Below are 267,580 nucleotides of genomic sequence, written 5' to 3'. Positions count from 1 at the left end.
GTCTCCGGAGGTCTTCCATTATCTTGTCCATCTTGTACTGGCGCCAGCATGATGGAGTGAGGGCCTTTTTGAACTCCCTCCATAATGACACGTTTTTCCCCACCTCTCTTAGTAACCCAGGCACCTCTTTCAGCAGGGAGACGCAGAAGTACGTCTTCTCCTCCAGCTCGTCCTCCAGGCTCTCCAGCCGCTCGTTGACCGCGTCCCTGCTGGAGGCCTCCTCGTTCATTTTCTGTTCCAGCATCTGGATCCTGTCCTCCGCCTCTGATAGCTGAAGCCCGACACCCTGTAGTTGGTTTTTCAGAGTGTCAGCCCTCAACGTTTCAGCCTGCAGATGACTGGTCTTAGATGCTATGAGGTCTCTCCCGTTCTCAATGTCTCTCTGCAGGACCTGGACGTTGCCTTGCTCAGTCTGCAGTTTGAATTCCAGGTCACGGACATAGCTGGTCTGTACCTGCAGCTGATTGGTCAAGGACTCTATCTGCAGGGAGGTATCAGTGTCCTTTCTAGAGGCTTCTCTCTGGAGGACCCATATATCCTTCTTGAGAGAGTCTATCTCAGCCGACAACCTCTGTCGGACCTCCTGAGCCTCTCTCTGCAGGGAGCCAGACCTCGACACTTCATCCTTCAATCGATCATTCTGAGAAGACACAAGATCCAAGAGCTCTTGTATTTTCCCAGGATCAACTGATTCCTGCTCTGGTGCTCTGGAGGCTGGACATGAGTTCTCCAGCTGCATTCTGAGGTCTTTTATCTCCCTCTCCTTGTCCTGTTGGGCCTTTTCCTGAGCCTTCATTCGATCACACTGTAACTCCAACTGACCCTTTAAAGCTTTTAGCTGCATGCTGCCTTGCTCAGTCTGCAGTTTGAATTCCAGGTCATGGACATAGCTGGTCTGTACCTGCAGCTGATTGGTCAAGGACTCTATCTGCAGGGAGTAATCAGTGTCCTTTCTAGAAGCTTCTCTCTGGAGGACCAATATATCCTCCTTGAGAGAGTCTATCTCAGCTGACAGCCTCTGTCGGACCTCCTGTGCCTCTCTCTGCAGGGAGTTAGACCTCGACACATCATCCTTCAATTGATCATTCTGAGAAGACACAAGATCCAAGAGCTCTTGTATTTTCCCAGGATCAGCTGATTCCTGCTCTGGCGGTCTGGAGGCCAGATGTGAATTCTCCAGTTGCATTCTGAGGTCTTTTATCTCCCTCTCCTTGTCCTGTTGGGCCTTTTCCTGAGCCTTTATTTGATCACGCTGTAACTCCAGCTGATCCTTTAAAGCTTTTAGCTGCATGGCTTCTTTTTTGGAGGCCTTTTCCGACATGGTCTTGTTCCTCTGCTTCAGGACCTCGTTCTGAGCTCTCAGGGTCCTGGTCTCCTGTTCCAAGACTTCTTTCTGAGCTCTCAGGGCCTTCTCTTGGTGTGAAACCCCTGAGGCTTTGTCCTGGAGCTTTTTATTCTGAGCTTCAATGACCCCGATGAGCTCCTCTTTGGTCTTATATGGATAAAGGGCAAAGTTCACCTCAGTGAAGGATGGATTCAGGTGCTTCAGCTGTTCCTTCAGCATCCTGATCTGTTTTTCACTCTCCGTCCTCCTGTTGTTCTCTGCCTTCACCGCCTCAAGGAGATCATTAATCTTTTTGTCTTTTTTGTTATTCTCGGCCTCTAATTTGGCTTTTGATTCTTTCTCCTCTACCAGCTTGGAGGACACGTCTTTAAGCTCAAGGGACACCTCTTTGAGTTTGCCGGTCCGGTCTCTGAGCTTACTCTTTAGACTTTCAATGTCCCGCATCCAAGGAGGGCGATCATGGCCCTGGAGTGGTGGGCGAGGGGGTCCGTATTGTTGATGAGGGGGTCCATGGTGTGGTGGACCAGGGGGACCTCTGTACGGCCGATATGAGGGTCTGTTATTCGGTGGGGGAGGGGGTCCACGGTTGGGATGTGGTGGTCGTGGGGGTCCGTGATAAGGGTAGCGTGGAGGAGGGGGTCCCCGGTAGTGATTTTGGTACTGCCTGGAACCTCCTTCCTTACTTTCTTGGGGAGCATTTTTTTGCTCCTCAGTTGTGACTTTTGCAGCCTGGATCTGATCGCTGCTTGTCTCAGGCATTGTATCCACCATTTTTTCATCCTCCATGGACTTGGTGTTTTCACATTCCATGTCCATTAATTCCCCCCAGCTAATTGAACTAGCCTCGGTGTTTTCAAATTCCTTGTCCATTATATCCCCCCAGCTAATTGACCTAGTCTCAGTGTTTTCAGACATTTTCTTTGTTTGAAGAATAGCCTTGAAATCAGAAAGTTTGGAGACTTCTTGCTGAGCTATAATCTCTGATCTACTCTGAAAATCTGCCTCGAAATCAAAAAGTTTGAAGACTTCTTGCTGATCGACGATCGCTGATCTGCTCTGTAGGTCTGCAGTGTTTGAGGTTTGCCTGGTATTTATAGCCTTCTAAGAGTGACACATCAAAGCCATTTGCATTGATGATGTCATAATATGTCAAATTCCATTCCAGAATTCCCCTGTTTTCTTGTTTACCAATTTGAAATCAAATGTAAACAAACATGGCCGCCCCGGCATTAAATGCAAGGTGCAACACTAATCAACAGTTGTATCAGGAAAAATAAAATGACTAGTGCTGTTTTGAAATGTCAGTAAACTGTGTTTTATTCAGTTGTAACTCAGTAGTGTTTTAAAGCTCCTGTGAGCCGCTGACAGTTCTGCAGGCAGATTCACTAAATTCAGGAAATTTTATCCTGTGTAAATGGTCAGGAAGCATCTGAAATCCCAATGACAACTGAACATTGAAAAAAAAATACAACCCCATTTTCAAAAAGGTTGGGGCACTGGGTGTAAAAGGAGCATTCTAGAGAGGCAGAGTCTCTTAGAAGTAAAGATGGGCAAGAATGACAGTGTTCAAAATTATAAACCATGTTATACCAAGAGCTGTGAGTGTGGCAACAAAGGGTCTTTTCACACCTGAGAGCCAAGATCAAGGTTCACATTTTTGGTGCATTATATATAAACTTGGCACAAAAAGTAAGAAACTCTCTATCACGTTGATTATTTGTTGTTACATTTGTAAGGAACATGCATTTGTGGGGTGAGCAGCAGAGCTGAGTATGTGGGTAAGAAGCTCAAAACAAGAGTCAGTAGCAACAGCAGAATAAGCTGTTTGGCATTGGTAGAAAAGATTTGGCAAACTTTTGGGCTCAACCCACATATAGGTCATTTCGTTAGAGTGAGGACATCGGCTGTTGACTTGTTAGCTTGGCTAGCAGGCTGCAAAAATGTAAATGAGCTTGTTATATAATTAACACTTTACAGCCTAGAACTTGGCAGTGTGACTACTTTGATTTTTATTTGTTAGTGCTGGATTATTTATGGTGTTACAGGGAGGAACGCTGGTAGGAGGGGGCCTGTGGAAAGTTTTGCCTAGGGCCCAGACAGACTCTAGAATCACCCCTGGCTACATGTGACAGGTCTTGTTTGTTTTTGATTCATTAAACTGCATGCAGGTGACAGAGAGGCTTTGTGCTCCACTCTCCACCACTTTGAAGGCCGCTGATTCCCAAAGGCCGTTAAAGGTTTACACGTTTCGTAGCTTAAATCTGGAGTAACCAAGAAATATATTTCAAAGTGCCCAGAAATAGCATGTGTGGCATTACATTTATGAACTGATGTTGCTCAAAATTTCTGTTTTTTGTCCCTTTTGGGAGCTTTTTTGAAGGCCTGTGATTTTGATCAGTTAATGCTTTAAGGCACAGGTGTCAAACTCAAGGCTTGGGGGCCAAATCCGGCCCGTGGAACAATTAATTCTGGCCCACAAGATGGTCTCATATTTCTGTTATAACTGGCCCATCAGTATGAGGTCTGCAGATTTCCTCAAGTATAAAAAAGGTGAACTTATCCTTGATGATTTAAGATATCCTTGTGTAGGCACAAAATCTGAAAAAGTAAGGAGTAAAATATTTAAATAAAAAGTCAGGAATGTTGGAAAAGAAATTAATATGTGTTTTAATTTCGCATTTTCAATTTAGAATCTCACAATTAGGACTCAAACTTAGGATTCTGACTTTTAATTTCATACTTTGAGCATTTCAACTCATAATTTTAACTTCTCATATAATCTTTTGAGCTTTAAGATTCACAATTCAAGTTTTCAATTGATATTTTGACCTTTTTAACCAATTATTTTTTATTTTATCTTATATTTTCAACTCCTAACTTTGACTTCATAATCCTATAGTATGACCTTTTACACTCACAATGTGAAAGTTTGAATCATATTTAGAATTTTAATTTCATGATTACAATTTTTTATTTCATATTTTGACCTTTTAAACTCATGATTTTGACTTTGTTTCTAATATAGTTGTCTTTCAAAAAACATTTTTTTTCAATTTCAATTTCATGTTTTGACCTTTTAGAACTAATAAATTAACTTTTGTCAGATTGTGAGCCTTTAAATTTACCTTTTTAACTTTTCAAATGTCAAAATCGTTCATCATTAGTGCTAAGTTTTTTCCATATTTTATTACCGGTGAAGCAAGGTTGACAGTTTTTGGTTACAAAGGTGACTCTGTTAGGCCCTCAGGTTAGTCCTGCATCCAGAATCTGGCCCCTGCTGTGATTGAGTTTGACACCCCTGCTTTAAGGGATTACATTTTCCTTTCAATGAAGTCGTATATATTTTTGCAACTGCTTTTAATGCCTCAGTGTTAGTCCTTGATATTTGTTCCCATCTCATGGCTTTATAGTCTGAAGTCTCTTTGAGAAAATAGATATTGCCACCAAAACCCACTGACATTATGAAAAATTGAGATACAAGATTTTGGCCCGACGTCAGCAATAAATAAAATGAATATATGCTCATTATCAGCGACATATTGTTTCTTCTGACACTATACAGACTCTTTGGGAGAATAAGGTTGAGTACCACTGCATTAACTCATGCGTTTAGCATTAGTTCAGGTAGGCCACGGGGTCAAGGTCTTCCCCGATCAGCTGATCTAATGCAAGCTCTCATCAGCTGATTGCCAGCTGATTTGCTCTAAGCACACTAGCTTTCATTTACACTGCTCTTGCCTGACCACGTTCTGTAACTCTGCAAGCTGCTCTTTCAACCCTCCTCCACCCCAGCTCCTCCTTCATTCTGCTTCTGACTTGATTAATGTCATGAACTCTGATTTCAGAAATTGTCATCCATCCTTGATGAGAATTTGATCTTTTATATTTTATACGCTGTATAAATATTGCTGGGGAAATTTCTGAGTCTTTAATTATCAGCACGTGTGAACAAATGAGCTGCAGGATGTATTTTTGGGCTGATGTTACGTCGGCGATTGTAAGCGCTCTGAATGTTTGCGTGAATGTGTGTCATGTGAAGGGGAATATGGTCCTCAGTATACTATTAATGACAGCGTGTAGTTATGTTAGGACTCACTGTGGAGATAGTAGAAACAAGATGACTGGAATATGGGGGTTGTTGGAGGAGGCTGCCATGCTTCCCACAGCCCATGCCTGGCACAGCGGGGGGCTCCTGGATGGCACTGCTGCCCATATGGCCAATCACTCAAGCAGGGCCGAGGTGTTTTCAAAGGGACCCAGCAAGAACTTGAAGCGGGGCTGTCTCCACAGGAGTCAGCGGCCGTCTGGGCAGGAGAGGCCAATCTCCTGCTGGCCTTTGAGAGATAGACGTATCAACTCTTGAGTTGTAGCCCCCTTTTAACCCCCTCCCATATGCACAGCACCATCAACCCTTTCCATGTATAGCTCACGGGGCCGCCTTGGTCTGCTAATGGGCAGAGACCATGACCTTGAGAGCTCCACAAACAAACGAGGAGGGAGTTCGACACGAGATCAAGCTGACTAACAAGCCTCTTAATTACGACTTTGTTTTTACTTTTTGACTTCTTTTCGGCATTTGGTCAGAGTAAATACTGTAAACGTACATATGCTATGGCTTAAAAGGACAGTTTGATATTTTTAGTAGAGTTGGGTGGGGTAGTCCTTAAGGTAGTTAGTATCCTTGCATGCATCAAAACCATAAAATCATTATGTTTATGAACAATGTTATTGCAATGTACCATAGCTTGGAAAAGCCTTCACATCTTTGAATATCTTTTTTCAAAAGGTGAAGAAACCCAGAAAAGGTTGAATTGAATTCCAATATATCTCTCGAATTTCCATGAAAATTCCAAAAAATTCCAAAGCAAATTTCTTCCAAAACCTCAGATGAAACTCTTCAAAGTATACACAAACAAATCCCCCAAATTTCCTATTTCCATGAAATACTTTAAAATCTCCAAGAAAGATTCTTCCCAAAAATACCAAAGCAATTTTATTATGGTGAGAAGTTGTTTTAAAAAAGAGGCAAAAATTGGATAACAATGGCAAAAAGGGGTCAAAAAGTAGCAAAAATGGGTTAAAAGTGGCAAAAATCTGGGGCGCAGATGGCCAAGTGGTTAAGGCGTGCGCACAACGGACAGCCCGGGTTCGAATCTGGCCCGAGGCCCTTCACTGCATGTCTCTCCCCCGCTCTCATCCCTGTTTCCGACTCTATCCACTATCCTCCTCTATCAAATAAAGGCACAAAAATGACCAAAATAAACCTTTAAAAAAAGTGGCAAAAATCTGCATTGAAAACAGTGAAAAAGGGTCAAAAAGTAGCAAAAATGTGTTAAAAGTGGCAAAAACCTGCATTTAAAGCAGTGAAAAGGGGTCAACAAGTAGCAAAAATTGGTTAAAAGTGGCAAAAACCTGCATTTAAAGCAGTGAAAAGGGGTCAACAAGTAGCAAAAATGGGTTAAAAGTGGCAAAAATCTGCATTCAAAACAGTGAAAAGGGGTCAAAAAGTGGCACACATTGGTTAAAAGTGGCAAAAATCTGCATTTAAAGCAGTGAAAAGGCGTCAACAAGTTACACAAATGGGTTAAAAGTGGCAAAAAATCTGCAATGAAAGCAGTGAGAAGGGGTCAACAAGTTACATAAATGGGTTAAAAGTGGCAAAAATCTGCATTTTAAGCAGTGAAAAGGGGTGAATATTTATGCAATCACTTATTTTACATTAGATATTTTTATCTTATTGGCATTACTTTGAAGAAAAATGTTGTCAGTTTGACATTGAAGAGGTTTTTTATAATTATTTTGTCCAAAAAACCAAATTATATTGACCATGACTAATTTATTAAACAATAAAAGTGTGAATACTTTTAATAGGCACTGGAAAGTTAAAGGTCATGTTTATCAGGCTGTAGCTTTATCCTTTAAAAATGCTATTATTATTGAATTTATAACAGCTACTATTACATTGGTGAGGGGATGAAATCAGAGCATTAGTGTTGGCTCTATTATTTTCAGCCACAGATTGAGTTACACCAAGTGTTATTTCCCCTGAAGCAAAGAACGACTGCTGTATCCACAAGCTGTTTGTACGGCAGCCAACATCTCTTGGTTTAGAAATCAGCCCTCTGTTATGAATGATCTTCCTCTCCCCGCTGTCGCATCATTTACTTCCTAGAAATACTCTTGAAAATAAAATTAGTGAGCTGGTTTGGTAACCAGCGTCATCAAACCTTTTCTATACAGCCTCACATAATCCCTCTGTAGTAAACCTCTTCTTTGGTACATTAACATCAATACTGATTGAGTTCTTCAATTATGGTCCTTTGTGTAGGCGCTCTTTCAAAGGAAAATGTTCCACTGAAGTATTGATGAGCTTGAAAAGAGATTGATATGGGTCACTGAGACGCTTTTAGCCCTCAAGCATTAAGAGACTCGTTCTAAGGAAAGCATTCCTACTTAAAGTTAAAGCAAATGTCTTCAGCAGGGTTGTGTTTGATTCTGGGTGGGTTTATCAAAATGTTAAAAGCTGTGAGGCTCACCTTAGCTCACATGGCGGCCCACTGACACAAATATCTTCTTCTAAAGCACCTCACACCCAAACACTTCTAGGGTTACCTCTTTCCCACAGAACACACTGGCTCACACCCCCCTCCCAAACAACAAGGGTTACGAACAAAACACAAAAGCCTTTTAACATGCACAAAAATCAGGAAAATGTCCCAAAATCTTCACATTGAGGTGCATGTGTGAATTCAAACTGGCATTTTTTCACCTCAACTTAATCTGGAATGAGGAAGCCCATTTCTACCACTTAGAAAAGAAAATATGAAGATAATGAAATACAACCTGAAGTCATAATTATGAGACTTAAAATGATAAATGAGTGACTCCAGATTATGAAATATAATAATATAAAGTTGAAATTATGCGATAAAAAGTATTATGATTTTAAAAAGTAGAAATTATAAGGAAAAAACTTTTTCAAACTTCAAATTATGAAATAGTTAGTCAAACAATAGCTAGTCATAATTGGCACATGGGTCAAAAACTTGAGACAAAAAGTTATCATTTTAACGTATGCCATTATGATGACTTATTGGCTTTTATATTATTGTGCCATTTTATTTCAGTATTTTTACTTTTTTCCCCTCATAACTTTGGCATACTTTATAGAATTTTCCCTTTTTATTTCATAATGAGGACTTTTTAATATCATCGTTTTGACTTTACATCATAATTTTGTCTTATAGACCTTATAAACAGAAGACCAGCCAACTGGTACTAGTAGTCTCAGGTTTAGTGCCAAGGCCAATTGCCCAGTTGTCCATATGGTTAATCCAGCCTTGGACAAAGGCGTGATTTACAAACAGTAAGCAATGGACAGATAATGATACCTAAAACTGATCATTGTAATGCAGTGAGCTTTATTTTTGCTTGATAACCACAAGACTTTTCATAAGTACTGAACCATTAATCCACATCCTACCAGGGTCAGGTTGCTTCATGGCTAAATTTGTTCCATTGTTCTTTGACATGTCATTAAACCAGTTAGAATGTCCAATAATGCCTCCACCATCAACCCTGACCATCATTTGTTTGTTCCACATGTCAGTGCAGCAGAACACTTTCTTTGTAGACCAAGCGTTTTTCAGCCCAACCGGTGAAACTTGCTGATTCCACGGTGGCTAGTAGTGGTGGACAAGGTATTCTAAAAACTGGGCTGCAAGGCCATCAAGGTATTTTTAGGAGAGTAAGAGGATCATATATACGTGATTCAGGACCTGCCAGTGAAGATGGGTGATATCATGGGGTGATATTCTGGGTAGGTAGTGTGGCTGAAAACCTTGGCAGCTGAGTCCTGCATTTATTGGAGCCTGTCCAGGGTTTAGACCACTACCCCACTGACACAGTTTCAGTCTGGGTCATGAGAGGTGGAGGTAACTGTGTCAGAGAGCAGCAGCTGGAGAGTTAAAATGTTTACAAGTTTGTAAAGATGAATGAGCACAAACAGTTTGGCAGCTCTGGATATAATGTACATTTTCAAAGAAAAGTTTACTTTTGGTAGAAATACAGTGCACTTTATCCCTCCCGGCTTATGGTGATATCCAAAGGCAGACAGCACCACTTGTGCTTGCTTCTGCTACTCTTAGCATTTATACTGCATGACCTTCAGGTCAAGGAAGGTGTAGAGCATGTGCCTAGTCTTCTTTGGGTCAAATTGGAGTGCTTAAGGATTTTTATTTTAGTGTGTATGTATCACACTCAAATATTTCAGGTCATCGAGCAAATTTCAATGTAGTTTTTAAATGATAATTTAATCTATTTAGGGAAAATAAAGCCATCCAAACTTGCCTGGCCCTATGTGAAAAGGTGACTGCCCCCCTTGCTGAATCCTGAATTAACTTTGATTAACCACGTTTTTTGGAAAGCTGAGTTCAATTTCATTATCCACACCCAGGCCTGAAATCTCTTGACAAAGTGAAGTAGGCTAAAAGATCTTATAAAGCAGAACATCATGCGGCCATCTTTCAGTCTTAAAAGGGTTACAAAGTCATTCTTAAGGCTGTGGGACTCTAGCGAACCATGGTGAGAGACATTATCCATAAATGGGGAAAACTTGGAACAGTGGTGAACCTTCCCAGGAGTGGCTGGCCTACCAAAATACAGTGCTGAGAAAAAGTATTTGCCCCTTTCTGATTCCTGAGTTTTTTGCATATTTATCACACTTAAATGTTTCGGATCATCAAACCAATTTTTATATTTCACATAGACAACCCAGGCAAATAAAAAATGTGGTGTCTGAATGGTTATTTAATTTTTTAAGGGGAGGAAAAACTCCAAACCGATCTGGCCCTGTGTGAAAAAGTAATTGCCCCCCTTGACCTAATAACTGGTTGTGCCACCCTTGGCAGCAATAACTGAAATCAAGCGTTTGCAATAACTCATGATTAGTCTTTTGCATCACTGTGGAGGAATTTTGGCCTACTCTTCTTCATAGAATTTTTTAACTCAGCCATATTGGAGGGTTGTTGAGCATGAGCTGCCTGTTTAAGGTCACACCACAGCATCTCAGTTGGATTTAGGTCTGGACTGTGACTGGGCCACTCCAAAACCTTTTTTTTTTTTTTTTTTTGAGCCATTCAGAGGTGGACTTGCTGGTATGTTACAGGTTGTTGTCCTGCTGCATAACCCAAGAGTGCTTGAGCTTGAAGACATGAACTGATGGCTGAACGTTCACCTTCAGGATTTTCTGGTAGACAGCAGAATTCATTGTTCCATCAATCACAGCAAGTGGTCCAGGTCCTGAAGCAGCAAAGCAGCCCCAGACCATCACACTGTCACCACTATGTTTGACTGTTGGCATGATCTTTTTATCAAATGCTGTGCTAACTTTATGCCAGATCTAACAGGCCGCACACCTTCCAAGAAGTTCAACTTTTGTCTCGTCGGTCCACAGGATATTTCTTCAAAAGTCTTGGGGATCATCAGGATGTTTCTTGGCAAATGTGAGACGAGCCTTTGTGTTCTTTTTTGTCAGCAGTGGTTTTGGCCTTGGAGCTCTCTCATGGATGCCATTTTTGCCCCGTGTCTTTCTTGTGGTTGAGTCATGAACACTGACCTTAACTGAAGTGAGGCCTGCAGTTCTTTGGATGTCATTTTAGATTCTCCTGTGTCCTCCTGGATGAGTTGTCGTTGCACTCTTGGAGTCATTTTGGTTGGCCGACCACTCCTGGGAAGGTTCACCACTGTTCCCAGTTTTCTCCATTTGTGGATAATGGCTCTGACCGTGGTTCGCTGGAGTCCCACAGCCTTAGAAATGGCTTTGTAACCTTTTCCAGACTGATAGATTTCAATCACTTTCTTTCTCATATGTTCTTGAATTTCTTTGGATTGTGGCATGATGTAACCTTGCAAAGCTGATGGATACGCCTGTTTCTGTGTTTCTCATCTTGCAAAGCTCCTGTCTGAACTGACTATGCCCGGTTAGAAAGTGACAGGACCAATCAGTGACAAGGGGCAGTACTTTCGGGCGCGATGGAGACGTGACGTAAGCAAGCAGCGAGAAGAGGCCTGTGCAATTATGGCAGAAGACATTAGTGTGGATGCTGCCAAAGTGCCAGTTTTATCAGAACTTGACAACATTTCCTCGTTAAAAGAAGAACAAAGAACAGCAGAGAGTTTTTTCTCTTAAAAAACGACAAAAGTCGCATACTGACATGTCTACAGTGGCCATGGTTAGCATTATGCTGTTCTATATGGAGTTTATTCCTCGGTAGCTGCGCATGTGCACCAAGGTAGCGGCTATGACGTCACTTGTTTTGTTGCTCTGACTGGCCCGTAAAGATGTGACAGACAGAACGTTCATCCAATCACCCTCCGAGTTTTTTCAAAGGCTCTGCCGTTTCCCAATCACAGTCTATCAGGGGTTTTCCGGGTGGATGCATGAATCAAATCCATCTGGTGTGTCAGGTTAGACGTGATGCGTTTCTTTATGAGTTCTTGCCGCCTACTTCACTTTATCCGACAGCTTCTATGTAAGTGATTTCTTCATTCAACAAATCTGTCAGCTTTCCAAAAACTGTGGTTAATCACAGTAAACTCATGATTTAACAAGGGGGGCAATAACTTTTTCACATAGGGCCAGATAGGTTTGGATTTTTCCTCCCCTTAGAAAATTAAACAACCATTCAGACACTGCCTTTTGTATTTACTTGGGTTGTCTATCTGAAATATAAAAATTGGTTTGATGATCCGAAACATTTAAGTGTAAAAAATATGCAAAAAACTTAGGATTTAGAAATGGGGCAAATACTTTTTCACTGCACTGTAACTCCAAGAGTGCATTAACGACTCATCCAGGAGGTCACAAAAGAGCCCAGAATGACATCTAAAGACCTGCAGGACTCACTTGACTCAGTTAAGGTCAGTGTATATGATTGAACAATAAGAAAGAGAATAGGCAAAAATGGCATCCATGGGAGAGTTCCAAGGTCACAACCACTGCTGACCAAAAAAAGAACATGGACAAAATTCCTCCACAGTAATGTGAAAGACTCATTACCAGCTATCCAAAATACTTTCTTGCAGTTGTTGCCGCTAAGGATGGCACAACCAGGTTTAGGGGGCAATTACTTTTTCACAAAGGGCTGGTTAGGTTTGGATGGCTTTTTTCTGTAACAAATTAAATCATCAGTTAAAAACTGCATGTTGTATTTACTCTAATTTAAAATTAGTTTGATAATCTGATACGTTTAAGTGTAACAAATATGCAAAAAAAGAAAAGAAATCATGAAGGGGACAGATTCTTTTTTCAAAGTACTGTGCGCTATTATCACTTCTGGACCCTGACAACACATCCAGAACTCTGCTGCATGCCTCCTTACCCGCTCCAGTGACCACATTCCCCCAGTACTTCAGTATCCCCATTGGCACATTGCACACTAATGAAAAATTCTCCTGTACTACGAGCTCATACATTCAGGTAAATCAAGGCGTCCCTATCTGTAGGTTTTAAAATACGGTCATCCTACACATGAATGAACTTACTGGGTCATACTGAAAGCACATCCTCGTCCTGAGCTAAAACTGAATCTGACCTAGAGAGTGAGGGTCAACTAAGAACATGGGCGTGCCGGGTGAGAACAACGGTCACCTCTCGTGTTACTCCCCCTCTATTGTCTTTTCTATATGAGTCTGCGGGGGCAGCATTGACCTCTGACCCCCCTCTCCTAAAGGAAAGTGGAGAACGTGATGAGACGGCGTGGGATTTCTTACTCCTAAAAGCTTCTATTGTAGTAAGTGGAGGAAACATTAGCTCCACAGCGCCCTGGGAAATGTCTGTTGCTGCTGCATCTTTGTGTGGAGCTTCAGCCTCCTCCTGTCTGCTGAGGAAACAGAGAGGAGTTTTAATGTGTCAGGTTAACCCAGGGAGAATTTAATGTGGGGGAGGATGGCTTAGGTCGTGTGGCATTTATTACCTACATCTACTAATATTCTGTCTCATTTAAATTGTATCTACTGCATGATAGTGAGGAATTAGCAAATTATCTGACATGAAAGGGGCAACGCAAAGCTCTGAAACACTGATGTTGCTGCAGTAAATGGCTTCATCTTAAAATAAAGATTAGGAGCTTGCTCAAAAACCCAAATAGCTGTTACACTGCAAAATAAGGGAATTGCTGGTCCAGTAGCTCCTCAGTTTTGTTTGTTTCTACTTGTGTGGAAAATATAATAATAATGCATTGAATCCAAACTAGTAGTGTGCTGCAATGTTGACTAGGGGTGACTCCAAATAAGGATATACACTGTCCAGTGATCAGATTTTACTTTTAGTCAGCTGATCATCTAGGGTCTTTTTTCCATCATTGTGCCATGCATTCTCTTTTGCAATATAAGAGATAAACCTAAACTTCAAATGACAATTTATCCAATTATATGACTTAATCTTTGAGGGACCCTTGATATTTTATACTTGTGGTAGAGGACATTTTTAATCCCATGAGTATCGACCATGTCTGTCATTGGTAAAGTAAAAATTCCCCTTCAACTTAATCATATTTCAGCACACACAGATAATAGTAATCCGTCTGAATTAGCATTCTGATAATTTAGGTTGGTAATTCTTTTTTCTCTATGACGATTTTAATGCACATTTAATTAACACTGCACTTTAACTTTTAATTTGCATTTTACTACCTCACTAATATCCCATGCATATTCATATCAAACCACACTGTTCAGAACTCTTATGTTACAACAATAAATTTATATATCACAATTAATGCACAGTTTTTTAAAAATTACAGTAAATTTCATGCTTTGTTTTTTCTTTTCAGCAGACTTAAACCTCTTAAGAGTCTGCCTGCAGCTACAGTGATGTAGAATTAGTCCACTCTACATCACTGTAGCTGTAGTGGTTGACCATGTCAGCGTCGTGGTCTACCCCTACTTCTTTTTGCCTCATTTTGCTTTAAAACTTAAAGACAGCTCACTCCTTTCTTTTCTTTTTTTTTTTTTTAAATATGCAATACAGCTGACACTTAGGGCCACCTTACATATTATTGTAAGACCCTTATTTCCTCATATTTAAATTTCATTTTTTTAAGTTGGGTACAAAAAATATATTTATGCATGTATTATTTTTTTTGTATTTTCATGCAAGTAACTCATTCTTTTTTATGCTTTTCCTTTATTTTTTAACTTAAGTATTCTTTAGAATTACTTCATATTATCTCTTCTTATTCACAATAATTACACTTTTTTATTTTTTCAATAATTGTTCTGCAGGCCTGCATGTTCTAGCTGTTGTCCTGATATTTATTTAATGCTACATTTCTGTATTCCTCTCTAAAACTCTGTCAACAAACTTGTAAAAAAAAAAGCAACTGACAGGAAAAACTTGGTGAAACTTTTTACAATCAAAAACTTTTATAGGTGACCTTAAGGGCCACCTTACAAATTTGTCTAACAATATGAAGCAACTAACAAGAAACTTTCTCTCATGTTTAAACTACATGCACCTATAGTTTTTCTTACTTTTGCCATCATTGCCACTAATAAACCACAGGACCAGCTCTTCATCCATACCTGTTCATACATTAAATCTCACTGATGCGCCACCAAGCTGCTGCGTACTCGTCAGTTTTTGGACACAGGATGTATTTGCCAACTGTCTTAGTTCACTTTGATTGGTGAAAGTATGTCAGTGGGTTACATTGACACCAGTGCAGAGCTGCATAGAGGAGGAGGAGCCGATGAACTGGGTCACATGGTTGCACACTGCTCTCTCCTCACTGCAAGACCAGAAACCAGTCCACCGAAACGCTGGAGCAGCGCCCTCATCTCTGACCATTTTTCCTGCTTTATCTTTGAATGGAATTAGGTGATTTTTAAGCTGTAGTCCATCTACATTGGAAACAGAGCAGTTTAGATCGCCTCTGTTTAAACAGAGAAGCATCAGGCAACATTTTAGAGAAGGAAATCTGCATTTTTCTCAGCGTCGTTGAATCTAAACCTTGAAAACTTTAGTATTTCCCCTTTTTGGCTCGTTTAATCGTCGCGTTTTGAGTCTGTTATCGAAGTTTTGACGGTCTTTTGGCAGTTTAAGTGTCGTTAGTTCAAATGTTGTAGCTAAAAAGCCAGTTTCTCCATCGGTATCAATCAGCGACTTCGCAGTTGCTGATCCCAAAAACAGAAAAACGGCTTCAGCACTGAGGTAGCAGAGGAGGAGGAAAACCCCCAAAACTCACGACATGGAGTCGACAAAGGCTGGTAAGTTTGCTCTAACCTCACTTCATTTATAGCTAGTTTCAGTGGGCTTCACTTTCCGGTGTTAGGTTCAATGAAAAGATATTCTCGAAAAGTAGAACAATAGGGGTACTTTATCTTAAAAAAAAACCCTCCAATTTAAAACAGTGTGAAATCTTAAAGATTGAAGAATGTACATGTGAGTTATTTAAAGTGGGTTAGGAGGTCCAGGAGCCTGTTGTTATTACCCAAGTCCATTGGCTCCAGCGGCACTGCAGTCGTCTCCTCTCACATGGACCCAACAGCTAGCCATGTGCACCTGTGTTTACGCTCCCCGTGCGTCGCCGCTGATTGGCCGAGCGGCGCCGTGACGTCGTCATTGCATAATTCCACCCATCGAGCTGGTGTGGGTCCTCGGAGCAGATACACGTGAGGCCTCTCGCAGAAGCTTTCGGTGACCCACTTTTTCGCGGGGAGAGAACATGCCTGGTCCATGTGGAGGGGGGTGGTGGGGGGTGAAACACTGTATGAATTTATGCTGCTTTCACGGCCTGTGGGATAGACGCACGTCTTTGTTTTTTAGAGAGGGATATTTAGCCATTTTTTAGTTTAAAGTGTTTCTGACAGTTGTGTTTACGTCACTTTTCCTGCTGTATTACATGAACTAAACCCAGGTTCGGTTTTTACCACTGTTAATTGACTAAAATAGAACTTAAAATGTGGATCAAAGAAGGATTATTCGTCTTAAGATATCTAAATATGTTTTAAATATGTGTTACTTTTCGACACTTGTTGCGTAACAAAATGACAGCACCAAATGGCTTTATTTCTTAGTTGTAGTAGTCTAACCGCTTTTAAAATGTCCAACAGAGCTTGAAAGCATTACTTCTCAGGCTCTTGGTCAAGATTAATTTAATAAATCACACCAAGGCACGTTTGCAAATTTATCCTGCATGTGAAATCTTGACATGTGGGCCTTTAAAGCGTGCTTCAGTAGTGATGAGTTTGGAGAAGACTGTCTATAAATATTTTAACGTTGCCACGTTTCATCTCACCTTATAGTATTTTAGATTACCTTTATTTTCATAAATGCATTTTCGGACCATTTTTGTCAGTTTTGTACCTCTTTTTGCAGATAATCTTCATTTAAACAGACACAAGCAAATGAAAAAAGTGGGATCTCCACTTAGGTGCTCCAGTTTCTTATTAAACCGATTTTTGTCCATTTTTCCCTCAGATATTTATCATATATACAGAGCTCTGTGTCTTTGAAAAAAGCACATCAAAGATGCTTTAAGTGGCAAATTTGGACAAGAGACCGCCTCTCAATATTATATAATTTTTTGATTTCATCACACCATTTGGTTTTATGATGAAATGTTTTCTCTTGCATATGTTTCTAGCCAGTTTTGTCTCTTTTATCCCTCTTTTTATGGGAAATATTCACATCAAGCAACAGTAAAGGAAGGAAAATGGGTTGAATTTTTATACTAATGCCTTTGTTTGCAATATTTCCTATGATATATGGTACAAAGGCACACTTTGACATTTGTCTTTTAAATAAAGCATATCTAAGATGCTTTAAGTGGTAAATTTGGAGGACTGCTTCTAAATATAATAGTTGCTATGTTTCATCACACCTTGTAGTGTTTAAAATGACATTTTTTCTCTTGAATGTGTTTCAAGCCATTTTTGTCCCTTTTTAATGCAAAATTTCCATATTAATCCACTCACAAGTTAAGAACTTATTTTTTCATATGGTATTTTACATATTAACTCCTGCATATTTTCTGAATATGCCTGTTTTCTAAGCAGAATCTGATCAAATAATCAAGACATATTTGAGAAATTATACTTAATATGCATGATAGTTACTTGTACTCATTTACTGCAAATCTATTTTTAAAAATACCAACAAATGTGATGAAAACAAGCAGAAATGTATAAAAGACTACTATTTCTGTTTGAAAATGGTGTAGAATGAAGTAGTGAAGTTACCTAGTTTGTAATTTTCCTCAAAATTATTATCAAAAATGGTTTATATAGTGTAATCTTTACATTGTTTAACACCGGCTAGTTAATAAATATGAGATTATCTCCAAAGAGGCTCTCACATGTATGACACCCTGTTTTTGCACTGTTTTCAGAGCCAGCACAAACATGCATGCAAAGAGAAAATGTTAAGTCACTGACTGTGGTATGAGCATGTTTTTTAATTGGGTCACAGCCGAGCTGAAGGCCAACCTTTTGAATGCAGCCTGTGGCATTTTTTGCAGAAACTATTTCCTCCTTCCTTTTTTATGTAAAATCTACCCTTTCATAAGCCTGAATATGTTGGGAAATAAGAAAATTAAAACAAAATACCTCACTGAGATAAGAAGAATGAGTTGCATCATAATTTTCTGGTTGAGTTGAGGTAAAATGGACCCATTTTGGAGGAAGATTGGCTCTAGATTTGTTTGTTAAGGGGCTGGTATGTATGAATGGCTGAAAGGAGGGGCCAGACTGCCTACTACACACACCCTGTGTAGCTGACATTATGTAATGTGTGTTACCTAATCATTGAGAATGGCAGGGGAAGAAATCAGGTCAGCCTATGTTGAGAGGGAAAAAGTGTCTCAGTGGCAGCGGCAGCGTCTGCTCGTCTCCTACTGGCTGACGGGACTGCTGTCGTATAATGACCTGCCCTCTTTACGTTAAGCTTGTTGGTTCTACAGTAAAACAAGCCCAGAGCTGCTCATGGTTATGGCCACATCATTCATACGAGGGAAAGGAAATGGCAGGGAGTTGGCATGCTGAGGATTACAGAACAGATAAAGAGAAGGAAGGCGCCATCTACAGAAAGATGAACATTTGTTAAAGAGCTGATTGACTTTAAAGAGGAATACTTTGCTGAATCATCAGAGCAGCAAAGGAGGCTTAACTGGGGAACAGATATGAATTTTTCCTACTCATTGCCTAAAATGTGAGATTAAATTAAACACCATGCTATTTGGAAGATATCTGAGTCAGCAGAAGTTAGCTTTAAAAGTCAGTTATCAGTGTGAGCGGATAGAAAAACCTGTACTGATACATCGGCTGTAAATATCAGGAGAATGTACGAATAACATGGGGAACATGGGGTGCGCTTAACCACTTGGCCACCTGCGCCCCTGAAAGTTGTTTGTTAACTGCCAGTCAATAACCAAATAAATTGAAGAAAGCACTAGGCCCTTCCAGAAACTGCATGCTACCTACTACTACCAATCTGCATACTTGGTATACTGCTTCACCATGAATAAAAGCCTGTCCTCTCGCCTTCACGTGACTCCATTGTTTCGGTATTTTTGTTGTTTGAGTGTTTTACAGTAATGTTTAAATTATCTCCTTCTTGTTGAGCAAGCTTCGTTAAAAATTCTGGTCGAGGTAGTTAAGGCCCCAGGATTCCTCACTTACACAAAATTGCATACTACAGATTTGGAGTGTACTGTATACACAATTTGACATCACATTCAGTGTGAAAGCATTTGGGCCTACAAATGGAGTTGTGTTTAACAGGTAAAAAACATGGTTGGTAAAACAAGATAGAAATGTGCCATCAGTAAAAACAAGATTGAGAGAGCTAAAACAAGGTAAAAAGAACAAAGCTCAATAAATAGTAACTTTATCTCTTACATCATTAGAGTGGTGTAACAGTTGATTTTACATCAAACATATTTTTAGCAACATTTCTAGCAAGTCTGGGTCTTTTTACTGGTCGGTTAGAAAGAGTTTTTAAAGTCTGCGGTTTAAAGGAAAAGTAAAAAAGGTTTATTCAAAAATTTCCCCTGCTGTGCATCTTTCCTTGAATAATCCTGAACATTGTAAAGTTTTAGTCCTTTTTATTTTATCGTGACCTGTTTCCTGTCTCTGCTCACTAGGAGGCGTAATAGCCTACATCAGCTCGTCCAGCTCGAGCCCAGAGTCATGCCACAGTGACTCATCCAACGGCAGCTACCAGTCGTCATCGCCGTCTCACGGCTCCTCGCTCAGCCGCCACCAACTGGGTCAGCCGGCTGACCATGCACTCCCCGCCGGCGGCCAAAACCTTCCAGGGACTCAAAAAAGCGGACGCTCCTCCTCCACCGCCAAATGTGGCATCACAAGTAAGACGCACGCACTGATTTGTGTCAACCTAATTGTGCCAGTCTTGCTGATCCTTTTCAAATTTAACTGTTAACCATGGAGGTTAAACAGTAACAAAGCCAGTGTCTATGATCCCACGCTATGTCCTTCGCTAACCAGGATATTTAGGAGTATCATATAAGTATAAAACCAGTTAAAATGAGATTATCCCCGACTACAAACTAGTGATAACCACTTTTTTTTTCCTGTCATGACTCTGAAGATTTCCTCCAACAATTAAAACTGCCCCTTAATGTTGCAACACTGGCTTTCCCCAAGATGACTGATGCTGGGAAAGTTGTACACTTTTACGATTTATTCCAACGTACTTTAAGTTGAACTTACAATATGTCGAACTTCATCATATGAGTCTGTAAATCCTGCTGAAATAATGACATGATTTTTGTGTAGCCAGTGCTGACACTAGATTATAAAAAGTAGGTCCCTCTATAGCCCAATATTTCACTAAAGGAAATGGATGAGGTTGATGATGCTGACCCCAAAGTAGGGTTGTCTTGATAACAGCATTTTAAAATTCAAGAGGATTTAAGTAAAAATCAAACAATGCTGATACCTGTTTGGCCACTAGAATGAAAGACACAAAGTATTGGGGAATTTTATGTCTTCAAATGTCAAAACATGCTAGCAAAATCCTGCAGATTGTCTAAGTGAATAATCAAAATGACATAATGTTAAAGGTTGTGTTTTTTTTGTGTGTCAATCAGAAATTAACGGCCTGGTGCTGCTCTGTAAAGTTTGTGGTGATGTGGCGTCTGGTTTCCACTATGGTGTCCATGCCTGTGAGGGATGCAAGGTAAGGGCAGCTCTCTGAAACAGTTTCAGCCCCTGTTTACACACTCACACAAACACAGATACACTGAAACACAAACAGACTTTAATATAGAAACCTTTTATTGATGATAGCACCCAAAGTATTTATCCTCATGTTTGCTGTCTTTCTTTAATTATTACCTGAGTATCACTCCATAAAGATTAAGAAACATGTCACATTATTATTAAAATTAAGATACTTAAAGGTTATCTGAAGAGTTTTGGATCATAGTCAAAGCTTGACCAACAAAGGATCTTGCAGATGTACCTTACAGGCTTGATGGTCCCCTCTTTGTGTAAATGTAACATTGCTGAGGCCCTCTAGTGGTCTTTTACAGACACATAACAGCACTCCCTCACCCACTGAGTCTGAATAATTGTCACTCCAGCACTGTCATGTCTGCTGCTGTGATTTTGGACATAAGTTGAAATGGGTCACCGCCAGCCAAGCCATCTGTACAACTTCATGCAGAGACTTGGGGAAACTAGTTCACTCTCTGCATGTTAATATTAGCTGCCTCCTATACTTCACATTGTTCTGTGGCCTAGTTCACTGTGGGGAGTCATGCACACATTATGCCTTTAAATAAGGCAAGTTTAAGAGTTACATATGACTAAACAAACAATATACGGCTTTATTGAAACACTTGAATGCAAGAACAGCAAATAATTTAAGCCATGGGCAACTAAAGCTGCTAAAACACTGATGATGTTTTCTCTGCCAGAGGGCTTACAAATGGTAGGACTCTCTTAATCAGATAATAACTGTGACTGAAAATTATAACAGGAAAAAATATTTACCTTTCACCAGCCTCAGATGTTTAGTAATGCTTAATTTAATGAGCTAAATACAGTGTGAAACCTGTTTGAGCCACCATTTCATGCAATGAAGAGAGAATTTACAGGTTATTACTGTATAGTATAGTTTAGTTTTCTATTTTATGCATACATAAATTTAATGATGCTTCATAAAAGTTTAAAAGAGACAAATACAGCCTAAATATACCTGCTAGTTACTTGTAAATAACATAAAACGACACCAGTAATCAAAGATTATGATGGAAATATATCTGTTTCTATTTTGTGTGCATGGTGTCCTGGGAACTCTTGTTGAAATCCTTCTTGCTTCTACATGTTTGCCATTTGATATTATTTAAAATTGACTTATAGGCCAAAATAAGTAAGGAAGAGGTCCACCCCTAATTTAAGCATCAGTTAATACCTTTTATATCTATCTTTGTTGAAATAATGGGTTTCTTATACCAGTGTGACCTATTTACCCAGAAAAAAGGCAGAGACTTGCACTGTCATGCCTGCGAATGCAGCTGCCATTATCATCAGCTGCACGTGACCTTGTACGATTGAAATTTTGCCCTAATTCAAGGGCGTTAATGGCCTGCTGGATGGATGTGCCCTCTATATGGAGGCTGTTGTCCCCCGAACGGGCAGCCTGGGATCAAGTCTGTCTCCTTTCCTATGTGTTAATTCCATTTTCTTGTATATTTCCCACACTGCTCATTTCTGCTTAAAAGCAGATCCCCAGTTATTACAGAGCATCTACGATTTGCTATTTGAAGAAATTCCTATACTCAATAATTAATTATTTTTGGCATCCAAAAGTCAAATGTGCAGAGCAATGGGGGGGCAGGACTTCACCATTATGGTTAACTGGGAAAGCCCCTTTACTGGCGTTTTATGTAGTTAGTCCCACGCTACCTCCAGAGAGCTGTATAGCCTCTTTAAACAGGCCCTGATTCTGTGCATGCAAGCTCCAGGTAGTGACAACACTAATAACTGCCACCAGAAAAGATAATGTATTCTGATACCAGTGAAAAATATCCACTTTCATACCTGAATAAAAGCAAAATCCCCAAAACAAATACCTCATTTATATATATTGCAAGTGGTGGCATTAATGGGGTACATAGTGATGGGCGGCATCATTTTTATCTCTATCTTTACTCCCTCAGTAGGTCATAATTGTGCATTCAAAGAAAACTCTGGATTACTGCCATGTAAAATAAACATGCTGGTTGAGGGAAATGTGTCCTTACTTCACAGCTATCAACATAACCACAGACTGAAAACTAACACACAGCAGGAATAAAAATAAAACTCCATATGATGATCACAGATGGTACTGAAATAGCTACACAGCTGAATAATAATAATAATAATAATAATAATAATAATAATAATAATAATAGACGATACAAAAAGACGATTTAAAAGTTTTGACTCTTGGATACCTCCAAAACAAACTGCGTCTTATTCACAGGTATAAGTTGTATTTTGATTTTTATAATAATTTGTGATTTGTTAACTCACAGGGCTTCTTCAGGAGAAGCATCCAGCAAAACATCCAGTACAAGAAGTGCCTTAAGAATGAGAGCTGCCCTATCATGAGGATCAACAGGAACCGCTGCCAGCAGTGCCGCTTCAAGAAATGCCTGATGGTCGGGATGTCTAGAGACTGTGAGTATTTGTAGGAATTTCTGTCTGACTTCTAAGAGCATTAATATCTGATTTAGCCTGTTGTTAAGGATTCAAGTTTATTGAAGTATTTACTGGAGTAAATGTAGCCAAATTCCCTGTGATGTTTTCCACTGATGTGGACATACATATCTGTTAAAACAAGATAAACACGGCCCTCCATTTATCATTTTCCTTCCTATTTTGGCCAAAAGATGCACAAGATAGGTGAATCGTAATGCAACTGCCAGTCTAACAGTTAATCCTTGTCATAAAAGATCCATCTTCCAGGGACTTTTTTATGATTTCAGAAATTTCTGTGAGGAAAAAAATGTTTTGAGTAAGAGTCAGTGGTAAAAAATTTTGTTAGGCCTCCCAAAGTGTTTAAGATGGTATTTCTGATTTTTTTCTTTAATTTTCTCTGTGCAGCTGTGCGTTTTGGCCGGATCCCAAAACGGGAGAAACAGCGCATGCTGCTGGAGATGCAGAGTGCCATGAACAACATGATGAACAACAACCAGCTCAACAGCAGTCAGACGATCTCTATTGGTGAACCACTGACGGCTGAGGCCACAGAACCTACCTCAGAGGACACCGCCACTGGCCCTTCCTGTTCTCCATCCAGCCAATCAGACTCCAGCTCTGACCCTGAACCCAGTGTTGCCATGGACACCAGCCCTAGCTCAGCATCCCCCAGCTCTTCGGACAGCGGTGAGGAGGAAGTGATCGGCTCTGTGACCAGGGCCCATCAGGAGACCTTCATGTACAACCAGGAGCAGAGCACCCTCACAGCCGAGACAGCACCGCCACCCTCGGGTTCACTTAACACTGGCTCCGCCCAGAATGCGCCCGACAGCCGCACAGAGGAGCTGTCTGACTCGTGGAAGAACCACCATAACAACATGGTCACCATTTCAGCACAGAGCTCCAACTCCAGTTTGGGCCGCAAGCACCAGGAGGACAACACCAACCACTGCCCATTCAGACTGTCCAGGAACGCTGCCACCAGCCACTGTCCCGCCTACACACACGGAGCCTTCAGAGCTCCACCAGCAGATGGCCCCGTCAACGGGGCATTCAGTGGGCCCCAGTGGAGAGGAGGCAACAGGATGTACCTGGTAAGACAGGACACCTTTAAGACAGTCCGTTAACTCGGGTTACCTTTTTAGAGGGAATGACAGAGTTCTTAAACAAAGTGGACAGTTATTTTTAGTAGAGATGCTTAAAGCTATCACTGGTAAATTTTAGTCCTAATTCAATTTAAAACATTTTAACGTCCACATTAAAAATGAGTAATTCATGATTATCTAGATATGTGCTCCATTAACAGTCAAATGGTGATTCGCTGAACCTCACAGAAAGCATGTTTTGTATTTTTTTGAGCAGTGTATTTATTGTATTTCTCTTTTCCTGTGGTCTCCTCAGGTTTGTCCAATGAACACGTCCGCTCAAGTGGACCCTCAGAAGTCTGGTCACCAGGTGTGGGAGGAGTTCTCCCACAGCTTCACCCCTGCCGTCCGGGAGGTGGTTGAATTTGCCAAGAAGATCCCGGGCTTCAGGGACCTGTCGCAGCCAGACCAGGTCAGCCTGCTAAAGGCTGGCACCTTTGAGGTAACCATCAATTCACTGACCTTTTTGCCAGAGACATGTCTCCAATTTATGTGAAACTGAAAGTCTGTTGTTTTGCAGGTGTTGGTGGTTCGCTTCGCCTCTCTTTTTGACTTGAAGGACCGCACCGTTACCTTTCTGGGTGGGAAGAAGTACAGCGTGGACACTCTGAAGGCCATGGGGGCTGGGGACCTGCTAAACTCAATGCTGGACTTCAGTGAAAAGCTCCTGAACCTGGGCCTCAGTGAGGAGGAGATGAGCCTCTTCACAGCTGTGGTTCTGGTGTCAGCAGGTGGGTTTGAGTGAAGCCTTTTTTTCTATTTTCTGACTTTATTAAGTTTATATGCACTGCGAAAACATCTTTTGTCAAAGTTGCTTTCTCCACGCATGTAGGTCACAAATTACTTAAGTGTTATAAAAAACATCCACAAAACAACAGAAGCCAAGAGAAGTTGTATTTTAAACCATACTTGTACATTATGCACAGGTATTGTGTGTATGAAGCTTTGCATTAGTTCATGCAGGACATGATATTCATATGCCTAGCTGTGATCAGCTGACAGCTAGCTGATCCCAGTTATCACTTTTCAGCAAGTCACAGCTATTTCTCTCAACACAGCGGTGTATTTCAATACGACTTACTTCTCACTAATCCCTGTTTGCATGAATGCTGATTCACTACACTGCTGCTGGCAAAGTTTAACCTCCTCCACCCCAGCCTCCTCCTTTATAGCATAAAGCTAGTTGTATCCTCAAATTCAGATTCATGCTACTGTGGAGTAACTGATTTTGAACTAATTTTTAACTGACTGAAAAAAATTTCTTAAATGATGGAAAATGAGGAAATACTTTTTTTATACATTTTTATTCTCAGTTCACATCCTTCCATTATGTTAATGTTGTGTCTCTGTTCTTTCAGATCGTTCAGGCATCGAGAACGTGAACTCAGTAGAGGCCCTGCAGGAGACACTGATCCGTGCCCTTCGAAGCCTCATCACCAAGAACCACCCGAACGAGTCGGCCATCTTCACCAAGCTGCTCCTGAAGCTGCCTGACCTACGCTCGCTCAACAACATGCACTCTGAGCAGCTGCTCGCCTTCAAGGTCCATTCCTGAAGTTCTCCTGTAGTACTTGACATGACACAAACTGTAAACGGCTCCATGAGCGGACCCCCGGAGGCCACACCTCACATCCCAACCAAACCTGAACCCCTCTCGTTCTCCCATGATGCTTTGAAAGCTCAAACATGACATTGAAAGTGGGAGGAAGACCATGAAATGTTCTTGTACTGTACTGTAGGGCCTGACAGCCTGTGTGATGGTAATGCGTACATACAGACACACAGATTGATGTAAATGTTTCCTGTGTTTGTGTGTAGCATACTGTTTGTTTGCGAGTGTACAACAATAGAAGCACTTTTCTGTATAGTGTAGACTGGTATTTTTGCATTCATAGTGCAATATGTGACTGCTTTTATGATTTGAGCTGTAGAGCTAAGAGATGAGTGTGTATTTGTGGCACACCTTAATCTGAACGGGTGCTTACGCAATGAGGGGGAAAGTCTTGAAAAGACCCCTGGACACTGAATGACTGATGTGTTAGAATAATTGATAAAGATATCTAAAATATCTAAAATTTAAAACAAAATGACAATGAGAGGAATTTGGATGTAAAGCTGCAAAGCTTTCAGAGAATGTTTCATTTGAACCAATTGGGAAGAAGACAATGTTTTATTTTAGGCTTTTATGCAGTTTTTTTTCTACGTTTAATGCTGTGTTTTTGTCAGTTGCGGGTCATTTTTCTAAAATATTTGGGCATTGTGACAAATCAGATGTATCAGTGTCGCTCTATTGCTTGCTGACTTCTACACATTGGCAACGCAGAAGCTCTGAACAGATAAATCCAGACTTTTTAAGACATTTAGGACATGTTGTTCTTTATTTTCCTCATAGGTAAAGCATGAATGTCATTTGTGGGATTTCCAATGCAGATTTTGAATATCTGCTTTAAAAACCCAACTGGAATTTCAAAGGAATTTGCTTAAAGGAGGTGGAAAAGTGGTGCATTGATAAAGGAAAACAACTTTCCTGAAGTAAAGACATCAAGCAAATAAGCACCTAGGTCCTTTAGTAGAACTCTTTCGAGAGCACAAAAGACTCTATATCCTCTGATAAAATCCTTTGTTTTATTTCTTGTAACTTCAAAGATACAGGTTATAAAACATAACTCAAAGCTGCCTTTAGACCTCTTCTTCCACGAATAGCTCCACCTACTGCTCGACTTGTTGACTCCTAATGCCCATACATCATTAGTGGATGGAAAAATGCACAATCAGTATAAATTTCCCAATACATCTGGATGGAAACCCCACTTTTGACCATGATGTCCACTGTGTGTATTGGTGTTGAGTTTTCCTACCAGCTCAGGCGCACCATGAACTTCTCGCCGCCACCAGCAGCTCCTTCTGCTCCAATCATCGTTTCTGTTCTGTACAGACTTTAGCTGAGTGTAGATGAAGTGAATAGGTAGGAGTTTCCCTTGTAAGATTATGATTGTAATTTCAAAGATTGTATTTTAAAGATGAGATGACAGCTGAGTCGCTGGTGTTCTGATACTTTTCGCGATGCCATCTTTTTTTCGTTCCCTTTTGGTGAATTCAGAATGTCTGGCCTTTCAATATCCAGAGCTTCTGTCGTTGTATTAACTTTGTTGACATGTGGTTCTGTTGTCCTCTGTGAAAGGATTGCAGTATACATAGATTTCTATATAAATATAGTATACATACTATCAGACATACATAATTGTATAGATGAATATATCTATATAAATAAATTTTCTTAATGCAGTCCATGTGTGAAGTGTTTATTGGCTGTCTCTGTTTTTATATAGTTAAGCTGAATTTATTGGGGATTTTTGAATTATTTTAAACTAATTTGTGTCAAAAAAAAGTCCAATCACAGCTGACCCACCTGTAGCCCCACCTTTATAAATGAACTGTTTTTATGGCAACCATAGATGTAAATATGTAGATGCCACATTGACCTTATAAAATTTTACATTGATGCCACCACCATATTAAAGTTGACAAACTGGTGCAGCATCCATAGTCCACAGCCATTTCCCAGGGAAATAATTGACGTAGTTACGACAGAGTCAACCAATAGTGCTTTATATTCGATTATGGGACTGATAAGGGATATTCGTGACTGATACCCATTTACAGCAGTGCGACTCACTGCGTGACTCTTCTTTGCTGACTTGAGGCTGACCTGACCCTTACTTGAAAAAATAATTCTCTCCGAAAACCTTAATAGAAGAGAAAATTTTGACCTCAGGATCGATTCATTGCAAGTCACATCAATAAATTTGTTTCTCAGACTTAAACAGTTGGACGTCAGATTTGTCAACCTTGTTTTTCTTGTCTGTATGTTTCCAGCAGACATGACAGATAAAAATGCTTAATTCTTGAGAAAAGAGGCAAAACATGTTCCTATCTTGGCTTAACATTTTTCTTTTTTTTTTTTTCTTTTTTTTTTTTTTACAATCAGTGTACGATTATTTGAAGTGGATATTTGTGTAGGCTAAGGTCTCAACTAAAGTAACTAGGAACAGCTTTTAAATTCATTTTCCCCCAAACTATGACTTTTTTGCCAAACATATCTTGATTTTTGTAAACTTTGTCAGACAAATGTATTTAATTTCTATTTGATTAATTCCAGATGAATTTTAAGTTTTCAGTTATTTAATACTGATATTCATTTATGATATTTAGAACTAAAATGCATTATTTCCACTTATTTTTCTTATTTGAATTCATCAGAAGTATCTTATCTCTGACTATCAGATTTTCCAACTTTTTCTTTAACGTTAAACAATATTTAACTATTAGAAAAATAAAATAGTTGTTATTGCGGCTAGATTAGCTGATATTTTAACAAAGAAGCAGAATAAAGAGGGTAATGCATGTTATTGTAAAATGAACATACCCCTCATCTAATAGAGTTGCCAATGTGGATAAAAAGCTGTGCTTAAACTAGCTTTTTAATCTGAAAGAAAAAAAAACACAAAGTGGTCACTTAAACTTAACTTAACTTGAAAATGACATAATAAATAAAAATGCACTGAAATTTAACAAATGAAAATCAGACATTGTTTTGAATTGTCGTTCAACAGAATAGTTTGAAAAAAACAAACAAACAAACAAAAAAAACTAATGAAACTGGCTGTCACTTCCAGATTTCTTTCATGTAAAAATCTGGAATTGAAAAAAATCCTAATTTTAATCTAAAATAATTTGAATCATCTTGTAAAACATGCTTTATGTCTTGGCTCATAACTAAACATATCTTATCATGCCCCTTTATGTTTGTTTTTGTCATTTAATTCACTTTGCTGAAACAGCCAACATTTTAATATTAGAGTCATGAAACTTTAGATGAAGTGAAACCCAGGATGATGACACTATCAAAATAAATAAATAAATAAAAAAACAAAACAAAACAGATATTTTAGGGAATCCAGTTTAATTTAGGGGGAGAAACTAAGGCCTAAACTTTTATTTGTCAGAAACTTTTAAACACCTAAAACCAGCAATAACACACCAGCAGCATGTATGAATAACTTGTTAATGCATAATGACTTTACAATAACATCTTTTAGTGCTATGTTCTCCGAAAGAGATGTTTGATGACATTAAAGATTTTCAAATTATGAAAATCAGTACTAGATAAATTAAATAAGGGTTGCATCATGAAAGAAAACAATTTAGCTAATGAAAAATCCCCACGTAGCCACAAACCTCAATCCAAACTTTAGGTATACTAAATTGCTTTAATAATAAATCAGTGAATACATTATATTGTGAGCACTCTTGTAGTTTTTCTTTGTTATCAGCAGATGGCGATAAAGAGCTTTTTCTTTTCCGTGCAGCCTGTGACTCTGACACCATCTGCAACCAGCTCACGTTCACACCAGAAACCTGATTAGATTTAATATTTATATATTTGTATGAAAGCTCAGTCAGCACAGCTTCATATTTTTTTTTAAACTTTAGTTTATATTTATGGATTTTGGCTCTAAACTTAAAATGTACTTTGATGTTCTGTGAGTATCTTTGGTGTGGTTCAAATGGCCAAACCACTGCAACACATGACCCTTTTTTACCACTGCATTTTCATTCATGGAACATTTAATAAAGACAGAACCTTTGTTTGCTCTGACCATGAAAACACACACTTTAGATCAACAGCAGTTTTTTTCTGTATGTTTGCACTAGATTTCAGCATTTTGATGAAAATTTCAGAGACTGATGTACATGTAAGCAGACATTTTTGGCCATCTTACACTGGGTAGTGATGTGGATGACAGAAATATCTAAAATAGGGTAAAACATGGTAAAAAAGGTAAATTTATGTTACTTCAGATATTTCTTGCATTACCCGTAACGGTTAGCCTACTGTGTGCTAAAATATCTGTATAGCAACATAGTACTCTTTTAGGCAGTGAGCTAGCTTCAGTACTAGCCAACTGCATGCCTGACCAGTACTCTATTCCAATGTATTCACAGCTTTGTAATTTTTTTCCCAGCTTTATTCATAAACAAAGTCTGGCAGTACTTTCATGAAATAATCACAGTGCAAAAACTAAAGCCTAAGTAACATTTCATAAATAAAATAGAGAAAAAGATCAGAGGTCCAATCCAGGACAAAATTATGGATAGACCTGTTTTAGAAGAAATTACATTAACGGTTGCTTGCTTTAGCTTTGTTAACTTGAGCGAAAAGTAATATAGCTATGCTAGCTACATAATTAACATTACAACATAAAACGATGTAGCTTAGTAATGTGATCTTTAGCAAACTTAGCTAAAGCTAACACAGCTATGTAGATAAAATATCTACATAGCTGCTTTGTGAGCTTTAGCTAAGTTAGCTACATATGTCCTTCTCTATAGCTAAGTTAGCTTTAGCAATGTGTGCTTTTAGTAAATGTAGCTAAACCAAACCTAGCTTAATGTAACTTAACGTAGCTGCTTCATGGGCTTAGCTTTAACTATGTTAGCTATGTAGCATGTCCAGTCATGCAGTGGTGAGTACAGAAGTTGGTATACTCATAATTTATATGTATAGGCTACTCTTTTATTTTTTAGATATATTCTTTATTTAGAAGTGGGAATACTGGGGGGAGAGCAAAAAAAAAAGTGGGTATATTCTTGTGATTGATCTGGGATAAAATTATGTAAAGACCCATTTTAGAAGTAGTTACCTTTGTTAGCTTTAGCTAAGCGAACATAGCTATGCTAGTTACATAACTAACATTACAACATGAGCTAATCTAGCTAAGTAATGTGAGCTTTAGCAAACATAGCTAAAGATAAGATAGCTCTGTAGATAACATATCTAAGTAGAATACATACCTGTTTTGTGGGCTTAGCTTTTGCTTCATTAACTGCATATCTCTGTTATCTATAGCTAAGTGAGCCTTAGCAATGTCAGCTCTAGCAAACGTAGCTTAAGCTAACTTAGCTATGTAGATAATGTAGATTTAGATTTAGATATAGATATAGTTGGTGCTGCTGCTTCATGAGCTTGGCTTTAGCTACATTAGCTATGTAGCACACCCAGTCGTGTTGTGGTGAATGCAGAAGTGGGTTAACTCTTAATTTATTATGTATACTCATAACTGGGTATATTTATTTAGAAGGGGGTATACAATATAGACCTGCATATCCCCTGCACTACACCACGGGTCACGCCTGGTTCAGGACCTGCCTTTGGCTCCGTTTCTGCGTGTCTCTCCAGCCACTCTCTGGTTATATTTTAAACTCTGTCCACTGTCCTCTATGAATGGAGGCATAAAAAGCCCAGAAAGAAACCTTTAAAAGAACAGGTTAAGTTTTTGCCATGGTGACTAAAATGAGGCTGATATGTTAGTGCTGGACATGATATTTCTCCATTGTGCTTATAAGTTATGTCAGTATTTAAGTGAATTTGAATGTTTGAAATTTATATTAATTGAACAATTTGGATGATTACACAGTTACAAAAATAAACATTTTTACTAAAAATAAAGACTTAAATCGTAAGGTTTTTGCTAAATCTGGACTAGTTTTGGTGACTCAAACTTGACTAAAACTATAAAGATTCTAAATTCCCAAAATGGGACATAGATTTACAAGCATTTAAATCTCAAGACTAAATTCAAAATTGTCTTCAAAATCGACACTTTTTCAAATAACCTCTAAGTTAGGGAGGAAAAAAGAGAAGAAACCTTAATGCGCTGTCCTGATGTAACTTGGTTCCCTAGTAAAGTGTGCATACAGTGCAGCAACTTTAAAACACTGTTACCACCCCTGTTATACACATCCTTATTGTTTTGTTAAAGACAATTGAATCATTTTGTTATGAGATGAATGAAACGCCTATAGAGGCACCATGTGCTGCTCACTGTGCTTATGCATGCATGCAGCTTAAATTGTTGATATCAGCTTCAGTCATCAATGATGCATGTTCTTGTGGGCCCCATTTAGGTTATATGCAGGCTGCAAGTCTAGGTTCCTAGGTGGGCTTGCCTGTGGGGTACATGGCAACCCATGCACTGCGATGCCCATGTGGACTTCTAAACCCTCTTGGAACCCATGTGCACATCCCTAGAATCAACCCTCAAGCAATGTGAGCCATAAAGATTTGAACTATTGATCCCAAATGTGGTTTTGCACCAGGCTGTAAACATGTTTATTCTGTGCTACAATTGTTATTTTAACATTAAAGGTAATGGGGACTCCTCAATTTTTGGAGCTAGAATCTAGTGGACATTCAAGGAACTGTAGTTTTTTGTACTTCTGCATTCAAAAACACATCCACCTGGGACCCAGCCCATTCACTTGTGTCCTCTGTAGTGGACATTGAGTTCACATGCTTATCTTTTAACTCTTTAAGCTACCCTAAAAATTCCTGATGTATTTTAAAGACGACATCCTGTGCTCTCCAGTGATGTGCCATGTGTCAGTTGGGATGCTGGGAACTTTCTCTTTCTTTTCCTCCAAAATGGCCGGTATAGGAATGAGCACATTTTAAAGGAAGGGAAAATGTAAGTCAGATATTTTGTGCTATTGTCTTTTTTTTTTTTTTTTTTTTAACCATGATAATCATATGTTTTTTTGTTGACTGATGTGTCAGGAATTGTTTGTTTGATTTTAAAGTAGTTTACGATTTTCTTTTTTGAAATAGTTGCCTTTTTCTGAATGTCAATTCTAGTGGACATCAGGACCATATTCATGTACTTTGTAAGTACATAGTTGTAGTAGACAGAACTGAGGCAGAAAGAATCCTTTAAAGCAGTGGATCTCAAACTGGGGTCTGGGGACCCCTTGGGGTCTGTGAAATAATTCATAATAAATTATTAAATTAATGCCATGTCATTAAAAAGCAGATAAATACATATAGGGACCACAGCAGCATAAAACAACCATATTAAACCAATGACTCCCACATAAGTCAGCTTTGGGCCAGTAAAAACTCAGATGTGATTGTGACATGTCATGTAAATCTATCACACATCAGGTATCAGTCACTTTGCTCAGGATGCATTTGGTGTGCAGGTCCAGCTAGCAACAATGGAATAATATTTAAGCGCACTTCATCAAGTGATGCCAGGCCCAAACCAGCTAAACTAAGATTATAAGATGACAGCTGTCTGGAGTTTGGTTTTACTGAGAACAGCAACTGAAGAAGACCAAAATGTGTTGTCTTTATGTGAAGCTATTAAGCCCACCAAGCTAAAGCGTCATCTGATAACAAAGCATGCAGAGTTTAAGGAAAAAACTAAAGATATATTCTGCCAAAAAGGTGAGGAAAACATTAGCTATAAAACAGGAATGGTGAACCTGACCACAACCTCAGAAAAGCACAGAGGGCTTCTTATTTGGCTGCTATAAGGATCCCAAAAAGTAAGAAGCCACACTCAACTGGACAAGAACTTGTATTTAGGTTAAAGAGTTTAAAATACAGCATCTAGGAGTACAAATGGAAGTTAACATATGTTTAATCAGCTTAAGGGTTATGTTTAACCTTGCAAAGCAGATGGATACGCCTGTTTCCTTGTTTTTCACTGGCGAATCCATCTTGCAAAGCTCCTATCTGAACTGCTTGGGCCCGGTTAGAAAGTGACAGGACCAATCAGCAACGAGGGGCAGTACTTTCAGGCGCAGCAGAGTCATGACGTTAACAAGCAGCAGCAAGAGCTGGTGCAGTTATGGAGGAAGAGATTAGCATGGATGCTGCTAAAGCACCAGGTTTATCAGAACTTGACAACATTTCTCCATTGACTGAAGAACAATGAACAGCAGTGAGTTGTTTTCTTCTCAAAAACGACAAAAGTCGAGTACTTACACGTCTATAATCGCCATGTTTTGCGTTATTCCTCAGTAACTGTGCACACGCAGCTCAATAGCGGCTATGTCATGTGTTTTGTTGCTCTGATTGGCCCATAGAGATGTTACAGACGGAACGTTCACCCAATCACACTGAGTTTTTTCAAAGCCTCTGCCTTTTCTCAAATGTTTCCTATTGAAGCTTTCCCAGATGGATGTGTGAAAGACATCTAAATGGAGTTAGATAATTATTTTGGTTGTTTACTGTTCAGATTTTAAAAATAAAGGAGTCAAAGAGAGCCATCAAGCGCTACAAACATTTAATAACAATGGGTTCATTTTAAAAGGAACACATACTACCATCCTTATTATTATGCAAGTTAAAACTCAAGATGCTATTTTTTCCCTTTTAGTTGAATTTATTCCTTTAAATAAAAAACATGTTTTTAACTTTTTCTCTATTAAAATATGTTGTTAATATGTTAAATCTGTTTTCTCTCAGGTTTTCAATTCTACACAGGTCTGTGGTTTTACATGAATAGTCCCAATGTCCACTATAGTGGACATGCTGTAAAATTAAAAATAAAAATAATTTTCAAAAAGTCAAAATGGTAGGTTTTTTTTTTTTCAGACCAAATAGACAGGAATTCACATAAAAAAGAAAATGGGTGACTTTTTTTTTTCTCGGGTCCCAGGAGAACAAAGTTCATCACAAACATTTAAAAGATGAAATAACATTTATCCTACACAAAAGTAAAACTTCAGAGCCAAATTCTCTCAAAACCATCTTTATTTCTCAAGAGCCAATTCACATTAGCTGCAATCATCATCAGTCATGAGCATCATAATCATTTCCTCTTGAGGTCCTCCACGCTCATGTCTAAAGCACCGTCCAAACAAGGACGACGATTACGGGACATTTTCCAGTAAAGAGCAGAGTGCAAGGCAGCAAATTTGGAAGACAGAATTCTGTCTTCTTTTGATTTTGCTGCCACAGATTTCCTCTTCCTATGCCTAAAAACACGCTGTATCTCCCTTTCTCTCCGTGACGGTTTTTCCAGTACGTGTTGAACAGCTGAGTTGAACAAGAAGACACTCAAACACACAAGGAGAGAGATCTGTGTCCACGGTGGATGTCTCTGAAGCCACTTACACTTTGACGTGTTCGTGTGTAGCTGTGCTGCTTTGTACAGACAGTGAAGTCCAGCTACAGTTACCATTGATTTTTTAAAATTATTGTACTTAAGCATTATTTGTCTTTTTTTTTTTAAACGATTCTTGCTCATAATTCTTTTGCGGAGATGTGGAAATGGATTTGAGAGCAAGATACTTGCATTTTTTTTCACCGCTTTGCAAAACAACATGTTCATATAATGCTAATAACATCCGTAAAAAAAATCTGCAGTCTGAAAATATACATCCTTTTTCCTTTGTACGGTAAAATAGCTTTTCTATGGTGCAACTCTTGTTATTGGTTTGTAACTGAGTAACCTTAAGAGTAACAACTCGTGGGAGAGAAAACAGTGAGCGGGCACCTCCTCAGGAACAGTAAACATCATCTGAACCAGCAGTCAGCATTGGCTATGTTTACATGCAACCACACATCCTCTGACATCTCTGTGCATATGAAGATTCAAGTAATTATGGCTGAGTGGGATGAAAAAATTCAACACAGTATGACCATTGACCCTACAAAACCACAAATGTTTATTATGCTGGAAAACAAAAGGTTTGTCAGAAATCACCTCAAAATTTTTCCTTTTTTTTGTTTAATAAAGCTTCGTTAAATTGAGTCAGATCATCATGTTACATAACAATCCAGTCGCAGCTCTTCATGAAAGAGTCAAAGGCATTTAAAAGGGTATCGTACAATGACACCCTTTCTTTGTGTCAGTCCGAATTTCTTACAACTGTTTTTATTTACAACTCTTTTTGTGTCTGTTACGAGACTTTTGTAGCAGTCAAGGAAACTTTATTATGAACTTCATGGTGAAATGTCTATATTAATTTAAAAAATTACTACTCCTATGTTATTTACAGTCATGTGCATAAGTTTAAGGCATGCAGGGCGCTAAGGATTCATCACTAAGCCTGTTTGGCCTCAACCACGGGTAGAGTCAAGCTCATTGGCATCTCTTTTGTCTGGGCATTTTCACTCCTCACACTGCCCGTGGTTATCGGGCCTTTGGGACATCCACAGCAAGACAAGGGGACCGTGGCAACCCTACTAACTGCTCAGATGGTACCTTTGCCCACTCATTGCCAAAGTCTGGGTTGGGACCCAGTGGTGGGTCCCGGGGCATTTATCTGGGTCACCAAATGAGTTTTCAGTCTTTCTTTGCTACAGTATTTAATGGGACATTTTTATCTGCAGTACAAAAAACAACCACAAGGGGGTGCTCCACCCTATTACACTCACCCTCTCCACCATGACGAAGCAAAATAAGACTCTACCAGCCACTGGATGACAACAGAGCTTAAGTCCAGATCATGGATGCTTGGCTAGTTAAAAAAAAAAAAAAAAAAAAAAAGACAGAAAGAAAGAAAGAAAGAAAGAAAGAAAGAAACTCATTGCTGGGCATTCAAAGTAAATCTATGTGATGGAGGTCAGGTGGCTTCTTCAGGCTCATAAAACAAGAAGTGCCAAACTAAGACCAGACTGTGTCCAGAATTAACATTATCTAAGCTAGCACTGACCATCAGCTCAACCAGCCAGCCAATGATGGCAGAGGAGGCAGTGAATACACCTTATGGAGTGTACTTTTTTATTGAATAGAGTCCTCAGTTGAAAACAAGAACCAAGCAGCGCAGCTGTTCAGTGCTGGTCTCTAGTTGTCATCTTTTGTTATAGCTTGATTTAAAGCACACCGGCAGGTGAATTTACATACTTTGCACTGGTAAAAAAGCAGAGTGACCAGATTTTGTTCCCAACAAATCAACACTTAAATTTAATTGCAAATCGACATGCTCATAGTGCAGCCGCATCTTTCATCGGTGCATTGTGGAAGGTGCCTCAGCAGATGACATATCATGTCTTCAAGATTAACCTGAACTTTATTTTGAAAATGTCATGGAATAACACCATAACACAATACAATTGTGCTGGTGAAGTACAACATACTTATTTATCAGATCGAGATCTTTGATCTGCACGATACAAGTTACTATTTTGTAAATGTGGTGTAGCCAATATACAGAATGCTTATGAAATGTTTTACCACTTCTACAACTAAACTGCACAGCCCAGTGCATTACCTATGGTTGTTTGACTTGTCCATCAGCGCTGACCAACACCATGCATGTTAGCTATGTTTTATAAAACAGAAGAGTCCTGACAGCTTCCATATAAGCTCAAAATATATGACTAAAGTCAATACATGAAGTCAAAAATCAAGGTGACTGACACAGAAACAGTGTTATTATAATTCTATCATCATTTAGTGTCTCTTTCTGAACCTGAAGGATTGCTTTCAGTAATGACTCAAAACTAAATAATCAGACATGCTAAAATCTGAATGGCTTTTTAGCATTTTTTAGCTGACTGTCTTAATTTCATGTCCCCTATGTGTTAACAATCCTGTATTGGATGGCAGTTTTCAGCTAAAATGTCCAGTTTACCAAGTACTTCCCCTAAAAAACCAACAGCGGCAGTGGGACACAGTGTCTCAGACACTCAGCTAGTGGGCGGCTGCTAACCACAATACAGACAGTAAAATAACTACTTTAAAAAGATCAGTGGATAGTGAAATATTAATCTTACATTCATCAGGTCGACCTAGAAACAAAGCTCCATGTCTGCAGGTCTGCACAAAAGCTGAGCTTTATGTTTCCCACATCAAGTATTATAGCTCATAATTAATGAGTTATATTAATATATGAGTATGCTTTCATGTTGTTATGAATTTCTGCTACTAAATGTCCCATTTAAAAACATTCTGGTTACTGGGAATGATTGAATGGAGGTTGGGTAAAGTTTTGTGCCATACTTTTTGAGTTACAAATCTTTCAAATCTTTTATTGTTGAAAGTCTGACACTCAAAATTCTTAAACTTTCTTAGTGTGCATTCAGATGCTAGCACTTTATTGCATCTTTAACTTTACAAGAAATACTTTCAATACAACCTCAAAAAATTGCCTCAAGATTTTGGATGTTGAAAATATGACTTCAAAAGTTTAAACCTTGGGCTGGCTGCACAACAGGATTCATAATAAAACTTAGACTTATCTAAAAGTCCCACTGGTGTTACAGTTATTTGATTTCTTGACTGTTATAATCTTGACATCTATCTTCACTTCAGATTCACTGATCATAAACAGGAGGAGAGAGCTGCTGCCTTCTCTCTTGTCCACGAAGGCAGTGAAGCTTTGCTTCCTCACTGTATGCCAACCAAAGGAATTTCATCGAAATGTCCCACAAACCATGAAAGTCAATGAGGAGCACAGCAGAAGTCTTTAAAAAAAGTCACGTTAGTTGAACTAGCAATTGTTTTTAAACGGTGAACAGTTGATGATATGCATCATTAATGGAGTTTTGATTATTCCCATGAAAAGCTCACATAGCTCCATGAAAGCAAGGATATACAGTGGCTAATATAAGAGTTTACCTTCATCAGTCATGGTCTCAATTCCTTTCTAGTCTTACTCTTTTGAGGGGATATTTGCATTTGTAGCAACAATTTTTGGGATTATAGTCAAACTGTAGTTTGTGTAAGACTGAATATTCTTACTTTTTTATTTTTAAAGATTATGTAAGGGCTTTTTATGCCTTGTTGAGTATAGGAAAATAGACTAAGTGAAAAACCTATTCATCAAACATCTGTCTAAAAGGTCGGGTGGCAAGATGGAAGCCTTTTCTCATGAAGAATAGCATCCAAACCCAGCTAATTTTTGCAAAAACACAAAATTGTCCAAAAGCATGTGGGAAAATGTGGTATGGTCTGATGAGCCCATAGTTTAACTTTTTGGCCATTACTCCAAAAGTTTTCAGTTTCAAGCTCTGACCAAAATGGAGAGAGGGGTCTGGCTGCAGATGATACATTTCTGACAGCCACTCTCACAAACATTCATCTAAGATGCCTTAAATCTCAGAAAGGTAGTGCTGTAATTTCCTGGTACAATGTATTCCCATTGTTTTTCCACTTTTTTGAAGTTCAGCTTTATTCATAAACAAAGTCTAGCAGTGACATTCATGAAATAACCACATTGCAAACATTAAAGACTAAGAAACATTTCATTAATAAAACAGAGAGGGGTCAGAGGTCCAAGCAGGGATTGAATTATATACAGTATAGACCCGTATGGAAGTAGTTACATGAGCGGTGGCTTACTTAAGCTCTGTTATCTTAAGCTAAAACTAATGTAGCTATGCTGGCAATGTAATTAACATTACTACATACATACAACTTTGTTTGCTTTAGCAGCGCAAGCTTTAGCAAACAAAGCTAAAGCCAACATAGCTACAGAGCATAGATAGCTAAGCTATGCAGTTTATGTAGCTACTCTGTTAGCTAAGCTTTAGCTATGCAACTATATAGCAACATTATGTATAGCTAAGTGAGCTTTAGCAAACATAGCTCAAGCTAATGTAGCTAGATGGATTTTTTACTTATATAGCTTACATAGCTGCTTTGTGAGCATTGCTTTAGCTACACTAGCCACTTTTTCTAAAGCTAAATTAGCCTTAGCAATGTGAGCTTTATCCAACATAGCTAAAGCTAACTTAGCAACATAGATAACTTAGATATGTAGCTTACTTAGCTGCTTTTGAGCATAGCTAGCTATGTTAGCTACTTTAGCTACATAGCTACGTAAGCTATAATTGCTGCATTAAAATTTTTTAATGGTGAACAGGATATTTCCCTCCAAGCAGACTATTTATTAAATTTGTTATAATTTGATTTGGAAGGTAAAGTTTTTTTTTTTTTAAGATTTATTTTTGGGCTTTTTTGTGCCTTTATTGGATAGAGGAGGACAGTGGATAGACTCAGAAACAGGGATGAGAGTGGGGGTGAGACATGCGGCAAAGAGCCACAGGCTGGAATCGAATCGCTGGAATCTTGACCTTCCGGCGCACCAGGAAGGTCAAGTTTTAACATTTCACTTTTGGTATCCTAACCACGACTGAAACCCTTACCCTAACCCTTAAATGGAAGTTTTAAACTGATTTTATCTGTAAAGTTTCAGAGTGCATTTCTTTTCTGAGATATAAAGTACAGCGTCTCAGATGAACAGTGTGAGAGTGGGCATCACAGATAAACAGTCTACAGCCAGACTGTCTGGAAATTAACAGGAAAATGATAGAGAGCCATAATTTACTTGTTTTATCAGATACGTATGTCCACATCAGTAGACTATGTTTCCAATGTGTTTCTTCGTGACCCTGATAAGGCCGTAAGCTGAGAAGTGCCAGTTTAACAATGTTGTTCTCTAAACTTCAACTATTAGTGAAGGTGTCTGTTTCCACATTAGTAGAAAACATCACAAGGAATATAAATACGGTATGATTACATTTCTTGTTTTTGCTTTTCACAATAAAAGCCGAGGTTAGCATTTCTGTGGAGGAACTCACCTCATCTGCATAGAATGCTTTTATTCTGAGTATATCACGGCTCAGCTGCATGCAGCAAATACACCCAGTCTGAAACTAGCTTCAGTTATACATCCTGAAATTATGGCATGATATCAAACATATGAAGACCACTTATATCCACCTTAGATTTCTTTTAGCGGTAAATTTTAAATACTTTTGAATATTTGCTATGAAAAATGTTAATTATGGCCATTTCCTAAGCTTTTTTTTAACTCACTTAACCTGAAAATGACCCCAACAGTGACAGTTTCAGGCTTTACGTATACTCACTACCACCTTTATGCTGATGATACTCTCATTAAAAGTCTTCAGTAATAGTTAGAATTGGTTTCAGTACCAAATAATTACTCCTCACAGATGCTCCAACAGCAGTCCCTTAATTGCTCTTTTACCATTCTCATCATCCACATTTCCATCAAAGTTTGTATCAATTTGGAAAAGAAATACAAATATGGAGTGAATTAATGTAAGGGTATTTCTTTAAGGAGTTGCAGAATGCTAAGTACATCTAAGTCAACAAACCTTTAGCTTTACTCTTTCTCAATTTAGCTATATTTTATTTATTTGTATTTTAATGTCTTGTTAAAGCTTTTTAAAAATTCCTTTAATGCTCTTAGTGTCCGTAACTTGCAGATTTAACTCTGTAAAACACCACATTTCTTATGCATGAAGTTGGCTTAGTATGAAAAACTTGCACTACCCATAAAGTTAGACACAGACACCACTATTGCTGTAAGCAGCAGCTTGAAAACACCTTCTCCAAAACATAATTGTAAAAAGAAACAAATCAATAAATGCAACTTTGAAATAGCTCTGTCTTAATTTTGTGCATTTCAGCTCTCATTTGGGCCTTTAACTTATGCAGGAACCCACAAACATTTACAGGAACTTTGGAACCTTTTCCACTTGCAGTTCGATCTAAGGACTGGTGTTTCTGTTTTGGTTCCCTGGGCCAGATAAGTCCTGAGGTAGTTAGTAGAAATGGTCTAAAGTATTTATGTTACAAACCTCCAGACAGATTTCCAGTAAGCAAAATCGCTGCAAGCACATCTGACATATTTGACCTTAGCGTAGCATTAGCATTTCTGTTTTAACCGCCAAATTCCTGAGACTGGTGTAAAAGCCCAGAAAGTTTTAAAAAGAGGTAAGAGTGAGAATTTTGTTGTGAGATTTACAGCCTAACAGTCATGCAGCAATAAACTACGACACACAGGATGGCACTGTTATCTCATAGTCTTGAACTTGCTTGCGTATTTTGCTGGTCTGATCTTCTCGGCAGATGCACCAAAGGGACTTTAAAGGTCCTTGTTAGGTTCCTGAGTTTAGTTCCTGGTACTTTTGGTTCAAAGTGGCCTTAAAATAAGTCTAAGAGGACAATTTAGGGCATTTTCACATCTAACCTGTTTTGATTGCGCCGGTTTGAAAGCTATCAATCAAACCCAAATAAATGGACCAAGATGCCTTGTAATACAGGCTTCAGTTGCTTTTTCAGACTTTGATGTGATTTGTTTGTTGTAAGAGTATGAACCCACTTCCATCCAACATAACAGCAGGAAGCACCCCATATCATCGAATTAAACCAGCTACGGTAAACTTCATAAGCCAACATCGTCAGCAAAATATGACCAGCAAAGCCACTTTTTTTATTCATCATTGCTGAACACACTGCTGTGTTAAAGACCAAAGGCAAACCTGAAGGATCTGCAGAAACAATATCAGTAAATGTTCAGGAGGTTTATCAGGATTGGAGGCATTTACTTGAATGATCTTGGCCATGTTTTTCATTTTGGACAATGCTATGCTTTCAACTTTATGGCAACAGTAAGGGGAAGGCCTTTTTCTATTCCAACATGACTGGGCCCCAGTGAACCAAGCAAGGATTATAAAGAGATGGTTTGATGAGTTTGATGTGAAAGAACTAGACTGGCCCGCACAGAGTCCTGACCTCAACCCCATCAAGCACCTTTGGGATGAATTGGATTGCGAGCCAGGCCTTCTGGTCCAATATCAGTGCCTGACCTCATAAATGCTCTACAGAATGAATGGGCACAAATTCCTACAGAAACACTCCAAAATCTGGTGGAAAGTCTTCAAACAAGAGCGGAGGCTGTTACAGCTGCAAAAGACGGGCCAGCTCTATATTTTGTATTATGGCCTGTATTTGAATTTGATGTCATTACAGTCCCTGTTAGTGTAATTGTCAGACTGCCAAATATTTTCATCCATATAGTGTATGTGATGTTTCCAATGTCCTCGCCCAATGCCTATACACACCTATAACTTTACTGTTAATCCTATTATGGTACGACACCAATTCTTGTTTAGAAAAGCCATCATTTTCAAGTTTAAGTCACTGGATTTAGGCTGCTGTCCAAATTCCATCTCTGTCATCAGGTGGATCCATGTTGCAAAGCATAAAGCTGAGACCTTTATTCCAGGTCAGAGAATAAACAAACCAATCAGTGTTACTTAAGGAGAAAGGGGCTGTTCTGGTTTGGTTGTAGTGTCTGCAAGCCTGTAAATCATGGTGACGGATTAAGAAATTAGCTAGCTATTGCAACAGTTTGACCTAAACTAAACCATTTTATTACATGAAGAGTTAAGAACCACACAGAAATCTTTTCCTGCCTGGCTTTGGTGAGAGTTTGATTTACCAACTAGAAGAAAGATATGGCTTCCTGTCGAGTTCCCGTGGGGCGGGGCATGCCTCATATGGTTTGTTACTCTGATTGGCCCGTAATGAACGTGATAGAACATCTGTCTAATCATCTGTTGAGGTTTGTTTCTAAAGGTTCTGCTTTTCCCAAACACTGTCTATGGGGTGGATGTGAAATATTTCCCATACCATGGCTATGTGAAATAGTATATCTGGAATTCCAAGGTACATTTTGATGGGATAAGATTACATCCATCTCCATCTCCATGGGATGGAGATGAAAAATCCCTCCAATATCATTAGGATGGCTTTCAAACTGACTGAATGAAAACAATACATTACAACATGACCTTTGAACTTGGAAGTTGTTGTTGGCTACTGTGTCAACTTGAAATTGGAAAGTGTCCTTTGAACCATCACTGCCACCTGCCTGACAGAAATCAGCTAGTCTTTCTGGTACTTTTCTTGCAAAATAACACATTTTGGCCCACTTAAATGTCTCTGTGTGAACACAGACCAAACTTGAGGTAATTCTGCAACAACGGAACACATTAGCCCAGAGCAATCAAACTATAGGTGTGAAAATGCCTTAAAACTGTAGTCAAACATTTGCATATTTGTGCAGCCAGCCCCTGGTTGAGCCAAGGGGTCATATATTTTTTTAAATTTTTACCCAATGATACAGCCGTATTCTAGATTATTTCATCTCTGATAAAAACAGAAACACAAGTTAGATCAAGCTACTGGACATTGCTTTTATTTTTGCTGTTTTCTGCAGGTAACTGTTTTATTAATGGAGCTAGGCAGGCTCAGTTACAGGGAATCAAACCTCCTGCACCAATCTGAACACTATGACGTGAACATGACAATGTCAGTGCATGTAAACATAGACAATGTTACTTTTCCAAATGGCTCTGGCTCAGCCCGGCCCAGCTGCACGTGTCCACCGGACCGTCCGAGCCTGGGTGCCCTCCCCCCTCATCCATCTCTCTCCCTCTGATTGTCTGTGCATTTATTTTGAGTCTGTACAGTTTGTGAGGTGTGTGTGTGAGAGGTCCGGGTCATTCAAACACTGCAGCAAGTCTATTGCTTTGATAAAAAGGCATCACTTCACAGATAAGAGAGAAAGAAATAAAACACAAGCTGTTTCTTTTTTTTTTTGAGGAGTAGTGTGAAGCTTGAAAAAGCGAGATATACAAAGCAAATTTCTGTCACATTGCAAACAACGATACCATAGAGAGGCTTTCAGAACAACAACAAAAAAGAGAGAGAACATACCAGCTAAAATAAAAGGAAGGAAAGAGAGCTACGTTTTCACAATCTCACCAGCTTTCTTAGGCCACGTTTACATGATGATTTCAGCTGAAAATGGGAAACTTTTAGCTGCATTTGTTTACATGACAATGATGTTTAAGGAGCCTGAAAAGGCAAATTTTGGGGTTCAATAGAATGTAAACAAAATAGCCAATCTGCAGTTCCTTTAAATTGAGACTTAATGCACTTGCTCTTCACTGTTCTTGTTAACAGCCTTTAGGGAGGTGAACTGCAACAGCAATGGCAGACTTATGAGTTCTGTTTGTGCTGCTCACTCCCAGTAGATATTTCTTAATATTTACTTTGTAGCATAAACTCACTTGAGTAGCAGACCCATCTCATTTTCATCAGTGTTGGGTAATATAACTTTAAAGTAACTTGTTACATTATATTATAACCTACTGAGAAAGGTAACCCATTAGAGTACTCTTGTGCTACCAAAAATTAAACTGCTCATTCTACCTCTTGGTTATTAAACAAGCATGTAGCCATCTGTACTGCCATACTTAAGCCTTGTTTACAGCCCATATTGTGTAACTGCAGCCTGATAACATCACTAATAGAAATAAAAAACCCACATAGCTCTTTAATATGCCTACAATCTGACAATGAAGTTGGTATGCTGTATTACGCACAGGCTGTGCATTATAAGCTACTGTATGCCTCCAAGAAAACACTACACTTCAACATAAGCTTCTGACATTGCATTTCAATATGTTGCTGTTCTTGACCCTTTGGCCAAAAAACTAACATTAAGCAGACAAATTTCACCAAGAAATGCTGCCCTTTCTGCCCGTTGTGTTCAACTTCTGCTGGCATGCAGCTACATGGAGCAAATGAGAAAACACCGTGCACACTGCAGGCTCAAAAGTCCAAATGATTAATTGCACCAAAGTAGTGCAATTGCACCAAGAGCACTGTTGCTCTTCATCAGACAGTCTGATGAGGAGCACCTTCAATTGGATGTGTGTATTCAGACTTTTCGTCATGTAGCTATGTGCCAATGCGTCAGGGATATCCTTTATTTCTTTCTTTGTGTGGCCACAAAGGAGAAGGAAAAAGCAAGGTTTTATTTTCTTGATAAAGTAGCTAATAACCAATTACTAGAATTGCAATACTAATTAATTATGTTACTCATGACCAAGGCTAACTATAAGAGGGGTAAGCTTTCTGGAGACCAGAGTGATGGAGGGGCCCATCGAGGTAGGCAAAGATATGGTCCATCAGAAATGAATGCCTTTTATTTTAAGCCTAAAAACGAGTGTTGTAATGGTATTTTTTTATTTTTCCTGAGCCATCACAGTTTTGGGGTCACAGTCTGGTGCACGTAGTCATGGCTAAATACGCCTGAATGAAGAGTAAAAGTGACCATGCATAGCAGTATTTTTAAGCCAATCTAGGAGGACGTAATGCTTGTAACTGTTTTCTAACTGCTAACAACAAACAAAGAAGAAGAAGCAGGCATGACAAAACACACAAAGAAGAAAAAATAGATTCAGTTGATAAAGCAGCAGAGCTACAAGACCCGCCAACTTCCTCTCTCTCTCTCTCAGAGATGGATAAAGACATTACTAGTGTTGAAACATTTTGAAGAATATATGTCGATATTTAGAAATAGAAAACAAGCATGTATTTAAGTGCGCTGCTCAGGCTCCATTACAATGTCCCATTCTGCATTTACATAAGCTAGTTTGTCCTTCATTGATAGACAGGAGCCATGATTTGAACAAGTAACCACTGCATCAGCTATTTCCTAACAACTATGTTACAGTTTCATGAAATACGATGCATTGCTCTATATTGGACGTATTTTGATTTGCATTCTTGTATTTTGTGTTGCTTTTATTTTGCATTTTTTGTTTTCCTTTTATTGTCTCATATTTAAAACACCCCAGGCTGCTTTTTCATGAACAAAACCGTGACCCCCAAACCGAGGTACACCCCTACTTAAAACCTCTTTTTACCCATTAAAGCATAAAAATACATTTTTTATTTATTGTTGCCTGTTTAAAATGTAAACCCCCTCTTTGTAAAAACGTTTGAACCTTTATGTTTGTAATATTAACACAGCAGATGGGCCCATTGGACAAAGACAGTAATGTCACTCCGAATAGCCGTGCTAAGACCTGCAACAATTTTTGTTTTTCAGTCTGCTCCAAAGTCAGTAGGAGCAGGCCCAGGAGGTAAATATTGATCATAGGGTGAGTTCTACCCCTTCAGATCCAATTTGTATGTTAAATAGAATCTGAGAAGGGCCCATTTACTGTGCCTTTCAGGGGCCCCAATATTTCTGTGAGCAGGCCTGAGTTCTCTAACGGATTACCTTGGTAAGCCTTACCCCCAACACTGTCGTTTGGCCACACATTATTGTGGTTTTGTGAGTTTACATCTCACCGCTCTGTTGGAGGAGGAGGATGTGAGCATGAGTGTTGTTTCAAAACAAGGTGACAGTGCCAACTATTTGCTTGGCTTGAATACTAAAGCAGTTTTTTTTGTCAAAATGTTATCTGAATGAAGATCTTTTTTGAAAACAAAAACCGATCCCATTTTCAGTGGCTGCTTCTCGTGAAAACATGGCCTCAGTGTACCTAGCTGATGATCAATTATACTGTTTTTTCTTTTTTTTTTTTTTGGAGCGGCCAGTGTTCACGTGGCCTCCAAATCCCACCAGTTGGTCACAGTGGTGGGGTCTGACCCATATCTGATCCAGGTACATGCGTACATTGCATGTGTACAGTATGTGTACAGGTATGTTCTGTGTATGTGCATGTTTGTGTGTTAGTGTATATGCATGCCATCATTAGAGGGTGGTGGGCTGTTATACAACAGATAATGTTCTTCTTCTGTGTGTAACATCACAGTACAGTTCAATCGGCTGTTTCCCAAACCCACCATAGCACCATGACGTCACTGTTTCAACAGACAGACAGACACGTTTCCAGGGAGATAAAACAAACAAACAAACAAACAAACAAACAAACAAACAGGAACAAAAAGGTTGAAATCATCTTGTGTGGGACGAGTGAGGCCACACGTTCAGACTGTGGTAGGAGCTGCTAACGTGGACGAGAGCACGAGTCAGAGGGCTGCTGAGAGCTGCATGCACTAACTAGCATAAATCAATCAAGTCTTGGTATCGCTATGAAAGCCCAGCAGGGACACCAGAAGGAGGGCCTCATTCACTTGGTTTTGGCACAGCATGTGGCATTGTTACACAACACACGAGTACTATATGATTGTCGTTTCCTGACATCAGTGTCTTTATGTGCTTTAGTTTGTCCTGGCCGGTCTCTGGCAGCAATAAACACGCTTGTGTTGAAGCTGCTGCTGCGTTCCTTCCATGTTGGAGATATAAACCCTCAGCACGAGTTTGATTTACAGCCTTAGCGTGTTTAACTGGCCCTAGTATTAAAAATACAACCAAGGAATTATTTTTAATGCACCAGAAAATTAGAGCCATGGAAGAAGAAAAATTTGCAGGACTTCTCTTAAAACCCAAGATCCTGTCAAGAGTTGATCAGAGAGATTTTTAATCTTGGTATGTCATTATTATCTTTAATAATACTGCATTAATTCTCAAAAATACTGTTTCATATTAAGCTATCACATGCAAATTTATCTTTGCTTAAATTAAACTAGAACTGGAGATAAAGTGTTTGATGTTCCTGATGTAAATTTAAAATCAGATCCCTCTTTTCTGACTGCATGGTGAGCCTTTTTCCACATGTTTTCTTTAAGGAACAGATAAGTCTCATGCCATCAAGCATTTCCTTAAATCTTATCGAAATGTGACAATTTTTACTCCTGACTTTGCTTAAATATTGTTTTACTGACACAAAAGCATATAAAATACATGCCAGTTTAAAGCACATACAGTAACAATCTCAACAATAAATCTGCTGATTCTTAAGTTTTTGTTTGGAGAATGTGAACAAATATTTATTTAGTTGTATATAGGCCCCTAAGGTAAAGATACAATCTTTTTCTTAAAGTTTGCACCACATCAATCCTTTTAAATTACAGATATTTGATTTTCTTAAGAATAAAGGCAGCGGAAAAAAAACAGGATGATAGTGGTTTTGCTCTTTAGTTGCCAATAGTTTTTCATTCTACAACGACTTAAATTATTAATATATTTTTAGAGGCTCTGTTGACAATGTAAGGTTTATCACATATGTGATAAAAATAGCAAAATTTCAATGGGTATTTTTAAAGCAGTTTGTGTCAAGTCATAAGTGGAGTTTCCATCCAACAGATTCATGTACAATTCCAACCTTACAGGTCCCAGCACCTTCATATGAGGACATTTTGGGTTCCCTGCACCATCACTCTTAATTTTGCAGAAAGTATACTCGTTAGCCCTATTAGCAGACTCTCCGTCTGCCATCTTGTGTTCACAAAAGCACATAACAATTATCAGTGTCCATTCAAGATGGCCGCCATTCTAACCAAAATGCTATACAGCCACTGGCGACACAAAACTTTTCAAGGTAGAAAACTCTTCCGATTTTATTTATGCCTGCTAGTGTTTGTAGTTTGACATGGCATGCAAATTTGAAAAGTTTTGTCACCAGTAACAAGCTGCAACTCTGCTAAACTACAAAAACTCATATGAAGACACTGGGACTTTTTACAGGTGTAAAAAATATTTTAATATAGCTTGGGCAGATTTTGGATAGAAAACAACAAGTAAAAGTGAGTATAAATGCTTATTGCATGTGGTACAAATTAGTCTATGTTGGTTTTTATTTGTATGGGATACAATTCCAAGGCAGATTTATGTACCAAGAGAAGATCTGTTTTATACATTTAAGGAATTAAACACTTCTCTTTCTTATAGGATATTTCCAATTCTGTTTTGCTCAGGTTTAGCAGAATGTCCATACTGAGTTACACAATGCTGTCTTTATACAGTAATATAGGCCCACTGTCCTCATATAAGAACATTAATATTTTACTTGTTGTTGAGGTACAATGCTTAGTTATTATATTTATCAGGTCCTACCTAGTTCAAATAAATATAAGATATTAAAAATGCATAACAAATGAATGCTTGGGTCTCAAGATGTTAATTAGAATGCTTAAAAACTGCTTTAAATTTTGTTATACATTTGCTTGGAAACCTCACGATGGAAAACATCAAAACAGAGCCTGATCAACTGCCTGTCTGATATTTTATGCATTTTCCTTTATTTCTTTCTGCCATCATTGAGACACATCTAAGGGACACTGATTTTGGATTTGATTGGTAATCAGATCAGCTACAACTTGAAAACTATTAAATGACTAAATTATAAGGCATTCGAGAGGATATTGCAATGTTGCATTGCAACACTGCATAGTAAAATTAAAATTTGACTTCCTTTAAGTCATGTATTCATGCATTTTTCCTAATAACATGAAAGTAATATTGAATTTAAAGTCAATTTATCACAATGTCCTTCTTTATTTATTATATCTGAATGCTAAAAACTGCAAAATGAGTCATTTTACCTACATGTCAGCACTTAAATGCATACAAGAGTGCTCTCTGGTGCAATGGATCTCAACCTGGTCTAGTCAAAGGACCCAATACCAGCTCCTACATGAGAAAACTGCGACTCACGAGTGTCTGGAATAGCTCTTTTAAGAGAGCAGGTGCTCATTTAGTCACTGACACTGGTGCTGTTGGTGTATGAATGCCCCTCCTTCCTCATCCCATATTTCCTCTTAAAAAAAAGTAAATTGCATCCCTAAGTTCCCCTTAAACTTTTTTAATAAAAGAAAATGATGTGGTTGGATGTTTGATTTTCTAAACAAAGAGACAGAACAAAAATAACATGTTTAAAAGTGCAAAGACAAATTAATATATGCCAAAAAGTGTGATTGTTCAAAAAAAAGGAGCCAAACAAATAGAGATCTTGAAAAAAAATTACAGAAATGTTCTTATCATCATGGGAACAAAATGAGTGAAAGAAGGGCTTCCACACATCAGGCACATTTTGCCTCATTTCTTGAACAAGGCAGGCATTCACAACTAAACGAAAAAAGCTCTGTGACCCTTTTTTGGGTCCCTGTCCACCAGTTGAGAACCACTGCTCTTGTGTTTTTTGATTTTGTTATTAGCTAAGAAGAATTAAGAGACTTTAGAGAAAGTCAAAATCTTCTTGAAAATTGTGTTAATGGGTTTGAAGAGAATGTTTCTTTAAAGGATGAGGCTCAATGTCATTTTTTTCATGTTGAGGGAAAAGAAAGCACATTTTCATACAGTCACTTTACTTTGGTGTCAAGTAAATGTTCTTTACATTCATTATTTGAAGGCTCCTGCCAAAAGGAGCTTGCATATTATCATAAATATGAACTCTAAAAGAATATATCGCATTAAAATGCAGTAATTTATAGTTTTTTTCATCTTCCATGGCCTTAATATGAACCAAAGTGGAACCGCAAAAATCTTCTTTAATAGTTTTAACACTTAGCAACAACAAAGAGAAATACTGAGCTGAATTTCAGTCAAACTTCACTGAAAATGTGTGATTTTTTTTGGATTGTAGATGAGTTTAATGAGTCCAACAGTGTTTTTGTTTAGTGTTTGTTTTTCTTCCATGTCGACGTGACATCAAGTAACAGGACCTCTGAGAAGTGATGTTGACCCGAAGATTTGACCCAGTTACAGCTCAGTGTTTGGCTTTTTGTAGCTAAATTCAGATTTTCAGTCATGCAAAGAACGCAGCATTTCATGTGACTACCCAGAGACTCAGGCTGGTACATTGTGAGCGCTGCTGTTATCGTGAGAAACCGAACAAACACCGGATGAATGAGCAACTACATGACAGTTAACCAACAAACAAGTCCAAAAATGTTGAGCGGTTGGGAGGAAAGGCTAACGGTTTGCTAACAAGTTTGTGCATCGAGTGAGCAGCCAGTTTAAGTCTTTGAACGTAAAGGAAGGAAAATAGGACATCTGTTTTCTATGAATGAACAAGTGTTGATAAAATCACCATTATGCCAACTGTACAATCATCAACACAAAAATAAAAACCTAGAGTAAAATCCGAGGTGAGAGGTTATATCCACAACAATATCAACAACAAAACAAACCAAAAAAAAAAAAAAAAAAAAAAAAAAAAAAAAAAAAGAACAAAATGCTATTCACATGTACCCGCACTGTCAGGAATGGTTCCATACAAAACTAGACCAGAGAGCTACTCTAACTATGGAATGAAGTGACACTCAGTAGTGCTAAGAGAAAGTTCATTGTGACGGGCCTTCTGCTGGTTCCACCCGAGACCGCCAGGGTTCCCGGGCGCTGACGCATGCGCACACACACATCCACACACATACATGCACGCTAACACACATACGCTAAAATCCATTGGTCAGTCCTCGAAGACCTCCAGGAAGAGCGGAGGGAATAGCTCGGTGGGACACTCCACTTTCATGTGGAGGAATCGGCTGGCGTGGCAGGCGCCAATCATCCGCAGGTCCGTCACCTTCATTAGCAGCTTGGGCCAGAAATGCGCCACTTTGTGTTTGCGGTAGTTGATGTAATGTTCAAAGGCCAGCAGGAACTCCTCTTGGCAGCGTTCGATTCGTTCCACGCTACTCAGGCCCGGCCGATCTGAAGACAAGAAGACAACAATGGTTACTGTCAAGTGGTATCCATTGGATCAAATATGATACTCTCTAGAGCAGAAGTTTAAATTTAGTCAACTTAAACCATAACTTTCCATGAGGGAGACAAGACTAAGTCTAGCTAAAAATAGAACTTTGGTGATAAAAACTCTGGCAAAAAGTAAGTTTAGTTTTCATCAAGGATTAAAAAAGAATAAAATGTTAGTGCTGGACGGTTGGACATTCAAAATCCATGACATTCTCAAATGTGTATAAATGTCAGTATTTTGTCAGTGTATATTGAATCAATAAAAATAGTGATAATGCGTTAATATGATTTTTTAAATTTAAATTAGTCCTACAACTTTGCTGATTAAATTAGTTCAAAAAGAATAACCATTGTTACTAGGAGTAAAATGTAAGAACTTTTTTTTTTTTTTTTTTTTTTTACTAAAACAGGACTGTAATGTTTTTTAATTCTTATTATTTTTTTTATTTCTAAAAGGTATTTGCCCCTTCCTCATTTGATGTTTTTGTGTATTTGGCACACATAAATGTTTCAGCTCATCAAGCAAATTTTAATACTGGACACAGGTAGTCTGAGTAAATAGAAAATACAGTTTTTAAATATTGATTTCATTTATTAAAGGAAAAAAAGCTGAGTTCAGTTTTACCAGCCACATCCAGACCTGATTACTGTCAGACCTGTTGTATCCAGAAATCACTTCAATAGAAGTTGTCTGTCTCTGACAAAGTGAAGTAGGCCACAAGATCTCAAAACGCAACACATCATGCTACAATCTAAAGAAATTCAAGAACAGATGAGAAGCAAAGTCATTAACATCTATAGGTATGGAAAAGGTTACAAAGACAAGACTTTGGGATTCAGTGAACCACAGTAAGAGCCAGTACCCACAAAAGGAGAAAACTTAAAACAGCGGTGAATGGCCAGCCGACCAAAATAACTCTGCATCAAGGACTCATCCAGGAGGTCACAAAGAACCCAAAACAACATCCAAAGACCTGCAGGCCTCACCTGACTCAGTCAAGGTCAGAGTTCATGATTCAACAATAAGAAAGAGACTAGGAAAAAATGGCATCCATGGGAGGATTCAAAGGCCAAAACCACTGCTGACCAAAAAGAGCAAAGAAGACTTTGGGTAAAATTTACTGTGGACTGACTAGACAAAAAGTAAACTTTCTAGTAGGCGTGTACAACCTCTGAGTGGCTTACAGGAAACCAAAATGAAGGTTGTGGAGTGTTTTAGTCAATGTTTGGACTTTGATCTGACTGAGATGCTGTGGCATGACCTTAAACATGCTGCTCATGCTTGAAAACCATACAATATGGCTCAATTTAGACAATTCTGCAAAGAAGAGTGGGTCCAAATTCCTCCACAGTGATATAAAAGACTCATTGCCAGTTATCACAAACGCTTGGTTGCAGTTGTTGCTGGCAGAAGCAGTTATTTGATTCAGGGGAAATTATTTTTTCACTTAGGTGGGTTTGTGTGGCTTTCTTTCCTTAATGAAATTATCATTTAAAAACCTGGATTTTGTATTTACCAGGTTATCTTTGTCTAATATCAACATTTGTTTAATGATGTGAAACATTAAAGTATGACAAAAAAAAAGACATCAGGAATGGACTAAATTCTTTTCACAGCACTGTATCTGTCAATATGTGGGTTGCCAGCAATGCGTTCCTTGAAAGATGTGTGCTGTAACCCACCACACATCTTTAAGCAGAGCCTCCACACAAAACTGTACATTAATTTTGCAATAAATGATAATGCAGGACAAGAATGTCCCTGACTACATGAGGGAGAAAGGTGTTAAAAATGTCTGTCCTCGTTTGTGCTGTGAGAGATCCTGGAATGCTTTACAAGTAGCTTGCAATTTCAAACAAGAATGCCACTTTTAACAGCTTTTTTCTTTATTATGTGAAATTAGTCCATTAAACCAAAACATCTTTTTACCATTTAGTAAACACACCTTATGGGTACAGCCTTTATTGAACAGAGTCCTTATTTCAAAACAAAACAAAATGTCCATTTGCCATCATTTTGATTGAGAGCCCCCTGGTGGTAGAAGCACATACTGTGCATTTAAGCAATTCCTATTGCCCATAATAACTTAAACCATTTGTATACATGAATGACAATCACCCTGTAGAATAAAGGGTTATTAATATGTCTGATTTATTGATTTGCATGCATTGATCATTATTCATTAATAAGTACAGACCCTTTTGTTGTATAGGATCAGTTGTTTTTATTTATAAAAACAATAATGGACTATGGAAGTGAATTAGTTAACTTTAAAAATCCAGAAAATCATTTTCATCAGCTCAATAATCAAATTCGCAATGTTTATATACCTGTGTATACAGGATAATAGCTCAAAATAAAAAACAACAGTTATGAAATGTAATATGAATTCAGTTATTCATTATTTGCATTGATCTCTGCATTTGCTGATCATGTCATTTAAAAAAAGTTTTTCTTTTTCCCAAAGTTGATCAAACTTCACAGAAACCAAGAGTTGCATAAATTTCCAGTGCAAAGTTACTGGTTGAGTCTCGTCTTTTCAGCTGTATTGATTGAAGCCTGGTGGTCTCTGAATGTGTGTCAGAGGAGGAGACAGATGGGCAGGTTACCCCCATGTCATGTCTCCATGTACAGCTCTCAACCGCAGCAGCAGCAGAGCAGTATTGATCTTCAATCAGATTCAGAGCATCACTCAGAGAAATGGTGCTGCTGCTCAAGAAGAGGCATTCTGAAACAAAGCGCCTAACAATGATTAATGCTGATTAATTGATTGGATTTTAGGTTGGTATAGATTTCATGTCAGAGAAGAACTGTCCGCATGATCTGTGCTGGATACAACGGCTGGAGCCAGATTTATTATTCTTTTGTGGTTGGTGTTCATAATCTGTTAAACTGTGGCTTTAAAATGTCTAATATGAATAAAATTGACTTTAAAAAAGATATGGTTGATGAAGTATGTAAGACTTAAACATGATAAAATAGGCTCATGTGGGGTTAACAATGCTCACCAGACGAAAGCAGGATGACGGCTTGAAGAAGAGCCACCTCAGAGTCATCCAGGTTAAAAGAAGACAGCGACACACCGAGGTCGAAGATAGCGTCCGAGACCACTCCCAGGCCTCCGTTCTTAAGCTGTCCTCGTGTGACCGCCATCTCTCCATTTAGCGTGAGGGTCTCACTCTCGGGATCATAGCGGACGGCCGCTCGCAGTGACATGATCTCCATGCAGCAGCCTTTCAACAGGATGATCTGATCCTCACAAGGCAGCTGATTGAACAGAGAAAAGTGTCAGTGTGACAACAATGTGGATAAATTAGAAACACTTTTTTTTTTCAATTCCTGGAGAATTCAGAGTGTTCAAACAAGAACAATCACCATAATCCAGCATAAAGAAGTGGAAAGAGTTTGTTATTGGCTTTACTTTAAATCCACTGTAACGGAACTGCAGGATTAGAAAGTCAGACAAGGTGCAAGCAGCAGACAACGCTCCTCGTCTGCAGCTTCACGAGGGAAAAAAATTAAAGCTATCTCTGTATTTACATCTTGTAAAGGGTTTTTAGATAATAGGGTCAACTTACCTCACAAAACATAGGCAGTTTTTTGGCAAAGTCCACCACTCGGGTTATGGCAGGGGTGATAATTTTTGTAAACTGACTGAAGGCTTCTATATCCACTTTGTTTCCTTCTGGTGCATTGACCATCGACGCTTGACCAATATCCTCTGGCTGAAATGACAAAAAAGGGACGACTCTGTAATCCAGCAGCATCCATGTTCAAATACAAGACAAAACAGCAAGCTTCCTATGGTTTATAAAGGAGAATTCTCTTTTTTCTTAGCCTTGAGCCCTTTTCTTTGACATAATTTGGGGCAAAATGACCAACGAGCCATGAGTTTGGAATTGCTCCCGTGGATCGTAGTGACAAAACAGGTGGTAATGGCTGCAGCGTAATCCTTGAAGGAAAACATGCTAAAAGCTCCTTAACTTAAAGTGCTTTTTTAACCTCTGACAGACTCTGATTCTCATTGTGAGGGAGCACTCACACTTAAAGTGTCAGCACAATTGAGAAATGGAGTCAACATGTGAGTAACTTTACTCACTTTGTGACATCCTTTGGTCACATGTGCTAAAACTCCACCATTGCTTGGAATAATTATGTAAAAAAAACTGGTCATATTAATTATACGTCACGTCTTGCTGCACACCTGTGCATGGGCAATTGGACCAAGTGGTGTAGTGGTGTAAGGAGAAGTGGTATACTCTTAATTTATACTCTGTATTTGCCCATGCAGCAAAGAATAACCACATTGGTTTAAAATAAAAATATGCATTTTTATTTTAACTGCAAAATTTGCAACAATTTTGTTAAAGGGATAAAGGATCTGAATGAAATTTACAGCAAAAGAAGAGCAGATTTTACCATCAGCACTGACCCATAGATGAAATTCTGATTATGAATTTTTAGCCAACTATTACACATTTCTCTGCAATGTTGGAGGTAATATTTTAAAAACAACGCAATAACGTACTCTGATACTTTTTTGTTTCCTTTACTATCTCAGGAGAGAGGATTTTGAAGTATGTATACTCTATGGATGATGAAAATATCTGTGTGTATCCTGCACTACACCACTACACCACAATATGTTTTGATTGAGAGAGCCCTGCCAGTGGAATCTGTGCAAAAGAAAGACTAATCTTAAACTCTCTTTTAAAAGTTATCTTAAAATGTATGTATGTGCTTTACTTACTTATAATGCTAGAAACTTTAAACAACCATTTAAGCCTGTATGATGTACGTCAACTGACTCCTTTTTCCTCCAGAGATAACATAGTAGCCATTACATGCATCATTAAGAACCCCAAAATATGTACAAAGCCAAATTCCAAAAAAGTTGGGACAAGAGCAGAATACAGTTCCAACTGATGTTCAATTGAATAAAGCACAAAGTCAAGATATTTTATGTTCAAACTGAGAAACTTTGTTGTTTTTAATCAAAATACGTACACAATATGAATTTTATGGCTGAAACATGTTCCAAAAAAGTTGGGACAAGAGCATGAAAAGACTGGTAAAGACTGGAAAGCTAAAAAGACACCTAGAACATTCCACAGATGAGACGGTTTAATTGGTAACGAGCCACAACAGTGCAAGGTTCTCTACTTTGTACAAGACTGTATGGACAAATACTCCACTAGTAAATGAACAATGTTCCTCAATGTGTGACTGCAAGGAATTCAGAGCTTTTACACTCTACAGTCCATAATATTATCAAAAGATTCAGAGGAAAGGCTGAAAACCAACGCTAAATGCCAGTGACTTATGACCCTTCAAGTGGCGCTGCATTGAAAATCATTATCATTCTGTGAAGAATATTACAATGTGGGCTCAGGAAAACTTTAGAAAACCATTGTCAGTTAAGACAGTGCGTCACTGATTCTACAAATGTAAGTTAAGACTCTACCATGGAAAGCCAAAGCCACATATCAACAATATCTAGAAGCCCTGCCCAATTCTCTGGACTCAAGCTCATCTGACATCTGTTGCATCTGTGATGGTGTGGGGGTGTATTAGTGTCCATGGCATGGGTAACTCACACTTCTATGAAGGCAACATTAATACTGAGAGGCACATACAGGTTTTAGAGCAACGTGTGCTTCCATCAAGGCAATGTCTTTATCAGAGACACCCCTGCTTATTTCATCAAGACAATGCCAAGCCACATTCTGAAGATTTACAACGGGATGGCCTCACAAACAAAGAGGGCAGGGCTTAGACTGGCCTGTCTCCTTTTGAAAATGTATTGTGCGTTATGAAGCACAAAATACAGAAACTCCACACTGTTGATCAACTTAAGATGTACATCAAGCAAGACCGAGAAAAAACTCCACTTTTAAACAGTTAGTGCCTCCAGCCCTTAGACACTTACAGAGTACTGTTAGTAGAAAAAGGTGATGTAGCACAGGTGTAGCTTCTGTAGCTTTTTTGAACATGTTGAGGCCATCAAAGTCATAATGTTCAGAAAAAAATGTATAAATTTCATCAATGTAAACACTAAATATCTCGTCTTGCTGTTGTATTCAACTGAATTTAGGTGGAAAACAATTTGCAGATTACTGCATTCTATTCACATTTTACATATCCCAACTTTTCTGGAATTGGAGTTCGTAGAACTAATGTAGGTCCAAGGTTGAAAAAGAAATTGTCTTCACTAAAAATGTATCAAACTTGGCAATTCAAAAGAAGTTTAATGATCAGATGAAAAGCATTTATGGCCAACTATAAATGTCTTTTTCTAGGATGTATGCATGTAAAAATGGAGGCGAATAATCAAACATAAAGCATTACTATACTGATTAAACTTAAGTAAATGTGTTAAGAATTGCAAATCATAACTGTATCATAAACATGTTCATGATGAGACAGCTGTGTATGAGCTTTAATAAACTCTTTTGGTCTCTTACCTTAGTTTCCTTCACCCCCGCTGCACTCTGGTCAGAAGTATAGAATAAATTACATGTTATTTCATTAAGAAGCATTGCTTCCTCGACCTGTTGGATAATCAACAGGAATCGTGAAGTTTCAATGAAGAACCCGTGTCAAGCCAACTAAAAAGAAAACAAGTTAAAACTGAGGACAGATGAAAGAGTGCAGATAGAAATCAGGTGAGGACAGAAATCCAAGATGGCTTTCTATGGCGAGATTCAGGCGCAGGACGACGACTTTGAACGTTCCTCAGAAACACTCCTATGACGGTTGACAACACGGAGGTAGACAATGTACGCTGTATGCTTTTTTGACACGTCACCCAAAAAGTTGATAAAAAAAAGAACAATAGAGACGATAGAGAAAAAAAAAGTGACACAAGTGACTCAACACCGTGTTGTTGAGCACAAGTTTTAAAGTAAAACTTCAATTAAAAAAAAATTAGTTAATGAGAAACACTTGAACAACATCCGACACTTCATTTATTATTTTAAACTTAATACCTTAACGTCGAGGTTTTGATGTATATACGGTGACTACATATGTACACCGAAACCTTTAAACATGTCTTCGTATCGACAGTTAACAACATGAAAAACAGTCAACTTTCCAGCAGAAACAGCGATTTTTACTGCAAACAGTAACGTCAATCAATCTTTCATTTTTAACAAATCTTTGCTGCATCTTTCAAGTAAACAACACTTTAAAAGCCATCTGCTAACGTGACAATGCATTATTGATTCTGCTACACTGCCAGTTAGCTTCACATTTAAAGCGATACTCTAAAGGAGGCACGCCAAAGAAAAACAGCATTTTATCTATTTTTGCACATATATCCAGGTATCTGGAATATCTATGAACTCACAAATGTGAAATGAGCCAATCCAGTCCTTTGTTTGCAGTCTGCCTGTATTTCTGAGGGTGGCTATTAAGAGTTAGTTTAGACATGATCAGAAACCTGCTCTGGTGATTGATCCACTGTTATACTTTAGCCAAAGCACTACTGTTTTGTTAAAAAAAGACTGTGACTACTTAATCTTTGAGTACGTTTTTCTGTGTTACTTTGGATAATCACTGAAGTTTAACTATTTAAATCATAACTAATGATGGTGATTACCTAATTACACCAAAACCTCAATTAAAGCTTTAATTTGAACTAAGTTTTGTTTTTTCTAGCTACGGAGAAGTGCATGCACGTAGAAATGTGTGAACTGGATAATGCAAAAGAAAGTACATTGATTCTTGTAAAGATTAAAGATAAAAAAGATAAAGATAAAGATTAAAAGCAAAACTTTGAAAATGTCTATGGAAACACTCAAATGACAAACAGCTCTTAGTCACATGACTGTATGGAGGCCAAAAAAGCAAAAAATTTAAATAAGTAGAAATAAAATGTAGATTATGGCCAGATACCACTTCTACATGGAGCTGCACGGTGGGGCTTAGTGGTAGGTCAATTCAGAAAAGCTTAGTGTTTAGAAAGACAGTAGATAGATAGATAGATAGATAGATAGATAGATAGAACATATCAGAATCTTTGGTAATCTGCAATTAATCCCTGAATTCCTATAGTTAACTGCAATTAATCTCCTTTGGTCACGAGATTTGAAATCTTAGAGCTGCTCATGCTTCATTTTGAATTTTTCTACTGTCTTAAACTAAAGGTATTTGACTTCCTGTTTGGATACAGACCGGCTTTAATTTTGAAATTAATTAAGGAGCTTCGGTGGCTTATTTCTCATCACTGTGGTGTGGAATAAGTCATTTTAAAAAAAAATGAATGCGCTTATTATGGACCATAATCAGGTCTTGATTACTGCGATGATGCTGACGGCCCTACTTAAAACCAAAAGGTTATGCTGTTTGTTGATTTGCGCTGGATTACAAACACAGATGTCCTCCGCGATAATTACAAATGATCAGTGGATGCAAGGTAAATGTTATCTGCTGCGAAAAAGGGTGTTAGAAACACTTCATGCCTTTGTGAGTGTTTAGTCTGACCCCGCCACAGAAAGCCAAGATATAAAGTCAACAGCAGAGACGCACTTTCAATCTGGACAGAGCGATTAGACTTCACAGAAGAAAGAAAAACAAAATTAGTCAAAAGAGGGTGAGGTGTGAAATCAAAAGCTACAATCAGAGAGAGAGAAGAATGAAAACAGCACAAAAAAAGCAAGTTATTAGTGTTAGCGATGAAGCGTCACTGCTCGGTCAAACATTGAGAAAAGACATAGAAAAAGATGTTCCATTTATAAATTAGTGCTGCTGCGCTGAGGAACACTTTTCTCCATCGTCCAGCTAATTCTCCCCACTCTACAAGGAGATACAAAAAAACACATGGACATATTAACACAGGGAACAGTGGAACAGTGTTGGTGGTGGAGGTGGAGGTGGAGGAGACAGGGGGCATGGTGTGGATGGGGGTCGGTGAGGGGCGGGAGGGGAGGGGGACGGAGGGGGAGGTCAGGGTAATCGATACAATGGAGGCTCTGGTGAGTGAGGAGGCGGGGAGGGAGGACGACGTCTCACCAGGAATTTCCGCTTCTGCTTCCAGTGGTTGCCCTGCGCGTTCGTGGACATATGGGCCTCAGTCACCATACGAATGAGGTCCCACTCCTCCTGGGTGGGCTCCAGTCGGTCCCACACCGTCTTCTGAAGCTCCTCCCGACGACGGCGCTCCCGGTTCTCCTCGATTAGCTTCCGCTTGGCCAGCCTCTTGTTGTTGTCCAACACCACTGATGGGGTGGGGGGGGAGGAAAAGGAGATGATAAGAGTGGAGAGGAGTGAAGAGAGGAAGGGAGAGTGTGATATGATGAAGAGGTGACAGCTGAAATCTCAAGACAGACAAGTTATATTAAGTTTTCGTTTAACAGGTGCAAAACTGTTGCTTTTAAAGTCAATTTTCAATCAGAAAGATGTCAGCTTTCTGACTGTGTTAAATGGTAGCTCCTTGAAGTCAGTGAACTTTTACTTCTTTATTTTTTTAGCAATTTAGAAATCTATTTTTAAATGTCCCAAACCTTTTGTTTGATTTTTTTTACATTAGTGTATTTAACAGAGATGCCCTGGTCAACTACCGTAAAATCCAGAATATTAGCCGTAGTCAATTTTTTGGAAACTCCCGAGGGGACATGGGAGTTTGCACATCTACTTGCTGTAATGCCATAGTAGAGCTCTCAGCCTGAGGTAATTGATATGAGAAAGACTCCTAACTCCATCCTACTCTACCTGTCATTTGTTGTACTGTTTTTAGTGCATTCAGGTGCATTCAGACACTGTTGCACCATGAGTGAAGTTGCTGACTCAGTTAGAAGTGCCCTTGTGAATCAGTGTAAAGTGAAATGAAACACCTTTGACTCTCAGCTAAAAAAAAAAACTTTGTCAAACTTTGTCACACTTTATCTGCAGCAGAGGGTAGTTTATCCTCCTGGTAGCCTCCAAATCAAATCATAGATGTAAATGAAAAAAATAGCAAGGGCCCTATTTTGATGACATAGTGCTAACTTAAATACAGTGTATAGCCTGCACTTTTAATGATTAGTTTTTCATCTAAAAAATGCAGCTTATAAACTGGGGTGACTAACAGTTTATACCAATGTAAGACACATGACATCATGCAGATGGCCTAGTAGTTTAAGGTATGCCCCTTGTACGCTGTTGGCTGAGGTTTCAGTCCAAGCTCTTGCTAATTTCCCACATATGTTTCTCCCCTACTCTCTCCTGTTTCTGACTCTATCCACTGTCCTCCTCTCTACATAAAGGCATAAAAGCCCCAAAATATATCTTTGGAAAATTACTAATTTTTAACCAATCATTAAATGCACTGATATCAAACTGTGGAGGGCTAAAATATATGTGATGAACCTGAAACCTCAGTGGCCATTGAGCTTTAAAAAGTGTAATGAACGTGGACAACACGCTCATGGACAAAAACTGTTGACCTTCTATGAGGAACTGATGAAGGCTAAGTACTGTGTGTCTAAATCTAAATACAGCATCTGCTTGGCATCCTTCTGCATGTGTCAACATGTGAGCTTCAAGTGTAAACACAGTTACACTTACAGTGTGCTTTTCAAAGTAAAAGCCACACTGTTTTTACACAATGCTTTTATTGTTTTCTTTTTCCAGAGACTTTTACTGCGGCTTCCTTCACAGTCCAAAGACATGCTTGATAGGTGGATTACTAACTCTTAATTGCCCATAGATGTGAGTATGCCTGTTAGACTGTCTCTCTATGTTCTGTCTTAAAAGCCCTGTAAATAGAAGGATGGATGAAATCGGCCATTTGCACTACTAATTTAATGCTTTAAATCATCAGGTTCTGGGTTTTACTCTTGTGTGTTCTCCCTCTTTTTCTCTTGGCTAACTCCCTTTTTGACACTACAGTGCATGTGCCGTACTTATTTTTGCACCTGGGCGTTAGTTAAGCACAGGTGTTTAATGGAAATCAGATCCTTTTCTAAAATCCCAAACTCCTATAACAACTTAAATCACCCCTGAACATTTATGGAAGACAGCCTGAGAAATTAATTGTAATTATTATGGATTTTTATCAAACTGTTTTTATTATTATTTAGCTGAGAGAATTCCAGTCTCTCCCATGTGCCTCTCCCTCTTTTCCCTGTTTTCTGTCTTGGACCAGCACTGCTCTCAAACCCCTCCATCACCCCAGCATTCACCTGCAAGTTCAGATGGATTTTAGATTTAATGTCATCACATCTTTACTTCTGCACATAAAATCCATCTGTAAGGAGTCATGAGCTCAGAGCCAAACACCACACTAAAAATTATTTAGCTCTTACAATAACGCTCAAAATCTTATCTGACTGAAATTACCCGTGAACAGAAAAAATAACAGACCACCTGATTATCTAGTTAAAATATTTAGTCTAAAGGTAAGGAAGCGTATTAGGGTCATTCTCAAAATAACAATAATAAAAAAGACCTGTTGTTTTCAAGAAAAGAAAAATCAAATTTTATTGTAGTTAATTATCAAGAAACCAAACTTTGAATTTACGAGTGTAAAAAGTCATGGTAAGTCGAGTTTAATCTTTGCACATTTTGACTTGAAAAACTTAAAAATTCCACGTTTATCAAGTCATAAACTTACAACATAGACACGTTTATTAATGAGACATGAAATTCTGGTTTGATCGGAGCCATCTTCTGTTGTTTTCTTTTTAAAAAGCTCCAGTTTACAACAACATCTCTTCAAAGTCTAATTTGATCGCACACTCAACTGCAGTAGCTGTGAAAAGCAAACAGCTTCTTCTGGTATGAGTTTTTATCCATGCAATGGGCTTTTTTTTTTTTTCCTTATAGACTCAAAACTTTCCTGTTTTGGGTCTCATAAATGTATGGAGTTTTAAACTAGAATCTTTTTTGGGGAAATTTAGTCTGAATTAACTCGGAATTCTGAGTTAGGATTTTTGGAATCAACTGTATAGCTGCTGACATATTGAGTTTTTTCTTAAAAAATAACATAATTTTTTTTTAGAGTGGCCCTAATGCACCGTTGTAAAATGTATCATTTTATTTTTTTATTTCAAACAGGAGTATTTACATAATTAATGAAAAATCAAACTATATCAATGCCTGTATATTACTATAACACCATAATAAAAGTCCGTTAACACCCAATCCAATGCAATTTTTTGTTTTAATCATGAAAACTGGCAAACTTCTGCAAAATATCTAAAGTTGAGAGTCTCCCTTAGGCCAATGTTGCCAACTTCTTTGTGCAATTAAAACAGTGCTTTCTCTCTCTTTTGGTAAAAAAGACTGAAAATCATGAAGCTTCTGCACTTTCTGAAACCACCATTGATTAAAATAATGGATGCTTGTTCATTTAAACACATGGTATTTAAGAGGATAGAACATTTTGACAATCTAGATAAATAAAATGTTGCCCATGTTCTTTTATTCAGTTTAGGAGTTTGCCAACAATATGTTAAGATTAATTTGAAGAATAACTTAATAGTGGGTGTCTAGGACTTCTGGTGTTGTATACAAATCTCTCTATCATTATAACAGAATGAATTCATTGAGATATGATTTTGGGTTCGTACTGCTCAGCCCTAACATGGTCTAGTTCAGTTCTTAGTTTAAATTTGTGAACTGTAAAGGTGGACTAGTTCCTTTAAATCAGTGTGAACTGAAAGCTTGAACCAGCTCATTTTAAGTGTGAACTTGAACAACACCGTGCACAGTAACCAGAGCATGTAAGCCTGGAAAGCAGGAGTGCATGTACAAACATCGCCTGAATCTAATTAACCTGGATTAGTCGTGATCTGTTCTACTTTTTGAAAGCGTCTCCAAGATTCCAACTCCACGCTTCAAACATTTCTAACTTTAACTTCTAAAATCCTTCATGGAAAGGGGTTACAAAGCTGGCAAAAACAATCCTTGTTTTTGCCAACTGTTTGCAAGTGGTAATTTCTAAAATCCATATTTTGATTTTAATTTATTCTTCAGGCTAACAAGGTATATTTCAGAAAATACTTATATCCCTGATCACTTATTGATCTATCTTGGATGGTGATAAATCTTGATAAACTGTGCAAATAATGTAATGGGGACTGCATTATGGATAGACCTACTGCTTTCACCTGTTTCTACATGGTTATTTTGAAAACTCACACTGTGATCTGACTCAGTTCTTGATGATGGGTTATTTCAACAGTGCTTGAAAAAGCATTACATCAGACGTATGAAGTCCAGCAACCCTAAATGACATAAAAGATTTCCCCGGATGAACCTGGCCCAGTTTAACCCCTTTCTATCCACGTCTCCACTGTTATTGGATTAAGATGCTCCGCTCTTTGTATTTACACCAAAGCCTTTCCATCTCCTCAGTATTCTCTAAAATAGAGAATGTTGATAGAGTCTTACAGCATTTCTCATCTTGTAAAACTTACAATCGGTTGCCATCCCCACTGCAATGCACTTCTTGAAGCGACATTCCTGGCACTGGTTTCTGGTCACTTTGTCGATGACACATTTCCCCTCGTACTTACAGGCATAGGTTGGGTTGAGATTCTTCTGGATTGTCCGCCTGAAGAAACCCTAAAAAAGCAGACAGGGACAAGGCATGCAAGGTTAAAAATGACTTCAGTTAAAACATAACTAAGGTGGCCTAGAAGGTCAAATACACAAAGATTTGATGATTTCTAAAAAATATTTCACTAGAAGCTTAATACATTTCATCAAATGGATAAATGAATACATGTAAAAAACAAAAAACAAAAAAAAAATGATTTAATGAAATATTCCATACTTCATTAAGCAAAAATATATATTGTGAAACACAAATACATTTAAAAATGCAAAAATATTTTGGAAAATCATCAAAAACATTTCACTAGATGCAGAAAAAAAGCATAAAATTCATGAAACACCAAAAAGCATTTCACAAAAGACACAAATATTTTATGAAACTAAAATAAATTACAAAAATTTGAAAAAGTATTTCATGATGAAAAATGATAAAAAATTTTAAAAAAAATTCACTAGACACACAAAATACTTTGGTATATGCAGCACAGAGACATTTAAAGTACTGCAGAAAAAATTACCTTTTGTAAAAACATTGAAGCTTCTAGACAAAATGTACACCATAAACCAAAACATTTAGGACTGACTTACAAAAACAAGAGGAGGATTTGTTGTTTTTTTTTTGGTTTTTTTTGCAGAAGTAAAAATGTTAAAGGTTAAAACATATTCTGCAGTAGGTGAAATGTTTCTGATACTTCATGGAGTATTTTTGCGTTTAGTCAGATGTTTTATTTGTTTAGTGAAAAGATTATGGCAGTCAGAAAACATATGCTCATTTGACCTTCGGGACCACCGTACATACTGAACTAGCAGCAGAGAATAATGTGTTCCATCATCATGTTACCTTGCAACCTTCGCAGGTAATGCAGCGATAGTGATAGCCTGTGGCTTTGTCCCCGCACACTACGCAAAGCTCATCCTTGTCCAGGTAACTTGGAATGTACCCTGGAGAGAAGAAGAGATGACAAACATGAGATTATGTTGAAAAAATTCCTCTTAGTTCAGGGTTATTAGTATTGGTACATTCTTAGTTTGGACTAAGTCTTCACTGTCAGTCTGGTTTCACTAAAGCATGATGGCACAAATTGCCACATATACCTGAAAAATCCTTCCATCAATTTCTTTTCATACATGTTTCGCACATTTTCTTTCAGGTTTATAGCAAATCTGTCTTATTAACATTAGATTATTCCTTGTTTATAATGTTACAGAGCAACATCACTGAAGTATTTTGAACCTTGTTATGATCAGAGAAGCATTTGATGATAGATTATCACAACTGAACCATGAAATTTTTTTGATGGCAGCAAAATTCAAACTTATTGTCCTTGTTGGTCAAAACTGACCCTGTCTAGTTTGTCCTGTTTCTAAACTTCATGTAAAATTAATCAATCAATACTTTGTTAGAGCGTTATAGCAGATTTTATTCTGTTATTAAGACAAATTAAAGGGCCCTTTACCTTGGAGTAAGAACCTCAGTGAAATAAAAGGCAATGTTTAAATTAATTTTAGATCTCTTTTTGTCTTTTATAGTCAACATGCATACTTTACATTAAACTCCCTATGCATTAATGTCAAACTGAGCAGAAAATGTGACTTTTTTTGGCTAGTGCTACCCCTTGGTCAAGAACACAACAAATGAAATACAATTATATAAACCTCTGAAAATTCATTGTGAGCGCTAATCAGTAGGGAACCACCCAAGCTTTTCTTCAATAACTGAATCGAAGAGATACATATTTATCACAAAAATAGTTGAAAATTGCTGTTTTTATGCAGAATGATGTGTCAAGCACTATTTTTTAAAATCTTGATAGAAGTTGATGACAGTGGCCTTAAATATGCTGGAATATTTGGATTTTACAAAATAATAGGAGCAGAATTAGGAGCTTTCCTCCAAATCCTTCATTTTCGTTGAAGTATCCATAAGAGAAGCTAACAGTCCTGATATAAACTTTGCAAATACAAAGTTTGTTGCGTGTTTGTGGAAACTAGCACAGGCCGGTGACTAAACCACTTTGAAGAGCGATTTAAAGAACTGGCTGACTTTTGTATTTCAATTAGCGTGACTTCCACAGAAGACACAGCTGCTTCTTGTAAACTCTCCGGGTTAACACCTGGCCCCGTTTTGGGAATTATCTTAATGAGTTCAGCACTCTGACCTCTGGCAGACTCCAAAGTTAACAAGCTGATCAATACCTTTTTTTGGGGTTTGTTATGAAATCAATGATCTGTCTTGCTACGGCCTTCTGTTGCCCCACAATCAATCAATAAGGAACCCCCTGGCCCGCCGGCACGCTTGCACACTCTGATGCATCAAGTCCTGCTCACAGACGTGTCGCCGCATGGCGCCTTAAGACTTAGATTTACTCTTATCTGACTTAATTTGAAAATCCCAGACATCATTAAAGCATTGATCAAGGAGGAATCAAAGCAAATTATAAAATAATAACAGGATGAATACCAGAGCACAAGGAGGAAGCTGTAATGTACTGGGATAAATTAGACTGGCGGCTGTGGCTGGGGGAGGATCACATTCATGGATCAGATTTCCAGCACAATTATTTAACATTTAAAAGGGTACTTTGGTTAAAAACAAGCCAGCAGTATTCATTCAGAACATGCGTGCCCTCCTCTAATGCTGGCTCCTGAGAGCTTCTGGCGTGTCCTGCCTTTAACCAGCTTATTGTAAATAGGTCTGATGGTTAAATATGTCCACTTTGTTGGAAAACTGTGAATTTTACTGTGAGGTGTCTTGTAATTGTAAATTTGTTTTATGCTTTTTGTAAATACTCCATGTATGATGGAAGACAACGGATGAAATTTAGCTATAGAGCAAATTCTGACATAGTCACACTGGTGCTTAATATATATCTATGAAAATGCACTGCCCTGATTCACTAAATCTGAAAAATAAAATAAAATGTTTTAAAAAATCCCATGAGACATGTTTCTCTCAAAATCCCAGAGACAACCATGAAACAACTTCACCAATCGATGCAAAACTAAACGCTAAAATGTCAACAAGAGGAATCAAACAATCACTGATCCATCGTTGTACCTTTCTTGTGCGCGTTCTGCATCCACTGCAGGTGTGAGAACTCGGGTTTGATTTCAGGGAAATACTCAGGCTGATGGTGGAAGTGACTCAGCGGGATCTCCATGCTGCAGAACTCGCTCTTAAACGGCGGAGGACCGCCAGAGTACGAGCACGAGTAGTGCTGGCTGGGCGGCCATGCCTGCTCCATGCAGGGCGGATGGTGCAGCGGCTGAGGCTCACAGTGTCCGTAACCGGGGCCATCGCCTGGGTACATGCAGTGCTCCCCACTGCCCTGCACTGGGTAGCCTCCCACCCCCGGGTGAGGCATCTCGTACATGTCTTGGATGCAGTAGTTCATCATGAGCAGAGAACCATAAAAAGTTTCGTTTCACTTACGGTAAGTTTTTAAAAAGAATATCCTGGTCTTAGAAGAGCATCAAGCCTTCTGAGTGTGACGATTTGGAGCTTCCGAGCTCACACAGGTGCAGGTTTCCTGAGCAGACGCCCGAGTGTTTCATCCAGCAAATCCGCAGACCACAGACTTCACCTAGCAGCTGCCCCACCCGCCACTACCCGGCCGAATTGGGAAGCAGAGATTTATGACGACGCAGAGCTCTAATCTTACACTCCACAAATCCTTGATGTGCCACAGACAGTGGCAATGTCACAGATTAAGAACTCACCTAGAAACAGTAAACACCATCTTATAACATCAACCAGGAGGAGAGCAGGTCTGAAGACCTAAAGTCTCAGTAAAAATCTAGAAGACGTTGGCCATCATATCATGTCAGAATTAGACGCTCTCTTAACCCTGAAACCCTCCCTAACCCTTGATCTTTTCACCCCTGTGTGTTAACCAACTCACTGATCCACTGGGTATTTTAAACAGAATCCACAAACAGGCAGGCTAAGGTCAGAGCCTTATAATTATTCCTGCCAACTATCTGCTGAACTTTATGACACTAAGGAGATTTCAGCAAGGGGTTTGTCTTTAACTCGCATAACCCGACTTTTAACCATTAAGACTGGAGCAGGCAGATAATGTATTTACCCACCTATGAGCTGATGCTTTTCCTTTTTTAATTTAGGAATTACAAAGATGAATAACAAAGACTATTGGTCAGATAAAATCAAGATTATATCCTAGATTTATCTGTATCTTTCTCAGAATGACTAAGTGACTCTACAGCTCCATTATAATGAAATTTACGCACTAATTATATAACAAACATCATAACAGATAAAAAACATGCAAGGAGCCTTTCAAAATAAAAAATTCTTCTCATAATAACCACATGATTAAATCAGAAGTTGTTTAATTTGTGAAATCAATACTCTTCCCTCTCAGTTTGAGACACGCGAGCGACACGCTGAGCGACACATTGCGTGATCTGTTTCAGATAATGCACCTATTATCCCAGACACCAGCTATAATCAGCCTTATTGATCAGGCTCTCTGTTCAATAAAAATGGGATAAGCCTTATGGCACGGAGTGTGTCCTTTTAGGATTTGTTATTCTGCCTTCAATTATGTAACAAACCCAAACAGAGCAACCTGTTGATGTGCCAAGTGAAGACAACTTCACACTAACAGTAAAGAACATGATGCAAAAATGCACAAAAATGAATCACTGGAAGAACAAAGTACAAATTCTCTGATAATTAGGTTTTTATGTGAAAATTTAAGGTTAAAAAAATAAGGTATAGGCAAATCATAAATGATAAAACTATTTCCAGATGGTTTGAGGACTTTATAAAAACATCTTGAAGACAAGCTAGTGTCAGTGGTTCTAAACATGTCCTGGTTCCTGACATGTTTAAGGCTACTATATATAGAGTTTTTGCACTGAATGTCTACATTATTTTAAAATGGCTACTCCTGTTTTATATACTTAGCGTTGAGTTCTTGCAAATGTTTTCAACTGTTTTCAAAGCCTGTCTTGTTACGCTGGCTGTCATGATTTAGCCACCTTGACAAAGACACAGCTAATGCTGCCAGGGAAATACTGGATGTTGTGTCAAAGGCTGCAGCCTAATAAAGCGTGAACTGCTACAGGAAGTTGCTGCTCTGTTGCTGTATCTCAGTCATGTTTTGTGCTGCATATGCTGGCCTTACACCAGCAGTCTTTGATAAAACGTTTTAAATGACTTGTATCTGAGACCCTCTGATATCTAAAGACAATTTGTCAGCAGGAGTAATAGTAATAGTAATAGTCATTGGCTGTCTAGTCTGGAACTATGCTTTTTTTTTTTCCTATTAGCCAAGCATCAATAACAGCAACTTTAGCTCTTTTGCCATCCGGTGGCTGATAGGGCCCCCCCTGTGGCTATAGTGTCTACTGCAGACAAAAATATCACAATAAATATTTTAGAAAACATATTCTAAAAACTCATTTGGCAATCCAAACAAACAAACAAACAAACAGACAAAAAAAAACCCTCCTGTGACCCAACGGTGGGTCCGGACTCAGACTTTGGGAATGAGTGTCTTAAAGAGCTTGGTCCAAAGTGATCTGGGATGTGTCCGACTACATTTTACTCTCTTGAAGACTCACAATCCAAGTGTAAACTAAAGAACAGTATTCAGAGAGGTTGAATTAATTAGTAAGTGGATTTTTTGGGGTTTAACAAGAATTAAACCAATCAGAATATCAGCTCTCATTCACATCTGCAGGCTGGTGCGTTGGTATTTGTATGGTGATTTTGAGTTTTCATTTGTCAAAAAATTTATTGAAAATGCAGATGGAGGAGAGAAGACAAGGGTCGGACTTGAAACTGGGCTTCCCATTTACAGGACTACAGGCTCAGTAGATGGGGTGCGCCCTAACTGCTAGGCCATCTGTGCTCCATGGAAGGGCACTTTTAACAGCTTTTCTCCCTCATTATGACACTTTTTTCCTAAGATTTATTTTTGGGCCTTTTCATGCCTTTATTAGATAGAGGAAGGACAGTGGTTAGACTTGGAAACGGGGAGGAGAGTGGGGAGAGACATACGGTAGAGGGCCACTGGCTGGATTCGAATCTGGGTCGCCCACGCACATGGGTAGCGCCTTAAACCACTAGACCATCTATGCGCCATTATGACACATTTTTAATGAAATGTAAAGAGTAGTTTACTGTCATGGGGTCATTATCATGGCAAAACAGACCCTGTTACAATTATAAAAAAATAAGAATTTATCTAATTTTCAAAACTGAACACTGCCCATTTCACACAAACGATTATTGATGAAATGGGATACATGATATTGGACTATTGCCTATATCTGATCTACCAATATTTAAAAATCCATTTTTGCTAAAACAAACATTGCTATTGATGTATTAATGAAGCTCAGACCTAAAACTTAGTCCTTAGATACCTTTAAAGTTTAAGAACTGAGGATAAACAAAGAAACACCTCATAGCGTCAGGAAGTTCCATATCTGCCATAATCATAAACTTTTTGAGCTAACGTCTGTCTTGATTGTTTTGTGCTGATTTTAATTTGAAACCCCCTTATAAACATCTTATTTTCAGAACAAATCCACACATTTCTTTCTCCAAATCAATACTGACCTAATGTTGAGGAAGTCTGCATTCAATTATCTTCACACAACTTTTCATAGAAAATAAACAAAAAACAGTAAATTGAGGTTAATGTGATAAACTTGATTTTGCTTGACTATGAATGTCTGCTGTGGTTTTCTGTTTTTTTTTTTTTTTTTTTTTTTGCCATCTTCTGTAAATCTTCTTTACGTGACATTAAGTTTCAATCACACAGATGTCTTTTTATCTTCTTAAGATTACTCGATACAGAAGTTCTCAGAACATGTCAGCTTCATGGATCACGGAGGTATTTCAGAAAAACCTGTAGACATGTGAACACATGGTGGTGGTCTCAGCAAAGATGCGTGCAGTTTTGGCTTTAAAATCCCTGCTGCGTGTACTGAACTGAACCTTGAATGAAGCCAGTCTACACGCTCGGCATCATGTCTTTGGAAAATGAGGCACGATCAATACTAATGTAGCACGGGATTATGCAGGACAAATAAGTCATTATCAGGGTTTGTGTGGATATCTGAACACGAAATGGACACAAGTTTGTTCTTTTCTATGAGCCCACAGAGAGTTTAGGGAACCCCTAAGCTCCTTAAAATTGAGCATTATAATGAAAACTTGTGTCTCAGTTTATCTACTTCAATTTTCAGTATGTTTTACATAAAAAGGATCCAGTAATTGGCCATTTAACATGTGCATTTCAACACTCAAACAATTTAATTATATTAGAAAAAATAATGTCATCTTACACCAAACAAACTGACTCAAAGGAACCTATCTGCTCCTCATAATGCTAAACCAGTATCTTTGAATTAGTACTTAAATTAGTCATATTTGTCTTAAAGGTTTTGAGAAATAAAGAGGTACAACATTTAAGAAATGATCAGAGACTTATGAGATCAAATTATAACACTGCAAAATAAAAGCCATAATATAGTGGGACTAAAGTTGTAAGAGACAATGATCATAACTATAGGGTATGATTATGTTATTTTGAAGAGGAATACAAAGAAAGCAGCCAGTTGCCTGCTCTTATATGAGGAGAATGGAACATCTTGTGCAGGTTTCACATATAATAGTGCTGCAGTGAAACAGGTTAAGGATGCCCGTGATGTGGCTGGCTAAATAGTTAAAGCTGGATCCTTTGGTAGTTGGCACCAGACTTACAAGTTGGTTAAACTATTTTTTTTCTATAATGCAGCTGCCTGCCACAAATAGCAACTGTAGCTGTGCTTAATGACTACTTCCATACTGCCATGCACTCTTTAATCCAATGTAAACAATGATGAACTGACAGCACCGATAGCATCACATGGAAATAGCATGATTTAGCACTGTTTTGGTCTAGAAAATGGAGACTAAGTTGTCCAAAAATGGTGTCACATTATACTCACAAGTTTGTTGAGAACATCTCTTAGCTAAGTTGTTAACCTTAAGTGGGTTACTTACAGAGAGAAAGCAAATAAACTTGTACCCTGTGTAAATGCTGTCACATTAACCTCCTGCATATGTCTTACATTAAACAGTGTTTTTGAAAGAATAGGTTCTTGGAAGCTGATGCAGCAGTGCACACAATTAATATCATAAAATACATCTATTTGACCTTATTTCATTCACTATAAACACACTGGGAAGAATTGCTTCACACTGTCAATACGGACTCAAAAATTTGTTTTGAAATGCAAAGTAAAAAATAAGTAAGTTAGGATTGTCAATTGAAATTTAGCAACAGGTTGCAATCGAAAAACAATCCTTCAACAGCCCTAACAGAAACGAAATATTTCAAGTTTTGATGCATTTGACATTCCAAAGAAAGCTGCATTCGTGTTTCGAAAATAAAAATGCATTTGTTCTATCTATATTGTGTGTCTTTTCCTTGTACGTTACAACTTCATAGAGAAAATGTATTGACAACACAGGACCTAAGTAGGACCAAGTGGAAAAAATTCTGCAACAGGGCTACCAATGGCTAGGGGAAACATTGGAAACAAGACTAAAAAGGCAAATATCTGCTCTAATCCAGGGTAGTTTGGCAAAATGTAGCTAACTATTTTAAATCAACACACAGCAGTCCATCCATCTATGCATTTGAAAGGCTACTCATATAAACATGAAGGAAACCACAGACATAAGGACAGTTTCTACTGATTTTTAAAGATCACAGTCCACAAAATGCAACTACCAGACAATACAGCAATATTTATTCATAATAAATAATAGATATTGTAATTCTGAGTTATAGCTTTGTGTTATGTTAAAACAGCAAATGGTATACCAATGAAAGACCCTGTATTTGTAAAAGTGTGCTTTGTTGACTCTTTTATTACCTATTTGGTTCATTTTCAGCACGGGTGCAGATTATCCGCTAATCCATCCGCGATTATGTGTCCAGATATAATATGACACTTAACGTGACCTAAACATGCCATGCTCTGGTCCAAGTGCCAAATCCTCGCTTCACGTTAATCTCATTAGATGTGGAGTACACTGTGATCTGTGTGACAAGGTTTGTATGCGTGGAGGACACAGATCCGGCCAAAGCATCTCCAGGTGAACTAACAGTTGTGTTTACATGTAGGGAGCTTAATAAGGCTCTGCGCTAAACTCTTTTTAATCTGGATTTTACTTTGGACGAATGGTACTGTGTCCGTATTTTAGTTAGAGTTATTTAAACATGTTTCTGGTGGTGCTACTATTTTGTTCTGTTTTTTTTTAAATGTTCTTGTAATTGTTGATTTCTAATATTTGTATTCTTGTGATTTCTGAGCTTTGCTTCATTTGTTTCATGTCTTTGTTTTTCCAATACACGTTTTTTAGCTCGATTTATTCCTATATGATATATTGTGTGTCTTGCGTAACTGGACCTGATTTCTATGACTTGGTATCTTACATTCATTGATTCTTTGTTGTTAATTACATGCATGTTCACATGAAATGTGCTCTAGAATTTAAGTCTGGTTCAGATAAATGAACAAACAAATCTTTACCTAAGTAACATTAATATAGCAGGCTATTTCTTTGTACTTAACAAAGGCTGTCAGAATCACCATCATTTGAGATTTTGTTAGCACATCTGTCTCATTTATACCTTTCATTAACATTCATTATGGGCATTTGGTTTCCAATTTGACTTCACTGAGCACATGCATCCACACTTTGCTTAACAATACATCTTCAGTGAAGACCTGCAGTCAGAACTCACTTGTTTGCCTTGTATGTAAATAATCATTTCTGAGGCCCTCAGGCCTACTATAGTTTATCTGCATCCATCCTGCTGCACCAGAAAAGCAAGTAATGGTGTATCAATAGCAAACACACTGCTTCCGTTTCCTTTTTTAAGTGTTTAACAGATGTCAACAAGGCAAAATGATTAGAAAAGATCAGGATCACTAAAGAGCCATATTTCAATCACGCCAAGGTGGAGCTGATGTAAGTAAGTTATGTTTAGTGGCTGGTGGTCTACCACAGATAAAAAATTTTCCACTCCATGTCCTCTCTCTATGCATCTGTCTGTCTGCCTCTGTCACATACAGGAATGCAGTAGGAAAGATGCATTTTTGCCTGATCAATAAACAATAACATCCATGATCACTGGGTCACAGACTGTATCCACAGTACAATCAGAAGGATGAACCGGAGCAATCATGATAATCACTCCAAATATCCACTAACGAGTAGAATCAGCTGTTTACAGCCTTTCTCCCTCTCTATGAGTGACATGTGTCAGCACCATGGACAGCACCATATTAACACACGTGACAGCATAAACATCAACAATCTCATCTTTTACAACACAAACACACTGTAGTTACACTGTAACTTACATTCATTACATTCCTTTTCACAGCAGCAGAGAAGAGAATAACAATAAAAATGTGAGCTTACCTGTTTATTTTGCTCTAACAGCCCACTATTGATCCCTTGGCCTCTTTTCTCTCTTTCTTTACCTGACTGATGCTGTTATGAGTGAACTTGTCTTAGTTTTGTCATGCTGTTGTTAATGTTATCACTGTTCACATTCTCCACTGACACTAATTTAGTCCTCTTAGGGTCTGATGTATGCACCAGTTTAGTATGAAACCTATCAAAGTTGATTGTCGTTTTCATATTTCTCCAACCTATTGCTGTGCAAAACCAGATTTCAGATATTCAAAACTTAATACGTGTGATGAGCACAAACTCCTGCTTCAGGTGACCTTTGTTTCCAAGACAGGTAATGGGCAGCATGTGCTGCTCCATAGAGGCACAATATGATGACGACAGTAAGTTGATAAATAGGCCTATCTGTAAAAATAAAGTTATAAGTGAATGAAAGAGCTATACGTTTTATGGATAAAATATACAAAACTATGTCAATATGTCATTGGGAAAAATATTCCTTTAATGTTAAAAAAAATTTCCTTTATTTTAAATTTCTGGCACAGCTGCAGAGAGCCACTTGGGAGGGGCAAAAACGTCCGGTTCCCGACTCCTGATCTAAACTGATGATAAAGCAAGGTATATATGACCTCTATGAATTGTGTCAGCTCCATAAAACAGTTCTGTTTCAGGTGAGTAATGGTAAATATTCCCATTAGCCTGTAGATATGCATTTAAGCTACGGGTGTGACAAGACTCTCATCAAGAAACAAGATTTTACACTATTTTATTTTTAAACTTTGATAACAGAATACATGACTATATATTTTTCTTTAATCCAAGTGAAATACATAAAATGCAAAGATTAAAGGTCTATTTTGAAAAATTTTTGCTGTTATCTGAATATCACTGCAAACATGTAGTTTCTGTCTCGTCTAGTGATGATTCAAACATACATTTAGCAGCACTTCGTATCAAATATTCAGTCTAATAAGCCTGAACTATCTTTATATTTTTGTGGTCTGTTTTTTCATGTGGTTTGACAGTGTTCGACACACAACTCTCTCACACACACCCAAACACCCACACACCCACACACCCACACAACCTGTTCATTTGGCAGTGTATGTGTGTAAGACAGCAAGTGGAGTGTTTATTAACCATTACATCCACTATTTGGGGCATATAAAGCACTCTATGGCAGAGTGTATTCCCACTAAGTTTACCACTGCAGAGTAAAATGAGCTGTTAGTTTTATAAGCTTGATGTGAGATGCAGCCAACAGCTGATGGATGTGTGACACGGATGTGGTGTGATAAACCGAGGACAGCTGAGGCAGCGAGGAGGGAAGCAAAAAAAACGAGAAAGTAACAGACATCATCCATTTGTAAGCTGTCTCTGCGTGAGAATCTGCGTGTATTATACAATAATTAAACACTATATCCTCACTATGACTGTGCACAGATATTTATTTAGCAGCTTATTTCCCTGATGATTTCTTTTCCTAAGTCTGGAGGTAACGCTCTGCTACACTGAACATGCAAGTTAAAAATAATGATCATCCAAAGATATTATAATAATAAAAGAATGGCCTTGAGCTCAAGGATCATTGTTTCATTGAAGTAAACTTGATCAGCTCTCCTTTTATATGACAGCTGATCATCAGACAATGTGCTTTGTTTAAAATGACCACTGTGTCCTAGTTGTTTTATGTTCTGTCACTTTCTCCGACAGACAATCCTCTGAGAATAAAGATCCTCTCAGTGAGATTTACCCAGAAAGATCTGAGGTTTATTTGCTGTTTATGTGGATCTGGTCTTTGGCAGAATTTCAAACTTGATTAGTCCTTAATTATCCGCAAGCTCAACGTCAAGGTAAACCCACTAATCCTTAATATGTTAAACACAGATGGACGCTGCTGGCATTAAACGGAAGACGGGTGTGTCCGGTTGTATTTGGTTCTTCACAGTGATTAAGATTCAAGATAGAGAGGTTTTTATGTCACGTGGCACATCGCTGAAGCTCAGGCTAGCACGCTGAGGAGGAACTTTAAACCAACTTAATATCAAATAGATTAAAAATATGACAAAATTATTATTTAAAACGTTGAGAATAATACAAAAGACATGGCAATAAAGATAAATAAGATCTGAAGTTGCTGATGAATGCTTGAACTCTGAAAGCTAAAGCAATCAACTAATTTAGCAGAGTAACCTGATAAAAGGACACAACCTTATTCTTTCATCAACATACTATTACTCCCTTTGTTCAAAAGGGCAGTACAAAAACTACCTAGGATGGATGACTCAGTCATTTTATGTTTATTTATAGAAGTTATTAACGGACTAGAAAATCATTAAGCCTACTCAACAGGCTAAACAAAACAAAAAGTCTAACAAAAGGCAGCAAGTCTCAGATTAAAGTTTTTGAATTGCTAATAAAATCAATTTCATCTTCCAGTTTCTTGCCAAAAACCAAATTGCCTTTTCTTGGAGTTGCATTTTAGCGCTCTCAGTTGAAAAAAGTTGAACTACTGGAACAGCAGAGGCGGGGCACAACACAATGTAATGCCACATCATAAAGTTAGCTAACTAGCATTTATTCTACCAGTTTCAATGTGTATTTCAACCCTTGATAATAAAGGGAATAAAGGGAAAGTTTCAAGATTTTTATGCTGTTTGTAATAATTGAAGTGCTGGACAGATAATGGATTTTGGTGTATTTCAAATAACATTCAATCAACTTGTAAGAGTTGGAAAACATGGGTGCAAATCTCCGATTATCTCTCTAACTGTAAAATACCATGTAAAGCCTGGGAATACAGCAGCACTTGTGCTTGTTTTCAGCAACATCAAGTTTTTGATCGTTTCATTTCTGGGTTTTTTTTGTGGGTTTTTAGAGAGGACAACCATCCAGAAGTAAACAACCTGAGATCTCTGAGTCCTACATACGATGGTTCCAGGAAGGACAAATTTTTTGATAAGCACTTAATGAACGATTGGCCCAATGTCAAGGTAAACCCATTACACGGATGGACGCCACTGGCATTAAAAGGAGGACGGACATGTCCGGCTGTATGTGGCTAAATGCGGGGATTAAGGTTCAAGATAGAAAGGGTTTTTCTCCATCATTTGTGCTCACAAAACGTGCAGTGTGTGCTGTTTGTAAAGGTTTCAGGTACAGAAGGGGAGCACATCTACAAATAAGAAACTAAAGGACAAAAGAATTAAAGAAATAAACCATAGATGATAGTTGTTTATGGAGCACAAAATTCTTATTACTTTAAAACTTCAGAAGAGCTTTGAAAGTTTTCAAGTAAAAAGGGATTGGATGATTAGGTGTTTAAAGGAAAAATAAGATAAAGCAAAAGAAGAAAAAAGTTACTTTGAAAGGACACAACCAAGAAAAATGAATGAATACTCTCTTAAAAGCAGGACTCACCTGACCTGATTTCTTTTGCAGATCATTTTAGGACTGTAGGAATGCTTAAAGTCTACATTAAACTCAACTGAAATAATTTTTTAAATATTCTTTTTTTTTGAGGTTTAAACTTATCCACCTGTGAACATAAGCTGTTCAGGATTTCAGTGTTTACATAATGGTTTTCTAGCTCAAGCTCTTGTGAAGAATATTATCTGGTTATAAGATCTCTGTATACCACCGATCAGGGCTGAAGGATAAACTCGCTGCCATATTTTTTCTTTCTATGATACATACTGAAATTATTTCTTAACATAACAGAAAACTGTGCCAGATTAATGAAGTACATTTCATGTCCATTTGATACATTTTCAACCAAAATTCAAATGTTCATGTTATTTGGGTCTTTAACTCTATTTTGGACTTCAAATTCAAACCAACCTTTCTACTTTCTACTTCTACTTTCATCATACATCGTCCTAATGTTTGACAGAAACTCAGGAACTCAGGACTCAGGATGGGCAACTGGTGGTCCAGGGGCCACATGTGGCCCTCCACCTTACTCAATTCCCCCTAAATGAACTTCAAATACCAATAAATCAAAATCTCTAAGAAATAAAGGTAACAAAATCTGAAATGAAAACAGAAACATTTCTCTTATAGTCTTTCAATACTGGAATATGGTCAGTTTTTTTGTTTAGTTTTTCCGTTTGACTTGATATGAATAATTTGAAACTTGTTTTCAATTTCTTTAGATTTTTGAAATTTTAATTCTCATGTTTTTATTTTTTAATATCAATTTTCATTTAATTTGTATTTTGTATTTCTTTTTAATTATTTTATTTTTTTAATTATTCTTCGTATTTATTTTTATATTTTATTTGTTTAGAAAATTAGAAATAAATGTATTTACTTCTTAATTTATTCTGATTTCTTTAATTCATTTAATTAAAATTTAATTGCTACTATAAAAATATATATTTTTACTTTTTCTGTTTCTTTGATTAGGTTTTTTGTTGAGTTTCTTTTCTCTTTCTAGAAGATCTCTAGTAAAACTTTTTTATACACAAAACTAAATACACTTGTACAAAAATAAATACGCAAGTAAAATAAGTAACTATCACATTCAATGCATTCAAAAACAGAAAGCACTTGCACTTGAGTTCAAAAACGTTTTTGTGTAATATATAATCATGAAAGCAACATATTGTTCGTTTCATTTAAATATTAGTAATCACAGGGTTTAAATTAAGAATATCCAACAATCTGTAATAATTTTGCACTTTGGTATTAGCAATAAAATTAATATGGCCCTCTTGGTAACAGAAGTTGCCCATCCCTGGAGAAGATGGAGTTAAAGAGAAGAGTGACAATTGCTCATAGGCTGAACTTTAAACTTTGCTATTATGTTTCTTAAACATCATCAACCATTTCTGGAACAGTTTGAAGTTACATTCAAACTTTATTGATACTGGGGATTGATACTGATGCCCTTATCAATACTCCTTATTGACCAGAGTCCATATCGATACCACTATCAATACTTTTCTATAGTTTGGCGGAAAAACAAAATGAGGACAAATCTTTACACTAGAGGTGGTCTAAGCTGAGTAGTGCTCGAGCTAAAAAGATTCAGTCTGTCATCAGTCTGTATTTTTTATATCCTTCAAATACAAACACATTCCTTATATTCACAACCGTATTTATTGAAGTTTCTCATCAAAAACTTAAAATATCCCATTTTTATGTGACATTTAAACACATCATAACATACAGAATACAGTCATCTAACTTACTGAGGTAACCTGAACGCATCATATTTTCTGTCTTTTAGCTTGTTAAGTTCGCTAACTAACTTCAATTCTGCCGATTTCACCCCAGATGTCTACACTGAATTAATACTTTTAACAAACACGACACTTTTCAGCATTTATTAGAGCAGCTGCAGCAAAGGCGGATAGGACTGCATGCGACTTGATGACATTTGAGTCTTTTTTCCTCAAGCCAGCAGTTGACGGTACAGTCTGGTTTAATGTGATGCACTATACTGATGTGCTTTTAGTTTATGTTCTCCTTGCAAGAATGGATGTATGTTTTTGAGGGCTGACAGCTTCCATTCGATTGATCGACTGTTTGGTTGAAAAGCTTTTGTTGCATCACAGAGCCTGTAAGACTCGATAGCAGTATTGATAAGCTAAAATTTTTTTTATTATTTTCAGGTATTTGAAAATTATAGAACCAGATCTGGGTTTCGATCCCCATCCCTATTTATGACTAGTCCTGTTAGTGTAAATGAAAGTTCATCATTTTCAGCTATCTGCTGTGATTCGTCCACACTGCAGTGCTCACCTGCAGCTGTAACACAAGCAATAACTGAAAACGACTGTGGCTCCCTTCCCACATCATCCCCTACCCTCTAATCCCTATTTCTGACTTTAGTCCCTGTCCTCTTCTATAAATGAAAACCCAAAAGATACCTTATTTTAAAAAAGAAGAAGCAGAAGAAGAAGAAAAAAAGGACCATATATGGGGTCACTACAGATGGGGTGCTGCTGATAGTCAGAATACACTCATCCAAGATCCACAATTGTAATTTTTCTCTTTTTCCATTTTTTTCCATTTACATCCCAACACGGTTTGTGTTGGGATGTAAATGGTTAAAATAACAAGAAGTCATCCTATTACAGCGTTCCATCATTGTGATTTCTGGGTAGCATAAAACTTTACTTCCAGTTCTACAGAATTCCTAAAGGCTGGGGTAACAATTCAATAAGAGAATATTTTTGAATGACAGTAATTACAGTAATTGGCCAATCACACTGCCACTCTTCATGGGTGGGCTTTCTTATTACCTCCGGCAAGGTTATGTGATTGGCAGGGTTTGTTAGTTAGTTTGTTAGTTAGTTAGTTTGTTAATTAGTTAGTTTGTTAGTTAGTTATCAACATAACTCAAAAAGTTATGGATGGATTTTGGTGAAATTTTCAGGAAATGTCAGAAATGGCATAAGGAAGAACTGATTAAATTTTGGGAGTGATCCGGATCACCATCTGGATCCAGGAATTTTTCAAAGGATTCTTTACTTTTGGGAGATAGGGCTAATAGTGGAGGTCTGCGCTCTCTGAGTGCCTTCTAGTCTTTGACTTGTGACATCCTCCACCCACTGCAGAGAGTCAAAGCTCACTGAAAGCTAACCAAAGAGACAATCAAGAGACAATCTAGTTTACCAGCTCAGACTAGTCTGAAGAAGAGCATGTGGGCTTGAAACATCATTTTAATTGCTAATAAAAGCCTGACATGGGGGCTCCTTGGTGTGCAAACATTCTCTCCTTGTCAATCCTTTTACTTTACTTTGAGGCCCTCTTGAGCACAAGGCCCAGCATCACTGCTTTCCTTTGACTAATGGTGCGGCAAAACCTCCTAAGCTGCCCCAACTCACTGTAAGGTAATCTTTGATTGACTGATTGATTGGTATCTTGTTTTTATTTAGATGTATTAACAACTTCTTATAATTGTCATTCCAAGACTCACAAGTAAAATTAAGCTTGTTTATTGGTAGAAATGTTGAATTATAAGCAGTGACTGCTGTAATTTATTGCCTTATATAACTTGAAAATAACACCGTCTTTTTTTTAAAGACAATGTGATTAAAAAATGTGGAGAGTCTTTTTCAAACTTGAAATTAGACAAACTTGCTAAGATTTACGTTTTTGCAGTGCATGGACATAAATTAAGTGTGAATAAACTTTGTCTTAATTCATGTCAAAAAGATCTCTAAACTTTCCTATAACCTTAATACATCTAACATCTCATTATGTGTGTGATGAAAGCTGCATTCACCTTACAAGCCCAGATCTTCATATGAAATACATGTAGGATGAAATTTTACTTGAAATGATTTGTTAAAAAATGCTTTACACACCTGTTTCTAAAGACAGGTGCATCAGGGGACAATGTATCCAACAAGCACTTAAAAAACAAACAAACAAACAAACAAACAAACAAACAAATAAATAAACAAACAAAAAAGAAAAAGAAAAAGAAAAAGAAAAAAACTTCTGCACACTGTCCAATTTGAAAAAAGTTGGACAGTGTGCAGGAAACAAACAAAAAATAAAGCTTTTTTTGGATCTGATCTTTTACAGTGCCTGGACAGAAAGAGATTACATCACATAAATAAGAAATCTTAGCAAGTAGATTTGTGTAGTTCCAAGTTAAAAATATCTCATCATTTTTTACAGGCAGATTTATCTGACAAGTTCAACAGTTCATTTAAAAATAAAATTAAAAAAAAAAAAAATTATTAAAAAAAAAAAAGCAAGCCAATGAATTGCTGCTCCAAAAAATAAATAAATAAATAAATAAATAAATAAATAAATAAATAAAAACAAAAAAATACTACCAATAAATTAATGAAATGTTTTATAATAAATGGTTATACTGACTACTAATTTGAGTAGTGGCTTTTAATTTCAAGACACCCAACATATAAATTTGCAGCCTTATATATTAAAAAAATAAAATAAAATATATATGTAAATATATATACGTTTTAATTAGTATAATAGTATATTAGCATATTAATACTTTTTTGTGAATGTTGCTTAAAAAAAAGTGAAATGAGATATTCTGAATTAAAAAAAAATACACTTGCTAAAATTTATGATTTTGCAGAACAAATAAAGACATAGAAAGTAACTTTTAAATTAAGCAGTAAGCCACATTTAGCTGAAATATTTTACATTAAGACATGTCAAAGTTTTGTAAATACTTGTTTTTAAAAGTGCTATACAAATAAAGTTATTATTATTTGTTATTATAATAAAACACTAAAAATTAAAGGGTAGCAAATTTTATTTTGCTGAGTGTCCTAAAATAAAATGAAGATATCTAAATTAGTAATTCCATCTCATTGCAAGACAATCAAAGGCTCCACTGGAAGTCTTTTTAGTCCTTTAATAAGTAATTCAGAGCTGATTCTTATTTGTATACATAAATAAAATATTCATTAAACTATTTTAAGACACATTTATCCATTAAGTGAGGATAAACATCTTATTCCATTACAGCAAGGTGTTTTTTCAAGAATTCCAGTTGATTGTGGTTTAAAGTGAAATTAGATTTTTTTTTAATGTAAATAATAACAATAATAGATACATTTACAAAATTTGGAATTTTGCAGTGCAAGTAATGTGCTCAACTTCTGCATTTTCACAAGACACAAAAAGCTACTTTTGCAGTTAGCAAAAAAACAAACAAAAACAAAAACAAAAACAAAAAAAGGCAGACTTAGCTAAAACAGCTTATATCCAGAAACAAAAAGTACAATTATGGGCTAGTAATTTTTGTATGCTGAATGTTTTGGAATAAGACGATTATGACTAAAGTAAATATATCTAATTTCAGTCACTTGACAGGTAAAATTTGCTGCAGGCTGATATTTTTATCTCACAAATAATTCAATTCCGATTTTTTGGTTCAATATCTTGGAATAAGATATTTATCTGGAATTGTTGAAAGAATTTGGCTTTTATATGATATATTTGACTAAATAAGACCATAATTTCCTTTGATTTGAGTTTTTGCAGTGAATATAGAAAGAAGAACTGCATATTATTGAAGGGCATTTGACACTAAAAGTTACAGTAATTTTAAATGTGTTGGAGGATAAAAGTATCTTAGAAACTGCCCAAATAAAATTTTAGCCAATGCATGAAGAGAACAACCACATTTAACTTGAACCGAACCTTTAAAAAAACTTGGCAGCCCTGCCCGGATGGGTGATCAATGTTTAATTGATATAATCTCTTTGAATGATTAGTTAAAAAGGCTTAGCGTGGGATTAGTGGCTCCATTAATGTATTACATTAAGTGTGAGTGTGTGACAAGTCGATGTGATCCACATGCAGCAGCTGGTAAGAGGCAGGCCCTGCAAGGCAAATCTGCTTTCAGAGAGGTTCCTGATACCAGTTTAACTTTTTGATAAGGTGACGTCCTTGGCACGCTCTAATCTTGTTTGGAGTTTCTTTCAAGACTCGCTCCACGCTGCTAAGCGTCCATCAGACAGAGTTTAACGCCTGTCAGTGTTGTAACAATCTGTCGTCTGAGCGGACAGCATTAACGCTGACGCTACGCCCAATGCCGAGGTTTTGTTTTCAATACTTTTAATCATTACCACTTAAGCTGTAAACATATCCATTTTTGAATTTTGATGGTGTATTGAATCAGAAAAAGCACAATTTTTAAGAAAACGTTTTAATTTTGCAAGAAATTGCATTGTTTTTGTGGAGAAAATATAAACTTTTTCCCATTATTTACTAAATTTTTAAAATGTAGCAGATGCAAAACATGAGGCAACTATTGAAAAACATGTCTTTAATGGATTTTATCATTTTTAGATCTCATGTGGCTTTTATTCTTTAAATCCCAGAGGGGCGATTTAACTTTAATGAAGAGAAATCAAAAGGAATCACATATTTAAGCAATTACATTTACAAAATGCAGCTTGTGCTGTTTATCTCCCTTCATTTTGTCTTAAAAAGGCTCCATAAATCATAAATGAGAAAATATGAATTGTAATATTTTATATTTAATTAGTTAAAATTCCCTGACTGCTCGACTTTTAAACCTTATAAGGGCAATCTGAGAAAAACACACCCTTCAGCAATGCAAGCCTGAATACAGTGCTTTAAAATCATTCTTCCGCTTTCAAAACAAACCATCCTAAAATACATTTAAAACAATTTAAATAATCCTACTTACCCTGATCTTGTTTTTTGCTTTATTTTCTTTGCTCTGATAAAAATTAGCAAATATCCTTGAGTATAATCCACACTTCCTATGAGCAGATTTGCTGAGTAAAGTATCACGCTCCATGTAATACTGATGTCTCCAGCAGCTGACTCAGGCAAACAGAGAGGCCTCTCTTTGTTATCTAACAATGTGCTTCCTCCATGATGGCTCCACTTTTCAATAATCTTTCCTCTCCTCTGGACAGTTTCAGCAGATTGCACCTCACAACAGTGGCCCAGCAGCGGGCTTTTGCACTAATATATATTCCCTCCCTGATTGATTGTTTTAGGTCTCGGGGTTCAAAGCCGGTCATGAACAATTTTTGGATGTGAGGAATCTGTTCACCCCGGGCCCTCAACTGACATGACAGGATGTCCCCGGCTAGTCTGGGTAACCTGGGGAGGGCACATGAGTTGTTGAACCTTTCCCCTTAAAGTTCAGGGTAAGCTCATGGGAACACCAGAAGGCTCCCATTTGAAAAGGTTAAAGTTTGAGAGGATTAGTTTGAACTGTTGAGTGAACTGGTGGAATCTATTTCCGATACTGGTCTGCTTTTTCACGACATTCATAACGAGCGCTCCGGAGGGACAGTCTGAGCCGTCCACAGTGGCAGAGCGCCTCTCGAATTACTCCAATCTCATTAATACTCATGAATCACAGCGTCTAGGGCAAAATCTGCCATTAGTTACAAATTTAACATCACATACTGGTCAATTCAAAGTGGGGATGTCATGCCAATGTGATGAAGGGGAGTGCTGTAAACCTTAGAGGGGGATTTAGAGGGTCGTAGGCGTGTAAGGAACTTTCAAGAGCAAGTCAAGGCCAGTCACGGAAGAGTTTTATCTTTCTGTAAAAGCACGCCTCCACACAGGTTTTCAGTTTGCAATTCCCTGAAGTTTATAAAGAAATTCAATTGAATCATTTATGTTTAGTGTGAAATCCTTCATAAAAAGAAAAAAAAAACAGAATCCCTTCAGAGAAGCCAATAATAGAAGTACAAGCAAGGGCAGTCAGTGTTAAAGCACTAAATGATGTGATTAGGTTAGAAATTAACACGCGGAATTTTTAAAATTGCATTAATCATGCACTGTTTTATCCTTTTAGGCACACCGTAGTTAAGCTACCGTAGCTGGCAGCAGCTGGATACAGCTCACATTAGCGCAGTTTCACAGTGATGTAAAATAAGGACACTACTGCTCCTCTGAGTGTCTCCTTTCGGTTTAAAAACTCACAGACGGCTCAGTGGATGAGTCAAAAGTCATCCTTCAACTTGTGATATTGAACATTTAACTTTTTTTTGTTCCCTTTAGCCACTTAAAAGTTCTTTTTTCCTGTGGTTAGGCTAATGTAACTTCTGATCCTCCAGAAGTCCCTCTTTTCTCTCAAAGTAAAGGCAGGTTTTTAGCCAAACAGGAAGTGAAATACTGTTAAAACAGTACAAATTTTAAAGTAAAAGCTCAACAGAGAAAAACTCTCATCTTAACTGTTAACTGGGTTACTTAAACAGAGAAAGTGACTGAAAATAAACTCCTGAGAAGTGTAAATGCTGTTAATTAACCAGGAAACATGATGTGACAGAGTCATTTTGTACATGTGTTCCTGCATCTTTCTTAATATATAACAATGTTAACAAGTGTTTTTGACAGAATAAGAACTCTGGAGCTGTCTCCTTGCTCTGAGTCATGGTTCCAGACCACACTGATGTAGCAGTACTGCACTCACTGAAATCATAAAACTAGTGCTGACTGACATAAAAAAGCTGACACTGCAGTTTTTTTTCTATGAGCTCTATTTATACTATACTTTTTAACAAGAAATTGAAACTAAACCAAATATTTAATGCATTATTCTAAATTTTCAATTAAATATTCAGATATATTTTCTTGTTTGATGTAAATGTTACCATAATGAATACATCTTTTTGAATTCATCCACCCTTTAGCTACATCCCTTGTCCTGTGTGGGGTTGTGGGATGGCTGAAGCCAAGCCCTGCTGTCACTGGGCGAGAGGCGGGGTACATCCTTGACTGGTCACAAGTAAATCAAAGGGATGACATAAAAAGCCATGCACACAACCACATTCACTGTCAATTTGGAGTCACCAATTAGCCTAACGAGCCTGTCTTTGGACTGTTGGAGGAATCCAGAGACCCCAGAGAGAGCCCAGGAATGAACCGTGGGGAACATGCCAACTTTGCACAGAAAGGCTCTGTCCAATCTTGGGAAATCCAACCAGCAACCGTCTTGCTGCATGGTTACAGGGCTAGCCACGACTGTGCAGCCACTCTTTGACTTCTTTTAATTCACTTATCAACACACAAAAGAAGGGTCTCAGATTGTCTATATGGAATTGAAAATTTGTGAAATGATAACATTTTTTGAGAGCAGAATGATTTGGGGAAAAAAATCAAATTGCAAATTTTTTCTAATATTGCAATTTCAATCTAATATTGATTATTTTTTAAGTTCAACATCTTTTGCATTAAAAAAAAACACAAGCAATTAATTATTCTATCATAACCAATAGAATATTAGATAGATTAAACTAGAACTGAAGTATTTTGAAAAATATATACATTTATGATTGCAATAATTCTGACTTATGTTGCAGTATTTGATAAAAGACAATTATCTAACAATTACACAAAGCATTTTTCTATAAAAAAAGACCAGCTTTCTTTTTCTGTCAGTGTAACTGGTGTTAAATTTAAGGGGGTTACTGATTGTCCCTTCAGTGTTAATTTTGTCAGATATTTTAGATTTATTCTTCTTCCTTAGAAAAAAGGCTAAATGTTTTTTAACATGTTGCTCTTTTTCAGCCTTTGCAGTTTTGGATTAGATTTAGTAAAGATCAGAAACATTTTAGCCCAGCTTTAGCCATTAAAAAGTCCTTACATTTTAGTTTTTACTTTGAGTCAAAACGTCTTCCCTCTTTAACATAATAAGTCAAAGTGTAACATTCATTCATAACAATCATTTAAGTGCACTCTCAAAACTTGAATAATTTAAAACAAACTGATAAAAATACTGACATACAGTACCTTGGATAAATGACTTTTATGCTTCAGTAGTGCTTCCACAACAAATCTAGGGATCATTACTTTTGATCAAAATTGATACCTGCCTTTGCCTGATTGCCATTTTACCAAGCTGAACTAAACAGATCGCAATGCCACATTATGTTTTGTTTATTTAGTTGGCTAACTAGCTCTAATCTCTTTGTTTCAATACTGATATCATCATTGGGTTAATATTTCTAAGAGCACATGTCACAAAGTTTGGGGGATTTAACGACGGTTGCTTTGGGAAGAAGATGTCTGACCAGGTGACAGAGTTTATTTCAAGTCAACATTTGAAGGTGATGCATTTCCATTTAATTTGATTCACAATGCTGATGTGCTTACTACTTATTGACTGGCAATACAATTATATAATTACGCTACAATGCACACACGCAGCTTCCCTTAGAGAGGGTTATCAGAAGCATAAATTCCGATCGACCCATCAAATATCTCTAATGAAAATTAGGCAATATTGACTGGTTGTCATGGATGTCATTTGGACATTTTTAATTTATTTCAAATCCTGATATGATATTTTATTACAAAATAAAATATATCTTAATGTTACATTCTTCCAATAAAGTCCAACCCCAACTTCTGTGTAATCCCTGTGGTAACATATATGGTCATATGTGTTTGAACACAAACTTTTATCTGTTTGAAAATACATAACCTCAGATGTAATTTGTTGCTGAGGTTTCATCGGCTGTTATAAAAGTCTGTCATTAAAGTTACTAGAATTGTTGGGTTTTTTTTTAACACAATGTATGTAAAGTCTGCCACCAGGGGGCTCTAAAGGCAGCTATCATGACTAGACACATCCTCTTACAGCCATAAACATTTAATAATTTGTTTGGTTTTGAAAACTGTTGGAACTGTTTGAGGTAAAGCAAGAACTTATCTAAAATGTATATGACAGGGAAGCTTGGTACCCTGACAAACCCAGAGAATAGGCCCTCCCCAGCTGTGATTTATTGATGATATTAATGCGTGTGTGTGATATCAGTTTCACTGGTGCTAGCCTCCTGGCAAACAGTTACTTCATTTTGGAGCTTTAAAGTGTGTCAAGCAATTATTGGGTTCTGATGGTCAAATTTTTTATTCATGCTACTTCTTCACCCGTTTCATGATTTTTTTCCACCCAGTGTTCGCCAGTTCTCCTTGACACTTTTGACCCCCTTTCTCCTGTTTATTGCACTATTTCACATATTTGTGCCACTTTTGGCCCATTTTTGCAGCTTTCAGCCCTTTTTAATATCTTTATGCCACTTCCTTATTTTTGCAACTTCTTTGTGCCACTTTTAATTTTTGCTGCTTTTATCCCATTCCTGCCACCCCCCCAACACACACACACACACACACTTTTAATCCATTTTTGTCTGTGAATTTGTTGCTGCCTTTCACCAACTTTTTCCTTCTTCATACATTTTAACCACTTGTTGCCCATATTTGCCATTTTGTGTGACTTGTGGTCTACACTTGCTTTTTGCCCATTATCACACTTTTCACTTTGCAACCTATTTTTGCCAGGGTTTTTGGTTGCCACCTTCAATCCATTTTTGACCCTCTTTTACACACTTTTTGTTGTAATTTTTTTTTTTTTTTTTTTTAACAATTGTTGCCACTTCTTTTATTGCCACTTTTGGCCCATGTATGACTTCTTTTACACATTTTGCCACTTTTGTCTGCTTTTTGTCACTTTTGGCTCATTTTTGCCACCTTCTGCCCTTTGTTGACACTGATTTCTGTTACTTTAACTGATTTTTGCCACTTTCCGTCCATTTTTGTTGTCTCTTACCTAATTTATTTTCTGGCATCCTTACGTTCGTGCTTATCTGGCTGAGCTGTAAAGTCCAACATTTTTTTCCTAAGCGTTTAGCTCACTGTGCCCATCCACATTGTTATGGTCTGTTTTGAGAAAGGGGATTACATTTTGAAAAAGGTTATATTGTGCCATGGCATACATAAATATAATTCACTTTGTGTTACTTTGGTAAGAGTGGTTATAGATAGGCTCTCCCCTTTATGGGCCGCCTTGAATGGGAGTAGTCATTTTTTATTTTACAGACGTTTCAGTGCAAAAATTCTACATTTTGTGGAACAAATATCTTCGTGCTTCGCTTTCCAAAGAGAACCTCACATGGCCTCTTTCTACATCCAGGTAGCTCTTTTATCTCTGAGGTTTCTGAGTTTAGCTCTTTCATGCTGTGTCAGACTTCAAGTCACGACACGTCGACTCACATCAGGTCAAATCAAGTCAAGCCAATTAAGGTCAAGATACGACACGGGAGGTTGGATCACGTCATGCCATGTCCACCCTGCAATACTTGCAGGCAAAATTTGTCCCTAAAAGATTTGAGCTGGCCACAAATATTCAACAGTAAATGAATGATAACACTGCAAATAGTTGAATATGTGAGATTTGGAATCATATTCAGTGATCATTTCTGGGTTTAAAGTGAATAGTTTAAGGGAGTTTGTTGTGCAGCTGCTGGACTGACGACAGTTTCCAGTTGTATGTGATACTGTAACCTGGTAACCCATTGATATTTAATTCAAGGTTAATTACTGACACTTTATCACAACCCTGTGTCGTCTCATTAAGATGCACAAGGTTGCCTCCTAAAGACTGATGCATATGGTAATTGGATCCTGAGGTTGAGGATCACTGATGAAGAGGACAAGAAATTTAAAGAAAACAAGGAGTTTAGCTTTGTCTAAGTTTGCAGAGATCAGCATGAAAATCAATTTCCTCAAGTCACTAGTCAACGTTCAGAAACAGTTTAGAAACTTAAAGCTGTGTTCAAACATCATTTTAATAATTGAACATCCAGCTGAGTGGATTTTAGCAGACGAGATTCACAGTTTACTGTACTATCTCTGCTGTAAGTGGACGATCTCTGTGGAGAGAGTCTACTCCTCAGTGCACACACTGAGCATGTTTTATTCAAAGTAGCTCAACTTTATTTATATTTCATGTAGAGACGAGCTGAGAGAAGCTGCTGAGAGCGCTAAGCGAGGATTTCATGCTGCGTCTCATTTATGTTTGTTTTCAAAACATTTTCTCTAAAGCGTGAATTATTGATCGTCCCTCGAGTTTACTCACATGCATAGACTTCAAGTTTAAAAGCAATAAAACCAAACAGCTTGAGTAAATTCCTTTTATATGTAAACAGATTACATTATAGTCTGATCAGTAAGAGTTTTCCAGTGTTTGTGTTTTTTTGAACAATTAATTATTATTTTAAACAAACTGAAACTGCTCCATTACATTGTTTTAAAACAATCTGCTTAGACACATTATTTCTCATAGATTCTGGGCTCCTGGCAGCTTCATATTTTTTACTTCTAATATAGAAGTCAGCCTCAATATGAGTTTGTGATATAAAGAAATAGGGCGTCATGCATGTGTCTTAAAGGAGTAAAAAAATAAACTGAAATAAGATCAATGTTGGTGCAAAGCATAATGACAACAGTCTGTTTTTAATGACTTTCATGGTTTTATCTTTAAAGCTGACATCCTGAGCATGCACAGTGCAACTTCACTTAAAAAGGAGAGAGAAAATATATGTAGTACTTCTTTAAAATCAAAAGTACAAACATTAGTGACTTATCTAAATGTCATTAGTCCTTAAGTACCTCTGCAGATAAAACATTATGGGTCATGCTCAGTTCGGTCTGACTAAAACTGTAAGCTCATAAAGACGTCCGTGACACTGAAACTGAATCCTGATTAAACGTCTGCACACTCACCTCTGAAACGTTTTTATATTAATGCTAGTTCTTTGCTTCATTTATAATGGTATATACACTAATCTATTTTGTATTATTCTATTAGTTTTACATTTAGTAGGGCTTAATCTGCCTTCCTCACTGTATTCCTTGTTTTTTGAACTCAGGTTTCTATTCCAGCTTGTTAAATCTTTGTTTTCATGGATACTTCCTGTGCATTTTTTATCCTTAAATCAAAGGTTTTTGAGATGAATTTTCATAGGAAAGATGCTACACAAAAATACAGCCAAATAATTCAGTGATATACTCTAACATCCACAAGGTCTGGGGTACCATACACCAAAAGGGGGGTTGGAAATACCTTTAAAAAAGCTGTTGTGTTCTTTTGTATTGTTCTTATGCCAGCATATAGAAAAGACTCTTGGGCACCCAAGAGAGGTTACTGAGGCTCCCTAGTCTTTGCACCTGTATTTTTGGAAATCCTGGCTAAATAGAAATCGGCTTTTATGACAAAAAAAAAAAAAAAAAGAAAATGAATAGATTTCTACAAAGTAATGCCAATTAAATAAAAATATGTAAAGTAAAATAAGTGATTGCATAAATATTCACCCCCTTAAAATCAGTATTTAGTAGATTCACCTTTGTCTGCAATCACAGCATTTAGGCTGTCGGGATCAGTCTCAGTCAGACTTACACTGCATTTTACTCCATTCTTCTGTGCAGAACTGCTCAAACTCTGACAGGTTACACAGGGCTCAGGCATGACAAGAATCATCCCCACAGCATGATGCTGCCACTGTGTGTCACAGTGGGGATGGAGTGTTTGTGGTGAGGTGCAGTGTTTGGTGTCCGTCAAACACAGCATCTTGTCTGATGGACAGTAGTTGTATGCAGAGTCTCTCCTATCTCAGCTGCTTAAGCTTGTAAGTCCAAAGGTTATAATAGTTTTGTATTTTTCATTTGTTCTTATCTTATTTTGGTTTTAGTTTAAGATTTCAGTTTAGTTTTTATTTGTTTTTCTTCTGGTTTGTTAGTTTAGTCTAGTTTTTATTTTGCCACAATCCTTAATTTTAGTTCAGTTTTTATTCGTTTTAGTGTTAGTTTTACTGGCAATATGGGGACCTTGTCAGGGGTGACACTCAAAAGGGCTCTTCTCTCTTTGCTCTTTCCTCTTAATTTATGCAATTTTTATGTTTGCATACAACTCAAGACCCAAAATTACCACTGCATAAAGTATTTCCAATCAAATCAGGGGACTTTACACCCTCCAGGCATGGGTGTCTATGTCAGTTGGTCTGCTGCTGTCAAAGACTAAAACTAAGGAGATTTTGTCTCTAATTTCAATTTGTTTTTGTGTGTTAGTTTTGTCAACACAGAATTAAGTTTCAGTTAGTTCCCTTTTTTTAAAGCTTAGTTTTTATTTAGCTTCAGTTAACTAAAATGATTTTTACGTTTTAGTTATTTAGTTAGTTTTAGTTAACTATAATAACCTTGGTAAGTCCTTACAGAGGTAGTCATAGATGTCTTGGTGGACTCTCCCACAAGTCGCCTTCTTGCAGGGTCACTCTGTTTGTAACGGATTGATAAGGGCAGATTTACACGTGTGTCATATTCCTTCTGTTTGATGATGGGTTCAACTTAACTCTGGGAGATGTTCAGTGCCTTCGAAAATTTTCATATCCATCTCTTGACTTATACTTTTCAATAAACTTTTCTCTGAGTGGAGTGTTCTTTTGTCTTCATGGTGTAATGGTAGCCAGGAATACCGATTAACCAGTGACTGAAGCTTTCAGACACAGGTGTCTCTATAGTAAAATCACTTGAGACACATTCACTGCCCTATTTATGCAATCTCTTATTCTTCCTTACATTTTTCTGTTTAATTGATGTACTTTGCACTAATCCGATTTCATGTCTATATCAAAGAGTTTTTTTGATTTCTGCTATCGTGAAAAAAGCCAAATCAATAAAAGAGCAAAACCTCCTAGGGAATGAAAACTTTTTATAGGTACTGTATTTCTATATATTCTCATTTGTAAAAAAAAAAAGTTACATTTTAAATTCAGTTCATTTTAAAGTAAAAGTTTGATTTGATTTCTGTAATGACACTCATTCATACAGAATGCCTTGATTCTAAATTCTTCACAGAACAGTTACACAATGAAGTATGAATGAATGAAGAAAGACAGAACTGTGGCATGCACCTGTTATGAAACCCATGAAAGTGCAGCAAAGCCCTCCCTCTGCATTTCCTAAGACTTTGGTGAAGCCAGTGCTTATGAACCATATTTATATTTTGCTCTGACATCATGAACATCCCAATTATAAGTGTCATTCAGAGTTAGGTACCCTCTAATGTGCAATCAAGCCAAAGGGTGCGTGCAGGTGTCACTGAGGGCTGCCTACAGATGACAATGTAGAGCAAACGGTGCACCATTTTTAAATGGTATTTTAACTTGGAAAATGCATCTAGAAGTTTTTAGGCGTTTTACTCCACCAATACCCAGATTTCTTGACATATTTAAAAAAATCTTAAGTTAAATATATTTAGCTTTATTGCTATTTTTCTCATTTAAAGGCTCCCTGAGAGCTGATGTTTTGCAGATATTTCCCTATAAAGACACAAATGATGCTCGTAATGTCCCTAAGTGTGTTTCTGATGGCTCAAACAACAAAACAATTCAGGATGAAGACACTACACACAGCCCACACTCTATGAGTCACGCTAAAGTGGAATCATTGTGTTGTGTTTGCTAATCTATTCAAAGACGTGGAGGAGGAGACGTGAGGAGAACAGTGTGGACAAACGGAGAGAAGTGCTATCAGGAAAGTGTCTCCTCTCCCTGAATGTCCTCAGACAAGCTCTCATATAAACACACGCTCCTCACAACCTCTAAAGTCCACACTGAAATATGATTTCAGGCTATTTCAAAAGCAATCCTTTCATCACAGAGGAGCAGACGTGAGTATTCATAGCCGGCCTCCATGAGAAAGAAGGTCGTATGAAGCTTCCAACAACAGCCACTGAAGTGTCCTTGAACGCAGCACAGATCTGTGCAGAGAATAAAACAGCTGCCAGGCATGATAAAGACCTTGTCTGAGAGCGTGTGAGTCTGTTTGTGTGGAAGTGTATGTGTGCTGGATTTATGAATAGTTTAACTTTAGTCTCTCTGTCCTCAAAAGCTCTGTAGCTCATGAACTGATAGTTTCCCCTTATGAAAGTAAAGCAGAAAGGATGCATAATCACACCATTATCTTCTATGAATTATTTCCGTGTAACTTATTAAACAGCAGAGTATGCCAGTTGGGTGTGCACCTTAGTTTAACATTACATATGGGTCTACTGGATGATTTTTTAAAATTTCAACTGATTTTAAAAGAGGCAAACCAAGGATGGAAGGACAGTTTCAACATTTAAAAAAAAAAAAAATAATACTTCAAAATAAACAGCTTGACCAGACAATGGGTTCACACATCTGTTGTTTTCAGCAGTTAAGATTGCACCGATACAAGACTTCACAGAGACCAGTGAGATCAAACGTTATTTCAGAAGACAACCAATATGGAGGACAACTGATGTTTTATAGCTGGACGTCCTTGTGTTTGTTGTTGCCTTAATTCCACAAACTGGTCTTCCTTGTTCTTCTACTTGGCTTCTGGTAGGGTTGTGTTCATGTAAGAGGAAAGGTGGGCAGACTTAGGGAGGAGTGAGGAAAACCCTTTCTTTGCCCAGTCCCCATGTACAACAAAAATCAAAGTCCCAGACACCTTAAATTGGTGAAATCTGTTCTTTTAGCTATCAAAGTTACAGGCAAACTCCTACAAACTGTCTTACTTATAATACAGTCATGTGTGTATGTTTTAGGCATGTAGCGTGCTAAGGACCCATGACTGGGCCTTATTTGCCACAAAAGGTGGGTGGAGGGCGGCCAGACTCAAGCTCAACATATGCCAACCTACGTGTGCCACTCGGCAGTATCTCTTCTGTCCAGGCCTTGTTGTCCTTGGTGATACACCTGGAGACTGAGGGTAGTCATCGCCTTGTCCACAGCACGACCAGCGGCTTGTGGCACCCTTACGACCCGCCTGGATGGTAGCCCAGGCCATGCTTAGGGGAGAACGGGGTTGGTTGTCACACTTTTACTCTAGTATTAATTGCTCATCATCAAACCATCATTCAGTAGTCATTCCTACATTAAATTGAAGCTTAATGTGTTGGCTTGAAATGTCAAATGTCTATCAAAGACAATTTGACACACTGTGACAACCAACCCCATCACAGGGATGGTTTTCACACACTATGGGGCTGTGTCACAATGTTATTTTAATGGAAATAAGGCAAGAATTCCAAACTAAATTTTATCTTTAATAGAACTGACAGGTTGACATATAACATACAGTCCTTGATAAATTTATCAGACCATCACCCAAAGTAAGGTTTATGCCACAGCTGCCCTAAATTAACAGCATTGATAGTTACCAAAATCATTTTTATGTTTCTGCAATGGTTAATACACAAATATGTAGAAGCTCTTTAACTGAAATGATATTTTCAATGCTAAAATATAATTATTATTGTTATCCAGGAATCTTCAAATTTACTGATTTACAAAAAAACTGAAAAAAATAGTAAAGCACATTATTATTTCTTGATTAATGTCAAATTATATATATAATAATAATGCAAGTTTTTTTTACTTGCATTCCTGAACAGAAAAATTAGTTTTAGTGGTTGAATTGTGGGCTGAGATTTGTGCCACCAGAAACTGAATTTGAATAATGATATTGAATTTGAATAGCACGATTTGAATTTGAATTTATTGCTTTGAAATGGAATTTATTTGCTTTGAAATTGATATTTTTTGCTTTGAAATTGTATTTAATCGCTTGAGCATTCAACTCTATATATTCCTTAAATTCAAAAATAAAAAAAATCAAATTCAGTTCATTCAATTCAAATTCAGCTCTACAATTCAATTTCAGTTCAGCGTGGCACCACTGGTCTACCACAGCATCTTAGTGCATCATGGAATCCCTTCTGGACTGAATCTGATTGGTTGTGGGTTGATATATCAACAAGACAATGACCTCAATCATACTTCAAAGCTGTGCAGAGACTATTTGACAAAGAAAAAGGAATCTGGAGTACTGGAACTGATGGACTGGCCAAGTCAAAGTCCAGATTTGAAACCTATGGAACAAATTAGGGTTTAGTAGATTGAAAGATTGATGGCATAAAAGTTTCATCCGAAGCAAGTCTGTGGGAACAGCGAGAAAGTATTTGGAACTCGATAACAAAAGAGACTGTGAAAAAGTACATAAAAACAATGCCAGCAAGAATGCAAGCTGTTATCAAGGCTAAAGCAGGCCATACAAAATATAAAGTTTTTTGGTTATTATGTGTGAAAAAGGACTATTTAGTTGTTTCAGTTCATTATTTGCCAAATAAATAACAACATTTTTAGTTTTAAACAAGTTTTTGAAAGATTTCTAAAATATTTATGTTTTCTCATTTTATGACAGGTGGTCTAATAAATTTATTAAGCACTGTAACTGAATGCATCTTAACACAAAATGAGCAAGGAACATGAACAGGAACATCTTTACACCAGCAAAGAGGCCTATAGCAACACAAAGAACTAAACAAATAGGCCTAACAATAATAGCCTACTCAACTAGGCTACACACATTCACTATCACTATCACTACTAATCCCAAAGAGAATGTGACAAACAAGCCCAACTGGAATTTCCTGCTAGCATCTAAGCTAACATCCGTCTACAACAAGTTAGCTAGCTAACAGTAATCTAAACTATAGCTTTCCCTTCACACCTTTTAAAGGTAACATTTTTTTTGTTATAAACCCATTGTGTAAAAGCCTCGAAGAAAAATACTGAGAAGCTGAACATTTGCAATCTGACATGAAAAGTGAGTCCTCTCAATTCAAGTCCAGCTGTCCAACTCCAGAGAAGACTATGTAGATGAGCTCTGATCCAAATTCTGGAAATTTCCAATTAAAGATTTTTGAGAAAGCGCCATCTAGTGGTGAGATATGATGAATGTGACAACCAACCCGTGTGAAACCAACCCCATTCTCCTCTACTTGTCACCAGTTATCAAAATGCTCACTTGTGAGGTGTCCATTAATGAAACATGTCATTGTGGAGTAATATAATGACGACTAAAGATCGGCATCAACTGGATAGTGCTTATTCTTATGCCTCTTCCTTGGCTCACTCTAGAAAGTGTATTTCTATATTGTCCTCTCAGCAGGGATTTCACCCATATCCTTTTCAGGTTTTTGTCTTACACAGCAAAAATGACTGCAGCGAAAGACTTTCCTCCCATGTCTGTTTTTCCTCTCAAGTCACCTTTGATCACACAAATTTCACACAAATCTTCTGTCTGATGAATCTGAGTTAAAAATTGACTGAAACTGTCCTTTTTGTCTGTGGACCTCCTCATTTTTAAAATTGGCCATCTAGCATGAAGACGGCCTTCAGTAAGTGAAGTTTTTTCGTTTAACCCCATTCTAATTTTTTTGCAACTTGCTTCTAAAAAAACTGTTTAAAGAAATGTCTCTTGGTATGGCATAGTGGTTTAAGGCGCGTCCCATGTAGGCCTCCTCTGTCATAAAGGCATTAAAAATCCCAAAAATAAATCTTAAAAAAAAAAGTGTCTCTTTATAGTTTTTACCCATCACCCCAGCAGATGTGAGAAAGATAACATCATGTGTCACAGTGAGCCCTTACACAGAGATCAGATTTAAACAGAGTCAGTCATGTCATTCAAAGTCTTACACAACATTAGAAGCAGAAGCTGGAGAGGGTTAAAGTCTGGAGCAGCTCTTTTTTTGTCAACGTGTTTGATGAGCTGGCTCAGACCGACTGACAGAGAGGAGGAAAAAAGCAGAGCGGATATGGAGGATAAATATTACCATTCTGAAAAGCGTCATCTTTCCAGCGGGGGGAGCATTTTTCTGCTGGCTCTAAAATAGATGGGAGAGGCACTTTTAAAAAGAATCTACTTTCTGAGTGACACAGCAGACTGACGCTCCTCCTCTCATGTTTATATTTCACAACAAATCACACGTCATCAACAATCAGATGTTTATAAAAATCAAACAGCAGGTCAATGTGAGTCCTAAACTTGGGCTGGGCGATGTGGACCAAAATAATATCTCCTAATATCTAGTTTTTTAAATCAGACTTATATTTGACATGATTCTAGTAAAAATTAAGACCACAAACATGTTTAATACCACAGGAATAAAATAGAAGTCCTAGACACCCAATATTGGGCTTTTTTTCATTTTTATTAGCATATATTGTAGAAACACTGACTTAAACAGTCTAAGTTTAACAAAAACATTGTCAGCATTTCTGCAAATTAAGCTTGCCTTTTTTTCAAAACTGTTAAATGGCATGTTTTTAAAAGTGATAAAATCTTTTTTTTTTTTCAAATCTTTATGATCTTCAGTCATATTTTTAACCAGAGAGACAGAGAGCACTGTCTAAACTGTGCAATTACATTGGTCACATTTGAACAAGTTGGTGGAACTTGCTCCTCACCAGTTCCCAGTTCTAACGTCACCAAAACTAAAATCCTGGATACCCAGTTTATAATAACTATTTCACACTCAAAAAATCCAGTCAAATTCCTGTACAGTGTCTACAATGCAAAATTAAGTTTGAAACATTTGCAACTTTTATTGATAATTTTAAAACTTGCGGATCACCTCCTATACACTGGCTCAGCTGTACAAAGTCATTGGCAACATTTCTTCATATATCTAGGTTGTTAAAGCTTTCTATACTCTTTAGAACCAAACATTAAAGATCAAATCTCCATGATTTTAATAAACAGGGTATCATAAGGACACACACTTCATGATCTTCAATAATACCTTTAATTTGGGGAAAGATTACTGTATAAATTGCACAAAGACGTTGGCAACGTTTGGGTATGTGGGTGAAACTTGCTCCTAACCAGTTTCCAGTTCAAACAAAATCAAGCCGAGACAACTTGTAGTGTGTAATTTATTGTATCTAGTTATCTAAAATTATACCTAAATATAAAAAAACTTTGAGACAAACTCCTACACACTGTTTAAAATGTACAAAAACACTGGCAACATGTCTGAGGTTGTTCAAGCTTCCCATGCTCTTAAAAATGATGTTTTTCTAGGAGGTTAAATCTCCATTATTTTAATGGTTGTTATAATGGTTGTTGGTATTAGAAAGAAGAAGAAGAAGATTTTTAACATAGAAAGAGAGGACTGTCTGAAATGTCACATGTCCAAATACTGCTACATACTTGTGCATTTTAAACAGTGCTTTCTGTCTTTCAGCTCAAGTTAAGGTTTAAGATCAAACATTTTCTGTACTTTTTGATTTCATTTTGAAACACATGGTACAGAGAATTCTGACAACTCAATATGTGGAAATTTTTGCCAATGTTTTTGTACATTTTAGACACTGTGTGAGGGTTTGCATGCAATTTTTAATCATTAAAACTTTCCCAACATTCACAGACTTATATTTTCATTACTATGGTATCAAACAGGTATCAATATCATTTGGTTTTAATTAATATATCCATTCAGTGACAAATGAGATAATTGACCATGCAGACTACATATTTGACAGATTATCCTGTGGTCAGTACTTATATTATTGGAAATAGCTCTTATTGTAGACTGTCTTTAATGAGCATAAGGATCAGCACAGACTATATTGATGTAATTGATACTGTCTCACCCTTTATCCAAGGTAAAAAACATCTGTCTTTAAAACTTGACCCTGTATTTCATTTTAGCATTCATCAAGCTATCTTAAAAACTCCACATATTGCCCAGCCCTACCCTTAACATCAGAAACATCTTTGTGTCATATTGTGGTGCTGTCATTCAGTGAGTGAGGGGGATCAGGTTCACGGTCAGCTGGCATCTACACTCGAATTGATAGCATATTCGCCGGGTCAGCTAGGTCATCTGCTAAACTCTGCTTTCGCCCTGAACACAGTATCCACTAAGTAAACAAATGACCGGCTGTGCAATGTATAGACGACCTGTCTGAAGATAGTAACACCTTTGCTCTGTAACCGATGAGCTGGAGAGATTTAACGTGTCCTTAAACAGCTCTTTTAAATGTGTGAGTGAAGCCTGCTGTCCTAGTTTGAACTGAGTAGGAGTAACAAATGACTGAAGATGTGGAGAAGGATCTGCTTTCTCCACACTCAAACTGAGACATTTCACTCCCAATCTGTTATAAAACAAAAGGCATTTCTGATAGGTAACAAAGTATATTTGAGACTAACTAGACCTGTGGTTTAGGCTTTGATTTTGTTTTTTGGCTGAGAAGAAAACAGCAGGATTTTATGTTTCCTCACACAATAAAAGTGTTTCTTGCTGCTAGAGAACAAAATAAACAGCATTTTACTGCACAGTAGGGTTGTCACTGTTCCAGAATTTTAAACTAAAGTATAATACTATTAGAAATCAAATAATCTCTGGTTCTGTTTTGATACCACATCAACAAAAACAAATGTCCTAGGCACCCACTATTCATATGTTTTGGTTTAGAGTAAAACATTGCAAGCAAATCCCTGCAGGCTGTCGTAAGGCATTTCACACCGATTGTTCATTTGCTCTGGTCTGAATTATGGACCAATCTGTCATGATGAATTATATTTAGCTCAACTTTGATACATGTTCACACACATTTAGGACATTTTCACAGGAGGCACAATTGTTTCATTTCATGCACTCTTTCTGATACAGTCACTGTCTGTATGCTTGTAGATGGTTTCAAAATCCAGAAGACATCCTACAGACTACAATGCATGTAATAATATTTTTTAAGGCACATACACCATGCCTCTACAGATAAAATGGGTCTTTGCTTTGCAGATATTACGGCTTTTACACAGACAGCAGGTGTCTAGAATTGACTTTAAAGCTCTAATCTTTGACAGGTATCTAGTACTTTGGGTACAGTTGCATCCATATCTGTCCACATGAATTGTGCATAAGACCACTTCGGGCATGGTGCCCGAGCATAGCATACTTGCATTCACTTGAGGTCAAGTGTACTTCGATCTAGGCCCAGTTCCCTCATGTGTAACCGCCCTTAAAAGCGGAGCCAAATGAATGATGTGGGGGAAAAATGCTCTCTAATTGGCTGGAATTTCTTGCTTGTGGCTGCACCAAAAATACTTCCCAATTTTAAGACTGACAGAAAACTACATGGATTGATGTTGGCTCTGCTCATCATTTCTTACATTTTTGCATCTTTCACTATAGGCAAACAGTATAATTTGAAAATTAGGTGCAACTGTGGCTCAAAATAATGCATTAGTACTAGACTCAATGGAGGCGCCGTTGAAGACAGTTCAATCCTCCAGAACCAGGGTGTGCTAATGTTCTTGACCATGTGTTTAACTGGCTATGGAAGCTGGTTTCATCCAAAAAAGTGCAATACTTCCAGCAGTTAGGGCAAAATGAGGCTGGTTCACATTTATACTACAAACCACACCAGAGTTGAAAAAAAAAAAAAAAAAAACAGACCCATATCAACCTTTTAAAGTGGTTTCGATGTGGTTATTTCATCCGTAACACGTTTTGATTCACTACTTTCACACCAGAGCAAACAAACCACACTATTAAGCCAACAGACTTGATTTTGTTTTAAACAAACCAGAAAAGTTAGGTGTGAAAATGAACTGAATTTTTCCAATTTTTAGAAGGTTTCACTTCACTGTCAGCTCTCCATCTGTTTAAAGGGGAATAAATATAACTCTTTTGTTAACGTTTTTGTGAGATGACAAAAAGGCTTGTGAAACATCAGTAATTGCCAAACTGATATTTTCAAGCTGGTCTCTTTTTCTCTCTTTCTTTGGATTAAATTATGACTGAAGATCTGTACAACTTTTAAAGTTTAGGCACATTTTGCCACTGTTGATCATTGCAAAATAGAGACTGTATGGCTTTAAACACGTGGTATCATAGTGATGGAAATTTTGACAATTCTACTGTACAGTACATGGCAGTAAAAAGGCTGTCTACACATGATCAGTGGTACAAGCTCTAAAGCTATATGCCCTGCTAATTTAAAACTGAGTGTCATTAAAAACATTTTTTCTAATCTTAAAATGGATTATGTTTACATGGAGTAGAGGAACCCTATTTATATTAAAATGCTGGTTGACGTTTTCCTAACAGTATGTATTTCTGCACATCAGTATCGCGGTTATGATTGGGGTTTTGAGGCCTTGGGTAAGATTTTTGCATGAATAATAAATCATCCAATTTCTCTACCTAGATTGTTCCAAGAAAAACAATCTGATCCTGTTTTCTGAAGCACAATAATGTGGTGCTGCAACTTGCTGGGGTATTTCTCTGCAGTGAGATACATATTTATTGGTATAAAACCTCACCAGCAGTTGATATGTTTATCAAAGTCCAATGGGTAATGGGAGTTGATCAGTTTCATAAACTCACACTATCAGCTTCTATCAGCTTTGTTGGCTTATCTTTGGTTGGCTGCAAACAAAAACACCTTACTTGACTAAATGTGCATGACGTATGACATGCAGGAAGTACTGTACGTGACAGCAAACGATCATTCCTTTTTAACAAAGGATACCAACTTAAAATAGTAATAGAATGTGTTTTGTTCTTATTTTATTTGTGCCCTTCAGTAAAGGTACTATTGGTTTTGAATCAAGGCAATGGATCCGTTGGGAGTATTACCACACGTGCAGTGTTAAAAGTTCTACCAACACATTAGTCAAATGGAGAGCACAAATTACTATTTAAAAAAAGAGGTTCAGGATGGGATACAAGTCATTGTACTAAGATTGTGGGTGAATGAGATTGAGATAATGGAACAGCAATGAAGAACCACTCCCACATTAACCTGTAACCAACAGACATGTAGATGCTGCAATGCCTGCATTGGTCGGCTACTATGATGTCAGTACGCCTGCTATGTTGGTTGGGACAAGTCTAAACTGTATGAACACAAGCAGATGCCAAAACTGTGACTTTTCTGAATAAGAATCCCTAATTCTTATTTAACTGATTTTGAGAATTGTTTTTACATTTGATCATTTATATCCTTTCAGTACTAGTAATGACAACCACTGAGACAAAAAATGATATGAGGACTTGAAAACTTGCTTAAATGCTGCATGTTTAAGTAATGAAAATGAAACGGAGTTGTCTATTAATTAATATATTAATATGAAAGCATTTTTCAAAAGCTACTTGACTGTCCTGATGGTGTTTTCATGTGTTCATGTGAGTTGGTGAGTGTAAAGCTAAGCTTACAAGTTTTGTTGATTTTGCTTTGGCTACAGCCCACAGAAAATGTTTTATGTTGGGAAAGTAAAGCCCATTCAAAACTGGAAAATGTCTGGAAAGTAGTACACAATTTAATATTTCTTATCTGCCAATAAGTATATCTGTCGTTACAATTCCAAAATAAAAGATCCCACAGTGACAGTTTTTTCCTAGTGGTTATGAAATTAAGGACTGAAAGGCAGAGAAATTAATTAATATCAAAATGATTTAACAAAATCTAGTGAATATCAGAAATAGAGTTTTTTTAGCAGAAAAATCACTGTTTCAACATCGACTTCTAAGATTACAGGGCGAACCTGTCACTGCTAACATAGCAGCACCATCCACGTACGATTAGACAAGTTAATGCAGCTTCAACATATGTCATGTCTATGCTGTAGCCCTAATAACTTCCTTTAAAACTAATACTCGAACTTTCAGGACAGTAAGGGCTCCAAACATGAGCTGGACAGTTCTTTCTAGGCTGATGAAGCAGCACTTAAAACAAACACAAGGTCAAAAAGTCAAAGATGAACTTGACAGAATATTCAGCGCTGAACTGTTCAGAAATCTAAATCAAAAGGTTAAAAAGGGCAAGACCTTAACAGTTTCTCTGTTCAAAGAGAACCAAGTGACCGTACCACCGATCATGTGTAGAGGCTGTCAATAAATTTTTAACAGAATGCAATTTTAGGTCTTAATACTGACATTTTTTAACATTTAAAAACCCCTAACGGTGGGTTGTTAGTTTGAAGATGTCTTTTTGGGTTTATTTGAGCATTTTGATATCTTTTCAGGTCTTTTTGATTTGACTATCATTGACTTTTAACATTTTACACCATAATATCATTTGAAATTACTCTTAGGTTTAAGAGGCTGTGAGTGTGTTGGTGTGATAGGGCCAGACTTCTTACCTGACATACTGGAGGGGTTCAGGGCCGAGACGTCATCCTCAGAGCCTCCTCAGACATCTGGGAACATACCTAGCTGAGACAAGAAAAGCGTCAGTGACTACATGTTTGACCTACACTACAGCCATTTATAATAAAACTGAAACAGATTTCTCTATATGAGCTTGAATGTGCTTACAGCTTGTCGCTCCCTGCTGTGCCATTTACACAAAGAAGTAAAATGGATTGTTTAGAGGACAAAGTGGCTCTAATTGGATGTAATTGTCCTCTTTAGCTCCATAAAGCTGCTTTAAAGAGCTGTTTGATTCCTCTGTTTGAATATCAGAGGACATTCAAGGATGCAGCTTTTACTGTGAAGGTTCATCAAAGGGGATCCTGAACACACTGTTTCAGCCCTCATGACATTTTCTAACTGTGAATGCTGACATCTAGTGGTCACACGTACAAAGTATGAAGAGGATGTACAACCTCTCAGAGATATTTATAGTCTAGGGACTGATTTTATAACCATATACTTTTTTATTCTCAATGTTTGATTGCTTGGTTTTAGTCCTCATAAAATCTGTTACAAAAGCAGCATGCAAATGGATCATTAGCAGTAAGGTCAAGTTTTAAAAATCATAAAGTAACAGTCTTTTGAACCTCATGAAATGCTGAGAATACAAACTGAATTCATGCAAAATTTCTTAATAACAAAATAATTATAATTCATATATTTGCATAATGATGGGCTAGACAAATTTGCTGATGGATGGGTGAACTTTGCACAATTAAACATGGCAACCTGCTCGACTCCTTTCCCTCCTGTTGTACTCACCTTAATTTACATTGCAAATAACTTCATCACTTTCTTTACTGTCATTCTTTAAATACAGGGTTTTTTTAAAATGGGTTAACACACCTAACTCATGAAAGGAAAGAGTAAAAGAGAAAACCAAGAAGCCATTTGGAGTCATAAACTTGAGTGAAAGGCAAAAATCAAAATGTAGAAAACTGACATGATGTAAATGAGAAAAATAAACACTGTTGTTTAAATGTAGCCAATACACATTTATGCTGTCTCTTTACTTGGGACAAAAACCCAGGTAGGGTTAGCCTTTTTGTATGACGGCCACCATCATTGGTTTATAGTGCCTCTTTAAAACAAAATGTATAATTGTTGAAACTGCCAAAATAGCATTGTCAGGCACAGTGGTGAAAAAAGACGGAGTATGGATTTCAATTACTAGAGTGATGTACATCAGTGACCCACTGATGTAAAACAACTGAATGCTACAAAGGTGGCGTACGTGCATAGTGATTAAGGAGTGATGTAACTACTTGAGTAATAGAAGTGATGTACAGAAATGGCATAACAAAGTAACATGAAAGTGGCGTGCGTATGTTGTGATGAAGGAGTGACGTACCCAACTGAGATACAGAGGTGCTGTACAGAGAAGTCATAACAAAGCAACACGAAAGTGGCGTACGTATGTTCTGAAGAAGGGGTGACGTACCCAACTGAGATACAGAAGAGATCTACAGAGGTGTCATAACAAAGTAGTACGAAAGTGACATACGTATGTTGTGATGAAGGAGTGACGTACCCAACTGAGATACAGACGTGATGTATGGCAGTGTCATAACTAAGTAATACGAAAGTGGTGTACGTATGTTGTGATGAAGGAGTGATGTACCCAATTGAGATACAGCACTGATGTACGGAGGTGTAAAAAGAAAAGTAATATGAAAGTGGTGAACGTATGTTGTGATGACATGCAGATGTAAAGTACAGAAGTGATGTACATAAGTGGCAGGGTTGCCAGGTCTTTGAGACAAAAAAGCCAAATGGCCAGTCATAAGTAGCTCAACAGCTAATAAAGCCATCCCAAAGTAGTCTTTCAAAATTAGCATGAAAATCTGCTACACCATATAAAATGCCTAAAGTACAATACTATTTCTATCATTGTTAAATATATGCAGCATGTAGAAAACAACACCTAAAAGGCCAGTATACTGAAAGCCGTTTTCCCTAAACAGGTGTTTGGTCTAGTTCTTACATTAAAATGTTCTTAAATGGGCTATGTCCTCCTTTTCCTGGGGGCATTCGTAGCTATGAATCCTGAGAAATTAATTAAAAAAAAAAACCCAAAAAACACATTTTGTGACTTAGCACCTATAGGTGTTGTTTTGAAAGAAATAAATCATCAATTTAGTAAGTACAGCTTCCCTTTTTTAAAAAAAAAAATCCAACCAGCTAAATGTTACTATAAGCTTAAAGTTATATCATATGAAACACCAGAACTCTGGTACCTGTTAGTCTGTTGGTGGCTATTGTACTAACACTAGGCAATGTTAAAGTGTCTTTAACAGCAGTATATTAAACATGATGTTCACAATCTAAATCAGTGGTTCTCAACTGTTTGAGTCACGGGACCCACCATCAACTCCTTAAGGAGAACAGCAACCCCAATTTTGGAACTCTTTTTGGTCAATCAGATGTATTTAATAAAAGATAGTAGACCTTGGGCCCAAGACAGAACAAAATATGAAACAAAACAATGAAACAGGACAAAACATGCATGTTTTATAGGGACTCATAGACAATTTGGCGCGATTTTTTTCCCTAACACATATCCATGATCCACTTAAAAAGGCTTTGCCACCCACTTTTGGGTCCCGACCAACCAGTTGAGAACCACTGATCTAAATGCATCAGGGATGTGATTTTTCTTAATATTAGTTCAGTCGGGCAGGTGGGCCATGGGTGGGAATCACTTTGGCCCTGAACTGTGCATGTCAGGTGAGGCATTTGTATGTGTATCTGGCTGTGTGATAATTCACATTTTTACCAGCTTATATGCTAGTTAATTTAGTTAGATTTAGAATAAATGAATTGGTTTCCTTGGCATCGAATATAGGTCGACTCAATCCACTCAAAAAAAATCTACCCATGTTAGTACGCTAAAAAGTAGCCCAACTCCACAGGAAAACCGTGGACCTGTAATCCTGTGAAGTGGCGTACGGAAGTAATGCACTGAGATTTCATAGCAATGTGACTTGTGAAAGGGATGTACAAAAGTGATGTATGAAAATGATGTACAAAGGTGACAAATGAACAATAAGAGCCAGATCCTGTTAGAGAGCTGTTTCATATTTCCATAAGTATTATTATTATTTTTTTTTTAAAAATCATTTGTAAATAGATTGCGTGTGTCTGTGCGTTATTTAATTGATTAGCAGGGATGATCTTTTATCCTCTACCACAGGCACACCATGCATTACAGACTTGTGTGTGATGGCGTAACATATAAGTTTTACGTCAGGTGTGTGATACATTCCAGCCAGTGAGCAGATTTCATCTGACCCACATGGTGTTTTGGGGAGACAGTAGATTTTGAAAAAAATAATTACATGATATTCTCATCAGTTTTAAAAATTGAGCTTAGTTGGGGTAAAATATCTGCCCTAATATCAATCATATGTTATAACATTGCCATAATAGACAGGTCAAATGAAGTCAAACTGGCACCTGAATGAAGAGCCGTTTGGGAGCCAAAAGAGCCGAGCCAAATGAGCTTGATCACTGAAAAGAGCCAAAATTCCCATCACTAGTTCACAAGGGACGAACAGAAGTGAGTTGACTTGTGCATTCGACTCATGGTAGGTTATATGTTGTAACATGCACTATAAAAATAGAGCGACTAAGCAACTAGATTCTTGGATGAAACTTCCAAAAGACTTGCCATTATGAAAGACGGAACAGATTATCTTTGCTTTAAAAAATCAAAACATATTTTTATCCATTTATGTGTGTCAGGTTCAATTACAGACTTTGACAAAGAACAGGCCTCTTCAGGATAGCCCGGAGGCATTTCCTTGAGAACAGCAGCTGCCATCGTAATCCCGATGATCTGCAGGTTTCATCATGTTCAATCTAATTACAATAGTCACAAAAACCATCCCTTCAACTGTCTCTGAGTATGTTTTTGTGGGCATGTCGCACTGCAACATTTTAGAATATTACTGTCTATTTTGACACAATTAAAACTCCTTGATCACAGTCTTCTATCAAATCTTCATCAGACTAGAAATGCAAATTATAACTACAGAGCTAAGATATTGAAAGGGCATGCAGAAAGACATGATGCAACAATGAAAAGCCATTTTAACACTAAGGCTTTCATAAAAAACAATAAAGCAATCATTAAATAGACTCAGGCTTCTGTTTTGTAACTCAGCCAAAAAGCTGCTCCAAAACTCACTGTCAGCAAGGAGAGAAAATAAAGAAAATACAAAAAGTATTAAAGATTGCATAACTCCTTCTTATTGGAACAACAGCTGGCTTGAAAAGCATTACAGGAAGCTCTGCTTTAGTTTGCAGCTTTTCACCCTAGAGAGCATTTAATATCCAGACAACAGCTGGGGATGGCCTGAGAGCCGGTTCATCCATACAACAGGTTTCTATGGTTCCAATGAGGACACAGACAGACGGATAGATGTCCAAAGGTTTCCTGGCAGAAACAAATATTAAGACTGATGGAAAACAGACAACGAACAGGCCAGAATGTACAGTGCATACGTTGTTAAACAGACAAATGTCTGGAGGTCACACTAGGATGCAGAGATAACAAGACGGAGCAGATAATGAGCAAAGTTAAACCCCTCATGGGGATTTTTCTATCAATAGCGTCCTATCTATATCACAGCGGCTGAGTCTATCGACTGAGAAAGCAGACCACACGACAACAGCTCAAAGTCACTCTGGATGTAGAGTAAAAAGATTTCCTGAAAGTCGTATTTTGGTCAGCTTTCTAGTTGGTAAAATTGACATGTACATGAAAATATGAACAGATTCCCTAATTTTACTGCCAACTCCAACTGATTAAATTCAGATTTCTTTCCCACCATATCTGCTGGTGCTTTTACAGCGGTGCTGCACATTTGATGGCAAATTCATTGTTATCGTTTCAATACACATCACAAAATTTGGACTTTAGAGCAACAAATATGAAATAAGAAACATTAAGGTAAAGATGCAATGCTTTATCTCTCAGCATGTCTACATTTCGATCTGTTGGCTGGAGGCCTGGGTATGACGGCCATGTTTTAAACCATTTGTTCTCCTTCTGCATCTTCCTTTTCTTTCTCCCAGCTTCTCTCTATTCTTGCTCCTATCTCCCTCTTTTCTCTCCTTACCTGAAGACTGGTTCATCTCTGACGGCCACTCTCATAAACTGTCTATCTGAGACATCATATATTTGAGGAAAGAAGTGCCGTAATTTGCTGGTACAACGTATTTACGGTTTTAGTTTTTTTTTTTTTTAATTCAACCTTTTTTATAATCAAGGTCTGAAATAACCACGTTAAAACACTACAGACTACACAACATGTCATAAACAAAATAGAGAAAAAGATCAGAAGGCTAATCCAAAATTAAATTATGTATAGACCCATTTAACAAGTAATTACATCAACAGTTGCATGCTTTAGCTTCATATAGCTAACATAGCTATGCTAGCTGTGTAATGTTACTTCATAAGCCAACGCAAGCAATGCAAGCTTTAGCAAATGTAGCTATAGCTAATGTAGCTAAGTAGATCATGAATCCATGTAGCTTACATAGCTGCTTTGTGAGCTTAGCTTAGGCTACGGTAGCTAGATAGCTCTGTTATCTTTCACTAAATTAGCTTTCCCAACCTGAGTTTTTGCAGATGCCGATAACACAGATACATAGCTTGTGTCGCTGCTTTGTAAGTTTAGCTTAAACTACGTAGCTACATAATCTACGTTGCTTATGCAGCTAACAGAGCTATGTAAGCTACACTTGCTGTGTTAAAATGCTTTTATAGAGGACACGCTTTTATCCTGCAAGCAAAATTTTTACTCAGCTTTATTAAACATTTTATTATCAGGTTTTACAGGTCAGGTTTTTAACTTTTGGTATCCTGACCATTACCTTAACCCTTAAAGGAAGTTTCATCAGATTATATTTTGAAAGCTTTAGCGTTTTCTTTCTGAGATATATGGTGTCTCAGCTGAAGGGTCTGTGAGAGTGGCTATCAGAGATGAATGCTCTTCCGCCAGACTGTCTTGTTTTTTATGCTGCTTTAGCAGATGGTTGTTCAACATAACACTGGTTTCTGCCACTGTTACTTTACTAAATGTTGCTCAGTGCTGCTTACCGTGGATTGTTGGATCCTCAAAATAAGAATAAAAATGAGTACAGACTACCTTGCTGTCTCTTTGAAATGTCTTGAGATAAATTTGGTTATGAATTACACTAATAAGGAATGACCCAGGTATTACAAACAGCTATTGCTATGCTACAGTATTTTGTATGTTAAGTTAATCTTGGGGGCCTGCCTCATAAACAAGAACCCAGGGTGCTTGAATGTCTAGCTGTGAAAACCATAAGGTTAGACATTAAGCTGGCTAAACAGTTAAAAGTCTGATCCCTTGGTAGTTTGAATCCTTTGTTGATTAAACTAACTATTGATTGGTGACGTTAAATAAAAAAATGATGGATATATATTTGTTCATATATTTGCCTCTTTCAAACAGAGGCGTTGATCGGGCTCCCAAAACGCCTGTTCAGTGTGGACAAAATGCCGTTCCGATTAAAAAACGTTTGCATGATACTCCTAAACTCGTCTCCATGTGGAAAGCCTCTAAAACAGCATGGCTTGGTTTTAATTGGCAAGTCCAAAAGTCAGAGTGGAAGAGCCCCATCTGTCTGCTCTAAGGTTGTTCAAACTAGATTTGCTCATATTAAGGGATGGCTTAAACCCTTGGTTCTCAACTTGTGGCTCAGGATCTAAAAGCCAGTAATGGATTTGTGCCTGGAAAGAAATTTGTGGCAAAATGTCTTTGATGTGCCTTTATTTAGAAGGACATGGCTTAATCCCTTTGTCCCATTGCATTTGTTACAAAACTGCCCCGTTTTTTTTATTAAAAACATTTGGTTCTGACTGAAAAATTTGAGTCGCAATTTGTCATTAAGGAGGTGGTGGTGGGTCCTGATGCTAAACCAGTTGAGATCCACTGGCTTATACACTGGTCTACAAGCCTATTATGTTGGGATTTTATAAATGAAAACAAGTGCAATTTATGTTTATTTTGACAGCAATGTAGCATGTTTTTCCATGTGGGTCTTGCAGGGGTCCTCAGCCTATAGAATAGGTAGAAATAATGTAGGGAACCACTGGTCTAAGTTGTATTAGCACCATTAGTTTCCCCTGCAGCTGTGATTAATTGTTACTGTCTTGCTGCCATAATGCTCATAAGTCTGATGAAAACAACTCTGAACTGATAGCATGTATAGCATCTCGTAGGAACAGTGTTATTTAGCACATTATGGTCTAAAAAAACGGGGAGTTGTACGAAGGCTGTGTCAGGTTATGCTCACATAAGTGAACCATTTCAGCACAGAAATGTGGATATCAACCTGCAAGGAGAGCCGAAGGCCGGCGGGGCTAGCACTGCTAACGTTACGAACTCAGTTTAGTGGCTGCTGCTGTGATCCAGTCTCAAACACTTAGTGCTTGATTCAGACTTTTTCTTGACTTTCTAGACTAGTTGACTAAACAAAGTTATTATTTGCTTTTAACTTTATAAGAAAGTGATCGTCTTCACCACTGACTCTGCTCCTATAGCCTATTGTAAATAAAAAGGCGTCAGGAGGCAGAAATGAAAGCTGAAACAAATTAACAATGCTGTGTTGTTGCCACTGGGAACAAAACAAGTTACAGCTGCCAAAGTCACTCAAACTATACTCAGAGTGAGATCCTGAATTGATTAAAAGTAATCAAAAGCTTGTTTGTGTGATGAAACAACTGAATATTTTATAACTCTGATGATGACATAACCACAAGACGATTTCCCGCCTAGTCAGGCCTTGGAAATGCTCCATCTACCTTGCAGGGAGGAGGTATGAGTGTGTTGTTTACTTCCTAAACGCTGTATAACTCCAATACCATATGACACCTCAAACTGTGCTGAAATCCAACAGTCACACCTACCGAAGGTACTCACACTCAAAGAGGCATTTTAGGACAACTCGATTCCATCAGATATGTGGTACACAGATGGCACTTTATTTGGGAAGAGGGGGGAAAATCATCCAGCTGAGTGCTTTTTGTGGCTCTCTAATTGCCTTTTCTGCACATTAGTGTCCCAAATAAACAAAAGTGACAATAATGGACTTCCACCGCAGGCGTAAATTAGCTGCGGTGGCAGAGAGCCGGGTCAATGTGCACATCCTTTGCTCTTTTATTTGCATTCGAGTTTTTGCATTCTCCACTTTCCTGCCTGAAAATCCATCTGATATCATTAGACTGAAAAAACAGAGATGATAGGTTGAACGCTGGGGATTTGGCAGGATAGCATTGCTTTTCTTAGCATTGGCTGTTGCAGAAGTTCTGTTTGGCACATAAAAAGTGATGTTTTTTTCACCACAGCTAGCTCAGATTGTTATTAAAAGTGTCTGACAACATCACAGGAAGGATCCCTACAGAGACGGACCATTTGTTCAGGGTGATGTCCTTTATTTGAAAAAAGAAACATGTTAAATCACTCCCTTCAAGCCAACAAACTCAGTTCGAACACATAAACAAGAATCTTGCCTTGCAGAATATGGAATTACCGGTCTGAAGTTTATTTTATTAGTCAGTTTTTTTCATGTGACAATTTGTTGGATCAGAGCTCATCATTACAAGCACCACAATTACAAAATAAACGGAAAAGCAGCAGTAAAACAGCTGTTGTGTTCTGCAATGTAACATTATGGTTCTTCTTAAAGGAATGGTGGGTTTAGAAGATGTTTATCATATCAAAAATGGGAAGTATAAAGATGTTAGGACTTGCACTAAAGTATATTAAGTTGATGAGGAAAAAATAAGAGCTGAATCTGGGGGCACAACATCTAATCTGGTTCAGTTAAAACAAACTCAACTCCATCTGCCAAGTTAGTGTGGCTCATCCGTGCTGGTGTAAAAGCTGTCAGTTGAACTCTGTACAGACAAAACAACCAAACCAAAACTGCTTGAAAAGCAGGGTCTTGGCCTGCTTTTATGCAGACTCTGGTGCAGTTCTTTTGAAGAGAGAACACAAACTGACTTCGCTCTGATCTACTAACTTCAGGAAGCATTCAGTTTTTTGGATTAAACCAGCCACCATAGACCACTAAAGTCATGATCATAACTACGGGTAGGCCTAAAGGAGCTTCAAAAAAAATAATACAAGGGTTTTCCCCTCTCCTTAGGCTGCTGTCTATATGAGAAATGTTACAAAGGTAAAGAGTAGAAAAAATGGGCATGAAAAGCAGCAAAAGGGGTTAACAGTGACAACATTGGCTTAAAAGTGGCCAATATCAAAATAACAAATACCTTTTTTTTATTTCATATTTGCTGTAGTATGTAGCCATCTTAAAAATGCAAAACCCTTTTCTCAATAACAGAATTAAATGCTTTAAATGGGCAAAAAAAGGTGGTGAATTGGGGTTAAAAAGTGAAAAAAATGGTTCAAAAACCAGTAAATTGGTTAACTAAGGCAGAAAAATAGTCAGAAAGAGGCAGAAACGGGTCAAAATTGGAAGAAATTGGCAGAGAGGGGTGTGAAATTGGATTAAGAAGTGGCAGAAATGGGTTCAAAGTGGCAAAATGTGTTTCAGATTCTGTTAGCATGAAAGCCTCTTTTTATTATGAGAGAAAACATTTTGGTCGATTGAAAGCTACATTATCTTAACAGAGCAAAAAGAACTTGCTGCAGATTGGAAAGGTGATGAACGTTGCTGAAGTTGTTTTTAAAAGCAACATGTTTGATACAACAAGGTATAGATTGCTTTTGTCTTGGGTGTTGAGCAGTGTGCAGCAGTGTGAGGTTTTTTTTTCTTTTGGTACATTTTCTGCATAAAGAGCTGGCATGCTCAACCTCAAAAAACTGTTTTTTTTTACTGAAAAATTGATTGAAGCTGTCTCCTAGCTCTAAATCCTGGTTTCAGACCACGCTGGAGCACTCAACTAAATAATCAATCTAAAAATCAACATCATTAAGTTCATTAGGGAGTGTAAAATAAAGTTAATCATGTGATAAAAATATAATTCATCAGACTTAAAAACTTCTAGGCCTACTTCAATGTGTTTTGCATTCATAAATTTCCTTATATTCCCTATATGCATCAATAGCTGGAGTTAAAAGCCATGGTTGCAACAAAATCCAGCAATTTAAGAGATCAAGCCAAGGTATGGTACAGGAAAAACTCTTCTCCTTTAATGCACACAAAAACAGAAACAGCCAGATTTATAGAGACCCTCCTGGGTGTTCAGTCTGTCTTTACACAACACAGTGCTGCTGCAGGCTGAGTCAGGGTGTGTCTCACATTTTCTTTCTTGTTCTGTATGCGCACATATTGACTTCTGTCCTCTTTCCAGGAAGAGCTAAGAGCCCCAACGGAGTCCTTAAAAGAATCCACATTTTTTCCCGATGAGAAATTGCTCAGCTATGATGCTGAGCAATTTAAACTGCAGAGAGGTGTTTACTCCGTGAAAGCTGCGTGTCATGGTGTGCTCTGACTGGTGTTTGTGTCTGTAGATGTGTGTAAAGATGAGGTAACATGTTGCAGCCCTCATACTGGCCTTGATTCAGCATCACAACCTGATAATGCCTCCTCCCACACAGCTTCAGTCACAATCACACCTTTGAGAAACATTCAAAAGCCTCACACTCAGTATAAATTCACCAGAAAAGTGGCTTTATTCCTAGAGAAATCCTTTTCTAAGTGCTTGGGTAGTTTTTGTAGTGGTGTGATTGGTAGAAATCTTTTGTCTTTAGTGGTGTTGGGACGTGTTTTTTTTCTTTTTTTTTTGGATTACAGAGCTAAGTAAGGGAAGGGGGTCAAATAAGCATCCTCCAATGACAGAGCTTTAAAGTATAGCTCCTAAGGTAGGGATGCACTGCCTCTGTTCAACATTAGGGTAGGGCAGGAATGGGAGCATAGGCCAGTTTGGCACTTTGCTGAGTCAACCTCGGTCCTGTACTGCTCTGGCCTCCTGATGGCCATCGTCCAGGCCCGCACCAGGACCACGCCCCATCTCTCCAGGTATCATCCCAGCTGAGCCCTCCACGACACATGCCCCCGCTCCCGAGGCCTGGTCCAACCCACCAGTCTCAGGCACCCAGTATGCAGTGGGCTTGAGCACAACTGGGAAAGTGCGCTAGGTGTCTGGCACATCAGCGTTAGACACACAGTCTTGCCAACGATACCCAAAAATGAGCCAAAGGGATATCAAAATGGACATTTCACATTTGTCTAGGCAACGTCCATATAAGGTGTTTTGCGAAGGGAAGAACCTTTAAAAAACAGCTCAAAGGTTGAATGGACAAACATTCTGTCTTTATCATTCATTACAGCCCAGTCAGAGCACCAAAGCCTATAATGCAGTAGACATCTGTTGTCATGTCAGTACATTCTTCACTATCAGTGGAGCCAGTTGTAAATTAACTCTCCCTAAAGCCAGGCAGGAGAAGAGCAAAAGCATGTCTTCCACCAAGAAAAGTTTTCAGTATGGTCCTTTGCTCTTATTTTACTATCCATGGTAATCTCTTCACTGGCCACCATTGTTTACAGACCTGCAGTCACTTCAACTAATTCCCACTCAAAGCAGTCTTGAGATATTGTGTTTACAGCAAGGGATGAACATTAGGCCCAGTAACCTTGACCATTAAAATATAACCATTCCTTCCTAGAGTCAAAGTGGACTCTAGTGTAAAGTTTGAAGAAAATACGTCACAGTGTTGTTGAGATATCGCTCCAACAAGAATAGCTCAGACAAACAGAGGATGGACAGACTATCCGGACACACGAAACCCCTGGCTTTCACTTTATTGGAGGCTTTTAAAGAATCAAAAGCACAGCTTAGTTCCTCCCTAGCCCTCAGATATTTCAAAATTTAAGAAATAATTCCAGTTTTGGAGAGCTACATAAAGGTTTTTCATCAGTGCAATAAAAAGTTTATTAGGTGGAGAGCTGTGGGAAAAGAAAACAGAAATGCCTGAGGTTTGCTAAAATAGAGCAGCATTATGGTGTTATTAATTTGATACTCCTGCAAAAATCTCTCTGTAACGGATTTGACCCAGTTGGTCCGCATTAATGAACACATCTCTCAGAGCACACAGGGCTGAGAGCTTTCCATACAAGTTGATGTAGTTGTTAATTATTTTTCAATAAAGTCCTTCTTCCTCAGGCTCTTTCTGCTGGTCTCTGTCCACTGTTGGCCTCTGTTGCTGCTACAGAGTAACATCCATTTCAGAGCTGGCATTTCATAACTGGCTTTACTCCAGGGAGAGATTTTAAAGAATCTACTAGCTTTTCTCTGATGACAGCCCATAAAATGTTCTAATAGTTTCAGATTCTCTCCTATGACAAGTGACTGTGCTAAGTTGAACATGGTTTTGCCTCTTGCTGCTGTTTGGACATTGTTCTTACCATGTTTCTGTGACACTTTCTGATACATTACTGTATAGGGGGTAAAAATATGCTCAGACACAGTATTGGTATCACAAGACAAGACCAGATTTTACACTGTATTCAAGACAACTTTGATGACCAAAGCGGGGCTCACATAGTAAGACAATTGTGTCAGTTTGGGCCTTATTTCCCCTTTCAACCAAAGTCAGTGAAGGCCCCATTATGTGAGATTATCTTTATCTTATTTTTTAGTGTTGTCAGGTGTGTTAAGAGTGATTTGTTTTTACTCCCAGGTGTGCTTGAAGGATGATGAGAGTCACTTGATTTGAAAACTTTAATATTAAACAATATTTAGGATCAGAAATCCTGTTGTGTGGAGGGAACACCAAGGCCAGCCAGGCAGACAGACATGAGCAGGGTTATTAAGTAGAACAGAACAATAGCCAATCAGGAGGAAGGCTCACCAAAGGAGGAAGCACAACAAACACAGCCGCAACAACTACAGTAAATGTAGTATCATGTCAGATGGATGCCAGAAATGAGGGCCTGGCTATGGACAGCAGACATCCATCCGCACTTTGACCTCTATGAGCCCATGTGTTCGTGGATGTTAGTGGGCAATCTTTTAGGTTTCGGCTGATTAGTAAATCACAGGAACTCATGATTGGAAGTTGTTCCCCTTAGCATCTTAAAATTGATGATTTTTAGTGTTTAAAAAGATAAGCTGCAATGTTTGTGATCAGTGTGGATATTTAAGACAGAAAAATAATGCTTATTTATTTATTATGTTATAAAGTTCACCAATTATTTGAAGGGTAGTACTTTTCTCCAGCCAGGAGCAAAAAAAAAGAAAAAAAAAAAGGCTAATTTTAAGTAACTTTATTTTATCATTTTAACTTTGCCAACTCATTTAAATATTCAGATTTCTTTAGTTAGGGTTATTAAACAATAAATTTCAGCTAGGAAAATCTCCTTATTGCTCTCCATTGACATCAGCCTCTTCTTTCTTTCAACCCTCTGAGACCAATGTTGTCATATACAACAAGAGGAGACACAGGTTATCAAAATTTAAATAACCTGAACCACTGATTGTGGCCTCTTACGTTTTTCCCTCTTGAAGCTAACTGTTTTGCCTTTCCAATGATGCTATCCACGCCTTTAAATCCCTTACAAATGCTTTTCTGCAAGCCTGCATCTTTGATGACTCTCCGGGGTATTTACAGATTAAATCAACACCAGTAAATCCGATATTGGATGTCTTTATATCCATTTTTTTTAATCCATTTTTGTTGTTTCTGCTGCTAGCTTTGAATGCTAACTGCCATGTTGTACCCATTGGGCTGACAGCCAATGGAAGGCTGTTCAACCATAGTGTCATGCTTTGTCCTCAGATACTGGTGGAGACGGCCTGAAATGTTCATAATGGAGAGAGAGACTGGGATGTGGCCCTCTGTGTCACTGCAGAAAGGAACTGCTTTGGTAAATTGTTCAAAAACAGCCAATACAAAAAAAAAAAAAAAAAAAAAAAAAACGCAAGGACTGTGAATAATTTGAAGACTTTCATCACAGTATGATGAAAGATTTGGTCCCAAAGAGATGAGAGAATGAGTTTGCGCAAAAAACCTTTAGTTATTCATGTTTATTGTGTGTAATATGGTAAAATCTTTTGAGTTTTATTTTAATTTTTTTTTCCTTTTGTCTTTATAGTCCTATAGCTTTTTAAAAATTTAAGTGACATTACTACAGTGAACATAATCTTAAAGCCCAGGTTGTCCTGAAGAAAAGGATTTTTAAGGCTTTACTGTGCACCACGGGTTGATATTTTACAAGCTTTTTAGGACAAAAAGTCCATGTGAGACACAGTGGTTAAAAAAATGCAAATGAGTATCGACCAATCAAGTTGGAATCTATGCATCTCTGAAGTAAGTAGCTACCACAGCACAACATTGTTAAAGACAAAAAAATTTCACAGATTTAGCCTCTTAATTTTGCTCTGAAAGTGTACTACATTGATGTTATTAACTTTAAAATGTACAAATTTCTCTTCTGGACTCTAGAAAGTTCGGAATGCACATGGTATCACCTCTGCCTCAGTTTGAGCCATGAAACTCCTGTTAAGTGTATAAAATCACTAAGCCCACATTAGAGCGGTTAAACTAACTTTAATTCCTTTAAGGTGAGTTTTATGAAAGTGGCCCCACCCCTGCTCTTGAGTCATATATGACTGTGTGAGATGAGGAGTTTAGACAGTGTAGGCTCTGGCTTTTTGTGAATGAAACTGTTAGTTTTGTGGTGGGCTGTGTTGGTCATCTTGTTGCATACCACACACTATAAAATACAAAACTGTCTGATCTGTCAGGATTTGTCGTCATGTGTGGGCTTTCTCACACTTTCAAAATAAGTTATGATGTACAAAATTTTAAGTGTGAGACAGGTTTAAATATATGACAGGAAAAGTAGTCTCAGATTAGATAAGAGATCAACTGTGTTCAAAAGAGGTGGAACATCTTCTGAGGTGATTATTCATCCCGTCTCAAGGAATTGTGTGAAATAAAGCAAAAGACTTTTGCCTCAACCGGAAATACTGATGTTATCACAGCTCTTGTTTACTAGAGATTTTTTTGTCATTATTATTATTTCAAACACTATAAATATAAATGTGTATTCTGCACGTTAAAGTTCTGGCGCTGACTTTCTCACAGGAAAAGAAACCGAGGCAGACCGCTGCACAAGTATCAAGGGAGCCAACATGAGTCAATGCTTTGAAATGGGATCTTTTTCTGTAAATTGAAAACAGATCACAGGCAGACATGTCTAAGTCACAAACAACTTTTTAGTAAAAAGTGTGACTAATAGTGACAAATGAGACTAAATTACTATTTCAGATGCTTACTTTCACGGTGAACTCGACTTGACAGCTCATTAATTCTATTGGCTGATGGTCGGAGTGACTATACGGGACCAAGCAAGGACAAAGTTTGAGTTAAGGGGAAATCCATGAGTAAAAATGAGTCATTATAATGGTTTTCTTGCAAGAAGAAGTTGAGTTTGAACTGAACTGCGTTTGATGCAAATGATGTGAAACTTTCAGTGTGACTAAGCTATGAATCTACAAAGTTTAAGACTAACTGATGCAGATTTTTAAGTTAAAGCTGAATGCCAAACTCCAACAACTGGAATCAAATCACTCCTTTTTGTTCTGAAGCCAAATGTTCACCCTCTGTGTTAGTTTCACAGCTATGCAAACACTCGACAGACTTTGTACATAGAAAGTCAGATTCACTCGTGAGTTTACACTCTGATCTCGTGGGTGTGTAATAAACCTCGTGTTAGAGCCGTAGCAGCACCCTGTAGACTGTGGGTGAGCACTTCCTCCTCTACACCAGGATGCACAATTTCTCTACCACAACAGTTACCACATCCTGCATGATGAGAGTTGAAGGAACACTATGTGCTGTGCACGACAAAACAAAGAGAAGAAATGTAAACTCACCAGCCTGCCCTGATCGAACGTATTACCCCGCCTGCTCCTGACACCGCTCTAAAAGCATTATGCAACCTCCATTAATGCTGTGTGTGACGTTATAAAACACTGGTGACCCTTGGTGAGGCTGTGAGATTTTGGACTGCTCACTTGTGTGCTTTGGCCTACATTTCCCTGTGTTAGGGTGACATTTTATGCACCAATTCCCCTGCTAATATTTTGGAAGCTGCAACCACTAAACACAGATTACAAAGAGTCTATTTTTGACTTTTTAATATTAAAACACTTGTATAATTTCTGTTGTGCAGGAGGAGCTTAAGGAAGTTCCCTTATGATGTCAGCAGGGTTTTCTGATGAAAAGTGACACAGAGTAATCTCTTTAAAAGCTGCAAAAATACTAAACTGTAATGACATTGATGGATAACAGCAGAGAGACTGCAGAGAACAACTTCTTGTTTTGGTTTTATCCTTCACTATCTTTTCTTTTGAGTCAGAAATGACCACAGACCGTTTTGTGTTTGCACACAGTGATGTTCTGGGCGGAGCCTGAATGGTGACACTAAGCTAGCCGTAGGTCATTTCACTTCATAGAGTAAAGGACTATCTGCTTTTCTCCATTCCTTATACAAATATTTGAAATGTTTACCAGAGGTGAACAAGTCTTAAAGTTAACCCTTAGATTAGATTCATAATGGCTGCCACAAATGTCCACTTCAGCTCGCCTTGTCACAGTTTTCATATGTGGCATGTGCATGCTTCAAGTTGACTGTGCGTCCCTGTTGTAACAGCCCTGTCTTTCTTTATAAATTTTACCTCAATAACTCTCCCTACAAGTGATAATTGATTTTGCAGGTGCATTTAAAAAACTGAATATCATCTACTTCCAAATATTTATATTCTAGATTAATCTCATACATAATGAAATATTTCAAGACTTTTTGTTTTAATCTTGATGATTACAGATTACAGCTCACAAAAATCAAAAATGATTTTTCTCAGAATATTAGAACATCGTGGCAAAGTCAAATTTGCAAAGGTTTCCTGAGCCTTCATTCTCTCACTCTGGTTCAAAGCACACAACCCCAATCACGGGGAAGACTGCTGACTTGTCTGTTGTCAACAAGACGATAACTGAAACCTTCCACAGGGAGGGTAAGCCACAGAAGGTAATTTCTGAAATAGGAGACCGTTCTTATAGGCTGTTTCAAAGCATATTCATGGAAAATTGACATGACCAGGAAATGAGAAACAAGTGTCACGTTCCTAGTGTTGAGCCACTCCTGAACCACAGATGTCAAAAGTGTCTTACCTGGGCTAAGGAGAAAAATATCTGGACCACTGCTCTGTGGTCCAAAGACCTGTTTTCAGATGAAAGTAAATGTTGAATTCCATTTGAAAACCAATGTTCCAGAGTCTGTGGGAATACTATAGAGGCACAGAACCCAAGGTACTTGATGACCAGTGTTTTCAGTTTCCACAGTCAGTCATGGTTTGAGGCGCCATATTAACTGCTGCTGTTGGTCCACTCTGCTTTATTGAGTCCAGAGTCAACGCTGTAGCCATCTACCAGGAGATTTGAGAGCAGCCGGCAGGACTCGGAACCTGCACACAGTGAAGCCAAAACAATCAGAAACTGGTTTCCTGACCATTGTATTACTGTGTTTGATTTGCCAGCCAACTAGTCTGACCTGAACCCCATAGAGAATCTCTGGAAATGTCAAGAGGAAGATGAGAGACACCAGACTCCACAATACAGATGAGCTGAAGGCTGCTATCAGAGCAACCTAGGCTTCAATACACCCCAGCAGTGCCACGGACTGACTGGCTCCATGCCACGTTGCATAGATGCAGTAATTTGTTTTGTGGGTTTTAACTATTTGCTAACTGCTTTTACATTAAACACAACAAAACGTACAAACAAGAATATGATAGCAAGATGACGCAACATTTTAATGGCTATTACGGCACCACCTAGATGTACATCTCACTGACACTGGGCAAAGAAAACCACTCTTTTAAACCCCAGACTACATCAGCATTTCCTGACAAGCTCAACTCATGAGTTTAGCATCTTTCATTACATTGATTTATGCCCCTAGTGGCTTAAAATGACTTCATGCTGCATTATAAATGTTCATCTCCCCTTCAAGCTTTTGTTTGCAGTATGGAAAATTGACAATCAGCATTTTCACAACTTGCACCTAAATGGGACACTGTCACCACAGCATGCTTTATAAGTCAACACACTCAAGTAGCACATTGATCTCTTTGATAAAGCAGAATTTGCCCTGATAACAGACTCATAATAGCCCTTTCCAAAGTGTAATTGTATAACATTTCTTTTTTGAGATAATGCCTACAACATAGCTTGAGTTATATTTGTCAGATATGCCTTTTAGACTCTACACTGGGTAGGGAATTGCATTCTTGGACACACTTTTGCATTTATTTCAGTGAAAAAAAAGCTGTAATAATCACTCTCCTTTTCTTTACTGATTCACAGCTTTCTAATTAAAAGTTTTCAGGGCTTTCAAAGACATGAAAAATTTTTGTTAGTGAGAAGCGATAGCAACATAAGAGACAAGAACAGGGGTTCTGACTGTCTTCACAAAAGGGAAATTCTGACATGCACGATTCATCACATCTTTAAATGAAAGCAGAAGTGTGCCAAGCTTGATATGGACAGAAATTTGACACAACACAGACGGACAGAAATAGCATTGTGAAAAACCCACGAGTACACTCTCAGAAGCCTGGGGTAAGACAGGAAGCAGGAAATAGGTCTCTAATAGGGTACATGCTGTACTTTTCCTCATTACAAACATTCACAGATTAACTTCTGCTGCTTAACAGTTCTTGTTACCTCATTATCGGATAATGAGTTGAATCCAGGAAAGATTTTTGTACTCTTTCCTCAGTTTTTAGAGTAAAAGCATGTGTGATTTGAGGTAAAAGACAAGGATGAAATAATCATCCTTTTGTCTTTGCAGACGACTGAAGAACTGCAGATTATCTATGAAGGCATTCATGTGGGCTATTCTCAAATATTCAAAAAGTCAAGCATGTAAGAAATGGAAGAGTTCATGCAACTATATGATTTTTTAATCAATTATTCTTACTTGCATTGGGTTGTAATGTGATATCACCACAAGACAGTGACTGTACCGCATTTAAAAGCTGTTTGCCAACTGCCATTAAAAGACAAAAGAAGAAGAAAGCAGCAATGTCTGATAAAATACCTGAACAGCTGCGGGTTGACTGATATTGTTGTTTTTTTTTAGGGTTGATACGGATACTGATTATTAGACATTAATGAGGCTGATAACCAATATTTGAACCCGATGTGCAACGTCACAGACAAACACAGTAGAAACAGGGAAACAGGAAGCGATACCATACACTGACTGTGTCAGTGGAACGCAGGATTAAGGGCCAATCCCATTTCTACCCCTTAACCCTTTCCCTTAGCCCTTCCCCTTTGTCTACCCCTTCCACTTGCCCCTCGAAACAGAGTGGTAAGGGAAGGGGTGAAAACCTTCCCTTAAGAAACGAGACGCCACTTGATTGCAGTTAATCATCACACACTGCCAATGAACAGCTGTGTTATCGGAGGTGACCGTAAAGCTTTGACCATCTCATACTGGGTTGATCTTCTCCACTTATTTATACAATTAATAACCCTCGTTTAAACGTGTAGATACCAAAAATACAATAAACTTCAATCCTCAGTGGCTAAAGATTGAATATATGAGAAAATACAACTGTTGTGTTTTCTATAATCATTATGCCAAAATATATTTTTTCATATATGTGCCTCCATCATAGTCTGTTGTGATATTTTGCAATTGAATGCAGTGCATGGAGGGGAAATTCATCATACCCCTTGGTTTCAAGTGTGGTCTATTAAAAATCTTCATTCAAGGGCTATGTAGCCCTTGGCCCTTAGCCCTAGCCCTCGATTCAAAAGAGAATTGAGACACCACCTGACCTGAATGCGCAAAACCAAGGGGTAGGGCCAGATAAGGGCTAAGGGGTAGAAATGGGATTCACCCTAAGTGTTGATTGGCTAGTACTCATGTGATATCCAGCCAATCAGATTGTGCTGGATACAGGACATTTGCAGAGACTGTGGAGTAAAGCCAGAGGGGAAGACAGACTTTGCAGTTCAACCAAAGAAGCGCACTTTATGATTAATCAACTTCATTATCTGTAAAATAAAATTTTGATATTGATAATATCGGCTTCAATAATTGGTCGGGGTGATATTCAGTCTACCCCTACTGTAGAGGTTGATTAGGACCCAGAAATGGGTCGTGGGGCCGTTTTTAGTGGGAAATGCCAGGTGAAAAAATAAAAACTGTGCTGTAACAGTCTATGCAGTACTATTGAAACTCGTTTGTTTTTGACCATTTCTTTATGTTACATAGTTTGTAACTTCTGAGGTCTAAACTGCACTGTATTTTTACATTCAATAAAGCTGATTAGTTAAAAATCTAACAAACTGAAGTCTCGATTCTATTGGAGGACTTGGAGATGGGTTCTGAGGCTAGAGCAGCTGAGAACCATTGTTCTATGTAACCCTCAATTTCCACATACTCTACCTGCACATTGATCTTTGCATGCTTAGTGCACGCTACACAAAACTCCAGATCCCTCCTTTTATTTTCATCTGATCTTGTGATTCCTGTGCAAATTGGTTAGGTCATTTATAGTATTTTTTTCAATTATGTGTTAGCACCAAGCTGACTGACTCCAGGTCATCAAACTTCCTGGACTGTCTGTTAGCAGCAGTTTCTACAATACTACAGTCTTTCTAGTCAGTGTTAGTCTTTGCAGAGCACGTGCCACATTCTGACTCCTGCTCTTCCCCTCTGCCCTCCCCTTTACATGCAGTCTATTTTTTGGCAAAGTTGCTACCAGAACCCGAACATGAAGTCAAACATGGAAATGCTCAAATCATTTGCTCAATTTCAAAATAAAACACTATGTGCAGACTGATGATCATTTATCCCAGTGTTTCCCAACCATTTTTCCTTGGAGCCCCCCCTACACACTCCTCAGAAAAGCAGAGCCCCCCTAGGACCCAGGAGAGAAGAGAAAGTGACACATTGCTGCCAAAAATCAACATAGATTTTAATTGTTGCACTGATAAAACCCTAAATAAGGTCCATGCATACTTTTCTTAACAAAAGACCTTTGTATGAACTACTTTATAACTGCTTTATCATGGTTTTAGTCAATATTTGCAAACCTATTTTTGGCAGCCTCAGAGCAGACAAAGCCTCGCGCCCCCCCTAAGATCTCTGGCGCCCCCCTGGGGGGTCCCGGACCCCAGGTTGGGAACCAAGGATTTATCCCATCACTATAACAACATTAAATCAAAAGAGAGAGCAAGTTGGAGACCAAATCAAACTTGGACAGGCAAAGTAACATGTTGCTTGTATGTTTTTCTCTTTAACTTGTCAACTCTTGATCGGCTGTGCTGCGCTTCAAAAATAGACCTAATGGCTGAGGGTGTGAGCCAACTGTCGGAGCAAAACTGTGGTGCAGACCAAATGCTGTTGAGCCTGTGGAATTTGCTGGTTCCAATATCAAGTAGTCATTGAGTAATCTTCTGTGACTCTTGGGTAGTTTCCTTAAAATGCACATCCCTAACAGACAGAGACCTTCAGGTGACGTTTAGCAGAGAATTCCCTACCTGGCCTATCATTAAAAAAGTTTCACAAGCTTTCTTTTAATCAGTGTAAACCTGTAAAACAGTTTGCCAACACCATTGAGGCCAACAAATCTATGAAAGGAGAAGGTCGCGATACAACAAGTCAACAAAACACAGCAGCACGCTTGAGGCATGGATGAAGTCAGCATTCTTTGTGGCTGATATAAAGTTAATTACAACCATACTTGAATCATAATCCTGCAAACTACGGAGCATTTCTCTGACTGCATTCAGCTCTGACCAGAGAGCATCCTGTTAGAGCAGAGAGAGAGAGAGAGAGAGAGAGAAAATGAATGAGTGCATCAAAGGTTTCACCCTCACCATGTTCAAGCTCCCATATCTTCAAACTGCCTCTCAGTCAAGACATTTCTACTGAATGCTCCTCTTTGGCAATGTGTAGCTGAGTTAGGGGGAGGAACACAACATGATGCAATGCATACACAGGGTTTCCTGCACTCTGAGAAAGAGTTCAATCTTAGAGTCTTTTAACTTCTCAGAGCTGCTCTGGAACTGGAAAAGTCAGAATGAAAACTGAACACCCAGACTTTGTGGCAAAAATGAACACTGTTGTATAAGAAGCAACATCCTTTAGTGTCAAAGGTTCACAGCTACCTCTTATGGGTAACTGCATGGTTAAATCAAAGAGTCATTCAACATTTACTCCATGTAAAGTTTGACATTTGTCTGGGTGAGCCAATTTGAACAAAGAGCCTTGAAAAAGATCTTAAATGCTACCTTAACAGAGTAGAGTAACAGAGTAGATTCAATGAAAAGGTTCTCAAACTTTGTCACAGGAAGCACCCCCTTATAGCAAATGGACCCCCCCCCCCGCAAAATTGTTACTGTGTGTGCATTACACTGACAGATATTAAAAATTAGGCACAATATCTCAATGCATTTCCTCATTTTATAAATATCTAACCCTTTGTTTGATATCTTTTTTTGGAAACTGTGTTTTGAAGGTTATATTTTACCAAAAATCCACATAAATAGAATAAGTTTATAGAATTGGATGTTTGCACATCATGTCACAGTGAAGAACACCAGATAGGAGCAGGAAGTGAGATATGCACAAAGAAGCTCCATCAAATGCAAGAGTTGTATGCCGCCTCACAGAAAAATGGCGGCTGGCATGGATTTAAAGCCTCCATCTAAAGTCTGGAATCAGACAACACTTGTGTATGGTCATTTTCTGTAAATAGGCTCAGATTGGCTCGGTACAGTTTGTCATGAAATAGCATGGCAAACGCCGATCTTTCTTCAGGCTTTCTACAAACTTTTGAAAATCAAAATTTGAGACTTTTAAAGACTTTTTAAAGGGCCTGAACTGAGAAAAGTTACTGTTACATTTTGTGCAGCAAGCGGTCAAAATGAAAAGACCGGACCTGGGCTGAATTTTCTATTTATTTAATGCCCTGTTTACAAGATGTCCAATGGCATAAGATAAAGAGACTTTTTTTTGCCATAAATGCTTAAATTTGATGATTTCTGACAAATTCCATGCCTCTATTCTGTTGCTATGCTGTATTGTAATATTATTCTGAACAAATTTTAGCAAGAGTGCTGACCCTATGTTAAACAGTTTACATATTAAAAAGAAAAACGCCTGAACACTTCAGGGAAAACCTGTTGAGCTGTGCAGTTTTTTAAGTGGCCAACTTGGTAGAGCAGATGTTAGAGATTAGAACTGGACTACAGTACAGGGTCACCTTATCACCGTAGGTACAATAAAATATGAGGGGGGGTCAGGGGGGTCAGGGGTCGGGGGGTTCGGGGTCTGCCCCAAGAAATTTTGAGCATTTGTCACTCATGGGATTTTTCACTGCTGTTCCAAGCTTTCTCCATTTGTGGATAATGGCTCTTACTGTGGTTCGCTGGAGTTCTAAAGCCTTAGAAATGGCTCTGAAACACCTTACTTTGCTAGTTCAGTTTTGTTATAACTAAGATATCTGCAGAGAAGAACATTTCCCATGGATGAATCTCGCTCCTACAGCCTTGGATTTAGGGTTGGATATCGTTTTTGTTTTCTCCTGAGACCGTTGCTACATTGATGCTTTTTTATATGGTGCCAGTCTAATTTGATAATTTTGAAAGAAAAAGTGTGTTGAAAGTTGGTGAAAGAATATAAGCTCTCTGGGTGTCTCAACAAACAGATGTTAAAGGGCAATCTTTAAAAAGCTGTCAAGGATACCTTCAAACAGCTGATTAGAGGGGACATATCATATGAAAAAACACTATTTTAGTACTTTACACATATATTTGGGTTTCCAGAGTATCTACCAAACCTCAGTATGTAAAATAAGCAAATTCAGCCCATTGTTTCGAGGTCCAACCATGTTGGATGACATAAAATCTCAAGGCCTCTTCAGAAACTATGAGGTTGAAAAGCAAGGATGAACATGATCCACAATGGCTTTTACCTTTGACATTCAACCTCCAAAATCGTCTCACTTTATCTCGGAGTCTGAGTGGACATTTTTGCCAAGTTTGGATGAAACCTCTTTTCTTTAGGCGTACTGTTTCCAAGAACGGTTTGTATGAACGTATCGATGTGAACAAACAACCTTAAAACAGAGCGCCTCTGTCCTCTAGCTATCACTTGCGTGGAGGCGTATTCCAATATAAAGTTCATAGAGACAAGAACTGATAAAAATAGACAGGCCCTAAACTGCTCTGTTATTTAAGTATAATTTTGTCCTTCAGGTGTTTTATGTTGTTTTCATAGTAAAATAACGCCTACTTGAGAGACAAGGTCATCTTCCACTGTCATTCAGAGAAAAAAGTTATCTCTGTAAGCCCTTTAGTCCTTCATTGTTGAAGTTGATATCTCTGCAGCTTTTTAAAACAAGATAAACATCCTCTGAGAGTTCATTTATGCTTTCTTATTTTGCCGATTGAGGGCAGAGTTCATCTTCGGATTGGGCAATTAACATTTTACAGCATCATTGTCTCACTTTCTCTTCAATAAAAACAGAACGATAAAAACAAACAGAGGCTGTTGGTTTAATATTGAGTTTCCTGCCACTGCACAAAAGGAAAAGGAAGATATTGGTTGACCTGCTCACTTCCTCTTTACTATACTTTCTGTAAGACATGCTGCTGCTAATCTAAGTAAATAGACATTCCTTACATGGATTTATATAAATGACAAATCAATGCAAACAAAGGTCAAAGTAGCCAAAATTTCGCAAGAAAGCAACATTATAGTCCACAAAAGCCAAAGACTGAAATCAGATTTGTTTGTGTAACTTATTTCTTCTTCTTCTTTCTCTCATAACAAGTCAAACAATCCCCTTAGACCTCCCTGAAGAGCCTTTGGAGGGGCCTAAACCCATTGAATGGGAACCACTTAACTAAAAATCTTAAGACTATTCATAACCTTGATTTGTAGTACTCAGATCTGATTGGTACGTCACTCTGTGGTCCATTTTTCCAAATAAAACAATGCTACTTAAGGATGCAGCCCTAATCATTGAAAAAGAGTGTTTGGTTTAACTCTTGCTATTTTTATTTCAGATCATAGACTCTGCAGAGCCAGATCAATCCGCAACAGTCAACAAGTCAGTGTTGGCTTGTTAGCTGTGGTAAAAAGGAAAAGTAAAAATAAATGAGCAAAGAAGAAGAGCTGGGAGAAAGACAAATCAACTAAAGTGAAAGTGACACATGAAGTAAACACTGAAGCAGAAACTATGGAAAGAGTGATTCAGTTGGGTACAGAATGCCAGCAGGCTTCCACTATTACCAGGCAGAGCTACAAGCCACAAGTTTCCTGCAAGGCCAAAGATATACTTGCTGTTTCACCATGCATTCATATATGAGGCTGAGCATTTATTGTAAATATACTTGCCTACACACAACATATGTTACTGTAGGAAACCTGTAGAGGACTCGGAGTCATATTGTTAGGCCGGCCTCCTTCGAAGGTTCACCATTGTTCCAAGTTTTCTCCATTTGTGGGTAATGGCTCTCGCTGTGGTTCGCTGGAGTCCCAAAGCTTTAGAAATGGCATTGCAACCTTTTCCAGACTGATCGGTATCAATGACGTTGTTTTTCATCTGTTCTTGAATTTCTTTGCTTTTTGAGATCTTCTAGCCTACTTCACTTTGTCACACAGGTTCTATTTAAGGGATTTCTTGATTAAACTGGTCTTGCAGTAATCAGGCCCTGGGTGTGGCTAATAAAATTGAACTTAACTTTCCAAAAAAATCTAGTGTGAGAAACATGTAAAAAAGACAGAAAGAAAAAAATAAGAAATTAAGAAGGAGGCAAATACTTTTTCACAGCACTGTATATTTTTATACTTTTTCTTTCCCCACAGAGGCAGAGCAAACAACCCACTTGGGGGAAAAAGTCCAATTAATGGATACTACATCTTGTAAATCCTGCATTAACCTGTGATAAAAATGATGGCTTTGGCTGTTTTGATATCGTAAAGGGCATCAGGGTTTTATCTGAGTCTAAATGTCAGCCCTCCTAACAGTCCTCACTGGTAATCTCATTGTGCACAACGTCGGCCTGCATCATGAATCAACACCGACAAGCAGCAGCACACAATAGTCATCACAGCCGTGACCAAAATGCATCTTATTTTAGGTGGCATTCAGATAAGAGTGGATCTTGATCCACTGCCCAATATGCCCGCTACTTTCTAATACTTAATTTACGAAGCTGCATCACAGTGTGCAATGTGATCCAGGCCCGTCATCATGGCAACGTGTATCAGAAAAGGACAGCAGATGGTGTTTTCATTAAAGAATTCAAGCTAACAGAAGAATCAACTGAATGACTTTGTGTCTGAGTCTGCAGTGCTCTCCTCATATTACATTAACTTCTGTGGCTGCCAGGAAAAAGCACACAGGCCAATGTCAGAGAGGATCCTAGATACACAGAGGCTATCCGGTGTGCTGTGTTCCTGTTACACTGTAAAAAAACAGCAGCACTATCCCTCACCGGAGACTGAGAGCTGAGCTGGTCCAACCAATAATCCATGCAGCGCTTCAACAAGCAGCAGAGAGGTCGCAGACATGACGAACGGCTGACAGCTGGAGCTAACAATCAGCTGCAGACTCAAAAATGATGTTTGGCATCTCACTTGTCATCATTACATTTCAGCTCCAACACATTTTCCCAAATTATACAGAGCATTGTGAAGACCAGGCATGGGAAATTCATAAAAATGTATTGTTCTTGACATCTGACATTTCAGCTTTATTCATGTCTTTCAGTTACAGGCCCATGCAGAGGCCTGGAGAGCAAAAAGAGTCTTGAACAGTGGCAGCTACCGTTGAACACTACGTGGAGCTGCAGCACCAGACATTTTATTCTCCTTCTCTTCTGAACAACATGTTTCCATCACCTGACAACAGCAGAAAAATAGATGCTAATTAAAACTGTAAGTTTCTATCAGTCTGGACACTTCTACAGCATAGAGACGCTACATAAAATCATCAAAATCAGAAAAGTCCCAGCCAGAATTCGCAAAGTTCAAATTATGGCATATCTACAGTAGAGGAGAATCCTTTCCCTTTACATCGAAACTCAGGTCTGTAAAGATACAGTTCTGTATTCCTGTAGAGGGGGACATAAAGAGAAAAAATATTTTTACAATGTAATATCAATTAAATAACAAACATATAATGTAAAATAAGTGACTGCATAAATATTCACCCCCTTCAAGTGAAATCATGGTTTGGACCATGTCTTCAGGCAGGCTTAGGCTGGAGTACCTTTCACACTGACCAAACAGAGCCAGAATCTAGGGTCAAGTTTTCTTTGATCCTTAATGTGAAGCTGCTCTAAATCCTTTTGAAATAACTTAAGACTCAATTCAGTTGCCTTGTAGTGTACATTTCTGGACAAAAATATCAATTAATAAGCAAAAGGAAAAAATGTTGCAGCTACATCAAGCAACAAGAAACAGAGGATGTGGGTTTAGCCAGTAAGTCGAGTTTTACAAAAGCCTTCTTCACTTTGTGCTGCTCAATGTTAAAGTAGGCAACGGATGTGAGACTACATCAACAAAAGGTCCAAGCAAAATTTTCTCTTAGGTTCAACCATGAAATTTAACCTTACTCGACACTTTCACTGTACGTCTGCTGAACTCCATACTCAATGCTTTGACTTTATTTCCAGTATATTTTATCTTATTCTCAGCATTTTTTTTAACTTTAAGAGTTTCTCTACAGACTTTACTGTCTCTTTGACTTCATCCTCAGCACTCTGACATTATTGACGCTCTGACTTTATGTCTGACTGTTCAACTTGAAACCAATATCAAAAGCACTTTAATTCAATACTACATCCTTGGATTTTTGATGTACTTTTTCCTTGAAATTTTGACTTTATTCTCAGTGCTCTCTCTTTAAACTACTTTGTTTGGTAGTTTTTAACTTGATCCTCAAAATAAAATAGTAAAAAAATCAAATCAATAAAGCATTAGCTTTCCTATGATTTATTTTGTCTCATATCAGGGACTTGGATTCAAAGTTTGATTTTATCTCAACTTTATTCTTGAAATCCATAAGTCAAAGCAATAATCTTCCTCACATTCTTAATGTCTGCTCCTTGCCATTTTAATTATTTGATGTGTAGAGAAACAAGCATTCATTGTTTTCATCTAGATCTCTGCTCTGTACTTTCCTTAAATGATTTGCCACACATGTAAATATAAAGTATTTCCCTCCTTCTAGCACACAATGCTGGTTTTTTTTGGAGTTCAAATTACCGTGTAACACAAGCCTCGGGATAAATTTAGCTGCTGTCAGTTTTAATCAAGAAAACAACTTCACTCAACACTTTAATTTTAACATTTTAATTACACAAAATGAAATCAGACCCATTAACTTTTGATAAATAGCAGGGGGAGCATTTCAATTTGTTCTTTTTATAGCTGAAACTATTTCCAGAAAGGCTCCCATGTGACGGACAAAACGTCAAATAGTTATCACGCTCGTTGAGTTGATTTTAGGAAACAGGGTGCTCTTTGTTCAGAAGTCTAATAACATTTTGAGACATGTCTGTGGTGAAATACCCATCTGATCTGTCAGTTTGAATCTATGTGAAATGTTCAAAGTCAAGAATTGACATAAAAACACCACAATTCTTAAACTGTACAAGAACATTAATGCATTACACAGGATATGATATTATAGGACATTATTAGCCAGATTTACATAAAACAAAATAGTAAAAATAATTAACATGAAGAGTTTCAAATTAATGGCACCTTATTTAGATATTAAGCAAAATATTGAATAAGCTGTTAAGTTCTAGTGGTCTCTTCCTATTTATTCAGGTTCAATACCGAGACAACAGTCTTCTCGCACATCACGTGAAACCCAAATTTCAAAAAGGTTGGGGCGCTGTGTAAAATGTAAATAAAAACAGATTTGTTATCACATAAACCCATATTTTATCCACAATAGAACATAAACAACATATCAGATGATGGAACTGGGACATTTTTCTATTTCATGAAGAATATTTTCACTTTTTGAATTTGATGGCAGGAAAACATCTCAAAAAAGTAGGGACAGGCTCACCATTGTGAAGCATCCTGTTGCTGGACTTTCTGGGAGAGGAATGTTATCCTATTCTTGACTGATGTAGGATTCAAGCTGCTCAACAGTCCTGAGTCATTTTTTGCTAGATTTTTATTTTAGGATGCTCCAGTTGTTTTCTGTTGTTGAAAGGCCAGTTCAGCAACTGGACTCTTCCGCCGTGAAGCCATGCTGTTGTGACGGATGCAGTGTGTGGTTTAGCATTGTCTTGCTAAAAATTGCAAGGTCTTGTCTCAAAGAGATGTTGTCTAAATGGAAGCATAATGTTGCTCTAAAACCCCTGTATACTTTTCAGCATTGATGGTGCCTTTCAAGATGTGTGAGCTGCCCACACCATAGGCACTAATGCAACCCCATACCATCAGAGATGCTGGCTTTTGAATTGTGCACCTATAACAAGTTGGATGGTTCCTCTCTAGTTTGCAGGACACAGTGTCTGTGGTTTCTGTAAAGAATTTCAAATTTTGATTCATCTGACCACAGAACAGTTTTCCATTTTGCCTCATTCCATTATAAATTAGCCTTAGCTCAGAGAAGTCAATAACATTTCTAGATCATGTTTACGCATGGCTTCTTCTTGGCATGATACAGCTTAAACTTGCATTTGTGGATGGCATGGCGAACTGTGTTGACAGACTATGATTTAAACCCATGCAGTGATTTGCAGTTCAGAATCAAGGCTGTTGTTAGTGTAGTGCTGCCTTAGGGCTTGAAGATCACCAATATTGACCTAAAGATCTCAACAGATTTTATGAATCTTTTGATGATATTATGTACTGCAGATGGTGGTCTATTTAGTCTTCACAATTTTATGTTGAGGAACATTTTTCTAAAATTTTTTTTACAATTTACTTGATGAACCTCTGCCCATCTTTACTTGTGTGGGACTCTGTCTCTCTAAAATGCTCCTTTTATTCCCAGTTATGTTACGGATCTGTTATTTATTATGCTAGAGTTACAAAATGCTCCTCTAGCTGTTATTCATTAGTCCCACTGACTGTCCAGCCTTCTGTTGCCCTGTCCCTTCTGTTTTGAGATGGGTTGCTGCCACCCAGTTCAAAATGAGCTAATATTTTTCATGGAAAGGTAAAATACCTCAGTTTCAACATCTGATATGTTGTTTACATGCTAATGTGAAAAAATATGGGTTTATGAGATTTGAAAATCATGGCATTCTGTTTTATTTACATTTTAGGCAACGCCCCAACTTTTGATCTTATCTCACTTAACTTCATCAGAACAACAAAACAGTATGCCATAGGACATCCTACAAAAGAAGGTACAAAGACCACCTCTATAGTAAGTCCACCAGGTTCAAATATACCTTTTTGGGGTTTTTTTTGTTTTATTTTTGTCAAATATCCAAATACAGTCAACTTTCACTAAAATTATTTGGTCTTAGCTACATTTGTTCTCCTCTCTCCGTATTGATTTAATCTCTCTCTCTGACAGCTGGGCAGACTCTACCTGCTGATGGAAATCATATGATGCGCTCCAAAAGCTTCCAATCACATCTGCTAAATAAATCCAGACATGAAAATGCTTCATCAAACTTTCAAACTCAACTTTAAGCCAAAATGAACAGAAATCCCAAAGCAATACTGTTTAAAATGGACACGTTGGTTTGAACAGCATTGAGGTTGTTTTTTTAATAAACTGTCTGTGATACAGAGTTATATAATTCAACAGTTTTTTTCCTGATTAATTTTGAAGACAGAGTGATTTGATTTTGTTATAAACCCTTGCGTCCCAATCCAAAAACTGTAGTAATTAATCACTTATAATTGGTTCTTATTAGGACTTGTCCCAGTGAATCATTTCCTTGTGGATTTAATTTAAAATCAGACTATTGGACAAGTCCAAGGTTGAAAAAAAAAAAGGATGAAATAGAGCATAATTTCTTCACATTGACGGAAATCTTGTGCAGTCATGTCATGATGAACTGGTTTATTTTTTCAGACCATGCAGGATCACAGCATACAAACAATGTCAGATTGGTTTGTTGAGTGTTGTTATGTTAGTGGCACATGCTGCAGGTTGAAGCCTGCATGTATGTGTAAAAAATACAGTCTACAGTGCCTATAAAAAGTATTCACCCCCTTGAATGTTTTAGCCGTTTATTGATATTATGAACCAATCGTTAGTATAATCTGGCGTTTTGACCTAATAAAACCCCCCAAAAACCCTCTTTAAAGTCAAAGTAAAAACCAGATTTTTCCAAAGAAAAGTCAATTAAATAAGAATATGTAATGTCAAATAAGTGACAGCATAAAAATTCACCCCCTTCAAGTCAGTCTTTAGTAGATGCACCTTTGACTGCAATCACATTACTGAGTCTGTGTTGATAGGTCTCAATCAGGCTTGCACATCTGGACACTGCAATTACACCATTCTAATTTGCAAAACTGCCCAAGCTCTGTTTTTTCGGCTTGAACAGCCCTTTTCAAGTTTAACCAAATATGCTCTACTGGACTGAGGTCTCTGATTTGACTTGACCACTTCAGAATATTCACCTAGCTGTCTTTAAATCATTTCTGTGTAGCTTTTGCTGTATGCTTCAGGTCATTGTCTCACTAGAAAATAAATATACTCCCAAGCCTTGGCTCTCTTGCAGATGGACTAAGGTTGTCCTCCAGGATTTTCCTATATTTTTTGGCGTTCATTTTACCCTTTACCTTTACAAGCCTTCCAGGCCCGGCTGCTTAGAAGCATCCCCACAGCATGATGCTGCCACCAACCCACCATAGTGAGGATGATGTGTTTGTGGTGATGTTCAGTGTTTGGTGTCCACCCCAATACGGTGTCTTGTCTGATGACAAAAAAGTAATATTTTGGTGTCTGAAATCTGAACTTCGGGGCATGTCCAGTGCCTTGGAAACTATTTTTCTATCCATCCTGACTTATACTTTTCAATAACCTTTTCTCTGAGTTTTTTGGAGTGTTCTTTTGTCCTCATGGTGCACTGGTAGCCAGGAATACTGAATAACTATAGTGACTGGACCTTCCAGACCCAAGTGTTTTTATACTACAATCACTTGAGACACATTCACCAGTTGGGAGACTACAAGCACCGACTGGCTAGACCCCTGTTAAGTTAGGGGTTGAATATTTGTGCAATCACATATTTTACCTTACATATCTTTATTTAATTTACATTTTGTAGAAATCGGTTTTGACTTTGACATTAAAAAGCGTTTTTTTTTATTCTATTGACCATGATTCATAAAATCAATAAAAGGGTAAAACATCCAAGGAGGTAAATACTTCCTATAGGCAATGTATGTTTCATGTCTTTTACTCTGTTAAATGTTCTGCTGCCTGTCTTTGCCAGGACACTCTTGTAATGGGATTCTTGATCTCAGTGAGGCTGTCCTGGTTAAAAAAAATAAAACACTGTTAAATTCAACCTCTAATGAATTCTGGAGGCTTTGAAGAGGACTGACTTAACAGCTGTTCCTGCTTTAATGAAAGTCTCAGTCTTAAAAAAAAGGTCTACTTCCGTCATGATTTCCTCTCTGTCAGACGCTGAGAAAAACAATCTGTCTGTGTGTGGTTAAAACCCCTCTGAACTTTAAGTCAACTTGAACGGACACAGGAATTACATCGTCTGATGCCACAGTAGCCAACTCTTAAATGTTTTTCACATGTTTATATAAAAATAAATGTGTTTAATGATTTCTTAATCACATCATTATGTCAATCTCAATTAAAATTTTTTTAGTGCAAGAACAAGGAGGGTCCGTGTCAAAGCATTAACACATATGATTAATCTAGAGATCTTACCACTGTTACGGCTTCATGTGCATATCTGTTAAAGCAGTTTCCCAAAGTGTGGGTCACAGACCCCTGGTGGGCCCCAGATGCCCTGCAGCAGGGCTGCAAGAGATCATTTACAATAAATGAAAACAATCATCATCTTTTAAAATGATCAGTAAATACATGAATGAAGAGAAATGAGAGAACGAGGGAAGACATACACCACTGAGTGCCAGTACCAGGAAATGACCCTGCCAAATTATATTGACCATGATTGATTGATTGATTTTTTTTTAATTATCCAAGGGTGAATACTTTTTATAGGCACTGGAAGAAAAAAAGAAAATTTACATCATACAATTTCCTTTTTTATGTAAAAACAATCTAAACATACAGCACAGCGAGGACAAAAATGGCAATATTAGTCATCTCCTGTATCGTCCAGTCTTAGTTACGACTCCTAAGATCAGGTTCCCTGATCAGGTCCCCTGCTCCATTCATCTGGGGGAAAATCTGGCCTAAAGCTGGGCCTTAAATCGTGTAGCCATGATGATCAGTCATCCATCAGCAGGATCAATTTTAGAGAGATACTCATAATATCATTAAAATTCAGCTAATTGTAGTCACACATCTTCTTCTGTGATACACCCTAACACCCCCACACAGAGTACTCAGCTGTCAAACTCCCAGACAAGAAGCAGAATGATCTGACAGATCATCAGTCTGCCACATAATGATCTCGCCTGGATCAGTACCAAGATTACAGCTTCATTACATTTACATCACCACTCCAGAGACATGGATTTTCTATGTCAGTGTCTGTGTGAGTCTTGGCCACAGCAGGGAGGTCTCTCAGTCTGAGGCACACTCTGTGTATTGGCATTCTGCAGGCTGCACATCTCTGACTGTGGGGAGTTGAGAAACATGGAGGTCTTACCAGAGGAAGTGGTGAAGTCTGACTCCAGGCAGCGCTGAGGAGCCGCTGAGCTCCCCCAGAGAAACACCTAGAAAAACACACAAAGTAATGAGTGCTGGAGATGAAAATCACAGTCCTGCCACAGAGAAAACCAGTAGGTCGTTGGAAAAGCTGCAAACAATCACAAACATGTTTCTGTGGTGTAAAAAATGACTCAAAGTGCTGGGTTTTTATGTTCAAAAGCTTCTCAGTAACAATACAGAGATATCACTATGTTTCAGTGACAATTAAGTCATTAAGAAAACAAACACAAACAAATTACAATTCCAAAAAAGTTGGGACATGTAAAATGTGAGTAAAAACAGAACAAAGTCATATCCAAACCCTTTTCAAACTAATTTATATTCAACCGAATACACCAGAGACAAGATATTTAATGTTCAAACCGATTAACTGCATTGCTTTTTGGAAATATTTACACATTCTGAATTTGATGACTGCAACACGTTCCCAAAGAGAAGGGACAGGAGCATGTTCACCACAGTGCTCATCACCTTGCTCCTAATGCTCTGGGGACTGAAGACACTAAATGTTGAAGTACTGAAAGAAGAGTGTTTCCCATTCTTGCTTGTGCCCCGCACTGTTGAGTAACAACAGTGATGCTTCCAGACATTTTCAATGTTAGACAGGTCTGGAATGCATTCAGGCCAGTCTAGGCCCCGCATTCTTTTACTGTGAAGCCATGCTGTTGTAACTCATGAAGAATGTGGCATGGCAGTGTCTCGCTAAAATAAGCAGGGACACCCCTGACAAACAACTCATCTGGATGGAAGCATACGTTGCTCCAAAACCTGTATGTATCTCACGGTGTTAATGGTGCCATCACAGATGTGTAAGTGACCCATGCTGTACGCAAGAATACACTCCCACACCATCACAGATGCTCACTTTTGAATTTTGTGTTGATAATAATCTGGATGGTTCTTTCCTCTTAATGCCATTATTTCCCCAAAACAATTTTCCTTCAGGAACATTCTGTTCATACATTTAACCATTTTATTGCAAAATGGATATACAGTTTTACTTTGCAGAGAAGGCTCTGTTCAAAAGATGCTCCCTGGGTTAGTCAAGCAGCATGCTTTGACTGTCCAGGGAGCATTTGGCTAGAAGCCCCCATATGGATAGATACATTCATGACAATGCGTATTGAATACAATAAAATTTGTTCAAAAGCAAGGAATCCATAGTAGCATGAATCTGAATGAAGGTGCAACAAGCTTTATGCCATAAAGGAGAAGGCTGGGTAAGCTTTGCCAGCAGCAGCATGATGCATCAGCATTAATGCAAGCAGGAATTAGTGAGAAGTATGTCATATTTAAATACACTGCTGTGTTGAGAGGAAGAGTTGTGATTGGCTGTGGGAGGTGGGAGATGATAATTGGGATCAGCTGGCTGTCAGCTGATCACAGCTGGGGGTATGACTACTGTGTCCAGCATGAACTAATGCCAGGCTTCATCAAGCTTAAGCTTCAATGTGGACTAGTCAGACCAAAACACACTTTTCCACTTTAGGTGGCCCAGATAAGTGGATGGAGTTTCTTGATGTTGGTGATAAATGGCTTTGGCTTTCCATGGTGGAGACTTAACTTACATTTGTAGATGCAGTGATGTACTGTTAACTGACAATGGTTTATCTGAAGTGTTCCTGAGCCCACACTGTAATATGCGTCACAGAATAATGACAGTCTTTAATGCAGTGTCACCTGAGAGGTCAAAGGTCATTGGCAGTCAGTGTTGGTTTTCAGCCTTTTTCCTGTTGTGCAGAGATTTCTCCAGATTCTCGAAATCTTCTCTGAACCTCATACCATCATTGACTATGAACGACTAAGTCTTTCAGGAGTGCTCCTTTTATACTCAATGATTGATTTTATCACCTGTTAACCTTCTTACCTGTAGAATGCTACAGGTGTTTTTATGCATTAATTATCTTTCTCAGTGTTTTGTTCTTATTTAATCAAAAAACACTAAAGTTAATAAGTTTGAACATCAAATATCTTGTCTTTGTGCTGTACACAGTTGAATATGGGTTTGCAAATCTCTGAATTATGTTTTTATTTTAATTTTACACGATCTTCTGTGTCTGGGAGGTTCAGAATTAAATACAGTATGTTACAGTGAAGGCCTGGAACAGTCTTTGACCCCTTTATACTGGGGCTGTGTGCCAGGATGTCATTGGAACACTACATCAGGCTATGATGACCTACATGTAACACATATCTTTAACAATGGAGCTCCCAGTTACTTAAACATAAAAAATTGATGGTTTCCACATGTGGTTAAGAAGGAAAATATCCCACAACAAATGTATATCCCTTTTGGACAAGTGGCCCACAAATGCGGAATTATATCTACCGTTTTTTTTTTTTCTTTTTGTCAAACCCTTGAGCAAAGAATGGCATTTTGAGAGGAAAGCGTCCATAAATAAACAACATGTGACAAAACAGCATGTGCAGTGAGGCAGACGTGAGCGCTCAGGTCTGGTGTTGGGCCAAAATAACAGAAGAAGTCATGCTAAGTTCATAACGAGACACAAGGGAAGAGGAAGAAGAAGAAAAAAAGGCACAGGATGTGGTTGTATTATGAGAAGAGAAAGAAAATATTTGTTTATGTGGTTAATTCAGCAGGACGGGGCCGGTCATCTCTCTCCAACAGACGGTAATCACTCGTAATCAGACTTAATGGGCGCTCTAATGGGAATGTTCTTCCTCCCTCCGTGCTTGTGTGCAGCCCTCTCGAACACACACTGAAGAGTGCGCACGTGTGGCATTTGCGTCTCATCTGAGGGGGAATGTAACAGCGCACTTTCATCTAAGAGGGAATCATTGTTTTAATAACACTGTCTATCCCTAACAGTACAACATCATTATGTCCATTTGTATGTGAAGCTCATTTACATATTTGCTTTGTTCAAATGCTCATCTGCATGCATTCATTCATCTGCAGCCCTGTCGTCTCCTTCTCTCCGCCAGTGCTTGTTGATACCATGTCGCAGACACACTTTACATCGCTTATTAAGGGACACTACGCTGTTTCTTAATTTCACACCTCTCTGTGGTTGTTGTACTTTCAATAAAACAGAAAATGTGATCTGAATATCATTAAGCGTGTCTGATTTCAGGTTTTGTTATGAGAGTTCAAGGCTTTTTTTCTATAAACATGTCATATAATTACAACGGAATACACAATTATATTTATGAAGAATTTCCCACAAGAAAATTTAAGGTCACTTATGAATAAATCAGTGCACATAAATGATACATTTTTTCAGCTTCTAAAAAATAACTAAAAGATACATAATGAAGAGAAATCATTACAAATCTGACAAAAAAATTAATTATAATCCTAGATATGTTTTCTAATTCTAATGGGTTAGACTTGAAGTGGTAGATTTCTGTTTTTAAAGTGGAATTGATAAAACACAAGAGATGTAGAAAGACTGACATGAGTGAAAGGTGCAGCATACGGCTATGCAAGGGAAATTCCACACATGTGGTGTGTTGTAGTAAAGCTAAAACAATATAGCTTTCAAGTGGAGAGGCAAAGTACTGTGAAACTCTTCAGTACTCTTCAGTAACATGGCAGTCTATTAAAGGTGCAAGATTTTTGGTGTCTCTCTCTGCTCTGCATAAAATCAGTCCTACACCCTTGCTTTAAAGTCACCTCCACCCCAGCAAGCACATGTAGGCTCCTACTTTGGTTTATTATATTATCACTGCAAGGAGTGATGACACTGGAGCCGGACGCCAGCACAAGCATGTTCTGCTGCTGTAATAAATGTCTGATCTACTGCAATCATGAGATAACAGGTTGATATTAGCAAAATTATGCAGAGCAAATACATCTATTCAATCCATCCATCCATCCATCCATCCATCCATCCATCCATCCATCCACTTGTCTGGGGTCAGCTTGCAGTAGCAACAGGCAAACCCAAGTCAACCCAAACTTCCCACCTTCTAGCAGTTTTTCAGCTCCTCTCAGGGAATCTTAAGGTCTTTCCAGGCTAGCTGGGAGATTTAATCCCTTCAGCGAGTTCTACGCCTGCCCTGTGGTCTCCTACCAATTGACTGTGCCTGGAAGGGCTCTAAAAGACACAATCTTCTGTCTATTTAAAGGGGGTAACCTGAAGGAACCCGGATCAGATACTCACACCACCTCAATTGGTGGGTAAAATTCTGAGTTCACCAAACTGGTTGTTTATTATTGTCAGGCACCTCTTACAGCCCTACCTAAATAACAAACTATCATTTCAAACAAACTGCCACATAGTCATTTTTAAGACAAAGCAAATACTGACAATGGGGTTGCAATGTATCTAGAACCTTCCATCCAAACTTAACTGTCACGTTTCACCTTCCCTCCATCTCACAAAAAATTTTGTTCCTTCAACATGTGATTGTGTTTAGTCAGAAAAGTGTGCGTATATATTTTAGTGAAGAGAAAGACACAAGGAGAGGGATGAAAAGAAAAGTATGTGTATGTCTGGGAGAGCGAGAGAGAAAGAGAGAGAGAGAGAGAGTTGTGAAAAAGCACCCACTGATACACTCTGTTACTCAGTTTCCATGGTGATTGGAGTTATATTTGACAATGTGACGCACATTTTTCAGCATCCTTTTTTTTGCTGTTGGTCTTCTTCATCTTTTCCATGCAGTGAGCTAAAAGGACAAACAGTTTGAAAGATTAGGAGAGAGATTAAAGGCCTCTCTGGGAGTGGGCCTGGGCAAAGTCTAACACAGACATCTGAATGAGCGTGGACAGTTGGGACATTAATGGATGTAAATGTTGGAGTAAATGCTGGACAGGGCAGACTCTTCTTCACTGTTTCCACTGAGGCTGTGTTGAGTGGTCTGAGGGAAACGTAATGAAGACAAGTGCCTACTTGTGTCTGTGATCCTGAGTCTCTCAGATTTTCAACTGCAACATTCACCCCTAACCCCCAATCCAAACCCTACATTAGAGGTCTATTAGAACTCTATTTTGACGGCAAAAGTGCTCGGTCTAAAGGGACACAAAGTGATTGAGGGTGTGTCAGTCAACAATATGCTGACTAGATGGCATACAATCCCAGGAGCAGAGTTTTAAGAAGCTGGAATAAATGGCTTGATTAAACATGGATATGTAGCTTAAATCAAACAATAAGAGTGCCACTTTTGGGGCGCAGATGGCCTAGTGGTTTAAGGCGCACCCCATGTATGCGGTCAACCTGGTTTCAAATCCGGACTGTGGCACTTTTGCACATGTCTCTTCCCACCTCTCATTCTGTCAATAAAGGCATAAAAAAACCAGAAATAAATCTTTAAAAAGAGTGTCACTTTTCACTCCCTTTGAGCAGTGTATGCCTGCAGGCTGGTGCATTGGTATTTACTTGGCAGGTTTTGAATTTAATTCTGACCCTCAAATTGCACATACTCCATCCATGCATTGATATGCACTCAAAGTGTACTTCAGAGCAAATGGCTTCCTCCCTAGCTGTAGTCATTTACTTGTAGTTCTTTCTGGATCTTGCGATCTCTCATCTCCAGCTCCTCAGAGTGCTTGGCACCACTTAAAGAACACATCCAGCAGGTAAGGGTTCATGCTATTGGTTGGAGACCTTGTAAACAAACAGAGGGCCACTATCTCTCAAAGCTCCCAAAGCATGGCAGAAAAAGCTAGAATAACAAATAGCACAACCTCAGTGAACTGATCTCTCATGTTTAAAGTGGTGCCAATCCAGGGTGGTCGCCATTCTATCGCAGGGCTGACATATAGAGACAGACAACCAGGCACACTCACATTCACACCTACGGCCAATTTAAGAGTCACCAATTAACCTAATGAGCAAGTTTTTGGTGGTGGGAGGAAGCTGGAGTACCTAGAGAGAACCCACGCGTGCAGGCCCTGACTGGGAAGCGTACCAGGGACCTTCTTGCTGTGAGGCAACAGCACTAACCCCTGCGCCGCCGTGCAGCCCCTATATTTATTCATACACAGTAAAAAAGCTCACTGAGGTAAACACCTCACTTCTCATGCATGTTTGCTCTGATTAATAACTAACCGTACTAACAACTACTTAAAGTCAATCTATTTACCCTGCTTAAATGCTACAAGTAATTAACTTATTCACTATAAGCCACATACTGTAAGAAGGCTCACTGTGGTAAATACCTCACTTCTTATGCATATTTGTACAAATTATCTATTCACCATACTAAAAAGCTGCAAGTAATTAATCTATTCACTGTTACTACTATGCTGTAAGCAGGCTCAGTGTGGTAAAATGCCTCACCACACATGCATATTGGCAATGATAAACTATCTTAAATTATGTTATCTACCTCATGTAAATCTGCCCAGATCCTTTCATATTTTATACTTCTGATCATATCAGCTCAGCATTTTTGCACCCTTTGCACATCATGCAGCAATACAAGCAGTGCAATAAGACTTGTATATACTAGAAGTAATACCTACAAAAGTTTGTACTTACTATCTTATCTTTTATACTTTTTCAGTTGTTTTGATTTTTTGTATTTAATGTTTAATTCTTGTACACTGAGAGCAAAACTAACCAGAGACAAATTCCTTGTTGTATTAGCATACTTGGCCAATAAAGCTTATTCTGATGCTGATTTATCTAATCCAAAAACAGATGAGTCTCAGGTATTGTTGAGAGACCAAATTTAACAGCAGTATTTCTCCAAGTTTCTTATCAAAACTTATGAAACTTCACTGTGACTACAGGAGGTTGCGATTGAATCTCAAAGTGGCTCTGTCACTTGACCCGGCCAAATAATGATAGCAAAATACTAGCATGCTTTCTGACATCACATCAGCATTTCAAGGAAGCAAAAGTATATATCAAGTTTGCATGCTAACACCTTTGTTGGTATAGAAAGATACAATATTTCCCTTATAATACTCCCATAAACATTCATACAGATGTCAGAATAAATCCATTATTCCGGTGTTTTGTATGCCGAGTTGTTTGTGTTGAATTGGCTCATATTAGCTCCAGTAGTTCAGGGGATGATCACCCCCCGTCACCTTTTGTGCAGCGAGAGGCGCCTCTCTGCTCTTTTTTTAATAACTGTTTTATTCTTATTTTTTGCACTCTTTTGTTGTGCTTGAGGCACCTGACGTGCCTTTGTATGTTTTTTTTAGGAGAAACAACCTAAAAAATGCTGCAGGCTATAAAATGTTCAAATGTCCTCCATCACTGCGGCTTCTCCTCTTTTGTTAAAAAAATACAAAAGAAGCTGTTTGCATTGTTAATGCCAAAAGGTCAGTTATGAATTAACATCCTTACAAATGTAGATAGATTTATTTCAGTTAATCACAAAAGGCCATGCCTTGGCCATGAGCAGAAATATTACTGGGTCTCTGGCTCCAAGGTTTATTTGGTTTATAAAAAAAAATGAATGTCCTTATGCTCAATGATTCTTGAGGTAGAGCGCCTCGGTTCTTTTGGGACTAATATGGCCCTGTTTATCCTCCTCCTACTTCAGAGGCCAGAGCTTGGTCAAGGACAGTGCCCAAGTGTTTTAGTGTTTTAGTGTGGGAGGTAGAGAGTGAAGCACTAAAGAAAGGCAAGCAAGAAGAGAACCATCAATCAAGGTCTGCAGGCAAAAGTCAGATTTAGACCAAAAGACCGCCGCTCTGAAAGAAAATGATGACTGGATGTTCAGATCCTGCATTATTTTTGTATGTGTGGTTCATTTCAGAGGTCATTTTGCCAATGAAAAATATGATGAAAAACATCAGTCAACAGCTGTTTTTACCCAAGAGGAAGCAGAGAAATGAACATGCTACAAATAGATCTTAATAATACAAACTTCAACAAAAAGTCATGGACTTTTAGACATTCAAAATCCAAGTTATGTCTTAACTGTGTGTATAATCAGTCAACACAGCAGTGTATTTGAATATGATGTACTTCTCACTAATCCCTGCTTGCATCAATGCTGATGCAGCACGCTGCTGCTGTTGGCAAAGCTCAACCTCCTCCACCCTACCTTCTCCTTTATAGCATAAAGCTCGTGCAACCTCTTTCAGATTCAAGCAACGATGGATTCCTTGCTTTTGAACTAATTTTATTGTATTTGATATGCATTGTCATGAATGTATCAATCCATATGTGGGTTTCTAGCCAAGTGCTCCCTGGAAAGTCAAAGCATGCTGCTTGACTTACTCAGGAAGCATCTTCTGAGCAGAGCCTTCTTCGCAAAGTAAAACTGTATATCCAATGTGTAATAAAATGGTTAGAAGTATGACAAGAGTGTTCCTGAATGAAATGACAACTCCAAAATCAAGAAACACTTTTAACAGTTTTTTTCCCTCATGTCAAATTCATCCATGAAACCAAAACAGTGGCTTATTGGCTAGTAAATATGGAGAACAGTTTCTGATGAGTCTTTAATTTAAATTGAGAATTGAGCTTAAGTGATGGGCACAGTCTGGTCTCTGCTCAACCTGGTAATGTCTAGTGAAGCCACAAGGATATCGGGTTGCGGATGGAGTTTTACATTACGGAGGTGCACCTTGGACACTGAATTGCAAATGTTGGCAGAGAAAAGTCATGGTTCATCAGCAGAAGAACAGCAGCTTCCAGTAGTTGTTCATGTTTAATTATGTAGCAGTCTTTTACATTCCATCCAGCGTTTCCATGGCCAGAATAAAAAATTTATTTCCGATAATACATGTCCCCTTAAAACCATAAAAGTCAAGACTTGTGAAAACTGTCGGAAATATTTGGGGTAATAAAAATAGAAATAAAATAAAAAATAAATGCCGACATTTCAGTGCAAATATTCTACACATTTTAGCTTTAAATTAGTCCTGATTTTGCAGATTTTTCTTTCTGATGTCGCTTCTGCAGCATGTTTTCACACCCGGGTCACTGTAGCTACAGTGTGGATGTCTGCAGGCATATTCTAAGTCCATGTATGCTGTTTTAAAGTGACTTTAATGAAAGCAACTGTTGTTTAACATTAAAACTCCATCATGATTGTTCAGTTTTAGTTGCTGCTGCAGTACAGAGAAAAACAACAAAAGGTCAACACAGTGCTTTTGAAAACCCTCCAGCTAAGTTGTTTCATAGAAGGATTTCCACGGCGCTGTAGCACCCTAAGAGTGAGATTTCACCCCGTCACATCAGTGAAGCACTCACTCATGCTTTGCTAACGGATCCAAACATGTGAATCTTCCTTTTTTTGTATTTCTTAGAACATAGCAGGTTATAAAATTCAGAGTAAAGGAATCAGTGCTGAGAGTGTATGAGACATCACATGGTGAGTGACTGAAAACAACAATAATAAATACACTCCACATCACAAACAAGCTGAGCGAAGACCGGTCACAAGGCAGCCAGGCTGGATCTACAGAAGAAACAAACACTTGTCTGAAACTTTGGCAAACACTAACGGCTATTTGTTGGCTATTTGATATTTTCTGCTCTAACTCACTCGATATCAAGACAAATCTTGTTATGGTGGCTGGAAATATCTGGGAAACATGGGCCTTGAACTGTGCAGCTCTTCCTTCCTCTGTGGCTTACTTCTCATCTTAAACTCCTGGACTCTTGAATACAAAACTGCATGGTGTATTTAATAACCAGTAAACCACTATTTGGGATGAATTTCACATAATGAGGGAGAAAAGCTATTTAAAGTGGACTCCATGGTTTTTGCCAAGAGTGAATACGAGTATAGCATGCCTTGGAAATGTCTAGTGGAGCCACATTTCCACAAATGAAGGCAGAAAATAATCTGTCACAAGTAAGCAAGCTGAAACATGAATTTGGTACAGCAACAGAACAGCAGCTTTCAGTAGCCGCTCACACATCACTGCAGCAGTCTTTTATGTAACATCTAGCATTTCCAACAGGGGCTGGTAACACTTTTTAAAAGGAACCCTGTATGATCAGACCAATTCACAATATTTGACAGGTATATGCATATTGAACCAAAAAACTCATTAGATACAGTATCTGCATTTATAAACCAAATAAGCAGGAAACCACCATGTTTTAGTCTGCAATGCTTAACACCATGTTGTATAAGTGATTCTCTGTATACATAAATAGACAAAAAATATATACACAAATGGAGGTAGTTACTTCGTTTTTCATTTTCAATAGCCTTTGAAAACAGGAAAAAAAACCAACATACCATGATCACAACCTGTGCAACATTACCCCATTGTTTCCCCCCTTTTCTACGTATGCAGAGACTCACCTTATAAAACACGATATTAAGCATGTAGCAACCAGGTGATCACTGAGACATCAGGATATGATGAGGATCAGACCAGGTGTTAATAGTGGTACTTAGAGCTGTAAGGTGTCAATGGCCTGGACTCACTGCTCACCCAGGTAGGGTCGCTCTCTCTCTCTCTCTCTCTCTCTCTCTCTCAGCAAGCACTAAGACAAATGCTGTTTTCTCTCTCATTAGGTCATTACTGTGCAAATAAAGAAAACAAGGAGTATATAGTTTGAATGAAGATTATAAAAAAGATGTAGGTCTCTTGGTCTGGCTGAAAACTATGCAAACTTTTTGCATGCCAGATATATCAACTGTATCAACTGAAATGTTCATATCTGCCCACAAAAAAACTTTTTTAGCTGATAGCTGCCAAAACTGATATGATGTCAATGATATTGTGCATCCTTTGTAAAATGTATGAAAAAAGACAGCGTTCTGACAGCAGGGAGATGCAGCCTGGGAGATGCCTGGTATGAAAGTTGTGAAGGTGCAAGTCAGAGCTGACATGCGCTGCAGCTGTCATGCAGCAAACACACACCCAGACTGAAACAGCCATAAGTGAAACATGCTTTAAAAGAACTTAGTAAGAAAATCAGTAAAAGCAATGCTGAAAATGTAAAGAATTATGCTGAGGCATGAAATCATCACATCTTAAATGTAAGAATGTTTTCTACTAAATAGACATCCCAGCTGTTTTATGATCTTCTGTTGATTTAAATGAATCATTGTCTCAGCAGTGACAGAAATATTTCCAACATAATCTGAATGGGCATAAGGATTTATTGCATCCACAGAGAAAATGATTTGAGTAAAGATCATAAAAATATCAGAATTTCCGGCGTCTCCTGCCCCCGTTACATCACACTCATACATGCAAACGCACTCTTCCCTCGCAGCCTGACAGTTGCTGCTTTCGCCTGCGTGAGCCAGCCAGCGAGTGTGGGTCACATCAGGACAATGCGCCTCGACTCGCTGCTCGCAGACTCAATGTGCAGCAAAACTCCCTTTTTGGGGGCTTTTTCAGCTTCATGGACACTATTTCAGAGCCAGGATGAAAAAAAGCAAATAAAGGAAGGTGAAAAAAATCCTTTTCAAACTGATGACAGCAGCGGGCGCTGAGGGGAACCAGTGAAAGGAGTATATAAAGCAGCATCATAGCGTCTGACTCCCCCTCCTCCCCCTCCTCTTTCTCTCTCTCCCTCTCTCTCTCCTGACATCAAAAGTGCGCGCCTATCCTGAGCCGACAGAGCTCCAGATCGCTGCAGTGCATGCTGGGTAAGAGAGGACAACTCAGGACACATGCAGGGACTTTAAGGATACTGCAGTAAGCTGTTCAGTGAGAGGAAAAAAAAAAACGGAGGAAAAGATGCAGAGAGACGGAGAGAGGGAGGGAGGGAGGGCAGACAAAAATACTGGCTGGATCAGTGAAGGATGGAGGAATTCAACAAATGCTGTGTTCTGACAAATATGAGAGCGTTTGATGCAGCAGCGGAGCTCACATTTAACCGTTTGTGCCATTAGATGTGCATCAGCACTCGCTTCTGCACGTACGACTGCGTCTGAAAACAAGAGATGAATCCTTTTTTTTATAAATCTTTTATTAAATTTTTACTGTGAATATTTTATGAAAATCATGAGAAGACTTTGCGGCTTTTGTTTATCTGCCCACAGACGATAGCAGTCTGAAAAATCAAACATAACATGAGCTATAATGCATTCCAGCAAGTTTTAAAGCTTAACGAATACTGTGTGTATTAAAAATGCATCATAAAAGAAATGAGCTGAGAAAAATGTAAAAATGTGTTGTAAATGTGTTACTTATTTAGTCTTTAAATGGTAGAAATGATCCTCGTCGCCTCACTCATGTTGGCTTTATTTGACAAAAAGCACAATAGATGTTCAAGTAATACTGATATAAAACTAAAGCTGATTAAATCAAGGACTTGTAGAGAAAAACAGATTTTAAAAAATGCTTAAATCAGTTTAATTTAAAGATATTTGTTGTTTACATCATAAATGTATGCTGGGAAATATTTATGCTAATGCATTAGAGTGGATAAATTACAAAGTGGTGTTCAAAAGGGCAGAATGATTTTTAAAATGTTGATTATATCCATTTATACTGCAATTCTGATACGATTTATGGTATAAAGAGTGACAATTTTGCATCTTCTCGTTTTAATCAACAAACAAATTAAATTATTATTGAAAGAATACAAACATGATTGATGAGCATGATTTTTTGCAGTTTCGGCACAAAGATAATCTATTCTTACATCTGTGTGTGAAAAATGCACCAGAACATTTCTGCTACAAAATATCTAATTTACAATTGTGCTTGGAATGAATCACATTTAACCTTACAGACACTGAACCGCCTCTGATTTGGTAATTGAAGAAGGCCATAATTTGAGTCCTATAAAATTTCAATTAACTTATCAACCCTTTTTCCAACCTTGGTTCATTAGTGGCAGAGCTAGAAATGTTGAATAGCCAAGGTTTAGCCCAAACTAAGGAACCAAGAACATGCTCCCCTAGGTTTTATTGTTTTATTTTACTATCATAGTCATACTAAATACAAATTTAAATGACAAATTAAAATGACAAATCCGCTCATCAGTATGGCAAAAATTATACAGTTCCACCAAAAGAAAAAAAAAACAAAACTTCCAGTGGGACGCTAATTTGTGCCAGTTAAAATATCAAATAAATTGTCAGTCTATTAAGTGCATTGTTTTGCTTTTTTCTGTAGTTTACAGTTTTGATAGCAGACAGAAAATAACAAAAGTGCTTGACAGATTATTTCTGAATAATTCAGAAAATTTTGACTCTGAATTTACCTGAAATCTTTCATGAATTTTCCCAGTAAGCTTTCTTTGAAAACATAAAGTAAATTCCCCTGCTTTTGGGAGTTTTCTTTCCCAGAAACTTTAAGTGATAATATCTGGGACATTTCCTGTAAATCTAAAGAAATTTAAAAAGGAACTTTATAGAAATTCAAAAAGATAAATGAAGGACTTCTAACAGTATCTTTCATCAGTCTTTTCTAGGAGGTTTCCAAGAATATTTCAGGAATTTTCCCTGTTTCCTTCAGCTTTTGTTTTTTCCGTTTCTGCACTGTGTGATGTCTAAAAAGCACAGTTTCATTAAATACCAAGAAAGAAAGAAAAAAAAATTAGAAATTTGGGTTGTGATTGCTCAATAAAGAGTTGGTGGTGGGGGTCCTGAGGCAAGACAAGTTGAGAACCACTGCTTTAGAGCAGTGAGTCAGGATCCAAACGTGGGAACAAAATATGTACCATTAAAACTAAAGTGTGGCAAACAGTCTAAAATATACAAAAGCAAAGTGGACGATGAGTAAACTTTAGTCTTTTTCTCATGGCTTCAACTTATTTATCCCTTCCTGTACAACAAAGCTGGTTTTCCCAAGATTATAAAGAAATGCCTCGAGAAATCCCCAAATTTCCATGTTGTCCCAGGAAAATGGCTACTATTTATGGTTCAAAAGTTATTTAACTTTGAATAATGTGCCTTTCTTGTTGTATGTGACATCTCCAGCCACAGAGGGTTTAACTATACTTTATTAATAATAGATCAATAATTATCACATTCATCTCTTGAAAATAGGCTGAAAAAGCTGCTTATTTCTTTAAGTTTTTTTTAATAGATATGAAGATATGGAAGGAATTAACATCAAAACAATTTATTTATGACAGGACCTTTTTCCAGGCCCTTTCAGGCAGATGGAAATTCTTTCATAACTCCCATAGAAACACGATGCTGCATGGATTTAATCATCTATTAATCAAAGAGTAAATGTTTTATTATGTTCACAAATGTAAAACTAAGTATGTATACTGATGTTGTTATCCACTTCCTGTCTCAAAGCTAAAGCCTGAAAACATGTCATTTTGTGCAGAAGAAAGAAATCAGCCAAAAACATTTAACAAGTGAAGGCGTTCAACTGTAGAGTTTGATAAAATTGCGCTATAAAACTGGAATGTTTTTGCTGTGAGTATATGATTGAAACTCCACGAGTTCTTCCTCTGCATGATAAAGTTAAATTTGAGACAGAATTAAACTGGAGCTGCAAAATTTCTCATTTATTTTTGCAGAGGAAAGCTGAGACTTTTATGGGCCATCATGTTGTAGATGAGTTCAGGGCCTCAATGAGAGAAGTGTGAAACATGGTGACATATGGGTTTGACGGAACGATCTCTATCAGGATGCTGAAGATTGTTGTTTAAATAATGCCTTTTAAAGTGATGTGCGATTGATATTTAAATAACGGACACATTTATAAAAATCTTTAGGTCTAGGAGGCATTAAAACACTGCAAAGGATGGCATTGCAATAATTAATATCAGTGCATTTAAAGAGATGAACTTTAATCATGAAGCTTTGCAGTCTGCCAAGACAAGAATTGTTTTGGCTCAGTTTGATCAGTGTGGGGTTTTGTAAGGCTTACCTCACAAAAACAAAAGTAGGTGCAAACAGTTGTATTTTTATTCTTAAGGCACAGTTTTTGTACTATCTTTTAAATATTATATTTCTTGACTTGGTAAGTGGAGATATTTAAAGATGCTTCGGAAAGATGTAAAAAAAAAAAAAACAACATAACACAGAAAAGCCCTTGCAGAAGGTTCAAATTGCAGAGCTTTAAAATTGCACTGCTTAAAAGAGCATAAAATTAATCAAAATGAAACATAAAAAAGTAAAAACCCATTGATTAAAAAAAATTTTGGTGTCTTTTTAATCCTTAATACAGCCAGTTTTAATATAAGCAGCCTGCGGTCTCGCAGCATCAGCAGCATCAGCATCAGCAGCATCAGCGAGGGTTAACTCTGACCTTGCATGACTTGCACGCTCTCCCTCCCTCAGCCTCTCCATCGGCACTCAGCCGTCTCAAATGGCTGCATCGCCGCCGCGCAGACGTCTGCAGGATGGTATAATACTCCTTCCTGACCTCTAACTGACCTCTGTCTGTGAGTGTGTGCGGCGGTATATATACGGCACGCCTCGGTGTGTGGATTAGTTCCACCATGCATGCAAAGAGTGCAGCGCTACAGGGAATACATGTTCACAGAGTGAGTGTCAGCACCGATCAGACACCGTCGCTGCTGCTGCCAGACATGAGGAGAGGATGCCAGCGCTCAGACTGCAGCCAGGGACAAAGGAGATGCACCCCCCCCAACCTTCACAAACACAAACAGGATGGCACATACCTGGTCTGTTCTCATATTTTGGAGGTGTTTCTTAGCAGCATCAGATCAGTGCCATCAATGAACACTGAGACATTTCTGTCATTACTGTGAAACAGTGAGGTAACTATGAGAGTCTGGTGTCTTTAATGTTATTCTAAAGGATGGATATGATAGATAAAAACAACAATCATATGATCGCAGAGCCAGGGAAGCTCTTACAGGGATTCAGTCTTGAATGTTTTTTAAAAACCCTCAATTTTCAAATCTTTAGGTTAACAATGAAACAAAAACTGATGGTAAGCAGACTTTCTTCATTCATTACACAACATAAAGATTTTATTTTGTAGCCAAGTTGTCTCGATCAAAGTATGGATTTTTCACAGTATTGAAAGAAGTCTGAGTGACATCAGCCATTGAGGCCCTCTTTTGAAGCCAATCTTTGATGGTCAAAATTAAAAAAAAAAAAGAAAAAAAAAAACCCCCATCTCAGACGCTCTTTAGACCAATCTAGGAACAGAAGGTCTTTAAGTGGGTAATAGGTCATCGATGTAGATCAATATATATCAAATATCCAATCAAACTGACAGAAAGTCAAAACATGAATTCACACCGTCATCATTCAGCTATGCTTTTATTTTGAAATTCTTCCTTCATGACTGTTTGTGCACTCAGTGTGTTTAGATGGCTGGTACCACTTCATCTTTTCTGGATGTCTCTAAAGGTGTGCCACAAGATTCGGTCTAAGGACCGATTTTATTCTCTATTTTATTCTCTATTCATATTAATAACCAGTGTAATTGTCAAATGCCTTTTTAGCAGATGACAACGTTATTTATTGTTAGTCATCGTTGATTACTGTTTGGACATATTTTGGATATAGACTACACTATGGCGGGTAGTAGTGGGAATTAATAAAGTTTCAATTTCAATCACAACTTTAGCGTCCCATGATAATTACAACCAATAATCATGATTATGATTGCTGTGTAACATCCATCCATCACTCCATAAGTGTGGTCATCCAGAAAATGTTTCACTGTGTGTTCTGACATTTTGTCCGTAAAAGTAACTATTTTCTTAATTCATTATTATTTGTATTTTTTATAAATTCTAGTTTTTTACTCATTTATTTTAAGTCATTGCTTGCTTTTTTAAGTGATTAATTTCTTTAGATACCAATCAAAATAGTCAAGATAATGATCTTTGCCATAATTGCGCAGCCCTAAGGGCAAGCCTCTCACCTTTTTGTTGCTAACTATATTTGCATATTTTAATCTGTACAGGACTGTCATATAACATCAGATAAAAACAGATCTCCCCAGAGTGGTGTCTGATTCAGGCTTTGCAGCTTAACAGATGAGAGATGTCCGCTGTTTCATGCCTCTTTGGATGTACTGAATGTAGTCTGATATCTCACATTAAATTTATCATAAAAATATAAGCTGCTTGAAGTCAAAGCGATCTTAGGTGTACCGCAGCTCTCCTTCTATCTTCCCCTGTCTTTGTCTCTCATTATGGGTAGGGATGAGTATCGAAAACTGGTACCGACGTGGTACTGATACCAACACATCCAGTACCTATCGGACTGAATTGCAACACCGATTTCAATAATTCAATACTTCATTCATTTCGATCCCCTGCCACCCAATGAAAGGCAAGAAATATGCTATGGAATTTCACATGGGTTTCATTCTTATCCCATGTTCAACTGGCACATGTAAAAATAGTTCTGCTTATCATTTATGATTCCCTGACAGCTTTTGTTCTCCTGCAGACTTTTAATACATGTTTTTCTCTAAAAAGTATCAATTCAGGAACGATTGAGGCATCTGCACCATATAAAAAGTACTTATTTAGTACCCGTATCCAAAAAAGCCAAACTATACCCAACTTAAGTTATAAGGCCACTAATTCGCATCCATCCTGGAATCAGCACACAATATCAGGGCAGAACCTTTATTTGAGAAAAAGCGTAGAACTGTTATGATTCATCAAGGAATTACAGCATGATGGACTGTGCAAAGGATGGCTTCTTGCATTGAATCATAATGAAAGAATGCAGCTTTCTTGAGGCAGCCAGTGTAATATCAATAAAACATTGAAGCTTAAAAATTCTGACTAATCTTCTCCTGAAGTGCACTGCTGCAGTTTCATAAGATAAAATAAACATCTCAGTGAAAATCTGCCTGATTTATGGAGTTAACTTTTTGTGTTTATTTTTCTGGTTGTAGGTGAAAAGTAGTAAAATGCACCAGATCTTAAATAACCAACTGATTAACTTGAGACGTGGGCTGAATAAACTGATCAGCAATGTGTCAATGTTTGCAGCCTAAGTTAATTTTTTTTTAAAAACACTGCCTTCCAGACTGCCCCATATCAATGAAGGCGGATTCTCAGAAAGTCTGAGAGTTCACTTCCACTCTGCAGACAGAGCCATGTTTATATTTACATTTCTGTTTTGCGAGTGTGGATACAGGTTAATGTGAGAGGCAGATGATTTCAGAGATGTTTGGAGCAATCAAGGACAAATCAATTTTTTTTAGCTTGTCAAAGGTTCCTGATGTCTAGGTTCTCCAAGAGCTCACACTTATTTTTTGATAAAGTTACCCTTTAGCCAAATACACACAGTTAACTGTGGTTTAGATAAACTGTATAATACTCAAACCTCAACAAACAAATCAGGAGCGTTTCCTTAACGTTTAGTCTGTTGAAATCAGAAAATGACATGAGGTAGTGTATGGGTCTCCAGTAATTGTAGTAGAAAGGCACCTGTGTATGGAAGGCCCAGCCACTGGTTTATCAGTATACCTGGCTACCACTGCACCATGAGGACAAAAGAACACTCCAAGCAACTCAGAGAAAAGGTGATTGAAAAGTATACTTAATGGGATGCATAAAAAAATTCCAAGGCACTGAACATCCCCACAATCCCGTTTGTGGCTAGACTTAAAAAAAGCCTGTTCATGCTGATCCCTGTGCAGTCTGACAGAGCTTGAGCAGTTTTGCAAAGAAGGACAATGTAAAATTGCAGTGTCCAGATGTGCAAGCCTGATAAGACCTATCCACTCAGACTCAGTGCTGTGGTTGCAGCCAAACTTGCATTCACGAAATACTTGAAGGGGGTAAATATTTATGCAGTTACTTATTTTACCATATCTTTATCTAATTGACATTTCTTTATAGGAATCTGTTTCCACTTTGACATTGAGGGTTTTTTTTTCACAGAAAGCTAAATTATATTGACCATGATTGATGTATAAACTCAATAAAATGGTAAAACGTCTAAGGGGGTGAATACTTTTTATAGCTACTGTATATCCATGTATATCTGAGTATTCTGGTGTAATGCTGCAGCACAGATAGGCTTACTACACACCCAGAATGCCTTCATATGGGATTACTGTGTTCCTGAATTGCATATGAAGGTGCATTTGAGCAGCTTATCCCAGTCGAGACCTTAAGTGAGACATTATGTTTTATTCAGAGCAGTATGTAAACACAACCTCTGAAAGCTCAGTGTGCTATCTGAGCAATACCACAATGAATCGGCACAATAACAGAGGATGAAACTGGAAAGCTTTGTTGCATTCAGCATCGTCTGATTCCATGTGTCTCTGACTCTGAAGTAACAAACTGCTCAGTAGCGATTCAGCATGGCGAGGGATTTGCAAGTCTGGGCACAAAAACAACAACACTGATTTCATGAGGTGACCTTCGGACCCACTCGGCTGACCTTTCTTCAGGCTACAGCAGCTCCCACCCCCCGCCAGCCCCCGCTGCTTTCAGGGACTGTAAATACTCCACTAAAGGAGTGGAGCTCTTACAGTTCAAGTTAAGTATCATCCATTCATCCCAGCTATAATTATTCTTTTACAAGTCCCTGACACAGCCAATAAAACGGCACACAGACGCAGTAGAAATGCTGTGAACTGTGCACCGTGAACGCCTCCCCACCTCCCTCAAGCCTTTTCATAGACACTCTGCACTGTAAAAGATTTGATAGAAAGTCTTTGTTATATTTTTCTCAATAAATATAATTTTCCTAAGTCTTTAAGTTGAAAGTCTCCAGGTCACATCATAGTGAAAAAATCTGGCTTCTCACTCATTTCTAAAGATCCTTTTCCAGTACATATTAAGTGATGTTTAGCTGATATGACATGAATAAAATATGCCTGTACACCAACATGCTCCTGTATTTGAAAGTCTCATTCAAAAGATGTGCAGTCTACGGCTCTGACCATGGACTCTTGCATGGTTATAAAAAGAGGAGATTCAAGCCACCAGTTTTTTTGTGCATTCTCAATTTATGCAATAAAAAAGGTGGAAAGCTGCAAAAGTGAAAGATTTTATACTTGGAGGAAATGGAAAAATAGGCCCATCCATAAAGTAAAAGTGCAACTTTTTGCAGTAGAAACACATGCAACAACAAAATGCTGTCTTCTCTGGATTAACTTAAGTTAGCCCCAGAGCTCTTACTAGAAATTGCCGAGAGCACAGAGGATTTATAAAAAGTTGTTAAAATGCTCTATTTCAGCCCATAAAATCCTCTTAATTTTTTTATCTCTTCACTACTTTCTACAACCATAAGTGGATGCTACACAGTAGCTGCAGTAGCCATAAGCTCAGCTAAGACCAGAATCTGTAAAACAACCCTCATACTACTGAACAAGGCAGTTCATTACATGGATATATTTCACCTTCATTTGGGAAACCTCCCACACAAAGTGTTTAGGAAGGGAAGGACTTTTCAAAATTTATTCAGAAGCTGTTTGGATGTTTGTTCGGTGTGTCACATTCATTACAGGCCAATCAGAGCAATCTGAGCTAATCTCACTGGCAGCAGCTGATGCTACTGGTTTGACTAAATCCTGCCCATAGCTACCAACTCTTTCTCTCAAATGACATTGATAGGTCCTGTACATTCTCAGACCTGGTACAGCCATTTTAGATTGGAGTTTTGCTACATTTGGCGAACACCAAACACTGCACATAACCACAAACATACCTTCCCCACTTTGAAACAGGGTAGTCGCAGCAACATGTAGTAGGGATGCTTCTTGGCCAGCACTGGCAGGCTTGTAAAGACAGAGGATAAAATGAATGCGGCAAAAAATGGCTACGAAGTGGCCGAGTCAAAGCACAGACCTCAATCCAATAGAGAATTTGTGGCATTATATATTTACTTTACATTTACATGTAAAATACATATTTTTGTTTCATTTACATATTTTTTTATTTTATTTTGACATTAGTTTTTCTTTTGTAACTCAATGGAGTCTTACGGTATTCCGGCTTTTCCTCATTAAACTCATCAAATTCACAATCCAACAACTCCAAAACGCTCTCGTGGACAAGTTGTGACCTGCACATTCACCACGCTATGAGATAATCATTGAACGTTATGAGACGGAGATGTTTTAAAGCTAAATGCAAAGCCAGAACTACCAAGTAACTACAGCACTGCCACAGGTGCGCACTGAGTCACTCTGCCCAGTGGTTTACTCTGAAAGTAGTTCCGAGTATTTGCTTCATGTGTCGTAATGTTATATAATTATATGTTATCATTTCATAGCGTGGTGAATGTGCAGGTCACAACTTGTCCACGAGAGTGTTTTGGAGTTGTTGGATTGTGAATTTGATGAGTTTGATGAGGAAAAGCTGGAATACTGTAAGACTCCATTGAGTTGGCACAGCAGTTCCGAACTCAGCAGCACCAATCTAAACATAGCTTGCACCAACAACTAAAGGTAACGAACCTATTACTAAGACTATAGGGATTATGGCAATGGGCAAATTTGCCAAAATGTTGAAGTATCCCTTTAAAGTCAGTCATACTGCAGAAGAAGTCCAGTGACATGAGATTTTATCCAACCTAGCAACAATGACCAGGAGAGGCCACATAATCAGATGATCGGTTAGTTATTAACCATAGTGACCATCATTCAACCTTTTAGGATGACACTGTCTTCTGTTTTGGAGAAATCTGATATGAAAATAGGAGAATGCTTAAATAATTTTCCAGCACAGCAGAAGATTTTCCTGTCTATTTTGCCGTTTCTCTGATTTTCCATGTGTTTTCCATGACACAGGTTTTCCAGTAGGTGTTGGTAATATACAGCAGAGGAAGTGAGTTAAACAGTCAGGCTCTAAATCCAGACTTCTATAAAGCAGTACACCCTTACTCTGGGGTTTCCTCCCACCGCCTGCTAATGCACAGTAAACACAGGTTTTCCCAGACAGCCATGCAGGCAGCGGAGGAAGGACTGAGGCATGATGAGTGCCAGGCTCGCCACCACCACTGCAAGACTTTGGATGAACCCAATGTTTATTGGCAGATGTACAGGAAGCAGTTCTCTGCAGCGTTCCCGGCAGTAAAATCAAACAGACATTGAAGAAAACAAAGCAGCAAAGAAGGAGTCAGATTAAAATGAGAAACTCATGTGGAGAGGAATTTTCTCTGTGTTGTTCTGACTTGATGCAGCTCTGTGTGTCCTGGTAATAATGCCGCTCTGACACTAACAGAAAAAGAGTGTCAAAGCCTGCAAATAGGTCAGTAATGGGCACCCTAGGATCTTCTCCAAAACTCCTCTGATTGGTCCGTTTCCATGTCTCTGGGGCAGAAACCTGGATACCACTCTGGCACAACCCTCGCTAGCTAGGAACCCAGCCAGGTTTTAGCAGAAAAAAACAAACACGCAGTCAGTTAAAACCCTGACGTTACACAACATTTTGGCCAAAATGTCCCACATACATCAGACTGTTAGAGCAGCAGCATGCACAGCACACAGAGAGCTCTGTAAATACGGGGATGTCGGGGTGATTCCTAGGATCTTTAATGATCCTGTGAGCTCTTTCTGGGCTCATCCCAGTTAAACAGCTGCATCCACAGAGCCATGAGAGATTGATTGGTCTGACCCTGAACAGATCTCACAGCTTCCCCAAACAGCTGGATGGAGAACAGGGACAGCTCTGAAGAATTAGAGCTCTTATACTGCTACAAAACTGCAGTTTTACTGTTAGAACTCAGAAATGATGATTATTATTGGGAAATATGGAGAGAGAGAATAGAGTAAGACATGCGCCAAATATGTGCCAGGACTGGGAATCGATTCCGCAACCACTGCGATGAGGACTGTAGCCTCTGGATATGACTGCCAAGTGAGATGAATTTTACAGTTTTAATGGGACAAGTCTCATCTGCCATGCCAAGACGTGACATGTTTATCATCCTCACATTTATGACTATATTGTCATAGCTTTCAGTCACATGACCTGGAACAGATATCAGTGTAGAAGGATGTAGATGGAGTGCAGCACTTCTATTGTTGATGGAGCAAAATAGAAAATAAACAATAGAATTTAAAAAAAGGACACCAGTATGTGCTGTTTTAATTATTATCATGCAATATTCCCCGACACATGAAAACATTCCTAGAGAGCTGCAGATGGTGTGTCATCATTGGTTCACTCAAGAACACCTCCAGGTGATGGAAGGTGGATCACTGCCACGGCAGAAACAAACAGAAAGACAACAACAGAGGTGAGAGCTGCTCACCTTGAAGGTGAAAATATCAGAACATCTGGACACAAAAAATGTGTTCTCACTATACACCTAATATATGTTTATCTCTTTATATTTTATATAGCATGCTTAATTTAATTCAGTTAAACTAGCCTCGGTGGTTTCTGAGGTATAAATAAAGGTTGATTGTTGATTTTTTATGTTGTCTTTACCAAACAGAAGCGTTGGTTAGTGCAATCAAAAAAATAATAATCTAGCCACTTTTGTCAAATTTACATATTTAAACAACATGACAAATTTCCATCCAATTAAGTTAAACCAATAAATACTATTTTGTAATGAAATAGAATACAACTGAGATGAATAGACAATAAGAATTTAAGAAAATAATAGCTCAAAGAATTTGCCTAATTTAGTTAAAATGGGTTTATAAAATACAGTAAATGGACTTGAGCTACTGTAGCACTTTTACACTGCAGGTCACACCTATCAATTAACATGTAAAGATGAATGTTAGTAGTAGCTAATCTCATTGATCCGTAACCATATATATATATACACACATCACCAACACAGGAGTCAAGTGTTTTGCCTAAGTAGGTATCAACATGTGACTGCTGCAACTGGAGTTTGAAGCCAGGACCCCTCGATTAGAAGACAACCAACCCTACCTACTAAGCAGTAAACTAAGTAGCATCACTGCTGTTACTGGCAATATTTCTGCAACAGAATGATTTTTTTTTTTTTTTTTTGCAGCACCACCATCACCAGTGCAAATGCGTGTAATGTAGTAGAGATGGGCGATACCAGTGTTTTTTAATTCGATACGATACTGATACCGATACCGATACTTTGGAAGAAAGAATAAATATTGGACTTGCAAACTTTCAAAAGTTACACTTTTCAGGCAGTTAAAAGGTGTATGCAGGTCATTCGGAAATTCATTTGGGGGGAAAATTCAATAAAATAAAATGTTTTAGCAGGTAAAAAATAAAATAAAATATAAATAAATTAAAAAGTAAATAATAATAATAATAATAATAATAAAATATTAATAAAAATAAAATAAACATCATATCATATCATAGCACAACCTTGTATATAGAATTAAAATAGCCACAACATAACCAATTTCTTTTCTTTTTTAAAAATTCTGATTGAAAGGCTATATTAGCCATCTATACCAACTAATTTGAAACGAAAATGTAAGAAACACAAGTCAGTATTTTTTTTTATGTTCTCTTACAATTTTAAAATTTACTAAGGGACCACAATGAGAGAGAAAGACAGCCAGGTTCACATCGCAAACTATAATTGACTTCATATGCGAGCAAGTGGAGTTGCTTGAATCTGTTACTCATTAATGATTGGTCCTCAAAGCCTCAAAGTCACAAAGTATGGCAGGATCGACATGTCATGTGGTCATGTCTGATTGATCCTTAAAGCCATGTGACACGGACGAGCAGGCAAGACATGTTTGATTGGTCTCCAAATTCACGTGACACGGACTGGCAGTAAAGCCAAAACAGTCTGGACTGGAAGAGAGAGAGGCAGGGAGGCGCTCAGCAGAAAAGCGGTTGTGAGACGTGTTTTATAGTACTCATTTGGTATCGATACTTTTCTAAAGGGATCGATACCAAAAAAATCTATATATCTGACTGTTGAGTGGTCTTCAGAGTAGCTCTGTGACTGTTGAGTGGTCTTCAGAGTAACTGACTGTTGAGTGGTCATCAGAGTGACTCTGTGACTGTTGAGTGGTCTTCAGAGTAACTGTGACTGTTGAGTGGTCATCAGAGTGACTCTGTGACTGTTGAGTGGTCATCAGAGTAGTTCTGTGACTGTTGAGTGGTCATCAGAGTAACTCTGTGACTGTTGAGTGGTCATCAGAGTACCTGTGACTGTTGAGTGGTCATCAGAGTAGCTCTGTGACTGTTGAGTGGTCATCAGAGTAACTCTGTGACTGTTGAGTGGTCATCAGAGTAGCTCTGTGACTGTTGAGTGGTCATCAGAGTAACTGTGACTGTTGAGTGGTCATCAGAGTGACTCTGTGACTGTTGAGTGGTCATCAGAGTAACTGTGTGACTGTTGAGTGGTCATCAGAGTGACTGTGACTTTTGATTGGTCATCAGAGTAACTCTGTGACTGCTGAACGTTCATCAGAGTTGACAGCCAGAAGAACAATGCCACCATTTGACACCCATGCTGCACTGCACAAAAACACATCAGCATACATGCAAACCTGTTTTGTCTAAATGTTCTCAAAATGTAGAAATCTAGTGGTTTTCTTTGTACAACATACAAATAAATGACACATTTTGACACGTTTCATGTGTCATGGTTATCAGTTAGTCTAATTAGTCTTCATGTTTCTTCATTTATTACCCAGAACAACAACAGTTTGGGCTGCAAGTTCATTCCAATATTCCCTAGCCTCATCCAAGAAAAATATTTCTTTTGCTGGTGCAAATAGTCAATTAATATTTGCTGACATGTGACTCAGTGAAGCTCTAATCTAGACTTGTCTTCAGCAAATAAGTCCCATTTGGAAAGCTTTTAAAAACTAAGATGAGACCCTGACCAAAGGTTTTGAGTTTTTATGAACTTCTTACCCCCTCTTTATTTTAAATACACTCTCCTCTGTGTCTCTGGATCAATAATCTCTCCAAACATCAAACCATGGAGGTGGAGTTGGATCTTAATAGTCACAGAGATCATCAGAGTGTGACTGCCAGCCAGGTAAACAGCGCTCTGCAGCCGAGCGTACAGATTGAATGTTGAGTGGAGCAAAAGGAGCGTATCTCTTTATTTGTTCTAGCGTTCACTTTTCATTCCAATACTTCTCCACGATAATGAGCTCTGGATAGCGACCAAAAAAACAACTTTTCAAATGGAAGCAGCCAAATGTGAGGTTCCTCTGCAGGGTTTCAGCCACACGCTTCATTTCAGAGAGTGACGCAGTCCGAGGCCTTCTATTGCAGGATTTATGGCCTGCAGAGGCTTTACCACTCCACACCGTTTTATACGGGCCTAATATGCCTTATAATTTTGAAGAAAACTACATTTCTTCCATGACAGAACACTATAATTCACTCATCTGTTAAACAAACCAATTTCAGGAGTAAGATTTTAAAATAAGGCAGTGGCAGCAGGAATTTAAACCACTTCCTTACGGCGGATGTTTTCAGTAGTCACATCCTGTCATCTTAAAGTTGGAGAAATTGAGCGTATAGACAACATTTACTGCCCTGAATCAAAGCCAGTGTTCACTGACTGATAGGCCAGGGTTGGTTCACTATGGCTCCATGGTGGAAGTCAGTCTGGTTTTAGTTAATGCATCTGTGCAGCACTTTGAGCCATGAAGGATATTTGTTTTGGAATAATACGCTGAGGCGTCACAAATTCAATTTGCATGATTTCATTTGACGACAGATTTATATTTGCTGATGGAGGTCCAAAGGAAAGTTTTCTGTTCTTTTAGAAACAATCATCTGGACGTCTCTGAAATGAAGCTGTGGCGATTTTATAAAGTCATGTATTAGGATATCCAATGCCTTTATTTGATCTGTTGCTCAGAGCAGAAAGGAAATGAAGGAGAGGTCCATGTCAGAGAACAAAATACAGAGATTTGTTTGCTTTTGCGCTGATGAGGGGCAGCAGCATTATTATTTTTTCCTGTTTTTCCACAGCTTAAACTACAGCCTGGCTTTTACATTCAAGGTATCCAATATTTTGGTATTTTGTGGAAGTTCGATTGGTAGAAATCTTACAAGTAAAGCATCAACTCCTGTGGCCTATTTAATTCAGCATTCAGTAAACATATGTATTAAGTCCTTTTACCATCTCATTGAAATGTGCATGTCAGTCTACTGGTCATTATGCCCTGACCTGTAGACTTTTTTGCTGTCATACATACTTTCAAAAAACACAGCATGGGCTGGAACAAGTGGTCCTGTTGATAGTTATTGTTACAAATTAAAAACAAAAAAAAAACAATTACATTTGATGTCTATTCAGTGCCTATACAAGGTATTCTCCCCCTTGGATGTATAACCCTTTTACTGATTTTTTAAAATTAATCATGGTCAATAAAACTTGGCAAAAACAACTACAAAAAAACTCTTTAATTTCAAAGTAAAAACAGACTTCCAGAAAGTTACGAAAAATATGTAGTGTCAAATAAGTGACTGAATAAATATTCACCACCTTCAAGTCAGTATTTAGAATATGCACCTTGGCTGCAATCACAGCTCTGAGTCTGTGTGAATAGTTCTCAATCAGGCTTGCACATCTGGACACATGAAATTTTACTCCATTCTTCTTTGCAAAACTGCTCAAGCTCTGTCCGGTTGCACGGGGAAAATTCACCTCGTTGTATTTAAACCATTTCTTTACATTTCGCTGTATGCTTTGTGACATTGCTTGAAAATAAATCTTTCCCCAGGACAAACTTCTCTTGCAGACTGAGTAAGATTGTCCTCATGGGTTTTCCTATATTTTACTGAATTCACTTTATCCTCTAACTTCACAAGCCTTCCAGGGCCAGCTGCTGAGAAGCATCCCCACAACATGATTCTTACACTGCTGTGCTTCACAGTCAGGAAGGTCTGTTTGCTGTGATTTGCAGGGGTTGGGATTTGCCAAACAACCTCTTCTCTGATGGCCAAAAAGCACCATTTTGTTCTCATCAGCCCAAAGAATTTTCTTCCACTTGACCATGGAGTCTCCCACATGCCTTTTGGTAAAATCTCTAGTCTAGATTTAATCTGAGTTTTCTTCAACATGCCACTACCCCATTAAGTTTTGACTGGAGACGTCTCTAATTATGAGACTTCTAGCAAAAAATGGCAGGACCTCTTAAATTATGTCAGTCACTTTAAAGAAGGAAAATTTGTGTGCAATCACTTATTTTACTTTACAAATTTTTATTCAATTGGCAATACTCTGTAGAAATCGGTTTTCAATTTAATATTAAAGAGTTTTTTGTAGTTTCATTTGAAAAAAAAAGCCAAATTTTATCAAACATGATTGATTTTAAAACCAATAAAAGGGTCAAACATCAAAAGGGGATTACTGAAATGATATGATTTAAGGCAGGTGCTCTCTGATCACTAGTCAGATGATATTTTAATACAACATAATGAGGATAACATCATTACCTCCGCCAAGGAGGCTAAGTGATCGGCAGGGTTTGTTAGTTTGTTTGTTAGCAACAGAACTAAAAAAGTTATGGACAGATTTTGATGAAATTTTCAGGAAATGTCAGAAATGGCATAAGGAAGAACCGATTAGATTTTGGGACTGATCCAGATCACTGTCTGGATCCAGTAATTTTTTTAAAGGATTCTTTTCTATTGGGAGATAGGGCTAATGGCAGAGGTCTGTGCTCTCCTAGTGCTTTTCTACTTAGTAATGTTTCATAAAGGTTTGCATGTTGATTCAAGGAACCTGTCCCAGATTACCAGAAGGGTGCTTCGAGGAACCTGTCCCAGATTAAATTGATAATGAGGTAAAGGGGAAATTTCTAAACTTGAATGACCACTTGAATGGTTGGTGCATGCTATTTCAGTCTACCAAGCTCTTCTTTAGCCGTCTACAGGCCTACATCTCACACTTGATATCTTATTATCACAAAATTTTATCTCACAATTTGGACTGTTTTTAATCACTTAGTTATTTAAGATATGGGATGGGGATTGTTAATTCTTACTGATTTATACTCTCACCAATATTCCTTCCCAATCTGAGATTTTTTTATACCACTTTGATACTCATTCATACTTTTTTTTTTGTTGGAAAGACGAGACTGTACATTTTTAACAGAACTGGTAGAGACCTTTTGCAGACACATGACCACTATGACGTTGCTAACTACTGTGAGGAGGCGTATTTCAGAGCTTTAAAAGTAACTGAAAGTAACATAACAGGGTGAGACCAGTGACCACAAATTTCAGTGACTGTTCAGTGAGTTGAGTCACCTTGAGGTGCTCAGAAACAAAGAGGCCTTGATGACTAGAACCTACAAGACTAGAAAGAAGTCTCAAAAAGCTCAAACATTATTGATTTTTGAGTGTAAAAAGTAAGGAGATCACATATTTTTGTCATTAAACGAATACCGCCTTTGTTTAAATTTACTAATATGCAGATACAATAAAAACTACATCAGTGTTTACTTATGGTGATAAACAAGGAGAAATCTGCATAGTAGTTAAACTACTATTCAAAACTGATTAAAAAGCACACCATTTTGATTGCACAGTGATGTTTTATATTTAAGAGATGTTTGCAGGCAGCTACGGCAGCCTGTTACCATGGAAACAAAGTTCATGCTATACAAATTGCTTTTGCTTATCATCTAGAAAGTAATATGAAGTTTGTACAGGAAAGTTTACATTTTTCAGAGAGGAAAATGAATTATAAGAGCACGTTTTGTTTGCACATAAAAATGATTCTTTTATCCGCTTTTATGGGTGAAACATGGCCATTGTTTATTAGCTTTACGTTTCAAAATAAAAGCCGGTTGGCTCTGTCAGCTGAGGACACGCAGACAAACCCTGCAGCTTCACTGGGCTGCTTCACTGATTAAAAGCAGAAATTTTCATGGCAGCAACGCAATTTTTTTTTTTCAGCCGTCTGGATGACGAAACGCCAGAAAATTTAGAAACAGAGAAAATATCCAAGGAGAGAATCTGCTTCTCTTTCAGCATCAAGTCCCTCTGCCTGTAGTAGGAGAGAGATTTGGACCAAAGCTAGGCGATATGAACCAGAAATCATCATTTTTTCAGCTGAATGGTAATACAAGACATATTTGCATAGTTGTTTGTTGCTATGCCAGAATTGTAAACTTTGATGTGAGTCTAGTAAAAATGAAACCATGCTAACCAAACCATATTACCCAACGTTGGCTTATTTATAAGTTTTTGTGAAAAAACTGCAACTACAAAAACTCTAAAAACTTTTCTGTACAACAAGGTTGTCAAAATGTTTTGCACTCTTAAACATCATGTGTGTGAAACTGATCAAATCTCCATCATCTTAAAAATGGGTGGTTTCCAAAAGAGAAGAAATATCATCCTTAGCCGATTTTTAACTGAATTAGAGACAGCAGTCTAAAGTTCATAAATAGTACCGATACCCTGACTGATCAGCAAGTATTAACTATCAGCTGATTTTTATTAACAGCATATGATTCAAATACTGAAAATTATGTTGGGAATCACCAGTCTGATCACCTGTTGCTGCTCCGTCCTTCACTAGAAGCTGCTGTGATCGAATCCTTTAGTTTTCAACTCTTAGTTAAAATCTGTTTTTAAATCCTCAGTGAAACATTATCTCAGCTAACAGATTAGCTGTTAGCTGAGATAATGTAGCTGAAATTCCACTGTTACATTGGTGTGGGACCAATACCTCTCATCTCCAAAACTGACACTTTTCAGGGTATGGGGGGAAAAAAGCTGTGTTTTTCAAATAATTTAACACTGAATGGTCATAGTCAGCATCTTTTTTGATGCTTTGTATTGATTTAAAATTTGTTAAATCCCTCTGACTGATGTAAAGGGTTACACATAGATCTGATTTATGAAAAAAAAATACAATCATGAAAAATTGGACATACAAGGTTTTGGCCTGATGCCATTGATTTGCATCTAGAATAGGGATGTACAATATTGGATTTTGCCAGTATCTGATATGCAGATACTTCCGAATTGATTTTAGCCGATACAGACATCGACACCGATACTTACTTGTAGTTCAGACCTAAAAATCTATACGTAAAACACAAAATTTAATATTTAAGATGAACAAATTAACAAATTTCAATCCTTAAAAAACACTTTAAAGTGTAAGGAATGATGACAATTCCAGAAAAAGACTTCCGCTGACCTAGTTCTGTTGGTTCAGCCAAAAACTCGCCTAACTTTTTCATTTAAACAGATGATAAAGGCAGATTTTTATAGACAAAATATCGGTTGTAATATCTGTATTTTTTTGTTTTTTGTACTGACTTACACCAACGGCAACAAACCCTGTTTAAACACAGACCAGCTTATATATTGAAAAAATGACCATTTTAGATTGAAGGCTATATTGAAGATTATGACAAAATGGAAAAAGGAACTTGTTATGGATTGAAAAGGAAGTAAGTGATAAGTAAAAAGGTAAATGTTTGAAAACACAAGGTTTAGACTCATTTTGCCTTCCTCTGAGCTGCCTGTGAGTTTCTAAATTTTACATTAAAAATCATTGGTGGATTTATTTTACATCACTGTGACTAATCTGGATGAAAAAACTTAATGAACTAATAATGGACATTAATTACTGTACTAGTGAGGTATGCTTTAGTGCTGACAGCTTTTGATCAAATGTAACTTTAAGAAAAGATAGCTTGGGCTTTGGTAAGAAACTTGAATAAAAGAAGTTGAAAAACTATCCTAAACAATGAACAAAACGAATTGCAATGGATTGTGGGATACGTAGCTACCTCCTCTTTGTAAAGAAATATGTACGCAGTCTTGTATGTTAGCCTTTTCCCAGTTTTTGAAAGCCATATTTGTACCGAATCTAAAGTTTTATAGTCATGGTTCATGCATTAAAAGCATTGTAATAAGGATTCTGTGGGAAATCTATGCAGGACTTCAATGGTGAAACTCATTTCCATAACCAGCGCCGCTGGTATGCATTATCTTGGTAATTAATAAGTGGGCAAGCACTGTTTAGCTCTTTTTCCTTAGTTGCATAATGTAACTATGTTACTATTCTGAGACTGAGAAGTTTTTTTCCTTTTATGAAGCAATGTCTTGTATGGTTGATATCTCTTCATGCTATAATGCCTCAGCTGCTGGCTTTTGGCCTTTTTACAGCCAGATTCTTTGAAAGTTCAGGATGATGGGCACATAAAACTGTCGAACAGACCTGCAGGGGCAATTTCAAAGTAAAAGCAATGGATAGATTGATGCTTTGACTTTCTATGGATTTGAATAGATATTTGATCAACCAATTGATGTTTCCATCCACATGAAAAGTCTTGTTTGGAGCATCCCTAAAAAAGAGAATTTGAAAAAATTGGGTTGAAGTGGCCAAAGCTCAACCCACATTTCAAAATATTAATGTATGCGGGCGATTAAGACAGTTTGCCTGCAATTTTTTTTAGAAATAAAAGTAATAAATTATCCAATATCGGGTGTTTGATTTTGACTAACAACATAATACTACTAATCTAAATGAAAAAAGAAATAAAAACTCCCCATTTAAACAAAACATTTCAGATAGATTATCTTGTGGTTAACAGGCCTTACATCTATTTTTCCCCCAAAACAAATTATTCATCAATGCTGTTACCAACAGGCAGATGCAGGATGAAAAATGTGTAACATGATAACAATTAATGCTAAATAAACTATATCAATGTGAAGGTTATCGTCTTACCCTACTCCAAATTTGAATATATCAAATATACCTTAAAAACTGGAAACTTTTCCTGGATTTAGTTTGAACCTACTGCAGGTTGCCTGTAACAGCAATGCTGGAAACAGATTAACCAACGCACTGAATCTTTAGAAGGAAGAAGCCCAAGTGGAGGTTTGGATCAAAACAAAAAAAGGAGAAAATAATAGAAAATTCTGTTTGTTCTCAGCAGGTGTTGGCCTTAGTTAGCTGCTGTGTTTGTTTCTGGAGATGGATGCTAACAGCCTCCAACCAAAGCTTCATACCAGAGAGAAGGGATTTCAATCTTTTCATCCCAGGAAAAAAACAGGTGCTGTATTAAAGGATCCCTGTGGAGCTTTCTCTGTACACAAACACTTTTTTTTTAATTCAACACTTCTCAGTGAGTCCTTAAGGCCAGATGAACATGTTGGATTAATACCACACAGAACAAACATTATTAAGACCTTAATCAGCTGCCTTTTAGCCTCGTTATTCTCTTAAATGCTGGTCTATTACCAGGTATTATCAATCTGGCTGGCTGCACACCAGAACATTTTCAAATCGTAACCAACCTTTAAAGCACCGGGGACCACACACATTGGGACAACTTCAACCTATTCAACCACTGTTCTATCTAAAATAATGGCACAAAAGCCCAAATAAATCTTGACAGAACAAATTCTTCATAAGGAAGTGAAACCTTGGTCAGATTCATGACTATTCATGACTCCTGTACTCCTAAATTGATGAATGATATGATATGATATGATAATGATATGTCCATGTGAAATGGGAGCTTGTCCACATTTCTCTTTATTAGCATAAAGACATGCCACTGTTGCGCCCATATAAGTACATGAGACTGCAGGGAAGTGTTCAAACTGAAAAGGAGACAGTACGAATGTCCAAAAAAAAAACAAACAAACAAACAAAAAAAAAAACAACAACAACAAAAAAAAAAAAAACAACTGCATAAACAATCACACAATTGACTCCAAGTGTAAGGAATACTTTGATAGTTCTAAAGTGGATGTATGCCACTTTAAATCAAACTGTGAAAAAGGACAATTTAATGATACATTTAGCGTCAGCAGTGGATATTTAATATAAGCCACATACACAGATGATATCAGACAGCACTTTCATCAGAAACCACATGCTTCACACTGTTAAAATAAAGGGAAGCCTTCTGCATTAATTAAAGAAGAGTAGAATTACTGAACTGGTTAAATTCAATAGCCATTTAAGAAGTAAAAACCACAAAGGAGCTATATTTTAAAGATTTATTTTTGGGGCATTTTTGTGCCTTTATTAGATAGGGGAGGACAGTGGATAGAGCCGGAAACAGGGTCAAGAGTGGGGGAGAGACATGCGGCGAAGGGCCCCAGGCCGGATTCGAACCTGGGCCGTCCGTGTACATGGGGAGCGCCCTTAACCACCAGGCCACCTGCCCCCCAAAGGAGCTATATTTTAGCCACATTTTTCTGCGGCTGCTGTGATGCCCATCACTGGGTTTGATACTAACATGCTGTGTTTTGATTGGTGGAAAAATGGTGCAGGAAACAGGTCTTTGGTGTTGATTCTTATGCACTTTTAAAAAGCCATGGAAAAAATGTTTGCTTTTATCAAGAACAGCTGATTAGTGTGTGTTAATCATGTTTAATAAACGCTGATAGGGGGGTTTATGTAAATCATATCAAACACTGAGTTAATGTTCAAATCTCAATTGTTTACTGGGTGTTTTTAGTAGCTGTGGGGATTAGAGAAAATAACCTAAATACCACAACATATCTTTTCTCCTGACATTTTCGGAATTTATTTAACTTCCAGGGGCTGGATGGAAAGCTGTGGGGTGCCTGATGTGGCCGTTTGGCCACTAGCTGATGATCACTGATATAGAGCCATGAAGAGGCCACAATTTTTTATGTAATCAACCCTTGTTTTTAAGAAAAACATAGTTTATTTGCAATCGTGACCACAAGTACTACATTACCCATAATCCTGCATAATCCTATGGCAATATTGTGGATTTCACATTTTTTAACAACGGCAGGCTTGGTTGGGTATGTTGAAGATATATGATCAGGCAGAAGACACAAGTATGCATATTCACTTCATTCTGGGAAAAATTTGTATCTTTACAATCCCAGGCAACAGAACTCATTACCCACAATCCTAGAGTGAAGGTAACAGTCAGGGAAAAAGTGTGCAAGATCTGTTGAGCAACACGTACATATGTCACAGAGCGCCAGATCAGCCAGTTCTATTTTTTCAAAATAATTTGGTTGCAGTAGATGATTTTAACCTGTAGAGGGCAGTCACTGTGCACATTTCTAACACAAAATGGAAAATTTAAATATTTTGTGCTAAAATGTCAAGATTTGGACCTTAGATTTAAAAATATTTGCGCTCTTTAGTGTTCTTAGATTTTAGTTCTTAGCTAAAAACAAATTGCAAATTAAACTTTAGTGAATGTCAGAATTTTCTAAAGCACTGCATAAATCTGTAAATGAGGCCTCTGGTACGGACTGACAATGACACATCCCATCACTGCATCAACATTACATCCAAATACAACAAAGAAGATGATCAAAATCAGACATGCTGTTTGTATGTTCTCTTGATTCTTGCATGAACTCGATCATATGACCAAACTACAACAGACTGCACTCCAGTCCACTGCTTCAGAGAGAGACCTACTCAACGAAGGTGCAGAAAACGAAAGAAAACACAGTGCAGACAGATCATGGCGCAAATGGTTCCTATGGGTTTCATGGATGAGAGACAGCAGCATTCACATCTGATTCAACATGTCCATGGTGTGCTGCATAGGCAAAAATAAAGTGTGTCTGTCTAAATTATTTACCCAAAACACTGAAAAGCCACCAGCCTTCATTGTGAGAAAATGTAATATACCTCTGAAAACATGCCCATTGCCACTTGTTTGTGGCTTGTTTGTGATATTTTTAAACTGTTAGGCTATAATTTATTGTTTGAGGAGAAAAAGAAAATTTGTGAAGCACACAAGCACAAAAAATAACTGACAAAGGCTGTGCTAGATGAATCTGGGATGATCATTGAGCTTAAATGAATGCTTCTGTCAATGGCTGCCTTATAAAAGCAACAGTTTCTATCATAAAAAGCCTCTTATTCTTAAAAAAAAAGGTTCTTTAAAGAGATCCTGTCTGAAATGTTTTCAGAATCTTAGTATGATAATCTGATTCTGTCAGAGGAAACAAAAAGCAGTGTTAGTGGGCGTTATTTGTGCATATTTACCCTGATAATGATGTTGCAGTCTTCCCAGCCCTCCTGCTGCTGACACAACACAATATTCTGAACTGTTTGTGCCTATATGTCAACCAGACCTCAGAGTTTGTTACAAGTGTAGAAAATAAAGGCATTCCCCAGTAAGAGTTAAAGAAAAGCAGAGGAGACACACTGTGATTTGGCACCGTTACTGCATTACTGTGGGAACACATTAGGAACACAGCGGGGGGTATTTACTGAGCTAAAGACACCTCTGCTCTAACAACATGTGTGTTTGTGTATGTAAGAGTGCCCCTGTGTGTGTTTCTACATGTGTGAGCAACTTTAAAAGAGGTGAAGCACAAAGCTGAGGTCACAGTTTGATCCACATCTGGCTCCAACATCTGCAAAACTGCTGCTCATTCAAGCAGCAGGCAGAGGCCAGGAATAGACCTCAACACCGCCCACCCCATATGAGCAGTTTTTTCATTCATTCCTACTAGGGATGGGTAACATATGGAGTTTTAACACTAGCTATAAAAATTTCTCACTGCCTTGGATGTTTCACCCTTTTATTGATTTTATGAATCAATCATGGTCAGAATAAGTTCACCTTTTCTTTCTTTTTTTTTTAACTTTTTTTTCTTTTAACTCATTACCTCTAAGGCATCCTTTATGATTAGTTTATCTCACATTTTCATATCATTTTGATGAAGAAAATAAAGTTTATAATTCAACCCTAAAAGGCAGTGCCAAAATAATTTGTATGTGATTTCTTAAAGTAAAATAGTTAATCCATCATTTTAACATCTTATCTACCAATACTGGCCCTGTTGATGGTGCAACTAATCTATCTTAGAAAGTTGCAGTGAACACTTGATGCAGTTTGAACTGAGCTGCACATCTTAAATCAGGCTGATTTAGTAGGTCAAATCACCAACAGCTGGTGTTCGGATGTTGCAAGAATCAAATCAAATCTTATTTTTCTTTAAAGGCTATAAAGACCTTCCAATCTTTGTTTTGGTTTTTTAGAATTCAGTTTTTTACCTGTACATGTGTTTTATCATCAAAGTGTCCTGTTTATGTTGGTGAGTAAAATGTTCACTAATTAGATGGAAATAACTTTGAATTTATTTTGTTTGTTGAATTTATTTACAGGCTGCAGTTGGCCTGCAGGCCATCAACTCTGATACCGGATAATGGAACTTCTGTAAAATATTTTCATTATTTAAAGATGCATTAAACATTGTGAGATCTTTGAGTACACCCATTATTACTAGGGGTTCTAGGGTCTGTGTGTCTGTACTATGACGCTTTTGGCATGACGTCGACAAGACACTTATCACATGATTAGGCATGAACAACATGGACGCTAACAAGCTAGCGGGTGAGGGGCTAAGCGTGTCACTTCCAAAAACCAGTAGCCGTGCATCTGGTGTGTGGAAATACTTCACTAAGAATGAAACAAGTATTGCTATTACTTGCAAAATATGCAAATCTGTCCTGAAATACAACAAGAGTACAAGTGTCATGCACACACGTCTGAAACGGCACCCACTAATGTTGGCCGAGGAGTGACCCCAGACCTCTCAATAGCAGTCAGTTCATGACTTCACCAAATGCCCTGCTTTAACAGAGAAAAGACAACAGCAAATCACCAATTTGTTGGTGGAATTCATTGTCAAAGACATTAGACCTTTGGCAGCAGTGCATGGAGAAGGCTTCAAACAAATGCTGCTTTTCTTTAAGCCCAGCTACGTTGTTCCGTCTTACAACACCCCGTGTTATACTATCAAACACCAGTATGTCAGCCAGCGAAACCATGTAGAAAGAAATGAAAAACCAGCATGTGTCTCTAACAACAGACCTGTGGACATCCTCCACCATGGAGCCATACATTACGGTAACTGCTCATTATGTTACTGCTATGTGGGAGCTGAAGACCTGCATGCTGTGCACATCTATGATGCCAGAGAGACACAGCTGCCAGCATCGCTGGCCGTCTGTTGGAGATAATCAAAGAATGGGGCATACTGGTGTTTTGCACCATGCATGATAATGCCAGCAACATGAACTTAGCCCCTTTCAGAGCGGGAGGAAAACTGGACACTACTCCACTGCTGCTGAAGAAATATGTGATTATCATCACCCCAGATTCCCACCATTGAAAACCCACTGCAGTGGTGGGCCTGCAACCAGGAAAGATTCCCCCGTTTAGCCAAGCTTTGCAAGAGTTACTTGGCTTTCCCCACCACCAGCACACCGAGTGAGAGGATTTTTTTCTCCGGCCGGGAATACCGTCACGCGACAGCAGGCAAGCCTTCATCCAGCTCACGTTGATGCCCATGTCTTCTTACATGCAAACAAGGATCTTAAATAAAAAACCATGACTGAGCAGGACTATGAGAGTGAGTAGGTTGACAAGCTCTCGTGTGCCTGGGGTTATTTTTTTTGTTAGCCAATTTTCCTTTGCACTGAAATGTGAGTTAGTGCAGTAGTTATGGTTAAGTCTTGGCAATCATAATAACCTGCTGCATACATAATAACCCGTGGTTGTTTGAGCTTAATAAGTTGCTTGTTGTTAGCAGTATATGCACTATGGTTTTGCAAAAAAACATTGTTGGTTGTTGCAAACTACTCCCTTTTCCTTTGGATTTACTAATGACGTCATCAGTGACTATTTGACCTCGACGTGACGACTCTGGTGCTTTGAGGTTAAATAACTCATTGCACGGACCAGTTTTCTTTTAACATGAATGTCGCACTGTATAGCCCTGTATGAGCTACTTAGTGTTTGCCAGCCACTTCAACAGGATTATTGTCCCCCGCGTGTGCCCCCCAGGTATACGTTCCTTTTTCTCATGAAAACAGCATTTCAGTTAAATTAAGTCAATTTTTGTGATATTTCATTTTTAATATTCAGTCTGTGATTCGGTTAACATGGAAATCATAGGGCCCTATTACACTCACTAAATAGTGAGAACTTCATGGCTGTAGGGGTTCAATTTGGCCATGGAAACAAATTTTTAGCAGATATCTTAGTTAAAACCAGATATGCTCTGTGAAGTTGAGCTGCCATGCTGTAATTAGAGATGAATCAAGTTCGTGCGGGAATCATACGACCCAATAGTATGCATTATCTTGGTAATTAAATTAACAGGAGAAAAACGGTGAATGTGTCTTTCTTGTAGAGACAGATTTATTGTGCAGTAACCCTAAATAAAAATGAAACCACTTCAGATTAAGTGACTGCGAGAGTCGTTGCAAAGAAAATGGTAGATCATCTCTCCCAGCTGCAGTGGTGTGAACTGCTACGCTTTCAGAACATTGCAGAGTGGCCCGTTGCAAGTAGTTCCTGGTTTCAGTTAATCTTGTTGCAAAACTTTGGTCTGAACTGAGCTTCACAGCAAAAAAAGTTATGGGAAACAATTTTGACTGATTTGAAACGTCAGTACAGGTGTTTGTCCTGATTTTCACAATCAGTGCATTTCTGCTGAAGAGTTTTTTTTAAAGAAATTTAGGAATGGAAAAGGAGACTTCAGGATTTTGACTTACTTAAATGTGGTACAGCTAATAATTGGGTCATTTCCATCCTTCATATCCAGTCCCTGCAGATTTTTACAGTTTACATTTCATACATGTCCATGAGACAGCACCTTTACAAGAAATGACAGCTGTCTTTTTTTAATAAATAACAGACCAGATCTATTTATATCTATTAGTAATATACGTAACACAGACATCTCCACATGATTCATCCTCTTACTGTGATGTAGACATTTGTTACAGAGCAGTAAAGCCTGTTGCTGCCCAGACTGGATTAAAGGATTTTACACAGTAACCTTTTCTTTACCCTTTCATCACATCTGGGACTCCAGCGTTTTATTTCTCATGTATGCAGCTGTAAGGTTTATGTTTCAGCTTAACCCCGCTTACTGTACACACCAGCGTCTGTCTGTAACAAAAGGCTCTACAATGGCAGGAGCTAGGGCTGGGTGATGTGGACCAAAAACACAGGCTGATGTTACTGATGTGAAAGTACACAAGCAGGGTAGGGTAGAGGGGGTGGTGAGGCAATAGTGCTTAGTAGGGACAATAATTTCAAGCAATGTTACCAATAGAAAGTTGCTCTCAATTACTGCTGCAGCCACTGTCTGGCAGTACTGCGAAATAACCAGGCACTGTTAATAACAATGGAAATTCATATTTTTATTCATTTTATCCTCTAGTTTTACAAGCTTTCCAGGGCCAGCTGCCGAGAAGCCTCCCCACAGCATGACGCTGCCACCACAGTGCCTCACAGTAGGGATGGTGTATTTGTGGTGACCTGCAGTGTTTGGTGTCTACCAAACATAGCGTCTGATGGCCAAAAAGCACCAATTTGGTCTCATCAGAAAAAAAGACTTACTTCCACTTGACCATGGAGTCTCCCACATAACTTTGGAAAACTCTGGTGGAGATTTAATGAGTTTTCTTCAACAGTGGCTTTCTCTGTGTCACTCTCCCATTAAACTTTGACTGATGAAGACCCTGGGCAACAGTCGTGTGCATAGTCTCTCTCAAGCGCTCTCTGAGTGCTTTTCTAGTTTTAGAAATAAAATTGAATTAATCTTCCTCCTTATGTTGGTGTTCAAAACCTCCTTTATGTGTTGGATTAAGAAAATATAGGATGTCAAACATGGTGAACTATCACAGATTGTTTTAATCAGGGAGGCTAAACAAAAAAAAACAGCTTAAATTTACAACCTCAGAACAGTTAAACTGTAGAGACAAAGAAAAATTTAAGACCAAACCACACTTTACAATCTCTGTGACGTCTATAGAAAATGTCCTCTTACCTTCAGAGTAAGACAACCCACTTCTTTCCCCTCCCTCCTGCCTGAAGGCCCAAACAACATGTGTGTACTCGGTGTGAGATTATGACGCAGGCAGCAGCCTCTGGGATCCCAGTGTTCGGAAAATACTTCTCAACCCGTCTCTACCCTCTACATCCGTTACTTCCTTCAATCTTTCAGCCTCTCCTTCCTTCTTTTTCCCTTCCTTCACTTCTTGAAAGCAGTCCAGATTCGCATAGTTTGGCAGACACTGGGATTTTTTCCCCCCATGTGTACTGTATCCACATTCAGCTTTTGTTTTTGACACAGCCTTTGGCATGAGCGGACGAACAGAGAGGAACGGGGGCCGGCCAAGGCTTTGTGTCGATCTTTTGAGAAGGACCCACAATAAGATTCCTCCTTTCACATGTGACACAGACTTTATATTTGCAGCTTAGAGAATCTCATCTGGTTCACATCCTGCAGATATGTGCAACTAAACAAGATCAAGACACTCTCAGATGGTACATGAGACTTTGATTCAGTCCCATAGACGTTTATGAAGGCTGCCATAATAACCCAACATGATTATATGACTCATCTATAAAACTGACACCAGAGCAGACTGGAGGAGCCAGTTTTAAATGTTTGAACTATAGAAGGTATTTCAAGGCCTCTAGTTGTATTTTTATTTCTTGAAACATGCTCAATTTCTCTGTATCATCAAAATCTATGAACCTGAGCAAAATGATTAGTCATGACTATAAGCCAAGAGAACTGCTTTACTCAATGCTCTTGTTATACGAGTATAACATGATAGAACTGACATACAACTTATTCTTCATTTTGTAGATCAAAGTATTGCTAAAATACACTGGCGCTGTGCTATCAGAGCTATAGGTTCATTGTTGTTTACATTCAGATTAAAGAGCAGCAATGCAGTAGTTATTAAGCACAGCTACAGGTTATGGATGGGATACAGTTAGGACGTGGCATTTGACTGACTAGTGATTCTGGTGTTGGCTATACTGTGTGACTTTTACTAAAAATATCAAAGTTTATAATTCTGGTATTGTGATAACCATTAACTGTATTTCTTTGCTGAAAAAAGGTCAAGATATCATGATGGTTTTGCCATTCAGCTGAAAAATGATTATACTTTTTTCATTTTATATTTGTGCTTTTGAGTCATTATTAGCTACAAAAAAGACAGAAGAAAGATGTGTATTTTTACTACATTCCAATAATAAAATGCACTTTATTTAGAGTTTGCACTGTAAAATGTAAAATGCAAGAGTCTCAACACAGATGCAAAGTTCTTATCCACTTAACTCCAGGAAAACATTTTTTCCCGCTCGTGGTCAACAGCACTGCATTACCCAAAATCTTAGAGTGTTACATCAACATCTCTGATTGAGCTCACCTTTAAGCATGAAACTTGCATGTTTGATTCTGATAGAAGCAAATTTAAGGCTTGTTTTTCCAATAACAGACGGTTTTAATTGTGATATGAATGAATCTGATCATTTTGAAAACAGAAAAAGTATATTATGGCTCTTGTGGTTAGAAAGACATTATTTATTTGTGATTTCAGGAAACCATTACATAACCCACAATCCTCAAGTGTGACAGCAACAAGAGCGTCTATAGAGCTCAACAGTGTGGTTCCAGAAACAAATATCCCATTCATTTTCTCCATAGTGGATTTGATTATTGGCCATACTATCTGTAGTATCCAAGTAAGACATACCACGAGCTCCCTGAGCGTGAAACTCCTCTTGCAGAGGCCAGAAGTTCACAAGATATCAACCTTGTTTAAGGAAAAAACATTTATTCATTTCATAATCTCAGCCAAAAATACTATAATAATCTTTGAGCATAACAGCTACATCTCTGATTGGTGGGCCCCCGCACCTTGCAAATATCTGCGGAGCCCGTGAACGATTTTTGATGATGACAATGCATGCTGAAGTGATTAATGCTCTAATTACATCATAAAACTACATTATAATTGCAAATATGATCACTTTAAAAAAGATATTTGGATATTTTATTCAAAGATTTTTGCACCGAATCAAATGTTTTATTGTCATAGGTACTCAGGTAGCCGGTTTGCGTGGTTTGGAGTTTCCCACTTCTTCTGCCATGTAAAAAAATCTCTGTATAAAACAGAAGTTAGGTTTTCTGCCAGCATTAAAATGATTGGAAAAAAAAACAACTAAACACTGATAAATGATATCTGTTCATGACACATAAACTATAGATGGCAGATATTTGTGAAGAGGGCTGATATCAATACCAATGCCGACACCCCAACACAATCGTGCAGGAAGTTGCATCGGGTATACCAAAACTATACCTGATGCATTTGTGCATCTGTAGTGATGATGAGACAGAGAAATAAGGATGTTCTGATACCATTTTTTCCTTCCCGATATGATTCCAATACTAAGGTGTTGGGTATCGGCCGATACCGAGTACTGATCTGATACCAGTGTGAACTTTCTGGACTGACTGTGCAGACCAGCAACTTATCTTAGACCTAAATTTGATTCAGAACATGGCTCAACAAATAGACTCATAATGTACAGCATCTTTGTGACCCTAAAGTTGTTTTCCTGCTGATTATTGAGTTTTACTGCTAATTATTAAGATAACAATAATAGAGGGGGCTGTCTCACAGGCTCTCTCTATTTCTCTCCATTATGCTCTATTTGGGCAGCATGACGTGATTACAGAACAGCCTGCAACTGGCTGACAGACCCTCACAAAGGGTGAACAACATGGCGGTTAGCATTCAAGTTAGCATTTGAGCTAGTGGTAGCGGCATTTTAACGATCACATTCAGAGAAAAACTGTCACGCAGCCACTAATCTTTGCTGCTGCAGTGGGTCCTTTGTTTCTTCTTCTCTGCTCTAAAAACGGTAGCCTGTACATGCAGTGAAGAAGAATTGATTTCTGGTTTAGCGTGGTTTAACAAAGCAAAATATAAAGCTAAAACAAATGGTATCGGATTGGTGCATAAACTCGTGTACTCACCAATACCAATACCTGCATTTTAAGCAGTATCGGATGTAATTCCAATACTGGTATCGGAATCGGAACAACCCAACAGAGAAAAGGCACAGCTTGTATTGAAAAAGAACCATATTACCTTGGGACGTTTATTGAAACATGATGTAAAAGCATAGCCTGCATGCAACAACAAGATAAGTCTTAGTTTTAAGTAGCAAAAATAAACTTCTAGCATTTATTTTATTTTAGATACATATAAATGAAATCATGACAAGAAGGGCTCTTCTCTGCTATAAGGGAGAGATATTTTTCAAATGTTTAATGAAAATGCAGCTGAAGCCAAACTGAAGCAAAGCTAGAGCAGAATTTTTTCAATACACAGACAACCCAGCATGATTGAGGGAGAAAAAAAAAAATAAATAAATACCACATCATATGGATTGGATAGATGAGAAACTCCAAATCCCCCAAACATAAATTAAACATATTCTTTTGTTCTGACTGTAGCAAAGATTGCAGTCAGAGATAATTGCTCCCATGTTGAATGGTGCCTGGAGTAAAAAATAAAGGCCGATGATGTTTTGGATGTGAAGTGAAACCCATAATGGAGTCTGAAGCACGACTGTTCAAAGAAACATTGCTCACGCTGCTGACAGTGAGATGCTCCTGTTTAAATGTTTTTAATGGGTCTGAAATGTTTCACACGCCGCTTCATCAACCTTTTATCTGTCCTGTTTACCACGAGTGTCTAAAGAAGCACAAACAGTCAAACAGGCTGAGTGCCACGAAGGCCTTATTCATTTTTTAAACAACAGAAAGTGGAGCGATAGCTAGATGCACTTGTTTCTGCACATCCTGTTGAACTGTGAGATTATATCATTGAACAGCATTGGACTGTGAGTGACATCGCTGTGGACGATAAGCTGCTTCTTCAGTTGGTTATGATCACTGGATAATGTCATCAGTCAGCTAGCTTAGTAGTTGACAGCAGCTGTCTTTGCAGTTTTATGACAAGAACTAAAAAAGCCAGCAGATGTCTGAACAAACAAGAGCTCTACTGATAAAGACAGAAACCCACAAAGCCATAAAGACTCCAGGAAGAAGTGGACTTATCCTCTAGTTTTATAAATGAAGCTGATGCAGAGCTGACTTTAGCATTTGTTCCTTCTGATGGGGAGACTACATTGGTCCTAAACACTAGTCAAATTATTTAAAACCTGATGTGAAATTGGGCTTAATAGTCTCTTGATTTACTACCTGAATCAAATTTTCTCTAATGAGTTCATGCTGTCTAGTTTTAGTCTTCTTTAATGCAGTATTGTGTTCATTTTGAGACTTAAAGCCCAATTCTAACCCTAATCTAGAGTTAAATAGACAATAAAGGCGGATGAGTGTATCGTGATAAAGATCTACCCTTTCATCAAAATAATGTCACTTTTGGCTTTGATCAATGAGGGCTGGGTGTTATGGATCAAAAATCATATCTCAAATTTTTAAACTAAAAAGTGATTTTGACATATATCTCATTATATATTTCTGTAATAACCAAAGCAGTCAGCTTTCAGTCAAATCCACATAAACCAGGTGCAGGTATATGTAAGCTGATACATAAGGAAAATATAGGTCAGGGAATGGATGAAGTGTAGACATTAAGGTCGGAATGTGTTTAAGTACACTTACGCACCTGAAAATAAATATGAGCATACACTCTTGAATATATATTTGGATGTGAGGTATACATCTAAGACTTTAAACCTGAACCACCTCCAAATATTTGTTCCATCAGGTGGTTCCTCTGTCTACAAATGTAGTGGATAGGCAAATACGCAGGACAGCACTCAGGAATGTGTCACAGCGGTTACACAGCGGAACTTCAAAACAAACCAGCACCTCTGCACAGACATGGAAGAAGATTCAAGACTTTGTTCGATAGGATGCCAAAGACGTGCCTGTTTCTGCTCACTGTATGCATCTCTGCTCTAGCTGCTTTAAAGGCCTTTTTTCCAGCTGTTTAATTTACTCTAAGTGTTTAGTGTCTTTTAAAAAAGCGCCAGCAATTTTAGTGTCTGTTACAGACAGATAGAGTTTAGGGGACAGACAGTGACGTCTCCTGGTCCCTAAAAGTTTCTGTTTACACCTTAACCTGTAGAATGGTGACCGCCTCACCAGCCTGCCCACAGATTTGGCTGGACCACTGACGAACTCTGAGAATGGGCCCTCCCCTGTTGTGATTTATTGATGATATCAATGTATTTTGTGTTGGATCAGTAGTACTAGTGTTAGCATCCTGATATGGGTTGCACCAGCGGTGCATAAGTTCAAACATAGCCTAGTTTTAATGTAAATTTTTACTTACGATGGAGTTTACGCTCTGTTAACATTTAAGGTGTTGCACCAGTCATGATAGTTTCAATGTAGGCTTATGTTAAAACTTAAATCTTACACCTACTCCCTACTAGGTGTAAAGTCCTCCATAGAATATGGCTGTCATGGTGATAGCTCTGAAAGACGGGATAACGCCGAGGGTGACAAGGAGTTGAAGATTTTATCGACAATTTGGTGTCAGCTCTGCGTTCTCCATGATCACTAACACTGTTGTTTTCCATGAGCAGAGATAATTTCTGCCGTCCACTGTTAAATTATCTTGTGTTATTAGCAATTTCACCACTCTATGTCAGTGTTATTATTTTGGCTTTAGGTTTAGGCTGTAGGCTTCACAATACTGACAAATGCAGAATGCCTTGTCATATTTTTCATTCACAGTGCTGTTTGAGAATCAACGCAGTTGGCATATGTCATTTTTAGCCATTAGCATCTGTAGCAAACACGGGGTTAAAAAATGCTTTTCAGTGACTGGTTAAAATGAGAGAAAACGTCATATCCGCGACAATATTTTGGTTAGTTTGGATGTAAATCTCTACTAGTTAAGATCAACTTTACATCTCTGTGGTGCAACGGTTGGGTTATGATGGTCAAATTATCTATATGTGCCACTCATTTTTATGATTTATTTGCTCTTTTCTGCCCCTTTTGGACAACTTTGACCTGCTTTTCACCATTTTTGCCACTTTTTAACTGCTTTTCAACATTTTTTACCAATTTTTGCCTCCTTTCCCTAATTAACCCATATTTGCATATTTTGCCTCTTTTAAACCATTTTTGCCACTCCAAACCACTTTTCACCACTTAATTCAACCATTTTTTCCTCTTTAACCCATTGCTTATTTTCACCTTTATTTTTACCGTGTAGTATCATGATGTTTGTGCACATCATGGCTTAGCTATGAAGTCTAACATTACTTTCCAAGTGGTTTAGTCAACGTGCCCATCCCTACTGTAAACATTACCTAATTCTACTTTAAGAAAAGGCTTTATATTTTTTCTGCTTTGAAAAGAGTGGCTATTATTCAGGTTAAGTATAAATATGGTTATCACAGATTAACTTTACAATGGACCATGATTTTCCTGACCTCTATGGGCTCCCCAATTGGCTGGGTCCCAGAAAGCTTCCCCCCTGTTTTCCCCCCTTATGGGTGGCCATGAGCCTCAGTCCAGCATTGAAACCCAAAAAATGAACTTAATTTATAAAAGACAAGGAGCATCACATCAAAATTAAAAAATGTATCATCCTGACACTTAAAGTAGCAAAAACATTTATATTTAAGAGCATAGTTAAGGGTCTTTTTTATTCCAATTAAAAAATTAACAGTGGCTATTTTTCTACCCTTTAAAATTTGTTTTTTGAAAATCACATGTTGCAGACAGCACTGAGAGTTTTGTTTTATATAAAACAGCACTTTTTTTTTTTTACCACAAGTATTCAATGTTAACAACAGGAATTTATATTGGTGCACATTAGACATGTGATAAATATATGACAGGCTTGTATGAGCCAAAGATATCTGCCTCCTGACATATTAGTCAAGCTTGTCTCTACTCGCTATGCCTTTTTAATTCAGCAACCTACGTCAACAATGCTGTACAGTCAAGCTGGACTGACTGATGTTCAAATACAGCTGAACCAAATACCAGAATGTTGTAATCACATCGTCAGGAGAATACTGCAGGATTGGTGTCAAACTTTGCTTGCTTTCTCAGCGCAGACTCAACATGATGAACTCATGATGCTGAACACTGGAAACAGTCTCTATACTCAGAGCCGCCTTTGAAGAATACTGTCAGAGTTCATGATGGAGCTTCTCTCATTCTCTGGAACAACTAAGGACCAGCCAAACAAAAGTGATATTATACTTTAAGACAACCCTGATGTTTTCCTCAGCCCACATCCTCCTGGAAGAGACTACACATGGCTGAAAATGTCACATCCAGTCAGGAGAGACGTAATGGATGATTCAAAATATGAAATTCTGACTGGAATGCATTTTCAGAAAAGAGCCGGTCTGGAAGTGCTACTTTTAGCAGCAGTGAGGTGAATCTGGGCCACATCACAGTAAGGAAAAACACAAAAAACAGGAGGACAGAGGTCTTGTCCCTTTTATCACTGTGGACATTCAGTGAGACTAAACTAGGGCTGGGAGAGACAGATCAGAAATCATATCTCAAGAGTTAAGCTGAAGCAGTCATTATTCTAACTGTAGAGAAATAATGAATGCTTTCCACAATACCAGTATTATAAACTTACTTACTAACTGTTTGATACCCGCCAACAAAAATAAAAGTCTTAGACACCCAAGCAGTGAGATCTCCTTGCCAGTTCCACCCACTCTTCCAAATATTGCCAACATATTAATGCAATGTCAACAGCATGCAGAAAAATGCCTGTAATCTTTGATCATTAAAACAATCCTGGCTCAAATAGAGGAAGAGGTGGTACTTTTCTAATCATGCACAAACATTTTCATGTATGTTGTGCCCTAAACTGACTCAAGCAAACACTTCTTACAAGCAAGCAATGCATACATACATACATTATTATTTCGATGACACCACATGATTTTAGGAGACTATGACGGGGGGACTCCAAATGTTATAGAGGGATCCTTAGAAAAATGTGTACATTTTAAAGTTAATAGCATCAGTCTGGCACACTCACACAAATTTCTAAAATTTTATCTGACACTAATTTCCACCAGAATGTGGTCAAATGAGATAAAAGTCTGTCACACCTTAATTTCATTTTACCTTAATTCTCTAATTTATGATGGAATTGTTTTTGTTTGTTTGTTATTAAATTACTTATCATCTATTGTATTAAATTATCTATTTGAATAAATTGAATTAATTTCTTAGTTAAGTTTTACAAGGACCCCTCTTTGTTTAATACAACTTTTTGATAAATAAAATCAATAAAACTGAGAAGTATGCAGCTTGCCTTGTGATTTAAATGCAGATTTTTTAAAAACATAATGTAAATTGGCTCTCAATCAATACAGTAAGTTAAATGATGAGAAAAATAGCTTAATTCTGCCCACCTCTGTTGCTCATGTCTTGTTTTGGATAAGCTCGATTAAAAACAGCGCTTGAATTTACTAAACAGTGAATGATGTAGAAAAGCTGTTAAAAGTAGCCTGCCTGGTTTAGGATGCAAGATGCTCTCAATACAAGGAATATTACTTTAATCAGCTGTATCAAAAAGAACACAAACTTCATGATGTCCAGTCATATTTTTAATCTAAAAAACAAAGACAACTGACAGAATTGCACAAAGATGTGCAAGACATTTGGAAAAAAATCAGTGGAACTGGCGATGAGGGAGGAAACCCTTTCTCTTTGTTACAGTTCCACCAAATTTTCTGAAATGCTGCCAATGTATCTGTGCAATGTAGACAGTGTGCAGTGTGGAGTTTGTTTGCATTTTTTGATGCTTAAAACAAGAAAATAACCTAATATCGGGAGTCTACAACTTGCGTTTTTCCAGCCATGGTGTCAATATATGTAGATGACAAAAAGTCTGCTACAGAAGTGTTTTGATTTGATGTTTGAGTCTGCAATCAATTTAGACAATTTTTGAATTATTTTATGCAATCAGTTACATTTCATTTAAGAGGAAAAATGTAGGGATGCAAAAAAACCTAGATTTTTGCTCATATATTTACACATACACATATAAATTCATCCATATACATTATTTTTCAAATCTGAAAACATGGTTGAAATTAAAGCTCTCTGCTTGCTGCTAGAATTGTTTAAAAGTTAAGAATAAGGCAGAGCTGGGTGGAACTGCAAAATGTGAGTGTTGCAGGAATTTCAAAATAAAAGTACAACTTAAAGATGTTGATGAAAATTGATACTTTGACCAGCCAATCTGTTTGTCTTTCACATCCAAGGATTGTTACACCTCTACAATGAGATATTAGCGTCATTTGATTTTTACTAACAATAGGACTAGATTTGTAAAACTATATCAGTATGCCACACGTATTGCCCTATAGAGCCCTTCAAGGTCCCTTCTACTTTGAGCGTCTTCAGACTGTGCTGTCCTGTTTTTGTGTGTGAATAGCAGCCAAACTAGGGCAGAGTGTCCAGCTGAAGCCTCATGCACAGCTGTGAGTCTAGAAGAGGCCCTTTGTGTTGGGATACATTCATGCGCCCTGAAGGAACATAAAATGTCAGTGCATAAGAAAGGCTCTGCTGTACTTTGGACTAATGGATTCATTTTGGACGTCCAAAGCTGAGCTCAAAGCTCTGCGCGCCCGCTCTCTCTGCTGACAAATATTCCTGTCGTCGTTAGCCTCTTGATTATCTCATTCTACATCCATTAGTGCCGGGTCGCATTTCTGCATCCAGTAATTCTCTGTTTTCCCCGGACTCGCAGCCAGGGAATTGCTCACACTCACACCATCAACATCACCTCATTGGAGTCCATTAATATCAGATAAAATGCAGCTCAGAGACAGACGAGAGGAGACTGATGTGTGCGGTATGGGAGTGTATTGGTGGAGAAAGTTGACCGGGGCCAATCTTTTAGCGCTAATTGCTGTCAACAGAAACTCACATTAGCATTCTTTCAGGATAATCAGTGAATCCATCTGCTTTTATGCACATTCATAATTGAAAAGACTGATTTAACACAGCAGAAATGTGCATATTTAAAATTAAAGTTTTGCTCTTGAGTGGAATAAAAATTTAGTTATAAAGACGGAGGTATAAGAGAAATAACATTTTCCCTCGTATTATAACAAAATTACACAGTTTTAGGCCAAATTTACAGGATAATTTCATCCAAAAATTAGAAAAGTTCGTTTACAAAACAGCTGTGTTTTAAAGTTTTAAAAACAAGTCCCAGGATAGGGATTGGCCAATAATGAGTTTTGAAATTGGAAATAACCTCAGTTTCAAGGTTGTCTTTATTGTTTTAATATCTAAATTTGACCCAACTATTTATGCTTTTTATGGTAATCTTACTGTTTTTGCTGCTGCCTCGTCTGACTTTAACATCTGTATCTAAAAGTGCATCACAGATAAAGTTATTATTATTATCATCATCATCATTAATAATAATCTGAACATGTTTAAAATCACATGGATATTCTTAAAATATGTTACGTTTTATTTACAACTGCTTTTAAAAAAAATGTATATATATTAAAGCAACATGATTTAAATAAGTGTTTCAAAAAATCATGACTGTTCAGATAATGATGGAAATTAATTTCTGATATTTAAAACATAGTTCTTTTAATTCTGTTTTGAAGCACTATTCATGCTCATGTTTAACAAGATACATGTCCCTATTAGAATCATTGAGAAATGACAGTTTAAAGTGTTAGTAAATCCCCAGCTCAGAGTTAACTCCGCCCACTTCAGACTCCAGCACCAGCGCTACTAAAGAGTCACATGTAGGCCTCTAGTCTGTATAAACAGGGACTTCATCTTTCTTGACTTGCACAAACTTAGATCAAATTTACTTTACACCAAAACCTTTTAAAAGATCTATTTCTGCAGTCCAAACCACAAGCAAAAACTTTAGGGGAATGTTTCCAAAATTCTCCTTTTGAGGCCCCAAAATAAGACTTAAAGCAGCTTCAACTCCAACTGTGTTTGGACCAGAAATGTCATATCTTTCTCTCAAGTCACTGGGTTTTCATTCATAAACTGTGTCAACAAATGTGGATTCTCTGTGTGTATAACTCAGTTATTATAAGGAATAGTCAAATCTTTGTACTGAACGGCTAAATTGAATTCTGACAGTTGTGCTTTCCTATCAGCTGATCCTCTCTGAGAGCTCTGAGTGGACCATCTGTTCTCAAAGGTTTGACATTCACTGCAGACCCTCGTGCTGCAGACCATGAATGCCCCTCTTCTAACCGTTTATGCTTCCTGTTAGCGGCTATGATAACATCTCCCCTGCGGTTTCACGCAGCTCTGAGTGCTCAGTCAAGTATTTGAGCTGCTTTGTCATAACATGACGTTACAGTGATGAGTCAAACTCTTGTCAGCATTAGCGGAAAATAAACATAAGAGTCACAGATCAAATTAACCCCTCTGAAAATGTTTGTTTCTGTGCTATTTCATACAAAAGTAATGACTCACAGGGGAAAAATCAACTCTGAGAAAACCTATTATAAAATATATCACATTCATGAGCATGCATTTGTTCAAATTTGTACATTTCAAATGAAGTTCATTCTCCAAAGTCACCGGAATTTCTTCAAGTATCTTTGTTCGTGTTCATCCACCTCCTGTGAATTACTTAACAAGTTCAAAAGACACAATTGTCTCAGACTTGATTGCACAAGACGCACATTTCAAAGTCAAGCTGCTGTTCTTTTTTTTTTTAATGAATTTTCAGGTTGTTTTTCGATCTCTGCTCCCCATGTGCCAAACATTTAATCCAGCCTGCATTCCTCATATGTTAAACAGAAATGCTCAGTGAAAGTTGATCAGAATTCACCGCTTCACTTTAAAAGCATCTCTGCTCTTTCTTCACTTCTGTCCAATTAAATGTAAACACAAACTAATAGCCATCTCTCCAATCTATGAAGTTTAATGGGCTGATAGTTGCTTCTTTAACCCTTCATTTAAAGTCAGTAACAACACAAGGATTGGACTCATAGTTCTATTCAAAGTGTGTAAATAAGATCATCTACAGCAAAATCAAAGAGGCTAACAGCTGCTCTATGCATCCTTTTTTATCATTACCAGGAAGTTTCTGATGCTTCCTCTTGTAGCGTCTGATAAATAAATCTAATGAGGCAACATCACACGACTACACGCTTACATTAAAGCATTTACCCTGAAACTAATCCCCCCTCAGGCTAAAACAGTTCAGAGGAAACAAACTGGCTCTAGAAGACAAAGACTGAATACAAAGGAAAGGTAAGGGTGGAACAGCACAGGTGAGACTGTAGAAGCACAGGTGAAAAGAATATAGGTGGGGCTCACAACCACAAAAGCAAAGACACAGAGGCAGCTGGCAGATTAGAGGGAAGGTTGAATAAGAAAACACAATAGTGAATAATAACTGTAGTAAATTTAAAGAAATGCAAAACTAAACTGGGACTGCCTGATGTAGCTTTTCAGATGTCTCAAACATCTAAATGATGACTTTTTCAAACAGGTGGTTTCAACCAAACAAGAGAAGGATTTCTGCTCGACCATCTCTGTGGTTAAAGGTTGACTCTGTTAAGGTGACAGATAAACCATCAGAGATGGCCTTCTTGGTTCTGTTAGGCCGGCCACACACTACAGGATTTTAAGCCCGATTTGGGGCAAGATTTTCCTCCTCTGACGATCGTGGGGGCGTAGAGGAGACTCGTCACAAACGATTTGCCTGATTTTGCCTGGCTAATCCTCATGTGTGTAGTGTCAACACGATTGTTTTACTGCTCCAAATCACTTCGTAGCCTCCAAAATACCGAATCTCGATTCTTGGTCGTAGTGCCTCTGACAAAGCACCCACAACAACCAATGAGAGTGAGCAGACGGGGTAGCGTCACAGCCGGATCATACGTACTTTCGCTGCTCACAATCATAAACACAACTTTAACTTAATTCCAGCCAGGGTTTCATCCCGAGTCTTTCCCATGTTTTATGATTTTTGCATCACCTGTAATGCATGCGAGGGCAGCCTGTTGTGGAGGGACAGCAAGAAGGTATCGACAGACATCCGTGTTTGTTTGTTTTCTGAAGTCACGTGATCACCGAGGTCGTTGGCAGGGTGGCAGGTGTGTGGTCTCCAGTGATCTGACAGTCCGGCTGAGTCGTCTGGCGTGTGCGTTCAGAGGATTAAAGATGAAAAATCTTTGAAATTGTCCTCATATCTGTGGTCTCCCACAGTTTTAAAATCATTTAGGATTTAAAAATCCTGTAGTGTGTGGCTGGCCTTAATGTTTTCTGCAAAAACAACACACAAAAGCTGGACATGTGTCACGGTGTAATGTTAGCTCACAACATGCAACCTAATTGTTTACAACGCACGACCACCACTCACAATTTGGGTCCTTACACTGAATAATGTGATGGTCTGCCACCACCTAAATGTGCAAACTGCACATGTTAAACTGGGTTGGACTGTGTCAAAGGTCAATGCAGTTTTCTTTGAACAGATGAAGGTTAGTCATGTCTATCTGTATTTCAGTTGTCTTTTTTTGCACTGCTCAAAGGCTAAATGCTCTTGGTACAGAATGCTCACACAGCATCTCCAGCGAACACAACAAGCAGGTAAATAAATATTTCCTGTCAGCTGGAGCTTTGCAGATGGATCTGCCTGCTTGTTCATATCTTTTATGAGAGGAAGGAGATGACACATCCAACAGGCATGCACACTGCTGATTTCAGACACTGACAGTTCGGGCAAATACAGTCAGGGGAAACACAGATTGATAGCGATAAACCTTCCTGAAATGTTCCCGCAGTATACGGTATTATGGGAAAGTTTAAGGGACATGATTAAGTCATTAAGTCAGTCATGTAATATAACTTTTAACAATGTTAGAAACTGAAGATGATGACTTTAAGATTATGTAGAAATGAGTCATTCCCTGTGTGATGTTTAAAATCCAAACTGACTTTAAGACCAAAAAAGAAGAAGAAAAAAAACATTAGTTGATTCAAAATTTCCTTGATCTGATTTAATTTACTTCTTCATTAGAAAAAACCACAGTATATTTTAAAAAAGGGAAAACTCTCACAATGTCATTTTTTTCTCGATATCGTTTAGCCCTAATCTGCTTGCATTCACTGAAACCTGACCCAAACTGGCCTTGGTGTTCAGCACAGTTCCCACACTGGGCTTTGGCAGCCTATTTAAGCTGCAAGATTACCATTCTCTCCATCTGCTTTGCCATTGTCACCAATGCCTCGCACCAGTACGTGCTCTCATTTTCAGTTCCGTCACCACCTTAGCCTCCTCCGGCAGGCTCCTGTTGGGGGAATATCTGCATTTAAAGCAAATCTACAGGAGTGATGAGGTCGGAGCAAGGACTCCTCAAACTCAAACTAGGCGTTGCTTGGTAAATAAACATTTTCAGCACTAGTTGCATGACTATTTTTTTTATGCCCTTGTCATCTAATAAGCATCTTAAAGTCACTCTGTTTGGTAAGTCAGTCCAAAAGCATTCATAAATCATAATAACGATGATATTTATCTTCATAATTTAATGTGACAATAACAACAGACTCTACTTTCATGTGTGTAAATGATGCACCTCAGCGCAAACTAAAATTGCAAAGCCAGTGGGAGGAAGACGTCCTTATTTACAGCTTTTTGTTTGAGACAGTCCCAGCGGAGGAGAAGGTAGAAAAACAAGATGGTGAAAACAAGAGAGAGAAGGAGAGAGAGGAAGAGAGAGCTATTTAGGTGCATTGTAATTTCAGAGAGCAGAGTGAGTCAGCAGAAGAGGAGAGAGCGGATGAGGAAGACGAAGACGAGGCTTTAAAAACAGGGAGGCTATCAGCGAGGGCGACAGATGGTTGGTCTAAAGGAGGGAGAGAGAGAGAGAGAGAGAGAGAGAGAGAGAGAGAGAGAGAGAGAGAAATGAATTAGGCAAACTACAGAGCAGCCTAAACAATATCCAGAGTCCAGAGGGCTCTTTGAAACACGAGGGGGTGGGGGGACGGGGTGATGAAACCTCCTGTGCTCGTTGGCAGCGGGACAAGCTGAGAGGCCGCGCAGCTCAGTGCGCCACAGCCAACGCTTACATAACAGGCCACGGAGCTGAACGCTCCAGTTCCAGCTCTGCTCCAAGGTGAAGGCACATGAGCCACAAGACAGAGGAGGCCAGGCGAAAAAAGAAAAGCTCTGCTCGCTGCTAATGTTAGATAAATGTTCATTACACCCCATAAATCATGAAACTTTCACTGCAGTCTTAGAAATATTCAGAGGTTGTGAAGGAGGTTTATACAACAAGTAAAAAAGTGTTTGACACAGTGGTAAATGTGTACAGCGAAGGTGAAATATTAACTACACAAGAAAAATCCAAAGCTGTTTCCAGTGTGGGGGTAAAGGTCATGGCTTAAAAAACCCTCAACTGAATCCACTGAATGCATGCAATCAAAAGTTTTATGATTTATACACTCACTGCTGCTAATGTCTGCATTAAATTTTGTACACATTTGTCTTGATATGCTTTTATGACATCAAATTTGAGACCTTTACCTTGTTAGAAAAGAAAACGTCAGTACAAAGTTGCTTTTGTTGCACTTAAATAGCTGTAACAGTATTGATACCAGTTTACTGCCACCAAATAGGGATGCACAATATTTGATTTTTGCTTGTATCTGCTATGCTAATATTTACAAATTGGGTTAGCTAATGCTGATGATAATATCTGTAATAAAATATTCTTAAGACCTAAAACTTCAGTCCTTAAAACACACTTTAAAGGTGAAGGGATGAAAACAACAAGAAAAAAAAACAGACTTCAGCAGGCATAGGTCTGTTGGTTCTGCCTAAAACTCCTGACACATATTTGTAAACAGCTGATATTTAGAGCAAATAAAAGCAGCTTTTATTGCTGATATAAGTCCATATTTACAGCTGACATTTGCCCATATTTACAGCCAATATAGGCAGATATATATAGCTGATATTGGGCAAAATTTACAGCTGATATTGGCCAATGTTTACAACTGATATTGGCCAATATTTAGGCCAATAAAAGCAGAAATCTTTTGCTGATATAAGTCGATATTTACAGCTAATATTTGCCCATATTTACAGCCAATATAGGCAGATATTTGTAGCTGACATTGGCCCATATTTACAGCTGATGTTGACCAATATTTAGAGCTGATATTGGCCAATATTTACAGCTGATATTTGCCAATGTTTATAGCTGATATTGGCCAATATTTACAGTCAATATAGGCAGAAAATTATAGCTGAAATTGGCCAATGTTTACAGCTGATATTTGCCAATATTTATAGCTGATATTGGCCAATATTTACAGTCAATATAGGCAGAAAATTATAGCTGAAATTGGCCAATGTTTAGAGCTGATATTGGCCAATATTTACAGCTGATAATGGCCAACATTTACAACTGATATTGCCCATATTTACAGCTGATGGTGGCCAATATTTACAGCTGATATTGGCTATTGTTTACAGCTGATACTGACCAATGTTTAGAGCTGATATTTGCCAATATTTACGGCTTATATTGGCCAATATTTACAGTCAATATAGGCAGACATTTATAGCTGACATTGGCCAATGTTTACAGCTGATATGGGCCAACGTTTACAGCTGATAATGGCCACTGTTTAGAGCTGATATTGGCCAATGTTTACAGCTGATATTGGCCAATGTTTTCAGCTGATATTGGCCAATATTTACAGTCAATATAGGCAGGTATTTATAGCATACATTGGCCAATGTTTACAGCTGATATTGGCCAATGTTTACTGCTGATAATGGCCAACATTTACAGCTGATATTGGCCAATGTTTACAGCTGATATTTGCCCATATTGACAGCCGATATAGGCAGTCATTTATAGCTGACATTGGCCAATGTTTTCAGCTGATATTGGCCAATATTTAGAGCCAATAAAAGCAGCTATATATTGCTGATATAAGTTCATATTTACAGCTGATATTGGTCCATATTTACAGCTGGTATTGGCCAAGATCAAGAGCCAATACAGGGGTTTTCCTGGCTCATATTGAGGCAGTGGTGGTATCACTCTGATCATGTGTACCCTGACCTTTCTAGGGGTGTGCGGGGGCATGCTCCCCTAGGAGAAAATTTTGTACATTTTAAAGGTAATTACATTAATTTAGTAAACTTTGAGAGTGGAATTAAAAGGCTAAATCTACTGAAAATGTTTTTCTTTTCATAAGTTTGTGCTTTAATTTTGAACAGTTTCCTGGTCTGACCTGATAAAGGTTTTAATGATACAAGTGTTGTGCCTGGAAAGCTGTTATTAACATCAAAAAGCTTTTAAGTCTTTCTTCAATGAATGTTTAATTTTATTACTGCAGATATTGTGTTTCAGTTTGTTATTATATCGTTTATTGACTATCTATTATAATAAATTATCTAAAATAATATGTGAATAATATAAGTAATATGTCATGTGATTTCAGGGTTAAGTTCAGAAGGATCAACATTTTGTTTACTTCTCTCTGCTAATATTTTTGATTAATAAAATCAGTGGAACTGAGAAGTTTACTGCAGCTTCTGCCTGGAAGAAATATATAATATCTAACAAAAAAACATACAATCAGTGACCGGCCGGTTCAGCTGTTGCTTCACACCGTTTACCTGACCTCCCCTCTCCTTCTCTCTGCTCTTGTGCGCAACAAGTTTTGATCATGTTTTCAATCTGCTAATTGTCAATACTGATCCATATTTCCTGTTCAGTGATACCTCTGATTGACGCTCAGTCTTAATAATGACACAATGTGGCTTAATCGTTTAAATTAAGGGACATTACCGATGTGTAAACGCACGCTAACCAGCCCGCACACACGTGACAGAAACAGAAGCGCAGAATCGCATGCATAGGACAGCACGCTGTCACATGCCTATTCTACAGCATTAAGTGGAGGGAGAAATGCAGAGATGATAAAGCCCTGTGTTTATCCTTAAAGCTAGAAGTCTCCTCTATTTTGTGTGTCTTTAGCTGACACACACCGAGTGCAGCGGTCCTCTGCCCTCTCCTCAGGGTGTCTGGTGCAGTGTTCATCCGCGCTGTGTTGATCCAAAGACAATCTAGGAAGTTTAGGAAACTCGCAGTTCTTTTTTTCTTCTTTGGCAGTTTTGGCAGCAACTCCTGGGCCCAGCACTGCCCAACTGGGGTAACACCATAATGTTAAAAATACCATCCACCTGCTGTAATGCTTGTCAGAAAATATAGTTTTTCAGGACGTCAGAGCTTTGAGAGCTGGTGGTGGCACCAAATTTGCTGGTGGCAGCCGCCACTTAATTTTATATGCAGGAAAAACCCTGCAATAAAGGGAATATTTACTGCTAATATAGTTGATATTTAATGCTGATATTTACAGCTTTTCAGCCAATATAAACAGATATTTTAAGCTGATAAAAGCAGATATTCACAGCTAAGTTAGGCCCACATTTAAGGCCTGTATAGGCCAATATTTACATCTCATATTTGCCAATACTTAGAGCCAATAAAAGCGGATTTACAAAATTTACAGCCAATATGGACAGATATTTAAAGCTAATAAAAAAGATGTTCACAGCTGATATAGGCCAATGTTTACAACCAATATATGCCAATATGTACATCTGATATTGGCCAATGTTGTGAGCCAATGCAAGGAGATATTTACTGTTGATATGCATTGATATTTACAGCCTAAACAGGCCAAATCTACAGCCAATATACTGTAGACAGATACTTAAAGCTGATAAAAGCAGATATTTAGAACCAGAATAGGCCAATATTTACAGCTGATATTGGCCAATATTTAAAGCCAATAAAAACAGATATTCACAGCTGATATATGTTGATATTTACAGCTGATAAAGGTTGAATTAACAACTAATATAGGCCATATTTACATCTGATGTTGGGCAATATTTAGAGCCAATATTCGAAACTGATATTAACAGCCAATAAAAAAGATAACTCCAACTGATATACGCTGATATTTTGAGCCAATAAAAGGAGATATTTACTGCTGATATTTACTGTATTATAGGCCATTATGGACAAATATTTACAGCTGATATAGGCTGAATTTAAAGCCATATAGGATGATATTTACAGCCTATTTACTTTAGATGAAAATATTCAGATATTTCATATCTGTAAATATGATCATTCAATGTTTAAGCTTAGATCTGCTAGCGATACACGGTACTGGATATCTGCTGACAAACAATGCTGATTTTTACAAACTTATTTTAGCAAATACCCATTCTGATATATTCACACTTTTTAAACTGAAAAGAACACAGAGTGTCTTCTGTGCAAAGACAGGAAGTAAACAGCCCAGTAGCTGTTGTACATTTAGAAATGTTTAGGGCTCACAATCGGCCCCCTTGAGTTTGTGGAGCCCTGGTACACTCAATGTGTGAATATTAGGTTATTTTGGAAGCATAAAGCATCAGCCTATTTGCTGCATTTTTCTGGATAACCAAGCAAGTAGACACATGATACTATTTACGGATTATGTTGTATCACAATCAGGAATTGCCATATTGTCCAGTATAAATGCAATCGTACATAATTTCCAAACCATGCTGCACAAATAAAGACGGCAAATTGACAGTCAAGCTAGTATGACTTTGTCTATACAAGCTAAATGAAAAGCAGCAAAAGAGCAAGAAGGCTTGTGGCTTTTCCTGAGTGGAAGTGAAATTGATTACAAAACAAAAATCCTCTTCACGTACAGTAACTAAACCTCATACAAAATCAACATCTGGATAATTTCCTGGATCCAGTGTGGACTTTAACTAATTACCACTTTTATGTACATGACGTAGGATTCTAAGGAATGGGTTTCCATGGCTGTAGAGTATTTAATGATGGGATATCACCGCTAAGTTCAATCAAAACAACACAACATTAATTCAAACCATGCAGCTGCACACAAAGGCTCATGAAAGCTGCGGAACAATAAAGAATTTGAATGCAGTCTTTATGGCTGAATCCAATTAAAGACAATTATTTCACATTCTTCAAGTCATTCACATCCACCTCTGATACCAAAGCATGTCAGGGCTGTAGCTTTGATAAACATCCAGGAGTGTCAAATGTGTCTAATCTTGTTTATTGTTGTATTTTTTGTCAATACTGGGCAGTTTAAAGATAAAACAGAGAAACACAATGGAAGAGAGAAAGTGGAACAAGATGTAATCAAACCAAGGAGCATACTCTCAGCACTAGCTCATGAATCTTTACAAATTAACTGGACACAGACGTGAATTTTTCCAATTCTCTTTTGTAAGGCTGTACAAATTTTAAACTGATGTTTTAGTTGGAACTGTTCCTGAGAATTCTAAGCCTTTAGGAAAAGGTGCTGTAGCGAAAGACGCCAACACACAGAGACTTCAGTGTTGAAGGCAAAGGAAGTACTCCCAATAAATTACTGCAGTTTAGATTCGGTGCTATCTCACATGAAGCTAAAGGGAACTTCACACCAGTGTTCAAATTCCTTGTCCTGCTGCTGAGACGCTTTAAGGTTTTGCAATAATAAGGCATTCAACTTAACATCTCAGACACTGATAGGCTTCCATCAACGGCCCCATCCAGAGCCAACAAGAAGATAAGACACAAAAAACAAAGATCATCAAACGCTGCAGCTTTTGAACCTTTTTCAAGTTCCATGCTTGTTTTTACATATTGGCTGTATATACTGCTCATCATAAAAGGAGCTCTTATTCATGCATGACAATTATTTATCTGGCACAAAGAAACAGATAAATTCAGATACATGTTGAATATTTTGCTGCTAAAAGCCAAGAGGCAACATCCATGTTTGAAAACTGAAGCTAATGTATTTGCTAACTGCAACTTCAAGTGTCCAAAAGAGGCTATCTGTGGAAGCAGCAGAAGCCACATACACACCTCATGTTAAAATGCTGACTTTTGTCGATTGTGGTCTGAATAGCTAATGTTTTTATGGGTACAAGCTGTGCATCAATTAATTAAGGATATTTTAATGCTTAATTAGTTGCATGACTGATAACTAATGTCTGCCCATTCCACCATTAAGCCAAGATCAGTGAAGGGCTTAAGTGATGGTTGTCCTTCTGGAACTTTGTCCCATCTCCACACAGGATCTGTGAAGCTCAATCAGAGTGACCATTGGGTTCTTGGTCACCTCTCTTACTAAGGCCCTTCTTCTCCAATTACTAAGTTGGGCCTTTTTTGTAGCCTTATCCAGATCTTAATGAGAATAAAAATGATATTTATTTTGCTGTAGCACCAGGCTGCAACATAACAAAATTGAAAAAAAAAAGTGATGAGGGGGAGGGGGGTGGTCTGAATACTTTCTGAATGCACTGTTTCTTGAGTCCCTTTAAACACCAGTAAGGTCCTTTATTTTCAACAGTATAAACTTTTGAACCAGGGAGGGGGGCATATCAACTCCTCCATATTAATTGAAAAAGAGGACAGGAGAAAACAGCTGCAAATCATACTCTACAATAACAAACAAACCCCGGTTTTAATTGGTTAGCTTTTTAAACATGCTTTAAAAAGGTCTGCACTTTTCTTTATGGTTTTATTAAACAAATTCCTCTGAAGTTAAGAACTCTGGTCATTATAAATAAAGACCAAACCCTTTAACTTGTATAAAAGTATAAAAGGGTAGGACTGAGAGCAGCTTTATATTTGGAAGTACCAAACAATTAAGTGATGTTCTATTTGATGAAGGTCTTACCTCTCATTCCAGAACACTTAACTAGCAACTAAAGCTGAAGCTCTTACACAAAAGACTTCCTTTTCTGTGTTTTTCCTTTGTTTTAAAATGGATTCGCTACAAAAAGGAAAGCATGGAGTTTGGCTATGAAATCTAAGAGTTTATTTTCTAGCTTCACTTGCATGCAGATATGTGTTTATTGTGATTAATTTATGGTAAATTGTTTTCAGATGACCGCTGCTTTCTGTATTACATTACTGTCCATGCTTTCAGCCTCTTTTGCTCCTCACATGGACTGTTTTCCTGCAAACAACCAAAACCCATGGAAACACCAGTCAGTTCTACTTAGCATCAAACCCAAACTAGAGCTCATCTGCCACCGAAAACACTGGTCTGCCTGATACGGTGCATTCTTTTAACTCACATGAAAATGATTTTTGTTCAGAGGAAAATCTGTTTCTTCACATTACATAAGAAGCATCCAAATTAGATAACATTTCATTGGCTTCTTCAAATACTTAACTATGGCTTCTGCCACTTATTTCTCACATGTACTCCTGAAAATATCAGGACAGCCTGCATCCGTCCATATATGTGTTCACATGCTTTTCTCCCATCTGATGACCAAACAAAGAAAACCCCGGGCCAAGCATCTTCTCTTAGTTATTTGATCCGAAAACAGCCGAATGTGAAACAGATGTGTCTTTAAATCCTTATACATGATGTAATGCATGCTTTAGAACAAACATGACAAGTTTCAGGACACTTTTTGGACCTATTTTTCTTCTTTTGAACACATCAATTAGTCTAAGTGAATAATAGGAATAAAGGGTTTGTAGTTGTTCATGAGGCCTTAGCTAGCAGCTGTGCAACAGCCTGTAAGGGTAGCTAGAATCCTTCAAGGGTACACTCGCATCAAATAAGAGTATGTTTTCTGCCAAGTCAGGCTCCATCATTAATTATTATTATTATTATATTATTATTTATTACTATGTTGATAGCAGCAGTATGGAAAGGATTAGTACAGAGATAAGACATCTTATTAAAGGGTTTGATACTCTTTTGGAAATAAGATATGGCGGCTCTGCAAAGTTTTGATTTGGGTTTTTTTTTTTGTCTGTTTGTTTGTTTGTTTTTTGCCATTTTGACAAAAAAAATGGATAGCGGACACTGGGAGTCGGTGGTCAACTTCTGCCTGAATGGAAGAGGTAAAAAGTAAAAAATATCCCAGAATACTCCTGCACACTGTCTAACTTGCAACAAAGGTCATCTATTTGCAATGTTTTGTTACTAGACCTTCATAGAAAGGTATTTACTTTAATGTTTCAGTACAAGACCCTCATTAAAGGACATTAATATGCAGAGTTTCAGTACTTAACCTTTCTTAAGCTGATTTATTTGCAAGGTTTCAATGAGACCCTCATCCAAAGTCATTTATGTTCAACGTTCCAGTACAAGACCTTCATTAAAAGTTATTTTTAGCAGTGTTTCAGCACCAAACCCTCAGCAAAAGTCATTAATAACAGTGTTTCAGTCTAAAGCCTTTATTAAAAGTAATTTATTTGCAGTGTTTCAGTACTGGACCCTGTTTAAATTCATTTATTTGCAATGATGCAGTGCAAGACCCTTATCAAAAGTAACTGATGTGCAGTTTTCCGATACTAGAACTTCTTCTAGCCATTTATTTGCAGTGTTTCAATACATTACCTTCATTTTTCATTTATTTGCAGTGTTCAAATACTAGACCTTCTTTTAGTCATTCATTTGAAAAGCTTTGGTTCTATACCATCATAAGAGGTCATTAGTTGAAACATTTCAGGGCTAGACCTTTGTCACTGATTTGCAATCTCTCTGTACTAGACCATTAGAAAAGGCATTTAGTTGCAAACCTTGGTTTCAGATCTTTTCAGATGTTTGGTATTTGGCCTTCATGAAAAGTCATTAATTATAATAGCCTTGGTACTGGACCCCTATTAAAAATCATTAGTTTGGAAAACTTGGTTCTAGACCTTCATCAAAAATAACTTGTTTGCAATGTTTTGGTCCTAGACTTTTATCAAAAGTCAAATGTTTGCACTGTTTTTACTTGACCTTCATCAAAAAACAATATTTTATACTGTTTCGGTCCTGGACCTTCAGCAAAAGTAATGTCTTACAAGCCATTCATTAGTCAACCTTCATCAAAGTAATTTATTTGTAATGCTTCAGTTCTACACCTTGATCAAAAGCCATTTGTTACACTGTTTTACAGCTTGAACCTTCATAAAAGTCATTCATTTGTAAAGATTATGGTTCTAGACCGGGGTAATTCAATTACAAATTCAACTGGGCCAAATTTTAAAATCAAGAAATGTAGCCGGGCCAGACATGTTTGCCCCCCCAAGAAAGCAGCTGGTAATGTCAAATTTTGAACTAATACAGATCAATTTGATGAAAAATATGCACTTTTTATTCATTGTCTTCCTTTAAAATTTGGCAACATGACAAAAGCGCATTAAAAAGTGCATAAAAACACAACGACAGAACTGTATTTGAACATAACCTGAGGTAGTCGTATTGACTTGAATGAAAATAAAATAAATAGAAAAAAAAAAAAAGATTTTTGTAAATAATAATTTTGGTTACATATTACCCAGGCATATCTCAAAGTGCATCAAAAAAAAATTTTTCACAGGTTCAGCTACAGTTGAAAGGACATGTTTTTTTTTTGTTTAGTCGACTTGACTTATTGATTGATTAATCAGTTTTTTTAACTCGGTATGTTGGGGATACTTTCGTGGGAATATATGAAAACTTGTAAAATGGGTTGCCCTCTGCATCTCTGGCATGACCACAGGCTGGGCCACTTGGGGGGTGGGACCGTAATCCCGCTGAGCAGTCTAACCAAGCCTTAATCACAGCTTGACTAATCAGCATTTTTATTCGGTATCTTGGGGCTACTTCCATGGGAATGTATGAAGACTTGCGAAATGGGTTGCCCTCTGCATTTCTGGCATGACCACAGGCTGGGCCACTTGGGGGTTGGAAGTCGTTTATCTGCAACGTCATGGTAATAGGGCTTTCTTTCTAAGATGGCACTCTGTAGAAGTTTAACCTGAGCTTGTCTATTCATCAGTTAATACACGAACTTGAACAACAACTTCCTTTCATTTCAAAGATTAAAAAAAACTGTCCATGAGTCTTTGACATCTTTTAAAAGCGATGAATTCATAAATTCTTTCATGGTGCTTGGTTATAAGGACCGTAGTCCTGCTAAGTGGCCTAACCAAGCCTTAACCACAGCTTGACTTATCAGTGCATGTAAACGTGCTGCATGTAGTCTTGGTGAATGTCAGCTAAAGCCCGTAAAAATAAAGTGATTTCATTCTTCCTTCATGCTTGCTAGTCTTACCAAGTTTTCTTCTACTTTAAAGCCTTTTAAAGCTGACAGTGCTGACAACTTTAGTATTTACTGTATAAGAATGTGAACACGACAACCAGCGCAATGGGTGAAATAAAACACAAAACAGATGTTTAGATATGCATGAACAACATCCAAAAAATTTGCGGCCGGGAAGGGAATCTCCAGGAAAAGTCGACTGGTGTGTAAGTATAGCCCTCCACTGTTCCCATGCCAGCCCATGCAATGTTCTCCCAAAATGATGATCATGTGACTATCTACCCAAACTCACCCCATCATTCAGAGCGCAGCACAGCCAGAGGCAGAAAAGCGAAGATGAAGGCTTTTACAGCTCCTCTCCCTCCATCTCCATGAATAATTCAACCCCATCCAAGCCTGAGAGCATTTTTCAACTTTCCCTGAAGCATGAAAACACAGCACAGCTCCACACAGACTGCCAGGGGGTTCATAAGCCCCTCATACCTTACATAAATCCACTCGCGATTAGAACGGGATCACATCAGGCCACACAGCTCGAGCTTTCTTGGAGCGAACAGGTAGTGAGCCTTAACCCACACATAGCTCTGCGTGGTTTGTTTCTCACAAATCATGAAATGATTCACAGAATCTGGGTCAAGAAGCACAACTTAAAATCAATACTGACGAAAAAAAGAGTAAAGACAAATTTATACACACGGGCAGAGTTATACGATCTTCTCTACTGATCCAAAATTTGTGTGAGTGTGTTTTTGAAGAATTTCAAAATGCTGCCAACACATCTTTCTACCTTTGGGGTTTTTTATGTGCTAGTTTCATCATCAATTGAACCTTTTTTATTCCCAGTGCAAAGACTAATGAACTTTTGCCCCCAGTTTTTTTTTGGCATATTCCTTCAAATAACCTTGCATGCTGTGAATTTCTTTCACAGTGTAACCTTTACTTCTATACTCATGTTCTGCTAGTCAAGAAAGAAATTAAAGGTTGTATTAGACCTTGTAGCTGTCTTTCAGTTTGCAGGACAGGGTAAAAAACTAATAACAATGTGTTATAGTTAGGATTACTGGTGTTAACACATCAAGCAGGGTACACAGTACCAGACAATTGTGCTGATTTTGAACCTCATTCCACCTTTCGACCAAAGTCAGCAAAGGCACAAGCCTAACCACATTATAGCTTTTCTACTCTAAAGCCTCATATGGCTGCATGAGATTTGTAGTGTCTTGGGTAGTTGTGTTGAGAATAATCATTTCTACAGTGCATCCTGACGTGGAACTAGATGACTCCGAATAGATGCAGAAGCTGCATATTTTGCCGCCTCAGTTCAAACTAATGTAAATACTCAAATACTAGCCTGTTTCCCTCCAAACAGGGTTGTTTTTAATGCATTTCAACAATAGTCTATTTAAAATGGCAGGGCCCTTCCTGTCTTGGCGATAGTCACATGTGACACTATTAAACCAATCAACTTCTGTGTTGCGAAGATGCTGCCGCGTCAACCAGGAAATACTCTTCAGTCAGCAGAATGCAGTCTGCTGAAGAAAACACAGAGATACAGGGCCAATTAGGGAGAAGGACAGTGAATAAAAGATGTTTTATTCAAGGATGGATAAACTGTTTTATGTCTGTTGTCCCCATCAACACGTCTGGTATGTTTCAGTACCGTCACGATGGTTAAATGTGCCAATGTCAAACATTAACACATAAGTGGAGTAAATGTACCATAAGATGACATGGAAAATAAATAGAACTAGCGCCCCTTATGATCACTTCAACAGCATCCTGACAAGGGATGAGTTTCGAAATCATCCACCCCTGTCACTCCAAAGAAAAGGCATGAAATACATCATGTGAAGTTACACCTGTTTCCTTTACCTATATGTACTGTTGGCATCTTATTTCAGAATCATTTGCCGAGACAAAGCGAGACATCTTTTATTCAACTACCAACTTTTAAAACCCTTTTCCTCTTAAAAGTATCGATTGAGGCACCATTTAGGCACAGAACCTAAAAGTATTCATTTAGGACCAATGGCCTGACTTTCATTTTGGTTTGCATGTTAACAATAAGGGCTTTCACAGCACCTGCATGAACGCTGTGTCTTGTGTGCCTGACATGCATGTCTCACATGCAGTGGTGGACTGGCCACCAGGAGCACTGGGACATTTCCCAGTGGCCTGGGCGCCGAACTGGCCCGCTCAGCGATTGCTGAGAGTCGGGATCAAAGGCCCGGATCAGGTCGTGCATGATTTTTTTAATAAACAATCATGGTATCTGCCTCAATGAAGCTCACACAGATTCGGCAGCAACGTAGGGCACAAACACACCCCTACTCTCTTTTTCTGAGGCTCTCTGCTGCAGAGTGCTGGTAGATACACACCAAGTAGCGCCCCCGCCCCCCCTTCCTCCTGCACACGTAGTTCTACTGTAATGCCCCTCAATAAGCAGACGGTGCAATGTTAGTTAGTTTTGCTGCAGCTTTATTTCGCAGAAGTACACAGGCTACTATGGCCGTAGCCGCCACCAAAACAACAAACATTACTTGCCGTGACTTCCTAGAACCTTGCTCGTCTGTCATCATGCGGCAAACCCTCGCGTCTTTCTAACTGCTATGTTCACTGACACTCGGAAAATCTTAGAACTCCGCCAACAGTCCCACTCTGAACTGGCTACATTTTTTTAACACTAACACTGGACAGTGAACCTTCCATAAACAGTCCATTACACAACATTGAAAAATGGAGCGAGATCGAGAGGAAAGGTGGAGCAGAAAGGGAGAGGCTCAAAAAATTAAAAGCACTGGCTACAGATGCAGCGAAGTGCTTTAAAATTACTATTGCTGGGCCGTTAATGGCGTTAACGTGCTACGTTAATGCGAGACTCTTATCGCGCAATAAGAAAATTATTGCACGTTAATCTATTCACTAAAGGGGCTTACAGACACACCGCCGAGCACATGTAGTAGGCTACCAACACGCCTCCAGTCATTTCCAATGGGAGGAGGGTGGAGGTTTGGGTCTGCTGTGAGCAGACTTAAACCTGACTTATACTTCTGCGCTGCATCCATGGCGTAGGTACGCCGTCGATGCGATATTTAGGAGAATGTGGGCTGTGTCGCTAATGAAGAAGGCTTTAGACAGCTGCATAAGGAGTGTGTTAGTCCTCACTTGTTGGGTCATTAAAGAAATAGCAGCGCTGTTTAATGTAGATCTAAAGCAAAAGGTAATTTTTACAAATGCAAGTGGGCCTCTAGTAAAGTGAAACCAGAATATTTTATAAAATATATGAAAAACTAACCTGACACACCAGATGGATGTGTTTCACACGCCCATCTGGGAAAGCTTCAATAAGAAACGTTTGAAAAAAGGCAGAGGCTTTGAAAAATCCTTGGAGTATGATTGGGTGAACACTCTGTCTGTCACATCTCTGAGGGCCAATCAGTGCAACAAAGCACATGACGTAGCCGCTAGCAAGCTGCGCGTGCGTAGCTACTGAGGAGTAACGCGAAACATGGTGACTATAGACGTGTCAGTACTAGACTTTTGTCGTTTTTGAAAAGAAAACAACTCACTGCTTTTCTTTGTTCTTCTTTTAACGAAGAAATGTCATCAAGTTCTGATAAAACTGGCACTTATGCAGCATCCACACTAATCTCTTCCTCCATAACTGCACCAGCTCTTGCTGCTGCTGCTTGTTTACGTCACGACTCTGCTGTGCCTGAAAGTACTGCCCCTTGGAGCTGATTGGTCCTGTCACTTTCTAACCGGGCCCAAACGGTTCAGATGGGAGCTTTGCAAGATGGATTCGCCAGTGAAAAACATGAAAACGGGCATACCCATCTGCTTTGTGAGGTTAATGAAAAACAACAGTAAGAGAGAACAGAGAGGACCATGTCATGTTTGAAATGTTAAATACAACTGTATTTACCTTTATTAATAGCTTAGGGATTATAAATAGACTTATTTATATTTTATTGTGAGGCTGTGGGAAACACCCAGCCCTAATAAGTTTGAAGTCTGTTTTTTGACTACTCTGATAAGGGCCACAAGCCAAAATACATCCGTCTGATAAAGCTGTTCTCCAAACTCCAACTAGTAGTGAAACTTTCTGTTGCCTTACCAGTAGAATATGTCTCAGTCTCTTCCGACTCTTTCCCGGCTTAGTGCAGCTATGCAATTAATCAAGTTTGAGACTTGTTTTTGGTAAAACTTATGCCCTTTGTATGACAGACATGACTGTGTGTTGCAGAATGGACACGGGTGGCAGCTACATGCAGCAAAACATGCAGCCAAGCCAAAGCAGGAGGACGTTTAGCACTGTGAGGTGGTGATATCAATGGCTGTCAGGCTTTTACTTCAATACACTTCAATCTGATGTCTTATTTTTGCTTGATGATGTTCCTAATGATCTTTGGTTGTTTGTTTTTAATGGCGTAAAACATCGTGGGTTGTTCTGTGTAAGACCATGACTCTAAAAATAAACTTGCCTTGCCTTGCAGATTCAGGTGCCTCACTGCTTTACAGCAAGGAAAGAAACTATAGAAATAACAAGATGAAATCCACTGGAAGAATGAAATCTCAGTGATGAGACATGCATGGCTGCATGCTAGAAAATAGTTTTCTCTTTTTGAGCAGGCTCAACAGTTCTCATGTGGGAGCACATTAATGGTAACATTATGAAGCAAATATTAGATTGGAGCTCTGAAATTTTACCCAAGTATAATCTCAGTAAATTTGATTGCAGACTCTGCTTATCCGACGTCAATATTCAGCCCACACACAAAAACCTGAAGGATCAAATTCTAAATCACACGAGGTCCTTTGGTTACTGTGTTCTTGTGCAAATAAAGCCTGAAACTAGAGCAAATATGATTCAAACCAGGAGCTAACCAAACACAGAATGCACGATTAGGCGATTAAATCTGACCAACTTCACCAAAGTCAGCTTTACAGACACATTTAGCTTCTAAAAAGACAGGAATTTAGGTTTGAACAGCACAAAAAAGCAAAGAAGTAAAGGTACACTTGGATTCAACAAATCTTCATGCAGCCACATAGTTCATAATAATGAATAAAGGAATATCCCAGCTTACCTGTAAGAGTGTCAGTGGTTGATCATCACGATCCAGTCACATGAAAGAGAAGAGAGAGAGAGCAGCTTATTTAAGAGCAGTGAGGATCACTATTCCAGAAACTCAATTTCCCAATATGTGTCATCAGCCTTACAATGGAGACTTTGAAGGACAAAACATTAAACAAACATTTTGAGAGGGAAATGTTGTGTAGAATTTTAAAATTAGACCAGAATTCACAGAAAACTACACTACATGATACGATGGCACAGAACTTCAGAGAGCACAGTGACCTTTCTGGTTACACAAAGTGGGACAGCAATGTTTACTTTGAGAAATGTGACGTGTTTTGTGAAATGTTTATTTTCAAGGCTGGCATGTTTTTAGAATTGTTTGTTGCATCTGTAGTTTTCCAGGTGTCCTTTAATTTATTTGCATTTGCTGAAATGCAATGTTTTGTACTGTCACAGGTGTTACTGGACAGAAGGGGTGTCCACAACTGAGGATTGGTCAGTTATTGCCGGAAGACCTTTTGCATCTGACATCACAGTCTGCTCCATCCAGCCCTGCCCCTGCTTGGACGGCAAAAGGCACGCATTACTAATTGGAAGCTGATGCTGAATGTACATAACCTGGCACGCCATATGGATTTGTTTCACACACCTATTTGGAAAAAACATATCATACACTGCGTTTGGGAAAGGGCAGAGGCTTTGAAAAAATCTCGGAGGGTGACTGGATGAAAGTTCGGTCTGTCACATCTTTACAGGCCAATCAAAACAACAAAACACGTGATGTAGCCACTACCGAGGAGTAAACTCCTTACAGAACTTATTAACGTGAACCATGGCGACTCTAGACATGTCAGTACACGACTTTTGTCATTTTTGAAAAGAAAACAACTCAATTTCTGCACCAGCATCTTGTTGCTGCTCCTGAAAGTACTGCCTCGTCACTGATTGGTCCTGCCACTTTCTAACCAGGCCCAAACAGTTCAGACGGGAGCTTTGCAAGATGGGTTTGCCAGTGAGAAACACGGAAACGGGCAAATCCATCTGCTTTGCAAGGTTAGAATGCACATGTTTGTTGACAAATTTCCCATAGTAATCTGTGTAGTGCACAATTTGTGCAAGGAAAGTTAAGAAAGCTATAAATGTCAGAATTACAGGCCTACTAATCATTTTATAAATTGTTAAAGTACATTTCCAACAGCGACATCTCAATTGGAACAAAAGACCCGAATGGGCGTATTTAACCCAAATGCTAATGCTAGCAAATTACAGTATTATGGTTTAAAATGTCACTCTGTTTAGTGATTTTGCAACGGAATTAGATCAATCTTCATTCAAAGCAGAACAGAATTGTCATCAGTGTCTTTGTGAGGAGAAAGACAAGGCAAAAAGAAAACAAACTTTCCAGTCATTTTAAAGCATTGGTTTATATTATTTGTGTAAGTCAGTGGCCTGTTAAAGCTATTTGATGTAGGGGCGTAGATGGCCTCGTGGTTAAGGCGCAGCTCACATTCAAGTCCTGCCAGTGGCTCCTCTAAAACTGCCCAAAAATATATCTTAATAAAAAAACTATTTGACATAGCAGACTCGTCACCACTAAGTTTGGTATTTAGTTTTTTTCAAATAATTTTACTTTTACTTTATTTACTTTTCATATTATTTCAACAGCTCTGTAACATCTGTGTTTTGTTTTTAACAAAGGGAAAGAAAAGTGGCAGAATAACTGATTATTAGAAGAATAATCTATTTTATGCAGTCCTAGTTATCTTTAACATCCACTTCCCTTGGTAGCTACCATAAAGTCTGTACGTAAGAGCTCTTAGTAACTAAATATTGGCATCCAAACGAGAGTGGTGGGTCACGAAAAAGGGCTTGGGTGTTTCTTGAGCGTGATCTCAGACCTCCAAAATATATTTAGTTAATCCTTGGATTTTTTTGTACAAAGTCTGAAGAAAGCATTCAAAACTACCGCATTCCCAAGCAATGTATGAAGATGAGGCTCAGTGAAAGTAACCCTCTACCTATGACCTCCAAAAAATGAATTCACCCTTCAGACAGTGTGGACTTCAGTGCAAACCTTGAAGAAATTCCCTTAAAGTGCATTTGAGATACCACGTCCACAAGAATAGTCAGGACAGACAGCTTAAAAACAAAAACTTCTGGTTTTGGTTATTACTGTCACAGATGGTAAACATTCAGTGCAGTTCTACTGCACAGGACCCTTGGATAGTATTTTACCTTACAAGGATAAGAAAACAATAAAAGAGACGAGACATCCAAATTCTTGAAAATCTTGAACCACAGCAGATGCCAGAAAATTCAACCCAGCATTCCACAGTGGGAAGGTCCTGGTTTGAGCATGCTGGCTGACTGGAGCAGAGCCATCATAAATGATGTTAATTACACCTTTACTTTTGAACAAAAAGTCACATTGCCCGCTGTGAAAAAGTCACAGTACAGACACTTCACCTGTTACAGTAATTAAAAGAAATTACAGGCTGCAACAAAAAAATCCTCCCAAGCACTTCTCAGTTGGAAAATATTAACATAGGTGTGTAATGAAAGATTTAGTATTGGCTGCAATGGCTCTTAAGTTTCTCTGCTTGGACTCATCTCCAAGTTGCAGAGTTGACAGCCTGACTTGTGGGTCTGTGAAGCTTTACTGAGAAAAACTTAAGGGTCTGGCATCTTCTTACAGATATATACTGACAGATTCTGCAAAAAAAAAAAATCCTTACAAGGTCACTTAAATACAACTACAGCTAGTTTCTTTTTTACAGAACTTTTCAAAAATGGATTGAGCTTTTACCAGGTGACACAAAATCAGCAAACAGTACAATTTTTTAAAAGCTTTTCCGTGCTCCAATGTGCTTCCTTTGTTCTAAAAACAATCATTTTAAAAAGGCACTTTTGCAAGACATCAGTTTCCCTTTGACTAGGGTACAAAGCTGTGATAAATTATTTGCACCCTGCTTGATTTTTTTTATTTTTTGGCATATTTGTAACACTTAAATGTTTTAGATTATCAAACATATCTTAATATAAGGCAAACCCCACCAAAAAAGCAGTATTTAAATGATGATTTCATTTATTAGGGAAAAAAAAACATCTAAACCTACATGGCCCTAAATGAAAAAGTAAACTTTTGTTAGATTATGGATTGACTGTTAACCCCATTTTTTGGAAAGCTGATTTCAATTTTACTAGCTACCCCCAGGCCCGATTACCTCCAAACCTGTTGAAGTAGGCTAAGAAATCTCAAACAGCAACACATCATGCCCCCATCTAAAGAAATCCAAGAACAGATAAGAAACAAAGTCACTGACATCCATCAGTCCTGGAAGGGTTACAAAGCCATTTCTATGGCTTTGTAACTCCAGCCAACCACAGTGAGAGGCGTTATCTACAAATGGGGAAAACTTGGAACAGTGGTGAACCTTCCCAGGAGTGGTCGACCTACCAAAAATACTCCAAGAATGCATCAAGGACTCATCCAGGAGGTCACAAAAGACCCCAGAACAACATCTAAAGACCTGCAGGCATCGCTTGACTCAGTTAAGGTTAGTGCTTATGATTCAACAACAAGGAAGACACTGGGCAAAAATGGCAAAGAAAACTTTTAAGTTTTTTTTTTTTTTTAACTTTTTTTTGATGATCTGAAATATTTATGTGTGATAAATATGCAAAAAATTAAAAAAAATAATAAAAAATCAGGGTGAAGGAAGGGTGCAAATACTTTTTCATAGCACTGTAAATGCATAACATCAAATCTACTGGTGCAAACAAAGTAACCTGAACCAAAATCTGCTTCCACTGTTGTACAATTTCAGCACAGTTAATCCTCCATTTATCATGTGTCCAAACCTTCAGCTATTTCAGTCTGCTCTCTACAGCAGATGCATTGGCAGGCCTGAAAGCCTTTATACGAGGCCGATAATGAGTAATCACAGTTAAAAGCCCGACAGTGAAAAGTAACAGTGTTGTTGAGACGAAGGCTAGAGGAGGATTAGGCCACCAGAAGAAGATTAGAGGTGGTGTAGGCTACTTAATGAAATAAGCTAATCACTGCCCAGTCATCAGGGCATACTGGGCACTCTTCACAGCGATACATTACTCTGTCTTCACATCGTTGTCTCCGTCTGGAGGACAGATATTACAATCTTTTGGCTTGTAAACACTGCTCTGTATGTCAGTGCACTGAGCGATGTGCTGCTGAGTATAATTAATGTTTTCATCAATGGAGGCTGGTGGCTGTAAAGACAGTGATAAAATGAATGAAGAGGCTTTGAAAAACCATCTTACTTTAAAAGGTCTTTATCTGCAGGAATCCTTCCTGACATGTTATGGGACACTTTGAAAAATAATCTAAGCACAAAGGCCTGCAGAAATACCACAAATACCCTCAAACAAAGTCATCCTAGAGTTGTAATGGCAACAGAGAAACAACTGTAACTTTCTTCTAAATCTTGAAAACTGGCCAGGATATATGTAGCAAAAAACAAGTGTTGACATTTTCCAGTTTAAGAAGAGGTTTATCGTTGATAAAAAATAATTTCACCAAATATAATTTAGACAAAGGGAAACACTGAAATAACTTATTCTCTATTTTAAAACAAAGGGACAAATGCAATTACCTTAATTCATTTGCTTTTCCACTATTTAAACACACAGTATGTATAATTTGCCATCAAAGGATCTTTTTTAAAACAGTAACAGAAATGACAAGTAAAACTATGCTGCGAGCCATGTTCCACCAATGGAGAAAACTAAGAATAGTGGTGAATCTTCCTAGAAGTGGCCGCCCTACCAAAATTACTCCAAGAGCACATCAAGGACTCATTCAGGAGGTCACAAAATAACTCAGAAAAACATCTAAAGACCTGCAGGGCAGGGTTCATGATCCAATAATAAGAAAGAGACTGGGCAAAAATGGCATCCATGGGAGCGTTCAAATGCCAAAACCACTGCAGCCCACCTTCAGTGTTTGCTTTTTGTTTTGAACTGAGGACATAAAAACTACACTGGATTTACTGAACAGTAAACCAACATTTTGGTTTCATGGATGAATTTCACATAATAAGGGAGAAAGGCTGTTTAAAGTGCACGTCTTGGTTAAAGCTGCTACCAATCCCAGAATGTTTTTTTAACAGCTTGCGATGCAAACTAAACAGGCCACTTTTAACAGCTCATCATTTATTGAACAGACTACGCAATGAAAAAACAAGTTATTTATGAAGGTGGGAGCTTCATGGAATGTCAACCTGGCTCAGAAATGTCTAATTTTTATGATCAATTTAACGTGAGACTTTGGACTACAATCAGTGTATGAAAGGAGTCCAGATTTAGCAGATTTTTTCTTCTCTGTTTAGCTGCAGAGCCTGTATCAGACACCACTCGTACTACTTCAGCCATGGGTAGATAACAAAGGGAGGTGTGTTTCTATCTGTTAACAATCGTTTGGTGATTGTATATTATAAAAAATGCAAATATAGTTGGCATAAAAGGCGGAAGGCCCACCCTGGTGTAGTCTTAGCCTGAAATATGGGCTAAGATAGGGCTGATAGCAACTGCTTGTTTATGGCTAAATTGTTGAGGACAAAACATTTGATTGGTGTTTGATGAGCTCATTGATGTTTCGATCGATGTTAATGGATCACTACGCCCCAGGGGCCATGATGTTACAGGACTCTGGGGTTAAGCTTAGGCACAAGCAAGGTCACAAGCAAGGTCTCTAATGGGCTGGTAGTGAAATCAAGCTTTGTGGGCCCAGAGTCCTGGCTGATGTGAGGTGGATGTACATAGGGACCAATGACATTACATACTCCAAATTCAAATCAGGTTACCCTTCAGTCAAAGTGGACATTTGTGCGAAGGTTTAGGAAAATCTCTTTAAGTGTTATTGAGATATCAGGGTCGGAAGAATGACCCTGATGGATGAATGGAAGGACCCTGGCCATTGTCAGCAAAAAAGCATAGAAAATGTGTCTGATTCTTGTTGTATTGAAGGAATTATGTGGACTGCATTGCTTTAAGTGTATAGAGCCAACTTTTGACTAACTGTGGGAATTTATCCTGAATAAAAGCTGCAATATAATATAAATATCACATTTAAGTAGCTGATAAAACAGTCTCAGGTATGCTGAGGGCAAAAAAACATAGGCCTTTAAAGCACACCTACTTTATAAGAGGTTTTTATGATTTTTTTTGTTTCTTCTAACTTTCTCTATCTAACAGTCTTTTGCTTTTTGACTTACTGAGATGAAGTTAAACCCAGAGGCTAAAGTTCAGTACAGCAGAAAAAGGCCAAACAACAGTGGAAAAACAAAAGGTCAACCATATAAGACAAATCTGCAGCTTAACTTTAAAATCAGTGTGCCAGCCTGCACCCCGCCTGTGTTTTATATTGGAATCAAACACACAAACCTCCAGCGTGCCATGCTATTATTTGTGTGTTGTTGAGAGTGAGTTGTTCCTGGAAGAGCAGCACAGTTTGCTCTCTGCTCTGAACTTTACATTTGTATGCTGCACAGCCACCTCAGTGATCAGCAGCAGTGGTTTCCAATCCACGGGGGTTCCTCTTTGAGAAATGTCAAAGAACTTTTTCTTTTCAACACAAACACAACACACATTAGTTCCAGGCTGTTTCGCCAAAATCACATTAAAAACGGTCATCGTGGTCGGCTTCGTGAAAGTTTGAGAGTGGCGCTGAACTTTAAACATGAGGGAGGACGGAGTCACACTTTAATCTTTAGCAAAAGTTTATTTGGTTTAACTCCTGTGGCTGCACTCATACACACTATACAAGGCCAGGCACAATGTCAGATCAATAAATCAGACTGTATGAACACGGTACCAGGAGTAAATATTATAAAAAATACAAACAAAATGTCCTGAAAGTATTTCACTGGTACAGTGGGGCACATTAAAGAGGAAAGGCTTAAATAATTTGAAAAAAAAAAAAAAAGATAATTTCACAAGTTTAATCTTGTCAAACATCAGCAAAATTTAAGTTCTACATTTAGGAGATAAACAACATTAATTTGATAGCATAAATCTGTGATTTTGGGAGATTATATCAGAAAAACAGCCTGCAAGAAATGTGAAATGTTGATCATGCTGTGAAAATTCTTCATTTTGTGTCTTTTGTGAAATTAATCTTGTTTTCTCAGCATTATATTTGGTAATTCACAGCTTCAATCACAACAAATAATATCTGTAGTCTTGTAAATGTAAAACTTTTGGTTTATTAATCCAGGACTCTAATCTTTGTTTAAAACTCTAAACCCATTACTTTACAACTATAATCTTTAAAATTTGAATCTTGTTTAACCATAACTTTAATCTCGTTTACAAGTTTACAATTTCAATTAATTTTCAATCACAATTTTGTAAAATATTTCTGGTTTTGATTAATTTCAACTGATAATTTTAATCCTGTGACTTTGATCTTGTAAATTTCTAGTTATAATCTCATTAAGAGCACATTTCATCTCAGTTATATATAAAATTATAATCGTGTGAATTTAAAATTTTAATCTCATAAATCTTCATCTTTAATCTCACTCAAAAAAGCACTTTAATCTTGTTAATCAACAGTTTAAATACCATAAAAACTTAAATCTGATAAATTTACTTTTATAATTTTTTTGCACAGCCTGACATCACAATTGCAATTAGATTAACTGTGAAGCACAAATGCAAATATCAAACTTTTTTCATTTATGTCTCTCTAATACTTCTGAAAAAGCTGCTTTATAGGTAGGCATCAGAAGGCTCTCACTGTATATGTAAAAAAAAACAGCTTTTTTCTAGTAGAAGTGAATTCTGGTCCTCTTAGACCTGGAGTCTATTGTTCACACTTCTAAAGGATTAAATTACTCAAGGAACAAAAAGTTCTGTTGTGGATTGCTTTATTCTTTCTTTCTGCCTTGAAACAAACTCATTTTGCTGTTTTGCTGCACATCCGATCAAAGCGCATCCACTCAGGCTTTTTCTCTAAATGTCTCGCATTTTTATTCAAAGTGTCAGAGAACAAAACAAAAAGGATTCTTTTAGTTAAATATGGTTGCGCAAAGAGCAGAATGCATCTTTGAGGCTTCAAGCAGCTGCTGTAATGTTCTTTTCAAAACCAGCAGACTCAATTGACGAAGACTGTTAATTTACCCTGCAGCACATAGGAGTTGCTAGTCTACCTCTGCACTGAAGGTTTAGTAAAAAAACTTCAAATGTGATTATTAAAGGGATACTTCAACATTTTGGCAAATTTGCCCATTGCCATAATTCCTAGTCTTAGTAATAGGCTCTTTACCTTTAGTTGTCGGTGTAAGCTGTTTTTAGATCGGCCGCTGCCGAGTTAGGACTTGCTGTGCTAACTCAATGTAAGCAGACGATATTCCGGCTTTCCCTCATCAAACTCATCAAATACACAATCCAACAACTCCGAAACGCTCTCGTGGACAAGTTATGACCTGCACATTCACCATGCTATGAAGTAATCATGGAACATTACGAGACGGAGATGTTTTAAAGCTAAATGCAAAGCCAGAACTACACTCCAGGCATGGCTGCTGCACTGTGTCACTCCGCCCAGTGGTTTACTCAAGAAATAGTTCAGAGTATTTGCTTCATGCGTCATAATGTTACATAATTATATGTTATTGTTTCATAGCGTGGTGAATGTGCAGGTCACAACTTGTCCACAAGAGCGTTTTGGAGTTGTTGGATTGTGATGAGCACTCATAATATTAGACCGCCCCTTGACCTTACGTTGACCTTGTGATCAGAGTGCAGCTGCCAGGCTCTGTACCAGAACAGAGACAAAGTCCATTTTCTGACTCAACTCTCTCTGTTATAATGCATTATATGATCTGTGGTTGATAGATTTGGCAAATTTACCTCACAGTGAACAAAAAAAACAGAATTTAAGTAACTGTCAATGAAGGCAGTGACATCAGCTAACAACAGACTGTACTGAGATGATCTGCTCTGTGATTTTATATCATTGTAGCATTAGGGGGGCAGGGTCATTCCCCATTGTGGGCTGGTGACATCGCCAGCCCACATATTGGCCCTGCCCAAATTAAACTCAGCCAGGAAAGAGGTGAAAAACTTTCTAACGGTGTATATCAAAAATTCAGTCACATTTAGATCCCAATGTTTTCACATGTTTACAGCAACCTTATTCCAACACATCTAGTGTGGTAAGACACACATTTTGGATTTCACTTTACAGGGCCTTTAATGTCTGTTTTAACTCTCTTAATGCTCTCAATGCTTCTTTTAATTTGGAATCATTTTTCTACTAACATTTCTACCATGATGGCATTCTTGATTAATATCTTTTAATCCATTTTTGTTTTATTAAAAAAGTTGCTGGTGTTTGTTGCAGTAAAGGTTTTGTGTGCCACATTGTGAAAAGTTTAAAGGAATATGTTAGGTTGAGCTCACTGGCAATAAGCTAAAGCAGCATGTATCTCATTTAAAGTGCTGACAGTAATTAGCGTCTACTGTACACAAAGACATGCATATTATTTCAGTGTTTGTTGTTTCATTTTAGTGATTTAACCCACTTGTGTGTATCTTGTAAATGTCGGCCTCATCACATTACATGTAAACAAAGCGCTCAAAGCTTTCGAGCAACTTCCAAGAAGACCCGCCCATCTTTTCTAAAATGTGTGAATTTACAATCACAGATTGGAATTCAAGCTCTGATTTTCCTTTTTCCACACCAAAGCAGCTTTCAGCAGAGGGTTAAGTTGACATAAACCTTCAATAAGCTTAGGACAAAAAAGGTTAAGGTACAAGACTAAATCTGCTTTAGTCTCAATCCAACACTAAGAACAGTCAGAGGGCCGAGGCTCAAAAGCTCTTTGTTTACTTCTCAGCCATTTCCTTCAAATCAGGCTGAATCACCTCATTACTTAGCTCTAAACTGTAAATCTAATTATCCTAATGTGTCCTCCCAGAAAATCCTGCTGAAAAGACACAAAAAGGAGAAATCTTATTGTGAAAACTGTTTAACAATGTTAGCAAATGTGCTTTCTTCTATATCACTTTCTAGACTTCAAGGAACTTCTGAAACCTTTATGAATGCATACTTCCTCTGTGGCTACACTCACACAAATGAGCCATTGTTGTCACTCTTAAAGAGCTAATGTTTTTACAGCATTCAGAAAAAATATGTTGGAAACATACATCTTTAACATGACCATTTGGTCATAATTCAGAGTCTAGCTGGATTATTTTACTCTTGAAATGATAAAAACATGAAGAGAAATACAGAATCCCTCATATACAACCAGCTGGCATCAACATAAGGAACCAGAACGGCTAAAGAGTGACACTGACAGAGCAAGAATAAACACAATGAGTCAAGTCCACCTCCCAGCAGAAACAGAGAATAAAAGAGACTGGCCAACCTGTGTTGTCCTGTACACTCATGCATACAGCTCCACAAACAACAGAAACAAGGCGCTAAAGCAGACAGCGTGCTGCATTCAGGACAGAGTGTGACTGCTTCCTCTCTGCGTTACTTTCTGTTTTACTTCCTCCTGTAAGTGTCGACACTAAGAGGAGAAGTGTGGCTGGAAACAACACGGCTATACATATGCCGGCTGCTGCTCCTGCTGATTTATAAATCAACTTATCCACACATAGCACCCCATTATGAAACACAAAAGCATTTCTGCAGGAATCTTCTAGAAATGCCAAGAATTCATGTTATAAACTGCTTGGTCAGCCTCTTTTTGACCTGGTTTTACTTCCTTTAACGGCAATGTACAACATAAGGCACACTCATCGATTTTGCTGCCTTTTATCTTGTCTTAAAAAATATTTCTTTTGCCTCCGTTGCAGACGATAGTCACGATCAGAGGGATTATTCTTCTCCTTACATCCATCCGTACATCTGGGTCATTCTAGTCAGTGTGATATGTCAAAAACTAAAGTGCACTTAGTCCACTCTGACTCAAGGATAAACTGATGAAATCTTGGAGGTCAAGGACACTGGGCCTCATGTTCATGCCTTGCTTAAAAGATTTCTACAAATCACACCTTCATAGAAACTGCCCTAGTCCTTCTTCCTGATCCACCACCATGCTCTCACTGTCAATAGTTTTATTTGCAGAGGCACAGTAACCAGCAGGCTGTAATCCTTTGGGTTGCTTGAACAATAATGGGAATAAATTAAGAGTATACCTTCTTCTCCAGGCCCTAACACACCATTGCCTTCACCAATTTGGTTTTTCTTTTTTATCACTCCTCACTATGCCAACTAGGGATGCACTGATACCAAAGTTTTCCAGACAAAGTAAAAGTACAAGTGATTACGTATTGAGTTGTTCTGAATTCAGTTACAGTATTTCAATACTGCTTTAAACATGTGTATTGGTATCGGCAAGCAATGCCATTGTGTTCAACTTTATATGTTGCTTCTCTCCCATGCTATATGTTAGTGTTACGAACAGTTGGTCCAGAAAGATTACACCGGTCAGCACTCAGTATCAGCCAATATCCATCATTCTGGTATCAGAATCAGCAACAGGAAGGAAAAAAGGGAGCATCTCCTCTTACGTTTAGGTAGGAAACGATCACGAGTACAAAAAATGAATACTTAATAATACCTAATAGTTCTTATGAAAAGTATTTTGAAAGTTGGTTTTGTTTTCATCAGATATTCTTCAACCCTCCTCTTGACAGTTTATCAGTGCATGTCGATTCTCTTCTACTTTTGTCATCTGCATTTATGTTAAAATATCCCCAAACAGCATACGATGCTGCAGCTTAATTAGTTATGTGCCTGACATAATGAGAGGCTAACAACATGCTCTACAATGATTCCAAATATCCACAAGAGTTTCTGAAAAAAAAAATCAGTCAGCACCGTGTATCATAAAACTACTATTCTGAATCGATTCAAAATTTTCAAGCATCATTCACTGCATCCTGAGTGTATTTTCAACTGCAGACCAGCTGCAAATATCTTCCTCTATATGCTGTCTCAGACACACAGATGCTGCAGGAGGTGTTAGCTGCTCTGTTAGCATTAGCATTGCTGGCTCTCAGTATTTGTGATGTCTACAGTGCTGCTGTGCCTGACACACTTACATACTGCCTGCACTGTCTATGGAGCCCTGAGTCAACCAATTTTAAGACTCACTGTGGATTCAACAATCCCAGATATGAGGAAGCCTGACCAGACGTATGTGCCTACTGCTATAAATTAAAGTAATGTATTACTGCAACCTACTTCAGGAACGGTTCATACGCCTGAATTGATGTCATACACACACATTCATGCGGAGTAGATATCAGCCAAAAACTGCGGTGTTACGGTTTAACATGTGACCATGTTAACTGGTGACTTTATGACTGCATCTGGGTTAATAATGGATATCATGTTAGTAGCATGTTAATGACAATGTTCCTAATGTGTTGACATACAGCTAGTAAACTAAGATGTACATCCTGGTGTGTATGGAGAAGAATGCAAAACAAGAGGCAAGCAGCAGAGGAAGGCAGAGCTGAGCACTGCACCTCTTTGTCTTTTTTAGTTGTTTTGATTAAGAGCCCTCTGCTGGTGGAATATACATACTACATGTTGACGGTTGTGAATTTAACTGCCAAAACATGACCAGCCCTTGTGGACATCCTGTTTCTGATCCATTAGGTCTCATCTCAGATTGAAGAATCGGTTCAGTATTTAGTTCTGTGATACCAAACTTGGTATCAAGGTTAAAATTTTAGTATCATGACAACACTATAATATTGCAATTACATTTGTGAAGATGAGCTGACAGTTGAGAAATGCAGTCTGAAACATCTTATTTCTTTAAATGCTGCACAAAGACGACTGATGATCTCTGTGAACTCAGAGTCTGCCTCCTCTGAATGGAGATGGAGAATTTTTGATGTAGCTGAGAAATCCAACAGTGTACCCAAGGTCAAAACTGAAGCACAACAGTAGCTCTGGATGAGTCAGAGTGGAGAGTAGCAGACTCAGATTTCACTTCAACAAAATGAGGACAAAGTAGAAATGCCTGGAGTCATGTAGAGCAGCAGGAGAGGATTTCTGAGCAAAGTAAGGAAAGTAATTTTCTTTTCTTGTGAAATGTCAGATATTGGCGCAAACATCTGCGTTTAGTTTATTTACTGATGGGAAAATCTCCTCACTCCACACCTGGGGAACACCAGGAACATCTGGAGAACACCTTTCCTGTTGTGGATTGTTTTGGCAGCATCATGCTCTGTGTGTCAATCTCACCGGGAGGATTCAACAGGAGAAACAGAGACAGAGATCCTAGAAGGAACGGAGCCGCTGAGCACACGCAGCCTCAGACAGGAAGAGCACGAGCGGGCGAGGCAGCGGGCCAAAGCCGAGCTGGAGTGTCTTCAAGTTTGAGTGTCCTTGAATGACCCAGCCAGAGTTTGAACTTGAACTCCAACACAAACTGTACGGAGAGCTGAAGAACAATCCCCCTCCAGTCTGACTAAAGCGCCGAGGAAGAATCTGCTCACGTCGAGTCAGAAACTTAAAGCTGAAAGCTTATGAAAACATCCAGGGGTAGAGGATAATATTTAAAAGAAACAAGATCCAAATGTGCTGGCAAAAGTTCGTTTCATGTGGAACGAATTTAAGCTTAAGAAAACAATTCTGGGAAGGAAAAGTTAAAGGAGCTAAGACCACCTTCTTAAAGTATAAATCTGAATGAAGATAGCATCCTGATAAATGAAAGATCTATGTAGTTTTCTTACTAAAAACATCATTGACTTCACCATAAAACATCAGTCTTAAGGTCTACAGTAGCTCTAGTAGAGACTTATTTAGAATGCATGTGAAAACACTGGATTTTGTTCAATTTTAAAGTATCTAAGCAAATAATAAAAAAAAAAAAATTACCAAAGCACACCAGTTTATTGCTGAGCCTAAGTGACCCCATCTGTCATCCTTAACAGGGAGTAATTTTCCAAAAACTTCAAAAGAAATTAAATTTATTTAAAGAAAAAAGTTGCCATGGAACAAAACATATGTTTGGAAAAACAAGGCTGGACTAAGGCTGCACAGTTTTGGCCAAAATGATAATCATGAATGCGTTGATCAACCCTGGGATCACAGGGTGCAAATGGCCTGGCAAAAGATCTATTTATAAACTATCTATTATTATGACAGTGTATTAGGTCCACTCTAGAAGAAACAATAATAAAGAATGTGTGTTAATTTTTAAGAAAAAACTAAAACTTTTCAAGTGTAAAACGTCATTCTTTTCTGAGAAAAAATATTATTTTTTTTTACTTTAAAAGTTGTAAATGTACCTCGACCAAACCCTTGATTTTTTTTAGATTGAAAGTTGAAAAGTCTGAAATTCCAATCACTGTTTTCAGTTTAGTTTCTTGTAAATTTTTGACTTTACAATGTTGTAAATTCGGAATTTTAAAACTTGAATTTTTTGAGAGATTAATGCCAAAATTTAAGACTTTTTAAACTCTAAAAAAACATAAACATAAACTTCATAATCTCAAATTTCAACTTTTTTGCCTAAAATTTATGAATTCTCTCAACTGTATTTGGCCCTCATACACTATAACACCAAGATTTAAAAAACATATGTACAGCTAACTTTGACATCAGAGTACACCGGGTCTCATGTCCCCCCTGAAATCTTTGGCGACACCCTAGGGGTGCCCTGGACCCAAGGTTGGAACTACTAGCCTCGCGATTAGATCATGCCCGATGTACAGAAGCTAGTCTTCCAAACAGTAAGCATAGGTTCAAGTTTAGCCTGTGGCTCCTTTCCCACATGCCACTGATCTCATGAATATCAAGCACAACTACTAATTCATTTCAATGACTTCTTTTTTCTTGTTTAACCTTTATTCTAAAAACATATATCCTGCTACTCATCTATCTCCAGGGCCGGACTAGGATAAGAAAACTCAGATCAAACATTTTTGGTCCACGTTTGCTCCTAACATTTGTCCAAACATAACCCAGTGTCTTCCTAAATACACCTACTGATCCAGTGTTACACAACTCAAGCAAAAATATGTCAGAAGTTTATGTCAAAGAAAAGGTCAGTGTTCTTCGTTTATCCTCATGTAAAGCACTATTGGCATGGGATAACTACAACCTGGGGACAGGAGCTGCAGGTGCATAAGGCATGGGGAGGCAAAGCCTTCTCAAAATTTCTTCAAGTGTGTAAAAGTTAGATTGCCTGGTATTTTTATTCTAATGTATAACACTGAGTTTGTGACTGTACAGGTGCATCACATAAATTAGAATATCATGAAAAAGTTCATGTGCCTTAATTTAGAATGATTAACTCCCTTATATTCTAGATTCATTTCAAACAACTACTTTTGATGATTACAGCTTACAGCTCACAAAAATCTAAAATCCACCATCTCAAAATATTAGAATAATACTAAACATCAGTCCAAAAAAGTATTTGGGCCATTCCACCGAATTGATGCCATTTGCTTGTTGTAACTCTCCAAAAATAAACTTTATTTTTTTATCTTTTTTCAACACAGAATATAATAACACACATATGCAGCTATTCAAAATTTGTATTGGTCCATCTCAGGCAACTTTATATAATCTTTTACAAGGTTTTTAAGCCAACGATTTTTGCATTTTTCTCAGTCCTGTTACCAAAACTCATATGACATCTAAACGGTATGTTTAAAAGCATGTAAACTAATACCTTTGTTTTCCCCTCAAGAAAGTGTTAATTTTAAAGAAATGGTTGGTTACATGTCCAAATAATTGATATTTTTGACAAAAAATCCCTGAATATACATGCAAGTTGTATTTTTCTAAAAGATCCAAAGCCATTTTTACAATTTCATGGAGAACCAAATCTTAAGTTTATCAGATTTTTTATAATGTCATTCATTAAACATTTAGATATATAATGGATCTGACAAAATTGAAAAAAAAAATTGTTTTCTTTCTATTTTACAGGAATTAGCAATGAGTAACAGGAATTAAAAGTGGGTAACAGGAATGAACAGTGGGTAACTGGAACACTTGCATGTGGTCATGAACACCTGGATGTGAGTGGGTGAGTGTCTGTGTAGGTGTGTGTGCGCGTGGGGGCGTGTGTGTGTGTGTAAGACAGTGAGTTTTTGTGTGAAAAGACTTGTCTGGCCTTTCTAAGAGGCCCTATCTACAGCGCATTCCACATCATTATGCAAATGACATTTTTCTCTTATTTTCCTAAATATTAACGCAAATGACAGAATATTTTTCAAGTCATCAGCTGTTAGAGCATAATTCAGATGTTTTTAAACAAAACACATAATGATAACCATTTTTTTTTTTAAATAGAAACCTCTACATGCACTGTTCCACATGTTCCACATTATTAAGCAGGCCACAGGTTTCAGCAATATGGGAAAGAAAAAAGATCTCTGCTGCTGAAAGTGTCAAATAGTGTAATGCCTTGGACAAGGAATGAAAACAAGATATTTCATGAAAGATTAATCGTGATCATCATACTGTTAAGAAATTTGTGGCTGATTCAGAGCACAGACGGGTTCCTGCAGATAAAGGCATAATGAGGAAGGTTTCTGACGGACAAATTCATCAGATTAAGAGAGCAGATGCTAAAATGCCATTACAAAGCAGCACACAGGTATTTGAGGCTGCTGGTGCCTCTGGAGTCCCACCAACCTCAAAGTGTAGGATCCTTCAGAGGCTTGCAGTCGTGTATAAACCTACTATTCAGCCTCCCCTAACCAATGCTCACAAGCAGAAACGGTTGCAGTGGGCCCAGAAATACATGAAGACTCATTTTCAAACAGTCTTGTTGACTGATGAGTACCGTGCAACCCTGGATGGTCCAGATGGAGGAGTAGTGGATGGTTGGTGGATTGCCACCATGTCCCAATTAGGCTGTGACGTCAGCGAGGAGGGGGTGGAGTCATGTTTTGGGCCTGATTCATGAGGAGAGAGCTGGTAGACCCCTTAGGGTCCCTGAAGGTGTGAAAATGATCTCGACAAAGTAGAGTTTCTGACTGACCACTTTCTTCCATGGTACAAAAAGAAGAACCGTGCCTTTTGTAGCAAAATTATCTTCACACATTATAATGAACCATCTCATGCTGCAAAGAATTCCTCTGTGTCATTGGTTGCTATGGGCATAAAAGGAGAGAAACTCATGGCGTGGCTCCCATCCTCCCCTGACCTCAACCCTGTTGAGAACCTTTGGAGCATCCTCAAGCTAAAGATCTATGAGGGTGGGAGGCAGTTCACATCAAAACAGCAGCTCTGGGAGGATATTCTGACATCCTGCAAAGAAATTCTAGCAGAAACTCTCCAAAAACTCACAAGTTCAATGGAGGCAAAAATAGTGAAGGTGATATCAAAGAAGGGCTCCTATGTTAACATGGAACTTGGCCTGTTTTTGATTGAAATAGCTTTGATTTCAGTAAATATGACCTCCTGATGCTGCAAACTCAACAAATGACCATTTTCACTTCTTTACATCTGATAAAATGTTTTAAAACTTTGTTTTGCATAATAATGTGGAACAGTGCATTTTGAGGTTTTTATTTTTTTTTAAATAATGGTTATCATTATAAAGTTTGTTTAAAAACATTTGAATTATGCTCTAACGGCTGATGACTTGAAAAATATTTTGACTGTCATTTGCATTAATATTTAGTTTTGTTTAGTTTTAGTTTTGCCCAGACCTTTTTGTCTACTTCCAAGTAGCGACCTGTTACTAGCACCCTTAGCGTGATAGCGCAGCTGCTTTTCAGCAGCACTCAGTGGTGGCATGGCTCCCTGTAAGTGTATTCACATTGTGAAACTGGTCTTGAACCTCAACAACTTAAATAATTTTAACTGCAAAGTTTAAAATCAGGTGCACAGAATGATATTAACTAATATTCATACTAATAAATCAGTCAACCAGAGGACTCTACTCACTCCTGTTACTGGTACAGTCCTGTTACTCTTTATATGAGTAACAGGACTGAAAGTAACAGGACTGAGTTTTTAGCATAGAATTGGCAAATAAATAAAATACAGCTACATGTTGTCCATGCTAATAGCAGGAGGACACTGAGCACATTCTAGTGATTTACCAGAAATTTGTATTTTCAAAATAAACAAATAACATCTGAGAAATATTTTAGGTAACAGGACGGTGTGTTGAAACTTACTTTCTCGGTCAGAGTTAAAATATCATTGAATACAAAAAAAATAAGGGAGAGAACTTACTTTTGGCTTTAACCATGAAGGTCACCTTGAACACTTCACAATAAAGCTTTATTTTAGCTCATTAAATGAGCTTATTAGCTTGTATTACGCTGATTTTATCAAAAAATTTACAAAATTGGGGAGTACTTTTCAGGATGGAGCTGAGTAGATGAGGAGGATATTTGTCCAATAACCACTAAAACTAACCCTATAGACCAGTTGTTTTCAACATTTTCAGCCCACGACCCCCAAAATAAAGGGGTCAGAGACTGGGGACCCCCACTGTACCTGAAGGGGGATGCACACAGCCATGCACATTCAAGAATAGTCATGTGCAGACTGTGATATGTGCTGTTGCTATGTTAAGAGTTATGTTAAAAGTCATTTGTGCCATAGCATACAGTCATCTTAAAAATGTTAATCTCTTTTCTTAAAAAGAGAATTAAAATAGTTAAAAAAAATAAAATAAAAAAAAAGGTGGTGGGAAAGGTGGTTAATGGGATTTTAGAAGTAGTAGAAATGGGTTGAAGTGGCAAAAACAGGCACAAAAAGTGGTTAAAGGTAATTGGTAAAATGGGATTTGAAAGTGGGAAAAATGTGCCTTAAACTGGCAAAAATGGGTTAGCTGGGGTAGATAAAGGGGTCAGAAACTGGCAGAAATGGGTTGAACTGGTCAAAATGGGCATATCAAACAGTGAAATGTGGTTGAAATGGGCAAAAATGGGTGTAAAATGCAATAAAGAGGGGTTGATAGTAGCAATAATTTGTCAACAGAGGCAACAATATACAGGACGTGGCAAGAATTGGTTTAGAAGTGGCAAAACAGGCAGTAAAAAGAGGCGTACAGGGTTTAAAATTGATAAAAAGGGGTTTAAAATTGCAAAAAAGTGTTAAAATTGGCAAAAGATGTTGGTTAAAAGGGATGAAATGGGTTAAAGTGGAGTAAAGTGGCAAAAATGCATCCAAATTGTGCAAAATTGATTAAAAGTGGCAAATAACAGAAGTGAAAATGGTTGAGAAAAAAAATCATTTCAAAAGTATTCTCCATCTTTTTTGAGGCATCTGGCGACCCTCTCTTAGTGTTTCGTGACCCCAAATGGGGTCCAGACCCCCAGGTTAAGAACCACTGCTATAGACAGAGATGTCTCCTTGTCCCTAAAAGTTTCTTTACATCCCTAGTCAACCTGTAGACCTTTTCTAAATTATCTCAGTAAACTACCTACGTTTCCTGCTCTCTGAATGTTATTCGCCATGATATTAAAGCACTGGTTACAAACAGTTTTCAAATCAAATCAAATTAAACTTTATTTATATATATGTTTATTGGTATGAAAAAAAATACCTAGTATTTTTTACTATAGGGAAATGTTTACAGTTAGTAAAACTGTTTTACTAACTGTAAAACTGTTCATTTTCAGTAGTTGCAGCCAAGGTGGCTTTATTCATGTCAAAAACATAAAACCTGATCAATTTAGCACTAAGTCAAGAGATGAAGGTTTAAAGAAAATGTGAAAATCATATTTTATTTCTGCATTTAATGAGATATTAATCAGGACAAAAAGATGTATTAACAGGTTAAAGGACACAAAGACAGTCTGAGGGTTCAAACCTGTAAACTTTCAGTTAAACCATGACACAGTATTATTCCAGCAGAGACAAAAGTCCAAATATTAGACTGATTTCCTTTCAACAGCTCTTCAGTAAACTCTTTTTAAAAACTAACACCTCACTCGCCGTTTTCCCTTCATTGACTCCACCATATAACACTACCTGTGCTCATTACAGCTGCACTGTTAATTGCTTTACACTTTTATATTTCCACGTTAGCTCCAGCTGACTCGGACAGTCGCTCTGACATGAAGGTCACGGGATCTTTTGAAAAGACTCTGCAGCTGATGAAAGCGGTATTCATTGAGCTTTTCAAAGGCCTGCAGCACAGAGCGACCATGAGAGAGTCAACTGTTACAACCACATTGGTATCACTGGGTTTTACAGGAGACTTTCTGTGTGTTTGATCAGGAACAGGGATTATTTTTCCTAATCTTTAATCAAGGCTGTGGTCTTCCAGTCTGAGAGGATGACTTACCAACACCATGTTCACTTTTTCTGGTACTTTCTTTGAAACCCAACCCTACACTCAAACAGGCGGCTTGTACTTGAACCACAAGCTCCTCATCATCAGTAATAGCTTTGGAATAAGAAAAGCGTATCATTAATGTTAATATTAGAAAAGTACAAGCTTGTATAGTCATCTTTTATGTCCTCAGATAAACCAACTGAAGAATAACTGCTCACTCTCTCCTGCCTGGAAAAAAATCACAATTATAAAGCCAAAAGAACACCCCAATGCGGATTTCTTAGGGCTTAAAGGGATCAGTTTTTATAACTAATACTTAAATAAAGCCACAACAGATTAAAGAAACATGTTTTGTAAAACTTCACTCCTCCAGCTGTGACTTTACAAGTTCCTTAAAAATGACAAATCAAGTGGCTCTCAGTCAAAACAATAACAAAAATGAAAAAAAAGGTGCAAGACTCAAGATGATTACTCCTTGTACTTACTAAACATTTGCACCACAAGCTATTTGCATAGCATTCCAGGACTGCTTGCAGCATGAACCAAGAAGGCCACTTTAAAACAGCTTTTCTCCCTAGTTATGTGAAATTCATCCATTAAACCACTGTTTTAGTTTCATGGATGGATTTCACATAATAGGGGAGAAAAGCTGTCAAAAGTGACCTTCTTGGTAGAAGGCTTTGTGAATAGCTTGTGGCACAAACCAGGAAATCCACCTTTAACAGGGGTGGGGGGGTGGGGGGTTGAATGTTGATACATATTCACACACAAGTGTGTCGATTGGCAGGCAAGGTTAAGCCTGACAGCATCTCTTTATTCCAGGCTTTTTCATCCCTGGTCATACATCTGGAGACCGCAGTTTCCAGGCCCTTGGGACATCCACAGCATGATCAGGGGCTCATGGCAGCCCTTCTACCTGCTCGGATGGTACCCTAGGCCATGCTTACTCACTAAATCAACCCCCTACTCTGCCCTAAAGTTGTGCACAGTACTGTATGTTTCTGCACCACTAATGAAATAAGATAACATGATGTCACATAACCCATTAGAAGTGACAACAGTATGAATGAGCTAAAATGTCATTGATTCCCAGCTTTTGAAAAATACAGGACAGGGTATTTAAGTACTCTGGTTTTGATCTTCATCCCTAGCCTTGAGCCTACCTTTAATTGTTACAGCATTACAGCTAATATTCAAATCAGTAAATGCATCATGGGCTGAATGATGTTGTGGCTGACGAAGACAGTTAGAGAGAGGGGATAGGTGTGGCTTATTCTCTCCCTACCAGCCCTATCTAACATGTCTTTCAAATACCAGGGTGAATCCATTTCATCTGAAACTGGGGTTTGGTTCAAAATGAATCCTAAATCAATGCAGATGATTCTTTGGGAAGTGAATCTATGAGGAATTATTTTGTAATGATAGCAGGAGTATCACTGATCAGGTTTCCCTATATTCCATGAAAACAGCAAATTAGGATCATGTATCCTAATGACTTCAAAACTTTAATGATTAACTTAAAAACTATGCTATTCATTTAGAAAAAAAACCTTTGTTTGCCAAAGCAAACTTTAACTACAACTATTAAAATTCAGAGTCAACCTTCATGAAGCGACTGTTTTAAACAATCAAAGGAAAATAAAATATAAAAAAGCATTTGTGTGAAAATGTTAAATCTACTGCCAGTTTTAACACCTAATCTTTTCACAGCTTAAGTCACTCAGCATCCAGGTTCATGCCTTTTTGACCACAAACCCACAGGTACATGCAGTGTTGCTTTTTATGATGCTGTTATCCGTTTCCTTAATGAGCTTCCTCAGCCAGAGACTCGTTATCCTTGAGCACATTTGGAAACTCAACACTGACAAAGCAACACTGAAGAGAATTTTTACGATGGAGAGGAACAGAGGGAACGTCTGACGGAAGATGTGACATTATAAAGCCGGGGGTCATGTACCTCTTTAACTCTAAAAACATATTTTTTGGGGCTTTTTTCTGCAGTTCTAAAGCTGCATGTATTAAGATTTGGGTCATCTTGTCTTTAAAGATGTTAACTGCACACAGTCCTGGGTAACATGGCCTAAATATGGTCAATATAGGTTAATGTTATTATATCACGGTAACAACATTAAAAAGATATAACGCATTTAAACATATATTTAGATGCTACAAACCCCCTTCTCCCACTAAACCTGCGACGGCATGCTTCACTCATGTACGAGCACAAGATCACGATTGGTTTTTATAAATCGCTGTTCACTTCTTTGTAACTACACCTGTAGCCATAAGTTTCATTTCTCCCCTGCTGAGCCATGTCGAACTGAAAACACCACATATCCTGATTTGGCATTCACAATAAAGACACTTGAACAAAACAACAGACTTTCACAGGTAAAGACTTGACAGAAATAGAGTTTATCATTGATTTAACATTGCTTTAGCAGGGGTGCTGGTGAGTGTACAGAGCTAAGGTGTTTACAGCTGCTTCTCTGACCTGGTTTGGCCATGGACTAAAAACAGGCAAATCATCAGTTAAAACACACTTTTAAACAGTTTTTAAAGTCCTTATTCTATGAGTAGCTGCAGCATTGGATGCAAGCCAAACCGAGTTGATCCATTGTGGCTCACACCTTGTGTAAAAGCCTCAGTCAGGCCAAAGACACACTGTGAAAAGGGAGCACACTCACTGCTTGTTCCTGTTATTACACACATTAAACTTGGTTTGTAGAGAACATATGTTTTACCTCATAGCTGTAGTTCATTTTAATTACACCGACACAAACGGGAAACGTTCAACTTGTTACCTGGCTGCTCTTGAGTGTCTGAACAAAACATGCTGATGACTGGACTCAGACTGAGCGCTGAGTGCTGGAAGTGATTAACAGGTGAGCGTGTTTATCATAGAAGTAAACAGGTACTTGTACACAGGTGCAAACAATGTTTTTCTCTCTCTTCTCTCTGCACAGATGTGTGCTTTTTTCATCTCTAACCAACTAATAACCAACTATTATCATGTAGACTCTGGGAATGTAAAACAATGTTCAGTGTGCTTGTAAGGACCTAAATCTTAGCTAATATTCGACTATTCTTTAGCAAGTTTTTTGTAACACTAACAGAGTTGAACAATTGTAGGACAATAAATAGTGCACTTATTAATTGATGTCATTATTTCTCCTAAAATAAATCAACTAATTTTCTTGTCTTGGACCAATGCCCCATTAAAGTCTGTGTGTGGGAAACGCTAGATGTTCATGAACTTTGCAATATTTCTTACACAGACTTCAGAGGACTAGAGGTGAGAATACACTTTGGTCATTCTTAGTGAAGCTCTTTCAAGTCTGCCTTTGGTTTTTAGCATATGGTGAGCTGGCTATAGTAGCTGGTTTAATCCAGAAAATCTTGAAGCTAGGTCTGATCTAGGCTGTTTAGAGTTCTTACTACAAATACTGCACCGGAGTCCAAAAGAAGAGTAAAGAGACCACCTTTTCTAGTGTAAGGGGGTCTAGTTGTTTTTCACACCAGCACAAATTAACTGCACTAACTCAGCAAACAGAGTGAAGTTTGTCTCAACCGAACCAAACGAGTTTAGTGTGAGAGCACATCTATAATATTTTTTGGGGAGTTGAGGAAAACATATGATCCAGTATTTCACAAGAAAGCAACATTTGAATCCCACTTTAATAGATTAAAATGAGATAAGAACTTCAATCCTCACACATTTATCCCTTCAGAACCTCACAGCTTCCCCTCTCAGCTGGAAACCATTCAACTAAAGTGATTATTTTTCACTCCATAATTTAAACAGATGATTGATTTTAGTCAGGCAGCTGCTCTTTGGCCCACAGTCCCCAAAGCCCTGCCAAAGATTGTTGGAGAAACTCTGAATTTTACCTGAAGTTTCTTTACTCACTGATTTTATGGGTTTTAATTTCATGGTGTGTTTGTGTTTGGGATGCTTTTGTTTTTGCATTTTGTTTTCTTAGTTTCGGAGTCATGGCCCTGTAAAAACACTTGAATTTCATGATTCCATTACATTTGTGTGCTGATCCATCTTGAGAATACAAAATGTAAAGATCTCTTAGATGGATTTTCCTTAATTTTGCACAAGTGTCCAAACTTTGTCCAGATCTCCTGCCTGTCATCAGATGGATTTATCCTGGAAAGCTGCCAGCTGAGATGACAGATCCTGGTGAGATAATGACCAGACCAATCAGAGTCATTTGAGGAGAAAGAGGCAGAAGCTACAGGAGTGGTTCAGTAGAAGTGACTACTATTCTATATAGTAGTGGCTTGTGAAGACATTATTGCACGGATGTAGGTATAGTGGCAATTCAATCAGAACTGGACAACATTTCTTTATTAACAGAAGAGCTAAGACCCACACTGAAAACTTTTCCTTGGGGAAAAGATGTTTCTAAGATCTTTCTAATTCACCAACTGGCCCCACAGATAGTTGATTAGCATGACAACAGCTGCCTGTCAAGCTCAAACTATGTAGTTTATTTCTCAGTGGCAACTTTGCAGAGCTTAGGTTGAGCCCAAAAATCCCAGCCTGACCCTATATGAGCTTGTACATGCTCTCTCCAAGTGGTACTGCCAAGGGGAGTAACTCTGAGTCAGAAAAAGACGATGTAACAGATATGTGGAATAGTCCATCTGTTATAAATGCCCAATCTGACTGATTGACTCATAAGATTAGGGAGGTAAACGTTCAAAAATCAAGTTTTTTCGGTCCCATGTTCTTCCCTTAAGAAATTTTCCTCACACTTTCCAGCGTTTACCCTACCATTATTCTTGGGGGCCTAATGACACCTCCCGGCCCCCTTGAAGGCCCAGTTCATTTTATTTAATTATAATTACTATATAGCCCCAGATCACAACAGCAGTCATTCAAGGATACTGTTCCTATAGAGCAGGTCTCTGCCTTGTCCCTTTGTTAAACAAACTAAATAGCCTTATGTTATTTATTTTGGTTACACGAATGCATGAAATTTCTGAGTCCCGGTTTTCTGCTTGTTCCTTCTGACTTTATGACGAGAGTTGAGCAAACCCACACACTCACTGACCAGAGAGCCCCGCCTTCTCCTCCATCGTGTCAGAGCTGGGGTCACATGTGTGCTGGGATGCTTTGACTCAGTATTACTAAAGAGAATTCTCCAATGCCACTAGTTTATTCACTAAAGCTGTGTATGAACCGATCTCACAATTGTTTTACGTCTGAGATAGTTAAACGAGTGGGGAATTTTGGCGTGAGACTGCAGCAATTGTGCACAATGTATTAAATTCTCGCAACAAGTCTGACACTTGTAGTGCAGGAAAATCCTGCAATCCTCTGTATATCACGCTGCAAACTTACAAACCAGTGGGAAACGCGGTTAAAATTAGCAACAGTTCAGCTCACGTCCGCACCAACTCCCTCTTGATCTTCTCACCACAGCAGGCAGAAATATGCACGGCCTCTCACAGGTGTGTGGGGGCAGGTGTGCCATGAATATCAGGGAGGATTAGTCGCTATACAGACTATGACTAAGCGGCCTATCCGTAGATCACCTGAAGATCATTTTATCATTTAAAAGTCATGATATATAAATTCAAGATATTATTATTATTATTATTATTATTATTATTATTGAGGAAATAGTGAAGCACACCATTTTCTCTGCAAGAATGTCACCCAGGTAGAACTTTCCCAGGAATTTCCCGCTTCAAGAGTTACATTCAATGGACTAGTATAAAGAGCAGAGAATGCTAAGTGTCAAATTTATCACAGGGTCATTGGTTGATGTGAGCCTGATATGCTGTGTAGAGCATGGCTAACATGCCATGGCAACTAGCTCCACCAGCCTTCTGTCCTCTTTGCAGATGCCTATCCTGCCTAGTGTGGTTACTCGTCACTTCAGTGTAGAAGTTATACGTGAATATTACTCTCAACAGCCTCTACATACAACTTTATTTTTTGCCAGGGGAAAGCTCTGACAGGAAGGTAGCAGCCATTAACTGAAGCTACAGTGACCACTAGAGGCAGGAGGCTTTATTACACTTAAAAAAAAAAGGCATTTGACCGGGATTTCAAGCCTGTGTTCATTAAAGTGATAGGCAATTAGTTTAACTGACTCCTAAATCTTGCAGCGGCTAATTTCCTAGCTTGATATCCCCACACATCCATAATATAATTATTTTTTGGATTTGCAGATATGACCTCCCTGATTGAAGGACTCTGAAGTCTGAGGAATTTTCTACAAATGTGCACAAATGTCCACTTTCGGATGAACTCATCTTCTTTAGGAGGTCAGAGGTCAAGGTCACGGTGACCCTAAATCTTTAGAGTACAATATTTCAAGATTGCATTGAGGGACTTTTGTCAAAACCTGAACAAAGCAACACTTGGACTTGAGGTTGAACTGGATTAATTTTGGAAGTCAAAGTTCATTATGTCATGCATCAGTGTGACCCACATACACTTAACTAGCTCTGTAATCCAAAGCTTGTTACAAACATGCAGCTACACAAGAATTATGATTTTTGTCAATCAAACTACTACTTCTTGACCCACCTCTGGCATGTTGTTCACCTTGTGGAGGTGAATAAACATCACACGATTATTCTCTGAGAAACTAGACCAAATAATTGATTTTAGCCAGCTTTAGACCAAGTTTGTAGTCCACAAAGGCACTAAATTCCACTTGAAACACTAAATTTAACATGCAGTTTCTCTGCTCAGTTTTTATGGGTTTTAATTTCATGGTGTTTGTGTTTGTGGTGCTTATGCATTTCCAACTTCCAGAGTCATGGCTCCACACCAACACCAGAATCTTCTCTCTATAGCCAAAGAACCAACCATTACTTTTGCTACTCCAGACAAACGACTTATTTCGATTATAATTAGACAGTCAACCTTTGATTTTCTGTGTCAAATATCTCACCCTGATTGCTGATGAGGCACGAAGACCAGGACAGTTGTTAAAACAATTTGAAAACTCCTTCAGTATCACCCAACTCTTGTCTGTGAGCCATGAGAGCAGTTGTTTCTGACAGCTGCAGAGTACAGTGTGTACAGCCAACAAAACATCACACCACCCGCAACAGTTTGGCATGAGTTAGACCTCTTCGACACCATCACAGCCTCCCAGTCTGTAGGAGAAGGATCTGCTTCTTTCTTGCTGACAAATACAGTATGTAGGTCAAGATATGACTCTGATAAATCACGGTGACGGGAAACAGAATAGTTCTTCGTCATATTTATTACATGTTGCGCTCTGGTTTCCAGGATGTTTGAGAAGTCTGAGATGCCGAGTTTGTGGTGTCTAATTAAAGACAACACTTTAACTCTCACTAGAAAAACAGCTCTGATACTCATGAGGCTACAGAAGTCCCTATAAGCTGTCTTTAATGAGAAGTTTTCCAGGCTTTTTGGACATTTAAAACGCATACTGTAAACTGTTGCCTCAGAATAGCCCGCTTCATTTGGGTCCATCCGTTTTAACAAGCTTCTTTGGTGTGGGTAAAAAAAAAAAGAAACGCCCACATTTCTCCAATAAACAACAAGTCAATAAACAGCCCAGCACTGCATTGTTCACAGGAATGTCTTTAAACGTTTCCACAGGGATTTCATTTTGTATCGCCTAGGCAGTTTAAGACTCTTTGATTGAATATTCAAGACATGATTTATGGTTAGGACTATTTCAGGGTTTGTCCAAGTTGTTTGAAAAACATATCAATGATTTATTCAGTTTTAAATAGACAAATATGTGAAGTAAACAGGGGAAGAAAGTGAATGACCACTGCTGACTGTGATACTTTATGAACAAGTCTGACTCTGACTTGGTCAGCAAATATGGATAGTACTAAAAACTCATTTTTAGGAATGGGTCATGATTTTTTGAACAGCTGTTAATGTACGTCTAATCAAAGTTTTTAGATAAATATTCTCTTAAAAATAGACTTTCTTATATAACTTTACCAGTGCCCAGTACAACAATAGTGCATCATGGTAAAAGCTGTTTACAGCCCCCCTACATTTAGCACGTTTATGCCTACACATTGCCTTCATTTTTCAGGACTGGAGGTTGCAACCGATCTGCCGTCTTTTTGCTAGGGTAATTTCAGGTCTGCAGCTGCTGCCTGTGTCAGGACAGGATTCCTTTACATTGTCTGCATGTTTTCTGTGTGATATTACTTTGAAATATGAAGTACATAGAGCTATTTTGAAACAGCATTACAGATTCAACCGGGGAAAGCGGGATTTATTTTTTATAACGTAGCAACAACCGCTGGTGAGAAGGAATCTGAAAATCAGGTCTTGAATGCTGCCAGTGCAAAAAAAGCCAGCTACTGACATGTTTAATAAATAAATATAAATAAATTAAAATGAAAGGGCTTCTTATTGACTAACTAGAAAACGAGGCGTCAGCACTCAAAAATGTCCTTTTAGATAGTTTTATTTAGGCAAAGCACAACAGGCACATTTTGACTTGTGGTTTTCTTCAGCGTTGTCAACACTGTGCGGAAGAGCACCTTAAATACTTGGATACTTGTTTCCTGAATGTGGGTGACAAAAAAAAATTGCCTTTTCTCAGCTTAGCATTACACTGTATGCAGTCAGAACAAGGGAAGTTACCGCCAGGTAGATTTGTTATTATTATTATTATTACTCTATTTAGGTGTAAGGCTTTCGAAGCCCATGAGAAGTCTACCTCCCCCTTTGTATTCGTGGAGAATACAAAAGCTGTGGAATTCTAATACATTTTGAAAAAACGTATGAGATATTTCAACTTAGTTTCATGGATTTATTCAATGAGTGACACTGCTGGATTTAGCGCATTACGTGTTTAGGAACAGACTATCTGTTTGATGACTTACCAGTATAGGAAGATGTTGGATATGATTCAACTTGTTCTGAAAAACGTTAGGACCTCCTTATCGTCTCTAATAATTTTAGAGCCAGATGGAGCTATCTGTGTTCAAGACTTACAATTGACTTTAGCTTCTTCTCTTGGTTAACTGTGGCTCTCTTCTTGGATTATTTATCTGTTTTCATTGTTTTAAATGCTTTAATTGTTATTTTAAATAGCCAGTTTTGCAATTTAAAAAGGACATCTTCGGCTGGAGAGTCATTGCCCTGGGTCCTTTTAGTACTTGGAGTATTGTTTGTTGTTCATTTTCATTTCATTCATTTTATTGTCATTGTACAACGTACCATGAAATTGTTTTTGCAGTTCCATTTAGTGCTCGAGCATTTTCTCATTTAATTTTGAAATTGCTCTGGGATATGTGCTGTTTTTTAGTCTGTTAGTTTTGGTTCTTATTGTCCTGAACCATCTTCCTGAGGGTAGCAGTTGGAACAGGTGATGTGCTGGGTTGGATGAGTCCTTCAGGATGCCCAGGGCCTTCCTGTGGCAGCGGGACCTTAACAGCTCCTCTAAGGAGAGGAGAGCACAGCCTGTGATTTTCTGTGCTGTGTTGATGACCCTCTGGAGAGCTGTCTTCTCCTGAGCAATGCAGTTGGAAAACCACACTGGGATGCAGTATGCCAGTACATTTTCAATGGAGCATGTGTAAAAGGACACCAGCAGCTCCTTGGCCAGGGTGTTGCTCTTCAGGACCCTCAGGAAGTGGAGTCGCTGCTGTGCCTTTTTGATCAGAGCTGTGGAGTTGGTTTTACAGGTCAGGTCATCATTCAGGTGCAGGCCCAGGAACTTGAAACCTGAGACCCTCTCCACACAGTCCCCGTTAATGTGTATGGGCTGAGGGTCAGATCTGTTTCTCCTGAAGTCCATTATTATTTCTTTAGTCTTTGTATTTTGTATATTTTGTATTTATTTTATTTCAATTATATTTTTATTTATTTATTTATTTAAATACGATTTATATATTATCATATTTTCTATTCAATTTTGTATTGTTGTTGTGATTTATTGCAAATACACATATTTATATTGAAACCTATATAGGTCTTTGTACAAAAGAAAAGTGAAAAAATAAATCAATACAGAGTAAATGTACTAAAATCTTTATATTTCATGGTACATCAGCTTATATGTCAACATAATGTCAACATAATGACATGGTGCTTGTGGAGGAAGACTGATCCTCATGTCCAACTTTAAAGACTGATGGACTGTGTTGTGAGGATGGTATGACGTGACGGGCCAGTGTTTTTTTTAATCTTATTACAGAAGCCGTCATTCTTAACGACACTATGATGGCACAGGTCCTTACAACAAAAAAAAAGGATGGACTGGGTTATTATGGCAACCAGTAAAAAACCGTGGTAGCTTCAGCAGACTTCTTTCATGCTAGCCGTTAGCTGCTAAGCTAACGCTATGATGCCTAGTGCTCAGGTTCGTCATGTTGTCTTCCACATGACTTGACTCCTGTATAAGTCTGTCTTAAGTGTCTTAAGTGCTTCCCGGTTTTTCTCCTTCAAAGAGAGGGTGAAAATCTGATAAAAAGTTGCTATGCTTGTCAACACTGTGAACTGCTCACAAAATGTTCACATGCACTGTGAACAAGTGAGGCCACTTTTAAAAGCTTTTCTCCCTCAATATGTGAACTCCATCCATGAAATAAAAACAGTGGCTTCCTGTTTAGTAAAAACGCCTTTTGTAGTTCAGTTTTTATTTTTGTTATTGTTTTGATGGAGAGCACCCTGGTAGTACACATGTACTGCGCATTGAAGTCGAATGGTAATATTTTTTTTTTGTAAATCAGACTTCAACAGTCATATTTGTATAAAATAAGGGCAAATATCGTGTAGTTAAACTACATCCAGCAGAAATTGTCAGCTTAAAGACCCAAGTTCTATGTATTTAACAACACATTTTCGGCCCTGTGAGGCCAGTGGAATTTTATGCATTCATTGGCTCTATAAATACATTTTAAATGACAAATGCTTTCTTATTTTCTCAGATATTTAGATAAATCTACCAAGACAGTTTAACTGGATACGCCAACTATTTTAAAGTCTGCATGTGAAATCCCTAGTTAAGATCTGTTTCTCACCAGAAACTTTATAAAACAAATTGAATCATTTCAACTTAGAGTGTCAGTGGAATCGGAGAAAAACAACCCCATTACAGGGACAGACCATAAATCAAGTGTTGCTCAACCGTGATTGGTGAAGGAAGTGTTTAACATCACATATTTCCCACCGAGGCCCGCCCACATCAAAGCAGTGAGAAAAAAAAACATGAAGGTCTGATGGGAAATTACTTTTTCTGAGTTGAGTAAAGTTTTCCAGTTTAAAATGAGGAGAGAGAAAAATCTCTGCAAGGATCCTAAATGCTCAGTAATTACAAATAAAGTCTAAAATTACGGTCATTTCACAGGACTAAATTACAGGGAGAGATAGAGAATGAGATGTTCACCAATGAACATTCATAAATCCACATTAAAATAATTAGAAGAGGCACATCACAGCATGCATGGAAATCTTTCTGCAGCATCAAAGTTTTCTGGGGATAGCCGTCCAAATGGGAGCTACTAATAGAGCAATATGAACAGAATGAATGGCTTTGATTTTCAAAAATTTAACAAATGAAGGCTACAAATCAGGGTTTTTGTTCTCTCTGTTACTAATTCAGTGAACAAGTAAACTAACATCATGGCAGAAGTAGTGAAGTAACTCCTCTGCTCTGTTTGGTAAAATAGCCGTGTTTCCTTAGTGGAGCTCTGTGGCTTGGAAAAGGAAAATTTAAAGTCTATTTCTGGCTGAAAAAAAGTATCAAATGATGCATTTACACCACTGGAACCGATTTGACTCAGCTTGACTTGGCTCAGCTCAGGTTGGTTTTGGTCCTGCATGACATCCAACACAACAACAATAGAGGGCATCCAGGCCATGGTTTACCATCTCTGTATTCCCAGTCTAGGGCTTTTTGTCACAGCAGATAGATGAGTTTTTATCCTAGAAATAGTTGCAAGCATAGAGACAAAATACTATTGAAAGCACAGGTGAGTTTAGGAAGTCATACAGCAGTAATAAGCCAACAACAAGAGGAGACATGAGGATGAAGATATGACACGAGGCTAATTCTAAATGTAAGATAAGGCAACTCCAAGCTCGTGTTCATCAAAACCAAGTTTCGGCATTATTTGGAGTGAGCCCTAGTACCATCTCCAAACTGAAGGCCAAATTCCAGATAATGGGAGAAGGTGGTGAAGTAGGCATCCCAAAAAGACAAGAAGACCGTTTCCTCACCTTGTCAGCACCTAGGAACTGTAGGATATCTTCTACGGAACTGCAGTGAAGACAAAGCAATATGGCTTACGGCTTGGCCCAGACAATCCACAACAGACTGCATGCATCCAATCTTTGGTCTCATAGGGCTGCCAGGAGGCCTGCCATGACTGCCCTTCACCATCAGGCCTTTTTGTGCTGTGTTGGCAACACATACACTGAAACCTGAACATGTGGAGGAACGTTATGTTCAGCAATAAGTCCAGATCCTGCCTACAGCAGTTGGATCATAGGGTCAAAGTGTGGAGAAGACACGGAAAACGCTGTGCCGATTGCTGCACTGATAAAATGACATCTTTTGGTGAAGGCAGTGTGATGGTGTGGGTAGTCATCTCCCTCACTGTAAAAACAAGACTTGTCATCATTAGAGACAACCTCAATGTAGGGAGATATCGAGATGAAATTCTGCAACCAGTTGCAAATCCATATCTCCACAGTCTGGGACCAAACTCTATCCTCCAAGATGACAACGCTTGCCCCCACAGAGCGGGGTTTATCAGAGACTACCTCCAGAATTAAGGAGTGGAGAGGACGGAATGGCCTGCCAGCAGTCCTGACCTCAACCCCACTGAACAGCTGTTCATGCCAGAGTGACCAACACAACCACAATGGCTGACTTGCACAACAAATTCTGGTTGAAGAATGGGATGCCATACTAGTGTGACCAGGCTGGTGATCAGCATGAGGAGGGAGTACCAGGCTGTTGTGGCTGTGAATGGTCCTTCCACACACTCAGGCTCTCGTTTGTTAAATAAATAAACTGTTAAATTGCCAATACAGGTACATCTCAAAAAATTAGAATATCATGAAAAGTTCAATATTTTTTGTCACTCATTTCAGAAAGTGAAACTCATATATTATATAGACTCATTACACATAGAGTGAAATATTTCAAGCCTTTATTTCTTGAAATTTTGATGATTATGGCTCACAGATAATGAAAATCCTTACCAATGTGGCACCGTTTAAAAGGGAAATAAACAGGTTCTCCAACGGTTTAAGGTTTATTGTCAAGAAGCATTTGGGGCTTTCAAACAAAACAATAACACAATATGACAAACATGGACCTGTGGCCCATTACAAGAAGGAAGTTTAACAAACTCAGAGTTTAACCCTGTGCTCTGAGTTAAACTACTGAGTCGACTGTTTCAGAGCAGCAAATTTCAGTGATGTACATTAATTCTGAGTGGGTTCATCCAGAGTTCAGTGTTGGCAACACGACCATGAAAAGCCATCATCAATGGAGCCCTGATACAATGATTCACCATGGCAACAGGTAACAACAAAAGGTCCACATCCTTTATCCTCTCCAACTAGAAATCCTCTGATAATTAATTCATTTTTAGGAAATGAAAAACAAATCGTTACACTGCTTTTGGAGGGTACAACGTAAAGTGTATTAGGGCCACATAAATGAAAAAAGGAAGATTTTGAGATTAATTTAAATTATTAAAAGAGTAAAAGATTACATTATATTTCACCTTTATCCTGTTTAGTTCATTAATTTTAGCCAAATAAATTTACAATTATTGTCATAAATGTAACTTCATGTGGAGTAATGAAGCCCCTTCATATGCTCTTTGACAAAAGCATGCCATGCTTGATAAAAATGTAACTATCTTTAATGTAGTCTGGTGTCTTTATATTCATATAAAACATGGATTATCATTCATATATCATATAAATGTGGATAGTGCTCCTGATACAGACTGAATGAATGACTGAAAGAATACAGAAATGAAACTGGATAATGGCTCCATCAGACTGCAGGTTTATTAGAGAAAACCTGCTCCTGACCAGGTTAGCTTCACAGACATTGTAACTACAGTAATTGAGTCAGAGTTTAAGTTCTCTTTCCTTGTGAAAGAGGCCTGACTCACTTCTCATTTTTAGGTTTGAGTTTCCGCCAACTCTAAAAACAGAAATCTTTGAATTTCCCCTCATTTCAGGGTTAAGAGACTTTGGGTTTTCACTAAACCTAGTTCTTCTGTTGTCACTGATGCCTGCTCGCTGTGGGGTTTTAGCCACTTCTCTCCCTGCCTTAGGCTGCTTAAGGGTTTCCACGTAGGCTCGTGGAGGGGCAGGGGGATCCTCAGGGCTCCAGACCCCTAAATGGTCACATTTTGCCCTTAAAATTTGAGACAGTGTGAGTAAATTTTTAATCTACTCGCGCATGTGCCACCAGTACATTTGCCTATTTTTTTTATTATTATTAAATATTTTTTGTTGCTGACGAACTTCTGCTCCACACTTCAGCCTAGTTGTTGACAATAATGCACAAATGAGCTGGTTTGCCAACTGACATTAACTCCAAAAGAAGAAGAAAGGAGATGAACACCAAAGAAGATGAAGGCAGGCCAATATGTGTGTGTGTGGGGGGGGGGTGTGTGTGGGTGGGGCAAGAATGACCACTGTGATTGGCTAATGTGTGAAAAAAGGCAAGTCTTGGGGTTATCTCGAATCTACAGGTCTCACATAACTCTTGTAAACAACGACCAATGGGGAAGAGGACTATCGGTGCTTACTTTCTCCCCACTAAAACTAGTGTGCCAGAGGAGACAAATCCTGGTCAAGAGTCCAACTTGTTTTGTGAGGAAACAGTCATGGTGAAAAAAGGCAGGAAATTCTGTTTTCAGGATGAGTGGCTGCACGAGTTCACCTGGCTAAGGTATTTCAGGGAGATGAATTCAATGAACTGCAAATTATGCTGTCGCTACCCACAACATGCGGGGAACATGAAATTTTCTGATAATACTGGCACTACACAATTAAAACCCAACACTTTGAGCAAACACACTGCCAGTCTGATCAAGAGGGAGTTGGTGCGGACATGAGCTGAACTGTTGCTAATTTTAACCACGTTTCCCACTGGTTTGTCAGTTTGCAACGTGATATACAGGGGATTGCAGGATTTTCCTGCACTACAAGTGTCAGACTTGTTGCGAGAATTTAATACATTGTGCACAATTGCTGCAGTCTCACGCCAAAATTCCCCACTCGTTTAACTATCTCAGACGTAAAACAACTGTGAGATCGGTTCATACACAGCTTTAGTGAATAAACTAGTGGCGTTGGAGAATTCTCTCTAGTGATACTGAGTCAAAGCACCCCAGCAAACCTTAAACCTCAGCTCTGCCATATGGAGGAGGAGGCTCTCTGGTCAGTGAGTGCATGGGTTTGCTCAGCTCAGATGGAAGGGGCAGAAAACCAGGACTCAGATATTAGATATATTCATATAAACAACATAAATAACATAAGGATATTAAGTTTGTTTAATAAAGGGACCAGGTATAGACTTGCTGTATAGGAAAGGTATCCTTAAATGATTCTGTTTTGATCTGGGGCTGTATAGAAAATACAATTAAATAAAATTAACTCAGCGTTCAAAGAGGGCGGGGTGCCCCCTAATAGAATGGTAGGGGAATTACTGGGTACTTAATAAAAAATAAGAATTTTTGTCTTTGAAAACTTAAGAAAATATTTCATCTACTGGGAGACCTCAATTAAAAAAATAAACAAGTAAAAACAAAACAAACTACTTGTCTAAGTACAAAAGTTTAAAAAGTACTCTTTAAATAAGGTAAAATTTAAAAACAAAGTAATCATCTATCATTTAGACTCCAGCTTTCATATGATATTTTGTGAGCAATAAGAAACTACTGTCAGAAGTTTTTATACTGAGCATTAAGCCTACCATTTTTCTGCATTGATTTCAACAGTGTTGTTCTGGTGTATTTCTCCTTTGGAAATACATAAACACATCTTGAAAACCTGATATATTGCTCAGCTCTACCTGTACCATATGTTCTGCAGCTGCTGAAGCAATCTACTGGAGCTATTGCAAAACTTCTTGTTCCTTTAGATCCCCACATCTTCAAACAGAGTCTAATTTTAGACAAAATCCTCTCTAAGACTATTTTTGAAGATGTGAACCCTCTGGAGTTCCCCTTTAAGTTTTCTTGGAGCCCTGCCTGCCTGTTTACCTGTTTGCCTACCTTTGTGTCTGTGTGTTTATCTAAGAGCTGTTTGGCACACTCACTCCACCAGTGTAATCCTGCCTCAATGACCGAGTGAACTGCCTTCAAACTTGGCCTGCTGTGTCCCGGCGTGAGCCTTTGGATCTCGTTACCTGTGTGCTGTCACTGAATCCCTCACAGCCAGTGTGGTTTGATTTCACTAACAAAGGCTCAACACGTGCACGATGCATGAAAAGTTGATTACTGCAATACAAAGCTTTAATGTGAGGAACTGCTGGGGTGGATTTCCTCTCTCCTAACAAGACCCACTGCTGTGGAGAAACATCAACATGTGACCATGAGTGAATATTAAAGCTGCAGAATATTAAAGTTTAATTGTTGTTATTAAACATATTAGTCCTTTTTTGGGTGGAGGGTGCTTGGTATGATTGCAATTGTGCAATCATATGAATCATCATACAAATTTCATACTGCTGTTAAAATCCAGAGTACTTCCACATTTTAAAGGGAAGTGGTTGTGGTCAATGGTATTCTCTATTATATGAATTCTTGCTGCAACAACTGATGTGATGTAAACAGTGAGGGGAGAAAATTTCAGTCCATGAAACCAGACAAACTAAAGGTGATAAATGATCATCAGAGGAGTCACAAACACTCCTGATTACTTACCTAATATTTCTTTATATCTTAATGATGCCTATTTTAATGACATCATTTTTTCAGCATATGTTTACACAATAATTTGTAACTTATTAAAGATTGAAGTGCAACCAAAAAACTAGGCTGGCTTAACCTATCAAATATAAACATTAACAAGATGTGCTAGCTATGACACTACAGCAGATGTCTTCCTGAGAGTAAACCACCAATGCAGCATTTAACCTTAGAATACTATGTAGAGCTATAACTAGGGCTGGGCAAAATGGATCAAAAGTCATATGTGGCTTTTTTTTTTTTTTTTAGCTAAATAGTGGTATCTATGTTCAAAGCTTTCACATTAAGTCACACACTCATGGAGCTGCTGTCTATTTTTTTTGACTGGAAGAAAGTTGTTGTCCAGTTGGATGCACAAACTGATGCAGAGACAAGCATCAGTTATCAGCAATGACAGTTGAGATCATCAGTCTATGAGAATTAATAAGTAAGATTCAACTTTCAGGTGTAATGTGAAAAGTTAAAGTTTTAAGGTGACATTTAGTTAAGGGCGCACAGGTTAATTATTTGTTTTGATGATTTGTTGGTGTTTTCGGTGGAAGATGGTATTTGGCTATTGTAAGCTGCCGAGTCATTGTAGCATTAATGTGCTACAGGGCTAACTTAGATTTAACAATGCTAGCTCAGTGCTGCTATTGTTAATGTGTTAAACGTAGCATACAATGTGCAACTGACCGCATGGGTGTACAGAAAAGCTCACAATCTTCATCATGTTTGTTTAGACAACTCACGCAAAGACATATAAAGAATATTTTTCTGCATTTCCAAGGTCCCGTTGTTATATATATGAGTCAAGCAGGCTACAATAACAGTTCAGACTAGGGCTGAACGATTTTCAAAGATAATCTCATTGCGTTTTTTTTTTCCCCCAATACTGTGATTGCAATTTAATATGTGATTATTTTTAGGTTCCTCATGTTGCGTTTTTTTTTCCAACAAATTCAAGCAATAATTCATGCTATATTATAACAGTTGAATGTTTGCATAATGTGCATAAAATCTCTGTTTCTACTGTCTCAATCTTGGGTGAGGATCAGAAAGAAAAATGTGTCCCCAGTCCCATTTTAGTGCAGACATGAAGATACCGTATATCACAGTGTTTGTTAAATGCAGGTAGTTTTTAAAAATGGACAAAATTCTTGAGGAGTGCCATCCATTTTTGCTTGAGACAAAAAAGTGTAGCAGAAACTCTGGTTCAGGCTAGGATTTTCTAGATCTACTGTTTTAAATAGTGTCCTAGTGTACAGTTGCCACAGCTTTACAAAGTGTTTCATGATAGCTGCCACTATCCTTTTTTCCCTCCAAGCCTCTGTGCAGTCACATGACTAAAAGCTATCATCAGGACTCATCAAAATATCACCTGAGGATTCTCAGAGATGGAACAGAATGTACATCTGAGTTGGACATCTTGATGTTAACACACTGTGGTGGAAATTGTCTAAAGACATGAAAATGAAAAGACTGACAACAATAAGCAGGAGAAGCTTCATGTGAATTACCATCAACAGACTTGCAGATTAAGCACTGTTTTATACAGTTTCTATTTATTCCATTGCCCTTGGGAATATCAAGATTAATATGTCATTTCTTGAAGAGTAACTAAACGCTCAGAGCTTTTTCCAGGCGGACCTATGTGGGTGTATAGGAGTGCTGTTGATCAGTGAGGGGCGAAGCATTTTAAAGATTTTGCATTAAAATGCGCACCATGTCTGCCATCTACTGGCTGAAACGCAGTAACTGCAACAGAAATTTTTCTACTGGCTGATCTGGTGCTCTATGGTGTATGTGACAGCAGTTTTTGTCATGGCAGAGTTCAACCACTTTTCCCACTACTACCACCTGACATGAGTCACAGTTCGTTCCACCAATCAGAAAGGTTGATGTGTTACTCTGGGATTGTGGCTAGTGTATTGCTTTCACTAAATATTGCACATATAAATCATGTTTTTCTTAAAACAAGGTTGATAAAATACTAGCTTGTGTTTTCTTCATGACCATAAATCATCATTTCCTGGTTTAAAACATTTTCTGTAAAAACAAACAAACAAACAAAAAATAATAAACAACAACCGTTAAATTCACCAGCAGGGGCAGAAGAGTACAATATTTTATTTCTTCTCCAACCATTGTTGCTGTCTAAAATGTATTCAGATGATGCAGAGATGTTTCTGTAATGACACATAATGATTGGACTCAAAAAAGCACTCACATTCTGTTATGGACTTGAGCTGGGACAAATAAATCCATGTTGTTTGGTCTTCTAACACCTGACAACCTCCTTTAACAAACCATTAAGATAACAGCGCCCTTTATGCAGTTGTTTCACTGTATGGAGTTTCATTTGTACATGACACTGTTGCTGTCAGAGCTCTCATGTTGGATTTATTGATTCAAACTGATCCATGACTAAGCTGTAACAGATCCTCATTCTGCTTCACAAGATCTGATCAATTTACACCAGTCAACATTCACTTTGGTATGCAGTGAGATAATCCGAGGAGTACATGGTGTAATCTGTGTCAAACCCCGAGCACGTCTGCCTGTATTTTCCTGCAAATGCAAACATGCCACTGCACATATCCAACAGCCTCAGGAGCTAAATAAAGCACCAGGTGGAGCGGTAATGTAGATGTGGCTTTGCTGTGCTCCTATCATGACTGAGAGATCCCTCCTTCACAATTGCAGCATGATTTTTGAGATGACAAGTAGAACAACTCTAATTCCATGGCTTAATTATGTTCTACAAAGTTGCAAATGCATGCAGAAAGAGAAAGTAGTATTGCATTGTCTGAATAAGCAAAGACAATCAGGTGACAATCCCCCAGGCAATGTTTTTCATGAATCATGCTCGGGCAACTCGTCTTGTTCTAGTTTAGCGCCATCTGTACATTTTCCAGCATGGCGGCAATACATCAGCAACACAGTCACATATTCAAAATTCAGAGCCAGTGTTTCCCACAGGACTGGAATCTATTTGTGGTGGTAGGTTGCCAAACCAAACATGACGTTTGGTTTGGATTTGAATATAAAACTTTCAGTTAATGTCAAATGTAAACAAACACCAAATAAACTTAACATAATGAATTTAAATAAAATATACAATCGCTTATTTAAAGAAATAAACAAAAATAAACAAATACGATGGCCTAAAATTGATATCCTAATATATTTTTGCTATATCCTCATGCACAATATATATATTGCGATATTTTGAAATGGCCTCTCAGCATCTGTATTTAATTCGGCCCTAAATGGCACTAGTTTGGTGATTAAAAAAGACTGTTCTATTGGATTTTTAATAAAGTTCTATGCAGAAAGTAAAAATCAATATAAAGTCAAATTTAGCAGTTTTATTTTGAAATGGACTTTACTCAATCTTTTACTAATAAATCAAAAATGCATAAATCATGATATACTCTGTCTTTCACAGAGTATGGAAAGTCCTGAAATGTTTTCTGGGCTGTGTTTGCTATTGCTGATTATAAAATGATTATTTCCCTCATTAAGGGTGAAGCAAACCTACACAAAACTCACAAATCCTGCAGTCTAGTCCTCCATTCAGGCGCTGCTGTGATTATATTAGTCCATTATCTGTGCTGATGAACGCTGGATCAGTTTCTGACAAGTTCATGACACGAGAGCGTCTTTAGACTTTATTCAATAAACTCTCCTGTGTGATCATGGGGGGGAAAAGCTTGTCTGGAGGTAGGGACATTTTATCTACTTGTTGTTAACTGTAATTTACCTAACTGTTAGGCTGAGATAAGTCTCCGTTGTTGTGGAGAAGTGGATCACATTTGTCCGCTGCTGGACCGTCTACTCTCTGACATGTACGACTCTGGCAGGGAGTTTTCAGAAAAATGTTCGCACCCAGGCAAATCTTGTATTCTGGGTTAAAGGGATACTTCAGCATTTTGGCAAATTTGCCCATTGCCATAATCCCTATAGTCTTAGTGATAGGTTTGTTACCTTTAGTTGTCAGTGCAAGCTGTTTTTAGATTGGTGCTGCTGTGCCAGCTGTGCTGTATATACCTGTACATTCACCACGCTATGAAATAATCATGGAACATTACGATACGGAGATGTTTTAAAGCTAAATGCAAAGCCGGAACTACACTCCAGACATGGCTGCTGCACTGTGTCACTCCGCCCAGTAGTTTACTCAAGAAATAGTTCAGATTATTTGTTTCATGTGTCGTAACGTCACATAATTGTACGTTATTATTTCATAGCGTGGTGAATGTACAGGTCACAACTTGTCCACGTGAGCGTTTTGGAGTTGTTGAATTATGTATTTGATGAGTTTGATGAGGGAAAGCCGGAATATCGTCTGCTTACATTGAGTTAGCACAGCAGCTCCAAACTCGGCAGCGCCGATCTAAAAACAGCTTGCACCAACAACTAAAGGTAACGAACCTTTTACTAAGACTATAGGAATTATGGCAATGGGCGAATTTACCAAAATGTTGAAGTATCCCTTTAAATGTCTTTATGAGATTTTTAAATCCTGGCTTTTCAACAACAATGGGCTCATGTCTTTAGCGACATGTTGTGTTACTGCCACCATTATCTCAGAGTCATATTGCAGCGTATTTTAACAAATACAGCGTGAGCTAGTCCTCTTTCTTTTCAAAGTTGAATGACTGTTCAACGCTGCAGATCCAGCGCTGTTTCTCGATGTCCGTCAGGCATCTAATTAGCCGCTAACTCACCACGCTGCTCTGTTTACCTTCTTCTCCCTTGCTTCTCTCACTTGATATAAAAAAAAAAACCCAGCCGCATGTGCAGGAGTTTTCTGGATGGGTGGAGCAGAAAAAGACAGCTCTCTGCTGTGAGAGATGCATTCAGGGACAATGGGAGAAGCGAAACTCCAGCGAGAAGTGCATGCTGGCAGCTCAAAACTTTCACATAATTTATACTTGGATATTCGCGATATAGTCATTTTAACGACACGCTACATTCACACAGCGAGGGCGAACAGGTAGTGCCAGAATGTATTTGTGGCGGGCCTAATTAATTTTTGGCAGTCCGCCACAAATAAATGAATGTATGGGAAACAATGAGAGCAAAGGGGACATGCACACTCGATGTCTGTTGGAATAAAAAAGCCCAACACTATGTATTATGGATCTATGCAGTTGTGGCATTAAGTTGTACACACAAAGAGCATCTACCATATTGGCTCACATATAAGACAATCCTGGCCTGTGTACTGTATATGTGGATGAAACTCAGTACCTAAAATACAAATTACATCAAGTTATGTAATGAGTGGCTTTAATTGCATACCAATTAGTGCATTAAAGCTGATTGCCCTTAATATTATTGACCCAGGTACCATCTGTTAATATGGAGGAGGCAGGTTTAACAGCCTATACTTCAGCCAGACAGCAGGGGGAGCTCTAGATATTTGCACTTTACTAACAGGCAGCTACTGCTCTGCCCATTTTAATACACAGTAAAGTTGGACCACAGCCAACACAATAAGTTTACACACAAGTCCCGCCTCTGGCAAGGCAAGGAGCCAATTACAGCTGAGGTTTTAGGGGGGTTAAATGAGGATAGCTAATCAGAAGCCCACAACCACAAACACAAAGGATCTGGAACTTTAGCATTTTTATAGAAGCACATATTCACATGGCTTAAAAACAAACATTTAAGTGTAGTGTATTTAAAATAAAACACAATGTCTCTTGACTAAAGCTGAAATCAGTTTAAAAGAGACAAGCAATACATTGCCTGTCAAACCTCACTATGGGGCCAGTGAACTAATGAGTTAATCCTTGTGAGGAGTGTCTGTTACACTTAAACCAGACTAAGATCTCTGTGAACCATTATGACACAACTCATTGGAGAAGACACTTAACTCCACACAGCTTCCACTGCTGCATCAGTGGCTGCAACGCTCTACATGTGGAAGAAATGGATAAGTGAGATGACTACAAAAGTGCTACACAAGTTCAAGTCCATTCAGAATTTCCCATTTAGAGAGGCCTAACTTGAAACTGTTTTATACTGAAAGGATCCATAGAAAAAAAAACAAATAAAAAATGGTTGTAAAGTATTTTTACACAACTGTCTACCTCATAAACTACACACGTCACAGTTATAAAAAATGTTTACTCTTCTCTACACTGGCCAAAGGTCATACAGTCTTTACAGTCTACTCGTCTAGACTACCATGTGACATGTTATAATGGGATCAACAAAAAAGTTATCAAAAAGGCACTCGCCTATTAAATCAGATTATATACTTATTATAAGAAATGAAGTCTAATACTGAGGGATGATTTTTCTTAGATTTACTAGTGATGCACAATAAGTTTTTTTTTTAACTGATAGCTGATCATTTCTTACTCCTGATGGCTGATAACCGATAAGAACTGGCATTTTTTTTTCAATCATTGATTTAAAAAAAAAAAAAAAAGAAAAGCTTTTTCAATGTGTTTATGCACATCTGGGGGTAAGAAGGGGTTAATATGTAGTCAGCAAAGATACTTATAACTAATTCTAACTGACATCATTCATGTTTACATCAAAAAAGAACAACTCTTGCTTCACAGCTATTATTTTTTTAGTTAAACATATGTGTATCACACAAAGTACAACATACACAAACAACTGACATAGGTTTCCCCCCTTTTCCCTTAAAATGGATTAAAGTATTTTGACAAGAGGTCAAATCTGACATTTCAATAAACTAAGCAAGAATTCAGCTGACTTATGTCAAATCAAACATAAAACCAAATGATAACAGGCTGTCACGCTTAACAAATGGAGATGTTTGGGGTCTGTTTTTTGTTTGTGTTTTGCTGCACAAGTCAGAAATAAAGAGAGCAGATGTTTTACATAAAGATTAAAAATGTGCACTGACAAAAGTTATATCAGAAATAGCTTAAAAATGTTAAGTCCACCATGGTCTGTGGCTAAACTTCTGTTCCTTATGTCGATCAGACTGAATGTAACCACATCAAACAGAGCAGGCAGGGATACGTCTATGAAAGTAGTGGTGGATCAGGAGACTGTTAGACTAATTTTGTCATTACTAGCATTGCCTTTTAGCTCTGGCAAACTTTCTGCAGCTTTCAAAGCCTGCTCAATCAGCACTCTGCCTGGTTAAAAGATCCGTTTTGTTAAAACTCAAGGACTGTTTTCCACTCTTCAGAATCTTTGTGGGGCAAATTTTGCAAACACTGTCTTGCTATCCTCCCTGTAAATACTTAGATGGGACATATTATGCAAAAATAACTTTTTCAGTCTTTTCTAACACAAATACAGTGCTTAACAAATTTATTAGACCACCTGTCATATTTGTCTCAGAGACCAACCAGCATCATGAAGTGCTTTAATGCGGACTCTTTCATTTTCAGTTAGCTCTCCACGTTTTACCATTTTGAACAGGAATGAGGGATATCAAACTGAATTCACCTTTTTAGACCCAAATTTGAGCCGGCTCACTGGGCTTCTCTGAGAAGTCAGAAATTAATCAAGCATAACATTCAACCACTAAAACTCATTTTTCTGTTCAGGAATGCAAGTAAATAATTATAATTTGACATATTAATCAAGATATAATAATGTGCTTTACTATTTTTTCAGTTATTTTGTAAATCAGTAAATTTGAAAAATCATGGATAACAATAATAATTATATTTTAGCATTAAAAATATAATTTCTGTTAAAGAGCTTCTACATATTGGTGTATTAACCATTGCAGAAACATAAAAAATGATTTTGGTAATTACCAATGCTGTTAATTTGGGCTGCTGTGGCATAAACCTTATTTTGGGTGGTGGTCTAATAAATTTGTTAAGCACTGTATGTGTCCCTGGCCTGTCCACAATCCCCTCAAGTACCAGAAAAATTCATTCCCTCTCCCCCTCTTTTTCTCCACCTTTTAGAAAATGTGTGCTGAAACAAGCCGTTCACAGATTTTACACCTAGTGACCTCACCAGGGGCGTAAGCACTGGTCCCTAGGTTTGGTTGGCCCTCCCCCACTTGGAGGAAAGTTCTGCCCTCCTCTACTGATCCTCTCAGCTATCAGCTGAGACGCTGGATAGCTCAGTTGTTACCGGCTGACTATGGTCTGATTGATGGTTCAAATCCCAGTCAGGTGCTAAACTTTAGATAAAGTGTCTGTAACATCAGGAGTGCTGCATTCATTTCCTGAGAAAGGTGTGGTCAGGGGCAGAGTCAGACAGCTAATTTCCATTTAAGCCACAGGCACAGAAACGGCTGAAACAAAGGTGTTTTTAGACATGCAAAAATCCAATACTGGAGTGTTTTTTCAGCAATAACTTTACAGGCATGTTTTGGGGACCTCTGAGAACAATATGAACTTGTCTTAAAAGGGTAAAATATGTCCCCTTTAATAACTCCGCCAGTACTGTCGTGTTGTTAGCCTCTGTTAGCCTCTTAGCACTGAGGCTACTTCTTCTTCTTCTTCTCTGTTGGTTAACAGCGGGTCATGTACCGTGGCACCACCTACTGTTTTGGAATGTGCTGTCTCATCAGAGAGAAAACAAACGCCTTTATTATTGGTGGATTGAATCGCTCAATTTTATTATCGGAATAATAAAAATATGTAAAATATTATATCGGTACTGATAATTATCATGCATCCTTAAATTTACTGTTCATAGTTCAACAGATACACTTTTAAGACTTATGTTCAAATTAATAACCAAAACAAATAATTACTGGACAACCTGGCAATGCAAACATCTCTCATGAATGATTTTGTTTGCCCCTGATAATACTATGGCTTCCTTGGTTTTAGTACTCTAAAACGTGTAAAGGTTTATTTGTTTTTCAGATGTTTTTACTAACTTGGGGTTTAACTGGGATCCTTTTCAAAATGAACAAATCTACCAGTGTTTTCCTTAGTTAATCCTTGGTTTATAAAACATTATAATAGATAGACACAATAATAGACTATAGTCTATATTAACATGGACGGAGGAACAGCTGCCCATGAGTGAAGCCAAAAGATGTAGAAATCTCCCCGCTGACTGGCTACAATATTGGTCCTAGATTCTGAGATGATGTCACACAGCAGTAGAGAACTGCAATTGGGGGAAAATTATTTTTTTTTGCCAAGCATTCAAAGTGCAAAAATAACAACATTCCCAATTCTCAAGCTACTTTTGTGTTATAATTTTATGCAACTCTCAGCAATGATAGTAAGGAAGTGAGATAGCACACTTCTCATCAATCTCCACTCCAGGAAACAATGTCATGTACATGTACAGCATAAAAAAACATGCACGGTGACAATTTTTTCACACCTATTACAATAATAAGGCTGATTTTTGCCTTATTCCCCCCATCCTCACCAATGTCAGCAAAGGCCTGATTATCTGATGGTTCTTAAGATTATCTCTCCAGAATTTACTGTAGTGTGAGGTATGTTAAGAGTGATTTTACCCATCATGCTCTGTTTGGGAGACGATTGAAGCTGCTCTGTTTAGAAATCACCAATACATAACATGTCCATAAGAAATCCTGTTGTGCAGGGGGTACATCAAGAACAGCCGAGCAGACACTCTTTAGCTTGTTACATGGAATGGAGGGACAGCCAATCAGGGAGCAAGCTGACTGAGGAGGAAGCACAACAAACACAGCCATAGCATGATAGTAAACAGTAAGCATAAAGTTAAGATGGATGTCAAAAATGGAGAAGGAACTCCTTGATTTTGTGGCAGCGAGTGTTTATACAACTTATCCTGTAAAGTAACCACAGTCTTAGTGACAAGTAAAGGAGGACTGAAATGATTACTGCAGTAGCTGCAGCACGTAGCTAACAGTCACATTTGAATGTTCAAGATTTGGAGTTTCAAGAATGAGGACTCTGGTTGTTGATGAATTAATCTGTCATTATTTGTCATCATGTGTGGAGTCTATCACGTTTCAGTTAAGATTTTTAAAAACCTTTCATGTGGGCCAGGCTTGATACAGACAAAAAAACAACAGGAATATCTGAGTTCTTTCGAAGCTTTGACGGACACAATGCTTTTGTAATCAGTAGCTTTTTAGTGTTGTGTAACATCTTAGAATATTAATGAACACTTTCAGGTCAGGATCACTGTAAAATTATGAAAGACTAAAGTTTCAGTCTCTGCAGCAGTGTGGATGCTACAAAGGAGTGGTTACAGATGTAACTGAACGTATGGGTTGGTTTCTGATTTATCTCTTGAATCTTTGGCGGCATGTCTGAAGGAACAGAGAGTTAAAACACAGACTCCTCACTGGTTTTACTAAGGCAGAGTGAAAAGTTTGTGACACCTCTCCTGATCTAAACGCTCTGGATCATCATTAAAGGCCCCGTTCACTCCGCCGTGAGTTCCTTGTTCTGAATGGACCTCAGCTCAGGTTTAAGTAGGACACTGTCAGCTGCCAGTGATTCGAGGTCACCAAACGTTGATAAGCACTGGATGTAGTTTTGTCCTAAAACATCAAATCAATCACACTGTTTAAGTAGGAGGCTTCATCAGTTACCCTGCCCAGTATTTGCATTTTTGAAATCAGATCCCTATATGTTCATATTTTGGGGTCTAAAAGTTTAGAAAAAAGTTGAGTAATTTCCAGAGCAGGTTGCTTCAGTCAACGCTCAGAAATCAAGCAATTAAGGCAGCAAGATTATTTCTTGATATAAATTAGCCTGATCAATGTATAGCCAATAAAATGCTGGTTTTTGTTTGCAACAATTTGACATTTCCGTTTAAAGTGTCAGACAGAAAAAATAAATGATCCTTATTGATACAACTTTTGAAGTAGATTCATTAAGAGCCATTTAAACAAGAACAGGAAACTGCATGTCTACTGGCACCTCTATTTTTTTAAATCAAACTAGAATTGAAAATAAAATACCTTTATCTAAAATGTTTTAATTTTCATATGATGCCAAAAAAACCTATCAATATCAATGCCTGTATACCACAGCAACAAAACCAAAAGTCAAAAGCACTAAATACTGGGTAATTTCCTGTTTTTTTATTGCCAGAAATTGCAAGATTTTACATTTTTGGTACTTTTTGATATTATCAATCAATAATATAACAGAAAATTATTTCATTTTAAAACCCAGTATCAGATAATCATCCAAAACTTTGAAAACCTTCTGTGTGGGTCTATACTATACTAGAAAAGTGATAGCTTTTTTTACTGTGAAAGATAGTGCAGAATGATAAAAAAAATTAAATGCATTAAAGCATTTAACATTTAAATTTTGCAATTATAATTTATTTATTTTGGACTTCAATTCTGTTATTATTCAAAATCTCAGGCCTGTAATTAATATGAAAAAAACATATGAAGTGTGATATTTGACTAGATAACTATTAGGGATGTAACGATCCATCTATGTACATCAACTGGTTGATTAATTATTCAATCAGATCTACAGAAAGCCAAAATTTGTTCCACACTGTCACCTTCTAGCTCCACTTTTAGTTTGAAATGGAGGAATATATTTAAGACAGAGACTATATTTTGCCGACTACATCCACATTTTTATCTGCATACAACCATTGTATCTGATCGTTCATGAATAAAAACCACTCTACTCTTCTTATTGCTAAAGTAGCACAAGGGGTGTCTGATACAGACTCAACAGATAAACAGAGAGGAAAAGTCTGCTGCCTCAAGCCTCCTTTGATACTGATTGAAGCCTGATGCCTCATGTTAATAAAATAATAGAAGCTGTCTGCACTAGAAGTGGATCAAGCAGGAAAGCTGCCTTCTTAATATTACCCCTCTTTCGTTCTTGTTGTGAGGCTGCTCATCACAAGAGTGTCCTTTAAAATAAAACCTTGTTCTAACTCCTCCATTTATCAAAATTAACATTGCAATAGATCAAAAATATAGTAACTTTGTCACTGTAATGTCACACGCCACAGATTGAATCTTATTTAAATCTCAAAATGTGCAACAAAACAAGTGAATTCTATGCCACATTAATCAGCAACTATGTGAAGTATGAAGAGCTGATAAGAGAGCAGAAATATCTGTTCAGGTCCACATGTATGTAAATACATTCAAGAAAAAAAATCTAAACTAGGACAACTGAGTAAGAATTGTAATCATGCTTATGAAAGGTTGCAGAAAAAGGACATATTGTTGCTTTAGAGTGATCTGAGGACACAAGGAAATAGAAATGTTTGGAACTAAAAATGTTTGCTGTTGTAAAATCAACATGTTTAACACAAATGTCCATATTATGTTCATAATTAAAAGTTAATCATGGGGGCCGTCAATTTTATGTAATTAGATTAGGGATAGGCATTTGGAAGAAACCTGCCAACTTGAGCATCTATAATGTTAACGGTCAATTAATTGATTAATTGTTATGTATGTATAAAAACATACACGGGCATATATATATTAGGGGTGCACCAATCAATCGGCCAAGATGGGTATTGGCACCGATTTCCTTAATTTTTGGAGATCAGCGATCAGCTGATCCTTGTAAATAAGATCGGTGGATGAGATCGGTTTCATATGCCTCTACCTACTAAAATGTGAAAAATGAAAGACTAAAGGAACTGATATAATTTAGTAGTTTGGATGGCAATGCTTTAAACTTTTCATTTATATTTGAGAGAACTACCTCATGTGCATTTAAAACAACAAGTTTGTATTGTTTCATGGGTATTGTTCAATGTTATTCAATAAAATAAGATTGGAACATTGAAGGTGTATGCTGTCAGTTATAAAAAAAATCGGTATTGGCAAAAATCAGAACTGGCAGGTCAGGCTTTTTAAAGATCGGTGATCGGCCAGAAAATTGCAATCGGTACACCCCTGATATATATATATATATATATATATATATACACGTATATGTATATGTATAACATCTCCCTATATAACAAAAACAGGTAACTAATGAGTATGTTTCTCAATAATTTATTTGTTTTCACCCTTCGAAAGCCTAGGGCTCTTAAACATAAACAAAGCACGGTCTATTGTTTTACCTACTGAGGGGATGCGCTAAAAAATATGCAAGCATCTCAAAAAACTATTCAAACCCCAAAACAACCACAACAAACAATAGCCTTAGTTGGCTGCCATTTTTTTCACAAAATAAAGTTAGACGGAATCCAAAGTCAATAGCCCATCATATAACAGAGAGCGGGCCTCATTAAAAAAGAAAAACAACAACAACCAAACAAACACAAAACCCACTCACAATGTCATGACAGTAGATATTGTTGTGCAGTGCAGAGTAGGAAGTGTTTAGTCTCTTTATTAAATGCCAACATCAGATCGACTTAATTCCCCGTGATCGACCAAATTCTTAACCACCAATGAATCGATCGGCAATTAATTGTTCCCATCCCTAAATTACACAACAATAAAAAATGTTACTGTAGTGAAATACAGTTCATTGGTATTTCTGTCAAAAGAGATTGTTTCGCCTGATACTGATCATAGGCTCCTATATTGAATTAAACTGAAATCATATTGTGACAGAAAAATGATAAAATTCAAAACACTGCTATTGTACCATATTTTGATGAAACAGGTGATTTAAACCTTTAATTACTATGTACTATATAACTATGTAATAACTAACAATAGAGAATCTGCATTAGCAGCTTTACCATTAACTATTTAACATGTTTCTCATAGTAGTGGGTGGGAAACCAGTATCACTAACATCATGGCTATTATTTCTGCTACAAAATGAGTTTTGCAGCACCATCAGCATAATTTTAGTGCACCAACAAGGCAATACTGATGTCCCACATGGCTTAAACTAGACAAAGCAGTGGGTTAATAGCTAAATGTAGGAACACAGATGCATAAGTTTTAACTTAGGAATCAGCCAGTCCTGGGCCTTTTCACAAACAACAGCCATTGGCTAATAATGTGGGCATTAACAGATGTCAGTAGCAGTTGTTTATCTGTGGTGTTGTATCCGTTTTAATTCTGGCATTTAACATAGCCAGCGGCTGATTCAGAGAAGAGTTGAATTCTTGGGCAAAGGTGTGACCTGTTGGACAAACTTTGATCTGTTTCCATGAGAGACAATGACGCCACTGTGGGAGTCTAACACTGAAAGAAGTACTTTAAAAAAACATCAGCATCACTATTGGCATCAGCCCTGGTTTCTACTATCAGTGTATCTCTAAAGAGTAGTGTAGCAGAGGTCTGTTTTCCAAAAGGCATGGTTAGAGTGATCTAAAATGCTGTTCATGTTTGTACTAAAGGCTAAACTACACAAACGCCAGACTAGGCCTTAGTTAGTTAATGTTACTGAGTGAACCACAAAAGCTGTGTCTGATCCAGGCGATCCAGTCAAATCCAATCAAGCCAATGCTACACCATCAGCTCTCATGTTCTGCAGGGTTAAGATATCCGTTTTAGAGAGAGGGGTAATGTCTGTTCTTAATCTCTCTGTAAAGATCCTTTGAGTTTAGGTGTGATCAGGATAAAACATCTGTGATGATTTCAAGTTTAGAAGGTTTTTAATATTCACCATCCTCAACACACAAGCCCACATGTTTGTACATGTGTAAAAATGAACTGCATTTTTGCATGAGTTACTATGCCAAAAAAATGTAGCCTGCATCTTCACATATTCTCTATGACAATTCAAATAAATGTGCATGCTTTAATGAATAGGAATCTTACAGTTCTGTTACTCAAGAAAATCTGGTTATTTTGCAACAATCATTATTGCTGTTAAATTACATCACAGACCATAATTGAACTGACTCTACTGTAACCCTCAGCATTGCATTTAACCGGTTCCATCATCTGGATCAAATAACAAGTCACCTTCTTGCTCTCTGTACATGTGCAGATGTCAGTGCTCTCCCCTAGCAGCAGTCTAGATTACAAAACCGACAGTCACATCTTGGGTGGGGCCCCAATCTTGATTTGAAAGCAGCCGAACAAGTTCCAACAAACACATTAAAGGGCTAATTGTATTGAACATGCTCGTCTAATGCTCTCCAGCTTTTAGAATATGGCTCCAAACCCTCCTTTCCGTGCTTGTACACAATATTATTTTTACAACACTTTGGAGAACCGGCTGAATGCGTCTTGCAGTAATGCGTAGACACTGCATGCAGCGCTGTTGCAAAAATGAGTCTGCTCTGAGTTCCCACAAAACAGCAGCAAACAGGCAGAGCGAGCGACCTTAAATACCCTCAGCTGAGGACGGATGCTGCCTTCAATTGCTCCTTGGAAACTCCCTGTTTGCATGAAGGGAATTTGAACTGTCATGCATTGGTAGCTTTAGGATAAAAACTGCACTTCAGCCTTACTTCAAAATGAATTTTTTGTGCCTATTTGTGCAGTTTATTATTAAACAGAGCTGAACTAGTGATGCAAAGAAATCCAAAATGATTTATTGCCACAATAAATCCTTTATAATTCTAAAAATCTTTGCACTGAAAATACAAAGTAGATGACAAACAGGGATGGCTGCCTTTGTTCCCACTGCCTACAAATCCGATGCTGATTATAAATAACATCATTGGTCGGGTGTTTTAAAACACTTTACAAATCTGCATTAAAAACAGGCATGATTCTGCACTGGAAATCACTGCATGAGCTCAGGGACACTTCCAGAAATCATTGTCTGTCAACAAGGTTGGCCATTTAAGCTGTATCATGCAAAGAAGAAGCCATATATCAAGATTGCCGTCTTCTCTAGCTCATTTAAAATGGACTGAGGCAAAATGGAAAATTGTTCTGTGGTCAGATTAATCCAAATTTGAAATTCTCTACGGAAACCACAGACACCATGTCCTGCAAACTAAAAAGGAAAGGGACAATCAACATTGTTATCAGCGCACAGTTCAAAAGCCTGCATCTCTGATGATATGAGGTTGCATTGGTGCCTATGGTGTAGACAGCTTGCACATCTGGAAAGGCACTATCAATGCTGAAAAGTAAATAGAGGATTTAGAGCAACATATGCTCCCATCTAGACTGTTTCTTTCAGGGAAATCCTTGCATATTTTAGCAAGACAATGCTAAACCACATCCCCCCCATATAACACAACAGTACGGCTTCACAGTAGAGAACTGGCCATCCTGCAGGTCAGACTTTTCACCAACAGAAAACACTGGCCGCGTCATAAAAGGAGAAATCCAGCAAAGAAGACACAGGACTATTGAGCAGCTAGAATCCTATATCAGACAAGAATGGGACAACATTCCTCCCCCAAAATGGCAGCAACTTGTAGAAGAGGGGATGCTACACGATGGTAAACATTTTGTTTGACTTGCTGCTGTCTTGGCCAGGACACCCTTGTAAAGGAGATTTTTAATCTCAATGAGGCTTTCCTGGTTATATAACTTAATAAAAAAATAAAATAAAATAAGCATGGCCCTGTCCCTACTTTTTTGAGATGTGATGCTGCCATCATATTCAAAATGAGCACATAATTTCAATGAAATTGTAAAATATCTCAGTTTCAACACCTGATATGTTGCTTATTTTCTATTTTTTTTTAAAAAACATATGGATCTATTAGATTTACAAATTATTGTATTGTTTTTTTTTACATTTTGCATGGCGCCCCATCTTTTATGGAATTGGGTTTATACTTGTTGGTTTTACAGCATCTGTTTAACAAACTTTGAACCCTCTTAACACTTGAAAAACTGGTAAAAGTGATATTAAATAAGTGAAAGCATATGTAGTATGCAAAAATAATCATATACGTTAATAAGTTAAATGAAATGGGGTAATTATGTTTTTAAAACTACTGGTGATGGGCTCTTGCAGCCAAAAAAAAAAAAAGTTTGCAACACAACATGCATCAAAGTAATCTTTTATCTAGTTTTGAAGATTGCAGACAGCCAAAATTGTGGCTTAAATTATAATTGGATTAATTGCCCAGCACTAGCGTTTATTATTAAACTAATATCACTGATAATGCCAGCTGCTGTCATATCAATCCGCCCCCATTGCCAGGAATAAATAAAAAACCTCCCACAGTCACCTTGCTGTATCATCCATCCTGAAGTATTATCACTCACACTTGCATTTTCTGACAGCCTTTGAAGGCACCATCCCATGCTCTTATGTTTTACCTATCATAACTTCAGACTACAGCAAGATAATGAGGACATTACAAAATTATTTGCAAACAGGCTGAGCTAACTTTGCGCTGGAAAACAAATCTTTTCCCCCTGGGGACTGAAGCCACATGATTCGTCAAATGAAGCATTAACTAGCAACTCTCAGACGGCTGTTTGTGATGACTGAAGAGCCATGTTCACAAGTCCAACCTTTAAGGTCACTAATGTACTGTGAAAGGATTGCGTATTTGGCATGCCAGATGTTGATCGAGCGCTTTACTGAAGTTCACGTTGCCAAAGCGAAAGCAAAGGTTACCACAGACACATGGCATGTAACAAATCTATGACGTGTTATTCAGGTCATTTAAGTGAAAAATAACCCGCCAGAGGAGGGTAAAAAGAGGCTGGTAGGATACCCGAGGATATGAGGGGAACGATGACTTGGGCCCATGAACCAACTCCCCTCAAGTCTTCGGTTAATCTAGCCCGGGTTCGTGCTGTGCCCTCTCTTTGACGAACCTCGCTATCAAATCAGATGATTAAACTTCATCTGGCTGTTAGCTACAATGACCAACCCATAAGTGCTACTAATAGGCTTATTAATATTTCCCACAAACCATCGTTTAATTCGGCGTTGAAAAAAAGGCACCAAAAATTCAATTAATGCTAACTTTTCAACCTGTTCTCCATTTATTCTTGCGAGCTCATCCCGCGAAAATACACAGCCGTGGGCGTACGGAAGCCGCGTAAACCAAAAATAAAGTTAAAGTTTTGGGTAATAAAACACGCCTAGTTTAATTAAGTGAAGGCCGAATTGTCATACATATACAAACGATTCTAGAAGGATCTAAGTTGTGTTTGACTATGTATTTTGAGCCTGCCCATAAGTGAGGTAACACTAAATTGCACAAAATTTCAAGGAAGTTTGACGGGGGCAACTTAGAAGACATGTATCACGAAGAGCACAGAACCTCCCTTCAAAACCTGTTAATTTAATTTGAAGTAGCTCCTAGCTAAATTTCACATCTCTTAAGTGCTACTTAGATACTTGATCTGATTTATTACAAGCTAGTGTTTAATTCGGCGTCAACACTAGACGTAAAACTGTAACACAAGTTTAACTTTTTACACCAATTCGTATTTTTAAGCTGCAAGCTCGATCGGTCAAAATACACCATCGTGGGCGTACGGAAGCCGCGTAAACCAATAATAAAGTGAAAATTTTACGTAAATAAGGCATAGGTTGTTGTTTAATTTGTTAACCGAATACTAATAAAGATTCTGAGGATTCTAGAAAAGTCTAATTAATGTTCATTTAGGTGTGCTGAGTGCGCCGAAAAGCGAAGCAACACTGAATTAGGTGAAAAATCAATGTAGTTCGACATAGGCAACTTGACTCCATATGACATAAATAACACTGGTGGTCATGTTAAAAACATTAATATGAACATTTCGCTCATGGAGGCTTGCACACAGCCACCTTGCTGCCATACTGTCAGGCACCCAGTTTTTGGAGAGACTGTTGTCATACATTAAAAATACCAACAAAAAGAACATACCGCATATGCAAGACGAAGCTCGTATCCGTTTATAATTTGGAGTCCCAGTGTCTGTGCATTCCTCCTCAACTGGAACCAGTGTCGATCTCTGTCGGCTAAACTGTGCGGGACGCAGCGCCAGGGTTTAACCTGAAATGACCCGCGCTGGTGCAAATCAGGCGAGAGCTCTGCGTGTGAGTCTGCGTGTGCACTGTATCTGTGTGCAGAGAGAGTCCACGGCTACGGGAGTCTGACAGGAAAAAAACTTCAACATGGAGCCGAAAACAAACCTCAAAAAGCGGCACACGAACCGAACTGACAATTGTAGCGCTCGGACCGATCGCTACGGGGAATCAGAGAGCTGATTCACGGGCAGGAACCGACCAAAATAAGCCTCGCCCTTATTACCAACTCCCAAGTTTTTTTTCTCCTCTTTTCGATGGCGGTTGGCTGTTTTTACAGTAGGCCTGGTACATGCCGACAGGGCAGAAACATACTGCTCTAACTTAGCCTACTGTGTGTCAAGAGAGGCAGGAGTAGTATTTGTCATGAATATTTTTAATAGGCTACATGCTGCATTATTCATGTCTTTATTAATCTTTTTTTTTTTTTTTGAGTAAATATTTGCACATGGTCTCAATAAAAACCCAACCACAAACTTTCCTATATTTTAAGAAGTCAATTATTTTCGATGCTGACCTTGAGCCACCTTTTCTGCTTTATAAATACGTACAT

The 267,580-nt window shown here is 38.0% G+C and overlaps 2 protein-coding genes across 9 annotated transcripts; one reads left to right on the top strand and one right to left on the bottom strand.

The window, feature by feature from the left end:
• The first annotated feature begins 15,126 nt into the window (after positions 1-15,126).
• On the top strand, positions 15,127-27,489 carry nr1d2b (nuclear receptor subfamily 1, group D, member 2b). Its single transcript, XM_041809836.1, has 8 exons — positions 15,127-15,613; positions 19,489-19,713; positions 20,458-20,546; positions 22,894-23,038; positions 23,465-24,153; positions 24,461-24,646; positions 24,725-24,935; positions 25,563-27,489. The coding sequence occupies exons 1-8, from the start codon at positions 15,595-15,597 to the stop codon at positions 25,757-25,759; spliced, it is 1,761 nt and encodes a 586-aa protein (XP_041665770.1). The 5' UTR covers positions 15,127-15,594; the 3' UTR covers positions 25,760-27,489.
• Positions 27,490-44,000: 16,511 nt separating this feature from the next.
• On the bottom strand, positions 44,001-267,259 carry thrb (thyroid hormone receptor beta). 8 transcript variants are annotated; one of them, XM_041809841.1, is made up of 11 exons: positions 266,867-267,259; positions 140,349-140,415; positions 106,455-106,523; positions 100,135-100,185; positions 66,600-66,700; positions 65,620-65,767; positions 61,232-61,437; positions 58,681-58,707; positions 55,795-55,941; positions 55,225-55,483; positions 44,001-52,173 (listed from the first exon to the last, which is right to left on the bottom strand). In XM_041809841.1, exons 3-11 carry the CDS (start codon positions 106,459-106,461, stop codon positions 51,932-51,934), a joined length of 1,188 nt encoding a protein of 395 aa, XP_041665775.1. In that variant the 5' UTR covers positions 106,462-106,523; positions 140,349-140,415; positions 266,867-267,259; the 3' UTR covers positions 44,001-51,931. The 8 variants fall into 8 exon arrangements, with proteins under 8 accessions (XP_041665775.1, XP_041665771.1, XP_041665776.1 ...); XM_041809837.1 differs by having other exon boundaries at positions 106,455-106,527; positions 266,867-267,258; XM_041809842.1 differs by lacking the exon at positions 266,867-267,259 and adding an exon at positions 221,471-221,537.
• Positions 267,260-267,580: the final 321 nt, after the last annotated feature.

Source organism: Cheilinus undulatus, linkage group 16, assembly GCF_018320785.1.
Source record: "Cheilinus undulatus linkage group 16, ASM1832078v1, whole genome shotgun sequence".
Classification (NCBI taxonomy): Eukaryota; Metazoa; Chordata; class Actinopteri; order Labriformes; family Labridae; genus Cheilinus; species Cheilinus undulatus.
Note: the sequence above shows the minus strand (reverse complement) of the source record. Positions and strands in the feature narration are given on the sequence as shown.

Bases quoted from the DNA above. Each gene is read 5' to 3' on its own strand.
- nr1d2b (XM_041809836.1), top strand. The intron at 20,547-22,893 runs GTAAGGGCAGCT...GTTAACTCACAG, and splicing joins ATGCCTGTGAGGGATGCAAG to GGCTTCTTCAGGAGAAGCAT. The intron at 23,039-23,464 runs GTGAGTATTTGT...TTCTCTGTGCAG, and splicing joins GGTCGGGATGTCTAGAGACT to CTGTGCGTTTTGGCCGGATC.
- thrb (XM_041809841.1), bottom strand. The intron at 61,438-65,619 runs GTAAGTTTTACA...CCACCCCATCAG, and splicing joins AGTGGGGATGGCAACCGATT to TGGTGTTGGACAACAACAAG. The intron at 55,484-55,794 runs GTAAGTTGACCC...CTGTTCAATCAG, and splicing joins AACTGCCTATGTTTTGTGAG to CTGCCTTGTGAGGATCAGAT.